At 43.1% G+C, this 258,467-nt stretch overlaps 4 protein-coding genes and 1 non-coding gene across 13 annotated transcripts; 2 read left to right on the plus strand and 3 right to left on the minus strand.

Moving 5' to 3' along the window:
* Positions 1-908: 908 nt before the first annotated feature.
* Positions 909-173,155, plus strand: STIM1 (stromal interaction molecule 1). Of its 8 annotated transcripts, none has more exons than XM_070490810.1 (14): positions 920-1,703; positions 90,784-90,914; positions 114,600-114,714; positions 135,534-135,645; positions 138,956-139,071; positions 150,307-150,484; positions 154,855-155,032; positions 161,962-162,129; positions 162,653-162,753; positions 163,036-163,271; positions 164,492-164,584; positions 166,800-166,866; positions 168,907-168,943; positions 171,229-173,155. In XM_070490810.1, exons 1-14 carry the CDS (start codon positions 1,565-1,567, stop codon positions 171,271-171,273), a joined length of 1,716 nt encoding a protein of 571 aa, XP_070346911.1. In that variant the 5' UTR covers positions 920-1,564; the 3' UTR covers positions 171,274-173,155. The 8 variants fall into 8 exon arrangements, with proteins under 8 accessions (XP_014697440.1, XP_070346911.1, XP_014697439.1 ...); XM_070490809.1 differs by lacking the exons at positions 164,492-164,584; positions 168,907-168,943 and adding exons at positions 72,504-72,681; positions 73,678-73,782 and having other exon boundaries at positions 948-1,703; XM_014841953.3 differs by lacking the exon at positions 168,907-168,943.
* On the minus strand, positions 38,459-38,565 carry LOC123279178 (U6 spliceosomal RNA). Its single transcript, XR_006517097.2, has one exon. It is a non-coding gene; the product is annotated as a U6 spliceosomal RNA (small nuclear RNA).
* Positions 173,156-174,222: 1,067 nt separating the features above from the next.
* On the plus strand, positions 174,223-208,954 carry RRM1 (ribonucleotide reductase catalytic subunit M1). 2 transcript variants are annotated; one of them, XM_014841956.3, is made up of 19 exons: positions 174,223-174,566; positions 180,828-180,916; positions 183,141-183,318; positions 184,756-184,856; positions 186,872-186,931; positions 187,772-187,811; positions 188,052-188,214; positions 192,562-192,703; positions 194,098-194,181; positions 195,199-195,360; positions 195,730-195,809; positions 196,750-196,951; positions 199,660-199,809; positions 200,017-200,238; positions 202,061-202,137; positions 204,920-205,055; positions 205,884-205,979; positions 207,107-207,295; positions 208,327-208,954. In XM_014841956.3, the coding sequence occupies exons 1-19, from the start codon at positions 174,548-174,550 to the stop codon at positions 208,513-208,515; spliced, it is 2,379 nt and encodes a 792-aa protein (XP_014697442.1). In that variant the 5' UTR covers positions 174,223-174,547; the 3' UTR covers positions 208,516-208,954. The 2 variants fall into 2 exon arrangements, with proteins under 2 accessions (XP_014697442.1, XP_044609322.1); XM_044753387.2 differs by lacking the exons at positions 180,828-180,916; positions 183,141-183,318 and having other exon boundaries at positions 174,331-174,566.
* A 6,797-nt stretch (positions 208,955-215,751) lies between these two features.
* On the minus strand, positions 215,752-216,771 carry LOC106831622 (olfactory receptor 52E8-like). The gene has a single exon (XM_014841923.2). The coding sequence runs from the start codon at positions 216,769-216,771 to the stop codon at positions 215,752-215,754; it is 1,020 nt and encodes a 339-aa protein (XP_014697409.1).
* Positions 216,772-231,802: 15,031 nt separating this feature from the next.
* On the minus strand, positions 231,803-232,807 carry LOC106831621 (olfactory receptor 52K1-like). Its single transcript, XM_014841922.3, has one exon. The coding sequence runs from the start codon at positions 232,805-232,807 to the stop codon at positions 231,803-231,805; it is 1,005 nt and encodes a 334-aa protein (XP_014697408.2).
* Positions 232,808-258,467: the final 25,660 nt, after the last annotated feature.

Below are 258,467 nucleotides of genomic sequence, written 5' to 3' on the forward strand. Positions count from 1 at the left end.
AAGGGGAGGGGAATTGAGGGGCAGTTAGGAAAACGGGCTGTGACAGTTGAGAGGGCATCCGACTTAGCTTGGACGAGGCCGGGAGGAGGGGTCAGGAAGGCAGATGGTGCCCTTTAGCCGAGACTTAAGGGATATGTAGGGCAATTTTCCCTATAGTAGTTTGGATGTTTCATTTTGCTTTCTGGCATCATTTCCTCTGAAAACACTCGCAGGCCCTATTGGGCCTCCCCCAGGGCGGGTCCTCGCTGCGCTCCCCAACCCTCTGCAAAGGGGCAGGGCCTCCCAGGAGCTTGACTGCAGTACCAAGACTTGGCCGCCAGGGGGCGCTGCACACGGGTGACGAAGCACGCGGGTTCCTAAGATGCAGAGAGGCGGAAGCCGATTGGCTGCGAGACGCGGCGGGAGGGCGGGGCCTGGAAAGCCGGCCCGGAGCTGGGGGCTGGGAGGGCGCCCCCGGCCGAACCGGGCCTGGCAGTTGTCGCCTCAGGCAGCCCGGGGCGGCAGTGGTTGTGCCGGAGGCCTCTGTCCAGCCCAGCTTTAGAGCTGAGGCGAGTGGAGCAGCACCGAAGCCCGGAGAGCCGGGCAGCAGCTCCTGCCGCCGCCGCAGGCCAGGGTTACCTGAACAACTGCGTGTCAGGGGCCCGCCCGCCGGTTCGCGGGCGGTTAGCGCGGGAGAGACTCTCGTGGGGGAAAGGGAGGCCGGAGCCCGACCCTTGGCGCTGGAGGGGTTCCTGGCGGAGCCCAGCGTGGGCCGGGGACAGGGAGAGCCCGCCGGGGGCTGGGGGCGCCGGGCGGCCGCCTCCCACAGGTTATTCCGGGATAAGCCGGGCGCTGGGGCTGGCCCGGCCTTGGCGGGGGGCCGGGCGGCGCGGGGCGGGCCTGCGGGAGAGCACGCCCCCGCCCACCCCGGGCCCGCCCCTCGCCGCCCGCCCGCCAGCCGGGGAGCCGCTGTCCCGGGCCTGGCCCGTGCGCGTCCGCCTGCTGAACCTGGGCACCGCCGGCCGTCTGGGCACGGGACCGGGCGGGGGCGCTGACCTCGGCCTAGGAGGCCTGGGATCCCGGAGCCGCCTGCGCCCGCCGGGGCCTGCGAGTCGCACGCCCTCCCCGAGCCTGTGCTGCTCGCCGCTCCTCGGCGGGGCGAGGCCAGGTGCCCCCCTCTTCCCCTGCCTTCTCTCCCTCCCCCACTCCCGTGCCCGCCGGAGATCCCGGCCGCCCGCCCCCTCCCGCAGGGGTGTAGCCGGCTGCGGAGCTGACAGCCGCCCCGCAGCCGCCCTGTCCAAACTCCCCGGAAGCGGCCCGAGCAGACGGGGCGCTCAGGCCGCCAGAGCTCCGGCGGACCCACTGTTGGCCCAGAGGCGACGTCCCTCCTCCCGCGCCCAAACTTGGAGCACTTGACCTTTGGCTGTCGGAGGAGGCAGGCCTGCGGGTGGCTGGACAGCTGCGGCGCCTCGAGGGCATCTTGCCTGCGGTTCCGGGACCGCCGGCTGCGCTCTCGGGCTCCCGACTTTGCCTCTGGGATCCCGAGGTGTCCACATCAGGCGCATGTTGACTGAGACCTGGAGTCATGGATGTGTGCGCCCGTCTTGCCCTGTGGCTCCTCTGGGGGCTCCTCCTGCATCACGGCCAGAGCCTCAGCCCTAGCCACAACGAGAAGGTGCCAGGAGCCGGCTCGGGGGCCACTTCTGAGGAGTCTACTGCAGCAGGTAAGGCCTTGCCACGGGCTGGACCGGGCTGGGGGCTTTGACTCAGAACTGAAGTGCCCGAGTGGGCAAGTTGAACCCCAGGTTTCTACCTGTGCCATTGATGGAGGACCCACACATGGCCCTGCCTGTTCCCAGTAGTCCAATGAGTTCTTTCTGTTCAGGAGCCGTGGCTAACGTCTCTGTCTCTCCTGAACAACTTTCTTCATGCCTCCTCAGGATATCTTTTGTTGGCAGTGGGAAGAGGTCTGCCTTCAGGGCCCCTTGGCTTTTCAGATCAGCAAGCCAAGACCCCTTCTCAGGACTACTTGTCTGAAAGAATGGCCTGGGCGGGTGATAAGTCTGTTCCTCTTGGCCAGTTGCAGCACTTGGCAGCATAGGGAAGCCTACTTGGGTTGGGCAGGGAAAGGCAGGGCTGGGCCAACTCTGTTGCCCTATGGCTTGGTGTTCAGGTGTGCCTTTGTGTTCCAAAAAGTGTGGGAACCCTAGTGCCTCCCTTCCCTTGGGTAGTCTGGTGTCTTTTAGCTGTGCCCATTTGAAATATCAAGGCAGTTCCTTAGATGGAATCCTATTTACCACTAGGGAGTTAAATGGCCTTTTCTTGACATAGGTTTAATATAATTTTGGGGACTACTTGTTGACTTATTCCGTTTCTTCTGACTGATGAGGGTTGGAATTCTATGATATTTTTGATCTGTCCTGGTTTTTCGTATGCACTTATGGAGACTTGACAGACACCAGGAACCCTGGTATTCTGTTGCAGAAGAAAAGAACACTTCTAAAATTCAGTGGTTTTACACAAGGCTCAGAAGGAATTCAGTTTTCTTTCCCCGTTTCTCTCACCCTGTCTCTATGATCTGCCCAAAGCTATGGGCTGCAGAGTGGGAGAGTTTATAGCTGGGTTCTTTCTGAGGGTAGGCAAGCTCAAGTGAGGGGACTGCTCAGTGGATACCCTTTGATACAAGAAGGAGATGGAAACAGGTCATGGTGGCTGGGAAGTTTCATGGATGGATCCAGAGGCTGGCTTTGGTGGTAGACCCTTTCTTGGGAAACTCCCTTTTAACTTCCTTGACTGGGCTGGGTGTGATTCCAGGTACTCCAAGGGGTGGGTTCCACATGAGGCCAGGGTGGCCCTATGCACAAGCATGGCACCCAGGCTGTTACTTTGAAGATAGTTCCTTCTTGTATATTAGTCGTGTTTCTCCGTTCGGTGTCTCCTAAGCCCCTGAAGCATAGCTCAAAGCTTGGTTCTTATTGGGCTGTGAAGGGAAAGACTAGTACACAGATGTAGGTCAAATGGGGAAGTACGACCTGAGGAGCATCTCTGCTGTCCCAATGGCGTCCCTGTTTGTCACTGAAAATAGTCCTTTTTTTGCACCCTAAAATATGAGCGTCTGACATAAAATGACTATTTTTTGGGAGGAGGAGCTGTTCTATATTTTAGACACAAGCTAAAGGGATGAAGTTTTGAATTTTAGGCATTAGCTAGCTATCAAGAAGATGTGTGTGTGCACGTGTGCCCGCGCCTCAGGTAAGAGGCATTCCAGCATCCCTCAGCACCACCCCATGACGTGATCTTAGGGAGACAGGCCTCCACACGACGTATTTCAGAGGCCTGGCTGTGCTGATTATACCACTTAGGCCTCTCTTTTGGTCTTTGATTCCTCTCATTTCAGAAATTAGTTTCTGGTGTCACAGTAATATTGAATCCCAACGAGGGAAGTCCCAGACAGAGACCCTAGGTACTGGGAATGGCTATGGTTTTTGGGAAACAGGGGGCCCCAGCACTTTTGTTCTGGTAAGTTGTCCCCTTGGGCCTGTCTGGGACTTTGTCTCTGACTAAGACAGGGACTCATTTTTTGCAAAGAGGTGGCTTGTGGACTGGGCTCTGCTAAACGATTTGGGGAGAAGCTTTCTATGCAGCCAGGAACTCCTATCGCCTTTCCAGTCCCTCTGTAGCCTCAGAATACAGGAGTTTTAATTGCCCTTAAAAGTGCCACTTTTCAGGGCTGGCCCAGTGGTGCAGCGGTTAAGTGGGCATGTTTTGTTTCAGTGGCCTGAGGTTTGCTGGTGCAGACATGGCGCTGCTCGGCACGCCGTGCTGTGGTAGGCGTCCCACATATAAAGTAGAGGAAGATGGGCACAATGTTAGCTCAGGGCCAGTCTTCCTCAGCAAAAAGAGGAGGATTGGCAGCAGTTAGCTCAGGGCTAGTCTTCCTCAAAAAAACCCCACAAAAACCTGCCACTTTTCTAAATCAGATTCAACATACCCAGTCAATTTGTATGTTCTCTACAGTTTAAATTTTATAATTACACAGCTTTTTTTTCCTGCAGAAGTCTCACAATAGCCCTATTAGAATGCGGGTCAGGTTGTGTTATCCCCCTTTTTATGGGTGAAGAAACTGGGTCCTGTGCTCAGTCTTACAGGCAGGTCTTCTGATACTTAAGTCAGACTTCCATCTTCTCCGGCTCTGCCCTGGTAAAGGAGCGCTAGGCAGGGCTGAGAGAATGTGACTTTCCTCCTGCTGAGTGAGTTAGGCAGGCCCTGCTGACTCTGTGGCTGACATCCAAGAAAAGGCCTATCTTTTTCTCTTCTGGAGAGTCTTCTGCAGGGGCCAATTGGATTTTTTCTCTTGTTGGATGTATATGCCTATCTTAAAGGGCTGCTTCTGCAGTGAAGGCAGGTGTTCTGCTAGGAGGCCCTCTCGTTGGGCAGTGGAGAGGCTGTTCCTGTCACCTCTGGCTCTTTGAGGCCTGCACACCCATCTGTGCTAGGTCACTTTCCCAGCAGAGGTCTGTACCTGACTCTACTTCTCTGGGGCCTGCATTTCTGAAGCTAGCCTGGAACTGATGCTTGGGACCTCCCATAGACTCTGGGCTCATTGCTTCCAGAAACTCGAAATATTTTCTGCAGAAGGTGTCTAAGGGGTCCCAGGTGAGTCTGGAGTTGTGACTGCTGGTTTTGGAGGTATTGAGGGCCTCTGATCTGGAACTGTAGTTTGACTCAAGATAGCCAGAACAGGGCCGTGGAGGATAGGCATCGAGATTGTTGGTGGGCTGCAGGCTGGCTTCTCAATCAACTCCTGATGGGAGTGGGAGGCCAGAGCCCTGCCTGCCTACCCAGCTAGTTGCTGCTGCCTCCAAGGCTATAAATGGCCTGGCCATCTTGGTGGCTATGCTAATTTTAGCTGAGGGTGGCTCCCGGAACCAGCCTGGGGTTAAGGGCAGGTGGGTGGGGCTTGGCTGAGGCTGATTTTGAGGACTGAGGAGAGGGTCACACTAATCCTGGGGCAGCTAAAGACATCATCTGCGTCTGCACCTCAGCTTTGATGATGACCCTTAACTAGGTTAATTTATTCAGCAAACATCAAACAGTGCCAGTTCATGTGCTATTTATTCAACAAATATTTGAGTGTCTGCTCTGGGCCAGGCACCATGTTTGGTGTTGAGAATTTAAGGATGAACAAAACAGACATGTTCTCTGCCCTCATGGAGTTTACAGTCTAGTGGGGAGATAGGAAATAAATGCATAAATAAATACAGTATCTTGTGGTAAGTGCCATGGAAGAAAACAAAACAGTGTTGTGATGGAGAATGGGAGGAGGACAGAAATCCGGCTAAAATAGGAACCCACTGCCTAGTAAGACATTAACAACATCAGTAACATCAACAATAATAGCAACTGACATTTTTTAGTACTTGCTCTGTGACAGGCACTATTCCAAACATTTTCTTCCATTTAATTCTTACATCCTACGTGCTAGGTATTAGCCCCATTTTATAGGTGAGGAAATGGAATCATAGACAGGTTAAGTAACTTGCCAAAGTTTATACAGATAGTAGGGAGCAGAGCCAGAATTTGAACCCACACGGTCTGACTCTTCTCCCTACCTCCACCTCAGCTACTAGGTTATACACTCTTTCAAAACTCTGTGATAAACGCCGTAGTAGATGTATTGTACATACAAACAAAAGGCTGTGGGAAGCCCAGAGGAGCAAGTGACTAACCCTGCCTGGGAGAGCTGGGGGAGGCTTTTCAGTTTCCCCCATAATTTTTCTCAGATCTTAGGGAGATAAAAAGTGGTTGCCTAATTCAAAAGTTAGGAGGTGGAAACATCAGTTAGTTCAACCCATTTATTTTTACATATGAGGAAACGTGTCCAGAGAGGCATCGAATAGAAGTTCCACAGTGGGTTATTGGTAGAACTAGACTGAGACATTTGAGTCAGGGACCCTGACTTAATTGGTTATTCAATCCACAAGTCCATAATGAGTGCTTACTGCTTGCTTTGCGCTATGGAAGGAACACAGGGCTACCAAAGAAGTCTAAGTCTGAGAGTGGGGTGGGGATATATATTTAGAGAATGTTAAGTACAGTATACACAGGCTTAATGAAGCACAAAACCAGGCAGTGTCGACAGTATAGGCTAAGGATTAAGAGGGCTCTGTGTGGATTAGGCTAGGCTGAAGTGGCTGGGGAGGGCTTCCTGGAAGGAGGGGTTGGGTGGAGGCAGAAGAGAACTAGAGAGTGGTCTGACTTGGGAAAGGATGGAGTAAAGGGGGTGTTATGGATGTCTGGGTCACCAGTGTGAGCATATGGGGTCTCACTGTTTGGCATGAACAATAACTGGCAGAGTTGCTTCATAGTTGGCCAGCTGCCTCGCATGAGGGCCCACAGATAGGAAGATTGTAGTCACATGTGATCTAGCAGCAGGTCTAATAACCCCTATAATTTCGAAGTGATGTTGAATGTAAATAATATTTTGAGATATCTGCAACAATGTAATGTGACATGAAAATGTCTGTAATTTCTATTGGTGGCAAAATCATAGGTACTGATAATAATATTGTGGTTGGTTGCCTACGGTATATAATTGAAGGAAATGCTAAATTTCAGTAAGAGAATGTTGAAAATAAAGATGTAATTTCTTTGCCATCTAAATTCACGGCCCCTTCTCTCTCCCCTCTGATTTCTACCCCTGGGCCCCTTAGGAATGTGGGGTCTTCATGTTAAGAATTCCTGTTCTCTGGCAAGGAAGGGATGGGGTCTTGTTGTGGGGAGTGGTTTCCTAGGTCTCCACAGGACTTGGGTTTGAACCCCAAGGGGCCCCTCGTTTCCTACTGGGTAGCTTTGAGATACATTGCTGAGTGACTTCACGGGTGTGCTGTGGTACGTTTCCCTTTGTGGGAAACGATTCTCCAGGAAACCCAGCAGCTCTGGCTGTCAGAGTTTTAGGGAGAGAGAAAGATACCAAACTGAGCGTCCAAAAGAGCTTTTTTTTTGTTTGTTACTGCTGATAAAGAAATATGAAATATTTCAGATATACAACAAAGTATAAAAATAATACACAGAATACCCATGTACCCACAGTACAGTTTAAGAAATAAAATAATAACAATACAGAGCTTTCTTTATTACCCCCAGGACACTTTGTATAAATTTGTAATGTAACACGTAGCACATTGTATATATGTTTGCTAAGCTCTTTGTGGAAGAAAGGAGGAGGAATTGTACTTTATTTATCTCTGTTTTTATTGTGCCCAGCCTAAAACCTCTGTTAAAGTTTGTTGGAAAAGCTGGAATCAGATTCTGTTTGAATGGATTGTGTTTTCTTTCTTCCTTTCAAACCATCTCATATGTCTTGGTACATATTCTGGACTTTTCCTCAATGCTTGGAAATGTTGCTCACCCAGGGTACTTTGTATTTTCATCCAAGCTCAGATCCATTTATCCCCTTTCAATCTATTGTTTTATTTTATCCTCAACTTTGAAAGTAGATAGGGCTGTTTTTATTATTATGACCATTTTAAAGATGAAGAATTTGTACCTGAGAAATTTGTGGGTTTGGTCACATAGCTAAAAAGTGGCAGAATCAGAACTATACTTCTTGGGATCTGTGTACCAAGCCCTTGCTGTTTTTATCAAACATGTTACCTATTGGCGTGTCCTCTCTGCTCCTGCACTCAGAGCCTCAGTGGTGTGGCGATAGCTGTGTTAACAAAGGTTGAATAGTCTGGTCACTCATCACAAAGTGCTGCTCTGGAGGATGGTGGAGTCTATAATCTTACCAACCATGCTCTGCTCTGGGAGTTATCTGTGTATGTGCCTGCCGTCCTTGATATCCCACACGCTCCTCAAGGGTTAGGATAGCAAGCTCCTAGCTCAAGGCTGGGCAAGGAGGATGCTTTATATACTCTCAAGTTTGTAGAACTGAACTGAAGGAGATTTATTGTCTGGTTCTGATTCTATTGTAGTTTACTAGGCACTTGGTTAGAAGTTGACAAATTTTCCTTGGAAAGGGTTAAGTTGAAGAAATAAGCTTTACTTACTTAGAAAGTTCACTGTTGTAGAATTTTTCATTCTTTGTCTTTATTAAACAAAACATCATCCAGATCAGTTTGGGTCCTGCAGTCTCTCTACATTTGGAAGAAGTTTGTCTTAAGATTTTTTTTTTTGAGGAAGATTAGCCCTGAGCTAACTACTGCCAATCCTCCTCTTTTTGCTGAGGAAGACTGGCCCTGAGCTAACATCGTGCCCATCTTCCTCTACTTTATATGTGGGACACCTACCACAGCATGGCTTGCCAAGCGGTGCCATGTCTGCACCCAGGATCCGAACTGGCCAAACCCCAGCCGCCGAAGCGGAACGTGCGCACTTAACCGCTGTGCTACGGGGCCGGCCCCTAAACTAGCTTTTTATCCTAGGTTCTAGTCCTGGCTCCCAACTCCTTCTTTGGTACCTTTAGGTTCTGGAGCCCATTGTGCATCCACTGACCTTGGAGCCTTTACTGTCCCAGCTTGGCTTCTGAGAGTTAGACTTATAGGTGGCATTGAATTGGGACTTACACATTGACAAATGAAAGACTTGCTCTGACCTTTGAGGCCATTGGTGTTAGGTGCCAGGACTTAACGTCCTAGTATGTCAGAGCTGGAAGGGCTTTTAAGGACCATCTCTCCCAAACTCCTCATTTTACATATGAGAGGAACAAACTTGCCCAAGGTCTTAGCCAGGGCTGGAATTTAATTTTGTCTGATTCTCATTCATATGCTGTTCCCATTCTGTTGTGGAGCCTTTCTACTCTAATGCAGCCAGTTTGGGTTGTTAGTGGGTCTGAGACCTAGACAGAGGAGAACGAGAAAGCAGTTCATAGTATTGTATTGTGTTCACAGAAATTGGGCTGGGCAGAATTGGAGGTATACAAAGTCAGTGTCAAATGCTGCTTCTGAGGAGTTTCCCGCCTAGCTAGAGAGCTTTTATATAAGACACAGAAAAAGAAGCCCCGTAATATCTGTGGCATATGGTGACTAATATCTGCGTTTGGAACCACTCCCTTGGCAACCTCAGTTCAGAGCAAGGAGAAATCTCTGTTCGTTAGGATGTACATAGTAGGTTTCCTAAAGGAAGTGGGTCAGAGCCTTGTACTGCATGTCTTATCATAGTTTGACTCAGCTGATTGCATTACATATGGATTTGGGGCCTCCACAGGCCGGGTAAGTGTATCTAAAGCCTTGTGGGGTTACTTGTGGCCACCTGGAAAGTGCCAAGGGGACGCTTTCTGGGCACTGAGAATTTGACAGAGCCTTGCCTGTGTTGGCACAACTTGCTAGGGCAGGCAAGACTTCAGTAGGGATGGCTATGGCCCTGTCATGTTTATCAGAGTGGAGCAGATTTATTTCATGTGAGAGACTGTGCAAAGAAAAACCTGAAGTGAGCCAACAGCACTGTACTTTTGTTTTCTGCTGAGGAGTTTGGACTGGAGATGGTGCGGGCTCTAAAATCCCTCTATGGGTGATAGTTTCCTTCCTGACCCTAGGGTTCTGGCCCCAGACTACTTTTCCTGCTTCATCTTACCCTGTTCCGCTCTCCACATGTTGGCCCAGCCAGGCTTTGTCCTAATCTGTAAAACACACCTTATACTGCTTCTCTTTTGCCTTTACTCATGTCAGTTTACTCTCCTCCCAGAATGTCCTCCCCTTGCCTCCTTTTTTCCTTCCTAACTTCTCAGTCCTCTGTGAAATGTTCCCTGACATTAATGCTGGCCGTGAGTTCCCTCTCATCTCTGGTCAAACTCTGGTAGCACTTGCTATCTGCAAAACTCTCTGTGCACTTCACACCCTGCTTATGCCTCTTAAAGCAAGAGACAGCCTGATATGCAAGAGCACTGGGCACTGGCTTGGGTCCTTACTGACAGTGTGACCCAAACTACAGTTCCCTCACTTCAAAAATATGGTTAAAAGAGAGTTAATTTATGGGGCTGGCCCCGTGGCCGAGTGGTTAAGTTCGCGCACTCCGCAGCAGGTGGCCCAGTGTTTCGTTAGTTAGAATCCTGGGCGCGGACATGGCACTGCTCATCAGACCACGCTGAGGCAGCGTCCCACATGCCACAACTAGAAGAACCCACAATGAAGAATACACAACTATGTACCGGGGGGCTTTGGGGAGAAAAAGGAAAAAATAAAATCTTTAAAAAAAAAAAAAAAGAGAGTTAATTTATATAGAAGGGTTGCGTAGATTTTAAAGCCTTTTTTTTGTTTTAGTTTTGTTTTGCATATTTTTCTCTCTCTTGAGGGCAAGAGCCATGTCTGTTTTCTTGACCATAGGACCTATCCTTAGTATCGATCACAGTACTGGTCAGAGAGGAGGTGCCCAGTAGATACTTGTTGAATAAACGAATGAATAACAGTGAGTTGATCCTTGCATTGAGTAGGCTTGGAGAGAGAGTACCAAGTAAATTGACATCAGTTCCTATGAAAAGTTTAGACGAGAGTGCTCTGAGATGAGGGGAAGAATTCACATGGTGGGTTTCTGAGGACTTCTGTGGGCACTGTGACTAGTACTTCATCCCTATTTATTGAGCACCTGCTGAACCTGTGCGGGGTGACAGTTATCAGTCACACTGGAGGGTCGTTTGGCCCTTGACCCTGGCTGGTAGTTTTTGTTTGCCACAGCAGTGGCTATGCTGAGCAGGTGGCTGCTGTAGGAGTGGAGCAAGGCTGTGCTCACGAAGGGCCAACAGGAGACCTGTGGGCAAGGCTTCCTCAGGTCCTTCCTGCTGCTCCCTGTCTTTGGTTCCAAGGCCCACATGGGTTTACCTCAGGTCAAACTTGAGGGAGCCAAGTGGACAGAATGAACTTTAACTGCTTTTCTTAGCCTGGCTTCTGGGATGGAGGAAGGAGCCTTCTTTCATGCTGGGCTTGTTGTGCAGGAGGGAGGTAGGATAGTTCAGAGAAGATCACTGGCTTTGTAAGTGTTATCTCTGATGCTGAGAACTCCCTGGGCCTCAGAGAAATCCAGCCTGAGCAGATATCAGACCAGCCTTCCTTCAAGGCATTGGGGAGGGCCTGGAGGGAGACTTAGCAGAGGCGGGGCAGGTGTGAGAGAGTCAGCTGTGCTGTCAGCATGGCTCAGCTAGGACACACCTGTCCCCTTCCTCTGTTAGCCACATTTACAGAGCTCCCGGCTGCCTTGTGTTGCGTTCTAACCTGGGAAATGACCAGAAATCTCACTGGCAGGCAGGCAGGCAGCCTTCCGAATCTCATATACCCCTAATTTTCTCCAGTGTGGTTCAGCAGCTCTGCTCCTGTTTGGCCTCTCTGTGTTATCTCAGGCCTCTCAGGAAGCTCTTAGAACTCTCATCACTACAGTGTATGTTAAAACAAATGTGTCCATGTTTGCCAAGTTCCCAGAGCCAGCATCTGAAATGTAGTGGTGGGGTGGCGGGGAGGGGGGAGATGGGTGCCCTTCAGGTATAGCACATACACAGGTTAGAAAGCAGTTTGTGTCTGTGTGTTTGTGCGTGTGTTGCTGGGTAGTCAAATTTGTGGAGGTTTTGAACTTTTGCCGACAAGAGCAAAGGTCACTGGAACTCACACTTCGTATCTCTGAAAAGGTAAGTATGTAATTAAGACAACTCAAATAACTTCAACGATAAGAATGATGATGGTAGCTACTACTTATTGAGCTCCTGTTATGTTCTAGGCACTGGGCTAGTGCTTTATATCTGTGTAACAGCCCTTAAAGATGGAGATTTTTCTCGTTTTTTAGATGGGGAAACTGTAACTGTCAGAATTTAAGTAATTTTTCCAAGGTGACTAAGCCAGGATTTGAATTTAGGTTTATGTAACACAAAGGCCAATGCTGTTTCTATTTTTGTTTAATAACTTGTAGGGAGGGAAAGAAACAGCTATATGAATTTAGGTAGAGATGTGCGTTTGGATTAAAAAGTGTACAGTTTATCAGATTGTTAGTGGCATTTGTTTGTTCTATCATTTTAAGTGGCCTGGAATTAGGGATTAGGATTTTGGGGAATTGGGGCGGGGATGAGAGGGTGTGTTCACTTATAAATTATGAATAGGAATATCACATTGATGAAGTGTATAGCTACAGAGTGGTGTGTATTCAGTTTGTATCTTCCAAAAATAGCATTATGGTTGAGTTCTTCTGGATATAAGCTTTGGTATAGGGTCTATATCTATGTAGTGTTCTTTGCCTCTTCAGTTAACATTTAACATGTATATTGTGTGTTGTATGACAGTCCCTGCCCAGTAGAAGGACTGAGTATAATAGACATATGCACCTATATTTTTCTTTCTCATAATAAGGGCTCCTGTTTATTGAGCATCTACTCTATACCAGGACTGGGTAGATACTTTCCCATATATGATCTTGTTTAATCCTCATAACAGATCTCCCATTTTAAGGCTTATTGTGCAAGTTAATCTAGATTCAGTGCCCTATGAATGATATCGGTGGTCCTATTGAAAAATGGGATCACCTTTGCCTGGAGAGATCAAGGAAGCTTTGTGGAGGAGGTAGCAGCTTAGTGGGTCTTCAGGTGCTTTAGGCAGAAATATAAAGTAGGTTGAGGGAAGCATTGCAGTCAGGAAATGTCATAAGTAGTGGCATGGAGTGGGAAAAAGTGGAGAGTCTTTAGGGGACGTTAGTTAGTCCAGGTGGCTGGGGAGTGGCATCTATGAAGGAGAGGACTATAAAATAAGGCAAAAAAGATTAATTGAGGAAAGATCATGGAGGGCCTCAAAGTCAGGCTAAAGAGTTTAGACTGTACTTTGTAGGCAATAAGTGGTCCTTACAGGTTTTGAGCAGGGAAGAGACATGACCTGAGGTTTACTTTAGGAAGATTAATCTCACAGCAGGCACAGTGCCTCGGCAGAGGTGAAGTTGGAGGCAGGGAGCCTAGATTGGAGACTACAATTGTTCATGAGCAGAGATCAGGGTCTACATTGTGGAGGCAGAATCAATAGGACTTAGAGTTTAAGTGTAGGGAGAGAAGGAAAGAGAAGAGTCAAAGGTACACCTATGTTTTGAGTGTGAGTAATGATGAACCTGGTGGTGCCATTAACAGAAAATATATGGCAGTCAGAAGGAGGGTCAGTGTTAGGGGGTGATGAGTGGAGGGGTAGTTGACTTTATCTGAAGTGCTGGGCAGGGGGCTACACTTCACAGTACTCCAGGAACCGAGGAATTCTCTTCTCTCTACACTTGTTTCACATCACTTCATTTTACAGATGAGTTTTCTGGTGCCCAAAGAAGTGAAACTATTCGCCCAAGGTCATACAGTAACTCCCAGGTGGAGTTCACGTCTGAGAATCCAAGTCTCTTGTTTGTTAGCTTTTAAGCTTCCTAACAAAGCTGGACCTTCATTGTACGAAAATCAGTCTTGCAGATAGAAAAACCTGGACTCAGCTCTAGGTTTTGCCATTTTCTATTTGTGAGGTCTTGAACAGGTTGCTTTTTCTGAGACTTAGTTTTCAAATTTGCAAAAACGGGAACATTAATCTCTCCCTTATGGAGGCAATGGAAGATAAGGGACTTTGTAAAACTCCTCAGTGCCATGTGAGGGTATTAGTCCAGGATCATGGCTGGATTGGAGCCAATATGTATAGTGAGTATTTTGGCCAAATAAGAGCAGACTTAAAACTCACAGTTTTTCGTGGAAGGTCTTCTTTCACTTTAGGCTGTCCTAGGCTACTCACGCACCTGCAGTTGGGCATTTGTGGTCTGGGAACATGCCAAGTTGTCCATAGTCACACATCTCCGAGTTTCTAGTGGAAAATGGAGTTGCTGAAGGAACACCAAGTGATCATACCCTATGAGCTGTTCTTGGCCTGAGAGAAGACGATTACTATCCCTTTCCCTCAAGGTCTTCTGCCAACTTTCAGCTGGCTCAAAGTCTGGGGGCAGAGTGATAGCTGAATTTAGGTATGCTTTGGAGGGAACCTCCTGCTAGACTAGGGTAAGCCCTGGCTTGGGACAGAGGTACTAGGGTGCAACTGCTGGCCAAAGCTAGTGCATGGAGGCCTCTTGTGGTCATCTCTTTGGTTTAGTACACATGTTCCTGAGTCCTTTTGAGAGGAGAAGTAGGCTGCTTGTATATTGTCAGGCTGCAGGTCTGTGGTTGTGTCAGCTTTCTGTCTTGGGAGTAGGCTTGAAACTGGCCATCTTGTCTGGTGTTTTGTCATACACCTTCTGAGATTGTGGAAGGGCATTGCAAGAATATTTTCTGATTAATAAAATAGCTAGTTACTGTTTTGTAGCTTCTGTCTGAAAACATTTTCTTTCCACTATTTCCCTTGAACCTTTTTTTCTTTTTCTTCCCTCTTCCGAGCTTGGCTGTCTTGAGTCTTCACAGTTTTCTTTCTTAAATATCTAGTTTATTAGTAAAGAACATGAGATTAGGAATTAGCTTGGGTTGTGATACCTCTTGACCTTTCTGGGCCTCACTTTCCCCATGCCACGTATTTTGGAAATAGCAGAACCTATCTCACAAGGTCGATGCCTGTAGATCTTATGAGAGAATATGACAAGTGTTTAATCTTATACAAATGTGAGTAGTTTATTATTATTAGTTTTCCTCCTCTGAATTTTCTGATCATCTATGCAGTTCCCTGGTTCATCCCCTCTCTTTACTACCCTGTGTCTCCTAGGTTCTCATTTTTCCTTATAACCTTGCTTTTTAACTCTTACTGACAACAGGAAAAGTGTGGTTACGCCTGGTACAGTTCCAAGGGAGAGGGACTGAGCTTTTGGGAAATGTAAACTTCGTTGGCTTTTGAGTGTCATATCTTGTCATTACCCCCTTGTGCTTCAATTTTCACATTTGCCTCCTGGTTTACCATGTAGCTCTATTCTTTTGAGTCTTGAGGTTATTTCTACTTTGGAGAATCCTCCTTTAAAGTACAGGCATTACTGGGTTGAGGTTACCCCTGAAGTGAGAATCAAAACTAGCCTTTGCTAGCTTTTCAGTGTGGATAAGGTTAGGGTACAGCCACTGGATATAGCCATTCAGGCCACAGTAGGATACTGGGGTGGGGGATGGAGCCTGGCAAGAGGGCGATTCTTAGTTTACTGATGCAGGAAGGGTATCTGGGCCTCAGGGCGTACTTGATGCTGCCTCTCTGTAGCCCACACCCAGCTGCTCTTCCTGACCTGAGTGTGTGCCTCTGCTCTCAGCCAGAAGTTAGAGCTTGGTGAGGCCTGATTCCCCTAAGAATTCCGTGATGAAAATTAGGGCACTTGAGCAGATCTAATTGGCTGAATTGTGTGAAGGGCAGAGGCTTTCCCTGGGGGCTCCTTTTAGTCTCCTGTGGTTATAGACTTTTAAGGTTGGACTAATTAAAATGTCGGTAGCTGGACTCAGTACTTTCCCTGCATTGGGTCCTGTTCTGGCCTCCCAGAGTACCAGAAGTTGGCACAGGGCTATCTTTCCTGAGGAGCTGAGCAGTGGGTTTCCACTTCCTCATCTAAGTAGATGCACGATGATGTGATATTTCTCCAGAATGGGCTGCTGCACATCTCATGATGGAGAGAGATGTAGGCTGAGACCTGGATCCTGATATGCCTAGATTTGCTACTCTTCAGGCTTCTGAGGTTCCCTTTCAGGTCGATTCTCTGTTCTATTAGCCGCCAAAAGGCTTTGCTCTGTTAGCTGGCAAGTAATTTCCATTGCCCCAAGATATCTTCCCTCATGTGTATTCCTGTTCTAACCAGAAAAAGGAGAAGGAAAAGATATTTATTAAGTCCCACCATGTGCCAGATCGGGGCTAGTGTTTTACTAAGCTGTCTTTTGAGGTATGCCCATATCTTTTCATGGGTGCCCATTTTACAGATGAGGAAATACTCATAGAAGGAAAATAATTTGCCTGATTGTCAATACAGCCTGTAAGCAACTGAGCCAGAATTCAAATCCAGGTCTCTCCCAAAGGCTCTGGTTACCTTCCTAAGGTAGCACAAATGATTTCATAGCCTTCCATTATTCTAAGCTGAGCTAATTTCCTATCTCCAGAAAGTCTTCTCCAAGTCCTACAGCCAGAATTATTTTTTGACCTGCCTTTCCAGAGCGCTGTGCCCCTCTCTCTAATCTGGCTGGTATTCGGTGAGGCATGGATCTGCCTCCCTCATTTGGCTACTCCCACTTGAGAGTGTGGTACTCAGGATGTGTTTGAATGAAGTTGTAGTGTTGGAATTTCAGGTGTCATGACAGACCGGTAAAGGGGAGGGTTTGGGACAGAATCTTGGCTAGCTTGGGTAGCCAGGCCCGGGTCTTCTTGATTTGCCCAGAGTGTGCTGTGTTATACTGGAGGCAGTAGGGCCTTCTAGGCAAGATGCTCTTTGGGTTCCCGACGAGCAGACATCTCTTCTTTTGGGTCATTTTCCTTGGCCTCTGGCTTTAGAGTTTGTTTCTGTCTTGTAGTCTCTTTGTGATTGATAGAGTTAGATGAATGCCACCTGGAGTAGAGCGGTGTGACAAAGCCCTCAGCCTGGCCTTGGTTGCTGGAATATACCTGTTGACTGCAGCTGCTTGGGTTATTTTTGCAAAGAGCATACTGAGTTATTAACGCTGCACTTGGGGCTTAAACTTTCTGCAACCTCTGCCTACTTGTGTGTGTCTCTTCACAGGATAAAGGCTTTCCTGAAGAAGGCAAGCATGTAAAAGCATTTTTATAAGTTATTTTTCTCACTGACTTGAGAAAAATTATAAAAATGTTTTCAGGGCCTGGCCCCATGGCTGAGTGGTTAAGTTTGCACGCTCTGCTTTGGCGGCCCAGGGTTTTGCTGGTTCAGACCCTGGGCGCCGACATGGCACCGCTCATCAAGCCATGCTGAGGTGGCATCCCACATGCCACAACTAGAAGGACTCACAACTAAAAATATACATCTGTGTCCTGGGGGGCTTTGAGGAGAAAAAGAAAAAAAAAACATAAAAAAAAAAAATTCAGGCCTTTTTCTATGCGTATACTGTGTATGTTTAGTGTTGAACATCAAAAGTTTGTTCCTTTGGGAATAAATCACGGTCCCAAATTAGAACATAGCAGTACAGTTAAAACATATTTAATAGGACAAGTAAAAAAATATTAATAATAATCAAAATAAATTCCACAATAGGATGAAACACAATGGTTTTTGTTTATTCCTTTTTTTTTTAAAGGTTGGCACCTGAGCTAACATCTGTCGCCAATCTTCTTTTTTTTTTTTACCCTTCTTCTTCTCCCCAAAGCCCCCCAGTATATGATTGTATATTCTAGTTGCAGGTCTTTCTGGTTGTGCTATGTGGGATGCCACCTCAGCATGGCCTGATGAGCAGTGCCATGTCCGCACCCAGGATCCGAACCGGCGAAACCCTGGGCCGCCGAAGCGGTGTGCGTGAACTTAACCACTCGGCCACAGGCTGGCCCCTGTTTATTCTGTTTTGAAACAATGGGAAATCTGAAATAGCTTAATGGGACAAAATGAACTAGATAGTGACACAATACCCTTTTGTTTTCTCTAGTATCGAGAATGGGTTATGAGATCTTAGGAGAAGGGGAGAAGAATGTGTCCTGGGACTAGGGAGAAGTGTGCTTTAGCTTGCTTTCACCACTCAATTGTGTCTAAGGATACAAGTAACTAGTAACTAAGGTTTCTGGGTGTCTGTTTCCCTGTTAGATGGGAATAATACCTACCTGGTTTAATTTTATGAGGATTAAATAGGATAATATATGTAAAGTGTTTTTTAAGCTCTGAAGTACTGTCATTGTCACACTCATTGGGTGACTGGAGCTAATTTGCTAGCACTGTAAGGAAGCTTTTGGTTTAAGATATAGCTTGACCTAGGTGGAAAGAAGGATGCAGAAGGATGAATTCACAGTAGAATGCTGTTTCGGCAGCACTGAGAGGAATTCCTCCGAGGTGAGAGAAAGGACCACATTCATTCCTTCAGTACGTGTTTGTTGAGTTCTATGTGGTGGAGGAGAAAGAGATACAGATATCTCCCTATTAAATGTGTGGTGTGTAAGTATGGAGGTGGCTTTGTTTAGGAACGAAGACTCCGTAAAGACGGGGGGTTTTGTCTGTCTTATATACTGCTGTATGTGTACCCAAGAGTAGTGCCTGGCACATAGTAGGCTCTTAAGAAATATTTGTTGAAAGCGAGGTTAAGTTTTGGAATCAGACAGACTAGGTTCCTATTTGGGCTCTGCCCTGTGGCCAGCCCCTTTCTTGAGCAAGTTCTTAATCTTTCTGATGCTCAGTTTCTTCGTTTATGAAATGAGACTAGGAGTAGCTATCATACAGGATTATTGGGAGGATTAAAAAAAATTAAAAGTTTGAAAACCTTTGTACAAGTCCTCAGAAGTGCTCAGTGAAAGATAGTTCCTTTTGTTTTCTCTTTCTGATCTGCTTTGGGGAGCCTAGCCACTGGCTTCACAGGTTTGATCTGACGATGTCTTCCTAATGTGTAAGATTAGAATTATTGGCATTATTTCCTCACAAAACGAACGCCGTGGGATTAAGCCAGGCTGTTGGAATGAATATGCTTTGCTTCTCTGCATTTCCATGGTCTTGGTGGGAACCTGGCTTTTGTCTTTCCAGGCAAGGTAATGTTTGCGCTGCAGGTTTGTCAGAGCTTGTCCCCAGAAAAAGCAGCTTCCACTGGCGAGTCTGGGCTCACCTGATTTGGATTAGGCTTTTATAGCCAGCCATCACCCTCCCCCCACCTCAATAATTGTTAATTATAGCTTTGAAAACGTGTACTCAGCTTGACTTCTGTTCCGGATCAGTTGTAAATTCCCACAGGACATGGAGCCGAGTGTGTTCGCTTGGGTTAATCAGGTATTTATGAGTTGACCTTTGCTAGTGAAAACCTAATTTTTCCCTCATGCCTGAGTGACTCTGGCAGGCTGAGGGCCTTGCTCTGGGAAATTCCCAGAACTGTTGGAAGTCGTGGCAGGTTTGCCTGCCCTTGTCCTGTGTGCAGAATGCCAGTGGGATCTATCTGCCCCTCAGCAAGGGTGCTCAGTGCCTCTCCCTGTTATCCTACAGTTGTAAGACACTGGAAATACCATTCTGCTTTCTTTTTAAAAAAATTTTTTTGGAGAAAGATTAGCCCTGAGCTAACATCTGCTGCCCATCCTCTTTTTGCTGAGAAAGACTGGCCCTGAGCTAACATCGGTGCCCATCTTCCTCTACTTTTTATATGTGGGACGCCTACCACAGCATGGCTTGCCAAGTGATGCCATGTCCTCATCCAGGATCCGAACCGGCGAACGCTGGGCTGCGGAAGCGGAACGTGTGCACTTAACCATTGCGCCACTGGGCTGGTCCTGTTCTCTTTCTTTTGTCAACATTTTAGACTTTGAAGCTTTCTCTTTTGGTTTAGTTTCTTGGGAGGATGAGTAAGCAGGGAGGAATTGTCTGGCTAACAGGTAGAAAGGCCTTCTTGCTTGCAAATTGAAGCTGTTTGGCAAGAAGTGGGTAAAGAACATGTTCCTGGATGGGGGTGGTCAGTCATTGGGTAAGTTCGAGGTAGTTTAGGGGTTAAATGAACCTGGTGCCTTCTGGAAGTAGAGTCAGTAAGTGTCCTGGCGATGTCCTCAGTGGCCTGCTTTGGGAGCTGAGCATTGCCACAAGGGAGATCTCAGAGATGGGCCCAGGAGACAGGAAAGGCAGGAGGGTTAAGGAAAGGAGACAGAGGGAAGAAAAGGGAACTTTGCTGAGCTGTAGCTTTATGTGAGGTGCTTTAGACCAATTATTTCTTTGAAGTTTATAGATGGTGAAGGTGAAGACCAGACAAGTTAAGTGACTTTCCCTAAGTCACAAAGCTAGTGAATGATAATGATAATAGTTATCATTTATTTATTGTATGTCGAGAAGGCACATACCAAGTTTTTTTTTAATGTGCTTAATCTAATTTAGTAATCACCACTATCCTATGAAAGATTATTTCTTCTGCATTGTAAATGAGGAAACTGGGAATTAGAGAGCTTTGGTTACTTGATGAAGGTCACTCATCTAGCAATGGCAGCACAGGGATTTGCATCCAGAATCCTGTGATTATAAAGCTTGTTCCTTGATGTCCATGTCAATGAAGATAGAAGAGCCAGGATTCAAACACAGATTGATGAGAGCAAGGTTCATGTCTTTATCCATCTCTCTACGCCTGCAACCTACGATAGTGCCTTCCACATTATTACTACTTAATAAATGTTTCCTGTGAAAGCCAACTCTGTGCTCCCCCATGGCTCCCTGTTGCCACCTGCATCCTCCCCAGCTCCTTGGTCTGACTGTCTTCTCTTCACACACTGGGCATACCCTACCTCCCCATTGTGGCCTCCCTGACTTCCCGACACCCAGCATCTGATCCAGCACTGTTACTCCCCTGCTTTTTTACCCCTCTTTTCCTGGCTGCATGCTTTTTGCTGCTGCTGTTGCTCTCCATCACCCTTCAATCCTGTCCGTTGTTTTCTGTGCAGTTTCTCTGACTAATTCCAGAGATTTCCCCTTTCCAGACTATAATCTTCTTAGTCTGTACCATATAATTTGGCACCTAATTATCTACTGTTTCACTTTCTAATTGTTTCGCGGACATTAATCTTTTCTCCAGCCAGCTGGTGGTAGTCATATCAAAATGACCCTCAGAGTAGTTTGTGCTTCCCGCTTTACAAGCACTCTCCTATTCAAGACCTATCTTTTTGCTCATCATACCCATAGCAAACCTGTGAGATCTGATGCGAGGGGATTGTTATTTCCATATTATAGCAGAGAAAACAAAGGCAAAGAATGCAGGCGACTTCCCAGGGTCGTATAACTAATTAGGGGTAGAACCGAGACTAGGTCTCAGGTCTGCTGATTTCTGGCTTAGTGTTTTGTCCGCCTTGCCTTCCACATTTGTGTTTCTCCCTGGCATTTCCCTTCCTGCCTTCAAGGGCCATCCAAGGCAGAACATCTACATTTGGGTTTTCAGGAGACTTTGGTGGTGACCCAGGGAATGGTGGAGTGGCCCAGATAGTGATCTCAGGTACTTCTCAGTGGTGTCAAGTGCTCTGGGTTGCTACTGTCTGAGAGAGATTCTGTCCCTGTGGTTACTAGGATTAATGTTAAACTGAGAAGCATTGGTTTATTTTAAGTGGCCAGAGTGTTCTCTCATGGATGTCCAGGAAATAGGGCAGAATGTGTGGCGCGGGACAGTTTTGTGTTGTGGCAATGGCATGAACTTTGGAAGCTGGCAGACCAGAGTTTAAAATCTAGCTTTGCCATTGTTTATTAGCTTTATGACCTTGGGTAAATCATTAATCTATAATGAGTCTTAGGGCTATTGTGAATATGTATTTAAGAGCTACATAATTGCCCTTAAAAAAAGGAGTAGTTTTTATTGTCAGTATTACTATAAGGCATGAGGAGCCTGAGGAGGGATGTGCCTTTGATCCTGCAGGTTACTCCTTGTGGCTTGAGTTCCAGGCATCAGTGATGATATGCTATATTGGAGCCTTTTGGCTGATACGGGCTGAGTTTGGATGCTGTGCCCAGTGTCTCTAGTCTCCAGGTCTCCAGTGCCTCCTGAAGGCAAGGAAAAGAGCTTGTAGATAGCTGGGGAATGGCTTCAGTGTCAAACTTTGGGGGTCAAATCCTTGCTTTTCTGAAAGACTTTGGCATTAGTATTTTTCCTTCTGAAAAGTCAAGAACCCAGTTGCTGAGAGATTTCAGTTATTTCTGAAACCAGATATTGCTCCAAAGCTGTTGTTAAATACTTCTCTATTCTTCTTGAACCCCTGCCCTTCCCCAAAAGAATATAGGCGAGATCAGACCATTGCGTGATGACTGTGTCTTTGGTTTCCTTGGTCACCCAGCCTCCAGCTCCCTTCTCAGAGATAGCACCATTGCAAACTGCTGCTTCAAGAGAGGTCATTCAGCTCTCTTCCCCCTATTCTGCATTCATGACCTGGTCTGTGCTGTAGAGGAAACAGAACAAATACACATGGACCCTATTCAAAAGGGAGCTTGCTTTCTCATTTGGGACCTTAGACTGCCTGACACAGGAAATGACTAAAGAATGAGAGCAAGGGAACATAACTCATTGCTAAAATGGCAGGTTTGGATGGCTGTGGGATGGGAGGGCAGGCTTCCTGGAAGGGCAAGAAGGAGCAGTTGTATGGGGAAACATTAGTGGCTTTTGAATTTTTCCTTCTAGAATATGGTGCCATGGGCCATTCATCTTTTTTTTTAATTGAGGTAAAATTCACATAACATAAAATTAACTGTTCACATGAAGAATTGAGTGGCACTTAGTACATTCATAGTGTTGTACAACCACTATCTCTGTCTAGTTCCAAACCATTTTTATTACCTCAAAGGAAATCCATTCCTGTTAAGCAATTGCTGCCATTTCCCCCTCTCCCTTTCCCCTTGCAGCCACCAATGTGCATTTTGTCTGTGTGGATTTACCTATTCTGGATATTTCATATGAACGGAATAAAAAAAATGTGACCTTTTGTGTCTGACTTCTTTCACTTAGTGTAATATTTTGGAGGTTTGTCCATGTTGTAGCATGTAGCACGTAGAATGAAGCAGTATTTGATTCCTTTTTATGGGTAGCTAATATCCCATTGTATGTATATACCACAGTGTGTTTATCTACTCCTCCGTTGATGGACATTTGGACTATTTTCATCTTTTGGCTATTGTCAGTTGTGCTGCTGTGAACATGTCTGTATATGTACTTGTTTGAGTACCTGTTTTCAATTCTTTTGGGTATATACTAGGAGTAGAATTGCTGGGTCATATGGTAATTCTATGTTTAAGTTTCTGAGGAACTGCAAAACTGTTTTCCATTGTGGCTGAACCATTTTATACTCCCATCAGCAGTGTACAAGGGGTCCAATTTCTCCACATTTTCACCAACATTTGTTATTTTCTGGTTTTTTGATTATAGCCATCCTAGTGGGTATCAAGTAGTATCTCATTATGGTTTTGATTTGCATTTCCCTGATGACTAATGATGTTGAGGATCTTTTCCTGTGCTTGTTGGCCATTTGTATATCATCTGTGGAGAAATGTCTATATAAGTCCTTTGTCCATTTTTAAATTGGGTTTTGTCCTTTTGTTGTTGAATTGTGTGATGGTTAATTTTATGTGTCAACTTGACTAGGCTAAGGGATGCCTAGATAGCTCCTAAAACATTATTTCTAGGTGTGTCTGTGAGGGTGTCTTTGGAAGAGATGAGCATTTGAATCAGTAGACTGAGTAGAGAAGACTGCCCTCGCCCATGCTGGCGGGCATCATCCAATCGTCTGAGGGCCTCAAAAGAACAAAAAGGGGAGGAAGGGCAAATCGTTCTTACTACTTGAGCTGAGACATCCATCTTCTCCTGCTCTCTTACTTTGGAGCTCCTGGTTCTTGGGCATTTGGACTCAAACTGGGACTTAACACCATCGCAGCCCCCGCATGCTCAGGCCTTTGGACTTGGTCTGAATTAGACCACCAGCTTTCCTGGTTCTTGAGCTCGCAGATGGCAGATCATGGGACTTTTTTGCCTCTGTAACTACATTAGCCAATTCCTATAATAAATCTCCTCTTGTATATTTACATCTACATTTATATATATATCCTATTGGTTCTGTTTCTCTGGAGAACCCTGACTAATACAAATTGTAAGAGTTCTTTATATGCTGCATTCTGGATACTAGACATTCATCTTTTTTAAAAACATAATTTTGAGACACACTTGCCTTGACTTAAAAATCACTCACTAGTCTTTAAATACACCTACATCTTTCATGTCTTTCAGCCTATCCTCATGTTTTTTCTTTGTCTAGAATATCCTTCTCTTCCTCTCTTATGGCTGAAATTATAATTGTTCTCCTATGTTCAGGTCAAATGTCATTTCCTCTGCGAAGCTCTCTTAATCTCTTTTTCCTCCTTTTTCCACTACTTAAGTGCTCCTTTCTATGAACATCTATAATGGTACACTTTTTTACTGTTTGCCTCAAAACACTAGTTTGTATTTCTAGAGTCAGGGATTATATTTTGATTCATTTCTGTCCTCATCATCTAGCATATTGCCTGGCATATAGTGGATGTTAATAAATGCTGAATGAAATGAACATAGACTGGAATTTTGAACGTAGACTGGAGGCTTACTTGGCAGAAGTGGTGTAGAGGGGATCAGTTGGGAGCTGCATTAGATTTATTTATTCATATAATAAACATTAAGGCCATACTGTGTGCCAGGAACTCTTCCAGGCCCTTGATGTGCAATAAACAGTAAGAATAATAGTCCCTATTGTCTTATATTCAAGTAGCAAGATAGGCAATAAACAAGTAGACGTAATATAATTTCAGGTAATAATAAATTCTAGAAAACAAAATAAAGCAAGACAAAGCCTTAAAGAGTGATGGGAGTATTGTTTTAGGCAGAGTGGTCAGGGAAAGCCTCTCATTGGATGGCTCTTTAAGTCAACTCACAAGGGTCTGGACCAAGAATCAGAAGACATGGGTTCTTGTTCTGTCTCTGTACCTTTGTGACTTAGCAAAATTTCTTAAATTTCAAGGTTAGAGTTTCTTTGTGTATAAAATGTGGGCAGGGATTCCTGCCCTGGGATTATGGGGAGTGTGGTAAAGATTCAGTGAGTTAACAGACATTGAAAGTGATTTGCTTTTTTTTTTTTTGGTGAGGAAGATTGGCCCTGAGCGAACATGCTTGCCAGTCTTCCTCTATTTTGCATGTGGGACACCACCACAGCATGGCATGATGAGTGGTGTGTAGGTCCACGCCTGGGATCTGAACCCACAAACTCCAGGCCACTGAAGTGGAGCCTGTGAACCCAACCACTATGCCCCTGGGCCTGCCCCTGAAAGTGCTTTCTTAAATGATGAGCAGCATGATGCTTGACTCTCTCTTTCCTACGTCAAGAGGATGAGTGAGCAGTGTGGGAGCCAGCCAGATGTTTTCACCACCTTGAAGGCCAAAGGAACTGGCTTATACGTACTGGAAACTGTCATGCCACCTTGCCTGGAGCAATGATTGATGCAGCCTGATTCAGGGGTTCAGAGTGAAACCCATGCTCCAAGTGGGCTGCATGTAAACTGGCAAAAGAGAATAGCCTAGGGAACTTGGAGTGTGTTTTGCTCAGCCCTCAGGAGGAAGAATGTGGAGATCATTCTCCTGCACTCTCTCTCACAGTTTGACCTTATTTCTTGCTATATCTGAATCTAACATAAGGGAATAAGAATAATCAGCAGTCCTCTGGAGACATTTAGATTGAACCAGCTTGCTTTGAGTTCTGCTTTTTGCTGCACTGTGGGCCATAGAAAAGACTAAAGCATGGTCTCTGTTCTTGTCTTTTGGGAACTTACAAATCAAATAATTCCTTAACTAGTTAGAGAGCAGCTAAATATAAAATATAAAAGGAGAGAATAGTATGGACTGGAGTAATCCAAGAAGACTTTCTGAAGGAGATGGTGCATAAGTCCGCCCTGAGTACAGAATGAATGGATTTAGATTAGTGGTTCTTTTTCATACTTCCTTTACGAAGTCTTTTCTCTTTTGCAGCATCCTATTGTGACTTCTACTCTTTTGAAATCCCTTAGCTCTTTATCTTGACCTCATTTGTGGCCATTAGCACATTTTGCTTTTGTTACAATCATTTGTGTGTAGGTTAGTGGTTAAGAAGACAAATTTTGGAGTCAGACTTTGTGGGTTTAAATCATCGTTCTATTTTCTAGCTGTGTGACCTTAGGCAAGTTATTTGACTCCTAAAAGCCTTGATTTTCCCATCCATAAAATGAGAATGGTACTTACATAGAATTGTTATGATAATTAAAAGAGATAATCCCTATAAAGGTCTTGGTGCAGTGTCTGGCCCCTTGTAAAGACCCATTAATGTTAGCTATAATTGTTCTAATCATCTTATCCTTTTACACCAGCACTGCCCTGTAGAACTTTGGGATGATGGGAATTTTCTATCTGTGCTGTCCAATATAGTAGCCACTAGCTAAGATGGTAGCCACTGGGCTTCTGCAGCTGTGTTGGACACTGGGGCTGATCATGGAAGGTCTTGACAGTAAGGAAGGCAGAGGAGTGAGTTAAAGTGTTTTAAAAGGTAATTTGGCCTCAAAAGTTAAATATGGTGTTGCCATATGACCCATCAATTCCACTTATAGGTATACTATAGGCTCATGAGAATTGAAAACATGTTCGCACAAAAACTGGTACACGAAAAATTGTCCATCAACTGATGAATAAATAAACAAAATGTCATATAATCACATAATGGAATATTATTCAGCCATAAAATGGAATGAAGTACTGATACATGCTATAACATGGTACCTTGAGAGCATTATGCTAAGTGAAAAGGCCACATATTATATGATTCCATTTATATGAAATGTCCATGATAGGCAAATCTGTAGAAACAGAAAGTAGATTGGTGGTTGCCAGGGGCTAGAGGGTGGGTCTAATGGGGGGTGACTGCTATGGATATGGAGTTTCTTTTTTGGGGTGATAAAAATGTTCTGAAATTAGAATGTGGTAATAGTTGTACAACTTTGTGAGTGCACTGAAAACCACTGAATTGTGCACTTTAAAATGGTGAAGTGTATGGTATGTGAATTATATCTGAATAAAAACAAAGAGAGTTTGGGTTTGCTGAAAACTATTGATTTTAACACAGTTATAGAAAGTTATAATTTATTTTCTTTTCTGATTGGAAGTCTTCCCCTAGGACTTCAGCTCACAAAGGTGAGGACTTATGGGTCCATTCCCAGTTTTAGATGTGAACCTGAACATGATCTTAGGCGTGGGCCCACCAGTGGGTAGGTGGACGGTGCAGTATTGTCCTGCTTTGGTTCAAGGGGACTTTTCTTCCTTTTGGCTGGGATTAGCATGGATGAGTCACTCTCTGTAGTCTGAAGGATGTGGGATGTGAAGAATGAGCTGTTTTCTCTATTCTGATGACATCTTGAGTATCACACAGTTGTAGGCCAAATATAGGTGCTGAACCATTTGGCCTGAATCCTTTATGGAGAATTACCTGGGAACCAGCTGAGGATGTGGAGAAGGAGAGAATCTAAGCCTGTGGGAACAACCAGGTGAAACTAGGTGAGAGATGCCAATGACAGATATTCTTTTTACCTTTTCACAGATAAGCAATTGAAAGCTCAAGGGGAGTTGATTTTTTTTTCACTCTGTAAACAGTAATTGGTGGACTACCTTGTGGCTGCACCATGGGCCATGTCCTCACGGAGTTCCCAAACACACCCGGACAGACATGTAGAATGCCAAGGGTCCACGGATTGGTTCAGATAGGATTGTGCACAGTCAGGGGAGGAAGAGATGACTGTGAGCTTGGTGATAAGAGAGGAAGCCTAGGAAACTCAGGCTGAGCCCAGGGCCAGAGGGCAGCATGCGCTGGGTGGAGGACTCCAGGGAGAGTAAGGCAGGATACATTCTTGTCCTTACACTTCCTGCCCTCTTTCTGTACCTGCTCACTTCTACTCTATAACAACAGGCCTTTGAGTACCTGCTCGTAGCCTGCTTCTGCACTGAGCAAAACTGGAGACACAGGCATTCTGAGGCCTGGCCCCTGTCCCTAGAAGTGCTTAATGTGTTTGGAGAGATGGACCTGGAATTGATTCTCATGGCATGGATCAGGGTGTGTAATAGACAGGGATGGACTTGGTGTGTAAGACTGCAGACTGACTGACTCTGACTTGGGATTAGGTAAGGCTACCCTTAAATAGGCATTGAGACAGGGCCTCAATAGAGGAACTTCTTAAGGTCATTGCTAGAAGATGAAGCAGTGGTAGAGAATGCTGCTTTTTTGGGTGTGGGCTGCTTTGGGGCCTTTCATTTTGCCCTCACATTTGATGAGGTAATAGAGGGTCTGTGTCCAGGAATAGCTCTCTTCCTGCCACCCCTTCGAGCAGTGCTGGGCTGACTGCTGAAGGCTCTTCCCTATTCTACACTTGTTCCATTGCTGTTTTGGAAAGATGAAGCCTGAGAGGTGCCAGAGCTATGCCAGTTGCTATGGGACCGGAAACAGGTGAGGCTTCTAGCTCTGCTTGATTTAGGGAGTAAGAGGTTTGTCCTCTTCAGGCAGCTTAAGGCCTGCCTTTGCTGTGAAACTGGATAAGTAGTCCACGCAGCTTGTTTTTCATTTGGGGCTATTTTCAGCCTTGGAGCCCAGCAAGGTGGAATGATTGAGATGCTTTTGTGGGGTTCAGGCTTTTGCCAGATCCTTTTTGCCAGGATATGGGCCCAGCCATTTCCCAGGAGATCAGCTTTTCCAAACAAGCCGTGCTAAAAGGAAGGAGCACTTTTCTTCCCTCTCAATGGGGAGTGTAGGAAATGTGAGGATGGGTGTTCGGTTTAATATTACAACCCAGGTCCTAAGTGGAGATGTGGTTTAGTTTCGAACATTGCCATATGGTCTCTAAAGCAGTTTTGAGGAACTCATCTGGATCCTTCTTGTATTTTTCTGCTCATCTCATTGGCCAGGCTCTACTATTTATGGAGCGTAAATGTGTAGACCTGCTGCTGGCCAGGGACTTGATCTCTTCTGTGCCTGCATGTCTCTAGGGCTACCAGAGCAGATGGCTTGGCCTTGCTGTACTGGCAACTGACCCACCAGTGGTCTGTGTCCAGTAGTCTTCTTGGGAGTTCCTATTTAGTGAGTGCTACTGTGTGCCAGGCAGCTATGGTGGGCACCGTACTGGATGCTGAGGTTCTATCGGAAACCTCGATCATCATCTAGGGCTTAACACAGTGCCCAAAAGATAAATAAATACTTGTGGTTTAATAAAGTGTTGATCCAAGGAATAAAATTTTTCTTTTACAAGAACTCAGACAGAGAGGGTGTCACTGAGTGCCTACTATGTTCCAGGTCCTGTGTGAAGTGCTTTCACAGACATTTAATTTTTAATACAGCCTTCTAAGGTGATTATTGCTATCAACATCTTACAGATGAACAAATAAGAGGTTACATGACTTGGCCAAAGCCACTTTCTAATAGCCTTATCTAGACTCTTTCTTGAGTTTCTGGCCTCTTGGCCTGGCAGATGCCTAATAGGGTATATGTGCCGTGTTTTTAGTATTGTGGGAGTGAGTGGAGCTAGTCTGAGTCCTTTCAAAGTCAGCAGGAGATTCAGCTATGCCTAGGCTGGGTGTTGATAACATAGACAAGGATAATAAAATGTGTACAACCTTGAGGAACTACCATCTAATGGGGGAGGTAGGTAAACAGATATTACTGTAGGAATTAAAGGAGCCATAAAAGCAAGGAGGGGCCCTTTGATTTTGTGAGGGGTACGGTGGGCAGCGACTTTTACTCTGAGGCCTTCTGTATCCCAGCTCTTGTTCTTCCTTTCCATACCTGCAGCTCCTCATAGGATTCTCCCTTACCACCTGACTGTATGTTTTGACAGGTTTGTCATCAAGATTGTTACTCCTTGAGACTAGATGCTTTTTTGTTCTTACTGCCTCTTAGATACCTGACCTGGACCATGTCACTTACCCTCTCTGGACCTCAGTTGCATTATCTGTATAATGAGACTAATAGTAGATAGGTATATTACAATCTGAAAACAGGGGCCAGTCCAGGTGGTGATCTCTGGAGATCCACCTAATTCTCCCACTTCTATGATTTCTGTGATCATATCCTTCTGGTCCTAAAATAGGACTGGGCATCCAGGAAGCTTTGAATTAAGTTTGTCCCAGAGACTGCTGAGGGTATTTTATGGCACTGCAAAAGTCTGAAACTTTTCTCCATCACCCTTGTTAGACCTAGCAGCACTGACGGATACTCTTAGCTTCTCTTGGCCAATCTCTTGGACTGAATCAGCTTTTCTAGTCTGGCAGTAAGGATTTGACTGAGGTTTTAAGCTCAAGAGGATATTGATTTAAATGTGTTTTCTAGTGTGGTTTCCTTCATTATCAACTAGGTCAATTGGAGGTAGTTGTTTCTTGATTTTGCTTCTGGAAGGTATAGTTTAAGCCATGGGATTGGGACTCCCCCCCCCTCGCCCTTAGGACTTTTACCTCTCTAGACATTGGGCTAGAAGTCTAAAGCTCCGGGAAACACTCTATTTATGTACAATACTCACTTAAGCTCTAAACTTGTAAAATAGTCAACTTTGGTAGGACTTGGGGTATCCCAAGGGACCTAGTAGGAAGTCATAGGAACTCTGAGCTACAGCTAAAGCTACCACTAATCAGACAGTTAACAATAATAAAAATAACAGTTAGTTGTTATGATAAAAAACAAATGTATATTAATTATGTGTTAGGTACAATTATGTATTTACCTATTTAATCCTCACAACAGCCAATGAGATAGATATTGTTATTCTCATTTTTTAAATGGGGAATCTAAGGTCACATATCTAGTAACTGGTGTAAGTGGGACTCAACCTAATTGAGAAATTTCATGTTCTAATTCCAAAGCCTATGCTTTTAACCATTGCACTATGCTGCCTGCCCAGTGATATGGATATATGCTTATATTTCTATGGACCAGGCTACCTCTTTGGGAGGAAGGAGATGTGGTTACAGGCTGTCTCTTCCTTAGCACCTGAGTCATTTATTTTTGGAATGCCTTGTCAGGCACTGTTTTATTTATTCAATAAAAAATGGTAGTATAGCATAAAGTTAAGACCATTGAGCTAGATCCAGGATTCTGGCTCCACTTCCTACTAGCTTTGTGACCTTGAACAAGTTATTCAACTTCTTTTAAATCAATTAACATGTTCAAAGCTCTTAGGACAGTGTCTGGCACAGAGTAAGTGCTCAGTAAATGTTGGCTATTATTAATATTAATTCTAAATTGAGGGCTAATAAATGTATCAGGCTGTGGGAATACAGAGGTAAACAAGATAATTTCAACCCTGTCCTTGCAGAATTTATAATCTAGTGAAGAATATAGCCGTTTAAACAAATGATTAGAAATATGATGAGAGCTATGAAGAAGTGCAGAATGCTGTGGGTACCTGCACAGAGGGACCTAACACTGCCTGAGGGCTCAGGATTCTCTGTGTAACTGTCAAAAGTGGGTCCCACGGTGGAATAGGAACAGCACAAACTCTAGGGCTTGACTGCCTGTGTTCAAATGTCGGCTCTGCCATTTATTAGCTGTGCCACTTTGGGCAAGTTACTTAATTGGCCTGTGCCTTTTATCTGAATAATGAGGATATTAATAGTATCTATCTCACAGAGTAGTTATGAGGATTAATAAGTAATATGTGTAAAGTCCTTTGAGCAATGCCTGGCATATAATAAAGATCCTGTGTATATGTTAAATAAAATAATTAGATGAAGTATACTCTTTTTAAGCATAAATCTTGGTATTCCTCATTTTAAAACCTTTTATTAACTTGGCCTATCTTGTAGGTTAAAGTCCAGTTTCTTTAATATGGCAAATAATAGGATGATCTTATTTTCCTGGGATAGTCCTTATTTACAGCTATTCTTCTGGGTGTATTTTACCATCAGAAGTGATCCTGTTCAGACCATAAATTACATGATCACTCTTGTATGGTGACCTTCCATATGAGGCCTTCCGTGGTTTGACCCCTTCCTATTTCTCCAGTCTCATCTTTTGACATTGCTCCACTAGCACGTTACCTAAGTGTTTCTGTGAACTACTTGTCATTTCCCAAAGCCGTGTCATGTTTTTTTTTTTTTTTGCATTTCTGAGCCTTTGCATATGCTATTCCCTCTGCCTGGAATGACCTCTCTCTTTCACCTCCATCTTTCTTGCCTACCATTGCCCTCCTGGCATATATCTACTCATTTTTCAAGATATACCTCAAGTATCTTCTCTATGAAGACTTGTCCTTGTATGCCTAGCCAGGTTGTTCATTTTCTCTTTTGTCCCCTTACTGTAATTAGTATTGCTTTTTGTTGTGATTCTTATCACCATTGTACTACAATTGTTTATTTTTATGTTCCCCTGCAGGATTTTGAGTTGTTAGAGGGCAAGGACTGAGTACTCTTTATTTCGTTAAAAAAAAGGGTGTTGAGTTATGGCATAAATATAATAAAATGAATGAAATACTTGATGAGTTTTTACATGTGTATATACTCATGTAACCACCACCCAGATCAAGATGCAAATAACATTTCTGCATCTTCAGAGTCTAGCGTAGAGCCTGGCAAACATTTTCTGTAAAGGACCAGATAGTAAATATTTTAGGCGTGATGGGCCATTCAGTTTTTGTTGAAGCGGCAAGTTTTTACAGGAAAGCAGCCATAGACAGTATGTAAATGAACATGCATGGCTGTGTTGCAGTAAAACTTTATTTGTGAAAACAGGTGTTAGGCTGGATTTGGCCTAACACCCTTCTCTAGGAGAGTGCCCAAGGACAAAAGAGAAATTCGGTAAATGTCTGTTGAATTGTAGATAAAGACCTTGATCTCAGAAACCTTTTTCTTGGTTTTCTAGTAGAAGAGCGGCTTCTATCTCCTGAGTAGGGCTGTGCTTTTGAAAGGTACTTCTTGAAGCAGGTTGCCTTTCGCAAGTTGTTTGTGTTCATAAAGGAATAAAAATGTCATCCCTTCCAGCACAATTTTGGTGGCCTGTGGTCTCTGAAAACTTAGGGATACCTGAAAGCAGTAAAGGGGTGTATTTGTGTGAATCCTTTGAGACCACGGACTATGTCATTCATTGTGTCCTTAGTGCCTACCTAGCATAGGGTGTTGGACAGGGGTGCTTAGTAAATGTTTGTTTTTGAAAGAATAAGTGAATTTAATTTGCTTTCAGTATTTCAACAAGCCTAATGGAAATTGTACATTTACCTACACTAAAAGTGTCTTTGCTTTTGATTTCAGATATGCCAGAGCTGTGTGGTAACACTAGTTTGCTCTTGCTTTAACTGGCAGTTGATGGCATCGTAGGACATAAACTTGTCCAGTGAGTGAATGACCTTGGACACCAGAGTAGAGCCAAAGTAAGCAACTGGTAGCAGGGCCCCGTGCTTGAATGTCTACGTGTTTACTTTCACTTTCTTGCTCATTAGGATCAAAGCCCCAATGGTGAGGTGTGTGATTTCATCATAGTTTGAAGTTTTGATAATTGTATATGATTGATTAAAATCTGGATCAGCATTTTGAAAAGAAAAAGGAGTGATAATTAACATAGCTGAAACTGTTGAATTATTTCTCAATAAGTGCATTTTGTTTACAGACAAAATTGTTCAAAACTTGAGAGGCTATGAAAGGAAAATAATCTAAGTGTTGATAAAAAAGATAGGTCTCATTATTTCTGAGTCAGGAATAGGCAGTTAAACTCTGTCATTAACACTAAACTTTTTTCCCTTAATGGTTGGCCTTCATCACAAGTGCCTTTTACTTATTTTTTTGTCATTTGGGCCTCCTAGTTTAGAGACCTAGATCCTAGGCTGAGGGAAAATTTTCAGTAATCTCTAGGGCACCTTCCCATTATCTACCCACCTTTGCCCCCCACCCCACTGTAGCCGGCCAGGTACACATGGGTTGCCCATTGAGTTCAATCTTAATTCCTGCTACCTCTCGTGTCTTCATAGAATTTATGTGTGTTTCCTGAAGGTTGGAAGGGGTTGGCATGGGGGTCGCGGGGGCGGTGTTGAGTGACTTAACTATCAGGAATAAAAGGCAAATTGTCTCCTGAGTGGTCCTAATAATTATCATACATACTTTAGAATATAAAGGATTTCAATCCTTTATTTAATTCTCATTGCTATCCTGAGAGGTAGCCCTATTTGCAAAAGAGTAACATGCAGCTCAGAGGGTAACTTCTTTAAGGTGTCATACTGCTATTAAGGCAGCAGAGCCAGGATTTGAGTCCAAGTTCTCTTACTCAGGTATCTGTGTTCCTTATAATGTAGCGGTGGTTTTCCAACTGTTTCTAGGTGTCCTAGGGCTTGCCAGAGGTGCCTCAAGAATCCCTGTGGGAGAGGTGAGTTATTGGGAAGAGCTCTAAGCTTTTCTTATGTGTCTCAGCTGCAGCCCCTCCACACTCAGCTTTTTTTTTTTAACTTAAAAAAAAACCCTTTTTTATTTTGGAATACTTTACACATATTTAAAACTAGAGAGGGCAGTATAATGAACCACCATATGCTCATTACTCCTCATCTACAATTATTTACTCATGGCCAATCTTATTAATCTTGTTTCATCTTTACCTTCCCACCCCCTTGGATTATTTTGAAGCAAATTCTAGATAAATTGTTTCATTCACAAACATTTTAGTATATATTTCTAAAAGAACTATATATGAAAACATAACCAAAATGTCATTATCACACCTAAAAACATAGCAGTAATCTCTTAATATCATCAACTAGTCAGCATTTAAATTTCCCATAATGACTCAGAAAGTTTCTTTAAGTTGATTTGTTCATATCAAAGAAGGTGTGCACAATGGTTGATCTAAATCTTGAGTCTCTTCTAATCCATAGCTTCCCTCCTCCTTTTTTCTTTTCCTTGCAATTTTATATTGAAGAAACTGGGTTGTCTGTCCTGAAGAGTTTCCCAATTTCTGGATTTTGCTGATTATCTCTTTATGGTGGCATTTAACATGTTCCTACGTCCTCTGTATTTTCTATAAATTATAATTGGATCTTGAGGCTTTATGAAATTCAGGTTCATTTATTTTTTCTTTTTCTTTTTTTTTGGAAAGGATGTCCAATCGTATCTGATTTTCTCTCTTTTTGTAATGTTAAGATTGATGAGCAGGTTCAGATGTCATCTTGATCTGTTAAAATATTTCCCATTAGCTTTTTGTCTAATGATTTTAGGAGCCATTGATGTTTGCTACCTAGATCGATTATTTCATTAGAGACCTAATTAGATATTGAGACTCCTAATTAGATTTAATTTGAACTGCATTTGAAAAAGAAGGTTACATTGTTTAAAAATAAAGTTTGAAAACTGGTGGATTGTAGCTGTTCTCTAAGAGCACCGATTACGACAGGAACCAGGAACTGTGAAGTGGGGACAGTAACTGTAACTAACTTGTGAGACTTTGTAAACCTTCTTTACTTCCTCATATGTGTTGTTTTTGGCCTACTTTTTTCCCCAGCCCCCAACATTTAAATCCTTACAACAAAAAGGGCCCACGTGTTTTGACTTTCGAAGGTGAGATGGATGGACTACCATGGAGCCAGGCTTTGGGGAGGGAGCCCTCGGGGGAGGACTGAGAGTTCTACTTTAATGAGCAAAGGAAGTGGTTAAGTCCCTGGGGCATATGCAGTCTGAAGAAGAGTCTAAAAATTGGCCTTGGGAGCGTCCAAGATTAGGCGCTCCCAGCTGAGAATGGAAGGACCAGTCCCTTATGCTTACCCCTTACTCCACAGCATAAGAGGACTCCCTAGTCTGTTTAAAGGGCCTGACTGGTCGGGCTTCAGTTGTGTCACATCTGATGTGTTCCAGGCCCAGAGTCCTGGTAGCTGTGTTTAGGAATTAGGAATTCTAGACTGATAACCTCAGGACAGCCTGAGGGCTCCTTGTTTTTGGCCCTGTTCTAAGGAAGGCCAAGGGCAGGAACCTCTTAGCAATACTTTGGGTGATCCTTGGCCGGCAATACCTTGTTACTCTGGCCAAGAAAAGAGCTGGTGTGGAGCACTTGGTGTTCTCTAGCCTTTGCAGAGGTCACAGGCAGATAGGGCAGGGGAGCAGGGCCTTAATTAGCTAGGGACTGCTGGAGCAAAGCCACTTGGCAGTGTCTTTACCTCAGCTCCTCAGTAGGACTGGCTCCTTCTCCTAGTGACAGTGCAAATACTCCCTCCTTTTATGGCTTCTAGGTCTCTGAGAGATCACTCTTCTGTGAGGTCAAGACACTTCTATGCAGTGTAGTTCAAGGCTGATTTTAAAAGCCAGTTAGGTGGAATGACCAAAATCCTTCTTTCTGTGTAGTACTTTTTAACTACTGAAGCACGTTTTATTTCATTTGTTCTGAACCAACAGTTCTGTGAGTTGTAGATGAAGAAATTAAAGTCCATAAAGGAGAAGTACTTAACTAAGATTATAGCCAATTAGGCTCTGCATTCTCAGACTAGTGCTCTTTCTACCAATATATGTATGGCAAGGGGGAAGGGGAAGGATGGTGAATAAAATTGAGTAACTTTTATGTGCCAGGTGCCATATAGGTGCTTAGCTTAGTTTCCTCATAATGTTACATATAAAATTTTTATCACTCTGCCCCAGAGTGGTTAAGTGACTTAACCAAGATTATATAGCTAAGAAGTGGCTGTGCCTGGATTCAGATCTAAGTCTGTTTGACTTTAAAGGCTGTGTCTTTCTATTATATACGTTCTTTGATAGTTGTTTATTCTAAAAAATCTTTATTGAGCTGCAGATGAAATGCGAGGCATAAGAGATGCAAGGAAGTGTAAGATTTAGTAATCTCTGCCTTCATGGAACCCATTATTTGGTGATGCTCATTGCTATGATAGAAGGAATGGGGACAAAAGGATGGAGAGAGGGATAGGGGGCAAAGGGAGCTCAGGGGGCTCCCTAATCTTTGATGATAGGAGGAGTTGTCAGGGGCTGCTTCCTAGAGAAGTTGGTACCTCAGCTAGTCTAGCGATGAAGAATACAGGCCCTGGGGTCAGTCTGCCTGGGTCCCATCACTTGCTAGTAATTCGTTGGGCAAATTAGTTAACCTCTCAGCGCCTGCTTCCTTATCTGTAACGTGGAGATAATCATATCTATCTTATAGGGCTGTTGTGAAGATCAAGATGAGATAATCCATGTTTAACATTTAGCAGATTGCCTGACATATAATAAACTCTCATTAATTGTTAACCATTATAATTATCATTGTCTAACTGTGTTTCTCTCATATACAGCTCAAGTGGGGACAAAGGAAGCCAGGCTGTCTTAGGACCTCTTATCATCAATAAAGTGGGGGTTTATTTAAGTGGTTTCAAAATATTCCTTCCGGCCTAAGATTCTGTCAGAGTAAAAACTGCCAAGTTACTTTTTTTCAGGAGGGCAGCTGTCAAGTAATTTTGTATCTAGTGGCAGCCCACCCTGGCTTATGTTCCCTAAAGCTATCTCTTGTCACCCCTTGGAAATGCTGTTTCTGAGAAAGACTTCTCTTTCTTCTGCTATCTCTTCATTGGATAGGCTGGAAGATGACCTCCTGTAGAAACTGGTCTGTTCTCCCAGGGCCCATATTCTTCATCACTAGTCTAGCTGAGGTACCAACTTCTCTGGGAAGCCTCCCTACAACTTCTCCTACCCCCAAGGATAAGGGAGCCCCCTGAGCTCCCTTTGCCCCCATCCCCCTCTCCATCCTTTTGTCCCCATTCCCTCTATTATAACAGTGAACATCACCAAATTATGAATTCCATGGAATTCATAGGAATTCATTCATTCAAGGAATGTAATGTAATGATAGAAAGACACAGGCTTTAAAGGCAACAGACTTAAATCTTAATCCAGGCTAACCTTCACCAAGCTTATTGTGATGGGGAAAGTAATGTAATTTTAGTGGTCCAAGTAGTCCAGGCAGTCTTTCCTACTTTAGAGTCCTGTCCATTTTTTTTTTTTGAGGAAGATTAGCCCTGAGCTAACTACTGCCAATCCTCCTCTTTTTTTTTTTTTTTATTAATGTTATGATAGATTACAACCTTGTGAGATTTCAGTTGTACATTTTTGTTAGTCATGTTGTGGGTACACCACTTCCCCCTTTATGCCCTCCCCCCACCCCCCCTTTTCCCTGGTAACCACCGATCAGATCTGCTTATCAATATACTAACTTCCACCTATGAGTGGAGTCATATAGAGTTCGCCTTTCTCTGACTGGCTTATTTCGCTTAACATAATACCCTCGAGGTCCATCCACGTTGCTGTGAATGGGCCAATTTTGTCTTTTTTTATGGCTGAGTAGTATTCCATTGTGTTTATATACCACATCTTCTTTATCCAATCATCAGTTTCTGGGCATGTAGGTTGGTTCCACATCTTGGCTATTGTAAATAATGCTGCGATGAACATAGGGGTGCAAGGGACTCTTGAGATTTCTGATTTCAGGTTCTTAGGATAGATACCCAGTAATGGGATGGCTGGGTCATAGGGTATTTCTATTTTTAACTTTTTGAGAAATCTCCACACTGTTTTCCATAGTGGCTGTACCAGTTTGCATTCCCACCAACAGTGTATGAGGGTTCCTTTTTCTCCACAACCTCTCCAACATTTGTTGCTCTTGGTTTTGGATGTTTTTGCCAATCTAACGGGTGTAAGGTGATATCTTAGTGTAGTTTTGATTTGCATTTCCCTGATGATTAGCGATGATGAACATCTTTTCATGTGTCTATTGGCCATATTTATGTCTTCTTTTGAGAAATGTCTGTTCATGTCCTCTGCCCATTTTTTGATCGGGTTGTTTGTTTTTTTGTTGTTAAGCAGTGTGAGTTCTTTGTATATTATGGAGATTAACCCTTTGTCAGATAAGTGGCTTGTAAATATTTTTTCCCAATTAGTGAGCTGTTTTTTTGTTTCAATCCTAAAAATATGGAACGCTTCACGAATTTGCGTGTCATCCTTGCGCAGGGGCCATGCTAATCTTCTCTGTATCGTTCCAATTTTAGTATATGTGCTGCCGAAGCGAGCACCAATCCTCCTCTTTTTGCTGAGGAAGACTGGCCCTGAGCTAATATCCGTGCCCATCTTCCTCTACTCTGTATATGTGGGATGCCTGCCACAGCATGGCTTGCCAAGTGGTGCCGTGTCTGCACCTGGGATCCGAACTGGCCAACCCCCGGCCACCAAAGCAGAACGTGTGCACTTAACCACTGTGCCACCGGGCCAGCCCCGAGTCCTGTCCATTTTGAGTAACTGTGGAATAACAGTACCTTTATACATTTGTACAGTGCATTCTTTTAAAATGTGTTCTTCAGAACATCACTATCATATGAAAAGACAATAAATATTACTTTTTAAAGGACTTTTCAGGGACTGGCCCAGTGGTGTAGTGGTTAAGTTTGGTATGCTCTGCTTTGGCGGCCCGGGGTTTGCAGGTTTGTATCCAAGGCGCGGACCTACACACCGCTCATCAAGCCATGGTGTGGTGGCATCCCACATACAAAATGGAGGAAGAGGGGCACAGATAGTAGCTCAGGACAATCTTTCTCACACATACAAAACAAGACCTTTGAGATCAAGTTTGGAAAACCTGGGGGGCCTTTAATATGATAAGGAAAGGTGTTCAAGGTTTCCTACATATTTTTGATCATGGAATCTGCACCCCCCCCCACCCAAACCCCCACCTATTGACATTTCATAAGACTCCAGTGTTCCCTGGAACACAGTTAGGTAAATGAGCATAATGTGGCTCCCTGCTTTTCTATTAGTAGGGCTTGGAGAAGTAGAATGGCCAACTGTCCTTTGGCTGGCAGGGTACCTCCAGGGCTCCCCTTCTTTTCACAGACTGGGATGCTCTTGCAGAAGTCTCTAGATCTTGGTTAATCCACCAGTTCCTGGTTGTGTCTCAGACTCGATGGTGGGAGATATAACTAATTCAGCCTTTATATTTGGCCTGGTCTTCTGCTTCTGGAGGGAGAGGGAAATGCCCTGCTTTGAGGGAACAACACTGGGGTCAATGAGTGAACTATCTGTCTGCTCTCTTGTTAACTGCAGCTGGCCCAGAAAAGGGATGGGGAATGGGTTGCATTCAATATTTCAGTCTTAAGGAGTTCTGGGTTTCACTCCTCACTCTGCTTTGAGTGAGATACTTCTATTTTATCAACGTTTGTTTTCCCATTTAAAAATGAAGTAGTTGGGTTAGATTGCATTCCATAAATATGTATTAAACATTTACTATGATGCAGTCACTGTTCTAGGGTAATGGTGATGTAGTGATGGAAAACCAGACACTGCCTCATGGAACTTAATCTAGTAGAGATGATTAGATGATATGAGTATGGAAGTGTATGTTACAGATTAAGACTTTCGTAGTTGAGAGAAGGCAGACATTTGTGTGAGTCACTGTAGTCTAGCAGGCTTCCTGGAGATGATGTGACTTAATTAGTCTCTAAAAGTCTGTTTAAGGTTTATATCCTGCAGAAGCTCAGGGAGGCATTTGGATTGTGAAAATGACCTGAGTGCAGGTAGGAGTGAATATAGAGAATAGAATGCTCAGGAGAAGGTGAGTATCTTGTACTGCATGCTCTTAGGCATGGTACCGCCAATGGACACTCTGCTAAGGGGGCTATTTCTGGGGCAGCTGAAGGTAGCACTGCCAGAGAGAATTTGCAGCCAATGACAGTGGGAGGGGTTAGGCAGATGGGGATTGGTACTGTGGGTAGAGGCAAAGAATCATAAGTGATGAAGTCAGAAGTTAAAAGGATTGGGAACTGGTGAGTTGTAGAATGTGAAATGGGTCAGGGCAACAGTTGATGTTTCAGGCTATAAATGACAGAGGTACTTTAAACCTGAATATGTTTATATATCATTTACTAAGTTCTTACCATATGCCAGGCACTGTTGTTGGCATTTTTAATGCTAAGCTTATTTAATTTTTAAAAATTATTTAATTCTTAGTATTAGTGTATTTAATCTTTAATAACCCTAAGAGGATAGGTGCTATTATTTTCCTATTTTACAGGTGAGAAAATTGAGGCCCAGAGCTTAAATAACTTGTTCAAATTCACATGGTTAATAATTGGCGAAGTTAGGATTCAGGCCTGGGTGATATGTTTCCAGTGTCCTTGCTGTTAATCACCATGTTATACATTTTTAGGCAGTGAGAAGCCATCATGGATTTCTGGCTAGTGAAGCAACTTGTTGCAAGTGGTGTGGTCCAGGGCAGTTTCCCGGGAGGAGGAACTGAAGGCAGGAAGATTAGCCACAGGTTGTAGTAATCATCCCAGTTACTTTTTTTTTTTTTAAGATTTTATTTTTCCTTTTTCTCCCCAAAGCCCCCTGCTACATAGTTGTGTATTTTTAGTTGTGGGTCCTTCTAGTTGAGGGACACCACCTCAGCATGGCTTGATGAGCAGTGTCATGTGCTCACCTAGGATTCGAACTGGTGAAACCCTGGGCTGCCCAAGCAGAGCACGTGAACTTAACCACTCGGCCACGGGGCCGGCCCCCATCCCAGTTACTTTTGAAGGTGTATAAAGGTCTTGAAATTATTTTGCAAATTACTTCCTGAGATGGACCTGGCAACTGCCAGTCCTACCTGTAATCTCAGCTCATTTTAGAAATCATTTTGCAAAGGAGTTTAATCTACAGGAAGCTCTTCTTTCTCTGTTGAACAGGCTATGCCAGGCAGAGGGGCCCCAGTAATCAGGTCAGGAAAACCTCCTCTGGGGTCAGAGTCCAAGCAGCATCTGGAGGCATTTGCAAGAGGGGAAGTTGAACCTATTAAGATTTCCTGTAGCCGTTAGAGTTTGCTCTCCTGATATGGGGGGAGTATCCTCTATGACCATTGATACTCATAGTCCACAGATTACTGAGTAGTCCACAGATTACTGAGAAGATAAGCACACAAGCAGGTACACTCAGTGTAGTATCACAGGTGCTACATTAGAAGAACAGAGAAAATGTACAAGGAGAGAAAGGAAGGAGAGTCAAAATGCTTAGCAAGAGAGAGTCGGAGAAGGCTTCAGAGATGTTTAAGCTGGATTTTTAAGGATGACCAGAGTGTGCTAGGCCGGGAAGGTCCTGGAATGCATTCTAGGCAGGGTGAGTGTGAAAGTGCATGGCATCTTCAGGGAGTGGTGAATTCTTCCTGTGCTGGACTGTTGGACTGCTTGGGAGGGATTCTGAATGGTAAAGAGCTTAAATCCTGTTGGAGTTGAGCTTCACTGTAGATATTTAAGATGGAGAGTGGCACGGTCAGAGTGGTGTTTTAGAAAGGTCTCTTTGATGCCTGTGCTTAGGAGGCTTAGAATGGGTAGATTAAACTAGAGGCAGAGAACCCAGCCTGAAGACTGTAGCAGTAGCAAATGTTGGGGCTGGAACAAGGGCTGTGGTCATGGGGGTTGATTTAAATTGTGTGACTGAGGGTGAGGGAGGAAGTGTTAGGTGACTGGGTATTGCTGTGATGCTGTTAATACATGGAATACAGTCTGGAGAGCTGGTTTGGGGAAGTTATTGTTGGTTTTGAGATGCCTGTGGTGACATCCAGGAGAAGCTGTCCGGTACTTGGGGAAGAAGTTTTGGAGCTCCTGAGAGAGGTAGGCACGTAGATATGAGAATGATGAGTTTTAAGTGAGAGTGGAAACATAAAAGTAGATGAAATCACCTGAGTGAAATCCATCAAATGAAGAAAGGAAGGAGGTTGAGGACAGAGCCCAGAGGAACTCTCATGTCTATAGACAGAAAAGTTAGGGAAGGAATCTGTGCAGGAGCAATCAGAGAGGTAGGAGAAAGTACTGTCTGGGAAGCCAGGAATGAGAAAAGTTTCTAAAAGAAGGTAGATGTTTGTTGCAGCAGAGAACAGGTGGGATGAGCCCTGAAGTGAGGCTACTGAGTCATTGGTGACCTGGTGATGACAGTTTCAGTGGAGGGTGGGGTCGGAAGCTAGACCGCTGTGGCTTAGGGAGTGAGCATGAGGTGAAGACATAGAGGCAATAAGTATAGACTTCTCTTTTGAGAAATATAGTGGTAAGGGAAGGAAGGAAAGAGGGTGATATTTTGAAGAGGAACCAGGGGAGGCAGGTTCAAAGATTTTGTTTTTTCAAAGTTGGGGGAGTAGAGACCTGAGCTGGTATAGATTGAGAGGGGAGGGTTAGAGAAATGTAACCAGTGAAGGTACCATGCCTCTCTGTGTACTCCGTGTTATTGTGGGAGCCCTAAACTGTGGTGCTGTGCTGAAGCTTGTAATCACCAGAGAAAGTGTGGGGCAGACAAGAGAGACCTTGACATTAATAATAAATTAATGATAGCACCGTATATTCATTAACCTCTGCATGCCAGGCATTTATCTAGATACATCTAAACACATTAGACACAATTCTAATACTCACCACAACTCCCGGAAGAAGGTACAGTGACCATTTTCCAGATGCAGAAATAGACAACTTAAGAAGCATACAGCTAGTTAGTGGTGGAGCCAAAGTTTCAGCCGAGGTCTGCGAAACTACAAGGTGTGCTCTTTCTACTCCACAGTGCTGTCTTTTCCATTAGGAACTCAAGGTTGAGACTCGAAGGAGGGAAGAGGTAGGGATAGATGACCCCAGAGGGACAAAGGTACATTTCTGGAACTGGTCCTAGCCTGGAGGGAGCATGACTTAATCTCTGGGATAAAGGAGAAAGGTCTTGGTCTGTCTTTGCTCTGCCTTCTCTCTGCTTAGCCAGTGACTTTGCTGACTGCAGTCTTTTACTTTATTTTTCAACATCTTCCTGTAACTTCCTACCAGGGCCTCTGAGGTCCCAGCTGCTGCCTGTTATTGACTGTTTACAGAGAAAAAAGAATCAACCTCTAAGCCCGAAGAGGCGTATACTTTCTGACAAGTTACCTATGAGGAATGCTGAGCTGTAAGATGGCACTCTCTTTGGCATAGGGCACATGGTAGGCTTCTTCCTGATAAGTACTTTTATTTGTATTGAATAATTTTAGATCAGTGGAAAGAACAAAACACTGAAAATTAGAAGAGATTTCCAGTCTTAGTGATCAACTAGGTTACTCCAACAAGTCACCTCCCCTTTTCGTATTTACCTAACATAAGGTAGGGACTGTGTTTTACTCATCTCTGTATCCCATGTACCTGGCACACAGCCTGGCTGAATAGGTGTCCTGAATAAATTTATTATGGAGTAAGTTAATCTGCTCCTCTGTTAAATGAGGGAATTGGACGTTTTGATTTCCAAAAGCCACTTCAATTCTGAAAGTGTATTGTTCTGTGAGGATTTATATGCTTTAATTATAAAATAAGTACTGTCATTTATTTAGCACCTACTATTTGCCAGGAACTGTGTGAGGGTCTTTACATATTTATTTTATTTAGATGATTTTTAAAATTTTTAAAGGTTGTGTGGGTCCTTTAGAAATATTATGGTGCCTTGGGCTATAATAATGCCCACAGGGTAGTACCTGTGCCTACCATCTTAACTATTTTTAAATCTAAAGTTTAGTGGTCTTAAATACATTCATAATGTGAAACCATCACCGCCCTCTATCTCCATAACTGATTTCATCTTGTAAAACTGAAACTGTATACCTATTTAAATAATAACCCCCTATTTCGCCTCCCCCCAGGCCCTAGCAATCACCATTCTACCTTCTGTTTCCATGATTTTGACTACTCTAAAACCCAGATACCACCAACTTTGGCGTGAGAGATCTGGTGAAGCCCTGGGCTTATAAGAGACCCAAACAAAGAGTGGAAGCAGATGTATTCAGGGTAAAGCTGTTCTGAGTAACATGACAGAAGTAGAGGAGGAGGTGGAAAAAGTCATCCTGTGGTATATGATGTGGTCAATGACGTATCTAGAGATTAGCGAATAGTGAAGTGTGGATCAAAGTGGTGCCCAGGGTGAAATGAGACTGGGATCAGAGCTGTTCCCAGGAAATAATGAAAATAGGATGAGAACTTTCCCCAGGGTAATGTAAGTCTGGGGGAAAGTGTATGGAGGCAACAACACCATTCCCAGACTGACGGCAAGAAAATAGCATGTTTGAGTAGCCACAAGTAGCAAGGGAAACATAATGAGAGGAAAGACTTTTAGGGCAACGTGTTCAGGAGATGAGGGACTCTGGGCAGATGTTTGCTCAAAGCACAGGGATCTGGCATATCAGTCGGAGCACAGAGGCCTGAGGAGCGGGTGGAGCCTGACCTCACTGAAATCACAGAGGCTTTCCAGACCTTGTCAAAAACTAAGACCATTGTGGTTGCATAGCATTGTGAATGTACTAAATGTCACTGAATTATTCACTTTGAAATGGTTAATTTTATGTTATGTGAATTTTACCTCAATAAAACAAGCTTAAAAACAAAACTGAACAAAACTGAGAACTGTGTCCTGCCTCAGTCTTTGTAGGACTTGGCTTGGGGTTCTGTTACTGCCTTTCTTCTGCAAGAGCTTGGCTTATCAGTGGTGGCACTGGGGAGTCAAGGATGAGACTAGGCATAGCAGCAGAGATGTGAGCCAAAAGCATCTCCTTTTTTTTTTTTTAAGATTTTATTTTTCCTTTTTCTCCCAAAGCCCCCCAGTACATAGCTGTGTATCTTTAGTTGTGAGTCCTTCCAGTTGTGGCATGTGGGATGCCGCCTCAGCATGGCCTGACAAGCGGTGCCATGCGCACCCCCAGGATTCCAATTGGCAAAACCCTGGGCAACCAAAGTGGAGCACGCGAACTTAACCAATTGGCCACGGGGCCGGCCCCTTCCTGCATTTTCTATCTGGTAAACTCCTCATCTTTCAATACTCAACTCAAGTGTCATCACTTTTTTGAAGCCTCTCCAGTCTCCCTGCCCATAGGCAAGCAGCCCATTCCATTATTATTCTTCTATTATACTTTGTATGTCTCTCTCTTAATTATCTCACGGTATTGTAATTGCTTTGTGTGATTGGGAGTTTTTTAAAGACAGGGGCCTGGGCCCCACTTTGTTTTTTTTTCACCCCTGGCCCAATATTGACAGAGACAACTCTCACTGTTTTTTTTTTTGAGAAACTTTCATTTCTACACCATGGATACCCAATCATAAACGGCAAATAAGAGGCTATGTTTGTATTAGTCAGTGTAGTGACGCTAACTCAAGAACACTTGAGTTTTAGCAGGGCACATACTGCCCAGCCTTCTTTGCAACTAAGTGTGGCCACATGTCTAAGACCAAACCAGTGGGATCTAAGTGGAAGTGGTGCGTCTACCACTTCTGGCTCATGAGCTTAAGCAGAATGGAAGAGTGCTTCTTTTGCCCTTTTCTCCTTCCTGCTAGCTGGGAGATGGTGAGAGCTACAGCACTCTTTTTGGTCCCAGAGGTGGAAGCATCACGTTGAATGAGGATGACAGAGTGCCACTCTTGGCCCCAGACTGCTCACTGCTCAACTATTATATGAGAGAAAAACTACTTCTCTTTGGTTTAATCTACTCTGAATGAGGGTCTCTTTGTTACAGCCGCTTGACCTGTACTCTCACCAATGCAGGGAGGCATCCGGTTGCTGCAGCATCAAGTTGTTTCTTCCTGCTGTTCCTGGATGTCTCTTAGTCAGACTATTCACTGGGTTCCTGACTATTTCTTGCCTTGCCTTGCCTCATAGCCCTAATTGCTGCTGCCCAGATGATTCCCTGAATTCTCTCATATACTTTAAAAAAATTCATTGAGGTGAAAGTCACATAACATAAAATTAACCACTTTAAATGGAAGAATTCAGTGGCATTAGTACATTCGCAATGCTGTCCAACAGCCAGTTCTGTCTAGTTCCAAAACATTTCCATCACTCCAAAGCAAAGTACTTTATCTGTTAAGCAGATTCTCCCCCTTTCCCCCTCCTTCTGGCAGCCATCAATCTCTATGGATTTACCTATTCTGGATATTTTATATAAATGGAACCATACAATATGTGACCTTTGGTATCTGGCTTCTTTAATTTAGCATAATATTTTAGATGTTAATCCACATTGTAGTATGTGTCAGTACATCATTCTTTAAAAAAATTTTTTTTATTGTGGTAAAACATTTAACATAAAATTTGCCACTTTAACCATTTTAAGTGTGCAATTCAGTGGCAATAATTACATTCACAGTGTTGTGCAAACTCACCACTGTCTATTTCCAAAACTTTTTCAACACCCCAAACAGAAACTCTGTACCCATTAAGCAATAACTCCCTATTCTCCTCTGCCGCTAGCTCCTGTTAAACTCTAATCTACTTTCTGTCATCATGAATTTGCCTATTCTAGATATTTCATATAAGTGCAATCACATAATATTTGTCCTTTTCTGTCTGGCTTATTTCACTAAGCATAATATTCATAAAGTTTATACATGTTGTAGTATGTTTCATGCTATATATATATATATCATACTGTGTATGTATAGTGTATATATATATATATATATATGAATATGTACATATCACAATTTGTCTGTGCATCTGGTGATGGACACTTGGGCTGTTTCTACCTTTTGACTATTGTGAATAGTGCTACTATGGACAGGCGTATACATGTGGCCAGTTGTCAGTTCCTTTGGCTGTATCCCTAGGAGTGGAATTGTGGGGTTATATGGTAATTCTATGTTTAACTTTTTGAGGAACCTCCAACTGTTTTCCACAGCAGCTGCACTATTTTACATTCCCGCCAGCAATGTATAAGCATTCCGTTTCTCCACATCTTTCCTAAAACTTGTTATTTTTCAGTTTGTTTGTTTGTATTATTTACAGCCATCCTAGTGGGTGTGAAGTGGTATCTTGTCGTGGTTTTGATTTGCATTTCCCTAATGACTAATGATGTTGAACATCTTTTCATGTACTTTTTGGCCATTTGTATATCTTCTTTGGAGAAATGTCTCTTCAGTCCTTAGTCTATTTAAAATTAGATTGTTTGTCTTTTTGTTGTTGAGTTGGTAGAATTCTTATGTATTCTGGATACTAGACCCTTATCAGATATATGATTTGCAAATATTCTCTCCCATTCTGTAGATTGACTTTTCACTTTTTTGATAATGTCTTTTGATGCACGGTAGTTTTTTTTTAATAGAGTCCCATTTATCCATTTTTTTCTTTTGTTGCTCATGCTTTTCACGTCATATCTAAGAATCCATTGCCAAATCCAAGGTAATGATTACCCATATGTTTTCTTCTAGTAGTTTTATAATTTTAGCTCTTGTATTTAGGTCATTGATCCATTTTGAGTTAATTTTTGTATATGATGTGAGTCTAATATACTTTTAAATCCTTGATTGCATGCTTTTGGTGTTTTTCCAGTCAGTGATGATTTTTACATCTTCAGATCCCAGTAGGTAGAGAAGTTGTGTTAGCTGCTGTTGGCTGAAGTGCAGCTTCTCCCCATAAGTACATCTTAGGATACGTTTCTTCATTCTCAGAACCTATCCACTGATGTGCATTTCAGAGGTCTAGGACTACTTTGAAAGTAAGGCCACTGACTTTCAGGGCTGCTGGTCAGTTGAGTGACACACTTTTACGTGTGTGCAGTGAGCTGTTGTGCCATGGGCTTGTCTGTATCTCAATCTGTGAGGAAAAGGAGCAGGGAGAGGGCTGATTGAAACAAGACAAAGCTGCCTGGGGTCAAGTAGCAATGCTGTCAGGTAGCAAGTCCATACTGAGCCCAGTCAGGTTCCCAACCCTGTGTATGGCTTGCTGAGAACTGTATGAAGCAGTAATGAGTAGTGAAAAGATATAATTTAGAGACAGAAGCCTTGATTTCAAATTGGATGACTTCAGGTTAGTCACTTCTCTCTGAGCCTCAATGTCTTCAAATATACAATGTGAACGGTGACTTCAGAGTTGTTTTGTTTTTGAAGATCAGGTGAGATTATCAATGATAAGGTGATCTGGAAACTGTAAAATGCTGTGCACATTTAGGAATAAAATAGGGAGTCAAGGAGAAGACAAAGTCTCCCGGGAGTTTTTTTTTTAGGATGCCCCCCTAACTGTGATTTGTAGTAAAGGTCTGAGGTTTATTGACCAGTTGGGTGTTTTTCAGTTTATTTTTTCAAATAATTTTACGTTTGGGGCTGGCACAGTGGCGCAGCGTTTAAGTTCGCATGTTCCACTTCTTGGCGGCCCGGGGTTCGCCGGTTCGGATCCTGGGTGCAGACATGGCACTGCTTGGCAGGCCATGCTATGGTAGGCATCCCACATATAAAGTAGAGGAAGATGGGTACGGATGTTAGCTCAGGGCCAGTCTTCCTCAGCAAAAAGAGGAGGACTGGCAGTAGTTACCTCAGGGCTAATCTTCCTCAAGAAAAAAAAAAGTTTTACATTTGTTGTGACTCTTTTGCAAGTGAAAGAAATACACCTCAGCCTGACTTAAGCAAGAGAGCGACTTATTGACTGAAGTAACAAAAAAGCCTAGAAGTAGATCTACCTTTAGACACAGCAAGATCTGGGGACTTGAATGATGGATGTTATTTGGACCTAATCTCTCTCCTCTTGGCTCTGCTTTTCTTTGTTTTGGTGTGTTCTTAGGTAGGCTCAACCCATGCAGTGGCAAAGATAGATATCAGCTTTGGGTGTGCATTCTATCAGCTAAGCAACCACTATTGAAAGATAATACCTCTTTCCTGATGGTCCTGGCAGTCCTGGGTATGATTTTGGCTTGGCTCATGTACCCAACTTAAAGTAATCTCTGTGGCCAGAATAATGCTGGACTTTGATTGGCCAACAGAGTTACATTCTGCTTTGGAGTCAGAGTCAACTGCCCTGGTACCATGTGGACTGAAACCAGGGAAGAAGATCAGGGTGCATTACTCAGAGAAGGGTTTGGGAGGTGGGGAGATAATTTAGGTCAGCAAAATTCATAGATATCTGCTACATAATTGAGCCATATTAATTTTTTTTTTAAAAAAGGAAGATCCCGGTGCCGGCCCCTGGCCAAGTGGTTAAGTTTGCGCGCTCCGCTTCGATGGCCCAGGGTTTCACTGGTTTGGATCCTGGGCGCAGACATGACACCGCTCATCAGGCCATGTTGAGGTGGTGTCCCACATGCCACAGCCAGAAGGACCCACAACTAAAATATGCAACTATGTACTGGGGGGATTTGGGGAGAAAAAGCAGAAAAAAAAAGATTGGCAACAGTTGTTAGCTCAGGTGCCAGTCTTAAGGGGGGAAAAAAAAGGAAGATTCGTTATTTCTAATATTTAAAACTCAACAAAAGTAGAACTGCTCTGCTTGAAGAAGTAGATCTTGCCAAAGAAACTGGGTGGGAAGTTGGGGCGAGAAGAGGGGTCTGCAGAGCATAATTTGAAAACTGCTTGACAGTTTACCCAATAGATATTTGTTTGAGGTGTGATAGTCCCTGAATCCTTTCTGCCTATCTTTCTGGCTTTTTGTAGAAGAGATTGTATTTTTCTTCCAATCAGGGAGAGTGAAGTAAGTAGCAGAGCCAGTTATTGCCTGGGGTAGACGATGCCAAGGACCTTGCTTCCTGGACACCGAACTGTGCTGCTGCTTCTTTTTTTTCTTTTTTTAGAAACCATGAGCCTTTCAAATTTAAATAGGGACTCATAGAGAACGGGAAGAAGTCACTTTACAGTGCAATGGTTAATGTGAGTGATGAAATATATTTGTATCCTACGCATTTTGCAAGGGCTCAATATGCTGGAGTGTAGAGAGCCGTGTTCTAGATTCTGTAGTGTAGACTGGGTGTGAGTGAAAGCTGCCCTCACACAGCAGCCAGTTTATCAGGCAGCCAACAGCCATTGTTTTTTGAGATAAAATTCACATAACATAAAATTTGCCATTTTAAAGTGTACAGTTGGGCGTCTTTTTAAAAACAAGTTCGTGCAACCATCCCCACTATCTAATTCCAGAACATTTTCATCATCCCACAAAGAAACCCCATTACCCATTAAGCAGTCAGTCACTCCCCATTCTCTACCTCCTGGCAACCACTAATCTACTTTCTGTCTCTGTGGATTTGCCTGTTCTGAACATTTCGTATAAGTGGAATCATGTCTGGCTTCTTTCACTTAGTGTAATGTTAATATATATTTATCTTATTACTTTCTTAGGATACTTTATAGAAGTAGAATTGTCCCACAGACCTAGCAAGTGGTTATTTCTCCTATCCTCATAGGTATAATTGAGATGGATGTAGTCAACTGTTGGCGTAGCACCCACATCACATAAGAGCTATCATTTGGGGAAGGCCAAGTGGAAGCCTTTGAAACTGCTCTCTGCTCCCCTGGCCAAGATAGTGAATCAAAACCAATATCACATTCTGTGAGGGATGGTGGAGATTAGTGTTGCCCTTAAGTATCTTAAGAATGCAGGGATGGTGGTCCCTATCACTTCTACATTTAATTCATTAGTCTACCCACTGCCCCCTACAAAACTGGATGAATTCTGGAGTATGTGGAATTCAGAAGGTTTACCTTACTAGCCCCAAGTGCGGCTGCTGTGATGGATATGGTGTCTTTGCTAGAGCAGGTTAATATGGTATGTGGCCATTGATTTGGTAAATGCATTCTTTTCTATCTCAATCAGAAAAAAGGAGCAAAAACAGTTTGCATTCTTATGGAACAGGTATAAATATACCTTTATAGTTTTGCCCAGGGCTGTGTAAACAATTCCATTCTTTTACTCTTTGTCATAATATAGTCAGAAGAGTCCTGGACCATCTGGCTGTCTCATAGAACATCACTTTGATCTATTATCTTGATAACATCATGCTAATCAGACAGCATGAGCAAGAGGAGGTTAGCACACGGAGGCCTTGGTAAGATACCTGTGCTCTGCAGTGGGTAGTGCCACATTCTTTGCCAAAGTGAATGTGTTTGGTTTTAAAATATGTTCTCAAATTGTTTATATGCCTCCCATCAAGAGGTGGAGCCTAATTCCTCACCCTTTGACTACACTGCACCCTAGTAGTTCGATTCTAACAAATAGAATAAAGTGAAAGCGATGATGTATGACTTCAGAGGCTAGGTCGTAAAAGGTACTACAGTTTCTCTGTCTCTCTGATCACTTACGCTGGGGGAAGCCCACCAATACAGTCGTGTGTCACTAAACGACGGGATACCTTCTGAGAAATGCATCGTTAGGTGATTTTTGTCATTATGTGAATATCACAGAGTGTACTTAGAGAAATCTAGATGGCATAGCCTACTATGTACACAGGCTGTATGGTACTAATCTTATGGGACCACCACCATAGATGTGGTCAGTCATTGACCAAACTGTCCTTATGTGACTCATGATTGTATATTTTGAGGTCACTCTAGCAGCCTATGGCAAAGCCCACGTGGAGAAGAGCTGAGGCTTCTTGACAACACCCCACAGTGACTTGCCAGGAGTGTGAGTGAGCCACTTTGGAAGCATATCCTCCAGCCCCCGTCAAGTCTTCAGTGCCTATAGCCTTTTACAAACCCTTATGAGAGACCTGAGCCAGAGCACACAGTTAAGCCACTCTGATCCCTGACCCTCGGACACTGTGTGAGATAATGAATATTTATTGTTTCAAGCAACTTAGTTTTGGGGTAATTTGTTATGCAACAGTAGATACTAATACACAGTCCCACAGCTGTGTATGAGAATTCCAGTTGTTTGACATCCTCTTCAACACCTAGTATCTCCCTGTTTTTTTCATTTTAGCCACTCTGGTGAGTGTATAGTGTTATCGCATTGTGGTTTTAATTTGTGTTTCCTGGGTGAGTAATGAATCAGAGCATCTTTTCATATATATATATATATAGACACATATACACACACACACATATATACACACATATACATCTTTCAAATATGTATATATAATGCTGTCTGGGTTTATTATTTTGTGAAGTGTTCAAGGTTTTTGCCTATTTTTCTACTGGTTACTTGTCATTTTCTTATTGGTTTGTGGAGTTCTTTATGTATTCTGGATACAAGTCTTTTGTCTTATATATGTATTGTGAATATCTTTTCCCAGTTTATTAACTTTTTCCTTCATGTTTAGTCCTTTTTGTGTCCTGTTCAAGAAAGCTTTGGCTACTCCAAAATCATGAAGGTGTTCTCCTAATTTCTCGTTTAAAAACTTTATTGTTTCACCTTTCACGTTAGATTTGCATTCCCCCCGAAACTGAGTTTTTTGTGTATGGTGTGTGGTAGTGAGTTAAGGTACATTTCCTCCCTGTATGGATATCCAGTTGATCTAACACTGTTTATTGAAAAGATCATTCTTTCTCCTCTGTACTTTAGTGTTGCTTTTGTTATAAGTCAGGTACTGTTACATGTGGGTCTGTTTCTGGACTCTATCCCATTCCACTTATCATTTTTATATCCTTGCACCAATATCACACTATCTTAATTATTATTATAATAGGTCTTGATATTTGGTAGTGTAAGTCTATCAGCTTGTTCTTCAGGACTGCCTTGGCTGTTCTTGGTCCTTTGTATTGCTAATGAATTTTAGAATCAGTTTGTCAATTTCTGCAAAGGAAAAAATCTTTTTGGGATTTTGATTGGGTTTGCATTGAAGCTATAGATTAATTTAGGAGAACTGACATATTAACTATATGTAACTTCCAGTTCATGAGCATGGTATGTCTTTCCATTTATTTAGCTCTTTAAAATTATTTTTTCTATAATAATTTGTAGGTTGCCTTGTAGTGGTCTCATATATTTTCCATTAGTTTTTTACCCCCTAGATATTTGATGTGTGTTTGATGTTATAGTAAATGGTACTACTATATTTTAAAGGTTTTATTTTTAGAAAACCATTTCAATGAAATTTTTCAGCACTCCACACTTCCATCTTCAATTTCTTTGCTATAATAGCTTGCTTATGAATGATTCAGAAAAGAATGTCATGTGTACTGCTGTTTCTTTTTTTTTTGAGGAAGATTAGCCCTGAGCTAACATCTGCTGCCAATCCTCCTCTTTTTGCTGAGGAAGCCTGGCCCTGAGCTAACATCCGTGCCCATCTTCCTCTACTTTATACATGGAACGCCTACCACAGCATGGCTTGCCAAGTGGTGCCATGTCTGCACCTGGGATCCAAACCCGTGAACCCCTGGCCGCTGAAGTGGAACATGTGCACTTAACCACTGTGCCACTGGGCCGACCCTTGTAGTGCTGTTTCTTTAATCTTACCCAGAGTCCTTTTAAAATTCCAGTTAAAGCAGCTGCTTTATCAGTGATTATACTTGAGTAGTTTTCCAAAAAACTTTGTTTTTTATTTATTATTTTTAAAATAAAGCTTTATTTTAATAAAGAAGTCTTACACTGTAGAGGATATTTCTTCTCTTGTACGTTTTTCCTTTAGTAACTCTTAAAAGGCAATTCCTTTTGTAGTTCAATATTTAACAGAATGTAACAAATACCTTTAACTGGCACATGAAAGAAAACATATATTCTACTGTATAGCAAATCTCCCATGCTCCATAATTTGTAATATTCGTTTTTTTAAATCTTAAGAAATATTTTGTGTATATTATTCAAACAGTGTTTTCTGAGAAATGAATGCAGTTTAAAAAACATTGCTTTTCATGTACTATTTAATCCCATTTTTTAATTGCAGCAAGAAGGAAATAGTGTTTCATCAATGACGTGTGCCTTTTGTTTCTCACTATTAAGCAGGAAACTTATAAAGAGACTTCTTAACTGGATTGAGTATTTCCAGACTTTAAATATCACAGATAATTTATAGAGGTTTACCTTTAGGTTGAATTTTTAGATTTTTAAAAATCTTGATGGCTTTATTTCATCATTATTTAATACAAGGATCAGCAAACTACTGCTTCTATAAATAAGTTTTGTTGGAACACAGCCACATTCATCTGCATATTATCTATGGCTACTTTTACACTATAATGGCAGATATTTTGTTGTAATAGAGAATGAATGGTCTGTGAGCCTAAAATATTTATTATTTGGCTCTTTACAGAAAATGTTTGCTGACCCCTGATTTAATATATCAAGGCACAGTATACACTAAGGATGCGATTCATTGTTAGTAATAAATGTAAATCCATATTTTAAATAGTCTTTTGATAATTTTTAATTTTTTTGGCCAACTCATTGTTTGGACTAATTAGATTCTTTTTACCCTGTTATGTAGCTGATAGAGAGCCCATACTACGAATAGAAGCATCAGCTCTGTCACTTTCTTATTTATTTTTGTTAGTAATTTTTTTGTGTTTGTGTGAGGAAGATTGGTCCTGAGCTAATATCTTTTGCCAATCTTCCTCTTTTTGCTTGAGGAAGATGGTCCCTGAGCTAACATCTGTACCAATCTTCCTCTACTTTGTATATGAGACACTGCCACAGCATGGCTTGATGAGTGGCGTGTAGGTCTGTGTCCAGGATCTGAACCTGTGAACCCCAGGCTGTTGAAGCAGACTGTGTGAACTTAACCACTATGCCACCCGGCTGGCCCTGTAATTTTAATGTTATCTTCAGTCCATGGAGGTTGTTTTTTATTTTTGTTTACTTATTTGCAAGAATCCTTTAAAGTTGTTTATGTATGTGGTGAGGGTTGGTGTAGCTGGGAAAAAAATAGAAAGCATAATTCATAAGTTTTAATCAGACATGTATTAACTTCAGTACGTCATAGTATTCAGAAAGCAAATGAGTGACTGCAGGCACCCATGTTCTCCCTCCAACCCTGTGGAGCTCCCTGTCCTGTTCTCAGGGTACCTCGAATATGGTAAATAACATGGAAACGTCTGACATATGGACTCAGAGAGGGCATCATTGTTAGTCTGTGCAGTTAACCTTGGTAAAGCATAATTCCTATATTTTAAGATTAAAAACAAGTATAAAATAAGAGTTTTAATTTTTTTAATGTACTTTCATTGGAAAGTCTTTGGAGATGACTATCGTAATATATATTGTTTGTGTAAATTCTTTCTGAGTCTAGGCATAATTCCTGAATATAAATAAAAGTTTGTAGCATAATAAGAGTTGAGCTCTAAGTCCAGCAAAGACAACCTTGTGTGGATAGAACTTTCAGCTGCTGCAGTTAGAGAATCTGGAAGCCAAGCAAAGCCTCACTTAGATGCTTCATCTGTTCTTGTCCTGTGTGGACAGCCGTCTCTCTTCCAACAAGATTTTGTATCTGCAGCTAATTAGATCAAGAATTTAACCTTAGAATGGAGGATATAGGCCTGTGTCTTCCTGCCAGTCCCTACGCCACCAGAGACACTGCAGTGAGCAAGACTACCACCTAACAGGCCTCATTACATGCAGATTTACTTTGGGGAGTTGACAGAAGTTTAAGTATGGAGTCACACTACCTGGGTTCAAACTCTGGGCTACTCGTTTTATTAGCTGTGTATTCTTAGGCAAGTTTACCTTAACCTCTCTGTGTCTCACTTTCCTCTTATGTTAAATGGGGAGAATGGTACCCAATTTATAAGGTTGTTATGAAAAGTTAGCTAATCCGTGTAAAGTGCTTAGAATAGTATCTGGCACATATGAAGTGCTCAGTGAATGAGAGTATTTCAGTTTTTGACGGTTCAGATTTTATCAGTACACTGAGAATATTTATCTCTTCAAGCAGACTCTCTTAACCAGGTTCACAAGGCTGATGTATAAAACTAGAATGCCAATTTTTAAGTTTACCTCAAGAAATAGAACTGTCACATATACTAGAATGCCTGTGTTGGTATGACCAGTGCATTTTCTACCTTTGGGGTGACACCATAGAACACCAAGTCCTAATCATAAAGATTATGGTGAACATAGAATATGAATTAGGAGCATTACTTAGATGAATCCAGTGTTTTGAGTATAATGCCAAAGTGGCTAAAATGAATATTTATTACTCTTTCCTGTGTTTAAGAATTTCTTCCCTTAAAATGCGAGACATTCACTTTCACCCTCTTTTGCAGCTTGCTGTGGGTTCTTTTGGTCTGGTCCACTTACCATGGACTTTGACTCTGAAGAGCTGCTGATGTAGAGCAGCAGACTGCAGTGGTGGTGGTGTATGTAGCAAGATGGAGTTGGTGGGGCAGCAGTGGTAGTGGTATTATTGGTAGTGGCTAGGGATAGTGGAGCTTGGCAGTGGAAGCAGAGGTGTCCTGACCAGACTAGTTCTGCTGCCTGATTTTAGGCGTTGTTCTTGGCATCCATCCTTGGTTTTCCACTTCTCCAGGTGAGTCTGAGCTTCTCTTTTAATAAGTTCTTTTTTTGCTTAGACTAGCCAGAATCAGTTTCGTTTGTTGAACTTGCAAACTACGTTGTCTTGCAACTAAGAATGTTGGCTGTCACAGCAGCTCCAATGCCTGATGCATTCATTTCCAGTAGAGATAGAAAGGTCATGGGAAAACAACTGGGATGTTTGAACTTCGTTGGCTGCCTCTGTCTTTCAGGGTGTTAGGATCACTGTATTCCCAGGGCCTAGAATTGTGCTTGGCATATATCAGGTGCTCAGTAAACCCTTGTGGAATGAATGAATGATGGATTTGTTCTGCCAATGAACCCAATTGTGTGTCTGCCAGTATGTGTGTCTGTGACTCTGCTTTTTCTCAGCTTCTGTGGCTGACCAACCTCCCTGATGAGGGACACGTTTTATTTTTTAGATATGTTAATACAGATGTAATCCTGTAAACAGTTCAATTTTACAGGCTTGGGAACTATTCTGTCTTTTAAACTCATTTGGCTTATCTGTGCTCTGTGGATTTTTTAGTTTAGCCCTGGTGTGTGTGATTGTATGTGACTGTGTGTGTGTGTGTGTGTGTGTGTGTGTGTGTAGAGGGGCACCACACTTAGCCCCAAAGTGCTGACAAGAACTTGAATCCCTTCCTGGTATCACAGGTTTCCTGGCATTCTGGAAGCCATCACATCTTGAGTCTTCCTCATGAGGCTTGTTGGTGAAATAAAGAAAAGAACATATACCCACAGCCAGGTCCATACACACACAACACACACACACACACATACACACTCACACACACACAAAGAACTGCATTTAAATCTCAGATTGGCCACCTAATAACTTTATGACTCTTCGTGAGTTTCCTGCACATGTCCTGCTTTGCTTTTTCTCTGATGGGGGCACTGAGACTGGGAAAGACTGGAAATAGAGGCCTTTTATTTCCTCTTTTCCTTTCTTTTTTATTTTAAAGCAGTCAGATCTCTGCTCCAGGTCTGCCCTTTAAGGAACTCTATGGGAACTGACAGCACCCACATTCTGATCCTCTGAGGTCATTTGCTTATCTTTACTGAACCCCTTCCTGGGTGCTGTAAGATGATGGCCCTCTGAGGCTGGGATTTTGAGAGATTATGATGGTTTGTTCCCAGTTCATTATGTTTCTTGCCTTTCTTCCCGGTAGAGTGGTTGAGGCTGGTGACAGAGGGTAGTATACCTGAGGTCCCCCTCAATCTCTAGAACATAGTGTTTTAGACTTTGGGTTCTTATAAGTCAGGGCTGGGCTTTTGGATGAAGATCTGTGGGCAAGCTCATCAAGACTTAGGGATCATCTGACCTACCCTTCTTGAGTATCAGATGTAGAAACAAGTCTAGAGAGCAGTGTTTTGTCCAAGGTGACACTGTCAGTCAGGGGTAGAGTGAGTATCTGAAGATATTTCCAAGGGCAAACTGAAATCCCTACAAAGGCTAAGCCCCATCTGAGGCCTACTGTAATATAAAGCTAGCAGGGTTGGGGAGGCTGAGGGGTTTATTCTGCAGTTTCCTTCCCTGAGTCTTGTGAAGAGCCACTATCATTATTTAGAGTGGACCCCAGTCTGCAATCTGTGGTCTGAAACACACCCCAGTCCTAAATTGTCTGTCTTGGGCCATAGGTTACCAAGTTTACAGACAACAATCCTGTGTTTCTATAGACACGTGATCAGGCTATTAATAGAGCTGAAGTTCTGGGAGAGCCTCAGCTCTTGCCCCACCTCCCCACTCCCTGCAGCCTGCCTACTGGTAATTTCCTCAGTCCTCAGACAGATAGACAGAGAATGGAAACAGGGCAATCTGCCCATTCCCTTTTAGAAGGCAATGCAGGCCCAAGTCTATATGAGTAGTCTGTAGCCTCATGGGTCTCTGTGCTGAATCAGGTCAGGCGAAAGTGCTTAGCATTTAGGAGGAAATAATACCCCTGTGCCCTGGGTGTGATTTTCTTTTTTAAATAAAGCTGTGTTGGACCCTCACTATATGAAAGGCACTGTCTGAGGCCCTTTGCATGTGTTATCTCAGTCTTTCCTACAACATTGTGAGATAAGTAGTCTTTTTACTTCACGGAGGAGATGACTAAAACTCAGAAAGATTGACTAAGTAACCTACCATCACACAGTTAACAAGACTTGAATCCAGGCCTTCTGATCTTGTTATTCTCAAATGACAGGTTTCGTGTTTGCAATGTCCTTTCATAAAATTGGGCTAGGATAATTTGGACAGACTGTCCTTGGGGGCACATGCGTTATTAAGTGATCCCATGTAGCTCAGAGAAATGGGGGTGAACCTGAAGGGAGAGGAGGAAGGCCTGTCAGTCTGTGGGCAAAAAGAGAACTCAGTGGATGGCTATAGCAGGATGGTACCTACCATAGGCTCATGTGACCTTAGTGACCCCAGGTCAGACACTGGCTGCTCTGTAGGCTGATAAACCATATTCCTTAGCATGGCATTCAAGGCACTCAGAGGTGGGGTAGAGGCTTCACAATCCCTACTTTATGTCTCCTTACTTCCTATCATACAAACTGTTCTTTTTTTTTTTTTTTTTTTTTTAGGAAGATTAGCCCTGAGGTAACTACTGCCAGTCCTCCTCTTTTTTTGCTGAGGAAGCCTGGCCCTGAGCTAACATCTGTGCCCATCTTCCTCTACTTTCTATGTGGGATGCCTACCACAGCATGGCTTGCCAAGCGGTACCATGTCCGCACCCGGGATTCGAACTGGCGAACCCCGGGCTGCTGAGAAGGGGAACGTGCGAACTTAACCGCTGCGCCACCAGGCCAGCCCCTGTTCTTTGTTCTATTGCTCATCAAATCTGCTGTCATCTTCCATGCATGGGCATTTGTAGGCTCTATTATGATTTTAGTCAAAAAGTAACTATTGACAGCTTAAAGCTGAGCAGACAGTTTTGAATTCCCAGTTACCCCAGAGTCTTTTTGGACTGGAGCTGCCTCATTCATTCATTTCTTCATTCCTGTATTCAATTATTCTAACATATTGGGCATTCTCTCTGTTCCAAGTACTGTACTAAGCCCCAGGAATTAGTATAATAAACAAGATAGCTTGGTTCCTGCTCTCCTGGAGCTCACATTGTAGCAGGGAAGGCAAAAATGAAACAGATAATCACAATGATGTCTGATAAATGTCATGAAGTGGAAATAAGGGGTGTGACCAGAGGGTACATGTTGCAGGGGAGCCTAATATTGTTTAGGGTGTCAGGGAAGATACATTACCTGAGGAGATGACATTTAAGTTGAGACCTGAGAAAAATTAGCTAAGTAAATGGGCTTAAGAAAGGTAATTTTAGAGGGCTGGCCTGGTGGCGTAGTGGTTAAGTTCATGTGCTCTGCTTCCGTGGCCTGGGATTCACAGGTTTGGATCCTGGGTGCGGGCCTAGACATCGCTCATTAAGCCATGCTGTGGCAGCATCCCACATACAAATAGAGGAAGATTGGCACAGATGTTAGCTCAGGGACAATCTTCCTCCGCCCCCCCCCCAAAAAAAAACCGAGAGAGAGAGGTAATTTTAGGTAGCAGGGAGATTATATTGAAAGACCTAGAGGCCAGGTAATAGGGATAAAGCCATGTCCATGTTGGCTCATTTATTAAACAACTATTTCAGCTGATAGATTATATTATGCACTGTGCTAGGGTCTGGGGACATAAAAAACAATCAGACATGGTCCCTACCTGTCCCAGAGAAACTCAGTCAGGTTACCCTTGGTAACCAGGGTGCTAAGGTCACCCTAGATCTTGGACTCAGTCTCCTGGGTCCCATGTGACAGTACTTAACACGTTTAGAGAAACTGCCTGCCCTTGAGTGTTTGGCCCACCTGTCAAGCGGAGAGGACATGGACATCAGCTGGAAACCTGCAGCGTTTACTCTCATCCCTGGTTTCACACTCTCCAGATCCTTGGTTAATGGGGCTCATTTACAGACTTGAGGTTGATGGAGGTCCAGAAATTGGCTTTTACCCTAGTGGGAACATAGAACAGACTTTCTGGCTGGGATGAAGTTGCCTTGGTTTTCAGAGCTCTGTGTCCCTGGTGTCTTGTATTTGTTATTGGATTGGTTGCGTGGTCTCAGACTCATGCATGGTCTTGAATACACCTACATTGATATTTTAGCTCTGTTTTGCTGAGTTCTGGCACTGCTTATAGACAGAAGTCTTAGTGGCTGACTGGCCTGGACTGTGTACTGCATAACTCCAGAGTGCTTTGTTTACATAGACTGTGTTGTGAATGGGGCCATCCCTCCCTAATTGTGCAACAGTACATCATTGTGGCTCTGGTTAAAGGGAAGGGAAGTTATTTAAACACTGACTGTGTGCCTCAGGCTAGGTGGTTTATATTCTTTACTTCATTTCATAATCCCAATAATGCTCTGAGGTAAATACTATTATTGTTCTCATTCGCAGATGAGAAGACTGGAAGGTTCAGTGAAGCTAGTAAGTGAGGTCTTGGAGTTAGAGCTCAGGTCTAACTGCAGTCCATGCTTCTCTTCCACCCCATGTGTGTCATCTTGTTTCCTTGGCTTCCTTGGCCTTGTCTACCTTGATTTATCTGCCTGGCCTCCCTGTGTCGGTAACCTAAGGATTCTCAGCATGGCTGTCTCAGGAATGTCTCCTGCTTAGGAGATACTCTAGAGTCATTTTTTTTTTCTATCTAAAATTTATTTTTGTCTTTAGCATGAGGCAGCAATATAACTGTAGCTAAAGTAATTTTTAAAGGGTAAGTCAGCTCTGAATTTGTTGGACTGCCTTTCTTCAGCTCCTACAGCATTCTCAGTAGGATAGAAGCTGGGGATGGCTCACTAGAAATGAGTTTCAGTTAAAAAGGCATTGGATCTGGGCTTGGGCGATGGGATGAGATTCCTTCAGCTTTTCTAAGTTGCATGGCTGCCAGGGTTGGTTGGATCTTTATAAATTAGTACTTAATGTCCCTTTTCCAGGGACCTGTGATTCTCATTTCTCTCTTTTAGTAGAGGACCTGCCTCTGGGATTCTGGAGCTACTTGCTTTAGAGTGGGGAGAGGTTTTTCTTCCCAGAGTTTCCAGGAGTGTTTGTGGTGTGGCAGAGGGATGTGTGTAAGGTAGAGTCTGGGGAAAGGTGAGAGGAAGTGGGATGTATACTGGCTGCCTCACTTGCTTTTCAGCACTCTCTTCTCTTGGAGGCTTTGCAGTCCCATTTGAGAAGTAGGGTCCAAAACAACACAAGGCTGCCGTACTCACCTATCTTGTGTTCCAGCTCCACCAGACTACTTGTAGTTCCTGAAGCATGACAGGCTCTTTCATGTCGCCAGTCTTTGTACCTTCTGTTCCCTCTGTCAGGAATGCCCTTCCCATCTTCTCTACCCGATGTGTACCTGCTCATCCTTCAAGACCTGGTTTAGATGTCACCTGGTCAGCCACACTGCCTTTGGTCTCTTCTCTCGTGGACGCAGGCACACCCACTTTTGTTCCTTCACAGCACTTTGTACAGGGGTCTGTTGTACCATGATTATTCACTTAACTGTCTGCCTTCTTCTCCACATCTTGAGCCTCTTAAGAGCAAGACACTGAGTCAGTTTCATCTCTCTTTTTAGGCACAGGGTCTGAGGGACACTAGAGCATCAATAATTGTTGAATTGAACTACACTAATGTGTGAACTAGAAGTAGATAGTTGTGTACAACTATCTTGTGTACCTCTATAAACTAAAACAGGATTTTAACTCCATAAGTCACTGTGTCTGTGTCTTCTAGGCCCCATAGCCCTTCAACCATGCACTGCAGTAGCTGACTTCCGGAGAGAACAGTGTCGTACTCCACAGATGTTATCTTTGCCTGCCTTACCTTACCTTGCCCTTCACCTCACAGTGCTCTTGTCAGTCCCGTAGCCTGACCCAGGAAGGAAATGCCAGAACCATTCTTGGCATCCTGAATCCTTGATTTGCTGGTTTGACCCTGTGGGGCTGTGCAAGGTGAGAAAATGGAAATGAACCGGTTCCCTGTAATAGCAGCTGAATGGGATCTCCTCCAGATTATGACTGCTAGCACTGTTGCTGCAGCAGTGTAGCAATGAGGCACTTCCCTTATTGTATTTGTATCTAAGATAATCAATTCTTCTTTTAAATTAGCTCCCGTAGCTCACCCTGAGGTTTCTCACAGCACTGAGAGCCTGAAAAAAGTCCTGTTACACCTGTTTTTCTACCATTGTCAGGCTACAGACTATGAGATTGTTTATTCTTATCCTTTCATTTTATAGAGGAGGAAACTGAGGTCCATAGTGGGCATGGGACTAGCTCAAGGTCATGTGACTAGTGTCAGCTGAGGCTAGACACTGATCTTCCAACTCCCTGCAGAGTGCTCTCTTCACTATATCTTGCTGCCTCTGATATCAGTTTCTTCTTTCTATTTGTAATTCCTGTAGATTGTGAACTTGGTGAGGGTGGGGCAGCCAGGAAACTTGATATCTTTTCCGTTGTTACTGCCTAGCTCCTGCACAGGCTGGGCACAGGAGACATTCAGGGAAGACTTGGTGAAGGACTGAATAGAAACCTAAGAGGGCCCAGGAGGACCTCATGGTCTAAGCCAGAAGATGACTAAAGCAAGCAGATCCCTCCCAGTTTCACTGGAATATCTTTGGTTTTGATGATGAGTCCTGTGGTTTGGCTTTCCCAGTGTTAAACACAACTGTGGCTGGAGCATGGAAGAGATGTGGTTTGTAACAGTGGTCTTTTCTCTGGTGAAAGCCAGGACCCTACTGAAGCTTCTGGGCTAGCTGAGGACCCCTTTGGATCTTCAGACTCTTCCCCTGCTACCCAGCAGCAATCACAGGACACAGAGATTGCATGTAGCATTGCAAACTCCAGTATAGACAGATAACATACAGATAGATAACATTTGTTGAGTGCTTATTATGATTTCTCGAACTATTTTAGGTATCTTATAACTCTTTTAATCCTCACAATCCTCCATGAGTGGTTATAATAATTTTTTTTTTTTTACTTTTTAAATTGACTTTGTTGAAATATAATTTACGTATAGTAGAATGCACTCATTTTAAGTTTTCAGTTTCAGGTTTGACAAATATATGCACCTGTGTATCCTCTCCCCTGCAGTCAAGGTATAGAACATTTCTATCAATAGGTACTGTTATTATCCTCATTCTACAGAGGGGAAAACTGAGGTACAGAGGAGTTAAGTGATTTGTCCAAGGTCTCATGGCTAGTAAGTGATAGAACCAGGATTTGAACTCAGGCTATCTGACTCCAGAGCCCATATTCTTAACTACTGTGCTATGTTGCCTTCCATCTCTTCATTTGTGGTCCAACCATTGCCCCTTTTGCCCTAGTGGACAAGTGCATTAAGGAGTAGGATGACATAGACTTAAAGTCTAAGCACTAAAGGCATCTTGGAGAGCAAGAGACCCAGAAGCAGGCAGTGGGGAGGGATGAAACAGGCATCTCAGTACCCATAGAATCCCAGGATCAAAGCAGGCAGAGTTACTTGCTTTTTGCCCAGCCTTTGCCTCTCCAGGCCTGCGAAGAATAGAGTGGATAGGGAGCCTCCTAAGAAGGTATAATTTAGTGTCTGAAAAAGAGACTGGCTTCTAGGCTCACATAACTGAGGTATAGAAATATAGAAGATGAGAAGACACAATAGTCTCGTATTCTCAGAGACTATCTGTGGTAGGCTGCAGCTGGTCTGGGCTAGGCACTATAAGGGCAGCAGGGACAGGCCAGAGCACACGTAAAGGAGGCAAGATGGAGAGGGGTCTTGAGATCTAGACATTGGAGAGGGACCTTGAGATCTAGTCATTGAAGAGGGGTTGAGGAGCCAGGTTTGGAAGCCCTGAAGAGAAAATGTAATCATTGTCTTCATATCTTTGAAAGGCTGTTCTTTAGAAGAGAAAATCAACTTGTTTTTCTGTGTGGCTTCAGAAGGTGTAATTAGAGCTCTAAGGGTGGGACAGTGCAGCGTATTTTGAAAAAATTAAAGTATAATGGTTATGACATACTCCATCAGTTTTTCATCAGTTTGGAGTACAAATAAGGTCAGATCTCTTTTCAATATTAAAATTAATTTCATTGAATAAGTACGAAATTATCTGAAAATTTAGTATGTCTCTCTTGGTGCCTTTCCTCTTCCCTCTTTCTCTTTCTGAAGTATTCAAGAACTCTAAGGGCTTATTTAGTCCAAAGGGGTCAGGCTTAGTGCCAAATAGAGAACTAGAAAATCTTATTGGTCTGTTAGTGGGCCCCATTTTTTAGCTTCTGTTAATGATACACAGTGAGGCTTTTAAAAATGTGTCCCTCACGTTATGCTGTTTCCTTATTTATTGCAGCCATGAGGCCATGGTTTTGCGTAAGTTACAGAGGTTCTTTGAGGGAGGATGATAGCGCTGCTTCCGTGTCACACTTGGCCTAGGCTCCACTATGCTTGAGCTCTCAAAGTGAATGCTCTTAAGCTCATATATATATAAGCTCATCCATTGGAAATGGAAACCCCTACAATCTCCAATTGGCTGGGTCTAGAAGTGTTTCTAGATTTAGCCACCTTCTAGTTCCAGAACCATCCTTCTTCCATGATCATTTTGATTTTAGTATTGAGCTTGGAATATCCATTTAGACTTTCTCTTTCCTCAGTGTGAGCGTTTGCTGTAGGCTCTTAGTGTCCCTTCCTACCTTTAACTTGACTTAGGATCTCAGTCTATCAGATAAATTCTTTTTTTTTTTTCTGTTTTTTCTCCCCAAATCCCTCCAGTACCTAGTTGTATATTTTTTTCAGTTGTGGGTCCTTCTAGTTGTGGCATGTGGGATGTCGCCTCAGCATGGCTTGACAAGTGGTGCCATGCCTGCGCCTAGGATCCGGACCGGTGAAACCCTGGGCTGCCGCAGTGGAGTGTGTGAACTTAACCACTCGGCCACTGGCTGGCCCCATATCAGATAAATTCTAATAGCAGTGAACCTCAAGAGAAAGGGGGTCAAAGTTTCAGTCTCTGATCCTGGAAGGGCTTTGGACCCTGTGCACTTTGTATTCCTTTTCCCCGGCTTTGCATACCAAGGGACATTGGGAACAGTCTCTGCCAACTCATAAAAGATCAAGTTGTATCCTCTTCCTCAAGGGTAATGTGTGCCTGCTTTATATTTATATTGTTAAAAGGGAGCCCCTCAAAAACAAGGGTCTTTCCCAAGATTACTTGATGTTTCTAAGACAGAGAGGGACTGACAACTTTAAAATTGCAGTTTCTCTAACTAAAGTAGCTTGAATTGTTGTTTAATCTGGTCCCCTGATAAACAAGGAAGATTTTTCGAACTACTAGAACTCCCTGTCATTGCAGTGGGCCACCCAGAGATATGAGTGCTTTGACATTACAACTGTTAAACAGAGATTAGCTGCTTGGGCCACTGTGAGGAAATGCTGAATTTCTTAATCAGACCACCATCTAGCATGAGTAAGGTTACCATTAGAAGATGTGAGAAGGGACAACTGGACTATGTAGTCTGTACCTAGATCTTGAAACTCTTTCCTCCATGGAGGGACTCTTACTGAATATCTGCACTACCACCATACTAGCTTCAGCAGGATTCTGCTCTCCTTTTATATTTGGGTCCAAGTTGGGCACAGGAACTTTTCTGTATGGCCGTATAACTGAGCCCTACATAGAATGTATAGATGAGAATTTTCTAAAGACTAAGGGAAAACAAAAGGAAAATAAAGTTATTGAAAGTAGATAATCTGGCTTATAAAATATTGCTTGATCTCTGGAGCTCTCAGAGGATATACACATAGGCAGTGCCATCATGATTATCTGGTGGTGGACTGGAAGAAGGATGAGAGATGGGTGCAGGTGAAGATTAGTTGGCCCCTTAAAGCCCCTCCAACTCTCAGAATTTATGAATCTTCTAGGCCTTTCCAATCTGAAAATTCTAGAACTGGCTTTGTGTTGTGATTCCTAGAAATCTTACAGGCCCAACACAGAGTCAGGAAAACAGGTGCCTATGACTCAGTTGAGCTTACCAGTGATCTCATTTCCACATTTCTCCCAACCACTGCTCTCCCCTTAGGCCAGAGAAATACAGGTATAAGATACAGCCTCTTATATTATATATGCTTTACCACAATTTAAAAAATACAGCCTTATACTTTGCCCATGATGCTGATCTGTCTTTTTCTCATTTACCCTCTCAACACCTTGTGATATGGACAAGAAATTGCTTATTAAGCTCTTTTTAGAGGTGAAGAAATTGAGGTCCAGAGAAGTTAAGTAATTTACCTGTCTGGATTACGCACTAGATTGACTGGTATCCTTAGTACTCTCAATAAATATTTGTTGAATAAATCAATGAGCCAGAACTGGAGCCCAGATTCTCTGTTTCCTTGGCCAGTGTTTTGCTACCATATTCTTCTGAGCCCTCTGGGGGCTTTCTGTGAGCAACTTTAGGATTGGCTGGTTTTTGCTGACCTTCCCTTTGGGATTCCCTCATTCTTCAGCTAAAGCTGTGTGCACTTTTTGGAGGGCATCGTCCCAATTGTGTTCCCTACAGAATGGGAAGGAAAAAAACACTCCACCCACTGTAATTCTTTTTTGGTTACTTGTTTTCTGGGATTTTCATATCATTGCTGACAAGAGTGACTCATAGACTTCACTATGTGATTTTCTTTGTTAAGAGAACTTTTTTCTTTAGCTCTAGAAGAAATTAATTAATAGTTATGTATGGTTAGGGCACAGGTGTTTAGCAGCTTTACCCATAACACAACAGTTGTCTCTTGTAGCTGAGCCAGACCTATTACTTTGGTTTGGTAAAACTCTGCAGCCACTGTGTGCCTAACTATGTGTTAGGTGCTGTAGGGGTAGCCCTTAGGGTAAGAGGCTCCAAGTCCAGTTGGAGAGATAAGGCACATACATAAACAGGAAAATAGTTTGAGACAGTTTTTAATAAAATGCAAAATCAAATAGTATACATGTAGGTATTTAAATGTGGAGAATAGGTCATAAGGAGCTTAGAAGGTTGTAGTGGAAAGAGTGTGTGCTTTGGGCAATGTCTGTGGGCTGCTGGCAAGTTAACTCTCTAAACTACTTTTTCCTTACCTGTAAAATGGGCATAGTAATAGCAGCTTCACACGGTTGTGAGGATTAAATGAGGTAACATGTCTACCGCACCAGCATAGTGACTAATGCATGGTAGGCATTAAACCAGTGGTAATTCCCTCCCTCTCCTTTTCCAGGAGCCTTCCTGGAGGAGCTAAGCCTGAAAGGTTGACTAGGATTTGGGAGAGGGTAAGCAGGGAAGGAGGTTGATGGGAAGAGGGGGGATGGGAAGGGGCAGGTTGCATGACTTTGTCAGTCTCATGGGATTGGAGGGTACATGGAAGAAGCAGTGAGAAGTAAAGCTAAAGAGACAGAAGTTTGGAGTTTATTTTGAAAAGATGTTATTATGGGAAGCATTTTTAAGCCCTGTATATAGGTGTGCATGTATGTATATAAAAGCCCTTCTTGTACTCTGCAGTGTAGTGCAGTGCTAAGGGCTTGGACTCTAGAGCCAGACTGCCTGTCTCTAAATGCCATCACTTAGTTTACTTATCTGTGCCCTAGTTTCTTGATATGAAAAATGGAAATGATAATAATGATACCTTGTAGGGTTGTCGTGATGATGAATAGGATAACAAGTAGAAAGTGCTTAGTGCTGGATACATAGTGCTACATAAATGTTAGCTGCTATTATTATTATTATTATTTTAATGAAACAAAACTTTTATAAAACAGTGTATGCCCTTACTGAACTCTGACAATTAAAAAAAAAAGTTGATCTATTAACTGAGGGATTGACATCTGCACTTTGAAGACCTTTGCTATAGGTAATGAAGAGTCATGAAGGTGATGAGCAAGATGAGGCCTGCATAGAGTAGTGGTAAACATGATCTGGTCAAGAGGTCAGAATGAATTAGAGTGGAGAAATGGCAGTGGGCTCTTGAGATAGGTGTGTCCATGTTAAATCATCTAGTATAATACATTTGTTGCATTTAGAGGTAATTCCTGGTAGGCTTAGGCAGTAAAAGTGTAGGTCTTGGGCAGGCTTATCAAAGAACTTGAGTTCCAGTTAGGGAAATTCAGCAATACCACAGCAAACAGCGCTGCCACAGAAAAAGCATTGCTATATATTTTTTGAATGGATAAATGTTGTTCATATAAAATAGGGTTGTCACTGAGGACTGTAGGAGGTTGGAAGCTCCCCTCAAAGGAGGCAATATGTGGATTGGGCTTGATGGTAGGATAGGATGTGATCACTGAGGGGACTGTGTGGAGGCAAGAACGGGTATATTGTATGATCAAGTTAGTAGCCAAGCTTCAACCCAGTCTCTCTATTCTAGTGAGTTCTGCAGAGTAACGCTCCTTTAAATGGCCGTATAATATCTAGACTACATAAGTAGTCCCCATTTCCTGGGAAGAGTGATCTGTGGTGCTCGGGTGGCACATTGCTGGCTTCTTGGCAGATTTCCAAGTATCACAAGGACCAGGGTGAGCTGGCATTTTGTGGGGTTGGGGTGGGGAATGGGAAGGGTGCCATAGGCAGCTTCTCTCTTCCATTTGGGTAGTGCTCCAGGGAAGGGCCCAAGGACCTGCTTCCCTACCCTTCTTTCTGGTTGCTGCTGTGCTGTGTGCCTAGGCTGGGCCTAGCTGGAACTGGGTTTGGTGATGGGTGAGTAGGGTGGCAGGGACTACTGGATTTTGGGCTTCCACTGACTGGACTGTAGTTTGTTTTGAGCTGTTTGCTTTGCTCTGTTTGTGCAGCCTTGAAGTACTTTTGTCTTCATCTTTGGCCAGCTCCAGGTTAAACCACTAAAGGCTGCGTTTGAACTGGACCATTTCTCATTTTGGTTGGCTTTAAGTTTTAAGTCATAAGACTGTTAATGGTGGTATCCACTAGCAGGCTCTTTGTGAGATAAGGTGGCTCTTGCTGCTGTGGGAGCCAGTTTGCAAGGCAGGAAGCAGAAGTGTGTGAGAGGAAGATAGAGAAGTCTCTTGTAGAGTCTCCAGCTTATGCTCAGAGCTTTGAGTGCAGGGTAGAGCTGGGTTCATTGCAGAGTATGATGGACTTTACCTGGTGCAGACACCCCAGAGGAATAATATCATTTTTGAAGCAACCAGGGCTGTAGCGTGTTTCTTTTATCTCAAGGCAACTCTTCTGCTAGGAACCCAGGACTCTTTAGTCTGCCCTTAGGGACCTCTCCAGCGCTGTCTATGCAGGCTTAGCATTCTAGCATCCAGATGTTCCATATTCCCTCAGGCCAAGCCAATGGCATCTTCTCTGGGAAGCTTTTTCCTGACCCTTAAGGGGCAATTAGTCATTTTGCTTCCACAGAACTTGGTATATCCCTTGATTGTATCTCTTTCCTTGTATCCTGATCACCTGTTTTCTCCAGTAGACAGTAAGGGTTTTTTCCCCCTGGTAAAACTCTTGTGCTTTGATAAAAAAGAGATTGTTTACTGCTAAACATAACTTTTTCCAAAAGAGCCACAGGCCAATTCAGGATTCTAAAAAAAAAAAGAGAAAATCTTCTGGAATAGATGGAAAAATATACCAAAGAACATATACACCTTTCCTTTCATTCCTCCTTTCCATGTATCTCCCACAGTCATGTTACTAAGACTTGAAGAAAACAAATTATCGCTTATATATATAAGGTTCACATAAGTGATAGAAGCAAATAGATTATCAAAAAATAGCTTCACCTATAACAATGAAGTGCAAGCTAAAAGGTAAGCTTTTTGGAAGCAGAGGTGTTTTTTTTTCAAATTGTGTGGCAATAGCACCTAACGTAAGTTGTGTACAGAATAAACATCAGTAATGAAGAATGAGTGAACAAATGAATAAATGAATGAGTTAATGGTGGATCTTCAGTACTTTTCCTTCTTATTAGGACCTCAAGGCCCCCAGCTGAGTTGATTTGGTGGGTGGATCTTAGGCTGGGGCCAAATTCCATGTCTTCCGTGCAGACTTAAGAGCATATGAGATGTTTTCCCCTCCTAGGGTTCCCCCGCCCCCTGCCTTTCCATTTTAAGCATTCCTCCCTATTCTTTAATTGCCATTTGAAGATCTGTGTGTGGAGGATGAGCTGGTAGAGGGGAATGTTTCCCTGAGGACATGATGTCTAATGGCAGCCAAGGCTTTGTGATTGATTGAATCACTGACTTTGAGGCACCAATGGACGGAGCATGGGTATATGTCAGCAGAGTTTGAGAACTCTGTGTGTGTAGGGTGATGGAATAGAGGGGGGAGTGGGGATGGGAGTGGTTGTAAGATGAAAAAAGAATAGTTAGAGAAATCTAGAGTTTTTAACTCTTCCTTAATACTACATTTTGGATTTTCCTTTTTGTGATCTAGAGTTAGAGTGGTCTAGTAGAAAGAGCAGAAGTCAAGAGACTTGACTTTCTTCTGCTATCGACTCACTGGGCCACCTCGGACAAACCTTTGCTGCTCTATTGGTCTTGTTTTCCTCACTTGTCAAGTGGGATCACAAATTTCTACCTTGCCTGACTGCCTTGACGGTAGTAAGGGTTGGTGAGATGTCAGATGAGAAAGCTATGCAAAACAGAGGTGATGATGCCTTGATCAGAGCAGGAGAAGAGTGTAGTGACTCTGGTCACCATCCCATCTTTTCTCACCAGGGTCTTCCTGTCTCTGGAGGAATCAACTATTGTAGCCCAGTTCTTGATACTCAGGTTCCTCTGACCTTTCTGTTCTTTCCAGCCTCTAGATAGTCATTCTTGATTATATAATGTAGGTGACCCTGTAAGGCCAGCAAGGCCCTCCATTGCCTCTGACTTTCCTCCATCAGAACACTCACCAGGCTGTCTTGCCATTGTCTGTTTGGAGGTTGCCAATAAGAGACTAGACTCCAGAGTCAAACTGTCTGGGTTTGAATCCTTACTTTTACAACTTACTGACTGTGTGCTCTTGAAGAAGTTACTTAATCTCTCTGTGCCTAGTTTCCTATCCGTAAAATGAGGAGAATAATAGTAAGTGCCTCACTGAGTTACTGTGAGAATTAAATGAGGCAGTATATGTGCAGAGTTTAGAACAGTGCCTGGCATATAGTAAGCATTCAATGTTATGTATTATTATAATATTATTATTACTTCACTCTCTCTTCCCTGATTGGAACTCCTCTAGGCCAGGGACCATGTCTGTTTCCTCATTGTATCCCTAGCCCGTAGCACAGGGTTTGAACAGCAGGCATTTGCTAGGAATTTCTTGAATGAGACTTTAAGTTTGAATACTGGATCTGCCATATACAGTACTAATTTTGTGACTGTGACCAAGAGACTTGTCTTCTCTAAGCCCTAGTTTCCATATCTGCTAATTGGGAATCATAATCCTTGTCTTGAAGGGCTGATGTGAGAATTGAATATATGTGAAATGCCAGGCATTGTGTAAATGTAGTTCTGTTCCATACTGGGCAGCTGTGTAGCAGGTGGGGCCCAGTAATCTGCTAATCACTGTAGTACCCCCATAGTGGCCTGCTGAGCCCAGAGTTGCTTCTGACGTGATGCTGTCTGGATATTTGGGCCTAGAACAGAAGAAGCTGTACCTTGGGATGTCCCTTAGCATTTCTGACCTTTTCTAGCTGTCTTTCCTGCTTGTTCTTCCTTGGATTATAAGTTCCTAGAATAGACAGAATATTTTTGTGCCTCTTAGTTTTCCAAAGTGTCTTAAGCAGCCAGGGCACTTTGGTTTTGGCTCCTTAAGCTTGCTCTGTTTGGTCCTTGTCATTCTTTGTTAACTCTTAGTATATCCTGCTTATTTTTGGTTTCCTAACCTGTTGTACTTTTTCCAAGGCCAAAACAGCACCCACATCATCTGAGGTAAATCACTTTGTCTGGTTCAGTCTAACCAGTGGCCTGTGAGGTAGAAGACCTGAGTTCCAGTGCTGCCTCTGCTGTGTGACCTTGGGCAAGGCTCTTTCCCTCTCTAGGTCTCAGTCTTCTCATCATTAAAATGAAGGATTTGGAACAAGTAAGTGGTTTCTAAGGGTCCTTAAATTCTTAGCATGAGTTTGGACAAGTCATTTTTCTTTTTTGGGGGGAGGGGTCTTAGCTTCCTCATTTGTAAAGCTAGGTAGATTGGCCTGAATGATTTATAAAGTCATTTCTAGGCCTGAATATTTTCTTCTTTTTTTTTTTTTTCTGCCTCGTATTGCTGTCTGGAGCAATGCGGTGACAGTTAACAGCTGTGGACAGGAAACCCTTGAACACTTCTAACTTGGCAAAGGTTGCTGCTCCCTCTGAGCCTCATCCCAGCCCATTTCCTGTGTTTACAGCGTTTGGGTTTTTCACTTAGTGACAGGCCTGACAGGTTGTACTTCAGTTTTCTCTCCATGGCCTGGTGCAGGGTAGACCAAAAATTTGGGAGTTGGGAGACAGAGTTTCAGTCTCGATGCAGTTATATGATGTAGGCAAGTGACCTCCTCTCTCAGGGGTCAATGTCCTCATCTGTAAAACCAGAGAGTTTAACTAGTGAGTCTTTCTGGCTCTGATATTATGAGATATGAATATTTGCCTCCTTTTATTCTCCCTGAAGGGACCTCGGTTTAGCGTATTTCTTCCACATACTCCACCCTGGAAGGGACCAGGGGAGCTCCCTTTGCATTTCCTATATGGGACAAAATAAAAGGAAGAGAAACAGCTATCTCAGGCCCAGATTGGCAGCAGAGAGGAGTTGAGGTGGGGAGCTGGGGTGACCAAATTGCCCAACAGATCAGCTGTATAGTTGGTTAACCAGGCGGACACCAGTGTGCATTTGTTCTTATCAAGACTCTGGAGACAAACGGCATTCCAGTTCCAGCCCTGCTTTCACAGTTTGTGTGACTTGAACAAGTCATTTAGTGATTCAGTTTCCTCATCTTATATTGGGGGTAATAAAAGTACCAACTTCATGAAGCTGTAAAAGAGAGGACATATGTAGAAGTGCTAACATAGTTGTTGACATGTTCCTTCTCCCTTTCTCCTTTAGACAGTTACAGCGTTCTTAATTCCGTTCTCGTGGGGATAGCAGGAGCATGCACGAGTCCCACTGCAGAGGAGCAAACAGGCCCCCTGGGGATGAAATTAAATTATGGTGAGAAGAAACCTTATGAGGTAGTGCCTGGACCAGACTGGGCTCAGTGCTCTGACCTCAGAGGGGAGACTCATACGGCCTGGAGTCTTAAAGAAGCTTTCCTGGTGGAATTAGGGCTCTCCCTGGGCCTTGAAGGGCCAGCAAGTCTTAAATATGAGGAGCTGGAGGGAGAGTAATTCTAGGTGCCCGTCTACCCTTTGTCAAGCTTTGGTGCTTTGTATAGGTCAGTTTCACATACATCTCCTTCCTGTCTCTTCATCTAGGCAGTTATTGCAAGGGATTCATCCTTTTTCTTTTTAAATTTTTAAGAGAAAAAAAATTTTGAGGCAAGAGGGAAATATAACATTTATTCACAACAAACTAGTTTTACTTCAATCACTGGGCTAGGTAGTTTGCTTGCGTAATCTTTAATACTTAGAAAATTTACTATCATTCTGCATTTTACAGATGAAGGAACAGTGCCTCCAAATGGTTAAGCAACTTTTTCAGCTCAATATTAACAAGTTATAATGACAAACCAAAGGAGGCCCACATAGTAATTGAGTATGGCCTAAGTCAGTTTAGAAGATAGGTCTAATTTAGCAGTTCCCAGTTGTGTTTATTCACCCAAATTCTCAGTAATCTGTAATAGAATCTTTTTGTGCTTATCTCCCAGAGATGGCTTATTCCTGGCTTTTACCTGTACTTACCTCTTGCTTTTAGCAGTAATACTCAATTCTCTAGATCCCCAGTTCAGCCTTTGATTTAGATTCTGCCTGCCTACCACAACCTTAGATTCCTTAACTTTTCCCAAATATTTACCAAGTGCCTACAATATGCCAGACCAGGGATGGATGCAAATAGCAATTCCTGCTTGGACCTTTCAGTGCAGTGGTTAGACAATTACAACAAAAACAACTTGGTAGTAACTGAACACTTACTATGTGCCTTGCTCTATTTGAAGTACTTTATGTGTACTAACTCATTTCATTCTCACAACTTGATGAGGTAGGTACTGTTTTCTCCTTATTTTATGGATAAACAGAGCCGAAGAGAGTTTAAGTAATTGCTCTGAGTTGTGATAGAGAGAAGCACAGGCACTGTGAGAGCACAGAAGAGGGCCTCCTAAGACTTTCTAGAGGAATTAGAAAAAGCCTGAGTAGAATCTTGAAACTTGAGAGGAATTAGTCAGGTGTAGAATGGGGAAAGGATGTTGCAGGCAGAGGGAACATGGTGTACAAAGCCACAAAGTGAGTCTTGCATATTTATGAAACTGAAAGTAGTTTAGTGTGGTGGCAGTGTCAGGTGTATGTGGGGGAGTGGTGTGAGATAAGGCTAGAGAACTTGGTAGGGGCCACCTCTTGAAAAGCCTTGTATGCTTTGCTACCTTGTATTCATTATACAAACCAATGGTTCCCAATCTTTTGAGGATTTGAAGCTCTGAAAGGGATCCTTGAGGGGTATCTCATGAATCCATATTATTTCCTCAATCATTTTTCAATTGGTGAATACTAAAAGTACAACTATTATCATGTGGAGCTTTTTTGAATTCCTCATTGAAAAAAGTTAGGAATTACTGTTGTAGGAGTTTGGGAGCCCTGCAAAGAATTTTTTTCAAATTAAAATTTTTATTGAGATAATTGTAGTTTTTTTTTTTTTTTTTGAGGAAGATGAGCCCTGAGCTAATGTCTGCTGCCAATCCTCCTCTTTTTGCTGAGGAAGACTGGCCCTGAGCTAACATCTGTGCCCATCTTCCTCTACTTTATATGTGGGACGCCTGCCACAGCATGGCTTGCCAAGCAGTGCGTAGATCCGCACCCGGGATCCAAACCGGCGAACCCCAGGCTGCTGAAGTGGAATATGTGAACTTAACCACTGTGCTACCGGGTCAGGCCCGAGATAATTGTAGTTTTACATGCAGTTTTAAGAACTAATATAGAGAGATCACTAGGAAACTTTGCAGTTTCCCCCACAGTAACATTTTGAAAAGCTGTAGTATAATATTAAAACCAGGGTATTGACATTGACACAATCTGCCTGTCTTGTTCAGATTTCTCTACTTTTACTTGTACTCGTGTGCATGTGTGTGCAAGTTCTGTTCCAGCACCATAAGTATCCTTCATGTTGTCCTTTTATAACCACACCCTTCCTTCCTGCCCCCTTCCCTGTTCCTAATCCCTCTGTCTTCCATTTCTAAAATGTTTTCCTTTCAAAAATGTTATACAAATGGAGTCATAGAGTTTGTAACTTTTTGGAAGTGGCTTTTTTTGCTCAGCATAATTCCCTGGAAATTCATCCAAGTAGTTGTAAGTATAATTACTTCGTTACTTTTTATTGCTGAGTAGTATTCCATTGTATGTAAGTACCAGAGTTTAACCATTCACCTGTTGAAGGACACAGATGTCCTTCAACATGGCCTGATTCCATGTTTTTGGTTATTATGCATAAAGCTTCTATGAACCTTTGTGTACAGGTTTTTTTGTGAATCTGTGAAGGATTTTATTCAGGAGAGTGGTCTAGTCAGATGTGAATTTCAGGAAAATTATACTGACTGTTTTGTTAGAGGATAAGTTTGAGAGAAACTAGAGCAAAGACTGGGAGATCAGTGAGGAAACTGTTGTAGTAACCCAGGCGAGATATATTGAGACCTGAACTAAGTTCTGTGTGAACTGGAATATGCTTTGCCATAGAGTGTTCCTCAGAAAACACATCAGGCTTGTGTGGATGAGGGAGCAGGGTTGGGGAACATGGGCAGTTAGGAGGCTCAGGCACACTTCCTTCTGAATAGTCAGTCCCCATTCAAGGGAGATGCTCTGCTACCATAGCTGAGAACTACATTGAGTGAGGAAGGGCTGCTAACCTACGTCCTAGAATGATCATCCTGACTACAAGGTTTTTCAGTGGATGTTCTTGGTTATCTTCCCTCCAGAAAAGAGGAGGGACCAGTTGTCTTCCTTGTATTGTTTGAGTGGAGGCTTACGTGGGGCAGAAAGATGGTGAGAAGCTCTCTCCTAGTTCGGATCTCTTTTGGAGCCCAGGAATTTATTCTCTGGTAAACCAGCCAACAATGGGCCTGGGAGGCTTGAGGATGACCTCTTGTTGCTATGGAAGCTGGAATCCACATTGTTTTTACCCCATGCAGTGGTGTGCCTGGCTCCTCAGTGTTTATGTGTTCAAGGCATTTATCACTGTGCTCTTGGGGCTGTTGTGATCAGGACTAATTGTTGGGGGCCAGCCCTACTTCTGAACCCGTAATCCTAGAGGGTCCACTAGTGGGTTGGACACCTCCTCTGGGCACTGTGCAAAGTTCCTATCTGGGCAAGTCCTTGGGTGCTCACCCCAACACTTGTAGAAAACTTTTCCTGCAGAAAGCTGTTCTGAGTTGTTTGTCATTATTTTTTTGGCCATCTTAGACCCTGACAAGTGCTGGCCAGGACACAGGAATGTTTGGGTCAGGCACCAGGTCAGAGAATTTGGGGTAGCTTTTGAACAAGTATGTGTTGATTTAATTTCCCTAGGGCTGTCGCACTTTTTGGCACAGACGCCTTTAAAATGTAAAGAACTGTGGTGTGTGGGACTCCAAAGCTGAGAAAGCAAATCTTTAAAATCTATTAGCAGCTTTCACTTGTCCTTAGAGCAGATATTGTGTTGCCCAGCACTGGGCCAGACACAGGGAACCGGAAAAATCAGACTCTTCTGCTGTCGTTGGGAAGATGAGACTCACAGGTAAAGCGAAGAATAGAGAATTGATGAGTGACTACCATTTTTAATAAGGCTTTACTGTTTTCAAAGGACTTTACTGAGTTTTCAGATAAGAAAATTAATCCTTGGGAGCAGTCAGGGTTTGGGAAAGTTGGAATTTAAAGACCCACATCTACCACTTCTCCAATTCAGTATATGTTTTAATAATTGGAGGGTAGAGGTGGAGGAGACACTGGAGGCCAGAGAAGTGTGTCTTACTTCTCTGCATTCTCAGTGACTTTGGCTATTTCAACTAGTTGGTTCAGTGTTTAGCAAATAGCTGTTTGAAAGTCATAAATGAGTGTTGAAATGACAGCATGTGAACACTAAACTAGGGGTCACACACTTTTAATTCAGTCAGAAAGGTTATAGAAATAAAAGGGCAGGCAAAGAGGCTGTTAAGCACATAGACAAGAGTCCAAAGCCCTGCAGGAGACCCCGGAGCGGGCCCAGGGAGTCAGAACAGCTAGAAGTTCCCTGCACCAGAAGACTGAGTCACTGAGGTCATGGCCCGCTGGGTGGGGACTAACTTTAGGGATTAGCCGTCTTCTGGAAGGAGGCTCCTTGTGAGATCAAAGTTTGAAGAAAAGAATACTGAGAGGAGGAAGAAGTAGAAATGGGACATAAGAGGGGTGGCTGAGTGCCCCTCTGAGGAGAGAGGGCTGAAGATTTCTTCAGTTCTTCTAGCAGATGTTTAGGTTTCATATGCTTAACAGAAGCATATTCCTTTGCTCTTTTCTCTCCTCCCATGGGAGACTCAGTATTTCTTCTCTACTATCTTTTTAACTTTGTTTCTAAGTCCTAATGAGGAAGGGGACTTTGGCTAGTGCTGGACACTGAAGAAGACAAAACCAGGAAGTTCTGTTTTACCCTGTTCGGAGAATAGCATAAGCTTAGTTAGGACTTCTGTGTTTGCCCTTAATAACAGAAAGAACTTGAAGGAAACTGCCCCCCACCACCGCCATCTGTTGGTCTTGGAGAGTAAGAGTTAGTAGTTCTAGGGAGCCACTCTTGGACAGGATCATCTGGATCTCCCAGCCATAGCCTTGCCACAGGACATGGCATAGGAAGTTAGCGAGGCTTTTATTCTGGTTCTGCCACCACTTTGCCCGCCGACATGGGGCAAAACAACCCCATTTTATGGCCTCAGTTTCCTTTTCCACATGTAAAGTGAGCAATGACCCTTGATGTTCTCCAAATCCCCTCCAACTATGCCATTTAGAGTCTGAGTGCAGTGAGGGATCCCAACATTCAGTACCCCCATTCTATGCCAGGAGCTTTTGCAAGATTCGTAAAAAGAACCCTTTGACTTAGGGTCCTTCAATAAATCAAATTGTGTGAGATGCTGTGCTCCTTGCTCTTGGGCTTGCTTTTCTTGGGTTGCCTTTCCTTCTGCCCCCACTGTCTTCTACCTGTTGTTCAGACTGTGGTATCTCCTACAGCTCTGTTCTCTTGCCCCTGACCATATTTTACTTTGTGTCTTTGTAATTCATGTATTCTGCTCATTCTAGTACTTTTTGTGGGCGAGGACTGTATTGTTCATCTCTGTTTGAATTTGGGTCTTCATGAAACAAGTTCTTCTGGGCATTCCTTTGTTCATTCAGCAAATGTTTATTGAAGCCCAACATTGTGCCTAGGGACTTTGCTAGGTGCTAAGTGTTGGCTAGAAGCCAAGATTCAGCCAGAAAGAAGACACACGTGGTTCCTGCCACTATGGAGCTTACAGTTTAGTGGAGAAGACAGACATTAAACAAATGATCACACAAATAATTACAGTTGTGAAAAGTATTATAAATGAAAAATATAGGGTGCTTTGGAAAGTGTATAATGCAGGCCTAAACCAGTTTGGGAGGGAAGATGAGTCGAGGGACATTCTTTGAAGAAGTATTTAAGCTGAGAGCAGTAGCGTGAGTCAGAGTTTGCAGGTCAAGAAAGAATGAAGAGCCTTTCATATAAAAGGAATTCTAGGTGGTTCTCAACCCAGGCTGCACATTAACATCACCAAGTATAGGAGAGTATATGAGGCAATTGGACTGGTGCTTCATACTGGTACTTACTGGTGGGAGTATAAAGTGATACAACTACTTTGGAAAACAGTTTCGCAGTTTTCCTGTTGTATAACTGAGCAGTTCTACTCCTAGTGGAACTCAAGGATAAAACACTCACTCAAGAAAAATGAAAACATATGTCCATGCAGAGACTTGTACACAAATGTTTGTAGCACTTTATTTGTAATAACTAAAAACTGGTGAATGGATAAACAAATTGTGGTATATCCATTCAATAGAATAGTATTCAGTGATAAAATGGAGTAAACTACTGACTCATGTGACAATATGGTTGAATCTCAAATCATGCTGACCGAGAGAAGCCAGACACAAAAGAGTACTGATGATTACTTTTATTTGAAGTTCTAGAACAGGAAAAACTAATTTTTAATGATAGAAATCAGATCAGTGGTTGTGTGGGGAGGGTGATGAGGGTTGGCGGTGAAGGGCCAAATGGGAACATTTTGGAGTGATGGAAATGTTCCATATCTTGATTGGGGTGGTAGTTATATAAGTGCATATGTTTGTCAAAAACGTTGAACTGTACACTTAAAATGGGGGTATTTTATTGTGTGCAACTGTACCTTAAATATCCATGCTCCATTTTTTTCTTTTAAAGATTTTATTTTTTTCTTTTTCTCCCCAAAGCCCCCCGGTACATAGTTGTATATTCTTCGTTGTGGGTTCTTCTAGTTGTGGCAGTGGGACGCTGCCTCAGCGTGATTTGATGAGCAGTGTCATGTCCGCGCCCAGGATTCGAACCAATGAAACACTGGGCCACCTGCAGCGGAGCGGGCGAATTTAACCACTCGGCCACGGGGCCAGCCCCCATGCTCCATTTTTATAAATGTCAACAAAAGGCAAAACTTACCTCTGGTGATAAAAATCCGAGTAGTGGTTACCACTACGGGAGAGTGGGGACTGGTCACAGGAGTATTGATTGGAAAGGGGCAGGAGGGAGGGAGCCTTCCTGGAGTGTTGGGAATGTTCTCTATCTTGATTTTGGTAGTAGTTACATGGATATATACATATGTAAAAGTTAATTGATCCATATGTTTACTTATGCATTTGTGTATGTTATATCTCAATTAAAGAAAAAAACAAAAAAACAAAACCCCCAAATACCAAACCCATATCTAGGTCTCACCTATAGAGATATGATTTAACTGGTCTCGGATGGGACCTGGGCTTCAGCAATTTAAGACCTCCCTAGGTGATTCCACTATGCAACCAGATCTGAGAACCACTGTGCTGTGTGGAAAGGAGAGAAGAAAGTTGGCACATCAAAAAAGGATCACATGAAGCAGAAGGAGTTGCTGGACATGAGATCAGAAACATGGCAGATGGCAGATCATTCTGGACCTTGCAGGACACATTAAGAAATTTGAACTTTATCCTAAGACTAATGAGAAGCTTTTGAAGGGTTTTAAGGAGGGAGATGCCTTGGACAGATATTCAGCTGGTAGGTGCTGGCACTGCCCTTAGCTAGCATTCTTGCTGACTGGTCAGTAATATTTGGAATATCTCCCCTTAGAGTGACATACCGTGTGGAAAAGAAGATTTGGAATAGTTGAGGAGTCTTGAACTAGGGTTGGTAATTGATTAGATGTGAAGAGTGAGGGAGAGTGAAATGTCAAGGTTTCTGACATGAGCAACTGGAGAAGTAGGAGCAACTGGGGGAAAGATGATGAGTTTAGATTTAGACGTTATGAGTTGAGGTGCCTGTCAAACATCCATGTGGAGATGTTTAGTAGGTAGTTGGCTTCTGTGGGGTTTTGTAGGTCAGAAGTGAAACTTGAACCAGAAACATTATTTTGTTTTTTGGGATTTGGTAATAGCTAGTAATTTCTTTAAATGGTAATTGAAGCTATGAGAAGATGTAAAATCACCTTAGGAGAGAGTGTAGTATGAGAACAGAAAGAACCTAGGACTGAAATTCTTTAAAACCCGAAGTTTAAAAGTCAGGTCGAGAGGAGAAATCTGCTTTGCACATTAGGGAAGACAAAGATTTATTCATTCATTCAGCAAGTCTATATTGAATACCTACTATGTGCTAGGCACTGCATGAGTCCTGGGGGATACTGCAGTGAACAAAATGGTCCCTGCTTTTGTGAACCTTACTTGTTTTAGAGGGAAACAGACAATAAACACATCAATGAATAAATATATCATGTACGAGGTGGTAGTAAGTGCTATGAAAAAAGCAAAAAGACATGAGCTCTGCCCTCAGATATCCTTGAATAACCACAGTTGTGGGCTGACTGAGGGCGGGCCATAGAGGTACGAAGTCAGAAATGCTGTGGAACTCAGAGGTGTATCTCATTATGTTGATACTGGGGCTTTATATGTAGTTGATGCTTGGATTATTTTTTCTTTTTCATTGAGAACTTTCTTTAATTGTATGTCATATAAATTAGAAAAATTGTTACTGGAGTATTCAGATCACAAGTTAGAGTGAGAATATAATTATCTCACATTATAATCAACATAAATAGTACTTTTAAAAGCATGCTTATAAGAATTGAAAAAACCTCTAGTGACCATACACATATTATAGGCTATGATTTTTTTAAAGACTTTATTTAATTAATTTATTTATTTTGAGGAAGATTAGCGCTGAGCTAACATCTGCCACCAATCCTCCTCTTTTTGCTGAGGAAGGCTGGGCCTGAGCTAACATCCATGTCCATCTTCCTCTACTTTATATGTGGGATGCCTGCCACAGCATGGCTGGACAAGAGGTGCATAGGTCTGCACCCTCAATCTGAACCGGTGAACCTCGGGCTGCCGAAGTGGAACGTGTAAACTTAACCGCTGCACCACTGGGCCGGCCCCAAGACTTTATTTTTTTTACAGCAGTTTTAGGTTTACAACAAAACTGAGAGGGAGGTACAGAGATTCCCATACATCCTCTGCCTCCACTTGTACATAGCCAACCTCGTTATCAACATTACTCACCAGAATGACACTTTTTTTTTTTTTTTTTTTTTTTACCAAGGATGAACCTACACTGACACATCATAATGACCCAAAGTCCATAGTTTAACTTACGGTTCACTCTTGATGTTGTATGGGTTATTTTTTGAGGTCTTCTCCCTGGGGGAGAAGTGAGCATGGTCAGAAGTCTTTTGTGTCAGTGCTGCTTGGGTAGCTGAAACCAGTGCCAGCTTTGTCTAGAAGGAAAGCTCTTCTGAATTCCTGTCCCCTGGTGAGAAGAGCTGGGCCTCTTCTTGCATGTGAGGACATGATGTTTTACCAGGGCCAGGAACATCCGTCAGGTAGGCTGGGTTTTGCTCAGCCCAGAGATCTGACTCCTCTTTACTCTGTGGCTAGGCCTGCTATATGCTGTATTCCAGGGGGGACCTTTCTTGCTGGTTCCAGGTCCTAAACCAGTTCCCCTTCTCAGCCTTTACATTTTTGTCTAGAGGATCCCTTGCCTACTTCAGCCCCATCCTCATTCTAGGTTCCATGCCACTTTATCTCTGGAACCTCATGGTCCTTAGTTGAATCTGAAAGTCTTCCCAGGGCTAGTGCTCTCAGTCTTACAGTCTTTTGAGCCCTTATCTAAGGGTAAGGATGGATTCTGATCCCATCTAGAGTCACTACAGAGTTTGCTAATGTTACCCTGGGGGTGAGAGGTGAAGCAGGAGAAATTATTCTCATTGATGGGGACCCTGCTGGTAAAATTTAGCAATTTCCAGATTCCCCTCAGGTTCCAGCCAAGCGCTGAGGAGCAGTCTTATCAGTGCCCTCTCTACTCCTTATCTTTACCTTCTTCCTTGATTGCTGTTTCTCTCATTTCTTTCCCTGTGGGCTTGTGTCTCACATCAGACAATCCATTTTCAGGCTCAATTGTGGTGGCTCTGCTTTGCATGCTTACAGATATGTGTTCTCTGAGGGATGAATTACTGTTCAGTGATAAGAAATGAAAGTGGCTGGGAGAGAAGTGGCATTAGGTAGATGGTGGATATTGGTGGTGGGTTTGGGGTTGTACTCAAGAATTCTCTTGCCTTGTGGGGAGATATGGTTTGTTATGAATCCCTTCATGTATGCATTCGTTCCTTCAGCCAGCGTATACTGATTTCATACTTCAGGGTACATGTTAGTTGTGGTATCATGTTGGGCCCTAGGGGATAGAGTGAGTCAAGCTTAGTCCTTTCCCTTTTCTGGATGTGGCATGTGAACAACTCAGAGCATGAGAATTAATGCAACAGAATTGTGTACAGAGTGCTTTGGAGCGGAGAATAGTAAATGATTAGTTCTTCCTGGAGACGGGAGAGGAGATCTGAACGTGAGGGAAAGGACTTTGTGGTTTTTTCTGCCAGTGGTTGACAAAGCGTGGTCTGTAGACCATTGAGGATCACCAGGATCTTTTCAGAGGTCAAGAAGCTCAAAGCCATTTTAATAATAATGCTGAGATGTTATTTGTTTTTTTCATTGTGTGTACGTTTGCACTGGTGGTGCAAAAGTGAGTAAAACTCCTGGTACCTTAACAAGAATCAAAGCAGTGGCACAAAGCTGTGCTAGTCATCATTGTATTCATCACTTCCACACATTCTCAGTTTTTTGAAGAAAGCTTTTAATAAAGAAGTTAAAATTTATTAATTTTATTAAATTGTAACCCATGAATGAATATATATCTCTTTAGTATTCTGTGTGATGAAACAGGAAGTACGCATAAAGCACTCCTGCTGCATGTAGAAGTTTGATGTTTATCTCAAGGAAGAGCATTCGTGCGATTGAGTTGCAAGCTGAACTACCTTCTTTTTTCAGGGAACATTATTTTTACTTGAAAAAATAACTAACAGACAAACTGCAGTTACTCAGACTTATGTATTTGGCAGATTTTCTTGAAAATGAATGATGTGAGTCTGCTGCTTTGAGGAAAACAACTGGTAGTATTTGTTGCTAATGATAAAATTCCAGCTTTTAACTGAAAATTAGAATTTTGGAAAACTTATGTGTGCTGCTGTGAGCTTGACAGCTTCCCCAGATTTAAAACTTTTCTGATGAAATTGATGCGGGGTTGGTGAGCCGAGGAGTCGAAAGAAAGATTTCTTAGACTCTTAAGATCTGGCAGTAATTCTTTTATTTAGAGAATAGAATAGCATGGGGACAGGACCCACGGGCAGTCAGAGATGCTGCTGGCATGGGGAGCTGCTGCTGCCACCGCTGGCATGGGGACAGGACCCATGGGCAGGCAGAGCTGCTGCCGGCATGTTGCTGCTGCTGCTTCTGCTGCCTCTGCTGCTGCTGCCCCCGCTGGCATGGGGACAGGACCCACGGGCAGTCAGAGCTCCTGCTGCTGCCCCGAGTTGAGGGTTAGGGCTAAATTTAAGGCATAGGTATGTGAGTCATCTCTTTACGAAGACAAAGGAAAGAACATGAAAAAAAGTTAAAATGGTATCAGTGCAGGTGGGGTCTGGTCGTTGGGTGATCCCATGACTTTTAGACAAGAATCAAATCGGATTAAGTAAAGGTCAGAAGCCACCACGCTAAATCAGTTACATGAGATTGCCAGACAGCAACCAACTTAAGTTCTTGCCTTCCCCATTAAGAGTTTCTAGGGATAAGGTCACCTCTCTTCTTCTTCCTGGTACAGAGAGGGAGGCATCTTTACAGATAGAGGTTTCCCTTAGAAATGTAAATCTTTCCCAACAAAGGGACAAGCAAGCAAATTCCACTCCTTGGAGCCTGCTTCTCATCTGTAGTTTTAAAAGTAACCAGCCTAAAGTCCTCATCATAAACCGTTTTAAAATTAAGCAACCTAAAAATCCTCATCAAAATCAGTGGTGATATTAATAATTGTGATTATTTTAATATCGATAAATGAAATATGGTAAATTTGGAAGCTCTGCCTAGCTCATGGAATCTGTAGTTTCTAAATGACCAGTGCATTATGTTACAAAATCACACGTGGATAAAAGATCCATTCAAAGTGAAAGATAGACCAATGGATTTTAATGTAATAGAGCACAAAAAGTTCATCCATGTAGTTTCAGATTTCACGTTGCAACTAACCTTTAATAAACCTACTAGTTGAGTTTTGGTGTAGTATCAGAGAGGAATGTCCACAGTTATCTGAAAGGCCATTAACATACTCTTGCCTTTTCCATCTGCATATCTATGTTTTGATCTTCAATCAAAATAACACGTTGAATGCAGAAACAGTTATAAGACCACAGCTGTCTTCTGTTAAGCCAGACATTAAAGAGATTTCAAAAATGTAGAACAATCCCACCCTTCTCATGAATTTTTTTTTCAGAAAACAATTATTTTTCATAAAACATGTTATTTATATTAACACAGGAGATTTGTTTTAAAATGAATTAATTGCTAAATATTAGGATTTGTCTTTTAATTTCTAATGTGTAACTATCAGTTTTGAGCTTTTCAATTTTTAAGTGTGTAAAGGGGTCCTGAGACAAAAACATTTAAAAACCTGGTCCTGTGCTACTCTCTCTACCTAGAATTCTTCTCTTTTCTGCCTAGAGAAATCCTACATGTAATTGTGGAGTTGGTATTTTGTTATTCATTCAGAAAACATTACTGAGCATCCACCAAGAATCTGGCTTTTGCTTGCTACTGGGGGCATGGTCCCAAGGCCTTATGGAAGTTGTAGTCTGATGGGGAAGACAAATTAAACAACTGCCGCATGGGGTCCTGAGTGTTACTGGTGATGGACACATACATGTGGGAGTCCAGGCTATTGTCACAGTCACCTGCCAGCTCACCTAGAACATATGACTAATCAATTTGATTGGACCATACCTCTTGTATTTTATTCTTCATAATCTGAAAGGGAAAATGGCTGAAGTAGAAGATGGGAACTGTTCACTTGCTGCTCTGACAGGAAAGAAGGAAACTACAAATGTATTGAATGTCAGCTTTATGCAGGCACTGTGCAAGGTATTTTAACAAATGCAGTCTTATTTAATTCTCACTAAAGCCCTATGCGCCAGAGACAGTTGTCTTCATTATGCAGGTGAGATACTGGAGGCTCAGAGAGGTTAAACAACTTGTCCAATATCATATGGTTGCAACTGATGAAGCTGGAATTTTGACATATGGGTTCTGACTCAAAGTCCAGGGCTCTCTCATTGCAGTAATAATGTATTGCTAAATGGGTGGATCTTCTAAGGTATTCCAAGATGGTTCTGGGAAACCTTGCCAGATTGGACTCTATAAGAGAAAGTAGAAAAGGTCTCAGGAAGGAGAGAGAGACAACGTAAGAAATGGTTGGTTGAAGGAGTTATTTGTGAATTTTGGCTGATATGGTTTTTCTGGACAGGATTCTATGGCCATATGGAACATTAAGATTTTGTACTCCTTTATCCTCATCCCTTTAATCCTTTTCCATGCCTGATGATGCCAGAAGCAAAGGCCACCTGTCTGATCAGCTTACAAACCAGAGCCTGGTGTTTAAACCCCAAACTTCTTGGATCTGCTTGTAGGCCTTTGGGAAAGGGGCTGGCTGACCTCGGGCCAGTGGTGCCCAGCCTGGAGGCTACCAGTCCCTAGAGCTTGGTAAACTATTTCCATTATTTTTAAAAGCCCATTAGAAGTTGTACTTCAGTTAGGATCAACTGTGTGTGGATACGGGCTTATGAAAAGATTGAATTCTTTGCTTTGGGTCAGAAATCTGTCAGTCCAATGTGGTTCATGTGTGCTACCTGTGGTCTTCTATAACAGGAGTCAGCAAACTACGCCCCAGGGGCCAAATCCAACCCATTGCCTATTTTTGTAAATAAAGGTTTTTTTCTTTCTTTCTTTTTTTTTTTGCTGAGGAAGATTAGCCCTGAGCTAACATCTGTGCCAATCTTCTTCCATTTTATATGTGGGTCGCCACCAGAGCATGGCTGATGAGTGGTGTAGGTCTGTGTCCAGGATCTGAACCTGCAAACCTGGGCCACTAAAGTGTGCTGAACTCAACTACCAGGCCACAGGGCCTGCCCCCTGTAAATAAAGTTTTGTTGGAACACAGCTAAGCTCATTCACTTACGTTTTGTCTATGGCTGCTTTTATACTCAATGACAGAGTTAAGTAGTTGCGACAGAGATTATATGGCCCATAAATCCTAAATTGTTTACTATCTGACCTTTTATGGAAAGTTTGCTGACCTGTAGAGTAATTTTGATTCTTTCTATCATGGCAGTTAGCACATAGTGTTTTAATTGCCTATCTCCCCCACTTTCGTAATTGAATTCCTTGAGAGAAAAGAAGATATGATTCATCTTTTTATGCCCTGTGCTGAATACAATGCCAGACATATGAAGGGAAGGAAAGCCTTATGTTGGTTGTGTTGCAGTGCTGTGTGCTTTTTCTATGAACTAGTCATTACTTACTGTGATTTTATTTTGATAGGTAGTTCATGGATGGGAGTCCATGAATGAAACAATGGTGCCAAGAGCTCTTGTTGTTCAGGAGTTTGAGAAACAATGCCTTAATCTTTGGCTACATTCGACTCTTTCCCTCAGTACCCACCACCCCTCCACCCCACCCTCCACTCCCTAGTCCAACTTGGTAGGACAAATATAGAGGAACATAAGGTTACATGGAGTTATGTCTTTTGTATGTGTACTATTCGTCTTACTTTTTTTCTTTTATAAAGCCACTTCTTCAGTGTGCTTCTTACCAGTATTACCATCTGTGGCTTCCAGAAGATGAAGCCAACCTAAAGCTATCTGATCACCTTGGCATAAGGACAATCAGGTGAAGTGCGGGCTTGGGAATCAGCAGACCTGGACTCTTGCTGTGGCTTTTCAGCTGCTTTTGACTGTTAACATCAAAGTTAACATCTGTGAACTTCAATATTGAACATATTTTTATTGAGACACATCTGAGACACTTAAAAAGTTTAATATATTTATAGCCTTCCCTCATTTTGTAAAGGATTTGAGCAATTAGAAAGTGATAGAGAGGTAACCTGTCTTGTCTTATCACTGTCTGAGTAGCAGACAAGTAAATGATTAAATGGATTAGAGTGTTTCGGGTCTTTGATCAATGCTTTCTAGAAGCCTTCATGACCACAGTCTCTTTACCCTGTCTTTGCTTTCTTTCCTGTGACAGTTTCTTCTGTTATCTGGGAAATAGGGTCTTTCTTGTATCTTCTTTGGGGGTGATCTGAAGAGTATTTTTTTTTTTTTAATTAATGTTATGATAGATTACAACCTTGTGAGATTTCAGTTGTACATTATTGTTAGTCATGTTGTGGGTACACCACTTCCCCCTTTGTGCCCTCTCCCCACCCCTACTTTTCCCAGGTAACCACCGATCAGATCTCCTTGTCAATATGTTAACTTCCACCTATGAGTGGAGTCATATAGAATTCGTCTTTCTCTGACTGGCTTATTTCGCTTAACATAATACCCTCGAGGTCCATCCACGTTGCTGAATGGGCCAATTTTGTCTTTTTTTATGGCTGAGTAGTATTCCATTGTGTATATATACCATATCTTCTTTATCCAATCATCAGTTTCTGGGCATGTAGGTTGGTTCCACGTCTTGGCTATTGTAAATAATGCTGCGATGAACATAGGGGTGCAAGGGACTCTTGAGATTTCTGATTTCAGGTTCTTAGGATAGATACCCAGTAATGGGATGGCTGGGTCATAGGGTATTTCTACTTTTAACTTTTTGAGAAATCTCCACACTGTTTTCCATAGTGGCTGTACCAGTTTGCATTCCCACCAACAGTGTATGAGGGTTCCTTTTCTCCACAACCTCTCCAACATTTGTTGCTCTTGGTTTTGGATGTTTTTGCCAATCTAACGGGTGTAAGGTGATATCTTAGTGTAGTTTTGATTTGCATTTCCCTGATGATTTGCGATGATGAACATCTTTTCATGTGTCTATTGGCCATATTTATATCTTCTTTTGAGAAATGTCTGTTCATGTCCTCTGCCCATTTTTTGATCGGGTTGTTTGTTTTTTTGTTGTTAAGCCGTGTGAGTTCTTTGTATATTATGGAGATTAACCCTTTGTCGGATAAATGGCTTGTAAATATTTTTTCCCAATTAGTGAGCTGTTTTTTTGTTTCAATCCTGTTTTCCCTTGCCTTGAAGAAGCTCTTTAGTCTGATTTGTTTATTCTTTCTATTGTTTCCCTCAACTGAGGAGTTATAGTGTCCGAAAAGATTCTTTTGAAACTGATGTCAAAGAGTGTACTGCCTATATTCTCTTCTAGAAGACTTATTGTTTCAGGCCTAATCTTTAGGTCTATCCAAAGAGTATTTTACCTAGAAAGTAGTTATCAAGATCTGGGTCAAAAGGAAAGAGGAATTTTAGAATCTAGGAATTGGAAGAAATACTAGAAACTTTAGTTAAAATGCCTTTTTCAAAATACTAGTGAACTTGAGGCCTGGAGAAGGGAAGTGACCTCCCTAGAGTCACATGGTAGAGATAAGACTAGACTCCAGACTCTTTCTGCTGTGCGCATCAATGGAGCTAGGTGCTTTCCAGGTTTGTAAGAGAGGATTAAGTATCATGAAAGAGCTCGGGTGTGGCCTAGGATCCTGTGCTGGTCTTACTTCCGCATGAGTGACTGTGTGATGGTAGACAGAGGAAGCTGCACGCCAGACCTCCTAAGCTGTTGTATCAGATGAGCTCAGGACCATAGACCTCTAGTAGATATTTGCTGAATGTAACTGTCTTTGGGAGGGCATCAGATGTGAAGAGTTTCCCCAGTTAGCTTGTGGCTGGCATTATTTGTACCAACAGTGACAAAGTGAACAGAAAAGGAAAACTACATATTATTCTGGCATTGGAATGAATGGACTATTTTTCTGTTTCTAGAAAAGATTGTATTAATTTAGATTTGTTTATTGACTGATTAAAAGTTATATTTCATTTGAATATGTATTTCTATGATTACTAGTAAGGCTAAACTTTCTTGTTCACTGGTTATTTGTATTTTCTCTCTTTTGTATTTTTTTCCTTTGAGTTACCAATTCGTGTTCTTTGTCTAGATCTCAGCGTATTCCCAGTCCTATGCTTGACTTCTCCACCAGGGAACTATATTAGGATGATAAAGCATTGTCCCTAAATGAGGGATCTCAGCACATTGTTGGGGAGACAGTTAAAGACTAGATGAAACACTTTTCTCACTGTACAAATATCCGGTTAAGTGGCTACATGAGGAGTCAGGTGCTAGAAACTAAGGATGCTGAGACAGGTGGGTAATAGAGGCTGGGTGGCAGCTCCTAGTAATATTGTCTCTTGCTTTTCCTGTACAGAGTTTTGCCGGATTGACAAGCCCCTGTGCCACAGTGAGGATGAGAAGCTCAGCTTTGATGCAGTCCGCAGCATCCACAAGCTGATGGATGATGATGCCAATGGTGATGTGGATGTGGAAGAAAGTGATGAGGTGAGCTCTCTCACCTTGCCATGGCTCTCTGCTCTTCCTGTGTGAACCGTTCCTGAAAGCTGTCTAGACAGACTGTTGCCCGTGCAGCGACGTTCTTGATGTTGGCTTGTTCTCTAGGAACTCGTCTCTATCAGGAGAGGTGATTCTCAACAGAACAGCCCTCCAGGAGCCAGCCTGTCAGAGTGCAGGCCTTATGTCTATGTCAGTGCCTGGGCTGGCTCCTGTCTGTTTACCAGCTAGAAGCACACCACTGAGAGAGCTGTGTTGTTTGAGAGGGAGAGGGAGCCCTGAGGTTGGTCTCTACAGTTTCCCTGAATCCTCATTGTAATCTTGCAGTAGATGGAGGGCATCAGTCTATGCTTACTCTGTGTTCAGCCCTGTGTCACATGTGGGAGAGAAGGTAAGACAGTCAGATCTTGCCCTCTGGGAGCTTATACTCCATTTGGGAGGAAGAAACAAATGTTCCTAGAAAGATCATTCTGAATTCCTGGCTGCAGTTGCTGGGAGCCAATTGAGTGGTCCAGATAGTAAGAGTGAGAGGAATCTCTAGATGGAAAAAACTCTGTTATTGTTTCACCTTTTGGCATTACTACAGCTCCAGTTCCACAGAGTCCAGCGTACAGAGTCATCCAGTGTGACAAAATTTAAAGGTTTCAGTTGATTTCAAGCTCAACATGAGCCAACAGTTTGGTGAAGCTACCAAGTTATGCCAAATGTATAATAATGATTTAGTGTATATTATGAGGGAGGAGGTAATCCTAATCTCTCCTCCCTGCAGCTTAGCCCACCTTTAAGTTTTGAGTTCAGTTTTGGATCTCACGTTGTCAGAAGCATTTGGAACAGGGAGAGCCTATACAGAGAGGAGTGATGTGAATGATGAAGAGTATGGAAACTATGAAACGGGGAACATTCAATGCAGTTCAATATTTATAAGTGTCTATTATGTATGTGCCAGACACTATTCTAGACATGGGGATGTGGCAGTAAATAGGACAGATAATTTACAGTTGAGTGAAGAAAGTTTCACCTGGAAAAGAAAAGACTCAGTTAATGTAATTTCTACCTTCGAATACATTAGAAGTGAAGAAATCAGACACATAATGATAATGATAACAAAAACCGCAGCACTAACTATCATTTATTGAATTCTTACCCTATGCCAGGCATAGTGTTAAGCCCTTTCATAGTTACTCTTTTAACTTTCTTAACAGCTTATGAAGTTGGTATTATTACCAAGGACTAGAGCCTTGGAAAGGTTAAGCATTTTGTTCAAGAGCACACTGGATATGAACACAGATCTGATTGCAAAGCCCATGCTGTTAAGTATAGCTACATTGTTTCTCTTATTCTGAGGGCAGAACCAGGACCAGTATGGGGAGAGTAAAATATAGGCATATTTTTCTAGAATAAAGAATTGCCTAACACGCTATCTCGTCATAGAAGAGGCTTCTTTGGTAGGTGAGTAGTGAACTCCCTGTCACTGAAGATAGGCAGGTAGAATACAGCACTCCACCAGTCGGTCAGCGGAGGGGATCCTTGTAGTAGATTGAACTAGATAATGCCTAAGGAATTTATAAGAGGAGAAAAATAGACTTTCTGGAGGAAAAGTAGAATTTGGATAGAGCAGAGGGGGTGAGGGAGCCTGAATAACAGGGAACCAGTGTGAGCAAAGACGTGGAAGTAGAAAGAAGCATGGTGGGTAGGTTTGCTTAGACAGAGTGACTGTGGTAGAAAACTGCAGGACAAAAACCTGCAAAGGAAAGTGGGTCCCAGCCAGTCAGGCTGAGATGTGTATACTTGTTGAACCTGGCAATTTTAGGTTCTTTTGCAAGAACAACAAACATGATGAAAGTGTCTGAACTTTTGGTCACATCTAGAAGTGTCACTGACCCTCAAAGGACCAAGTTTTATTTGTCTATGCTGAGAATAGAGCCATGTTCCTAGTGGTGAATGAGGCCTAGGGGTGTCCTGATCTCTCTCCGAGGGCCTGGCCACAGGACTGGGAGACTGACAGCACAACAGTCTAGAAGGTGATATCATCCAAGATCCACAAATTCCTCGATATCTTTGTCATCCGCCCCTCCTCCTTTTTGACTTTCTGCTGAATTGCTTTGTCAATGAGGGGAGGAAGAAAATGTTCTTTTCAGAGGAATGTTACCACAACAAAAAGCTCATCAGCACAAACTGTTCTAAAATAACACAAAAGCTGTCACCCTGCTCTTCTGTGTGCCAGTGGTGAGCTGTTCTTTTTCAGGATAGCTTCTGCCTTGCCTTGGCTTCCGCTGCTCTCTCTGCCATCTCAGGCCTCTGGTGGTTAGAGGGACCTGCTAGTCTGAGTTTTCATGATCAGTCACAAGTTACTGTCCTTGAAAGAGAAAGTAATGGTAGCAAAGTGTGTATGCTTAGATCAGTCTAGACATATCCTAGACAACTTTGGAGTTCGGGGTCTAACTAGAAAGTTGGATGGATAGCTCAGAGCTTAGGATATTGGATAATGGACGCTGAGGCAGAGAGATGAAACCTGGTTGTGCTGGCCATCAAGGACTGAGATTTTTATGACCCATTTAAAAGCATTGCTAATTACCCAAGGATCTTAGTAGAAGTTTGAAAGGATGCTCTGTGAAGGCCTCATTTATTCAGCCTCAGATCAGTAAGATTTTCAGATAACTGAGTTAATAACCTCAGTTCTAGATCTTTTAAAATTTTAGCCGTTTTTGAAGTAAGTCTTTCTTCTTACAGATTATTGTGAGCCAAGTGTAAACTTTCTTTGGATAATTCAAAACATGTCTTCAGGGCCTCTTGCACTATTACCCCAGTGCCTAGATTCCTATATGCATTATTGTGTTTTCTTCTTATAGTTTTCCCATCTCTTCTTTGATTCATTCTCATTTCTAATTTCTGTATCTACTCTGCTATGAGCTATGAAATTAGACTTATGGTAAATAGACTCGGTAGTCATCTTACAGAAAATATAATATTATTTGTGTGTGGGGCAGCTACTTTGGCTGCTCAAGTGCCATCTCTGCTTGCTTCTGTCCTAGATAGCAGAGGCTATGGATTGTGGGCCCTTCAGATGAGCAAGATGACACTGTTGGTGATGGTGCTCTTGCAAAGTTGGCAGAGAGTTCTATGAGCCTGGCAGTGTGGGAATTCATGACCTGTGTTCTATTCAGACTCTGATGGGGACACTGCCCATGGACAAAGGATTTGCTGCAGTGGGATGGTGCCATCAGGTTGTCCTGACGGTCTGAGGTAGGCTTCTCTGGAGCCTAGGTGGAAAATTAGGGCATTTATTCAGCCATTAAACAAATTCTTATTGAATACTTAGGATATACCAGGCACTGTTGTAGGGCTTTAGATTCCATCATTAAAAAAACAGATAAGATCTCTGCTTTTATAGAGCTTGTGTTCTAGTGGTCTGTGTCATAGATGACTAAGTGATAAGTAAACTTTGAAATTAGGCATAAATGTGATCAGATTTTTGTAGGTTAGTGACTTCCCCTTTGGTTTTCTCAGGGTAAAATGTTGGTTAATGATTCCTACCCTTGCAGGGTTGTTGTCAAGAGTGAGAAAAGTGCTGTTAAAAGTTCCCAGCACAAATAAAGAACTCTCAAAACTCGACAGTAGAAAACAAGCAACTGAATAAAAAATGGGAAAAGATTTGAACAGACACTTTATCAAAGAAGATATATGAATGGAAAATTAAACAGATGAAACTATGCTCAGTGCCATTAGCCATTAGGGAAGTGCAAATTAAAACCACAATGAGATACCACTACACACCGATTAGAATGGCTAAAATTAAAAAATGGTCAATACCAAGTACCAGACGAGAAAGAAGAGCCACTAGAACTCTTGCTTCTTATAAAGTTTCTTATAAAGTTAAATATAACTTAGTTCATTTCCCAGAAGTTCTGCTTCCAGATGTTTACTGCTATAGATAAATGACAGTTTAGGGGCTGGCCCTGTGGCCAAATGGTTAAGGTTGTGCACTCTGCTTTGGCAGCCCAGGGTTTTGCCGGTTTGGATCCGGGGACCAGGTGCGGACCTAGCACCACTTGTCAAGCCATGCTGAGGTGGCATCCCACGTAGCAGAAGTAGAAGGACCTACAACTAGAATATACAACTGTGTACTGGGGGGCTTTGGAGAGAAGAAGAAGAAAAGAAAAGATTGGCAACAGATGTTAGCTCAGGGCCAGTCTTAAAAAAAAAAAGAAAATTTATATTCATGCTGAAACCTGTACACAGATATTTATAGCAGCTTTATTCATAATCGTCAAAAACTGGACAGAAATCACTTGTCCTTCATTGTGTGAATGGATGAAAAACTATGGAAAACTACTCAGCAATAAAAAGGAATAAACTATTGAGGCACACAACACAGATGAATCTCAAAGGCATTATGCTGAGTGAAAGAAACCAGTCTCCAAAAGTTACATACTGTATGATTCCATTTCTGTGACATTCTGAGAAAGGAGTGTGGGGAGGGTTTGACTACAAAGGGGCAGCATGAGGAAATTTTGGGGAGTAATAGAACTCTCCCATGTCTGGATGGTGGGGGCAGTTATAAGAATCTAAATATATATGAAAACTCATAGAACTATATACCCTCCCCCCAAAAAGTTAATTTCATCATATGTTATTTAAAAAAACAAAATTCCCAACATAGTACCTGACACACAGTTCAAGCTCAGTGAGTACTAGTTATTTTCCCCTTTCTCTTTCTTCTGTATTTCTAGGAAGGCTACCTGTATCTGACAGTTGTATTTTAATGTTTGTTCGGCTGATGTGTTTCTCTCACCAAATTGTGAGCCTCTTCAGGGCAGGGACTGACCTTGTCTGGTTTGTTTTTTGTTTCCCCAATGCTCAGCAGGACCGGGTACAGAATATATACTTAATCACTGTGTGAAATGACTGACCGATATCACTGTAGCAGCATGGTGTCAGGCTGAGATGGAAGTCTTGAGCAAGGGTGTGATCACACATTTCGGGGGGTAGGGATGGGTAGGGAGCACTGTGAGTCTAGGGAGCTGCAAAATCTACTCATGCTTCTGTTGGTGTCTGTGGTGTCTGGTGGAGAAGTATGGCACAGGGTTAAGAGTGTGTGCTCTGGAGTCTCACAGACCTGGGTTTCAATCTGGCTCTGCCTTTACCAGCTGTGGAAACTTGGAGATGTTAATTAATCTCTTTCAGCCTCAATCTCTTTGTTAGAAGTGGAGTAATAATAGTAGGCACCTCATGAAATTGTTGTGAAGATTAAATGAAATAATGCGTGTAAAGCGCTCAGTACAATGCCTGGTATATAGAAGAGCCTCAATTTTTTGGGTTATTGCAGCTCAGATCTGCATCAGGCTGATGAAAATGTTCTAAACTTGTGGTGGTTGCACACCTGTGAATATGCTAAAAACCCTTGAGTTGTACACTAAATTGGTACGTGGATTATATATCAATAAAGATGTTAAGAATATTAAAGTGTCACTACATTGGTTGGAGTAGTGGTCACCTCCTACTTGCCTTTCTGTAGCCTAGCCCATAAGAATCCCTAGGGCTGTGTGGAAAACACTTTGAAAACCATGTTGATTTCTCTCTCCATTTCCCCCACTCCTAACTTGGATAGATATGTAGAGGTGCTTCTAAGTCTCAAGGTTTCTGGAGACAGAAGTCCCTGGTTAGCTAACTAAAAGCTTGGTTGCCTCTGTTTCTGGGCAGGTATAGATGGCTTTTGAGGACACCAGACTGAAAAGCCCTGGGGCATTCTCTTTGGGAGAATTCCTTCTTTCCTTCCTCCCTCCCTTCCTTCCTTCCTTGCTTCCTTTTTCTTTTTTGTAGCTGTCACTTCTGGGGAAGCTAAGATGGCAAGAAAGTAATTCCCTTTCACCCACATACCTGGGACCTGAATCAAGTTCTTGGCACTTACCATATGGAGCTCCATGAGGGGAGATGGCAAAGGCACCTGGCTAAGTAGCCCTGGTTTTGTTTTTCCTGGATTCACCTTGTCTCAGGGCCTCCCTCTGATTACCACAGCTGTTACCATGCTGGCCTCTGGGAAGCAAAGCTCTCCCTTTAGTCCCTGGACCCAATCCTAAACATGGATTTTCCTTGCCTTCTCTTTGCACAGCTTTGAGGACCTGAAGCTTTTGATTTTTTTTTTAAGTTTACTATATGCAATGTAGGGCAGAAAAGAAATAATTGCAAACAATTCTTCAAATAACCTCAGTATAATTTTCTGATGCATGCATTTCTATTGCTGCAGTAATCCTTCTTTGACTTAAAGGACTGTTACAGTTTGGAGGCACATCTCTGGTTTTTTGCCTTCCAGCTCCTTGCCTGTCTCCTGGTGCAATTTACCATCTTCTCTCTTGCCTTGTGGAACATTCTGACCCCCTGCCCTTCATCCAGGCAAAGCACGGATTGAAGTCTACTCAGGCCCTTTGGACAGAACGGAGATAACTGATAGCATGAATGACATTATTCTTTAGGTGAAACCTGCTCCTTAGGCTAAGGAAATGACCTGCTCCCATTTTTTTCTTGTAAATACTTGATCATAGGGTGGCTGTAGCATTCACATACCATCAGTGACTCGTGGACAGTTTACAGGCTGCATTCCCACTGAGTCCAAGTTCTGTGACCTTGCTTATGCATTCGGCCCTAATATTTGTGAATTTCTTAGAATTAAGTGTTTAGACATTGACTTTTTAAATGTCTAGGCATAAGCTTTGGTGTCTGACCTGAGTTCAAATCCAAGCCTTGCAATGTACTAGCTGTAAGGCCAAGTAATTTGGAGCCCCACTTTCCTCATCGGTAAAGTAGGGATGAAAATAAAATACTGTTTGCCACTGACAAGCCCTCAGCCTAGTGAGAGAGGCAGATGTGTAAACAGGCAATGACAGTAGCACATTTTAAGGGCTCTAATGGTGGTGTGCACAGGAGACTGTGGGAGTTTCAACAGGAATAAGGGTGAGGTAATCTAACATGTGCTGGTGTGGCAGAAGACACGTTGTCAGCCAGCACTCAGGGAAGCTAGACAAGCTGAGCTACACATCAGAGGCATAGTTTGCAATCTGTCCCAGGGCCTTAGCCAGATACAGGATGAAGCAGCAGCTCCCCCAGATGGTACCTCTCAGGTTTCCAGGAAAACCCAGATGGTGGTTTGCTTTGACAGAGAGGGAAATTCTTTCTCACTAAGCAGACTGTTGTTTTCCTTCCTCCCCATTTGTTGGTGAGTCTGCTTTGTTTATTCTGGATGGCAATCCTATTGATGACAGGCATTAGTTGTACTTGTAAGGCTTCTGTATGTATATATGTCTGCAAGTGCCTTTGTGTTTGTTTCCTTGTATGTGCATATACATCATTTTGTGCCTTTCTGTATTCGTATGTGTCTTTCTGTATTTAGACGTGTCTGTGTATATGAGAAGAAGTGGAGGGAGGAGAGGAACACTGCACTAGGGAAGTAGGAGCTGAGAGAAAGCCCATAAGCCAGATTGAGGATCACGGAGAAGGTTAGGAGCAAAAGGTTAAGCTACAGTATAGTTTGCAGGACCTGGAGGTAAGGGTGGAGCTAGAAGTGTAATTAGGAATCCGAAGATGCTGTTAGTCTAGGCAGGATCTAGGCCTTACAAAGTGGTATGCAGAATGCAAGGGTCATCTTGCAGCCAGAAATGGTCAAGCCAGCAGAGAAAAACCCTGCATCAGGTATCAAGCTTCTGACTCTTCCTAAGGAGGAACCGACGGCTGGCTCCTGAGACTCTGCTTTCCTTCAGATCTAACTGGTGTTAGTGTTTGGTTGTCTGTATGTGTAGTTACACAAGTCTGTTTGTGCACGTCTGTATCTGCAGGTGCACCACATTTAGTGTACTTCGTGGCATAAGAAACAACTGGTTTCCAATGCAATGCCTGATTCACTTGAGGATCAGTGACCCTCCCATTGTGTTCTCCTCCACTTCTTTCTCTCTCTCTTCCTTCTCCAAACATAGTGTCTGTTCTGTGCTGGATGCTGGATATGCAAACACTATTAAGGAAGACAAATTTTCTGCCTACAAAGAATTCACATATTGGTGAGGCAGAAAGACATACATATTCAATCCCAATGAGTATTGTGACGAGAGATGAGCACTACATGCTCTGGAAGTGCAGAAGAGGGAATTTAACCTAGGACATCAGGAAAGACTGCCTAGGTGAGGTGATGCCTGAGATGAATCTTGGGAGATGAATAAGAGGGGGACCAGATGAGAAGAGTATACTGAGTAGAGGAATGAGAGTGATGTCCTTAGAGATCTGTGAGTCAGTGGTTCCTGTAACTTGAGCATAGAATGTAATAGTGGGACAGGGAGGGAGATGTTGGAGCTGAGGTTGCAAAGGCAGGCATTAGCCAGATTCTTGCCATACTGAGGAACTTGGATTTTATCCCAAAGATATGAGCTAGAAGGATTGTAAACAGAGATGGCTCTAATTCTGATTGAAGGTATGTCAGGGGCAGGCTTTGCAGAGCAGGTGAAACTGGAACTTGGTTTTTAAAGATGAGCAGGATTTACCAAGGAAGAAAGAAGCAGGAGCATTCCAGGAAAGAGGAACTTTATGAGTAAAGGCAGGAGGCAAAAAATGTGGCAAGTTTGGGAGACATCAAGATGTCTAAAGAACAGTGTCTTCATCTATAAGATAGGGACACTGGTAATATATACCTTCAATGACTGGTGTGAGGCTCAAATAAAATAATGGGTGTGAAGAAGCCTTTGACAACCATAATGCTGTGTCACATTTCAACAGCAGTTGTTGTTATCCAGCTTCTTCTCTTTCCTGTCAGTGCCCAGCAGCATCAGGCCCCCCAAGTGTAGGTCAGGTAGGCGTGCACCTCAGCAGTGTGGCACTGACTGGGTGAGAACCATGCCTCTTTTATCTAGCCACCTGGCATCTTGAGGAGGAGGAGCTAAGATTAGAAGTTGCTGGGCGGTGGCCGGCCTGGTGGTGTAGCGGTTAAGTTTGTGCGCTTGGCTTCAGTGGTCCAGGGTTCCCGGGTTTGGATCCTAGGTGCGGACCTAGCACTGCTTGTCAAGCCATGCTGTGGTGGCATCCCACATAAAATAGAGGAAGACTGGCACAGATGTTAGCTCAGCGGCAATCTTCCTCAAGCAAGAAGAGGAAGATTGGCAACAGATGTTAGCTCAGGGCCAATCTTCCTCACAAAAAACAAAGTTGTTGCTGGGACTCAGAGGCTGAGTGCTGGTTCATTCAGGATACACCATTCTCCACAATGTGAGCCCTCTTGCAAAGGGACCGAGGTTCAGAATAGTCAAACATTTATGAAGCACCTTCTACATATGGGCACTGTGAGGGACTGTGCCTTAAATGATCTCAGTTTCTTCGTGTTGTAACTGAGGTAGTCTGCATTTTACAGGCTCAAGGTGACATAGTGAGTAAGTGGCAGAGATGGGATTCGAGTCCATATCTATGAGATTCTTTTTCTTATATGTCACTTCACAAGCTTTCTATTATCTCTAGTTGATGAGCAACTCCCTGACTAGTTGAGAGTGGGAAACTCTGTGAGGTCTCAGGCAGTGTGGGGTTGGGAGAAGAGAGAGTATCTGGGCTTTCTTTGGGAGTGAGCCACAGCACTTCCTCCACATTGACCTGTGGTTCTTGCTTTCAAAGACTGGCCCTCCTCTATATATCTGTCTCACCTAGATGCTTTTAGTATATCTGGTCGATCTCTGTGTCCCTGGATCCCAGCACAGGACATGTCACATACTAACTGCTCAGTAAATGCTGGTTGGGCAAATGAATGAATAAATACTTCTTAATAAAGAACCCCTAATATCTTCACTACTTCCTTCTGCCTTGTCTTGTGGTACTATCATACTCTGATAGGAGATTTTGTTCTTAAGGACATTTTTTTTGATGTTGCTCATTGACACATAAGCCTAATTCTCCCTCTTAGAGTTGGTTAGAAGCCAGAAGGTTCTTAAAGAGGGGCATGAGTTTGTCTTACTGTCTTACATTCTCTCTTCCCAAGCTTTTTCCCTTTCCTCCTCACTGCCCAAAGGTGAGTGGCATTCATAAGGAACAAATGGTGAGCCCTCAACTCTTTTACCAAGTTGATTGAAGTTAGTATTCTCTTTTGAAAATGGAGTCCAGATGGTTTTCCTACTGTTGAGTGCTTGGTTGGTTTGTGTTTCCCAGGGTCTTGGAAAGCCATCATAGGGATGGTAGTGTAGGGGAACAACTGGGAGGAAATCAAAGTTGACTCTTATTCGTGGGAATTGTAAGAGAGAGAGATTTCCTAAGTACTTGAAGCCATAATGGAGAGAGGATTAGGTGCATTTAGTCCAGGGGTCAGCAAACTGTGACCCCATTCCTGTTTTTTGAACAGTCTGTAAACTAAGAATGGCTTTTACATTTTTAAATAGTTGGGGAAAAAATCCAAAGAAGAATTTTGTGACATGTGAAATTTATATGAAATTCAAATTTCAGTGTCCATAAATAAAGTTTTATTGGCACAGAGCCACTCTTACTCATTTACATATTGTCTATAGCTGCTTCCACACAAAAACAGCAGAGTTGAGTAGTTGTAACAGGGACGATATGGCCCACCAAGCCTAGAACATTTACTGTCTGGCCCTTTACAGAAAAAATTTGGCTGGTCCCTGGTCTAACCCATCAATTTTTTTTAAACAACTTTTTTGAGATATAATTCATGTATCATACAGTTTGCCCATTTAAAGTGTACAATTCAGTGGTCATTAGTATATTCACAGATATGTGTAACCATTACCACAGTCAATTTTAGAATATTTTTGTCATCTCAAAGAGAAACCCCATACACATTAGCTATTGTCTCCCTCTCCTATTCCCTTCAGCCCTAAGCAACTACTAATCTACTTTCTGTCTCTATAGATTTGCCTATTCTGGACATTTCACATAAATGGGATCATATGATATGTGGTCCTTTGTGACTGGCTTATTTCACTTAGCGTGTTTTCAAGGTTCATCCATGTTGTAGCATGTATCAGAACTTTGCTGCTTCTTATGGCTGAGTAATATTCTCTTGTATGGATGCACTACATTTTATTTATTCTCTCATCAGCTGATGGACTTTTGGTTGTTTCTCTTCTTTTTGGTGAGGAACATTGGCCCCGAGCTGACATCTGTTGCCGGTCTCGCTTGAGGAAGATTGTCCCTGAGCTACCATCTGTGCCAGTCTTCCTCTATTTTATTTGTCGGATGTCACCACAGCATGGCCTGATGAGCGGCGTGTAAGTCCGCACCTGGGATCCTAACCTGCAAACCCCAGGCCGCCAAAGCGGAGTGTGTGAACCTATCCACTATGCCACTGGGCCAGCCCTGGATTGTTTCTGTTTTCACCTTTGGGGTGTTATGAATAACGCTGCTATAGACATGTGCAAGTTTTCGTGTGGGCATATGTTTTTATTTCTCTTGGGTATATATACCTGGGAGTGGAATTGTTGAGTCATATGGTAAGTATGTGTTTACCTGTTTGAGGTGCTGCCAGACTGTTTCCAAAGTGGCTGAACCATTTTATATTCATACCAACAGTCTATGAGGGTTTTGATTTCTTCACATCCTCAACTCTTGTTTTTATCTGGTTTTTTGATTACAGCCATCCTTGTGGGTGAGAAGTAATATCTCGTTATGGTTTTGATTTGTATTTCCCTGATGACTGATGATGTCAAACATATTTTCATGTGCTTATTGACCATTTGTATATCTCCTTTGGAGATATGTTTTATTCATATCCTTTGCCCAATTTTTAATTGGGCTGTTTGTCTTTTTACTTGTTAAAGTTGTTAAAGTTCTTTATATATTCTAGATATAAGTTCCTTATCAGATATATCATTTGAAAATATTTTCTCTCATTCTGTAGGTTGGCTTTTCACTTTCTTATAGTGTCCTTTGAAGCACAAAAGTTTTCAGTTTTGACGAAGTCCAGTTTATTTTTTCTTAGTATGCAGTTTAATGTCATATCTAAGAATCCATTGCCAAACCCAAGATCATGACAGTTTACCCTTGTGTTTTTTCCTAAGAATGTTCAAGGCATCTGAAGCTTAACATGCCCCAAACTGGATTCTAAATGTCACCTCATCCAAAACCTGCTCTACCCATGGTGTCCCTCATCTCAGCTGAAGGCAACTTCATTGTTTTAGTTGCCTGGGCCAAAAAATACTCTGAATCATCCATAATTCCTCTCACATTCCACATCTATTGGTAAATCTGGTGGGTTCTACCTTCAAAATATGTCCACAGTTTAATCATTTCTCACCACTACTCCACTGCAGGCACTGAGGTTCAGTAGCCTCCTAACAAATCACCATGTCTGCAGTCTGTTCTCAGCGTAGCAGCCAGAAGCTTTAAAAAGAAAAAAATAGGATCATTTCACTCGTGTGCTCTAAACCCTGTGATAGCTCCATTTTTCACTTAGGGTGAAAGCCAAAGTCAACACAAGAGTCATCAAGGCCCTATGTAGTCTGGCCCCGCTGATCATTATGATCTCCTCTCCTTCATTGTCTCCCTTGGTCACTCACCTCAACTACCCTCCTTGCTGTTCCTCAAACAGTCCTTGTTGTTTCCATCTTAGGGCCTTGTTCTAGCTCTTACCTCTGCCTGGAATATTCTCCCAGATACTCACTTTGATAACTCCCTGATATTCCCAAATACTTTGTCTTTTCTCATACCTTTACCTTATCAGTGAGACTATTCCCAGATTACCTTATTTAATAATGAAATCTGCAACTCTCCTCTACTCCTGGCATCCATAACCTCTTTACACATTACTTCTTTTTATTTGTTTGTTTATTTTTAAGGACTTATCACCTTCTGGATTCTATCATTTGATCATTTATTATTTTCTTGTTTATTGTCTAGAATATAAGGTCCATAAAGGCAAGGGATCTGTTTTGTTCACTGCTAAATCCCTGGCACCTAGAAAAGTGCCTGGCTGAGTATTCAATAAAAACAATATTCAATAAATATTGTTGAGTGAATGAATGAATCTATTTAATAAAAGAACAGATTTAGTTTTTCATGTGACTTCAAATTACTTTCTGGGGTCACAATAGCCTTAAGAACTTCCTTTGGTATTTTTGTTAAGTTGTGTTGGCTGTCAAAGAGTTTTCTTGACGTTTTTTGTTTGGAAATGTCTTTATTTTGCCTTTGCTTTAAAAAGATAGTTTTGCTGGATATAAGATTCTTAGTTGACAATTTTTTCTCTCAACACTTTGAACATGTCATCTCACTGCCTTCTCTTTTGATGAGAAGTTAGCTGTGAATTTTATTGGGCTTCCCTTGTATGTGATGAATCATTTTCATCTTGCTGCTTTCAAGATTTTCTCTTTGCCTTTGGCTTTCAGCATTTTACTATGGTGTGTCTATCTGTGGTTCTCTTTGCATTTTTCCTTCTTGCAGTTTGTTGAGCTTTCTGGATGGGTAGTTTAATGTTTTTCTGTAAAGTTGGGAATTTTCCAGTCATTATTTCTTTGAATATTTTTCTCTTTTCTTTATCTTTATCCTCTCCTTGTGATACTCCCATTATGCATATATAGTTGAGCTTAATGGTGTTCCACATTTCTCTGAGACTGTTCTCTTTTTTTTCTTCTGCTTTTTGGATTGTGTAATCTTTATTGATCTCTCTTCAAATTTGCTAATTCTTTCTTTTGCTGGTTCACATCTACTGTTGAGCTCCTCTCCTGAAATTTGCACAACATCCATTTGGTTCTTTTTTTTTATAATTTCTATCTATTGATATTCTTTATTTGATGTGATATTATCATCACATATTCCTTTACTTCTTTAATCATGGTTTCTTTTAGTCTTTTTTTTTTAGATTATTTTATTTTATTTTTATTTTATTTTTTGAGGAAGATTTGCCCTGAGCTAACATCTGCGGTCAATCCTCTTTTTTGTTGAGGAAGATGGCTCTGAGCTAACATCTGTGCCCGTCTTCCTCTACTTTATATGTGGGACACCTACCACAGCGTGGCTTGACAAGCCTTGTGTAGGTCTGCACCTGGGATCTGAACAAGCAAACCTTGGGCCGCTGAAGCAGGACGTGTGAACTTAACAGCTGCACCACCGGGCTGGCCCCCTTTAGTTGTTGAACATATTTAAAATGGCTACTTTGAAGTCTTTTTCTGTTAAATCTGAAATTTGGTTGCTCTCATAGATGGTTTCTATTGCCTGCCTTTTTTCTGGCATATGGGCCTTGTTTTTCTGTTAATTTGCGTGTCTCATTTTTTTGTTGGAAACTGGACTTTTTGATAATATATTGTAGCAACTCTGGCTACTGGTCCACTCCCTCTAGGGCTTGTTATGATTTACTTGTTTATTTGGTGACTGGCTAGGTTATTTTAGTGGTCTTTTTCTACCATGTCTACATAGTGTGAAGCCTCTCATATTGCTTCTCAGAGGTGCAGCCTTGGATACGGCCACAGTCACCTTTGGATGACAGTGATTTTGGCAGGGCTCTCTTTGATTGACTCTCTCTTTCCCTGACTACACCCAGCTTTTAAGCTCCATTAGTTGTCATCTGATTATTCTCTGTTTTCAGCAATGCCCTGGGGCATAAATTTGCTCTACAGACCTATCCAATCACATTAGGATTCCTTTGAAAGGATGGTTCCTGGGATCGGTAGTTGAGATTTGTTATTACCCCAGGAGGGCTCCTCCCAGCTATCTCTTTCCCCAGTTCTCACAGCAAATTCTCCAGCCTACAGTTTAGCCTGTATCTCCAATGAATCTACCAATCTTCTCCAAAATCCCTTTTATCACACCTTCCACTGTTTTTGGGAGCACCCTTAATCTTGAACTTCTTCACACTCTATTACAAATAAAATCATTTCCTTTGGGAAGAGATTCAAAGCTCTCTGTTTTACAGCCTGCTTCTCTTCCCAGGCAAAATCCCTGAGCCATAATTCTGGAGCTAGAAGTGGGAACAGTGATGTGGGAGTGACAGTTTAGGAGCTGAGCACTTGGTGGAGAGGTGGCAGTAGCCTCAGGTCTTCTTAGCCTGCTTTTCCCAGAGTATAATCACTGTTTTACTAGCCAAGGCACTGGCAATCAAGGCCCCAGCATCCTCTGTGGTGCTGAGTCCAAGGTGAAGCCCCTGTCCCATGAGTAGGGGCTGGGTGGAAGAAGGGAGGCCCACTTCTTGGCTGGACTCACCCAGAGCTTAGCCTTAGCAACTGGTAACTGGAGGCAGGATGAGAATGCTGATGTCCTTCCCCTTTCAGGCAGATAGCCCTCCAGCTGGGAGCTTGGGGGAGAAGGAGCCTTGTGTTCTGGAGTTTCTGTCTTACACATTTGGAAGAGGGGAGGGAGAGAGGGAGCAGGTGTTAGTTCAAATACTACAGACTCCCACTGTTCTTACTGAGTTTTAGCAGATGTTTCTTCGTTTGCTGTATGCTCTTAGGACTATTTCCAGGGACTTTAATTGTTGCTTTTAAAAAATAATTTAAATTAAAAAAATTTCACCAAACAGTAGGTCCATGGAGCTTCTCATACTGTCTAGCCAGAAGTCCCCCTCTAATTCTTCAATTTTTAAATGTTCTTACCCATAATGCATTCTGTCTATAGTGCTGTGTATTCATCCCATGTAAATGTGGCAATATTGACCCCAATTAAGAAGGTAATCCCTTTTCTCTCTGAAAATATTTTTAAATTAGTGATCTATTTCTATCCTCCTTTCGTAAGACAAAGACTCCCCAGCCAGTAGTCCTTGGCTAGCTTGGATACTTTGGTCCTGACAGTTTGCAAGCCTGGAGATTTCAGAGTTTCCCAGTCTTTGCCGTACTGGCCAAGTACCTAGTAAGGCTACAACTTTAGATGCTGTCTCTAGGATTTGACCTGTGTCATGTGTTCAGTGTCATAGTCTGAGGACAGTAAGGATGAATCCATGGCAAGGACTGAGCTTTGTCACTGACCTCAGGGTTTCTCTGTACCTGCATATGTGCTGGATGCTTGGATATATAGGAGTAAAAGGAAAGATGAAGTTGCTGCCCTGGAAGAAGTTCTTCTAGTGGTGGAAATAGCCAGGTAAATGGATGAAGATAGTAGAGTAGGATAAGTGAATACTGTGATGGAGTCACAGAAGAGGAAGATATAAGTTAGTTTTACACATATGCAGAGCTGCTGACATGTAATCTGGGTCTGAAGAAATGACTAGGAGTGATCAGAAGGAGGAGAGTGTTTTAGGTGAGGGGATAGCATGTGCAAAGACATTGGACTGGTGAAGAGCCTGGTACTTTCAGGGGATTTCAAGTAATTCATCATCATTGCAGATGAGAGGAAGTGGCAGTTGATATGGCAAAGAAGGCAGGTAGGGGCCAGCCCATAGAGGGTCTTGCATAAGGTTGTAAAATTTCAACTTTAAACGGAGTTAAAGCTTTCAAAGTAAGAATCAGAGAGTAGAAAAGAAACACCTTAAAGGTCTGTAGATTACAGTGCCTTATCTTAGTTATCTCTAATGCTGATCTTGTCACATGGCCTTTATATAGCAAGGAAATATCTACCTTCTATCTCCTCTATAGATCTCCTTTACATATGAGAGATCAGTATCACTGTAATAGTGGGCTCCAGGACTGCACATTCTTAGTATCTTTATATTACAATATACTAATATTTAGGAGAGCTTAATTCACACATAGGGGAGCTTATTTTGTGCCAGGCACTATTCTAAGTTCTTTATATGAATTAACTCATTTATAATACTCTCAACATGGAGGGTATTCTGAAGTTTTATGCTACTCTTATCTCCATTTTACAAATGATGTGCATGATACACTGAAAGCAAGTGGTAGAACCAGGATTCAAACCTAGGCAGGCTGGCTCTAGAATTAGCTCTAAATCATCATGCTACACTGAATCCAAGCCAGTGTAACCCTGTGGCCCCTAGGTGAATATCTTTATTTTAGATTGGCTGACAATTTGGGGACTTTTTCTTTCTTCTGTATAGTAGACATAATATGTATTGACTAGCTGTTGTAAAATAACCACTCTGCTGGGTGTTGTAGGGCAAACTCAAGCGAGAGACACTCATTCAGTTATTTAATAACCACATACCCTGCTTTGTGCCAGGCCCTATGGTTGGGGGTGGGCTTAGGGAGCTAAATTAATTATTCATTTAGGTGTTCCAGAGAATTCGCAAGATGTTGGGGAAAGAGATAAATGACAAATAAAATACAGTTTCTATATTTGAGTTGCTTAGGGAGAGAAAGAGAGGGGTAATTAAATAGTAATTATGGTATAATGGGCTAAGTTCTGTCATAGATGAATACCCTGAGAACTGAGAGAACAAATAGGATAGGGCAATTAACTTGCCTGAGAGAAGTCTGGAAAACTTCAGAAAGGCAGTGACTTTTTCTTTAGCAGATAAAGAGTGGGAGAAAACATTTTATTTATTTATTTAGTTTATTTTATTTTTAAAGATTGGCACCTGAGCTAACAACTGTTGCCAATCATTTTTTTTTTTCTGCTTTTCTCCCCAAATCCCCCCAGTACATAGTTGTATATTTTAGTTGTGGATCCTTCTAGTTGTGGCATGTGGGATGCTGCCTCAGCGTGGCCTGATGAGCCATGCCATGTCTGCGCCCAGGATCTGAACCAGTGAAACCCCGGGCCGCTGAAGCAGAGCGTGCAAACGTAACCACTCGGCCACAGGGCCAGCCCCTGGAGAAAACGTTTTAAATGGAGCATCTTGTGTAAAGGCTTAGAGGTATAAAAGAGCATGGTTTGTTCAAGGAGCCTGAAGGAGCTAGAGCAAACATTGGCAAACTTTTTCTATAAAGGGCCAGAGAGTTGATACTTTAGGCTTTACTGGCCATACAGTCTCTGTCACAACAACTCAGCTCTGCTTTTGTAGCATGAAAGCGTCTATAGAGAGTACATAAATGAGTGAGTCTGGCTATGTTCCAATAAAACTTTATTTACAAAAAGAAACAGCAAGCTGGATGTGGCCCATGGCCATTATTTCCTGACTCCTGGTCTGGAGTCTAGGTGCCTAGTAGGGAGGGAGAGTGGCCAGGAAGCTGATTGGGAAGTTAGTCTATGGGCCAGATTGTAAAAGGCCTTGAATGTAAGACCAAGAAGCTAAGGCTTTATCCTGTAGGTAGCGGGGAGCCATGAGAATTTAAGTAGGAGTGTTGGTATAGTTAGGCTTGTACTTTACCAAGGTCATTCTGGTGACTAGTATGGACTGGCAGGAGTGAGACTAGATGTACAAAGGTGAGTGAGAAATGACTGTTCTCTCCCTGCCCTTGAGAAACAGCTTCTGATCTCAATGGGGACAGATACTTCACCACTGAGACATCCGTGTCCTAGCTCTCTGTATAAATGGCATTCAGAGCTGTTGTAGCTAAAATGCGGGTCCTTGCTAGATGTTCAAGAAGTGAACAAGACTTGGGAAGCTGCTCAGATCTGGGCATGAGTCTTATGGGTTCTAAATATTATGTGTCGGAGGAAGTAGTAGTGGAGGTGGTGTGGTTTGGTTTGGGAGACATGGAAGATGGGCTTATTTTCTTGGGAATTCTAGAGAGATGTCTCTCCTCCTGTCTGCTTTCACCCACATCCCTTCTCTACAGCTTCACTTGGGATGGATTGCATGCTTTGTTCCAATGCCAGGGAGATCACTTTTCTGAGCTCATAGAGCTAAATATACCTAGTGACAGCTGGTCCCTTGGCTCTTCAGAGAGCTGTTGAGCTGCAACTCTAGCTAGTGTTGTATTCTCTGTCATAAGGCAAGACTTTTAGGGAGCCCCCTTAGACCTTCCTAAGAGAAGAGCTGCTTGTTTGGAGTCTGAAATAGTAAATCTTTGTTGTGAGAGCCAACAGTCGCCTCTTTGGTTTTGTTTTGTTTTTGCTTTTTGTTCCTTTTAAACTTTGCCTTAAATCAGATTTTAGCTATTAGCCAGATGTGGGACAGTGTTTAGAGTAATATGGGGTGATGCCTACCTCAAGTATATTGGACATGAGGATTCTCGTTCAGTACAACATTCTTGTATGCTGTGTTTATAGCTGGGTAACTGGGACCTTCCATCAGAGGGTATATGGTTTGGTAGGGAGATAGGCAGATAACAAGACTGATAAAGGTTACACAGGGGCTGTGGGAGCACAGAAGAGTCTCCTTTGATCAAGTAGCTTTTTCTCTCATTTTCATATCCTTACCTCACGCTCATTCTAGTTACAATCTCAGCTAACATTCGATTTGTGCTTTAAAACTTAGAGTGCTTTTGTGTACCTCAAGAATCACAAGCTCTGTGCCTCTGAGGGGCTGGGGGCATCATAACTGAGAAATGTGGGCTGTAGAAATGCATATGTGTAAATTTGTGAGTGGTGGGAGCTGTGGCAATCTAGAGAGCACATGCCTCTTCAGAAGGAGGCAGCTGCTGCTCAGCTCTGGAAGATTGTTGCCAGGTAGACATGAACCCAGGAGTGGTGCCAGGAGGTGGGGGCTTCAGGCCCTCGTTATCTCCCCTAGCACCAGCTCCCCTACCTCCAAACTGCCCCAAATATATACACATAGATATATATTTATTATATATATAATATTCTTTGATGTGGACAATTTTTTTCTTAATTTTAAGTAAAATGTGAATAAACACATCTTTGTGAGTGTTGCATTTTAAAATTAATTTGTAATGTACAATCTACATAAAAATAATGTGCTTGCTATGCAAACACAACCTCGTGACAAGTCCCTTAGCCATCACCCTCGCTTCCAATGAAATTGCAACCCGTAAGCCTCTCCTAAATGGAATTCTAAAGTTGTCACTGGGGTTCAGTGTCCTAGATCTTTAGTTTTTTTTTTTTTTTAAGGTAGCCTGAAAAGCTGGGGTTTTTTTGAGATTTGATTTTTAATTATAGGTTCAGTTTATAAAATGCTCTGAGGACTGTTAAAAGACAGGGAAAGGCAGTTTATGACTTCTGCAAACATGTCTCTTTAAATCTTTATCACACTCAAATGGGAGGGATAATTAACCCTCATTTTGAGAGGAAAACAGGCTCAGAGAGGCTAAGTAGCTTGCCCAAAGGTCACACAGGAAGTAAGGGTCTGTTTCTGTGGGTTCTGAACTCTTTGTAGTACACCGCCTCTCCTACTCATAAGGCCTGATTGTTGCAGTCCCACTGCTTTGTTCTCTAGAGAGGTTCCGCTCAGCATCAGGCCCTTCCTTCAGGTAGAGCTTCTGTCAGGCCACGTTCTTCAGTTGGCACCATCTTCTTGCGGGCCTTGCTTTCTGACCCCACTCCTTCTTTGCATGCTTTGTGGCACCAGCAGTGCCTGTATGCAAGCCCCTGTGCAGAGCCTCCTTGCACTTTCTTCCCATGAGCTTCTCTGCTCTCCATATACCTCAGTGATCAGATTTGGCTGTAAAAAGCAGTCTGTGTCTGTTGGTTCCCTATAAGCAGCTGGTATGTCTCATCAGATGGTTTCCTGGAGCTAGCTGGTAATGGCAGAAAATCACCTTCCTTGGAGATTTTGGCGTTTCTGCTCCTAAGGCTTGTGTATGATAACGTGTTTCTCTAGTCGTAGATTAAGAGGGCCTGGATTTTAGCCTAGGAAAGCCAAAGTAGGGTATACCTTAAAGGACCTGATGAATCAAAACTAAAAAATTATGAGAGTTACTGATTTGATGTCTTTAAAGTGTAGCCAAAACCTGACAACTTCTCGTTACCCCCATACTCCTAGCTTGTTTCAAGCCACTGTTAGCTCATGCGTAGATTATTGCTATGGCCACCTGACTGGGTTCGCTGCATCTGCCCGTGCCCTCCTGTAGTCTGCTTCTCAACACAGCATGCAGAGAAATCCTTTAAAAGAGGTCAATGTGAGTGTGTCACATCTGTGTTCAAATTCCTCCAGTAGCTTCCATCTCAGAGTAAAAGTCAAAGTCCATATATGGCTTACCAGGGCCCTTATGATCTGAACCCCTGCTGCTTCCCTGAGTTTATCTCCTGCTAGTCACCACCTCACTCATTTCTCTTCAGCCACACTGTCCTCCTTGCTATTCCTTGAACATACCGAGTATGTTCTTGCCTCAGGTCCTTTGCATTTGCTATTCCCTATTCTTAGGATACTCTTCTTTCAGTTATTCTGCTTGCCTTTCTCCAGCATCTCCTTCAGACATTTGTTTAAAAGTCACCTTCTTAATGAGACCTCCCTTGACTCCTGTAATTAAACTGACAAACCACTGATACCACTACCCTTGGCATTCCCTATTCCTCTTCCCTGCTTTAAAGAAATTATTGTCTCTCTCACCCAAATAAGGTGTTAGCTCAATGAGGACAAAGATTAGTATCTGTTTTGTTTACTATTTACTGCATTTCTAATGCCTGGAACTATACCTGGTACATGGAAATCTTATATTTGTTGAATAAATGAAATGAATGAATTTCTGCCCCCAGAAGTTGTGGCCAGAGGGCACAAAGAACTGTTAAACCTATGCCCTTGGGCACTGCTCTCCACTCCTCATCTCGCCTGAGGTCTTCCATATACCATTCTAGCCTCCGTGGAAGTGTGGCAGGGCCATACCTATACTCCACGTAGTAGAATTATTAGAGCTGCACTCCAAATATGTTGCCATTAGCCACATGTGGCCATTTAAATGTAAATGTAAATTAATTTAAAAAGAGTTTTAGTCATACTAGTCACATTATGAGTGCTCAATAGCCACATGTGCCTAGTGGTGACTGCTTGGACCAGACAGATACTGAACATTTCCACCATTGCAGAAAGTTGTATCGGACAGCACTGTGTTATATTTGTGGACATTGTCAAGTTCCTTGTGCTCGGCAGCCTATACTCTCTCTAGGGTGAGAGTCCTCCAGTGTGGACTCTCTTCAGACTTCTCTCCTGAGTCATCCAGCCCAGTGTCTTAATGTCTGCAAAACCCTGGGGAAGAAATCACCCCTTGATAATGGGTGTAGGGAATTTGGGACCATTCTGTCAACTATCTGTTCATTTAGTCACAACATTTACCGACATTACTCTGGGTCAGACCCTTTCCTGGACCCTGGGGATAATGAAAGATGGATAAAAAGTATTTCCTGAAAATCCTACTAAAATGTGTTCTTGTGAGAGTAGTGATCAGAATTCCATACTACTTTGATGTTTAATCTGTGGAAACCAGTGATCAGTGTTCAGTCTTGTACATACTAATGAGGTTAAGGATCAGACTGAATGGGAGTATCTGTGAAGTTAGTCACCAGTTAAATTTCTAAAAGCTTTGATATCTTTTGTTTTTCTTTTTTGTTGTTGTTTTTGGTTTTTTTTGAGGAAGACTGGCCCTGAGCTAACATCTGCCAATCCTCCTCTTTTTGCTGAGGAAGACTGGCCCTGAGCTAACATCCGTGCCCATCTTCCTCTACTTTCTATGTGGGACGCCTACCACAGCATGGCGTGCCAAGCGGTGCCTTGTCTGCACCCGGGATTCAAACTGGTAAACCCTGGGCTGCTGAAGCGGAACGTGCGCACTTAACTTCTGCGCCACCAGGCTGGCCCCATGTTTTTGTTTTTTCTTATAAAATTATAGTATGAAAAAAATCCATATAACTAAAGGACAGCATATGCAGAGCAGGGGGAAACTTTGGACTATAAAGTCAGATATCTTGGGTTAGAATGCTAACTCCATCACTTATTAGCTGTACATTGAGCAGATGTTTTACCTATCTAATGCTGCATAACCAACTTCCCCAAAACTTGGTGGCTTAAAACAGCAACATTTATTTTGACATGTATCTACAATCTGGGCATGGCTCAGCAGGGACAGCTCATCTGTGTCCACTTGGCATCACATGAAGAACCAAAAGCTGGGGGCTGGAATCACCTGAAGTCTCAGTCACTCACATGTCTGACTTCCGGGCCGGAAGACTTAAACAGCTGGGGCTGCTCAGTCATCTCTCTCGGTCTCCAGATAATCTTTCCATGTGATCTCTCTCGCATGGTAGCTTCAAGGTGGCCAGGCTTCTTGCGTGTTGGCTCAGGGCTCCCAAGGCATGTGTCCCAAAAGGGAGAGAGCCAGGTGGAATCTGTATCGCTTTTTCTAATCTAGCCTTGGAAGTCCTTTGACATCACTGCTGCCACATTGTTTGTTAGAAGATGAGTCACTAATGTCAGTCTATATTCAAAGGGAGGAGAATTCACCTTTTGTGGGAGGATTGTCAAAGAATTGTGGACATATTTTAAAATTATCACAGCAAGTAATTTAACTTCTCTAAACTTAATGTGATTTCGGGGAAATTGTATAATCTTTGTGAGTGTTACTGTTCTCATTTGTAAAATGGGTGTGATAATTCATTGGATTAGATGGGAAAATATTGTGGAAGTTCTTGGAATGTTGCTTACTGTATAGATAAGTGCTCAAAAGTTGTTAGCTCTTCCTCCCTTTCCTTCTTCCCTCTTCCAGCTTACTGAATTCCAGTTAACTGTCATATATTATCTTCCCATAATTAAAAAAAATATGAGGAAGGACTTTCTTATTCATGTTTATATTTTCAAGTGAAACATATAACAAGAAAAAGCAGTCTGCTTGGCAACTAGGATATATGCACATGGAAGGATACGTGAATGATGTGGTATACTCGTGCACTGGGTAGATAGGAAGTGCTGTGGATAGCTACACGATCTGCGTGGAGATCTTGGTGGACTGGCTCCCAGGTATTTCTTGTGACTTGTGTACTTTTCCCTTGCAGTTCCTGAGGGAAGACCTCAATTACCATGACCCAACGGTGAAACACAGCACCTTCCATGGTGAGGATAAACTCATCAGCGTGGAGGACCTGTGGAAGGCATGGAAGTCTTCAGAAGGTAATAGGCAGCCTGGTTGTCAATCCTAGTTGCTGGAAGGTTTAGAGAAGAGAGAAGGGCCGGCCTGGGGGTGCAATGGTTAAGTTTGCACATTCCACTTTGGCAGCCCGGGGTTTGTTGGTTTGCATCTGGGGTGTGGACATGGCACTGCTTGGCAAGCCATGCTGTGGCAGGCATCCCATCCCGTGTATAAAGTGGAGGAAGATGGGCATGGATGTTAGCTCAGGGCCAGTCTTCCTCAACAAAAAAAAAAAAAGGAGAGGGGGAAGAATTGGCAGCAGATGTTAGCTCAGGGTTAATCTTCCTCAAAAAAAAAAAAAAAAGAAGAGAGAAGATGGGTGGCAACTTGGCCTTAAAAGGACATGAGTATAATAAAATGCTTAATGAAGAGCAAATTATTGAAATGGTTCTACATACAGTCACTGAATAAGACTGATAAAGTCACTGTGCTGGGGATGGGGGGAAGATGCTCTAGACAGAGTTGGAGTTGTTCTTCATTGGAAGTCTTATTGAATTCCATCCTATCCCTACCCCTCTCTTCACCAGCTCTCCCCACCTCCATCCCCATAGGAATCTCCCAGCTTTGGCTGCTTCATCTCCAGAGATAGGGAGCTTGGTGGCCTTTTAAGGCAGCCCCTTTCTTCTGTGGCTCCCCATTTGGTCCTCACTCCTCTGAGTCCTAGATGATTCAAAGATTAGGTAGAAGTACAGATGGACTCTCTTCTGAGTCTTCTCTTTTCCAGGTTCAATAGTGCTAGTTCTTTGAAGAAAACATTCTTTTTCAGCCTCCATCTCATCTTGGTTTCCTACCTGTGGACTCTTTTGTTAACGTCTTTCTTAGATCATGGCTCCTAGAGTTGGATGCAGACCCCTGGGGTGTGGTTTGATCAGCACAGAATTTAGCAGGACCATCAGCTTCTCAGTTCGGGACCTGTGCATCTTTTAATGCAACCTGATTAGATACTGGTGCCTCCAGCAGGCACATAACTCTGCTGACTCATGTTGAACTTATTAAATTAAAACTTTAGATCTTTTTCACTTGTAAAACTGCTAAACCATGACTACCGCTTTTTTCTGGAGCTTTCGCTTCAGAGTTCTGAGTGAAAGAGCATGTCTAATTGTGTGAGACTTGACAGAGAAGGGAAAAACAGTGCTTTAGTCCCCTCTCCTTTTGAATCTGTGGCTAAAACTTCCTTTGATACTAACATGATTGGAAGCAGTCTCTTCCCAGGATCTCTTAGGGTAGGTCTTGATGCTAAGAAGGGTTAAACATAGGTGACCGTCAGGGTCCCTGGTTTTGCAGATGAGGAATCTTAGGCCTAGATTTATAAAGATATTTGTTCATTGTCATGCTTTTAGGAAATAGCAGAGCCAGGACTTAGACCTGGGCCTTCTTCTTTCTTCTTTCTGCTTTTCTGTAACATCTTGGTTGAAAGCACTGGTCTGGTGATAGAGAAGACCAGTTTTTGTAGGAATGAGGCATTTTCTATTTTTGTTTAAATTACTACCTAGGATTATAGAATTTTAGATCTGGAAGGGATCACCTATAATGTAGATGGAGAACATTAGATTTGAAACAGAAAGACCTGGATTCTAATCCTGGTTCTAGGATGGACAGGCTGCTACTTCTTGTTAACTCTTATGTTTTATCAATTTAGAGGAAGCATAGGTTAGCTATATGATCAGCTTTCTGGAAATCTTTAGAAGCTGAGTTCCTTGTGGGTGCTTTTGTTTAGCAGCTCCTGAGCAACTCAGGCTGTCTACTAATGAGAGATGAAGCACTGAAACGATCTTTGGAATTATACCAACACTGCCAGGAAAATTTTTTATCTGTACTGTTTAATTTTAGTTTTCTTCTTTTTGTGTAATAACATGAGGACATGGTGCCAGGGTTTTAAGAGTGTGTTTCATAAGTAGGAACTTAGAATGAAAGATGGCAGGGAGAGCATTCCTAGCCTTCTCTGAAAGCTCACATAGAAGTAGCTGGGAAGGGAAAGTGACCATGAGAGGGCAGAACAGAGGGTCTGAATCATAATACTAGAAAACAGCCCAAGACAATTTTCTGGTAAGAACTTTATTTCTGTACTCAGCAGCTATTTGGAACACTTCCAAGTGTGTTCTAAATGACAGGAAGATGGAAGACAAAGGAGTGAGTTTTGAGGAGTTGGTAGCCATTACTGATGAGCAGAGAAAAACATTTCAGTGCCCAGTGATGTATCTTATAGCTAAGCTGAGAAGTGATAAAATGTACCATGTTAGGATTTGTTCATCGTGTGCCAGGCCTGGTGGTTTGACAAACTGAAAGTAAGAATCATCTTATACTATTTCTCCCAACCATTTGCTTCATTATTCAGAACAAGGACCCTAATCTCCCTGGAGTGATGATTTCCAGAGTTACAAAAAGCATGTAATATTCTGGCACTTGCTTAAACTGGCTGGTCTGAGTTTTGCTAGATGATGTAGATATCGGCAGTAGTCATTTGTGTTCAGAACATTAGCTGGCTAACGTCAGTACCATCTATGCGATTAATGTTGTTAACATTTTCTGACTAATGTTGGGAGCCAGTCTTTTCTCTGTGTTTTTTAGATTTTAGTAGAAAAGCCTGATAATTTATACATTAGCCAGCTCTGGACTTTAATAATAGAAACAACAACAACAACTGAGAAACTATTCTAATATTTATATAATGCTTAATATGGTCTAGGCACTGTTTTGAGTGCTTTACATATATCAACTCCTTTATTCTCATAAAACCTTATGAAGTATAAATACTATGAGTGTCTGCATTTACAGATGAGGAAAATGAAGCATAGGGAGTGATTAAGTGAAATAATGCAATACAATTCTGTCACTAACTACCTAGAGTTAGTGCAGACTTTATAAGTTAAGGGCACAGTCCCCAACAAGACTACCTTCACTTTAGACACCAAACTAGCCATAAGCTCTGGATGTTCCCAGAACACTTGTGGTCTGACCAACTGAGCACAAAATCAGAGGCTCCCACTATCTGCTCAGGTTTGGTAATCTGCTAAATGACTCATAGAACTCAGGAAAGTGCTGTAATTATGATTACAATTTTATTTTAAAGGATAAAAATTAGGACCAGCCTAAAGAAAAGACCCATAGGGTGAGCTCTGGTAGGGTCCTGAATGTGGAGCTCCTGTGACCTGTCCCCATGAATCAGGACATAGCACCCTCCCAGCACATCAGTCATCAGTGTGTTTGCCAACCAGAAAGCTCAACATAGCTTTAGTGTCCAGAGTTTTTACTGGGGTCCAACTACACAGGCATGATTGATTGAATCATTGGGCACATGGTTGAACTTAATCACGAGTCCTCTTTTCCTCCGCAAAGGTTGGGCTGATATCACTTGGCTCAAAGCCCCAATCCTCTTGTCACATGGTTGGTTTTTCTGGTGAGCAGCCCCCATCCAGAGTCATCTCATTAGCATGAACTCAAGTGTAATCCAAGGAGCCCACCATGAATAACAAAGATACTTCTATTAACAGGGAAATTGACCTGAAGGCAAAGACCAGCCACTTTTTTTTGTGTGTGTGTGAGGAAGATCAGCCCTGAGCTAACATCTGTGTCCATCTTCCTCTATTTTATGTACGATGCCGCCACAGGCTTGACTAGCAGTGCTAGGTCTGTGCCCGAGAGCTGAACCTGTGAACCCTGGGCTACCAAAGAGGAGCATGCAAACTTAACCACTACACCACCAGGCCAGCCCGCCTGAGCCAAATTCTTTATTACAGTAATTCCCCCTTATCCGCAAGAGATATGTTCCAAGACCCCCAGTGGATGCCTGAAATTGTAGATAGTAATGAACCCCATATATACTATGTTTTTTCCTATACATACATTCCTATGATAAAGTTTAATTTGTAAATTAGGCACTGGGGCTGGCCCCGTGGCCGAGTGGTTAAGTTTGCTTGCTCCACTTGTGCAGCCCAGGGTCTCGCCGGTTCGGATCCTGGGCGCAGACATGGCACCTCTCCTGAAGCCATGCTGAGACGGCATGCCACAACTGGAAGGACCCACAACTAAAAAAATATACAGCTATGTACTGGGGGGCTTTGGGGAGAAAAAGGAAAAAAAAATCTTTTTAAATTAGGCGCAGTAACAGATTAACAGCAGTAACTAATAATAAAATGGAAAATGATAACAATATACTATCATCATAGTGATGTGAATGTGGTCTCTCTGTTTCTCAGAATATCTTATTGTACTATACTTACCCTTCTTCTTGTGATAATGTGCGATGATAGAATGCTTACATGGTGAGATGAAGTGAGGTGAATGACTACTAATGGTAGTGTTTGGCTTCTATTGACCTTCGGACAGTATGTCAGAGGGAGGATCATCGAGCCATTATGTTGTTGATGGTTGGTTGTTAGGGGCAGATGATGTCTGCAATTGACCATGGGTAACTGAGACCACAGATAAGGGGGGGCTACTGTATGCAGAATTAAATAAGTAAGGTAGAGCTGAACAAGTAGGGAGAGGAAGAATCAAGATCAAGGGCAACTCCAGAGATCCCAGTGGCAAGGACTAGGGGATTGGTCTTTTCTAATTGGCTAGTCTCAGATGTCTCAGCTTCATTCATTTTTCATCCCTAGGTGTCTTTGCTCAAGAATCAGAAACCGTGGAGGGAGAATTAGATTGGTATAGTTTGGATCACAGACTGCTGTAGGGTAGTGATAGTCAGAGGGTATGTGTGGGGGTTAGGGGTGCTGCAATTTCCCATCCCCCTAAGACCCTGTGAGGTAGAGGAGTGGCAGTTATTTAAAGGAAGAGATGCCAGGTGAACTTTGTAGAATTTTTGAGAAATAGAATTGTTGTTTGTGTATTTGACCCAGCAGTAACAGTAACAGTGCCCTTTGTAGTGAGGGGTGGTGGGAGGCACTGACCCAAGGGGATTCTCTTAAAGAGCACGGCTTCCATTCTTCTAAACAAAGTGCATCATTACTGTTTCCTCTCCCTTTTCCTGGACACAAGATTTTAAAAGATGCTCTTTGCCAAACAAAGCATATTTCTTAAGTAATAGTTTCTTTCCCCATTTTTATGGATCAAAGAGATTCCAGCTAAAAGCAAAAGAACCTGGTATTCTAGTGTCACTCTGAACTTTGTCTTGGGAAAATGTTTATTTTATACTGCGCTTTTGGAAATAATGAAGTAAGCTCACACATCTCCAATTCTGTCTCTATTCTTCGTACGACAGGATTTTTCATAGGAGCAGTGGAGCAGTAACTGGAGAACCAGGAGGCTTTTAGAGAGAGAACCAGTGGGAACTGGCCTCTCTCTGTTGACATAACACTGGGTTGCATTGGACTTCTGTCTAAACCATTTCAAAAGTCAGATCAATATAAAGGAGTTGGCATTCCCTTTTTGCTTTTATATAAACCCAATGAGAGAAATGTTTATTCTGTTCTTTTAACTATTTACTTTGCCAAGTGAATCTTCAAGTCATTTAGTTAAATACCTCAGCCATTAGTTGTTGCTACGTTTTCTGGGAGAGAGATACAATTGGCTTTTTCTTTCTCTTACATTCTTTCATATATAAATACAGAATGACTGTGCTAAGTGTTAAATCACTGCATCCATGTTAGTTTTTTATCGGAAGAAAATTAATGCTTATCACAGTCATTTTCTATTTGTATTAAATAGCTACTTGAGGGTAAAATGTCTTACTTATATCCCCATTTAATAAAGGAAATTGAGCATCTCTCACCTATATCTGTTACCAAGTCCTGAGAATTCTGCCTCTTAAATAGATTTTATGTGCATCTCCTATGATAACTGCCTTAGCTTAACTTCCTCCTTTGAAGGAAATTTATTGAATTGTAGTTGACAATACAGTAAGGTGTAAATATTTAAAGTGTACAAGTGTTGAAGTTTTTTTTTTTTAAAGATTGGCACCTGGGCTAACAACTGTTGCCAATCTTTTTTTTTTTCCTGCTTTATCTCCCCAAACCCCCCCTGTACATAGTTGTATATCTTAGTTGCAGGTCCTTCTAGTTGTGGGATGTGGGATGCCACCTCAACGTGGCCTGACGAGCGGTGCCATGTCCGTGCCCAGGATCTGAACCCTGGGCCGCCGCAGCGGAGCGCGCGAACTTAACCACTCGGCCACAGAGCCGGCCCCAAGTTTTGAAGTTTTGACACATGTGTACAACTGTGAAACTGTCACTGCAATCAAGATAGTGAATATATTCATCACCCCTAAAAGTTTTGTCACAGCCCTTTGTGATTTCTTCCCCTCTCCCTCCAGACAACTTCTGATCTGCTTTTAGCCACTATAAGTTAGCTTGTATTTTATAGAGTTTTATATAAATAGAATCATATAATATGTACTTAAAAGAAGCTGGCTTTGGGGCCCGTGCGGTGGCGTAGTGGTTAAGTTTGCATGCTTCACTTTGGTGGCCCTGGGTTTGTGGGTTCAGATACTGGGCACAGACCTATGCAGTGCTCATCAAGCCATGCTGTGGTGGTGCACCACATACAAAGTAGAGGAAGATTGACACAGATGTTAGCTCAGGGGCAATGTTCCTCAGACACGCACACAAAATATCTGGCTTCTTTCACTCAGCATAATTATTTTGAGATTCATTCATGTTGTTGCATATATACAAATAGTTCATTTATTTTTATTGCTGAGTAATATTCCATTGTATAGATATACCACAATTTATTTATCCATTCATCTGCTTATAGATATTTGAGTTTCCAGGTTTTGGCTATTACAAATAAAGCTTCTATAAACATTCATGTACAAGTCTTTGTATGGGCATATGTTTTTTTTCTCTTAGGTAAATGCCTAGGAGTGGAAGGTCTAGATTGTATGGTAGGTGTATATTTTTAAGAAACTGTCAAACTGTTTTGCCAAGTAGTTGTATCATTTTACATTCCCACCAACAGTGTATGAGACTTTCAGTTGCTCCACATCCTCGTCAGCACTTGGTGTGCTCAGTCTTTTTAATTTTAGCCATTCTAATAGTGTAGTGGTATCTCATAGTGGTTTTATTTTGCATTTACGTGATGACTAATGATGTTGGGCATTTTTTTATGTGTTTATGTTGCCATTCATATATCTGCTCTGGTAGATTATCTGTCCAAATCTTTTTAATTGGGTTTGTTTTCTTATTATTGAGTTTTGGGAATTCTTTATATATTCTGGATATAAATCCTTTATGAGAGATGTGCTTTGCAAAGATTTTCTCCCAGTCTGTGGCTTGTCTTATTCTCTTAGCAGTGTCTTTTGTAGAACAGAAAGTTTTAAATTTTTCTGAAGTCTTTTATCAATTTGTTCTCTTACGGATCATGTTTTTGGTGTCATATGTAAGAAATCTTTGCCTGACCAAGGCTTACACAAACATTTTCTCCTATGTTTCCCTTTAGAAGTTTTACATTTTATACTTTTAGATTTTACATTTAGGCCTATGATCTGTTTTATATTAATTTTTGTATATGGTGTTAAGTATGGATCCCCATTTTTTTGTGTGCTTACAGATATCCCAATTGTTCTAGAATGATTTGTTGAAAGTTTTGTTCTTTCTCCACTGTGTTGCCTTGGACCTTTTCTCAGAAATCAATTGTCTGTATAAATATGCATTTATTTCTGGACATTCTATTCTAATCCACTGATCTGTTTGTCTGCCTTTATGCCAATACCATGCTATTTTGATTACAATAGTCATATACAGTTCTTTCAGTTGGGTAGTGTTAGCCCTCCAACTTTATGGTTTTTTTTCAAAGTTGTTTTGGCTGTCTGTCCTTGAATTAGCTCTTGTGGAAGTCCTTAATTTCTACAAGACAGCCTGCTGGGATTTGATTTGGATTGCATTAAATCTGTATATTAGTTTGAGAGAACTGACATGTTAACAACATCGAGTTTCTGACCCATGAATAAGGTACATCTCTCCATTTGTTTGGGAGATAGGCTTTCTTTCAGTAATATTTTGTAGTTTTTGTGTAGAGGTCTTTCATATCTTTTGTCAGATTTATCTCTAAGTATTTCATAGGTTTTGATTTACTATTAACTATTTACTATGGTAAATAGTACTTTTTAAAATGGTGGTGAAATATGCATAGCATAAAATTTACCATGTAAATGGTATTTAAAAAATGTAATTCCTGATTTTTGCGATATATAGAAATATAATTGATTTTTATATATTGATCTTGTACTCTGCAACCTTGCTAAACTTACTTATTAGTAGGATGCCATCAGATTTTCAACTTAGACAGTCATGTCTACTAGTAAATAAAGTTTAACTTTTTTCTTCTCCAATTTGAATGCCCTTTAAAAATCTTTTTCTTGTCAGATTGCCCTGGTTAGTTTCTCCAGGACAGTGTTGAAGGGAACTGGAAGAACAGACATCTTTGTCTTATTTCTGATCTTAGAGGGAAAGTGTTCAGTCTTTCACCATTAAATATAACATTAACTGTGGGTTTTTTGTAAAAGCCGTTTATCAGATCGAGGAAACTTCTTTATTTTCCTAGTTTGCGAGAGCTTTGATGAGGAATGGATGTTGGGTTTTATCAAATGAGTTTTCTGTGTATATTGAGATGATTGCCTGTTTTTCTAGTTTTGTTTGCTAATACAGTGAATTATATTGACTGATTTTTGAATGTTAAACCAACCCTTCATTCTTGGGGTAAACTTTACTTGGTCATGATGGATTCTCCTTTTATTATGTGGTTGAATTCTATTTGAAATTTGGTTTCAATTTTTGAATCTTTGTTAATGAGGGATATTGGTTTGTAGTTTTCTTGTCTTGTAGTATTTTTGTTTTTGTTATCAGGATAATGCTGGCCTCATTGAATGATTGGGAAGTATTCTTTAATTTTTCAGAAGAGTTTATGTAGAATTTTTATTATTTTTTCTTACATATTTGGTAGAATTTGCCAGTAGAGCCATTTGAGCCTGAAGTTTTCTTTGTGGTAAGGTTTTAAACTAAAGTGTCAATTTCTTTAATTGGTATTGCACTATTTATGTTATTTACTTCTTCTTGAGTGAATTTTGTGGTTTGTTTCTTCAAGGAATTCGTTCATTTAATTAAGTTGTCAAATTTACTTGCATACATTTGTTCATAACCTTCCCTTATTATTCTTTTAATATATCTTAAATCCGTAATGATGTTTCATTCCTGGTATTGGTAATTTGTGTCTTCTCTTTCTTTTAACTGATCAGTCTTGTTAGATGTTTATTAATTTTATTGATCTTCTCAAAGAACCAGTGTTTGCTTTCAAGAATTTTCTTTATTTTTGTCTATTTCATTGACTCTTACTTTGGTATTTATTTTTTTTCTTCTGCTTACTTTGAGTTTAATTTCCTCTTCCTTTCTAGTCTGTTAAAGTGGAAGCTAAGGATATTGATTTGAGACCTTTCTTTTTCTTCTAATATAGGCATTTAGTGCTATAAATTTACACTAAAGTACTGCTTTAGCAGGATTTCAGAAATTCTGGTATGCTGTGGTTTTTTGCTTTTTTCCATCTGACTTATTGGTGGCATAGACAGAGTAAAAATACCTAATATGAAAACACAACTGATGGTAAATGCTTATTCTCACTTTTTTTGTCTCCTATAGTCTTCACTAACTTAGTATCCTTTAATAATGTGTTCCAGTTTAAGGGGTTATTCTTGCACTGGAAATGCATACCTCTGAAATCTGTCATATATTACATTCATCTAGTATTGGTTATTCACTATGACGTGTTTTGTTTTTACATTCATTCACCTCAGAATGCTTTCTTATTCTTTTCTGATATCTTCTTTGATTCATGAGCTATTGAGAAGCATATTATTTAGTTTCCAGATATTGGGGGATTTTCCAGAAATTTTTGTGTTACTGATTTCCAGTTTAATTCCGTGTGGTCTGAGAACATTCTTTGTATGGCTTGAATCCTTTAAAATATTTTAAGATTTTTTTTTATCCTCAAACATGTTCTATCTTGGTAAATGTTCCATGTACACTTGGCTGTTGTTGGGTGGAATGTTATATAAAATGTCAGTCAGGCCATGGCAGTTGATGCTGTTGTTCAAGTCTACTATATCTTTGCTGATTTTCTGCCTACTTGTTCTATCAATTATTGAGAGAGGAGTATTTAAATTTCCAACTATAATTGTGGATTTGCCTATTTCTCCTTGCAATTAATTCTGTGAGTTTTTGCTTTGTGTATTTTAAAGGTTTGCTACTAGGTGCATATAGATTTAAGATTGTTATGTTTTCTTAACTGACGTCTTTATTATTATGAAATGACCTTCTTTATCCCTGTTAATATTCTTTGCTCTAAAATCTACTCTGATGTTAATATAGCTTTCTTTTGAGTATTGTTCATTTCTTTTTCCATTGATTTATTTTTAAACTATTTGTGTTATATTTAAAATGCATTTTTCCCCTGCTTTTTCTCCCCAAATCCCCCCAGTACATAGTTGTTTATTTTAGTTGTGGGTCCTTCCAGTTGTGGCATGTGGTACGCTGCCTCAACGTGGCCCAACAAGTGGTGCCATGTCTGCACCCAGGATCCAAACCGGTGAAACCCTGAGCTGCCAAAGTGGAGTGTGGGAACTTAACCACTTGGCCACAGGGCCGGCCCCTAAAATGCGTTTGTTATAGACAGCATATGGTTGAGTCTTATTTATTTACTTTTTTGCAATCTGACAGTCTCTGTCTTTTAATTGGGGGTGTTAAGACCATTTACATGTAATGTGTTTATTAATATGGTTAGATTTGACTCCATTATCTTACTGTTTCTGTTTTTCCCATCTGTTTTTTGTTCCCTTATCCTCTTTTTCTGCCTTCTTTTGGATTAAGAGTATTTTTTATGATTCCATTTTATCTTCTTTATTGGCTTAACTCTTTGTTTTGTTATTTTGGTAGTAGCTTTAGGAGATAAAATATGCATCTTTAACTTATCACAGTCTACTTTCAAGAGATTTTATTATACCTTGTCATATATGGTATAAGAACCTTATAATAGTGTATTTCCGTTTCTGCCATTTCAACCTTAATTCTACTCTCTGCACTGTGGCCTGGAAATTCTCTCAAGCCATAAGCTGGGATGGTTGTATGACTTGCCTCATTTGTTTACCATCTCTCAAAGATCACTGTCCGTTGTAGGGTGATGTACAGTATCTTGAAAACCATTGTTTCATATACTTCGTCTTTTTTTTTTCTGTTGTTTCAGGAGGCAGGGTAAATTCTATCCCTGTACCTTCATCTTGGCCTGAAGTAGAAGTCTCAGCTTAATCATCTTTTGCTTGGACGCTTTCATACTGTTCTTCTTGGCCCAGTCTAGCTCTACTGCAGTCTGTCCTTCATTTGGTTCCAGGTAGATCTTTCTAAAATAAATCTCTGACCAGGTCTCTGCTTACATTTTTCAGTGTCTTCCCCACGTTAAAAAAAAAAAAAAAATGAATCAGACATGCTAGGACATCAAATTTCTGGATGGAAGAAATATTCTTAAATGGAACCTGGACAAATAAAGATATTGCTAAAAATGTTACAAATAAGTTCCTGTGTAATCATATTTAGTAATCATGTGTTATTTTGAGAAGATAAATATTGGCTTTTCTATTGGTCAGGTAACACTTGAGTTTGTGTAGAACTAGTAGTAAGCTTAAATCACAACTGCTATCTTATTTGGGACTCAACAAAATAAGGTACTGAGGGCTCAGTAGTTGCTGACGAAAGAAATTATTATAGAAAATGGCACTGATTCTTTTTATCTTTATCTGTGAGGTGTTAGTCAGATGGATCAAAATTAAATGTCCATTTGTAATCTCAAATGAGTTACGTCAGTTAAGAAGGAAAGATCAATATGTACATGTAAATAAAAATCTGGTTATTTTCTTTTACATCCTGAGTTTCTTTATATTTTAATGCTGTGCTTCTCTGTCATTCCTTATTTACCTCTGTGGTATTGGCCCGAAAAGGTACTTTTTCTCTTCTACAATCTGTGCAAACATGGCTGCATTAAAAAAATAAATTAACTGAGTACCTTTTCTGTACCACCAGACATTGTGCTTGATTAGTTTAGTATACCAGGCACATGCTTATTTCTGGGATCCACCTATTTTTAAATTTTCTACTGCTCTTCATCACATCTCCTTGTCTGTAGCTCTACTGATTTACCTGAAGTTACTAGAATATGTCACTCTGTTTTATCGATGCTTTCATATATGCTGTTCTGTCTTTCCTTTTTCTTGATCTGGTTAAATCCTACTTGACAATCAAGACTCAACTTAACTATCCTCTGTTTTAGGAAATCTTCCCTGGAAACCACAGGCTAGGTTGGGTGCCTTCTGCTGAGTTCCCACAGCCTCTTAGGCTTATCTCATCACAGCACTTAGCACACTAATTGCAATGATCTGTTCCCCATCTGTTTTCCCACCAGACTGCTTGAGGGCATTATCTTATATGATTCTATATCTTAGCACTTAACACAGGACTTGGCCCAGAGAAGGCATGAGGAAGACAAAAGTGTGCCCTTGGATCTGCCAGTGTATGATCTTATGCAAGTTGTTTGGCTCATTCAACATTCCAATCTAGGTTCTCTTACTACTTTGCAGCCATGTTGCTGGTCTTTCTCTACCTGGCTCTCTGCTAGCCATGTAGTTGCTCTAGAGGTGATCTTCAATAGTAGGTCCTGTTGGGCCCTGGGACACCTGGCTTTTGCCAGGTAGCCTAGTGGGTTTGTCACATGAGGCCTAAGCAAATGGGTCAGATTCTTTTTGCAATGATGGTTTAGGGCTTGATATTAACATCATATTAGAAAACTAAGACCTCTGCCTGGCTCTAGGTGCAGATGAAAAACTGCTAGTGAGAGCAGAAGGAAACCACTCAGAGAGAGGCTACAGGTCTAGGCTACAGATTATCCTTAGAGAAGGCCTCTTTGGTAAGATTCTGTAGCTATATTGGAGTGCTCTCTATCCTGAGTAACTGGATAAGAGGCTAGGCTTTGTGATGCCTTTTCTGACTCACTGGCAATGAGTCACTCCTTTCTCTGTGTCCCCACATCACCCCAAATATTCCTCTGACCTAGCACTGTCACACTATATTTTACTCATTTATTTTCTTGTATGTCTCCCTCTCTACAAGAGAGCCTTTATGATGAATATCATGCAGATTGATCTCTGTATTTAGTACCTCACCCAGGACCTACTAGAGTGGAAGCCAATGAAGGCTTGGCAAATGAATGAATAAATGAATGGTGATAATAATAATAGCTAATATTTGTTTAGCACTTACTGTATACTAGGGGCTTCCCATATCTTCACTACACACTTATGATGTGAGAACTCTGATTCTCACCATTTTACAGGTGAGAAAATGAGGCACAGAAAGGTTAAGTAATTTGCCCATGGTTTTATATCTAGTAAGAGGCACATCCTGGATTAAAACCAAGGCACTTGGTTCCAAAACCTAGATTCCTACCCACTGTGCTACATGTGACTGGCTGACCAAAAGGCTGACTGAAGGCTGACCGAGTGACCAACGAACTGACTAATAGCTGTGTAAAGGAGAGGCAAAGAAGGTACTGGCAACCTTCCTGCCAGACATTATTCTTTTGGGATGTGGGTGGGAAACCACAGAAGTAAGTGAGGGCTTCATCTGGAGGCACCACGGCTCCATTAGAAGAAAGAGATAACTGACTCAAAAGCTCATTTCTTACTATTTATTCTTTGTCTGGCAAGAGAAAAGATTGGCCAAGGCCAAGCATCTGTCTGGGTATATCCCTGGAGGTATTGCTATAGCTCAAGTGCTGGGGAATAATCCTTACTGTTCCATCTGCCTGGAATGACTTTCACCCAAATATTCACTTGGCTCACACCTTCATTTCATTTTCTGCTCAGATGTCACCTCATCACAGAAGCCTTCCCTGCTCTGATCTAACACTACTCTTTATCCTCTTACCCTGCTTTATTTTTCTTCATTGTAGTTATCAGTACCCAACATATCATTATGTGTTTGTAGTCTTTTTCTTTGTCTCTCTCCAGGAGAATGTAAGCATCAGGGATCTGTGACTCTATTTTGTGTACTCTTGTGTCCCTAGCTCCTAGAGCAGTGCCTGGCAAGTAGTAGGTGCTCAATAAATGTTTTTTTCCCCTCTAGTGAATAAATGATTTTGGAGTTTGAGACCACCTTTCAAGGACTTTCAAAAGTCCTTTCAAGGACTTTTATCACTTGGCCTCAGCAATGCCTCACTCTCCTTGTCCCTGTATGTAACCCTTGGACTCCAGACAAACTGGAGTCAGTGTTCTCTGAACAGGCCCCACACTTTCTAGTTCTGTGTCTTTGCTCATATTTCTTTCCTCTGGTGGGCCTGCATCTCTGTCCACCCAGATTCTGGCCAGTCCCCAACACTATTCATTTTTAAATGAATATACATATATATATGAAGAAACAATTACTATTGTGTTTGTATTAAATCCTAGGCATTTTCAAACATGAACTCATTCAATTCAGCAAGTCTGGGAGACAGGGATCACTAGACTGTGGGCTACATGGGTGTAGGGATCTCTGTCTCAGTCACTGCTTTGTTCCCAGTGTCTGGCACAAAGTCGTACAAAATAAATGTTTTGAATGACTGAGTGAATATTTTATAGAAGGGAAAATGAAGTTCAGAATGGTTAAGTGATTTCCCCAAGTTGGTCCATGGCAGATAGGATAGAAATCAAGGTCTTGCAGCTTCAAATCTAGTGCTTTTTCTAATATATTCTACAGTAAAAATCCAGTGTTCTAAAATGCCCAGGGCAATCCTGAGTAACTTAGTTTTTTATGGTTATCTCAGAATAAAACAGGAAGTTTTATTCATTTTAAATAAAAATCTTTCTCAAATGGGAAAGTCCCCTTCTTATCTATGAAACATAGTATGGAGGCCAGGATGTATCTTTACTATCTGAGAAGCTAAATAAACATCAATTTCTGGGATTCTCTGCTGATATGCATAAGATAAGTGCTTTTTTTAAAAAAAAAAATTCCCCCCTTTCTCTAAGAAATTGGTGGAGGAGGGGCCGGCTCAGTGGCGCAGTGGTTAAGTGCACATGTTCTGCTTTGGCGGCCCAGGGTTCACCAGTTGGGATCCCAGGTGAGGACATGGCACCGCTTGGCAAGCCATGCTGTGGTAGGTGTCCCACATATAAAAAGTAGAGGAAGATGGGCATGCATGTTAGCTCAGGGCCAGTCTTCCTCAATAAAAAGAGGAGGATTGGCAGCAGTTAGCTCAGGGCTAATCTTCCTCAAAAAAAAAAAAAAGAAATTGGTGGAGGAGAGTGATGCTGTTAGTGAGAAAGCATAATGTAAATACTGATGGGATGTACAAGTGATCCAGGAGCTACAGATTGCTATCATTTATTCATTCATTCATTTATATTGATTCTTTTGTGCATTCCAGTAAATTTTATAGAAGACTTAGAATGATCCAGCCCTGTGTTAGACACTGGGCAATAAATAAATGTTCCCCAACACCAAATTGCTTCTAGTATGATGGAGAAGAGAGATATGTGACTAAATAATAACAATATAACATACATGTTAAACAAGAAGTCTGTATAAGGTGCTGAGTAAGCAGAGAAAGGAGAGCTAGTACTTATTTTGAAGGTTTTAGAAGAGGGGATTTTGAAGTGGGCTCCAAAGAGTGTTAGTAAGCAATGAGGTAGAGCTGGGTTTTAAGGATTAGTTGGTGTTTAGCAGGCCAAGAAGAGGGAAAAGAGCTTTTCTGGAAATATCAAATACCTGGAAATCTGATAGCAGTGTTCAAGGATGAATAAATATAGTGTGCGAGATACTGATTCTAAATGAAGACGGCGAAGTTAAGGGCTACAGCAGAGGCAGCCTCCAGGGCAAAGCTGTGAAACTTAGGTCATCTGTGTTGGGATGTTAGCCTCTTAGTCCAGTGATTTCCAACTGCACAAGACAATCAACTGGATGCCACAAGAAAATGCTAGAGCTTGTATTTATATTGCATTTATTTTTGTCTCATTAATTTTTATGTATGTTTTACAATATATTTGATGCCAGTACATGAATCTAACTTATAAATGGATATTCATGTATTGGCAATACGTGCTTAAAATTTTTTTACAGGTAGGTTATGTCATTAAAAAGGTTGGAGACTACAAAGTTAGTCACCTTGTTCATTTCTTTTATGAAGGACTACTTGTTGAGGAAAACTCCGGGGGTTGGTCTTCTCTGATTCTGTGTAGTATTGTCTGTCATTTTGCCCAGAGATGTCGTCTTTGATTTCTCTAGGGGCTGCAGGGACAGGCTCGGGGGATGAGGCACTCATAAATTTAGAGGACTGTCTCTTGCTTGTATGTCCTCCTGGGATTTGGCCACCTGAGTCATTTGGAGCCTGTGTCTATGCTAAGCTCTCCTTGCCACATTTTGTAGCCTTTCACTGACAGCCACAGCCCTCTATACTTGCTGTTACTTTCTTCCTCTCTTTGGCCCAGGGAGTCTTCCCATTTTCTCTTTTGGAATGAGAAAGCAGAACAAAACATTTAACTTTTAGGTACTTGAACCTTAGAGACGAGATGCCCTGATATCTCACCATGGTTGTTGAGTGAGATATTCACCCTGGGACACAGAATTGCTGTCTGACAAGGATGCAGCTCATTCTGGCTTATTCTATTCAGACTGCAGTTCCACTGGGTGGGCAACACAATGCTGCCAAGCCCTACCTATGTAGGGCATCCGTCTAGGTAACAGAATGATATGTAGAGCACAAAAAACAAAAAAAAACAGCCTTGAGGTTTGTCCTGACATGCTGAAGCCATTACCCTTTTTCCCACAGCTTAGCTATGTAGGGAGGGACTGAATGTGTTCAGAGTCCATCCTTACTGGGATGCAGTGGCCCCCTTATAGACCCTCTGCCTCACTTAATGTAGTGTTTAGAGCAGTGGTTCTCAGCCAGGGGCAGTTTTATCCCCAGGGGACACTTGACAGTATCTGGAGACATTTTTGATTGTCAAGACTGGCAGCATGCTACTGGCATCCAGTGAGTAGATGCCAGGGATATTGTTAAACATTCTACAATGCACAAGACAGCCCCCGACAACAAAAAAATTATCCTGTCCAAAATGTCAATGGTGCAGAAACTGAGAAAGCCTAGTCTAGAGTGACTCCTGCCTGCCTCCACTGCAGTGTAGGGTGCAGATAGAGAAGTTCCTATGTGCCAAGGGTCTATGCTCAGGCTTGTATCAAGGTATCCTCCCAGCAGACAAAAGGCCCTTGTAGCACCACTAGCCTCAGGCCTTTCCAGGATCAAAAAAGTAACCTTCTTTCCACTCCACAGGCGAAACAGAAAGGCCCCTTTGTGCTGGATGAGGCAGAGCTCCCTTGGCAGCAGGGGCAGGAGTGCATTGTTCTCCACTTTACGGGTTAGAACTTGTCTGTCTGCCTCATATCTGTGTGTCACTCTAGAACACCTTCATTACCTGACACTCCAGACCACGGTAAATGATCACATTTGTAATGTATGTGATTATATATTCATTTTCAGGATAAAAGGCCAATGCATTCTACTTTCCTCGACGCTTCTTTAACCCCAGCTCTGTCATCCCCCCTTTCCCAAATCCTAGGATTTGATTATATCTCTTAGAAATTAATTTCTCTCTTCCCTCCAATGTATTCTAGTCTGGGAATTAGAAATTTAGCTAAGCAGGACTAAGCGCCCTTCACCCAAGCCGCCAGGATCTCGTCTTCTAGGATAAAGTCTGAGTGCACTAGACCGTTCCCCTCTCACCTGCTGGCGTCTGCAAGTAGTTTAATCTACCTCCAGAGTCTCTTAGCTTCAGAACTTTCCTCCATAGCTTCTTGAGGACAACAAGAGATTGGAGCATTTTTGCCTTCAACTTTGTTTCATTCAGGATGTCTTTCTGAGAGTCTGCTTTGCACCGTGTGCTGGGCTCCACTGTGTGGGCAGTAGGAGAATGAAGGGACAAGGCCCAGCCTTCCAACTTCTCTAGCTTATGTGAGAGTGACAGAAGCAACCTAAGATCTGAGGTGTGCCTACCAGAGGCATGCCTGTTTTTTGAGAAGCATTTCAAAAGTTAACCGTCTGCATAAGTTGTATGTTTGTCTAAGGAGATTGTTGTTGTTTGGAGGACCACAATCAGAACATTTCTGAACTCCTCATTTAGGGTAGTTACTCTTTGAGTAAATTCTTATTGATGCCACTGTATATGAGGCTCTATTCTAGAGACACTGGAGCAAGCAAAAATGAATAGGCCATCGTCCATACCTTCAATGTTTCCTGACTATTAAAGGAAAATTATACAGTATTCTGATGAAAGACAGCTTTTGGGAAGGATATAGATCTTAAAAGATGAGGGTGATAAATCTTACCATTTCATTCTGCTTCAGAACTTTTTTGGCTTCTTGCTGTTTGCAGCAGTAGTTTTCAAACTTGAGGAATGTACAATTTCCTTTTAAGGGAAATAATTTATCTTGGACGTGCAATGCTAACAAATTATTTTTATTATAATGTTATTTAAATGTGTACAAACATAAAATGAGCTTTAAGTTACTGTATAAAATTTGTATACAAATATAAATAAAAGCAGATTTATACATTAAATAAAAGCAATCTTTAGATCCAATTAAATGATACAGCAGTCCCTCCTTATCTGCAGTTTCACTTTCCACAGTTTCAGTTACCCGCAGTCAACCACAATCTGAAAATATTAAATGGAAAATTCCAGGAATAAACAATTTATAAGTTTTAAATTGCACTTCTGATGAAATCTTGTGCCTTCTCGCTTAGTCCCACCCAGGACATGAATCATCCCTTTGTCTGGCGTATCCACTCTGTATAAACTACCTGCCTGTTAGTCACTTAGTAGGTATCTTGGTCATCAGATCTTAGTGCTTGTGTTCAAGTAACCCTTATTTTACTTAAAAATGACTCTGAAGCACAGGAATAGTGATGCTGGCAATTTGGATATGCCAAAGAGAAGCTGTAAAGTGCTTCCTTTAAGTGAAAAGGTAAAAGTTCTCATATAAAGTGGAGGAAGATGGGCACGGATGTTAGCTCAGGGCCAATCTTCCTCAGCAAAAAGAGGAGGATTGGCAGCGGATGTTAGCTTAGGGCTAATCTTCCTCAAAAAAAAAACCAGTTTTCAACTTAATAATGAAAGAAAAAAAACATATGCTGATGTTGCTAAGATCTATGGTAACTTTTATTACAACATATTGTTATAATTGTTCTATTTTATTATTATTTTTATTATTTTTTTTTTGAGAAAGATTAGCCCTGAGCTAACTGCTGCCAATCCTCCTCTTTTTGCTGAGGAAGACTGGCCCTGAGCTAACATCGTGCCCATCTTCCTCTACTTTATATGTGGACACCTACCACAGCATGGCTTGCCAAGTGGTGCCATGTCTGCACTGGGATCCGAACCGGCGATCCCTGGGCTGCCGAAGCGGAATGTGCATGCTTAACTACTGCGCCACCGGGCTGGCGCTGTTCTATTTTATTATTAATCATTCTTGTTAATCTCTTACTGTGCCTAATTTATGAATTAAACTTTATCATAGGTATGTATGTATAGAAAAAACATAGTATATATAGGGTTTGGTGCTAACTGTGGTTTCAGGAATCCACTGAGGGTCTTGGAACGTATCCTCTGCAGATGAAGGGGGACTATTGTACCTTTTTGCTGAAAGTCAATTTCTCTCAAGCTCTTTAAGTTCAGCATGCCTGTATTACTGGGTGCCATTTGATGACTCAGTCCTCCTAACATTTTTTCTCTATTCAAGATACTATGAAACTTTGGTTTATATAATACATCAAGATGTCATTTGACCTTCACTTGGCTCAAACATATTCCTTGTGTATTAAGTCCACTCCTATTCCTTTATTGTTGACTCTTGACAAAGTATGGAGATAAATTTATCAAACACCACACAAATATTAAAATTGTTTTAAAAGAATTATTTTTATGATTATTTATTTCAAGAAAAATCACACCACTGTAATATTGAGGAACACATAGCTACACTGGTCCACATATGGTGATGATGTGATTTGCTTTGTTGTGAATGATCACTCAGTAGTCGTTTCCATTAGAATTGGCTCTTGTGACAGAAAACCTTTTCAATCTGATATAAGCAGAAAGGGAAATCTACTTGTTGCACAAAACTGTAAAATCTATGAACAGAGCTGTCTACAGGTGTGATTTGACTCAGGGCTTAATTGGTGTCAGCTGGATCCATCTCTTGGCTCAAATTTGCCTCTGTATGAAAGCTTCTAGCAACTTCAGGTAGCAAATTTAGATCTGTCTCTGTATCTAAAACATAATGGCTTAGAGCAAGGGTTGTGGAGCCAGACTGCTTGAGTCCAAATGTTGGCTTTACCAGTGCCTAGCTGGGTAACTTTGGAAAGTTATATAACCTTGCTGTGCCTCAGTTTCTTCATCTGTAAAATAGGGATAAAATAAGATATATCCTTCACATAGTAGTTGTGAAGATTAGTGATTTAATATATGTCAGGTACTTAAAATTAAAACAATGCCTCTCATATAGTAAGTGCTATGTAAATGATGACTTCTGTTAGTAGTAGTAATGTTATTATTAATGTTATAATTCAGGATTATTTCATTCTGGAATCCAGCATAGTAGAAGAGCAAGTCCATTCCCTATAGGTCAAACAAAAAGTACAATATACACTCCATTCGTACTTAGGATTTTATTGGAGAGAGAGATGCTAAACATACAGACGTGATAAATATTAAGGTCAGTGTGACTGTGACAGTAAGTGCAAGCAGTGCTTGGCATTCTGGAGTCATGGTTTTGCTTGTCTCTTCCCACAGTATACAACTGGACCGTGGATGAGGTGGTGCAGTGGCTGATCACATATGTGGAGCTGCCTCAATATGAGGAGACCTTCCGGAAACTGCAGCTCAGTGGCCATGCTATGCCAAGGTCAGGAGAAGACTGGGTTCTCTCATGTGGAGGTGCAGGGAATAGGCTGGGGTCGGCCTGCCTTCAGGTTGCTCTGGCCAGTTAGGTGAGATTCCACTCTGTCCTGGGCAGAGTCCATAGACCTCTCCTCTTCTTACATCTGTTGTGCACTTGCTATGAAGTATGATGGGCACTTCACATCCATTCTCTTATTTAATAATTCTATCAATCCTGGTAATGGTACAAATAGCTGCCATTTATCGAGTGCTTACTACATGCCAGGCACTCTACTCAACGCTTTATATGCAGTATCTCATTAATTCTTACATCAATCCTGTAAGGTAGGTATTATTGTATATAGATGATGAAACTGGCTAAGTAACTTATCCAAGGTCACATGGTTAGTTAGAGACAAAACTATAATTTGAACCTAGATCTGGGTAGACTTCAAAGCTTGTGGTGTTTCTCTTTTCTTTTGCTGTCCCCTCAGCAGCTGCCTCTTTTATTGCCCAGGAGCCTCAGGGCTCTTTTAGTCTCCCCTGAATTATCCATATACAGTTTATCTACTTTAAAGAAATGGTGCAGAGGTAGGGGCTGACTGCAGTGGGCCCCAACCTTCTCCCTGGAATGACTCTTCCCAATGCTGTTGTATCCTAACTCTGCCTTCTTTACAGGCACAATATACTAGGGCTTGGGGTGGAAGTGGGGAGGGGATGGAGTAGGCTTGGACTTCTTGTTATGTCAAACTAGTGCCGTATGTCATTCAGTCATTAATCCATTTACTTATTCATTTAACAAATATTTACTGGGTACTCACTCTGTGCCAAGCACTTGTGCTGGGTGCTGAGGATAAAGATGACAACAACCCGCCCTTGCCTTCAAAGGGCTTACTCTCTGGTAAGTGCTGATTATGTATAATCTGTCATCTTATTATGTAGGTGCATCTGGTTATGAGCTTCAGCAAAGGGGAAAGGGGAAGGTGAAGCTGTTGGAATGCTCACACATTGCAGTCTCCAGCCACAAAGCTACCAGGCACTGCTGTCCAGGCCTAGCTGAGCTGGCTGTTCCCTCCTCTGCTGCCTGCAGCCTCCTCTTCACAGCTTCTCCCTACTCTGGAAAGAGTAATAATCTTAATGTTGGTACATCCCTTTGTAGAGTGCTTTCCTATTATTTCAGTTGATTCTCACATTTCTGGGAGGAAGAAATTACCATCCCAACTTTTGAGTGTGCAAACTCAATTTCAAATATTTTATGATTTATCCAAGCTGGGAAGTGGCAGAGCTTGGATTTGAACCCAGGTCTGCCTGGTTCTAAGTGCCCTGCTTTTTTCACTGCCCCTTCCTCTTACCCTACGTAGTTAAAGATAGGGTTCCTGGAAATACTCAGTTTAGTTCTATTTAACAAAACTTTACCAAGCACCTACCATGTGCTATGCTCTGTCCTGGGCCCTGAGAACAAAGAGATGCATTAGACCTCACATCTGTTTTGAGGAACTCCATGTTTAATGGAAGAGACAGGCAATTGAAAAGATGGTTGATCATGAAGCTCAAGGATTTAGGTTTCTTTCTCATTACCCATAGAAATAGCAGTATTGCCTTGTGGATCCCTGGACCATTCCATCTTGAGGATGGCCATGGCTTGGATTAAAACTGTAAAGTGATGAATATGAAGTCAGTTCTCAGGTCATGGGCTCACTTAGCCCTCGTGTGGCTAGGATTAGATCCAAGACCAGACCCAGCCAAGCTGGGTTCAGGAATAGAGGAAGCCAACCTGTGGCAGCTTAGTGACAGCAGGAAGCATGAGCCTTCAGTGCATGGGTGTAGGATGGAGTGAAGATGGTTCTAGGCCATCACTAAGCAGCATGGTATAACGAGGAGAATCTAGCAGATTTGGGTTCATTTCCTGGCTTTGCCACTCACTTGCTATGTGACTTTGGGCAAGTTACTCTTAACTATTAGTCTCAGTTTTCTTATCTGTAAAGTGGAGCTAATAACAGAATTGGGTTTGTAAAGTGGTGAGGACTAAATGAGGTATTGTATGTAAAGTGTCAGAACAGTACGAGATCCACAGTAGTTGCTTAGTCAATGTTAGCTCCTCTCTCATTTCTCTCATTGCTTAGAAGTACATAACATTCCAGTTCATAGGTTTCTTTGACAAATAGGCTATAGAAAAGATAACACTTATTTTGATCAATTAGATGAAGGCTAGTACACCTGGAAGAAGTGTTCTAAAGAGGAACCCTAAGAACTCCCAGGCTTGTAGGGAGCATTTGGTCATACATAAGTTTATACAGAAGGAAACTGAGGCCCCAGGGGAGGGACCAAGCAACTTATGATGGAACAAGTGAGTCACTGATAGAGCTGGGATCAGAAACTAGATCTCGTGACCCCCCCAACCCCAACACAGTGTCTCACTGCCTCTCTTGTAGGTGGTCTGGATTGCTTTCCAGGGCTAGAGAAGGAAGTACCTGCTCCTGCATGCCCAGGCAGAATATAAATTACACACTGTGATGTCAGACGCTTCTTTTCTACCTAGGGAAACAAAGCTACACATCAGAAAAGAGCACTAACCTTACAGAGTAGTATAGTAGTAAATACTCGCTTGTGGGACCCAGAACGGTGGTTTTTCAACCTTTCATATCTTATACCCCTCTTCTCTTATATCCACTGTGTTCCAGCAGGAGAAACAAAGTCCAATTTTTCCTAGGTCATTTTCTTGTTTACAGGTCCTCTCTTATTAGAGTTATCATTAACAGTATAGTTGAAGGTCATAAAAAATTACAGTAATTTGATCGAGAGTAAACTACAGTGACTCAATACAAGCTAACAAGACTAATGCAATGTTTGTCATCAGCAGGTTTATATTTAATGGATATTAAATTTGTTTATTTGGGATAGGATTAAGAAAATTCAGAGGTTCCCAGTATCGCTGGGTCCTGTGGTGGGACATTTTGACCTGGGCTGGACAGGAGAATGCATTTACAAATAGTGGGACTGTAGGTACAGATGTATAGTGGATAATCCCTTGAAAGAGAAGCACAATAGAAAATTGGGTTGAGTGTGAGAATGGTCACAGATGGATAATCCTTAGAGAGTAGGATGCTCAGGAGATGGTGGACATGGGGAGAAGGGTGAACAAATTCTTGGTAAATACTATGTGTCCCTGTATACTTTGAGATCCACTGGCATAGACTGTGTTCTAGAGTGCAGAGGGGAGCAATCACCAAGAGCTAGAAGTCATGGACGTGTTCCTGGAGGAGGTGGGTAATCCTACCAGGATCCTTCCTGGCTTTGTTGGCAGGGAACTGACCCCTTCTTCTTTGCCTCAACAGGCTTGCAGTAACCAACACCACCATGACAGGGACTGTGTTGAAGATGACAGACCGGAGCCATCGGCAGAAGCTTCAGTTGAAGGCCCTGGACACAGTACTCTTCGGGCCTCCTCTCTGTGAGTCCTGTGGAGAGAAGAGCTGCTGTTGTACCATGGAAGCCAAGGCTGTTGGAGTGGCTAGACTGAGGTCCTAGGTCTTCTAGGCACACCTGCAAGGCAGTGCCTCTAATTTTTCCACTGGTGTTGAGATATGAAATGGTCTTGCATTTTAGTCCCGCTAGATATCAGCATCTTTTTATTAAACACATTAAGGAAATATCTGCTTTGTGCAAGTTGCTATGCTAGATGCTTTAGGAAGACCTGGGTGAATCATATTCTGCCCTAAAGGGATAAAATGAACGTTCTAGAGAGGTACACAGTGCTTGTAAGATCCAGAGGAGAGATAGGAAAGGCAACCGATAGATGAGGTGGCATGTGACCTCTGCCTTTGAGTGTGAGTAGAGCTTTAGTCCATGGAGGTGGCAGGAGAGGGCATTCTAGGTGGAGGAAACAACCTGAGCAGGAATACAAAAGCTAAAATGTAAAAGGTGTGCTCAGGGATAACAGGTAACCCATAAGGGGCTGAAAGCTATTTAGCTGTTCCCTGCTGAAGCTGTGGATATGCAGAGCATATGAACTGATTGCTGAACATCTTGTGTCCTTGGACAACTAAAAAGGACTAAGTGGGCTTTCACTGAAGGCATAGAAAGACACTCAGGCCTGAGGACGGGTGATCTCTCAGCCAGGGGTTAGTTAAGAGAACTAGGTGCTTCAGTTCCTGAAGATGTGCAAGGTGGAGACAGCCAACCCTGGCATCCTTTTTCTTATCCTAAGTGAATTTACAAAAGTAGTAAGATTTCTGGGGCTGGCCTGGTGGTATAGTGGTTAAATTCGCACATTCCACTTTGGCGGCCCAAAGTTTGTGGGTTCGGATCCCAGGCTCAGACCTACACCCTGGTCATCAAGGCATGTTGTGGTGGTGTCCCACATACACAAGAGAGGAAGATTGGCAGAGATGTTAGCTCAGGGACAATGTTCCTCAAGCAAAAAGAGGAAGATTGGCAACACATGTTGGCTCTGTGCCAATGTTCCTTACTGTCCTCCCCACCCCCCAATGTAGTAAAATTTCTTGGAAAATTAGCCTTAACCAAATAGCTCTTAGCATCCACTCCTGGCCCTTTGGGAGCTATTGGCATCAGTTGAGGATGCCAGCAGCAGAATGCTATAGAGCCAAGAACCAGTCCAGAGAAGCAGCTGGCAGGCAGGGTCAGAGGTAGTATAACATTTCCCCATCTGTGCATTTGGCTTGACAAGTGCCCAAGCCGATGTCTCAATACAAGTGTGTCTATGACTTTTTAGTTTTTAAAATTTTTAATAGACTTTATATTTTAGAGTAGTTTTAGGTTCACATCAAAATTGAGTGGAAGGTGCAGAGATTTCCCATATACTTCCTGCCCACATACATCCATAGCCTCCCCCATTATTAACATCCCCAACCAGGGTGTCACATTTGTTACAATTGATGAACCTACGTTGGCACATCATCATCACCCAGGGTCCATAGTTTATTAGGGTTTACTTTGGTGTTGTGTAGTGTATGGGTTTGGACAAATGTGCAATGAGATGTATACACCACCATTATAGCACATTATTCATACAGAATAAATAGTTCACTGCCCTAGAGATCTTCTGTGCTCCACCTATTTATCCCTCCCTCTCCCCCAGTCCCTGGCAATCACTGATATTTTTTACTGTCTCTATAGTTTTGCCTTTTCCAGAAGGTCTATGCCTTTTGAAAGTGTAAAACAGAACAACATGGGAGAAGACTGTTCCCACCTCCTTTGCTGCCTTTTTTTTTTTTAGTGCTAGGACACACTTTTCTTAGCATTCATTTGTAAGTTTTAAATAAAGGACACAATGAATGCCTTACTCTTTGTGTGAGGCCCACTCTCTGTACTAAACAATGGCCTTTTATTCATTCATTAACATTTATTGAGCATCTACTGTGTACCAGTATAAATGACAGGGTCCCTGCTCTCAAGAAGTTCCATCTAAATGGAGATGGGCATGTCAACAAATAGAGTAAATGGCCAACAGTATTATAGCTATCATGCAAGTCTTCCCAGAGTTTAGTTGGGAGCACAGAGAAGGGAGGAGTTTTCATTTGGAGTTCAAGAAGCTGTATGGAGAAGATAATTCTTGAGATAAGTCTTGAAAGATGGAAAGTGGCCTTATTAAATTCTCCTCATTAGCAACTTACATCCCTTTCTTTGTATACACCAGCAAGAACGTTTATACCAGAAGAATAAAACCCAGCAGTAAAAGCTAGGCTACTTTTGTAAAGGCTGTCCTCTGTCATCCCTCCAGGAAGGTGAGGCCTTCAGCAGCCTGAAAGTCTTCCTTAGTCTTCTGAGATGTCTTACCAGACTGTTATGTGTTCTGTATCAAAATAGGACTTATACACATATCTGAAAGGCCACATGAGAAACTGCCAGTTAAAATAGACAAGGATTCTATCTGGAAAAATCAACTAGGACTGGAGAGCCTGTGAACCATAATCCGGGGTATATGATACTGGGTCCAGGAGGTCAGAGCCAGCAGGGGCGTGAAGCAGGTTTTAGTGATACCAGGACATGGGTATTTTCTCCTAGACTCATTTCATATAGCTTATAGGATGCATGTGACCTAACTTGAGGGAGATCAGAGGTCAGCAGAAAACTCTGTTTCTGAGATGGGCAGAACAGAGGTACTAGAGCTAAGAAGACACTTCATACCCACTAGGATAGCTACAATAAAAACAAACAAAAAAAGGAAAATAACAAGTGTTGGCGAGAGTGTAGAGAAATTAGAACCCTTGTACATTTCTAGTGATAATGTAAAACAGTTCAGCTACTGCGGAAGACAGTCTGGTCATTCCTCAAAAAATTATACGTAGAATTACCCTATGACCCAGCAATTCCATGCCTAGGAATGTACCCAAAGAATTGAAAACCAGGTACTCAAACAAGTACATGTACACGTGTTCTTTGCAGTGTTATTCACAGTAGCCAAAAGGTGGAAACAACCCAAATGTCCATCAATGTGTGACTGGATAAATAAGTTGTGGTATATAAATATAATGGGATATTATTCAGCCATAAAAAAGAGTGAAGTTCTGATATATGCTGCAACATGGATAAACCTTGAAGATATTATGCTAAGTAGAAAGAAGCCAGACATAAATGGTCACATACTGTATGATCTCATTTATATGAAATATCTAGAATAGATAATCCATAGAGACAGAATGCAGATGCACAGTTGGCAGGGGCTGGAGGGAGTGGGAACTGGGAAGTGATTGCTAATGGATATGGGATTTCTTTTTGGGGTAATGTTCTAAAATTAATTGTGCTAATAGTTGTACAACCTTGTATATGCTAAAACCACTTAACTGTACCTTTAAAAGAGAGAATTTTAGGATATGTGAATTATATCTCAATCATCATCATCATCATCTACAGCTTGATTTTTTGTATCCCTGGATTTCCATTTAGACTGCTTCTTATAAAGTTTAGGAAATCACACCTCAGTCTCTTCTCACAGTGGCCACTCGCCATGTGACTTTGTGTAGGTTACTTTCTCAGGGTGTGTTTTCTGGTTTGTATCATGAAACAGTTGAGCTGAAGGATTCTTATGATTCCTTTCAGCCACAACATTCCATGATTTTTTGGGGAACGTCTCCGGTTGATAAGGGTCCTGTGTTAAAGACAGGAGGTCTGTTCCTTCCTACTACTGTCTGTATCCTGTACTTTTAGGAAAGTAAACTCAGAAGTTTGGCCTTTGCCTTCTCACGTGACCTTTGGCAATTCAATTCTCCTGCCTAGGTTTAGGTTTTCTCATCTGTAAAATGGGCTTTGGTTATTAAGGCTCCTGCTGGCTTTCTCATTCAAAGACTCAGATGGAGCTGGGTGTACTCCTGGGAGCTAAGATTTTGGAATCCAACAGCTGTCCTGATGGTAAATATTGTTTTTATACTTTCCTACTGATGCTTGTTAAAGAAAAATTTTGAAAATTGCCAGCTGGAATCTGAGGAAAATACTAGGAAGCTCTTTGCCAGGAGACTTTTGCAAGAGTGGGGCTGTGCCTGGTGGGTGCCTGCAAGGAATCCCTTAATCTGTGTCCCTCTAGGCTCTATTTCCCCATCTGAGCATGGACTAGTATCTCTAGCTCAGTGCTGTTCCCTGCCCAACATCCAATCAGGACTTAGAGTGATGGCCTGTGCTGGTTCTGACCCGTGTTCTGCACCCAGAATGAGTTCTTAAGGCTGTCGTTCTCAGGCCTTATAAGCCATGTAGCAGATAAACACCCCAGAGAAGCTGGGCTAGTTACAGCTGCCAGCTGTGGCTACCTTGCCCAGCCTTAATGAAAATCCTGCCATTGGTCTGATGCTTGAGAAACCTCAAATCAAAGGTTTGTTTGCAGTAGCCAGGAGTGTCTGCTGAGTGAGCTGGATCCATCTGCCCACAGCAGCCTCAGAGCTTGGGAAGAGGGAAGAGGGATCAGACTGGCTCAGCGCAGGGCCACCTCAGGGTCCATTTTCTGACAGTAGAAGACTTCTCAGCCCTCCCCATGTGGCCACAGAGTAGCACATGGCCCTTTACAGTCCTTTCCACCTGTAGAGTTGCCTCTAGCCTTGCAGGCCCATCTGGGGCTCTCCTAACAGTGCCAGTAGTCAGGTGTTGGGTATGCTCTGAGAGACGAAGGCCCAAAGGCAGAGTTTAGCTTGAGGCCTAAGCTGATGTCTCACTACAGCAGCAGATCATTCATTGAGGGAGATTTTTCTCCTCTGCACATAATTTCTCAAAGAAATTGAGGCTCCGAGAGATGAGGTGAGTTTTTAGAGGTCATTCAGCTTTTAAGTGGCTGAGCCATGACTCAAACCTGGGTCTGTAACTTCTATTTCAGTGCTCTTTTCTACTATATTATCCCACCCTCTACTTCTGTTAGAGGAAACAAGATTAAAGAGTTCCAGCGTTGAAATCAAGCAAACAGGTTCTGTCCCTCAGTAGCTTTGTGACCTTGGGCACACTCCTAAGGTTCTCTCTGCCCCAATTTCCCCTAAATAAAAGTGGCTTCTATTCGAGTGTATGCCTGCCGTGGTTAGTCCTGGGCTAGGGCTGGGGTGCCCTTTGTGCTTTCAGCAGAAGTACTGAGAAGGGTGCAGAGAGAGGCCTGCAGAGTAATTGCTGGGGTTGGGGGGAGTTGTGGAGAGGAAAAGACAAGACTACTCCTGTCTTCCTTCTTCAGTGGCTCGGATAATGGAGAAAAATCCCTGGGAAGCAGGAGTGGCTGCCTGTCTGGCAAAGCTTGCTGTGATCTCTGTCAGCTCTATCCTTACCCTCTTTCTCCTTTCTTTTATGTTCCACCTCTCCCCTCACACCTTCTCCAGAATGCCTGTCTAGCCTCTTCCCAGGCATGCTGAACCCTTTCCTCTTACTCTCCTCTGGGAATACACAGCCCTTTGTACCTGCTTTCTTTATAACAGTCTGTTTCCCTGTCTGTTACCCTTTAAACTGGGAACTCTTTAGGGTAGAAACAGCTTTGTTTATCTGTCATCAGCAGTTAGCATAAGGCCCAGTGAGGAGTAGGTGCCAGGAAATGTATGCTAGAAGTTATACAGAAGGAGGGTTGGCTTCTCCAGAGCTACAGGACTGGACTGCGGGGAGATGGGAGAAGAATCTGGCCCAGCTTGGTTGTGGGGAGAACTGCTCCCTGTGGAGTGTCTGTGGAAAGCTGAGGCAGCTAAAGCACTTTCTGGGCTATAACCAGAAGGGAGGAGGGCCCAGGAATGGCTCTTACAGGTTAAACAGACACCTCAGCACAGAAGGCTATGTAAATAACAAAAGAAATTCCTAGCACATATTTTGGCAGTAACGGTTGAATATCTGTATCTGCCAGGGGGAGGGTATTGTGGGCATTAAAGAGGCTGGAGAGAATAGCCTGGGAGAGGGGATTCCAGAAAGTGATAATGATTAGAGGCTCACTTTCTCAGTGCTAACTGGTACCGTGAATTCTCTCCATTATCCCTGACTCTGTTAACATGTCAGCATCTCTTTTGTTTATACCCTCCTCCCTTGCCTCAGGCCTGATTGCATTGACCTCGTTTTGCTAAAATCTGTGTGCAATACTCAGGCTGGGAATTCTGCCACCCTCTGGCTCCCCAGGTCCTAGCCAGCTTCTCTGGGTTATCTCTGTTCACCTAGCCAGCCACATCTGCTCTCATGAAACCTCCATGGTCTCTCTGCCCTAGCTGTGTTCACTGAGTGCAAGGTGGATTCTGAGAGCTGAGCTTGTGCAGGCGCTGTGCAAGATAGCTGGCTGTACTCTTCTTGTCCCCAGAAGCTGGTGTTTGCCTTCCACATGCTCTTTATATCCTTTCTGGCTAAAATCTCCCTTCGTTCTTCCTTTTTTCTCTCCTTTCCACCTTTGCTGAGTACCTGCTCTGGTCAGGCCGTATACTAAGTTTGGGGTTACAGATATAAATCAGTCTTATGCCCTGGCCCTGAGGAACTCACAGACTACCAGAAAGTGACTGGCATGAAAGCCGAAAAACACACAAGGCAGTCCCTGAGATATAGCAACAGATAACCCATGTTTACCTGTCCAAAGAGTGGATTGACCAGGGAATCCTAGATCAGGGGAGGAGGAATGGAAGGATCTCTATGGACTGTAATGAGCCTGGAAGATGCTAGGAATTGAAGAATGGGAATAGAGAGCACCCCTGACCAGACGCGACTCTGCAACCCCTGGAGCTGGCATGTCTGATCACCCCTGAAGAGTGGTGCCCGCCTTGCTGGGGAGGCAGTGCTGTGTGTCCCTGGGCGCATGTGAGCAGGGGCCATAGGAAGGGCAGCGTGCTCCCCAATGTGGGCACAGCTTCTGTTAGAAACTAGGCACCTTTCTTTTACCAACTTCCCTTCCTTCTCTTCCTCCCCTATCCAGGTATAAAGGTAGATAGGAAAAACCAAAACCAAAACCAAATACAGAGTTCTCCAGCCCCCTCCCCAGTAGGGGCAGTAAGGGGATATGGCCCAGCTTTTCTTTACTGGCTTCCTGGAAAAGTATTTCCCAGTCTCAGAATTTGGGGAGCAGGCAGTTAGGGCAGGCAATAATGGGAGTGGGCAAGGATAAGAAATTTGTTTCGAAGCTGAGTTTACATAACATGACTTGGTTTTTGTTTTCATTGTGTGTTTATTTCGGGTGGGGATGCTCTTGGAGTGCAAGGTCTTGGGTGGTACTGCTTTGGTGGAGCAAACTGACTTGTTTTTCTTAGATTGTATGGCACAAATCAGTAAAATAACGACATGTTCTAAGAAAAAAAAGAGTGGGAATGGGCTTATGATGGGAAGAAATACATCATTAGTAAGGCATAGAGTAAACTTTTAATTTTTTTTGTGAGAAAGATTGGCCCTGGGCTAACATCTGTTGCCAATCCTCCTCTTTTTTTGCTTGAGGAAGATTGGTGCTGAGCTAACATCTGTGCCAATCTTGCTCTATTTTTTGTATATAGTTCGCCACCATAGCATGGCTTGATGACTAGTGTATGTCTGCACCCAGGACCTGAACCCATGAACCCTGGGCCGCTGAAGCGGAGTGTGCTAACTTAACCACTGTACCACCGGGCCAGCCCCTAGAGTAGACTCTTGGTTTCCCTGTTTTCCTCTCTTTTTCTGATACAGTGGTTTACAGATTCTGTATTATTCAGGGTTCTCCAGAGAAACAGAACCAAAAGGAGATGTGTGTGTGTGTGTGTGTGTGTGTGTGTGTGTATGAGGAGATTTATTATAGGAATTGACTCACATGATGAGGGAGGCCAAGAAGTCCCATGATATGTCATCTGCAAGCCAGAGAACCAGGAAAGCTGGTGGTGTAGTTCATTCTGAGTCCAAAGGCCAGAGAATCAGAGGGTCAATGGTGTAAGTCCCTGTCTGAGTTTGAAGACCCAAGAACAAGGAGCACTGATGTGAGAGAGCAGGAGAAGATGGGTGCCTCAACTTAAGCTTAGAGAGCAAATCCGCCCTTCCTCTGCCTTTTGGTTCTGTTCTGGCCCTCAGTGGCCTGAGGATGTTTGGGTGATGCCCACTCACATTAATGAAGATGATCTTCTTTACTCAGTCTACTGGTTCAAATACCAATCTCTTATGAAGACAACCTCACAGACATACCCAGAAATAATGTTTTACCAACTGTTTGAGCATCCCTTTGCCCAGTCAAGTTAACACATAAAATTAACCATCACGGATTCCCTTAGGACTGTGGGGTTCAGCCAGAGCTCCACTGAAGGGACGTGACAATTCTCACCTCTACTTCTCCAGCTTCTGCCTCTTCCTCCAACTCTACATCTACATGCTTCATTACCTACTGGATATGTCCGTCTGAATATTTCCAAAACACTTCAAAGCACTTTCATCTACAACTACACATTTGATCTCTTTAGTAATTCTGTGATAACGCATTCTACAGCTGAGGATGCTGAGATCCAGATGGGGGAAGACAATTTCTTAACAAACTGGGGCATAGAATCCAAACTTCCTGATACTCAGTGCAGGATACTTCCTTTGATGGAACAAGAATTTCTTTATATGAGGCCTTATGTTTAACCTTAAAGGCCTGGCCTTTTGACCTTTGGGTCTTCACTGTCCTGATGGCAGTGCCACAGTCAGCTCCCAGGATGTTGCCTGGGAGGAAAACTTAGGCCGCTGAATTCTTAGAGTCGCATTCAGGCTAGATCAGGAGACATAGGCATCTCCATGGTGAGAGAAGTTTGCAACAAAGCAGAAACAATGCCTGCTGCATGAATGTGAAAGCTGTAGTAAGAAGGTGGGCTGTAGCAGAAAGACCATGCAGTCAGGCACATCTGGATTTGAATCCCAGCTCTGTCACTTTTTATGAACTCTGGCAAGTCAGTGTCGCTAGGAAGCCTCGGTTTTCTGGTCTATAGAATGGGAATACTAATACCTACCTTATAGAGTAGTTGTGAGAATTAGAGATAATGAATATAAATGCCTGATATATAGTATATTTTCTCTATTTCCCTTCCTTTCTTATGTGGATTAAGGAGAGGGACATATCTTACTTGAGGTTTACCAGTAAAGATTCAACCTCACAAATATTTATTGAGTGCCTCCTGTGTGCTGGTCTGTGCTGTGCTGAGAACTAGCATATAGACAATGATAATCACTAGGGGCCACAGAGTAAATCATCCAGATTAGACTCACTTTCTCCCCACCAAGCTTGGTAGCTCATGGGATGTGGTAGGCAATATATCTGAACTTCAGCTATGCATTTGACAAGGCAGAGGGATGTATGAGGGGATGCTTATATATTTAAGTGGAATCAAAACTGGTTGAAGAGATCCAGAGGGTACTGATAGGTAGGACAGTATTACCTTAGAGGAAGGGGTGACTATTAGATCCTATCCTTGGCCCTGGTCACTCAGTATTTTTATTCATGACTTGGATGAGAATATGAAGTTAGAAAAAAAGTAGAGTCTTGTTACAAATCCATCTGGACAAGGTAGAATAAGGGACTGAATAGAACAGATAGATGCTCTATCTGCATGCCCACCTTAAGAACTTTGAAGTGTTGGAGATAAGGGGGAGAGTGCTGGTTGCATGGAGTCTTGTTTGAACTAGAGTCTTGTTTGACTTTTGGTAGGAATATAAAGGGGATGTTGGAATTGAGAAACCCTGGGAAGCCAAGATTAAAAGTCCTTAACAAACAGGAGAGAGAAAGAGTACCCCAGCCTCTGGTAGAGGCTGTGTTAGAGGCAGGTGTATTCCAGAAAGAAAGGCAGCTCCCTATGCTACAGAGATCTCTCTTCTTGGCACCTGAAGGATAGGAGAGTGAGGACTTGAAGGCGGCTGGAAGTGTAGGCCTACCTGGATGCTGGAGGATGGCCGCTAAAGGACCCTCAGTTTTCTCTATGAGAGTCTGGCATAAATGTGTAAAGGACGTGGCTACCATCCCAGACCTAGTAACTCCTCTCCCTTAGATGGAAAGAGAACTTGCTAATCTGTCTTTGATCCCACACCCATCCCCATGTCCTGCTGCTCAGCCTTTCGATAAGAAGCTATGCATATAACCCTTCTTGTCAAACTGGGCCTCAGCTTCTTGTGTCTTTTCCTGCTGTCTAGACTCTGCCTCAACTTGGTGGCTCCACCTGGGTCCTTTTGGATTTCCATCAGCCCCCTGTCCTTATTAGGCACTGGAATCCTATCAGTCTTGCCTCCTGCTCCCCAAGCTGAGGGTAACCTTCTGAGCACAGGCGGTCATTCGCTCTTTTCTTCCTTCCCTGACTCCCACATCTGGGGCTCCTCTGAGAGCCCAAGTTTAATAAAGCCAGGCAGAGGCTACAGTGGCAGCCCTCTTCTCCTCGCTCAGGTCTCCTGTGCTGTGGCTCAGCACCCAGATCTGGTATACTAGGAATAATGTCAGGCTCCAGGAGTGGCCCTCTTCTGGTTGACTCAGTTCTTAGGACATGGCTTTTGCTCATATCTTGTGGTGGTGTTCCTTGTTTAGCTTTTCAGTTTTGCTCTGGAGACTGAGCATTGCTTTGAACCCCAGCTGGCAACTGGGGCACTTCACCAAATTGCTACCAGGCATTCTCTGGAGGTGGATCTGCCCCTCTATTCCTGCATGTGTAATGTCTCATATATACCAATCTCTTGATGCTACTCCTGTTCTACCTGGTCTCTGGATTGAGCCACAGCCTAGAAATGCCCTCCATACATGAGACTTGCAGACCTTTACCTGATCTGGGCTTTGTACCTTGAACCTAGCATAGCCTACCAGTCCAGGAGACCCAGCTCCTGCAGTAACCTCAGTCCCACTGCCAGACCTGAAGCTCTAGTGACACTGCTTTATCCCATTTACAGCCATCCCCTACTACCTACTCTAGCTCCCTAGCTTGGCTTACCCTGGAGGACGGAAGCCACTGCATCTGGGCCCATGGGCTTCTCGCAGTCCAGAGATGGCTGGGATCTCTTGAGAAGGTCCTGGTTCTCCCCACTGCACATTAGGGAAGCATGATTTAATAAGCTCCCTGTATGCTCTAAGGCCTCTCATCTTTTCCAAACTAGGCCTTGACTTAGCAGAGAAATACGCACAGAACTTACTATAAGTAACACTATAAGTATGTGGCAAGTGTGTGTCTAAGAAGAGAAACTTATTCCTCTGAGTGGGAAGGCTTCATGGTGGAGGGGATGCAGTGGAGTCTGCAAGGCTAAGTGTGCAGTGGGCAACCTGAGTCACCATGCCCTTCCTCTCTGGCAGTGACCCGCCATAATCACCTCAAGGACTTCATGCTGGTGGTGTCTATCGTTATTGGTGTGGGCGGCTGCTGGTTTGCCTATATCCAGAACCGTTACTCCAAGGAGCACATGAAGAAGATGATGAAGGATTTGGAGGGGTTACACCGAGCTGAGCAGAGTCTGCATGACCTTCAGGAAAGGTAAGGCCCTGCCCCTTCCCCACAGCCCTGGTGCAGCCAGCTCTTGGGACCCTCTTGTTTCCACCTGGGATGTGGGCCATTTAGTTTCAGAGACCATGCTGACGTGGCTGACCAGCACGGTCATCCTTCCAAAACTGCATTGGGAACCTAGGTTCCTGCCATTCCAGTTGCATGGGCAAGTATTCCTCCCCAGGACAGAAGCTTATTTCTATCTTTTCTCCCTCTGAGCTTCAAAGGGAGACAAGTGTAGCTTATCTTTTTTTAAAATTTTTAAACTTTTTTAAATTTAAATTTTAATTAATTAATTAATTTATTTAGAAGAAGATTAGCCCTGAGCTAACATCTGCTGCCAATCCTCCTCCTTTTGCTGAGGAAGACTGGCCCTGAGCTAACATCCGTGCCCATCTTCCTCTACTTTATATGTGGGACACCTACCACAGCATGGCTTGACAAGTGGTACCACGTCCGCACCCGGGATCCGAACTGGCGAACCCAGGGCCACCAAAGCGGAATGTGTGCACTTAACTGCTGCACCACTGGGCTGGCCCCCAAGTGTAGCTTATCTTGAGCTTTCCCAGTTGGATGGCTCATTAGCGGTCATCCTACATCCTACATTCTGTCCTTCCTCCTACCTCTGGATAGCTTCCCTTCCTTTAGAAACAGACATAATTAGCTGTTCTTCACTGTTTAAAAGAAAACTCACAAATCTGTCTTCTTAATTCCGTTAGTTCTTTCTTGTATGGAATCTAAATCTCATAAGTACTTACTTGTTATATGACTTTGGGTAAATCCCTTTCCCTTCTAGGACTTATTTCCTCATCAGCAAAATGAAGGGGATGAGCTAAAGGCCTTCCAGCTCTGATAGTCTGGGATTCTGTTTAGATAAAGCATGGCTTAAAAATTATTGTAGAAAATCTAGCAGTGAAAAGAAGGTGCCAGGCAGTCAATCAGTCAGTTGATCTAAGTACTTCCTGACATCTAGGAACCAGGTCTGTGCTGGGAACTGTAAGGGATTCACCGCTCCTGGGGCTGCACAGCTCACACATTAGAAGGAGCAGTGAGCACACACTCAGTTCAGTGCCGCGGTGCCAGCTGATGGGATGAGAACTCTGAGGACTAGAGGGTCACAGAAGCAGGAGATGAGTGGATGTGGACTCTGAGGAGGTGGCCTTGAAAGATGAGTAGCGAGGTCCTGGTAGTTAAGTTTGAATGTATAGAGTGGGGCCAGATTCCTAGTTCCTTAAGACTCACATGGAGAAGTCTAGTAACATGCAGAAGGCCGTAGAGTCAGTACAGGTATTTGGTTTTTTCTTTGTTTCGTTTTTGAGAAGAGGAGAGGCCTACTTCAGGACTGTCTTTTAGAAAATTATTCTGACAGCCCAGGGACTCCAGTTGGGAAGTCTTTTCAGGAATCTATTTAAAAGGAAATGAAGTCTGGCTCTTTTCTGTTATTTTTTAATGATAGATACTACTTTGTTTGGAGGGATGGGGAAAACATTTCTTATGAGCTAGATATTGTTCAGTACTTAAATGCAGTGTTGTTTTTAATCACCACAACCCTATTAGGTAGGTACTATTCTCCCTATGTTAGAGTTGAAGAAATGAAGGCTCAGAGAGAGTGAGTGCTTTGGTTGGGGTCACACATCAGTAAGTGGCGAGCTAGGAATTTTTAAAACCGACAGGGTGCTGCCTCAGGAAAGGCAGCTTTATAAGATTCGTTTCCATGGGCTGGGCTTCTAGTGGGCAAGAGAAGTTTCATCTCTGAGCCGATAGCTGGCTACTTTGCTGGGCCCCTTGTTCCTGGGCCCTTTGCCAACTGGGGGCTAGATGCTGCTGTCTGAGCAGTGCTCATGCTTCATTTGTTTGAAAAACATGTACTGTTTTCGTTCCAAAGGCAAAGAATCTGGGCAGGAGACATTCCAAGTTTGGGGATAAAACTAAGCTCCCAGCTATCCCTGCTTCCCAAGGCGTGCAGAGCTAAATGACCACTGTGGCACTTAGAGAAACAAATGCACGCACATACCCAGAGACAGGCTTACGCAAGTGCACACACACGTATCCTCCTCTGACAGTGTTCAGAGCCTGCGTGCCCCCTTGTCCCTCCTTACTTTAACAGGCCTCACTGCCAGCCACCATAGAGCTTTTTTATAGTTCCTAATGTTTTGGGTGAATAAATGTAATGCTTACATGCACATTCCAGTCAGGATTTCTTTGGGTTTCAAGGTAATTCTTTGAGGCAGGCAGGAATTTTGATTCACATTTAAAAATGAATAGGCCTCGTACAGGGAACAGACTTGTCCATAGTCACACAGGACTTAGAGCCAGGGCTTGCAGTCAGGCTGACTAATTTTCTTACTTGTGAGACTAATTGATTGCTGTCTTCAAGATGCTCAGTCTTCTGTAGAGGAGATGGAGTGGGGCCAGGCTTCATTGTACATATATTTGCTCATTTCTGCACCGAACAGTAGTTATTGATCTTCATCTCTACTAGATCCTGTTAGGACTATAAAAGTGGGTGAGTTTTGATTCTACTTTAAAGGAGCTCCCTATATACCGTAGGCTTTTCTAAAGAGGCTGTTTTCAGAGAGGATAATATTTCATTGAAGAATTGAATCCCTAATGGTGTGATTTCATGCTGTTGGGTCATGGAAGAATACTAGAAAGGAGGGTAATCAGCAAGGGACGGAGATGGGGGCAGGAAATGGCGCCTCTGATTTGTTTTTAGCTATGCATGTGGCGCCACCTGGTGTGTACCTTAAGGAGGTTCAACTCCCTTTCCAGGGACAAAGTGGGCAGAAGACTATGATTTGTCAGCAGGGAGCTTACAGCCTAGACATTTTTCCCTCTTCACTCCTTGCTCATCCTGCCACATCTTCTGAGGCTGCAGCCAAGGACAGATCTGGACTTGGGACTTTTCAGAGGTTGCATCCTGTTTCTGCCTCTTCTATTTCAGCTACTTAATTAACTCAGTTGTCAGTGCTTTTCTCTGTGGGCGCTTCTTTTCTGTAGCCTACCCTTTCTCTTCTGTATCTCAAATCTAAGCCATATATTGCTTGTCTTCTTCATCTTCCTTTTCCCTTCCTGGTCCCCTGGTAACTTGGGGGTCCTACTAAGGTAGGAAGACCTGACAGTGGCTAAGTCCTTTCCCTCTTCCAGAGGGATTAGCACACTCTTACTGTTTCTTCTGGATCTAGCCCAGGCCTCACCTTCCCTGACTCCTTTCAGGCAGAGCTGATCACTCCATCCTTAGGTCTCATCCAACACCTTGTATATCTCTCTGTTATGGAACTTATCACACTGTGTGCAGTTATCTGTTTACTTGTCTATGTCAGACTAGACCACGAGCTCCTCAGTGGCAGGGACAGTTTTCTCATTCATCTCCATACATCTAGGACTTAGCACAGGCCTTTGCATTTAGTAGACACCTGAAAGTACCTGGTGAATAAATGGATGAATGAATGAATGAATGGATTAACATAGATATGTGGAGGAAAGAAGGAAGGAAGGAAGGAAGGAGGCTTGCTTGGCTAGATGGAAGCTTTTGTCAGTGAGCAGAAGGAATGTTTGGGTAGGTACAGGGTATATTTTCATTATAACTGAAGCCCTTGAGATCTTACCTACCATGGAAGATACTTAGGAAAGGGACTCAGGCCCGGGGGCAGCAAGGGACTCTCCCAAGTCTTGCTCAACCCTTTTGGCATGAATTTCATTTTTCTGTGCTTCTGGGAGCAGGTACTCAGGAATCCAAGAAGTACAGCTCAATAGTTCCTTTCTCATCTTCCTTAAATCTCACCCCCACCCATACCCCCTGGCACCCCAGTCATATCTCAGCCATCAGCCTTTCTCTGGATCTTTGGTCTAGCTTGCAGGGTAGTCTACATTTATCAAACCTTCCAGATACCCTGGTATCAGGGAAATAACTATGGCATTTGAAGTCATACAGATTGGAATTCTAGTCTTAGGTGTACCTACTGTTACTTCCCCTCTCTAAACTTTCATATACACACCTGTCCTATGCTGATATTGATGCAATGTATCATTATCTGCAGAGAGGACAAATGTGACATACCTTGTAAACTAGCAGTTGTGATTTTAGTATGTGAGACACCTTAGAGGAAGGATTCAGATACACAGAAACCTAGCTTCACATCCCTGATTACTGGTAGCAAAATGATGGCCAAAGTAAGAATTATGGTAACAGCTATGGTTTCTGTTGACCCTGAACTAACTCAGAACCACATAGTCAGCAGAGTAGAGAGAATATGTGCTGAGTGCTGGAGCCTTCATTTTCCTCTTTGATGCCATGACTCATGGTGTCTTGGCTGGCCCCCATTGCCTGGCCTCCTCCAGCTCCCTGCATTGCCCCGCAGGTTGCACAAGGCCCAGGAGGAGCACCGCACAGTGGAAGTGGAGAAGGTACATCTGGAGAAGAAGCTGCGTGATGAGATCAACCTTGCCAAGCAGGAAGCCCAGCGGCTGAAGGAGCTGCGGGAGGGTACCGAGAATGAGCGGAGCCGCCAAAAATACGCTGAGGAGGAGTTGGAGCAGGTAGGAGAGTCTGCAAATTCCTTGACACCCTGAAGCAGGAGTGGGTTAAAGGGCAGGGGCCAAAGGTCTGTCTGGAAAGTTTCATGTGTGAGGACTTTGAAATATGGCTCAAAAAATATCTCCAAGAGTCACTTGACTCTTACCAATAAGAGTAGTGGAAAAATTGCAAAAAATGGTCACTGTGATTTTCAAAGAAGAGCAAATAACAGATGATAATAGTTCTTCCTTTTTTACTGAGGTATTTACATAGAGTAAAGTGTGCAAATCATAAGTATACAGCTGGCAAGCTTTTACACATGCAAGTACTGGGTAACCACCATCCAGATCAAGTAATAGAACCTTTTAAGCACCCAGAAGGCTCATTTTTGCCTCCCCCGCCCCTGTCAATTTTCCATCCAAAAGGTAACTGTAATCATAATCTCTAAACCAGATTAGTTTCACCTGATTTTAACTTTCTGTAAATGGTCTTATACAGTACGTGTTCTTTTTTATTTTGTTTCTTTCACTCAACATTATGTCTGTGAGAGTCATCCATGTTATTGCATGTAGTGAGAGTTGGTTTATCTCCATTGCTGAGTAGTAACCCATTGTATACTATAAATTATTTATCCATTCTCCTGTTGATAGATGTTTGGGTTTGTTTGCAGTTTTTTTTGCCTTTTAGGAATAACACCTGTGAACCTTCTTGCACGTGTCTCTTGATGGGCATAAGCACTTATTTCTGTGGGATAGATAATAAGGCATTTGTATATTTAGCTTTCTTACAAACTTCCAAACAGTTTTCCAAAATGGTTATACCAATCTGTACTACCATCTGCAATGTGTGAGAGTTCTAGTTGAGCTACAACCTTGGTATTTGTAGGCGTTTTAATTTTACACATTCTGGTAGGGATGTAGTTGTATCTCATTCTGATTTTAATTTTCATTTTCCTAATGACTAATAATATTGTACATCTTTTCATAAATTTATTGACCTTTTCATTTGGGAATCTCTTCTCATTTTTAAAATTGGGGTGTCTGTCTTTTTCTTAATTGATTTGTAAGGGTTATTTATATATTCTGGAAGTAAGTCTTTTTCTCAATATATGTGCATACATATTGCAAATATTTTCTCCCAGCCTGTGGCTTGCTTTTTTACTGTCTTAATGTTGTCTTTTAATGAACAGAGTTCTTGATTTTAATCAAGTCCAATTTAATCAATTTTTTATTTTTTTAAAAAAATGGTATTTTTTGTGTCCAGTTTAAGACATCTTATCCTACCCCCAAGATATTTTCCTAAATTTTCTTCTAGGAGCTTTATTGTTTTACTTTCCACATTTAGGGATATGGTTTATTTCAAGTTAATCTTTGCGTATGATATGAAGTAGAAGGTCAGGGTTCTTTTTTCCCCAGGTAGATACTCTGTTCTGTTCTGTAGTCTGTTGTCTATCCTTACAGCACATTGTCTTATAATTAGTCTTGATATCTGGTAGTGTTAAGTTCTCCAGCTTTATTCTTCTTCAAGATGGCCTTGCCTGTTCTGGGTTCTTTGCCTTTCCATTAGCTTGTCATTCTGCTGCCCCCTCCCTGCAAAAAAGCCTTGCTAGGATTTTTATTGTTTTTCAGTGAATCTATAGATTAATGTGGAGAAAAATTGACATTTTAACCAAATTATTCTTCCAATCCATGAGCATTGTTTATCCTGTCACCTATTTGGGTCTTTTAAATTTCTCTCAGCGATGTTTTGTAGTTTTCAGTGTAGAAGTCCTGCACTTTTTAAAAAAAATTTTAACTTGTACTTATTTTTCTATCTCCTTGAGGTGGAAGATTAAGTTATTGATTTTAAACCTTTAATCCTTTCTAATATATGCCTTTAGAGCTATAAATTTCCATCTTTGTACTGCCTTAGCTATATTTATTAAGTTTTGATATTTCATATTTTCATTATCATTTAGTTCAAAAGATTTTCTAATTCTATTACTGTTTCTTTTTTGGCCCGTGGTTATTTAGAAGTGTTTTGCTTGATTTTCAAACACTTGGGGACTTTTCCAGTTATTTTTCTCATTGATTTCTTCTTCTTCTGTTTTTTTTTTTTTTTTTGAGGAAGATTAGCCCTGAGCTAACATCTGCCGCCAATCCTCCTCTTTTTGCTGAGGAAGACTGGCCCTGAGCTAACATCCGTGCCCATCTTCCTCTACTTTCTATGTGGGATGCCTACCACAGCATGGCTTGCCAAGCAGTGCCATGCCCGCACCCGGGATCCGAACTGGCGAACCCCGGGCTACCAAAGTGGAACGTGCGAACTTAACTGCTGCGCCACAGGGCCGGCATCCCTCTCATTGATTTCTAGTTTAATTTTACTGTGGTCAGAGAACATATACTGTATGGTTTCATTCCTTTCAAATGTGTTGAGACTTGGTTTATGTAGACAGACTAAACAATACAATTGAAAGGCAAAGAGTGTTGGACTGGATAGAAAAACAAAACCCAACTATATGTTGTTTACAAGAAACACACTTTAAATATAAGGATACAAAAAGGTTAAAAGTAAAAGGATGAGAGAAGATGTATGACACAAACCCTAAGCAAAATAAAGCAGGGGTAGCTATATTAATATCAAAGTAGACTTAGAGCAAGTAGAATTATTAGAGACAAAAATGGACATTTCATAATGATAAATGTGTGAATTCAACAGTAATATATAACAACTCTTAATTTTGATATACCTAATGATATAGGTTAAAAATGTATAAAGCATGGGGCTGGCATGGTGGCTAATCTTCCTCAAAAAAAAAAAAAAAAGGATAAAGCAAAAGTTGAAAAGGCTAAATGGATACTAGATAAATTTATAATGAAAGTTAGAAATTTTAACACAGCTCTCTCAATAATAAGCAGCCAAAAACATCAGTAAGGATATAAAAAATTTAAAAATAATTAATCAATTTGACCTCATTTACACATATAGAGCATTTTGTCTAACGACTGCAGAAGATTCATTCTCTTTAGTGTCACATATTGCTTCTGCTCTATTCTCCCCTCTCTTTCTGGCTATCCAATATTTATGTTAGACCTTTTAACTGTATCCCATGCATCTCTTACGCTTTATTCTGTCCTTTTTTTCTCTCTGTGCTTTGGTTTGGTTATTTTCTATTGATCTGTCTTTGAGTTCCCCAATCCTATATTCTGCTGTGATTGTTGCGCTGTTTAACTTGTTCAGTGGAATCCTACTCTCAGATAATGTGTTTTTTCAGTTCTGGAATGCCCGTTTTACTCTTTCATAGGTTCTAATTTTCTGTCTAAAACTTCCATGTTTTCATCTATTGTGTCCATCTTTTCCTGTATTTTCCTTAACATTTCAATCAGAGTTATTTTAAAGTCCTTGTCTAGTAACTCTAACATCTGGATCATTGATGGGACTGCTTATTTTTCCTCTTGATTATCGGTTATATTTTCATGTCTCTTCTCATGTCTAGTAATTTATTTTTGTTTAATGCTAGACAGTGTGTATAAAAAATAATAGAGGCTCCAGATGATTTTATCTTCCATCAGATATAGGGTTCCCCCTTTCTTCTGTTAGGTATGTAAGGCGAGGAGCTGGTCACCTCAAGCCGAACAGAGACTGAGCTATGTTGGAACTGGGTTGTAGTTTTACAACTACAGAGGTCCCCTTCTTCTTTCAATATCTTATCTCCTAAGCATTATGAAATTATGGGAGATTTTATTCCACTCTTTGGCCTAGCTACCTATTTTCCTGCACAGCCCCAGGGCTCAGTAAATGCCCAAAAAAGAAAACTGGATGTGGGGCTGACCCGGTGGTGCAGCGGTTAAGTGCACACGTTTTGCTTCGGCGGCCTGGGGTTCGCCGGTTTGGATCCCAGGTGTGGACATGGCACTACTTGGCATGCCATGCTGTGGTAGGCATCCCACATATAGAGTAGAGGAAGATGGGCACAGATGTTAGCTCAGGGCTGATCTTCCTCAGAAACAAAAACAAAAACAAAAACAAAAACTGGATGTATGTTGGGGACCCCTCAATTTCCAGTCTGTTATACCAACGAAAGCTAGATTGGTTTCTCTGTGCCCCAGTGGAGTCCTCCTGCCTGGGCCAGGCCCAATTCTCAGCCCTCATCTAGAGTCATCAAATGCCTCCAGGGAAGAAAATGGATGACAATTATCAGCTCACCTTAGAAAAGCTTTTCCCTCTCTGGGTTTTTCATTCATCTAGTCCAGTGGTTCTCAAACTTTTTGGTCTCAAGACCCTTTTACTATTAAAAATTTTTAGGACCTCAAAGAACATTTTTATGGGGGCAATATGTTGCTATTTACCCTATTAGAAATTAAAACTGAGAAAAATTTAGAAATATTTATTAATTTATTTAAAATAAGTATATTAGGGGCCGGCCCCATGGCCGAGTGGTTAAGTTCGCGTGCTCCGCTTCAGTGGCCCAGGGTTTTGCCAGTTCGAATCCTGGACATGGACATGGCCCCGCTCATCAGGCCATGCTGAGGCGGCGTCCCACATGCCACAACTAGAAGGACCCACAACTAAAAATACACAACTCTGTACCAGGGGACTTTGTGAGAAAAAGGAAAAATAAAATCTTAAATAAATAAATAAATAAATAAATAAAATAAGTATATTAAATTCCTTACATGTTAACCCCAAAAATGTGTTTTTATGAAAAATGACTACATTTTCCAAAATAAAAATAATTTAATGAGAAGAGTGGTTTTTTTTTTTAATAATTTTGCACATATTTTTAATGTCCGGCTTAGTACACTGCGAGATTCTTATGTTAGTGACTGTACTCAGTCTGTTGTGATATCACTCATCATGTCACCTCTGGAGAACTCCACAGTTCAGTTGTCAGAGAAAGGGAGTTAAAAAGATAAATAATGTCTTAGTATTATAGTGGAAATAGTTTGACCTCATAGATGCTCTCAAAGGGTTTTGGGGTTGTTGGAGGATCCCCGGATCACATTTTGAGAACTGCAGACCTAGTCTTTATTGTTTCTACAACTCTCTGATGTTTTTGAAAATTTTCACAATTTTTATAACTTATACAGCTTTTTCTAGATGTTGTGTTGGATCAGAATAGTTCTTCTGCCATGACCTACTGTATCTTATGGGGAAGTGGAAGTCAGGCGATAACACTTTCAAGCACACAGATCAGTGGTTATTAACTTTGCTACATATTAGAATCACTTGGAGAGCCTTAAAAACTTTTTGATGCTTTGATGCTTTTTGACCCCAGATCAGTGAAATCAGAATCTCTGGGTGAGGGCCTCGATATTAGTATTTTGGAAGTTTCCAGATGATTCTAGTGTCTGACAAGGTTGAGAACCACACCATAGAATAAAAGAATAGGATCAGTGAACTTTGACTTGTCCCAGCTTCTAGCTATTGTCTTCTTCTCCTTCAGGCATTTATTATTTGTGTGTGACAAGATGTGCCTGTCTCTGTCTTTTTGCGTCCCATCTACCCCGTTCCCTATTTTGTCCTTGTTTCTCTCATTAAACAACCAGTTTTCGAGCCTGTTAGGCCAGCCTCTTCCCACCTCCCCGACTATCACACTTCCCTCTATGTGCTCTTTTTTTTCTTTTCTCTCTCCATTCTCCCCTTCTCAGCTTATCCCATTCCCTTACCTGCTTTTAATATAGCACTTGATCATACATTTTCAGACTTAGTGTATTAGATTCTAAAGTATCTGTTCTTCACTGTAAATCTACAAAACCAGGAGTGGGCCAGTTTATAGTTTCCTTTTTAAGGAACAAAAACCAAATGAAGATGGGTCTTCTCGTTAGCTTTCAAAGGAATAAAGGTGTTCTGTCCTTAGATAAGGCCCTCCCGGTCCACTGTAGGCTGTGGAGAGGACCTCAGGCCTGCTATGAGATGCTTGCCTCACTAGATGAAGTTGGGCATAATGAGACCGCTCTGGGATTCTGACCAGCCAAAGGTCAGATGGGGAAGTTAGGGCATCACTTCTACTGGTAGCCTGGGTGAGATGTACTGGGTCTGATGTACTTTTAGACCTTTCACACTTGAGTGCTTTGTGACTGTCTGCTTCACTGTATGCTCCTTGCTGAGAAGTCAGTGAGGACTTTTCTGCTTACACGTTGGTCCTTTCATGTCTTGATCTCTGTTGGCAGTGCCTGCGTTAGTGTTGGCATGCTTGTTGTCTTCTCACTTTGTAAGGAGTGCCCTTCAAAGCCTCCCTGCCCTGCTCAACAGGAGATAGTGGACCAAGCCTCTGGGCTAGAGGAGACTTCAGAGAGCATTCAGGCCAATCGCCTTCTGGAATAGTAATCATTTTTAAGGTCTCTCTGACATGAGCTCTTCACATACCTCCCTGATGGAGAGCTCACTCTCTCCTGAGATCACCCCTTCACTTATGGTTTGGGTTTGCATGGGGAAAGTCCTTCCTCACACTGATTTGAGATCTGCTATAGGAAGCACAGGGTCACACAGCCAGTTGAGTGACAGACTAGGAACCAGAACCAGATTTTAGATTCCCCAGTCAAGTGCTTTTTCTGCCACATTTTGATGTCTTGAGTTTCAAGCATGGACCCCAACTCTAAGAAAGATGTTTCACTGAGCTTACCTATGCCTTAAGAGAGCAGGGAAGACTGTTGACATTGGCTGCATGACCAGGAGAGGCATCTTGTGTGGATGTGTGGGGAAAGAGTGCTCTAGCCTGGCAACAAAAAAGTCTCAATATGAGTTCTGGTTGATGCTACTGATTATGTGACCTTGAGTAGGTTATTTTCCTTCTCTGAGCTTGCTTCCTACTATATAAAAGAGAATAATCCTTGCCCTTTCTCCCTCTTGGGAGAGTTGTAAAGCTCACATGAGATAGCAGACAAGAACTCTGAATTCTGAAGTATCATACACAGGCATTGGAGAGCCTTATGGTTGTAGTAAATGAACTTATATCCTCTTGGTTGCACAGGTTCGGGAGGCCTTGAGGAAGGCAGAGAAGGAGCTGGAATCACACAGCTCATGGTATGCTCCAGAGGCCCTTCAGAAGTGGCTGCAGCTGACACATGAGGTGGAGGTGCAATACTACAACATCAAGAAGCAAAATGCCGAGAAGCAGCTGCTGGTGGCCAAGGAGGGGGTGAGACCTCCCCTCCTGCTGCAGTCTTCTCTCCTCCTCACCTCCTTCCCTTTCACCTACTCCTCTTCCTCTTTTCTGCCCCACCCTCTCCCTCCTGGTGGACTAAGAGATGTCCTGGTGCTGGGTTCTGTTTCTTTTCCTAGTATACAGCTCCTGATAATGCCCTCAAGCTTCTAGAGGAGGGAATGAGGTATGGGGGTGCTCCCACCTGCCCTCCTGGCAAGATGTAGCAAGTGGAGGCAGGTAGAGGGAAGGCTCTGCCAGCCCCAGGCTGCCATGGGGACAGAATCCTCCCAGGGCTAGGGTACTGCCATGGGATCCCTTTGCTTCTCTTGATGCCTCTATTTTTTTTCCTCTACTCTTTTCTTTCCTTTTGCCTTCCTTTTCTCTTTCCCTTCTCTTCCTTTTTCTTGTGCAGCCAAAGCTGTGCTAGGAGGAGGGGGACCTAGCCACAGAAAGGCATTTCTCATTTTTCCAACCTCTACTCCCTGCTGTTTTTAAGCTGAGGGCCTCATCTTTGCAGGCTGAGAAGATAAAAAAGAAGAGAAACACACTCTTTGGCACCTTCCACGTGGCCCACAGCTCTTCCCTGGATGATGTGGATCACAAAATCCTAACAGCTAAGTAAGTAGCACCTGTTGCCTACGTCTGGCAATGTCCATCCCATCCTCAGGATTTGAGGGTGTACAGGGCCTCCAACCCCAGTTCTACTTCTTCACTGGTAGAGGGACAGTCTGGTCTCCTGACCCAGCCTTTATTGAGCTCCCACCTTGCTCTTAACTTTATGATTAAATTGTGTTTGTTATTTACACATATCCCCCCAACTTGTTCCTCTGAGAAGAGGTCTTATTCCTATTCAGGCTCACATCCAGCCCATGCCTGCAATTTTCTTTCCTCTGTCTTCAGGCAAGCTCTGAGTGAGGTGACAGCAGCACTGCGGGAGCGCCTGCACCGCTGGCAACAGATTGAGATCCTCTGTGGCTTCCAGATTGTCAATAACCCTGGCATTCACTCACTGGTGGCTGCCCTCAACATAGACCCCAGCTGGATGGGCAGTACGCGCCCCAACCCTGCCCACTTCATCATGACTGACGACGTGGATGACATGGATGAGGAGATTGTGTCACCCTTGTCCATGCAGTGTAGGTGACCTCCTGGGTGAGGATGAAGGAAGGAGCCTTTGATGCACAGGTTAAGAAATCGTCGGCCTCAGCTGTACTTGAACAGCATGTGGGGCAGATACCAAGGAAGATAGTTCAACTCATGACCTTGGTTAATAAAGCGCATTTTGCGTCAGGCTCTTCCTTTCTAGTTGTCCTTTCAGTGGTTTTTCCTTGCTGTTTGCTCTGTCTGCCCCTCTGGGTCTATTGTGTCAAGTGTGTCTCCTTTACTCTTGGTGTTCTTTTAATCCCTTTATTCTTCTTTTTTCCCCCCTTCATCTACCTTTATAAAAATAATCTCTTTGAGTGGTTCGTTATAGAAAAATGGCATTCATTTTGACTATTGCTTTTATTTGTTTTCATTTTTATTCTTTATTCCTGATTGTTAAAGTAGATGAATGGAATGATGTCCCTTTCTGCCTTTTTGTGTGAGGCCCCAGGAAGCAATAGTCCCTTACAATGTTATAGCCCTAAATCCTCCAAGCCAGAAAGACATTCTTGTGCAGGAGGAATCTCCTGCGCGAGGAATTTCCTCCACAAACATGTCTGGCTTTCCACCTGAACTCTTGGACCTCCCTACTTTCTGTCTTGGGTCTTCGTGCACGCACTCCCCCCCTCCCCCACCCCAAGTGATGAGAGCTGAGTAGAGCAAAGTCAAAAGAGACAGCACTCTTTGGGAAGTCTTCAGTGAATGAAGGCACTTATCCCTTATTGGCCCAGTTGAATTTTTCTTTGGATCAGAGACTCTTTTAGATAAATAGAACAGACCTTTATGGAAAAGCTGTTGTCCTGGGCCCATATCCCACGAGTGCAGAAGGGATGGCAGAAAGCTGGGGCTGGGTTAGGGCTCACTTTCAGAAAGCCAGATTCTTTAATCAAGCTGGATTTTAGCTCCAGACAGTATTTATTTGTAAATTTCCTCAATGATATTTTATCTCTGGCCTAGCTGTTTGTCTCCCTGGTCTGATATCTTGTCAGGGCTTTAGTCAAAGGCCCAACAAGGTTAGGATCACTAGCAGGCAGAGCTTGATCCTGACGAATCATCTAAAGGCTCCTATGTTCTCTGGCTTGGGAGGGACCTTCATTAGCTTTGACCCACCCACCTCTTGCCCCTGGCCCTTCCCTTATCCCATCGATGTGCAGGCTGAAGCCCCCTGTAAATCAGATTCTCTTCTCATTTTGGCCTGGCCGTTGGACCCTAGATGCTGCCTGGTTGATGGGGCGTAGGTTCAGTGACCGCTCTCTCTGCTCAACATCCGCCGGCTCGGATGATCAGTCCCTCTGGAAATACCCGGGTTTGAGGAGCCCCTTTGGGGCTTTTATTTTTCCAACTTTGGGGACTAAACCAACACTCCTGCCCCACCCCACGGGCCCCTTATCCTGCCTGCCTCACTCCCCTGCCTGCTCCCTCTGTTCCCTCAGCACTGTCCCTACTAATTGCAGGGAGGGGTTCGGGGGTGAGAAGGATCAGCCTGCTCAGCTGAGACCTGGAGAGAGAACACCCATGGTGATGGAAGGCTTACGCTTCTCCTTTCAGCCCGGCTAGATAGATGTCCTGGTGGCCCTTCTTTCCAGCTGGGCTGGGATGGAAAGAGGGAAGGAAAGATCCTCCCCCTCTTTTCTCTTTTTCGTGTCTCTCCCTTTTCCTCTCTGTTTTCCCTTTCTTTCTCCCTTTCCCCCGCTCTATTCCATACTTCCTCTTCCGCCTCCCTCTCATGCCTTGCAAGCCACCAGCCATAGAGGCCCTGCCTCCCCAGCTCTCCATCACCGTGGAACTGTGCTCTCTCCCTGGTGGCTCATCCAAGGCTTCTGCCCTGCTTGTAACCTGGCCCTTTCTCCCATCTTTAGGGAGAAGGCAAGGAGGCCCATCTGCCAGGGTAGAAAAGAAAAAACAAAGGTGTAAATTCTGTGTTCAGCTGGAGCTGGGATTGAGCCCAAGGGGGATGCTCTAGCACATTCCTAAATTACTAGGTGCCCCCATAGCCCTGCACTGGGCATGGTGGCCATCGTCTTCGAAGAGCCTGATTTGCAACATTGATCCAAGAGCTGGTTCTTTGTTGTTTACATGCTCATCAGAGGGAATTTGGAAAGTAAGAGAGTAAATATGAACATAATATTTGAGCACATTTTCTTTCAGTCTTTTATCTGTGAAATTTTAAATAATTTTTTATGTCATCAGGGTAACGATAACCACTACCATTTATTGAGTGCCACGAACTGTGTCAGGTACTTTAAATACATTATCTTGAAGCCTCACAACAACTCTGCAGAATTTTATAAATTAGGAATTAAAATAGGGAAGTAAGTTGCTCAAAGTCACAGCTAGAAGTGGAAAGGCCTAGTTTCTGTTTTTTTTTTTTATTTTTATTATTTTTTTTTAAAGATTTTTTTTTTTCCTTTTTCTCCCCAAAGCCCCCCAGTACATAGTTGTATATTCTTTGTTGTGGGTCCTTCTAGTTGTGGCATGTGGGACGCTGCCTCAGCGTGGTTTGATGAGCAGTGCCATGTCCGCACCCAGGATTCGAACCAACGAAACAGTGGGCTGCCTGCAGCAGAGCGCGCGAACTTAACCACTCGGCCACGGGGCCAGCCCCTTAAATTTTTTTTTAATTTTTTTACTTTTGAGGAAGATTAGTCCTGAGCTAACATCTGCTGCCAATCCTCCTTGTGTTTGCTGAGGAAGACCGGCCCTGAGCTAACATCCACGCCCATCTTCCTCTACTTTATATGTGGGATGCCTACCACAGCATGGCTTGCCAAGCAGTGCATAGGTCCACATCTGGGATCCGAACTGGTGAACCCTGGGCCACCAAAGCGGGATGTGCAAACTTAACTGCTGCTCCACTGGGCCGGCCAAGGTCTAGTTTCAAACTCTAGTCTTTTGTGTTCCATAGCTCAAGGTATTTCTTTTATATATAATTTTATATCCTTTTGTTTTCCCTGAGCATTTTAATAGACATTTTTCTACGTTTTTAAAATCTTTTCATACGCAGAATTTTTAATAGCTGTATAGTCTTCCAGCAATTAGATGTATTATCATTTTCCCATTGTTCCACCTTTATGTTTACTTTCATACAATTATTAATAGTGATGTGATGAACATGTTTGTGTAAAAATCTTTGTCTAAATTGTGACTTATTTCCTGAGGTTTACTTTCTAAAAAGGCTGGTTCTTAGTGCTCTCCCGGACCTTGCCTCCAACTCCTATCCTCCCCTGTCCTGCTTGTGGTCTCCCATTAACGCCTTGCCATCTCCCTTTATAGTAATGTTGGCCCTAGGTCTCCTTCTATTGGAATTGCCACTAAAACTGACCTGGCCACCTTATCTTCCATTTCCGCTTGCTTTTAGGACCCTTGGTGGGAGGTTCTTGGGAGGAGGTGCCCCATTTTCCAGATTGGGCACCAAAGGCCCAGAGTGGTCTCCAGCAAGCATTTATCCATGGGCAAACCTGCTTGCCTGCCAGCCCCAAATAGGCTACCCCTCCCTCACACTTTCTTCACTCTCCTTGCAGCCCCCAGCCTGCAGAGCAGTGTCCGGCAGCGCCTGACGGAGACACAACTTGGCCTAGGATCTCAGAGGTTGGTAGAGGGCGAGGCTGGCCACTTCTTGACAAGCCGGGTATCTCTGCGGCGAATGCGCAGCCTTTCATCTGGACAGTCTTTCAGTTCTGAAGGCCACGAGATCAGCTCTCCATCTGCCTCTGCTGCTTCTTCCTGCTCCTCTACCACCACCACCACCACCACCACCACCTCCACTACCTCCATCACCACCGTTCATGTCCACCCTGTTTATTACCACCACAGCACTTCCTATTTCCTCCAGATGGAGCCCTACCCTGACCCACCCCCTTCTGACAGCACCGCTGTGATGCCAGGGCATTCAGAGAGCTTGGGGTATCAGCTGTATCTCTTCTCTTTCTTTCTTCCCTTCCTTCCCTTTCTGCCACCTTTCCTTGGCCTCTGCCTGCTGGCTGCTATGTGGGCATCTGTCGGGGCGGGGGGTGTGCAATGGGGCCTCTTCTCCTTGTCCTGCCCTTTCCCAGCCCTGAGACTCCTTCTTTAGGTCAGCCTAACTCCCCAGACCTTTCTTCCCTTCTCTGTTTGGGGTATGCTGACTCTAAAAATGAGTAACAACCCCCCTCCCTCACAGTCCTATAGCACTTTTGCCTAAACTGTGCACTTTCACATCCATTATCTCAGTGGAGTCCTCACTTCCTTTACTCCTTCAAAAACATTTATTGATATCTACTCTGTGCCAGGCTCTGCTGGGCATGGGGATTCATAGATGATAAGATACAATCCCGGCCATCAAGAATTACAGTCTGGTCTGGGAGAGGTACATAATAATTGTGGGACAATTTGATAAGTGCTATGGGTGTTGAGGAGGGAGTGACTAACAGTGTGTACCTGGGTGGAATGCTTCACAAAAGAGATGACATTTGTGCTAAAACTCTGTGTGCAGAAAAAAGGAGAGTGTATTCTAGGTAGAGGAAACATCATGTGCGGAGGCATGGAGGTTCAAGAGAATATGATATGTTTGTGGTTAGAACATTGGATATGTGTTGCTGGGAAGGGGTAGCAGATGAGGCTAAAATGATAAAGGGCTCTCAAAGGCTAGGGGCTTTGGCCATTACCCTTTAGGAGATGGACAACTGCAAGAGTTTCTAAAAGAAAGTGAATTGGTCAGATCTGCATTTTAGAAATAACATTTTAGTTGCCTGTATGAAGGAAAGAAGGGAGAGACTACAGGAATTTGGAAGTCATTGCAGTAGACCACTAGGGGAGGTAACGAGGTCTTGGGATGGAAAGGAGAGGATGAATTTGGTACCTGGCTATGAGGAGTGAAGGAGAGGGAAGAGTCTAGGATGACACCCAGGTTTCTAGCTTGAGTGACTGAATAGGTGTAGTACCCTTCATGGAATTAGGGAATAGAAGGGAAACAGGTTTAGCGGTCTTGGACAAGAAAAGTTTATAGGTGGGGCAGGCATTAAAGTACTCTCTGAGTAGGAAGTTAAGGGTAATAATAGTATAAGAATTGGGGAAAGGCTTTCTCCCAGGCCTGGTCTGGCAGCTGCAGGGACTTTCCCTGCTAATACCTCAGGATGGTAGGCTAGGGTCAGAGATAGTAGCCTTGATCTTACCTGGAACAAGCTTAGACCCTCAGAAAGTCCCCCCTCCTCTGGAAGGAACTCTCATCTCTGAAGTTGTGACCATGGCCCAGTCCTGGCCTCTGGGCTGCAGCCTGCTTACCCTGTTGCTTTCTTTTGGTCCTGCCTCTCTCTGGATACCAGTCTCTCTAGCTCTGCCCCTTGAACGTCTGGATAGTTATTCTTGAGGGCTGTTCCTTTTTCTCTCACAAAGGGACTGCCTTTACTAGCATTATCACTCAGCAGAGCTGCTCATCTTCATTCTCATCCTCATTTTCATCCAAAAGCCTAGGCAGGGAGACTGCCCCTCTGAATACAGATGGAGAGGACTGAATTGGGCTGGGGGCACAAGGGGATGCTGTGAATCTCATGCTCCAAGGCCCAAGTGAGGGCAGTGGGGAGGGAGGGTCGGGAGGTACCTGCATCCACCTGGCCTGTTCACTACTTAATTTTCTTTTACACCATGCACCAGAGGATCATCTCTAAAGGCAAACAGGCTCTCTAGTAAGGTTAGTAGCTTGGAATGGGAGCCCAAGGCAGCCCAGCCTTTGGGGAGGGACACCCCTGGCCTGAATTGTCTCAGAGATTCAGGGAGGGGAGGTGAGCTCGCCTCAGTGGGCCTTTTCCCTCCTACATCTACTCAGGCTTCCTCCCAGTTTGTTTTCTTGCTTTGGAAGTCTCAGCTTTTAGTTGATAGAGGCATAGAGGGATGGGAATCATGACCAGATGGGACTGTGGGCCAGGAGGAGTGAGCAGCCTCTTGACCTCTCTTCCTTGGTGTTAGAAAGGTCCTAGGAGCCTCACCTCCTCAGCCTAAAGGGCCCCTCTTCCCAGTGTGGTTGCTTCCCAGAACTTCCTTCCACTGAGCACCTTCCTCTGTGATTCATAAATGTGTAGAAAAGGCAGTATATGGAGAGCATCATATTGGAGCTTAGAGAAACAAGGGCACATTTAAATAGAAGCAAGGACAGTGTCAGATATGTTAAACCAAGTATGAGACTGAATAATGGTAAACGCTAGAGTATGTGGCTGAAATAGTATTTTTAGAACGGGAGTTGGAGCTGGAATTGTTCTCTGCTATCGCCTTTCTCCAAGAAGGTATTGGCCCATGAGGTGGCTGCTTAATTAATTATTTCCTACTGAGAATTAAACTTAGAATAGCTATGAGCCAACCTCCTGCTTTTGCCTGTTTCAGGGGCCTGGTGCCCTCCCTAATTTCTGACCCATAGCCTCCTTCCTTCCAGATCCTGTGGTGCTCTCCTTTCCCACTCATGACTCCTTCCCTTTGGCTTCCTGACTTGGATGTTTAAGCATTTCCCTTAGCCCTCTCTTCTGCCTCTGCCATGGGTTCTCTGGCCTCTGGGAAAGCAGAAGGAGGGTTAAAGGATTGGCAGGGAATCCCCATATCTACCCTCTTGTCTGTAGAGGCAGGAGGGGTGGCATCGGGAATTGGTTCATGGCCTTCTTAGGGATAGCCAGCCCCCTAAAGGGTCTTGACTTCCTGGACTAGCCTCTGTGTGTGCATGTCCAGTGTGCAGTGCCACATCCCCATAACTCAGCCTTGCAAAGAAGCCTTTTGTGACTGGCCCACATATGGGTTGTCCAGCTTGACTGGCCTCATCATCTTCATTCCCACAGTACTTTCTCCATTTCTAAGTGCTTTGCCAACATATTTGATCCTCCGAACAGTCTTGCAAGATAATTGAATTGGTATTGTCTTCATTTGGCCAAAATTGAGGACCAGCAAGTTTAGATGACTTGTCCAAGGTCACACAGCAAGCCTCAGGCAGAGATGGAAATTGAGTCAGACTTTATGATTTATAGCGAGTGCACAGCTCTTTTGAACCACTGCTCCTTAAAGGGCAACACCCTGTGTTTCTACACCTCCCTACATTCTCCCTGTCAGCAGAGCTCTATAAGAGAACCCACCCTTCCTGCTGCCAGCTGACTTTGAACTCTGAAACACTTCTCTGTGACCACCTTTGAATTCTGTGAGGGGGTTGGAAGAGGCAGCATCCTGGCCTTTTGGGTTGGGTGAGGGATTGTTTGCAAGGCTGTTCTAACCTTCTCCTCCCCAGCCTGGGTCAGGCCCACTTACTGCATGTACCCTGTTCCTTGGGGCCTGGCCCAGACTGGATGTGTCCCAGGATGTGACAGGAGTAAGTGGGGAGGGAGACATGGAAAATGGTGACTCAGAGAAATATGTGGGTTCTGTGTTAGCTTAGGGCTGAGTCCTAAGAAATCTAGCCAGTATGGGAAGGCAGAGATTTTATTGAGGGGGATGCCTCTGCAATTGAAGCCTATGGTTGCACCAGTTTAGGGCCTGGGCATTCAGTAGGGGTGGGGCCCAGGCATTAGAAAGCACTTTGCCAGACAGATGATGGTATAATGACATTTGTTTTTGCTTCTTGTTGTTTGTCTCTTCTCTTGCCATCACTTTTCCTTTTCTTCCTTTTTTATCTCCTTGGTCTTTCTTATTTCTACCTGCTTCTCCTTTTGCTTTTCTTCCTCCCCAATTTTATTCTGTTCTCCCTGTCTCTTCTCTGATCTATCCCCATTCCTATTCCTCCCTGCTCTCTCATCCTTTACTTATGACATATCAACTTACTTCTGTTTCTCATTCTTCTCTTTCTCACCTGCCTGTTTATTCTGTTTTATCTCTCCTGCCCCTCTTTCCATCTCCACTTTCCTGCCCTGTCCTTGTCTTCTCATGTTGTCCCTTTCTCCTCTTCAACTTCCCCCTGTCCCCCTATCCTGTTTGTGTCCCTTTCTTCTTCTTTGCCCTGTCTTGCAGGGATTTGACCCATTCCGATTCGGAGTCCTCCCTCCACATGAGTGACCGCCAGCGTATGGTCCCCAAGCCTCCTCAGATGGTCCGGGCTGCAGATGAAGCTCTCAATGCCATGACTTCCAACGGCAGCCACCGGCTGATTGAGGGGGTCCACCCAGGGTCTCTGGTGGAGAAACTGCCTGACAGCCCTGCCCTGGCCAAGAAGGCACTACTGGCGCTGAACCACGGGCTGGAGAAGGCCCACAGCCTGATGGAGCTGAGCCCCTCAGCCCCACCTGGTGGTTCTCCACTTTTGGATTCTTCCCGTTCTCACAGCTCCAGTTCCCCAGACCCAGACACACCATCTCCAGCTGGGGACAGCCGAGCCCTGCAGGCCAGCCGAAATACACGCATTCCCCACCTGGCTGGCAAGAAGGCTGTGGCTGAGGAGGATAATGGCTCCATTGGCGAGGAGACAGACTCCAGCCCAGGCCGGAAGAAGTTTCCCCTCAAAATCTTTAAGAAGCCTCTTAAGAAATAGGCAGGATGAGGGTGGCAGTGGCAGGACAGCTTGTCCTTCCCTGGTCTTCTGCCTCCCTTTCTCTCCCTTCCAAGATATCTGGCCCCAAGAGTGGGGCATGGGAAGGGCTGGCCCAGGGGCCTGGGCACTGTACATACCTGCCCCCCTCATCCTTGGGTCCTTCAACATTATTTATTAACTGACCACCATGGCCTGCCTGCCCTGCCTCCCTCCCAACCATGGGCTGCTGCTGTCACTCCCTCTCCACTTCAGTGCATGTCTTAGTTGCTGTCCCCTCAGCTCCCAGCTTCACGTTGGGGTCCAGCTTCCGTCTCTGCTGTCCCAGTTTTGAGGTTTGGTTTCTTGTTTCTGTCTGTCTCCTGCTTTCAGGCTCCTCTCTCCCACCACTCTCCAACTTCCCCTAGTAGCTAGGGCAGATGTTAAGAATAACTTCTGACTCCTGTGCCTCAGATCTGTTCCACCCCACCTCCAATGGTTTTGTTTGCCCCAGACTGGGGCCTAGGGCATAATATTTGAGGTTTATTCTTTGAGAGTGTGGTGGGCCAGAGGGAACCTCAGCCTGGAGCTCACTCAGGCCTCCAGGGGTCCGTGGGGGAATGAAACCAATTCCCAGAGAACAAGCTATTAGAGAGTTTTAAAGAGAGGCCAGGCTGGGGGATAGATTGGAAGAGACTTCTCTCTTAGTTGGAGGATGAGTAGATGCTAGAGTTGTGGGCTACAAGGCAGTCACCTTTTCTCTCTTCTCTCACCCACACCTGCATCTCTTTTATCCCTGCTCCCCCACACTGCAGGAGGGTTTTTGTCTGTAAGAGGTGCTGCCCAAATGCTCCCAAGCATCAGTACTCCTGGGGCTCAGGACAATCAGCTCCCCTGGCCATGGGAACCTCAGCCACCATGCAGGGCTCTAATGGGGCCCTGAAGCTATTGGGCAGGATGTTGTCACATTTGAACCAAAAGACAGTTTAAAATTGAAAAAAGAAATCTCCTGAATTCCCAAGTGCCTGCACCACATACTTCCCTGACCTTGTCAGACCCCATTTTCATGTTACTGCATAGCCTGGGCCAGAGGCTCAAAGGCCACAGCCAGTTTAGGGAAGAGGGTGGCTAAGGAAGATAGTGTAGGTGAAGGTGGCTGTGTGACCACTTCCCCCCACCCTTCCCACCCTCTAGACAACTCTCTCCCTTACCTGTTTTTGCTATGGCTGTCAAGGTATTTTCCCTCTGCCCCACTCCCTGCCATGACTTTACTCTGGGATCCTTTTTGGGCCTGGGGTGGGGACACCTGGGGCTGGTCTTAGGAGGGTGCTAGGCTACAGACTGCCTTGTACCCCCTGGACACCCTCACATGGGTTTTTCTGTGTTATTTCATAAGACTCTTTGAAGTCCAATAAAGCATGTAGGAGATTTTAACCTCTGCTGGCTTTGACTCTCATTGTGTTCCCTGTGCTCTCTTTAGCATAGCAGACAGGGTGAAGAAGAGACTATTTCTCCTCTGACAAGGGAAAATGAAGTTCTAATACACACATCCAAAAGCTCTCTGGGTAGGGTTACAAGATGAAATGCAGGATGCCTGGTTAAATTTAATTTCAGATAAACAATAACTTTTAGTATAATTATGTCCCATGCAATATTTGGGACACGTTATTTTTACTTGCTAAATTTGGCAGCCCTATCTCTAGGCCATCCTGACCCTATCTATCCTATAGCTTCACCTATCACCTATGACTTTTAGAATTACCTCACAGGAAGCGTGGGATGCATCTGGAGGTCAGTGAGGAACCAATGAAAGGTTTTAGGAGGAGATGCAACATGAGATTTCATAAAAATCAGTTTCTGTAGCCCAAATCAGAAGCTTCTACATCGGCCTTGTATCTTATGTCTCTCATCTGTTCTTAACTCCCTACATTCAGTCACCAAACCTAAACTCATTCTATCGCCAGTCTTATTGCTAACCTTGTCTCTATCACCATCCACTGGATAATTCTAAAAGCTTGGGTCATGGTCCTTCCCTGCTCAAAACTCTCCTAGGGCTCCCATTTCTCTCAGGATAAAATCCAAAGCCAGTGCCTTATTAGCAAGGCTCTCTTCCAAGCCGACTGAGTGCCTGACTTGTGGCTGACCTAAGAGCCCTGGGCTCCTGGCTGCCTCTGGCTGTAGATCCGAGGCCACAGCCCACATGGGACGGCAGTCTTGGGTTATCGTAATGCAACAGTCGTCAAGACAAGAAAAAGTATCTTCAATGGTCGGGTTTTTGTTGTTAGTATTTCAAAAATACTTGAACTGTATTGACCTCGGCGGCGGCGCGGGGACGAGAGGGGCGGGGCCAGGCATGGCGGGCTCTGCTCGCTCCATCCGGCCCCGGGGCCTCAGCTTCGGCCTTGCCCATATCCAACATGGCGGCTGGAGAGCGCGTTCCCGCCGGGCGTGCCCACATGTAGCGTGGCCGCAGGAGAGGCGCAGGCTCGGGGGCCCTGCCCATACTCAACATGGCGGCCACTGGGCGAGGCCGACTTTCTGCTACGATAGTTCCGCCCGCCGGCGGGGGCGCTGGCAGCGTCGAGTAACGTCATTCGAACTCCGTCGCGCCGCTTTTGCGTCGCGGGTGGCGGGAGCGGGAAGGGGATTCAGATTGTCGCGCCTCGGCTCTGTGGAGGGAAGTGCTCTCTGGCCTCCACTCCGGTCCCTGCTTCTGAGCATCGTCTGGAGCCCGACCCTTCGCACTCGGCCACCTTCTCGATCCCGCCAGCGCCTCCGAGCTGCAGCCCCGTCTTGGGTCCCTCAGCGCCTCAGCCACTAGCTGCGATGCATGTGATCAAACGAGGTGAGAGGCCGGGGAGGGGGCGGCGGGGTCCTCGGACCGGGGAAAGGGGACGGGGCTGCCGCCGCCGGAGCGCCTGGCCGCGCCCGCCCGCCGCCGCTTCCCGCCCTGCTCGCCGCCGCTTCCCGCCCTGTCAGCCGGCTCGGCCTGCGGCTTCCGTCCGTCGGCCCCCGTGCCCTCTCGGGCCCTCAGTCGGTGCCCTCCCAGCGTTGTGGTCCCGCCGCATTTCAAAAGGATGACACCTCCCTTTCTGAAGGAGTTAGTGTGCGCGCCTCCCCGCGAGTCCCCGAGCCAGGGATCGTTAGCTCCTCTTCACAGATGCAGCAGCAGAAGCGCAGAGAGCGCTTCGGGGACCGACGCAGAGTCACCTGCCGTGAATAGATGCTCTAAGAATGAATGAGAGTAATTATTTAAAAATATATGCCGAGTGCCGTGCGTATGTGTCCAAGTGATTTAACTACAGCTAAGAGATGGAGAGGCGGACAGTGGTGGCCCTTCTTCCTGTTTTAGTTGATGGGGAGGCCAGGGTTCGAACTCATAGCTCACACCGGAGCTTTATTTGAAACGTTTGTTTGAAAACCGTGGGGTTGATGACCTTTCATAGGCACTGGGGAGAACTAGGAAAGAAGGGACTCCGTACCCCACACCGGCACCTATCGGCTTCCTGATCTCTTTCGTGGAGTGAGAGTAGGAATGTGGGGTGACAAACGCCAGATCTCAGCCTCAGACATCTCGCTGGAGTTTGCCCTTTGGAGGAGATATGTTGCCACTTGCCCCAGGGCTAGTCCCAGAGGAGTTTGGAACAGAGACTGAGTCAGTTTGGGAGAGAGTCCTTCCCCGCGGTGGGAAGAGATACTGGATCAGGGTAGGGTGGCCAAGGCATCTGACAGGATGGGAACCAGGAAGACCAAGGGACTTGTGTTCTTCCTCAGCGGTTATTCCCCATTAGAGTTGCTCAGTGCCTCCTTTGTGCCAGCCCTTGGCTTGGCTCTGTGAAATTATCAGAGGAGACAGTCCCCGCCTTGGGAAGAGGTTTAATCAGATTGGAAAATCAAGAGCAAAACATACTTTGAACAGAGAACCATGTGAGACAGGTACGAACAAGTTCTGAGTCGAATCTACTTGCCTCTGTTAAAGCAATAAAGTTATTTCAGATTCTAGGCACTGAGTAAATACTGGTTGACTGACTGGATGTTTGTTTTGTCCACTAGGCTGTGAGTGTTTCAAAGATGGGGACTTTATGGCCACACTTGGCATAGGACCTGCCATGAGTAGATGCTCAAAGAGTGAATGAGAGTAATTATTTTAAAATATATGCTAAGTGCTGTGGGTATGTGTCCAAGTGATTTAACTACAGCTAAGAGATGGAGAGGTGGACGGTGGTGGCCCTTCTTTCTGTTTTTAGTGTCTTGAGAACATCATTCTCTGAATTTCCCTAGTCCCTCATTTTAGCTGATGAGACCAAAGACCAAAATACATAGTGCACTTTTATTGGTCCATTCCTGTGAGAGAGAGATGAGCATCCAGGTTTTTAGACCTTTAGAAAAAGTTATGGAAGAATGCGGATCCTCTTATGATAAATCTGTAACAGAGATGAATTGAAAACTTGTGGATGTAGATTACTGGAGTGGGTGACACCTCTGCGTTGAATTTTTAACCTTTTGGGTCCACTTCCAAATACTGTAGTTTAAAAAGTACCACCTACAACAGGCGGCAAAAGGCAGGGCTTACTTTGTTTCTCGTTCCTTCGGAGAACATAATTTCATCCAGATGGTTCACTGCTAGAGTCTGCCAGTGCAGCATTCAGCAAGGTGTGTTAATGTACAAAATTGTACTTAGATTTGTTTATTTTATTTTACTTTTGATTTTTAATGTGCTTAGGATTTTTCCCCCATTCTCTTATTTATTTATTTTTTTTTTAAAGATTTTATTTTTTCATTTTTCTCCCCAAAGCCCCCCGGTACATAGTTGTGTATTCTTCGTTGTGGGTTCTTCTAGTTGTGGCATGTGGGACGCTGCCTCAGCGTGGTCTGATGAACAGTGCCATGTCCGCGCCCAGGATTCGAACTAACGAAACACTGGGCCGCCTGCAGCGGAGCACGCGAACTTAACCACTCGGCCACGGGGCCAGCCCCCCATTCTCTTATTTTTGTTGTGCCAGTGTAGTAGCAGACTAACTCCCATAGTTTTTGTTAATTTTAATGTAATTGTTTAGGAGGGCAACTGGCAGTCAGCCTTCAAGTACTTCTGAATGTGCTAATATCTTGCTAAGCACCATGAGGGAAATAATGGAGAACGCAGCTCCATCTTCAAAGACCTTAGGATTGTTAGGGATGTAGGAATAATCCATACGAAAATTGTTAGAAAACAGAAGGGAATGTGAATGAGTTTTTCTCATCTGCTATCTTGAGCTATTTTTCTTCATGGGAGAGAATCATATTGCTCAAGGAGATTAAGATTAAAAAAATAAAAGTTCTGGGGCCAGCCCGTTAGCGCAGCGGTTAGGTGCCCGCGTTCCGCTTCGGCAGCTCAGGGTTTGCTGGCCTGGATCCCGGGTGAGGACATGGCACCACTTGGCAAGTCATGCTGTGGTAGGTGTCCCCACATATAAGGTAGAGGAAGATGGGTATGAATGTTAGCTCAGGGCCAGTCTTCCTCAGCAAAAAGAGGAGGATTGGCAACAGTTAGCTCAGGGCTAATCTTCCTCAAAAATAAAAAAATAAAAGTTGACAACCATTGGAATAAGTGCAGTGTAGCTGACTGAGTTGTAAAGTGTGCTTTGGAATTTACTATAGTGTTTCCAAAATTTTGGATTGTAACCCACAGTAAAAATTACATTTTACATCATGACTGAGTGCACACACTTATATGTATGTATATACATAAAACTGAAACAAAACTTTTCAAAATAATACCTTCCAAAGCATCCATTTGCACTCTGATAATCTCTTATATTTCACATTCTTTCTCTATACTCTCCCTCCTTTCCTCCTTCCCTTCCTCCCTTCCTTTCTAATTCCCTTTACAGCCCATTGTATTATTTTACAAATCTCTGTGGATACTGTGCTGGGCACTGAGTAGGCAGACATGGTTCCTGCTTTCAAAGATCTTACAATCAATTTAGGAAGACAGACAAAACTGTTGATGTGATAAAATATGATAAATACTGTGTTAGGTAAAGTACAGGCTATAGGAGCCCATTCATTCAATTATTCGGAAAGTATTTATTCAGCACCTCTTTGTGCCAGGACCTGTTTTAAGTGCTGGGGATTCAGCAGCGAACAAAGCAAGCTAAATCTGTGTTCACATGCAATTTACATTCTGGTGTGGGTGAGAGTGGTAAATGTATGCAGGAAGCAAGTAAATCTATAAAAATCAGTTAATTTTAGATAGTGATTAGTGAGATGGTGATAGTAAAACAGGGTAATGTGATAAAAGATGAATGAGAATATAATCTCGGATTGGGGATTCAGCTCAGGGGGAGCTGACATTTGAGTTGAGCCCTGAGTAATACTAAGAACCAACTGTGTGAAGATCTGTGGGCTGAACATTCCAGGTAGAAGGACTAGAAAGTTCGTGCCTTGTAGACGAGGCACATCCTTAGTCTTACAGTATTAGCAAAGTCTTCCTGAAGTGAGAAGAATTAAAGAAAGCTTGTAACCAAGAGGAAATCAGACAATTAGTGTTCTAGAGGATTTCAGAGGAGGAAGAGGTCAGTGTGAGTTACAGTGGTTGGGGCACGTTTCATGGATGTGAGAATTGGAGAGTGAGTAGGAGTTAGATGTTTGGAAAGGTGGAAGAGGGACTGTTAGTCAGAGTAAGGTATAACCAAGGATGTGGATGTGGGACTGAGAGGCCCTATTGGGACTTACAGTATTTCATAGGGAATAGTAGAAGAGGTGATGTTGGGCTAAATTAAGGAAGGCCTTGCTTGAGAGAAGAGGATAATAATGCAGGCATGAGAAGCATGGATTAGTGATGTGATAAAATCAGCATCTGGGTTGAAAAAATCGACCAAGTGGAATGATAGGCTAGAGAACCGTGTATCGCTGGCCCTTTAGATCTTTAGTGTGCCTCCCCTTTCCAGTGTGAGTTAAGACAATTGCTATTGTAGTTTTGTCAGTTTCCTGATTAATTTGGCAGCTGCAGAATGCTCAGTTGCTTTGTGGTTACCTGTCTGCCTAGTTAGCCAGTTGGTAGAGTGTTGAGGGCTCAGTCCTAGTGTGGGCCAGTTAATTTACTCTATTCCAGGGTTAAACACTGCATATATGAATCTGGTTAGAAAAGGAGATCACGACAGTGATCAAAAAGAGGACTATCTTAGTGCTAAAGTATCAATGTAGAAGAAAAATGAACTTCTTCTATTGATGATGGGTTAGTAGTGGTGTCTTATTGTTCATCAAACATTTGAGAACTTACCTTGGGCCAGCCACTGAGCTAAGTTTGAGAATACACATGTGAATGAGAAGGCCAAATGTAAAAACATATTTAACATGTTGCCTTTTAGTTACAAGGGACTGAGGAGACAAACTAAATGAGTCAGTATGGGATACTAACATTTATTGAATGACTGTTGTGTATCAGATACTGTGATCAATGTTTTCCCAATAAGAGCAGCTTTATTTTTAATGAGCTATAATAGTTGTAACTATACCAAAGTTCCTATACCAAGAGCACTTTTTACCTTGTCTCATTTTATTGTCACAATAAACTGATGAGGTAAGTGGAAGACATACAATAATTTTTCCTGTTCTACAAATGAAAACCTGTGATGATTAATTATGTTATGTAGCTTACCTAAGGTTAAAACTGTTTAGTGGTTGGATATGTCTACTATTCCTGGTAAGAGTAAATAAATAAAGGTTCAGTGAGCTACTATTTGAAGTTAAACTAAGAACAGTAGGACTTTTTCTTAGGAAGGACAAAGAGGAATATGAACTAAGTGCAAAATCATAAAAGGACTAACTAGAAAAGGTCTACATGTATTTGCTTTCATATCCCCGAAATATTTAAAACTAAGAGATTGCCTGTGGAAGATTGTGTTAAATTACAAATAGAAGTACTTTTTTACATGATGTGAAGTAAATTCAAAATCATTAATTACCCTGGGAGAAGTTTATAAGCCAAATTTATCATGAAGAATTAGAATAAAGACTGGTTTCTAAATCATTTAGCATTCAATAAATATTTGAGTACCTGCTATGTGCCAGACCTTGGTCCTTGGTCTGGACACTGGGAATACATTGGTAAATAAAACATACAAAAATCTTTTTCTTTTTGGAAGTTATATTCTAGTGAATGAGTGGGGAGAGTAACACAATAAACAAATACATAAATAAAATATGTGGTATGTCAGATGATGATAAGTGCTATGGAGAAAAATAAAGGATAGGAGGAGGAGGGAGATGAGAAGAACAAGGCTGTCTTTGGGGCATTGCAATTTAAAATAGGGCGATGGGGGAAAGCCTCATTGAGAAGATAACATTGAGCAAAGACAGAAAGAGGTGAAGATAGCAAGGATGCCAGGGTAGAGTAAGTGAGGAATTGGGGAGACTAGGAGTTAAAGTTGGGAGGGAAGGAGGCACACAAGTCACGTTGTGTAAGATTCTACGGACTATTGTAATGATTTTGACTTTGATTCTGAAGGAGATGATAAACCACTATTGGAAGTTTTCAGGTGAGTAATGACATGATTTTGACTTAAGTTTTAAAGAAGAATTCTGGGGCCCGCCTGGTGGCGCAGTGGTTAAGTTCACACATTCCGCTTCAGCGGCCTGGGGTTTGCCGGTTCAGATCCTGGGTTTGGACATGGCACCGCTTGTCAAGCCATGAGGTGATAGGCATTCCATATATAAAGTAGAGGAAGATGGGCACGGATGTTAACTCAGGGCCAGTCTTTCTCAGCAAAAAGAGGAGGATTGGTAGCAGATGTTAGCTCAGGGCTAATCTTCCTCAAAAAAAAAAAAAAAGAATAATTCTGGCTGCCATGTGGGACAAGGTAGGGAACAGATCATTTGGGAAGTTATTGCAAGAGTCCATCTGATTTACAATGTAAGGAAAGGGAAAACTTTCAGTATAGAATCCCTGCTTTTTGAAGATACAAAAATAATCTCTTGATGAATGTATTGGGAGTCTGAATCTTTTATCTGTCAAATAGCATTTCACGTTGGTCAATTTAAAAAGTTCACATGTCAATTACATTTGATTCTTTGACGTTGCTGTCTTAGTAAATGCTCGCATGAATTGTATGGTTTGATGTTTCAGATGGCCGCCAAGAGCGGGTTATGTTTGACAAAATTACGTCTCGAATCCAGAAGCTTTGTTATGGACTCAATATGGACTTTGTTGATCCTGTAAGTAAATATGGTTTGTGTCTTGGGTTCCTTGCTTCATGTGATTCTTTTTACTTGTGTTTTATCTCTGTCCCTTCACTCACTTGATATAAATTTTGGTTTGGTATTCTGCTTATGGCTTTGGATATAAAATGTGAATTCATTGCTTCAAACTTTTTTTCTAAATTTTGGTTCTGTGCTGTGACTTCTGACTTTTCAGAGAACTATAAAAGTGAGCAAAGAGGAAAACTTGATATTAACATTTCTTATTAGAGTCTTCCTTGAGTAAGTTGTTTTATTCATAAGTGGAAAAGCCTATAGTAAATTTGGAATTGTTGTCATTTGGGTAGAAACTGGTTTGAAATTTGCTTTCTTGTTGTCTATGTAGAAAGAATTCCTATAAGTAATATAAAATAGATTTCATGAACAGCATTTACACTAAGGAGAACAAACTATTCATACACAAGTTGCTCTGCTTTTCTCCTCTTCTGTAACTCCTCTGCTCTAGACCCGCACCGTCCCTTATGTAGACTGCTGTCTCTAGTGGTCTCTAAAGCCTCCTTCCTGGTCTTCCTCTAATCTTGCCCTCTTCAAATGCGTCTTCCACATGGCTTCCAAAATGATCTTCCTAAAATGGAGTTTCTAAGAATCTTTGTTTCCAAACCCACCCATGTTGCCCTGGCCTCTTTTGGGTATTTTATCTGTACTGCTGTAGCACTTATGCTAGCCTCATAGCATTAACCACATAATATAGAAATTAATTATATGTCTCTATCCTTCCCTAGAATTGAGGGTGGGCTGTATCTTCTCCTCGTGATATCCACAATGCTTGGCATTTATGTAATTAGACGCTTGAGAAATATTGAATTGACCAAAATGGTCAAAAGAAAATAATTTTATACAACGTTAAAATATGCTTATTATAAATTCTTTTACCTTTAGGAATTCTAGACAATATTAGAACCGTAGAATGTTAGAGTTGGAACAAACCCGAGAGATCATCCTATTTCATCTTCTTGTTTTATAGATAAGAAAGATCCAAAGGGAGAAGGGGAGTGACTTGTACAAGTTAGAAGGAGTGTAGGAGGAAGAACCTAGGTCTCTCGACTCCTAGCTGTTCTATTGCCTCATGCATTACTACATTTCAAGTGCGAGGGTGCTGTAGCACTCAAGCTTTCTAGGCTAGATTCAGTTGGAAAAGTCTGTATGCTGTTAGATCTGGCACAGTTAGCGCACAGATGTTATTTTATCCCACGTTCTGATTACTTGCCATGTAGCTCCAGAAACTATTTAGAAGACTTCTCTACTCTTTTACTGAACATAACTTATCTGCTGGATCTGAGAAGAAAGTGATCAGGAGCAACTTGGGCTTAGGTATAAAGTAATTGGAATAGATTATAAACTAGTAATTACACACATGCATATATATACAACTTAGAATTTGTTCTTCTTAAAAATGTATGATGATAACCTGTACATTGTGTGTTTTAAAAAGGGGAACCTCTTAGAATATGGTCTTGAGAACAGTGAAATGCAGTGAAGTTGAATGGGATGTGGAGCCAGAAGACTTAGACAGTAACCTTGGGCAAGTCCCAGTAACCTGAGCCTCCAGTTCCTCATGTAAAGCGGTGATAGTAATAATACCCATCTCACAAGGTGATTGTGAAATATCAGAAAAGATTATGAAAGTTGAGACAATTTAATTGGTGAAGTGCCAAAGAAAGAGCAGTCATTAAATTATTTGATGACTCAGCTCCAACCCTAATTTATGGCTTTATCTCCTTTAATTGGAGTGATTAAAGTTTGATTCATTTGTTTTCCTGTACTTGTTCTTAGGTGGAATTGGGGAAAAATGAGTAAGTATGTAGCTCAAACCCTGACCACATACGGAGAATTTGAAGGAAGGGTGGGGAAATACTTATATAATCATTGGTCTGTTTTTAGCTGTTTCCCTGTGAGACTGCTAATCTTTGTAAAAGCTATACTTAGGTATTAAAATTTATTGATTTATTTATTTCGTGACACCCTTTATTGTAAATATTGTATGCATTTTCTGGCAGCTCAGTTGGTTTATGAGTTCTTGTTACTAAGTTTTCCACAGCCCTCCATTCTGAAAGATAATTTTTCTGGAAAGGAAGTTGTCTGTTTTATTTTGATATAAATTTGATTGTTTTCTTCATTGCTCTCTTAAGGAACCTGTTGGTTCTTGGGAAAGCTCAAGTAATTCTTGGTTTGGTTTTTATAGGCTCAGATCACCATGAAAGTAATCCAAGGCTTATACAGTGGGGTCACTACCGTGGAACTAGATACTTTGGCTGCTGAAACAGCTGCGACCTTGACTACTAAGCACCCTGACTATGCTATCCTGGCAGCAAGGATTGCTGTCTCTAATTTGCACAAAGAAACAAAGAAAGTGTTCAGTGGTGAGTCTAGAGGAAGAAGTTAGAAAGAATTTAGTATTCTCAGAAAATTTATAAGGTACTAGAATGAAACCTTGGATGTCAAAAGAAAAGTTACATCTTGTTTAAAAAAAGCAAAATGTGCAAGTTAATGGCAGAGGGGGGACTAGAACTTCCTATTTCTCCTGGCTGCTGACCTGCTGTATGGAAGGGTCAGTGGATCCTTTTTTTCACCTTTTTGTTCTCTTTTTCTTTTCTTTTCTTTTTTCCTGAGGAAGATTAGCTCTGAGCTAACATCTGTTGCCAACCTTCCTCTCTTTTTTTGCTTGAGGAAGGTTAGGCCTGTGCTAACATCTGTTGCTAATCTTCCTCTTTTTTTTTTTCCCCCTTGAGGAAGACTGGCCCTGAGCTAACATCTGTGCCAATCTTCCTCTACTTTATATGTGGGTTGCTGCCACAGCATGGCTGATGAGTGGTGTAGGTCCATGCCTGGAATCCAAACCTGTGAACCCAGGCTGCTGAAGCGGAGTGTGAACTTAACTAATAGGCCACAAGGCCAGCCTCTCTCTTTTTTTTGAAGCCTATCTTTAGGCAGTTGGTGGTGGTGGTGCAGTTGGAAAAATGAGTAATATTTATTGACAAGTTCTGGCTTAAACAAAGTGTAACAGTTAATCTTTTGTTGCCATTAGCAAACATTTCATTTCATCACTGCCGTTATACAGCTCAGAGAATCTTGGCGGAGGAAGGTTAAATAATTTGTTTGTTATATAAAATGTGGTATATAAGAAGTCAGCTGGTAGCCTGAGATTAGAAATCCTTTGGCTCTCAATTCCAGATCTATTATGTTGGGCCTCAAATATTGCATTGCCTTCTTCAGTAGATTTATTGTAAAGATCTCGGTTCTCCCAAAATTGATCTATAGATTCAAGTCAATTCCAATCAAAATGCCAGCATTTTGTGTGTGCGTGTGTATGTTATGTGTGTAAGTATTATCTGTAAATGTAGAGGGCCAAATACTGCTGTGACGTCTTGAAGAAGAGCACAGTGAGAGGGCTTACTAAATGTGCATTTATAGAAGTGAAATGTTTGGGATGATAGATTCTGAGCTTTAAGTTGAGTTTCCGTATTCTGTTAGGATAGAAGAAAATTGAGATTGTAATTTCGACTTTACTTTCAGGCCATAATTTTCTGTGGGTTTGGGTATCAGAATCACGTAGGAATCTTTTTCAAACTACAAGAGCCTACACTAACTCTAATTCTGGAAGATTGTTTCCTTAAGTGAGGCATTATTATGTATTTCTTCAACATGTATATGCTTATCGAGCACCTTCTGCGCTCGCCACTTGAGGTGGGTTGGGATGAAAAAAAGGGTTGAGAACCACTGTTTTAAACTATTACCTGAAGACTGAATTAGCTGTTAAGTGATTTTGACATTTTTATTTTCTGTTGTATTTTTTTTAGATGTGATGGAAGATCTCTACAACTACGTAAATCCACATAATGGCAAGCACTCTCCCATGGTGGCCAAGCCAACACTAGATATTGTTTTGGCCAACAAAGATGTATGTATAATGCTTTTCTGGTGAAATTTTTTGGTAGATCTTTTTTTAAAAGCAGCAGACACATTTAAAAAAACTTAAACAGTACCAAGATATAGGTAAAAAGCAATTCTTTCTCCTTCTCTGAATCTTAGTTTTCTTCTAGAAACAACGTTTTATCATTTTAAAATGTATTTTTCCAGAGCTAGTCTATAGTACGTGTGTGTGTGTGTGTACTTTTCCTTAGAGTGGTAGCATGTTATGCATTATATTGTCACTGATACTATTTCCACTTACAAGTATATCTTAGAGATGGTTCTGTACATGCATTTATGAATTTGCCCTATTCTAACAGCTGTATAGCATCCCGTTTTATAGCTATATTGTCATTGTACATATATGTAAGAATTGCTCCAGTGATTTTTTTTTTTTTTTTTTTTTTGAGGAATATTAGTCCTGAGCTAACGTCTGCTGCCAATCCTCCTCTTTTTGCTGAGGAAGACCGGTCCTGAGCTAACATCCGGGCCCATCTTCCTCCACTTTTTTTTCATATATGGGACACCTACCACAGTATAGCTTGCCAAGTAGCGCCGTGTCTGCACCTGGGATCCAAACCAGGAAACCCCGGGCCACTGAAGCGGAACGTGCGAATTTAACTGCTGTGCCACCAGGCCGGCCCCTAGTGCTGAATATTTGATTTCCATTTTTCAATGTAGTCAGTATCCTTGTATAGTAGATGATTTGGTCATAAATAAGTATATCGGTAAGATAAATCCCTTAAGTGGAATTGCTGAGCCAGAGTATATGCCTTCAAAATTTTGCGAAACTGACTCCCAAAAAGGTTGCTCAGGTAAAATTTTGAAAGATCTTGCTCAGCAGCTTAAAAATTATCTACCTATGTTCCAATCCCTTTCTTAACTAGATGCCAGAAGACAGAAGGGAAAAGATGTGTAGGTCTAGCTAGGCCTGTTGCACACAGGATTTATTTACTATGATATCTAGACAGATTAGAAACCAGTTTTCACTTTAGGTAATAGAAGGATTAGTTGACCACCTCTCTAAATATATATCTGATGTTCGAGAGACTAAGAAAACCAAGTTTGTGTGTTGTTCATATGTATAATCTTGAAGACAGGTTAAAAACAAAAATAAAGCAATAGTAGCAAAAACCTGTATCTAAAAAACAAATATTGATAATCAGGAACTTCAGTTCTTTATTTTTCATACTAGGCCCCTACTTGCCTTTGGCAACAAAGATGCCCTTAAAAATTTAAGACAAAGGGAAGAGTTTCATATAGATTTTTCTAGTCCTTGGATGTGGATCATTATGCAGAAACACTTAGTATTTTGAAAAACTGGCTCCATTTTTCTCTATCCGAAATGATTATTCGTACCTAATTGCTTTTGTCTTCCTCTGAATGGCTTTATAGCCTACAAAAACTGTATAACAACGGCCAGTTCTGCTATAAAATCTTACTGTCAACAACAGCAGTTTGTTTAAAACCTCTTAAAGGACCATGGGTTTTGAAGAGGCTAAGAATTAATGTAATCCTACCTTCTGTCGTTGTTTATCATTATATTGTTATGTGCAGTTTAAAATCGGCTAATATTTAAAATAAAAATATCTATTAGTAAATATGTGGTACCAATACTTTTGGATTAACAAGTAGTCTAAAAACATGTTTAAGGATGATAATATAGTCCGTTTTATGCTCATGTTCTTTCTCTCTTTAATTGGAGATGTACTATAAACATAATAGGGAAATTTATAGTTTACTTATGTGTAACTTATATTTACATATTCTTTTCTAGTCTTTTAATATACATGTTTTTAAACCTAATTAGGATAGTCAATTTATATATATATATATTTTTTCTTAACGTTAGATATGGATTTCTATTCTACAATAATAATACTTAGTGTTATCTCTTTTATATCCTATATCAATTTTAGTTCTGGAGTCAGGGCTGAAAGATGCCAGATTTTGTAAAAATAAGTCTAATTATCTTAATTATGGGTTCTTTCTCACCTCCATCAGCGCCTGAATTCTGCCATTATCTATGACCGAGATTTCTCTTACAATTACTTTGGCTTTAAGGTAAATAATAAGATTTCAAATAAGTGGGAATTCCTCCTTAAATTAGGAAATACAGATTTTTGTTATGTTTTAGTGATACAATTATAAAAACAATAAATTGTTGGGAGTTGGGATAGACTTGGGGATTAGTGGGGTTAGGGTGGTAGTGGCTGTTTGAATTAAACAAAGATAGCTTTCCCATTTGCAATTTTTGAATTTTCCAAATATTACTTCTGGATTACCTGAGGAGTTATGCAGATAATTTGCCAGAATTATTCCATATTATTGTACTGTTTATGCAACAACTATTTATTGAATCCCTACCATGTGCCAAATGCTTTTCTAGGTCCTTTTGTACTGATAACCTATATTATGTAGAGATTGGGAACATGAATGTTGGGTTCAAATCTTCGCTCTGTTTCTTATTAGTAAGTTATTTAATCTCTCTGTGCTTCAGTTTTCTCATTTTTCAAAATAATGATAAAATTTCAACAACAGATTCTGTTGAGGATTAAATGAGTGTGTGTGCTGCCTAGATCAGTGCTTAGCATGTTCTCAGCACTGTGTAAATGTTAACCATTATGACGATGGTGGTGAATACCACAACTTCTGCTATTACTGTTACGCACGTTAATAGAGAGCTGGCTTTTTCCAGAAATTTTGATGTATTCTTTTCCAAAACAAACAGCCAATTGATAATGTTCCAAACTGAAGCTAGTAAAATAAACGTGCTATTCTCTTCATTTAAAATCATATAAAAACTGAGGAGATTTAAATAGATTACTTTGTTGTGAATTATATAGCCACTGTGTCTTTAAAAACTGTGCGTTGAAAGTTTTTTGGTTGCTTTGCTTTTTCTAGACGCTGGAGCGGTCCTATTTGTTGAAGATCAATGGAAAAGGTGAGAAATGAACATGTTTGTGTGTTATATTTTCTATTCATTCTATTGAATATAGAGCTTTGAGCTATTAGCCTTGACATTTCTATTTCAACTCTAATCTTTTTAACTTTTGTTTAATGAATAATTGTCCTGCTTATTGATATCAAGTTTTTTATTGTTCCTTTTTTTGATTCAAGTATTTGTCTCAACCTCCTTTTTCTGACATGTCTCATCATGTGCAGAGTTCTCTTTTGTTTTTAGTGGCTGAAAGACCACAACATATGTTGATGAGGGTATCTGTGGGGATTCACAGTGAAGATATTGATGCTGCTATTGAAACATACAACCTTCTTTCTGAGAAGTGGTTTACCCATGCCTCTCCCACTCTCTTCAATGCTGGTACCAACCGCCCACAACTTTCTAGGTATGTGTCATCTATAGTTGCTCTTAATGTTCTGTAAGCATTCTGACTAGGGAAATAAACCTTGACCTGAAGAAACTAGGCAGTTCATCACATAAAAACTAATTTAGCAAACATTTAATCACTCCTGCTCTGATTAAATGAAATTTGCATTCTGGAAAGATCTCTTACTGCAGTGTAGTAAATGAAGTGGAGAGAGACAAATGCTGATAATGAAATTTTCTAAAACATTGTCGTTGCACAACTCTGTGAATATACTAAAAGCTATTAATTATACACGTTAAATGGGGAATTGTATGGTATGTGAATTATATCTCAATAAAGTGGTTTAAAAAAATTATATACTGACAACTAATTAAGAGACTCTTACAGTAGTCTGTAGAAGAGATTATATGGTAGTTTGGGTCAGGGAGGTGAAAGTAGAGATTGAGAAAAGTAGGCAGATTCAAGAGCTGCTTAGGAGGTAAAATGAACAGAATTTGGTGATCTTTTGGAGATGGGTCAAGGATGGTTCCTGAGTTTATGGGTAGAGTATTAGGATTAATGGCGATGCTGTTTTCTGAAAAAGGCAGCAGCGGAACAGAGGCTGGTAATATATATATAAAAAAATAATAATACACCCTTAGCAAGTTGGTTTATCCCAGGAATTCAGGGATATGTTAACATCAAAAAGTATATTAATGTAATCCATTGCACTAATGTTTTATAACATTTAATACTCTTTTATAATTAAAAAACCCTAGCAGAATAGAGATAGAAAGTAACTTCCTTAGTTCGGTAAAAGATATCCACTAAAAACTTAGCTCCATCACTTCTGTTGTCAGTACTGTAGTGGAGGCCTGAGCCAGCATTGTAAGATAAGAACACAAAAGATTGGAAGTGAGGGAACAAAACTATAATGATTCATAGATAAGATTTTTATATAGGAAACTCAAGAGCGTCTACAGACAAATTATTAGAATTAGAAAGAGATTTCAGCAAAATATCGGGATATAGGTTTAATATAAATTGATAAATTGAGTTTCTGTACTTAGCTGTTATAAAATTAAGTTTTAAAATATATCATTTATAATACTGGAAGGTACCCAGGAAAAAATCTAATAAAAGTTGTGTAAGGCTTTTAAGGAGAAAATTCTAAAACATAATTGAAGGACTTTAAAAAATAAATGGAGACTGATTTTTATATTCATAAATGGATTTAATATTGTAAAGATGTCAGTTTTTCCCAAGTTAATCTGTAGATTTAGTCACAATTTCAACATGCTGATTCTAGAATTTATATGGAGGAGCAAAAGACCAGGAATAAAGTAGTAGGCTGCTGAAAGATATCAGGTCTGAACCCTTAGAACCTGTAAATGTTTCCTTATAAGGAAAAATGGTCTTAGGGGCTGGCCCAGTGGCACAGAGGTTATAAGTGTGCACATTCCCCTTTGGCGGCCCGGGGTTCGCCGGTTCAGATCTCAGGTGCGGACATGGCACCACTTGGCAAGCCATGCTGTGGTAGGTGTCCTACGTATAAAGTAGGAGAAGATGGGCACAGATGTTAGGACAGGGCCAGTTTTTCTCAGCAAAAAGAGGAGGATTGGCAGCAGATGTTAGCTCAGGGCTGATCTTCCTAAAAAAAAAAAAAAGAAAAATGGTCTTTCCAAGTGTGATCAAGAAGAATCTTGACATAGGGAGATTATCCTGAATTATCCAGATGGGTCCTATGTCCAATCAAAAATATAAGAGAGAGGCTGAGGGAGATAGGCTACATGAGAAAGAGAAGAAGGCAGTGTGAAGATAGAGGCAGAAATTGGAGTGATGTGGCTACAAGCGAAGGAGCTACCAGAAGCTGGAAGAAGCAAGGAATATGGTCTCCCCTAGAGCCTCTGGAGGGAGCATTCTTGCTTTTGGCTCAGTGAAACTAATGTGAACTTCTGGCCTCCAGAACTGTGAGAGAATAAATTTCTGTTTTAAGTCATCAAGTTAGTGGTAGTTTGTTAGGGCAGTCACAGGAAACTAATATAAATAGCAAGACAGTTTTGAAGAAAAAGGCCTATCAGATTTCAAGACTACTATAAAACTATGGTAATCAAGACAATGTGATATAGACAAATAAGCCACTGGAGTATAAAGAAAGCCCAGAGGGGCTGGACTGGTGGTGCAGCGGTTAAGTTTGTACGTTCCGCGTCAGTGGCCTGAGGTTTGCCGATTCGGATCCCGGGTGCGGACATGGCACTGCTTGGCAAGCCATGCTGTGGCAGGTGTCCCACATACAAAGTAGAGGAAGATGGGCACGGATGTTAGCTCAGGGCCAGTCTTCCTCAGCAAAAAGAGGAGGATTGGCAGCAGATGTTAGCTCAAGGCTAATCTTCCTCAAAAAAAAAAAAAAGCCCAGAAACAGATTCAGGCTTATATGGGAACTAGATGAAAAACTGAAGTGTCGTTGCATTTCACTGGGGAAAAGGTCCTAGGGAAATTGGTTATCCTACGGGGAAAATATAATTGAATTTCCTTTCATGCCATAATACAGAAATAAATTCAAGGAAAAAAAAATCTAAATGCGAAAGTAAAACTTTTTAGAAGCGTGTATAGAGAAAATAGCTAAATATCTATTTTCCTCCTCAACTTTTTACTTTTTAAAGAAAAGGACAGTGAACACCCATACACCCACCTCTGCCTAGATCACAAAATTACTAACATTTTGCCATATATATGTTTTTAAATTTTTATCTTTAAAATTAAAAAAAAAATTTTCTTAGCTGAGTCATTTGAAAGTGAGTTGTAGACATTCATGACTGTTAATACCTCAACCTACATCTTGGTAGGGGAATATGTATGACTGCACAGTGGTGAAGGATTTCTTAAAATAGATAAAACAACATTAAGGAAAAATGAGGAAAATTGACTACATGAAAACTAAAATCTTCTATGAACCAAAAAGGAGTGAAAAAACAAGTTTTAGACTTGGAGAAGGTGTTTGCAATGTATGTTAACTATTGAGGGATTATGAAAAAATGACATAAAACCAAATAGAAATATGGGCAAAGGATATAAACAAATAATTCATAGAAGAGGAAACCTGATTGGCCAATAAACATGTGAGATGATGATGAACTTTGCTAGAAGTTAGGAAAATGTAAGTTTACATCATAATGAGATATTTAATACCCATCAGATTGATAAAAATTAAAAGACTGATAATACCAAGTATTGGTAAGAGGTGGAATATGGGGAACTCTCATACCTTGCTAGGTGGAATATACTTATCCATCCATTTTGGAGGATCTTTAGTAAAGTAGAACATATGCATATCTTTTGACCCAGCAGTTTCCCTCCTAAGTTTACACCCTACAGAAATCCTTAGACATAAACACAAAGATATGTTCAAGAATTTCCACAGCAGCATTGTTAGCAAACAAATGGAAATAATCCAAATGTCCGTTGACAGGCAAATGGACAAATATGTTGGTATATTCATACAGTGGAACACCCTATAGCAGTGAAAGTAAACAAACCAGAGCTACATGTATCATTAGGAATGAGTCTCTAATACAATATTGAGGTAAAAGCAAGTTGCAGAAGTATAAATAAATATGCAACCAGAAATTTTAAAAATGTAGAACATATATAAATGCTAAAATAAAGTAGAAATGCATGGAAATGACATGAGATTGTAATTAGGCGCTAATTTATAGTGTCTAATTTCTTGAGGTCAGCGGTAAGAACAAAGTATATGTTATATTATTGTGTATATCTTTATGAATGTCTGAATATTTAATAGACAAGGTCAACAGATAGAATCCACTTGAGTGATTGAATATTCAAGATAGTGAAGGGGTCATTGGTAGGGTAAGGTTCCTGAGGTAGGGGAGCAGGATGAGATCCTAAGCACAATTAGAGGGGGTTACAAATAACTGTAAGGGAGCTAAATTTTGGTGGACGTATCAAAGAACTGGTTGGCCATTGGATAGATATCTCTTTTTTCATAAATGTTTAATTTTTCTTGGCTTACTAGTAAGTTGAAATAACTGTTATGTATTTGTAGGAATTTGCGCGATAAAATGTGATAATTGCCCATTTGTAGTCTGGTGAACTAGTAAGCTAATATTTTGGACTTATCTCTAAGACTTTCTTCTAGGCTTAATATCTAGGGTAGGCAGCAAGATGGTTTTAAAACTGTGATATGTTGATATGTCTTATTGTGTCATATCTAGTAAATTTTTTTTTCTTTCTAAAAACAACTAGGAATTTTGTAAACTTCAAATCTTTTATTTGCCTAACTTACTGTCTTTGGATTGTATAGTCATTTTTGTGACTTTGCTTTGCCTTATTTCCTTGCTGAGTTTTCACTTTTTTACCCCATAGCTGTTTCCTTCTGAGTATGAAAGATGATAGTATTGAAGGCATTTATGACACTCTAAAGCAGTGTGCATTGATTTCCAAGTCTGCTGGAGGAATTGGTGTTGCTGTGAGTTGTATTCGAGCTACTGGCAGCTACATTGCTGGGGTAAGCTTCTGTTATATGACTAAAAATGTGTAGGTGAGAAGAATTCAAGTCCATATGCAACCGGGCTTATTGTTGAGAGGGTGTATCCTGGGGATGGGAGACCTGGGTCTTTTAATATCTAGCTGGCTGTGTGACTTGGAGTGAGTCATTTCACTACGGACTTCATTTTCATCTGTCGTCCTAGATGTTGATTAGATGATCTTTAGGATCCTTTTTAGCTCAGATTTTGGAACTCTGATTTAGCAATAATAATAGCAGCTGTCATTTATTAATTGCTTACTGTGTGCTAAATCTGTTATAAAAGTTTTACATGGAATTACTTGTTTAATCCTTACTACAACCTTATGAGATAGATGTAATTACAGACACATGGTAGGAACTTTACTCTTTACAGTGACTTTGTGAGTATAGGCACTGTTGTCTTCATTTTGCAAGTGAGGAAACTGAGGCTTAGGAAGTTAAATTACTTCCAGAGATCAGTCACTTAATATGTGCTAGAGCCAGGATTCAAGCTTTAAACATTGGTACTTTATGATGTAAATTCCAGCCCTGCTAGTTCAGTATTCATTGGGAGTCCAGATAATGATTTTGGGTAAGAGCTGGATTTAAGTCGTACCTCCACTATTTGCTGGTAGTGTGGCCTAGTGCAAATTATTTTACATCTCTGAGTTTGTTTCCTCATCTATGATGTAAAGAAAATATCTAGCCCTATAGAATAAAGGTAGAGAGTCCAGAAGGAAACTATATGATTATATGATGTTTTGGAGGTGCTGTGATATATACAGCCCTTTCACACAATAGTAGGGTGAGCCATTACTCACTTATCTTTATAGACTGTTCAAAGGCTTGTCTTGACATTAGAAGGAGTATTTTTAAAATTTGATAAGGTATCTTTAGTCTTAGGAGTCTGTGTTTTCTTATCTTCATTCTAGAATCCATTTATTGCTGAGAATCTCCATTTACTTTATTTATCATCTTGATCTATCCATTGCATATAATTCTTATTGGAAGTTGCCTTGAATTCTTTTAGGAAAAAGACATTGTAGTAGTGTTTTTACTCTACCCAAAGTACATCTTTATATAATGACTTTTAGAGGGTGTGGAGTTTAAATTTAGCTATCCTGATTTTGGATTCTTTTGACTTGTAATTGTTATATCTCATTGTAAATTAGAGATTCCATGAAATAACTTTGTACATAATTTGTAATTTACTCAAGAACATTTTGTTTGTTTTATGTTGAGTATTATGTTTTCAAAGCAGAGGTAGAGATGGAGAGCAGATGAAACTTCTATACACTGGGAGAGAGTAATTTGTTCACTGTTGAGCCATTTTTTTTTCTTGCTAAGCTCACTCTTTCTCCTCCAGATGCCTTTACTCTCAGTCTCTCTTACAGACTAATGGCAATTCCAATGGCCTTGTACCGATGCTGAGAGTATATAACAACACAGCTCGATATGTGGATCAAGGTGGAAACAAGGTATGCTCTGTTACTTGAAAGCACTGGAAATCAGAACTAAAAATCTTTTAGCCATGTGTGCTTATAATTAGATGGTTCATTGGGTATGTTTCTAACAATGTTGCTTTTTTTCACTTTTAAAATCAATTTAATGAGTGCAATTTACTTAAAGTGCACACACTTGAAGTCTATAGTTTGATGGGTTTTGCCAGGTGTATACACTTATGTAATCACCACACCAGTCCAGACAGAACATTTCCATTACCCCAAAGTGTTTCCTCATGCACCTTTGTATTAATCACTCCCACCCATACATACTTTGCCCCTGGCTCCAGGCAGACAATGATCTAGTCAACTTTTTTACATGACAGTTTATTTGCAAAGAATTTCTAAACTTGTGACTCATATTAATACCTAACCTTGAAAAGGGGTTGTAATATGTCTTCTAGGCTTTTCTTTAAAAAAATAGGACTCTGCCCATTTTATAGAGGGAAAAGTAAAGTTGGGAGGATTGGGTCATTTATCCAGTGTTATCAGCAGGATAGTTTGCAACTTGGGCCTGTCTCTTATGGATATGTAGGCACACTAATCAGCTCTTAGTTTATGGATTTCTCTCTGATATACTTTAAAAAAAAACCAAGGTCACTTGATAAGACATATCACCTTTCTGACCTTTAATAAGAGCACAACTTATTATTATCAAAATGATTTTCTTTGGGCTTTACATACATGTCATGCAGGTGAGCTGGGTGACAGCTGAAGAGGAAGCTCCATTTCTAGTTCACTGTGTCACTTTGGACAAGTTATTTAACCTTTCTTGTTCCACATTTTCTTTATGTCAAATGCTCTTTTTTGCTCTTAGAATTGTAAGTAAAATATTACTACTTTATATTTTTATAGCACTTTCGTTTGTATTATCTCATTTAATCCATCAATTGTAGTAAAATTCAAGGAGCTATTATGAAAGTGCTTTGGAAAATATGAAGTTTCTTTCTTTCATTCCGATTCTGAAAAGAATGATGATTTATTTACTGTTAGCGACCTGGGGCATTTGCTATTTACCTGGAGCCTTGGCATTTAGACATCTTTGAGTTCCTCGATTTAAAGAAGAACACAGGAAAGGAAGAGCAGCGTGCCAGGGACCTTTTCTTTGCCCTTTGGATTCCGGATCTCTTCATGAAACGAGTGGAGTCTAATCAGGTGAGAGAGGTACCTGTTAGTAATAATGACTCGATTCGTGTAAACTTTATCATCAGTCATCTTAAATCATGCTTAGGAAGAGTTCACCTATATGTTATGCTATGGAAGACATTCCGAGCAAGTTAAGAGATGCCATGCTGCCTTTTTGGATATTTATTCTCTAAGGTAGATGCTATCTGACGTAAATGCTTAAAAGGTTATGCACAAACAAATAGAACTAGATGTTTGTGCCTGAGCCTAAAATGGTTATTTCTACAGCAAATTTCTGAGACAGTCTGGAATCCACCCTATCCCTTGCAGTGTTCCTAATGGACTGTGTGGTTGGTTATTTGAAGTTTCTTAGGGTTTGTACCGTTCTTCCCTTTGTAGGACTGGTCTTTGATGTGTCCAAATGAGTGTCCTGGTCTGGATGAGGTTTGGGGAGAGGAGTTTGAGAAGCTATATGAAAGGTATGGGAAAAATATGGAAGTAATAATGTTTTAACCATGTGTTTCTCTTATTTGGGTAAATCCAAATTTTATAACTATTTCAGTCATTAGCTAGTTTCTAGGAATCTTCAGAAGCATCTAGAAGAGAATATGATTAATAATTTTATTTTGGTCAGGTTTTCTTCCTTAATCTTCACCAAAATTTTGGTTTTAATTTTTTTCTTTCTTAAAACTTTGGGACATGTAAATAGGTGCTTGGGTTTTTTAACTGATCCTTTTAAAAATTAAGGCAAAGAGTTAGCAGGGTTATTTTTTTGCTTTGTCACATAATCGTTTGATAAAATAAGTTATGCTTTATATTGCATGCAGGAATCGAGCAATTGGGACACACATGTTAATAGTTCATTAAATAATAGCACAGTGGTGGCCCGGTGGCATAGTGGTTAGGTTCGTGCACTCCACTTCGGTAGCCTGGGGTTTGCAGGTTTGGATCCCACATGTGGACCTACACACTGCTTATCAAGCCATGCTGTGGCAGGCATCCCACATGCAAAAAAGAGGAAGATTGGCACAGATGTTAGCTCAGTGACAATCTTCCTTCAGCAAAAAGAGGAGGATTGGCAACAGATGTTAGCTCAGGGCCAAGCTTCCTCACCAAAAAAAAAAATAATAATAATAGCACAATAGCACAATTTGACTACTTTAAGTTTTGTTCCTTTTTACTATGGAAGGTGTTGTTGATTTAGTGGGATTGGGGTATGTTTGGAGGGGTCTAAAACTGCCTGATTTTTGTCTGTGGCTTTGGCTAGAGTAAAATAAATATCATATTCCTTATTTTTTTCTCTTACCAAAACTAAAAAAATTTAAGAGTTTTTATAATTTTACATTTTAGTGTCTTATAGTTGTCTGCAATAAAGATTTTCTTAGGGAATATTGAAATAATATTAGCTTTGCCTTTCAGTTATGAGAAACAGGGTCGTGTCCGCAAAGTTGTAAAGGCTCAGCAGCTGTGGTATGCCATCATTGAGTCTCAGACAGAGACAGGTACCCCGTACATGCTCTACAAAGATTCCTGTAATCGGAAGAGTAACCAGCAGAACCTGGGAACGATCAAATGCAGCAATCTATGCACAGAAATAGTAGAATATACCAGCAAAGATGAGGTAAGTAGAAAAACTTCTGCCTAGAGTACTGAGAGAAGAATCTTAAGAAGTTATTGTTTGTGAATCCCTCACTTGATTTCACTTGAGGTGGGTGAAGGGAGTTTTCATAGCTGCTTGTAAGCAGAAGGGCACTAAAATAGAGATTACAAAGGAAGGAAGAGATGTGATCTATGCCTTTAAATATCTTTTAGTCTAAACCATTTAGAAAAAGACTGTCAACTTTTTCTTACACACACATTGTTGTAATAATCTTTACTTGAGAAAAATAGCAATATGCAGTTATGGTGGTTTAGGACAAACATTAAAATGAGTTAGGATGCTGATTCAGTTTAAAGTATGTAAGCACATAGGGGGTCCTTTCAGTGAATAGTGAGGCAAAATTCTAATGTCAGATCTTTAAAGCAGTTTACAGAAGAGGCAAGGCTAGAAATGGGACATAGATTTGTTTTTTAAAAAAAAAAGTTTATCAAAAAGCTTTCCATTTGGGAAGAACAGCCAGTATGACAGATCAGAGATAGGGGATAGGTTTTGTGCAATGAATGTCAGGTAAGTTTGTTTTGATGGAGCCAGTACATTAAAGTTTTATATGTGGAGAGATGGCTATGGCTGGGGGAAGGGAGATAGTAGGTGAAAGTTGTCATGTCACAGAGGTAGGAAGCCTTTGTAGGTTTCTGAAAGGAAAATAGCATCAAAATGCTAGGATGAGAAGGATAGTTCTTGCTTCTGGTTATAAAATGGCTTGGTATGAGAAGAAGTTGAAGATTAGCTTAAGGAGATTGTTGCAGTAGATGGATGACAGGCTGCTTAGATACTGGATGTAAACTATGAACATGAAGAGGAAGGAACAGATCCCAAATTCTAGGACCTAAAAAAACGTGACAAATGAAAAGTCTGGAAGAAAATGGTACGTGAGTTAAATGTACTGCTCAGGTTGCAGTTTAATTCAGCAAAATTGTATTGAGCTCCAGCTATGAATAAGACACCGTACTAAGTGCTCTGGGGATATAAATGAATATGGCTCAGCCCCTGCCCTCTGGAAGCTTATTATTTAGTTGGAGGAAATTGACATATACTCAAGTAAGTATTTATAGATTATATTATACAGTCTAGAGTGACCCTTTTCAAAACAAAAATCAGATCATATCATTCCTCTGCACAACACTCCTCTTTGCTTTTCCAACCCAGAGTTTGTTCTTTCCTTTTTTTAATTGAAATATAATTCACATACCATAAAATTCACCCTTCTAAAATGTACAGTTCAATGTTTTTTAGTATATCCACAGTATACTATAACAATCACCAGTATCTAAATCTAGAACATTATCACCCCGGAAGGAAACTTTGTACCTGTTGGCAGCTACTCCCTGTTCCTCTCTTCACCTAGTCCCTGGCAACCACTAATTTATTTTCTGTCTCTGGATTTACCTTTGTGGGCATTCCATAAAAATGGAATCATATAATATTTGGCCTTTTGTGTCAGGCTTCTTCCACTTAGCATGTTTTCAAGGCTTACCCATGTTGTAGCATGTGTCAATACTTCATTTCCACCCAAAATTCTTACAATGCCCAGGTCCTACACACCTGGATATCCCCACCTCATCTGCTGTTACTTTCCCCCTTGCTCACCGTACTCCAGCCCTACTAATTTCTTTGCTGTTCCTCAAACATATCAGGCATGCTCTCGCCTCAGAATTTTTACTGTTTACTTTGAATGTTAAAATGCTCTTCCTCCCAGATAGCCACCTCGCTGGCTTTCTAACCTCTTTACTTCTTTGTTCATATGTCACGTTCTGAGTGAAGTCTTCCTTGACAACTGTTTAAAAATGGCACTCCTTCCATCCTTATACCCAGGACTCTCTATTTCTTTTCCTGCCTTGTTTTACTCCCTAGGATCTATCAGACTTATGTGATCTGAGCCATGTTTTAAAAATGGGTACTTTGGCAACGTGTAGAATTGAGTAGGTATGAAGGGCACGAGGGAGTCTAGGTGAAAAGAGTTGAGAGTTTGGATTGGGATGGTCATAATCAAAATGGAAAAGAAGGTGATTCATTCAACAGTAAGCATTTACTATATGCCAGATGTGGGGCTAGTACTAAAAACATAAGAATAAATAAAAGATGATCCCTACCTGAAAAAGCTCACCAACTAGTGTGGTATATATAGTGAGAGAATCACCTGAAGAACTTTTTCAAAATTCATACATGTGGATCCTCTGATAAGGGCTTGTCAGAATCTCAGTGAGGGTGAGGTAGTCTTGTGTAATTTGGAAGAGCTTTCTGCAGTGATGGAAATGTTCTCTGTCTGGTGGCTGTTGAGTACTAGTGCAACTGAGAAACTGAATTTTAAATTTTATTTGATTTTAATTAAATAGGTACGTGTGGCTAGTGGCTACTATATTGGACAGTGCACATTTACTGACTGATACAGATATATATAAAAAATTATAGCACAATGTGATATGTCTGCTGATAGAGCCATATGCTGTGGAACACAGGGTTCTCTCCATCTTACCTGTTTCACTGGTGCATGTTACAATTCACATATGTGAATAGATACTGGGATTTGGAAGTGAACTGGTGAGTGATGAAGAGGGAAAAGCCAAAGATAAAATTTAAAATTTTGATGTCAGAGAGTATTGGAGGCTTACATGGTGGTATGGGGGAAGAAATAAGAATTGTGATTCTTGACCTTTTTCTTTGCATTCCAGGTTGCAGTTTGTAACTTGGCTTCCCTGGCCTTGAATATGTTTGTCACATCAGAACACACATATGACTTTCAGAAGTTGGCTGAAGTCACCAAAGTCATTGTCCGAAACTTGAATAAAATTATTGATATTAACTACTACCCTATCCCAGAGGTATGAATAGATTTCTCTGCTTATTGGTAATTTATTGAAATCTAAGGTGGAGGGAGTTTATCATGATCTGCCAGTCATTATTTAAATGGTTATCATTGGAATGGTGTGAGAAAACTGAGATAGAGAGTGTGTGTCATTTGGCAAAGAATGTTGCTTTTTCTATTCAGTGATGTTGTCTCTTTCTTCTGTAAATCTGTTGGCACAAAGGCATGCTTATCAAATAAACGCCATCGCCCCATTGGGATTGGGGTACAAGGTCTGGCAGATGCTTTTATTCTGATGAGGTATCCTTTTGAGAGTCCAGAGGCCCAGTTACTGAATAAGCAAATCTTTGAAACCATTTATTATGGAGCCTTGGAAGCCAGCTGTGACCTGTCCAAGGAGGATGGCCCATATGAAACCTATGAGGGCTCTCCAGTCAGCAAAGGAGTAAGTATATACGTGAAATTTCTTTTTGCCTGTGAGTTCCTATAGCAGGCTAAATGGTAACCCTCAAAATGTATATTCACATTCTAGTCCCTGGAACCTGTGATTGTTACCGTATTTGATTTAAAAAGGGCCTATGCAGATATAATTAAAGATTTTGAGATGAGGAGATTATCCTGGATTATCCAGGTTAGCCCTAAATCTGATGACAGTTCTCCTTACAAGAGGTATAGGCAAGAAGAGGAGGCAACATGAGCATGGAGGCGGAGGTTAGTAATGCAGCCACAACCTGGGAATGCTGGTAGCCACTAGAAGCTTGAAGAGGCAGAGAACACAGTCTCCTCTAGAGCTTCTGGAGGGAGCATGCCCTTCTGAACATGTTGGGCTTCTAGCCGCTAGAATAAATTTTTTGAGAGAGTGAATTTTTGTTATTTTAAGCCACCAAGTTTGTGGTAATTTGGTACACCAGCCATAGGAAACTAATACGGTACTTTTGTCCCCTAGAAAAAAGGATGCCCTATTTTAATCTCTTATTTAGAACTAGTAATTGCTAAAATGAGTTAAGAAAATGCTAACTGTATTAGTTTTCTGTTGCTAAATTTAGTGGATTAAAACAGTATGCATTTGTTTCTCCGTTTCCATGGGTCAGGAGTCCAGGCTCAGCTTAGCTGGGTCATCTTCTCAGGGTCTCACAAGGCTGTAGTCAAGGTGTTGGTAGAGGCTGTGGTCTCATCTGAGGTTCAGGATCCTCCAAGCTCACCTGGTTGTTGGCAGAATTCATTTCCTTGCAGCTCTAGAACTCATGGCATCTTCTTCAAAGCCAGTAAAAGGGAGAGTTCCTCATTTCAAGAAGAGCCCAGTCCAGTCACTTGACGATTTTCATTTAATAAGTCATGCCCCACCCAGGATAATCTCCCTTTTGTTTAACTCAAAATTGATTTGCAACCTTAATTACATCTGCAGAAACTCTTCACCTTTGACATAATTATGTGAATGGCATCCATCATATTTCCAGATTCTTTACACACTCAAGAGGAGAAGGTTATACGTGGCCTATGCACCAGGGGGTGAGAATCTGGGAGCTGTCTCAGAATTCTGCCTTCTACACTGCCTTTACTATCAGTAGTATGATTCTCTTCAGTGTAAAATAAGATGTTATTTTTAGTTCCGACATTCCTTCTGATATTTAGGAAATCTAACTTGCGATTGTTTGAAAATAGGTGTTTAGGGGCTAGCCTGGTGGCACAGTGGTTAAGTTCGCACGTTCCGCTTTGGCGCCCTGGGGTTCGCTGGTTTGGGTCCTGGGTGTGGACCTACGCACTGCTTGTCAAGCCATGCTGTGGCAGGCGTCCCACATATAAAGTAGAGGAAGATGGGCACAGATGTTAGCTCAGGACCAATCTTCCTCAAAAAAAGAAATTAGGTGTTTATTAGTTAAGTACATAGATCAAGGGGCAAATCAAGGCAATCAAGAAAGGTGAGGGTAGAGTAATGCTTTTACTGTACAAAAAGAGAATGCATCTCAGCAACGCACTTCATAAATCTTAGGATTTCCTGGTTTGTAGATTTGATGAGTCCACTGAGAGGGCTCAGCAGGGACATGGGGACATAAGCCTTAACCAGTTTTCTTAGCCTGCTTCTAATCAATGTAACTACATGGAAATTTATCCAGGAGAATCTCTGGACCTTGTATTCCTTACACAGCTCTACTAGAAAACAGCATTTGTTGGGATGTGGGGGCCATGGCAGTTAGTCATTTGTTTGGTTTTTGGCAGTTTTAGATTGTCATAAAGTGATTTATAAATTTGGGTTGTTTATTCCTTAGATCCTTCAGTATGATATGTGGAATGTTACTCCCACAGACTTATGGGACTGGAAACTTCTAAAGGAGAAGATTGCAAAGTAAGTAAAGATATAAAGTAGCTTTGAAGTGAGGAGGGTTCAGGTTTTTATTCTGGCTCTTCAGAAGTTACATGTTGTTTTAACTTCTGAAACTCATTTTTCTCTTTTAAATGCGGCTAAAATGACCTATCTGCAGAACTATTTTTGTAGAGCTACTTCCTAAAATAATATCTGTATAGTAACCTGCAAATTGCTTGGCACAGTGAAAACATATTAATACGTAGGTGTTATTATTACTGGTTGATCTTGTTTTGGGGGCTTAACTGCCTAGATTAGGTAGTGCTTTTTCTCATTAAACCTTCATATTTCCAAGTGTGCGTGCTTTTTTTTTTAGTGAGGAACATTGGCCCTGAGCTAACATCTGTTGCTAGTCTTCCTCTTTTTGCTTGAGGAAGATTGTTGCTGAGTTAGCATCTGTGCCGATCTTCCTCCATTTTATATGTGGGACGCCACCACAGTGTGGCTTGATGAGCGGTATCCAAACCCATGAACCCTGGGCCACTGAAGTGGAGCATGCGAACTTAACCATATAACACTGGGTCGGCCCCGTGTGCATGCTTTTTAAATGTTTTTCACTTTTATTTGTTGCTTAACCACATTGGACACATAAATGGCTTTCATTGAATTGATTGTCATAGGAATAAGTTAGAGATTTTGCAAGAGTTTTTTGGAGGGTAATGTGTTAAACTGTGTCAAAGAAAAAATGTAAAACTTGAGTCTTTCCTTGCCTTTCAAATTAATGAATATAAGAGATTTGAGGGCAGGCAGAATGTTTTCCTGAGTGAATAATGAAACAAGTTGTTTTCGATTTCTATCAGGATGAGTCTGTTATCTCTGGGTTAATGCATATGCAAAGTGTTAAATGTTTGCAGAAGGAAGCAATAGCTTTAAACTGTTCTTTAAAAAATATGTATTTGCCTGAAAATTGTTTTATTACTCAAATAATACATGTTAGAAAATTTAGAAACATACATGTGGGAAGGGAGTAAAATGAATATTATCCCACTACCACTTCCCCCAAGAAACCTATTTGCATCTTTTTGTCTGTCATCCTTCAGACTTTCTTCTGAGTGTGTGTGCGTGTGCGTATTTACATGCAAATTAAACTTTTCCAAAAATAGACCTGTACTCTATTTTATTTTTTATTTTGCTTTTTCTCAAAATACTGTAGTTTCAATATTTTTATATACAACTTTTAAAAAATTCAAAATTAATACATAAATATATATTCATTGTTCATAAAGTTCAAATAGAGAAATAAAATAGAAAGTAAAAGCCCTTCTTCATACCTTTTTTGCCAACCACTTGTCCCACAAAACAAATGAGAAACCAACTTACTCATTTTCTAAGAGATAATCATTGTTAATGGTTCATATTTTTCTAGACCTTTTTCAGTACATTTGTAAATATACACATAGGGTTTTGTTATATAAATGTGATCAAACTTGACATATTGTGGGACTTTACTTAGTGATATATTTTGGAAATCTTGGTGATATATTTTGGAAATCTTTTTCTTTCAGTATTTACCTAATGTTTTTAATGATTACAGATAATTCCAGTTTGGATATATCATATATGTATGATGTTTCAAAACATTTCCCTGTCTGTGGACAGGAAAGCACTGTCCACTTTACTGAGGAAGTAAAGACATGGAGATAGTTGGTGGTTTTCTTGATGCTTCACAATTAGAAAGTGACAGAGTCAGATTAGAATCCAGTTTGGAGGCCGGCCCTGTGCCTGAGTGGTTAAGTTTGCATGCTCCACTTCGGCAGCCTGAGGTTCGCCAGTTTGGATCCTGGATGCGGCCCTATGGACTGGTCATCAAGCCATGCCGTGGTGGCATCCCACATAGAAGAACTAAAATTACCTACAACTAGGATATACAGCTATGTACTGGGGCTTTGGGGAGAAAAGAAAAAGAACCCAGTTGTACAGACTCCATTAGGATATGAGGCTCTATACTAAGCACTGTATGAATCCAGAGGTCTGGAATGTAGGAAGGACAAGCTGTTTATGTTGGAGAAACTTAAGACTAAGGTAAGACATGTAACACAAAAAGTATACATAATGGTACGGGTCATATAAAATGTTTGCAGAGCTGAGATTTGAAGGACGAGCTTAAGACAGTTTGAAGATTTCTCCATGTTCGGATAGTATATTCTTGCTTAAGCACTGAATAGAGTCAAAAGATGTTAACATTCTTCTAGGAACTTATAATTGAAGAGGTAATAGAGAAAGTCGTGAATATACTTTGAGCATAATTTTGCCTGTTCATTATCCTATATAGGATAATGGAGAATTGTGGTGATAGGTGTCTGATTCTGACCACTTTCACATCATTATGATTTTTGAAAGGCTCTAGCACAGTGGTCACATAGGCCCTTAGGAAAAAGTGAGGATTGAACGAGTGTACCCTGGTACAGGTGAGGACTCTGCAACAGCCATTTGAGCGTTTCCTTGGGCAAGACAGTGTATCAAGTGCACTGATTCCTGAGTGCCACTGGGCAAGTGGCATAAATCGTGGCATGGTAAGGATTGTCAGCAGTAAAAACTGTGCTAATCCTGTTTAGGAGTCAGGCACTTAGGAGAGGGGCGAGCTATACCACTCGTACTGTGGCCTTACATCCCTGTAGGAGTTAAATTCAAAAGTCATCACTTGAATCTAATGCATGTATGATGTTACTCACAGAAGCTGCATTTACTACAGTGACTTAAATTAGTTGCCTTCTTGGCAGATTGTAGCCTTAGGAGCAGCACCTAATAATCTCCTTTTCTTTAGGTATGGTGTAAGAAACAGTTTACTTATTGCCCCGATGCCTACTGCTTCAACTGCTCAGATTCTGGGAAATAATGAGTCCATTGAACCTTATACCAGCAACATCTACACTCGCAGAGTCTTGTCAGGAGAATTTCAGGTGAGAAGATCACAACTAGACCTACAGGGAAATCTTTCAAAAGTCTGATATTACGAGTAATGCTTACGCATATTTAGTATGCCCCTTTATCTTAGTATGGGGGCAAAGCTTTGATAAAGTGAATCATCTTCATCGCTAATATTGTTCTATGTTATTTCAGCTTATAATAGACGTTTAATAAATATATGCTGAAAAATTGAAGGATTGAGGGTTAAGTATGAAAGTAACTTGTTGGTATTCGAGTTTACGTGATGTTTAACTATTCTGTAATCATGATGGTGTATGCTATAACCTCAGATGCTTAAGTTGGTGATACTCAAGATGCATACAGAAGTATCATTTTAGAAAGTGATTATAAATTAGAATTTCTGGTGGGTGGGACCACTGTTTTTTTAAGGTTCCCAGGTAGTTCTAATGCACAGCTGGGGTTGAGAGCCACTAATTTAAAATATTTTATTTGTGAATTTGCAGATATCCTGAAATAAATTTCTGTAAGGTTTGGGTGGGTACATTTCTGATTTTTCTTCTTAAGTATTTATTGTATCCTTACTTAGAAAAAAAAAGAACCAATCCATGGATTTACCCAGCTTAGGCAATGTTCATTCTTTTCACTTTTGCAAATACCATATATTCTGTTTCTTGAATAACAAATATCAAGATTTTAAAGGAATATAGCTTTTCTGTTTTATAAAAAATAGAATTTACCAGCAATCTAATGTTAAATAATTCTTCAATCATGTAGTTTACTTTAAGCTCCAGTCCTGTGATCCTGTTGAGACTTTGTTATTGTTATTTATTCCTTTACATCTTTTTTGCTTTTCCATTCAGATTGTAAATCCTCACTTACTGAAAGATCTTACTGAGCGGGGCTTGTGGAATGAAGAGATGAAAAATCAGATTATTGCATGCAATGGCTCTATCCAGGTACAGTGTGAAAAAAAAAAGTGTGCTCTTTAGGAGCTAAGTTGAACACTGGTGGCTTCTCACTTATCCCAGGCAATGGAGAGAAAGAATGGCTATTCACTGTGATCATATAGGCTTATGTAGCTCTGTTCACCTCTGCATTGTTGTGCTAGGATTATATACATCTTTACATAGCTACATAGCTATATACCCTCTTGTTTGTGCAATAATATAAAGCAGTGGTTTCCAACTTCTCTGCACATTAGAATCAAGTGGGGAATTTTTAAAATCCTGAAGCTTAGGTCGCACTCCATACCAATTAAATAAGAATGTCTAGGAATGGGAGCCGGGCATCGGTATTTTTTAAAGACTCCCTAGGTAATTCCAAAGTGCATTAAAGTTTGGGGACCTCTGATATAAGGTCTGAATTAGAGATTCAAACTTAATTAAAAAGTGTGATGGAGATTGAGGACTGATAGTCCAAAAGACAGAGCCACAAATAGTGTTTAACAGTAAAATATTTGCAACTGAGAATCAAGAAGCATTTAATTGTAGATAGAAGCCTCTGGCTAAACATTGGTTTGCTTCGCAACACAGATAAAGATTCCTAACATTTCTATATTTGCTGATAGAAACTATAGCGTTAGCCAGCCTAGGTGATGCAGGTTAAACCTGGACCTAAGAAAACCTTATTTCTGTTAAGTCCAAATGTAGTTTTCAGAGTCTTAGCTTATTTAAAAAGTTTTGTCTCATTGATTCCTTGCATCATAGCCCTGTGAGTTATGGCCTTGATTATTTGTGTTTTCTGCAAAACACAAGGGTCATTTATTGTTTAGCTCTGAGCTTTCCTTCCTTTATTAAGTGCCTCTAGAAGAATGAATGTTTTGGCCATGCCCTAGTTAAAGATGGGTCTTCAATCACTACCACCAGGCTGATATTTTGTTTGTTAGATGTGGTTTTGTTGGGCTTTCTAAGCAAGAGGTGAGCAGTCTTGGGAAACTTGATAAGGATCATATTGTATTGTACTGAATGATAGGGCCAGACCTGGCGGGAAGTAGAACCAGGGCCAGACCCTTGAGTCATTAGTCTGTTAGTCATACTGCTTTCTTCAACCAGAGTACAATAAACATTTGGCTTCCCTTTTTCAGAGCATACAAGAAATTCCTGATGACCTGAAGCAACTTTATAAGACTGTGTGGGAAATTTCTCAGAAAACCATTCTCAAGATGGCAGCCGAGAGAGGCGCTTTTATTGATCAAAGCCAGTCTTTGAACATCCACATTGCTGAGCCTAACTATGGCAAACTCACTAGCATGCACTTCTACGGCTGGAAGCAGGTTGGTGGAGGAAGTCGAGAAGGACTTATTGCCAACTTGGGGTATTTGGGAATTGGAACAGAGTTATATCTACTAGCTACCTATTAAATATTGCCACCCGGAAGTTCCTCTTTCACTTCAAATCTAATATGTTAAGACCAGCCCATGGTTTATATACCAGATCAAGCTCTCACTTCAGATTTTCTTGCTTCTTTTAGGATTATTTCATTCCTAGGTTTGAAACCTTGGAGTTACCTGTGATCCTCCCTTTACTCTCCGTGCGGTTATTCGCCAAGTTGTGTTGGTTGTTCCTTTGTATTATGTCTTAACTGTCTTCCTTCCTATTTCACCGCCATCATTCTTAACTTCTTAACTGATCTCTTCTTCTGATATCTCTGGGCTCCAGGACATCTTGTGCACTGCTACCATTCCTAAAATAAAACTTTACATATGTGAACCCACTATTCAAAAACACCCATTGTTTCCCCACTTTATCTATCTAAAGTATAAGAGCCAATTACTTAGGTAGTCACTGCCAACTGTAAAGTCCATTTCTTCTGGATTGTCTTCATATTCCCTGGCAATATGCTGGGTGTTTATATAAAATTAAAAATTAATTTTTTTTAATCTAACAAACATTTATTGAACATATACTGTGTGCCAGGACTAGGGATACTGAATAGAAGATGATGATCCTTATCCTTGAAGTAGTCATGATCTATTCTTATACAGAGATATATTCTAGCCCTTAATCTAAGGCAGACATGTTGTCTTAGGCAAACTTGGAAGTCATACACATAAAAACAAGAAAAAGACTAAAGAACAAAAATATTTGACATTTCCAAAGAGAGAAGCTTGTTTTAGGGGTGCAAAGAACAGAGTATACTATCTGACTCTTTTTCTCTCTTTAAGCATTTTTGAGAGGGCTTCCTCAAAGAAATAGAATTCCAAGTTTAGAAAACAATTTGCATTTATGTAAATGTATTTTAAACATTGGTCTTGAATGTCTAGTGTTCTCACAGTTTCTCCTAATGTGTTTGTTTTCCTCGTAGGGTTTGAAGACTGGGATGTATTATTTAAGGACAAGACCAGCCGCTAATCCGATTCAGTTCACTCTAAATAAAGAGAAGCTGAAAGATAAGGAAAAGGCATCAAAAGAGGAAGAAGAGAAGGAGAGGAACACAGCAGCCATGGTGTGCTCTTTGGAGAATAGAGATGAGTGTCTGATGTGTGGATCCTGAGGAAAGCCTTAGAGAGACCAGCACTTCTTCAATAGCCAAACTACTTCTTGAGCATAGATAGGCATAATAGGATTGCTTAAAGTGGTAAGGCTTTGCTGGACCTTATTGCAGCAGAAGGATCAATCGACTTAAAGTACTGTTTCTATATAGTGTGAAAGTAATGATTTTAAAAACTTGATATATTGGGAATCAAAGTAGAAGTTTTAGGAAAGCAAAAGAAGTCATCTTGCAAATAGGCAGTGATTAAATAAGGTTTCCTTGCCCACCTGGTACCCCTTTTCTGGTGAGCTCAGTTTTGGTGAGGAGACTTAGTTTTGCTACCTGTCTGGTGGATCCGTTAGAAGCAAAACTGAGTCATAACCCGTGAGAAGTGCTGACAGGACGTTTATCTGGATAAGGTCCTACGGGTCATTCTGAAATAAAGATAAATATTTCTAAGTGATTGTGTGAGACTAATTTTGTCATTTATTTTCATACAAAGGTCAAATTTGAAAAAACGTTTCCTGTTCTTTGAGAATTCAGGGAGGAAATTTTAAGATAGTATATACACTTAGACGCTATATAGAATTCTGATTTTAATATATGCTTTTTTCCTCTTTTTTTTTATTGTGATAGAATATATATCACATAAGTGTTACCATTTTACCCATTTTAAAGCATACAGTTTGTGGCATTAAGTACATATACAGTGTACAACCATTACTACTATCTACAGGCGTACCTCGGAGATGCTGCAGGTTTGCTTCCAGACCACTGCAATAAAGCGAGTCACACAAATTTTTTGGCTTCCCAGAGCATATAAAAGTTATGCTTACACTATACTATAGTCTCTTAAGTGTATAATAGCATTATGTCTAAAAATACAATGTACAAAGTTTAACTGAAAAATACTTTCTTGCTAAAAAATGCTAACCATCATCTGGGCCTTTAGTGAGTCATAATATTTTTGCTGCTGGAGAGTCTTGCCTTGATGTTGATGGCTGCTGACCGATCAGGGTGGTGGTTGCTGAAGGTTGGGGCGGCTGTGGCAATTTCTTAAGGCAACAGTGAAATTTGCTGCATCAATTGCATCTTCCTTTCACAGATGATTTCTCTGTAGCATGGGATGCTGTATGATAGCGTTTTTCCCACAGTAGAACTTTTTTTTTTTAAAGATTTTATTTTTTTTCCTTTTTCTCCCCAAAGCCCCCCAGTACATAGTTGTATATTCTTCATTGTGGGTCCTTCTAGTTGTGGCATGTGGGACGCTGCCTCAGTGTGGTTTGATGAGCAGTGCCATGTCCGCACCCAGGATTCAAACCAACTGGGCACCTGCAGTGGAGTGTGCAAACTTAACCACTCGGCCACGGGGCCAGCCCCGCAGTAGAACTTTCAAAATTGGAGTCAATCCTCAAACCCTGCTGCTACTTTATCAACTAGGTTTATGTAATATTCAAACCTTTGTTGTCATTTCAACAGTCTTCACAGTATCTTCAACAGGAAAAAGATTCCATCTCAAGAAACCACTTCTTTGCTCATCCACGAGAAACAACTCCTCATCTGTTAAAGTTTTATCATGAGCTTGGAGCAATTCAGTCACATCTGCAGGTTCTACTTCTAATTTTAGCTCTCTTGCTATTTCTACCACATCTGCAGTTAATTTCTCCATTGAAGTCTTGAATCCTTCAGAGTCATCCAGCAGGGTTGGAATCAACTTCTTCCAAACTCCTGTTAATGTTGATATTTTTACTTCTTCCTATAAATAATGAAAGTTCTTAATGGTATCTAGAGTGGTGAATCCTTTCTAGAAGGTTTTCCACTTACTCTGCCCTTATCCATCAGAGGAATCACTGTCTGTGGCAGCTGTAGCCTTATGAAATGTATTTCTAAAATAATAAGACTTGAAGCTTGAAATTACTTCTTGATCCACGGGCTGCAGAATGGATAGTGTGTTAGCAGGCATGAAAACAACATTAATCTTGTACATCTCCATCAGAACTCCTGGGTGACAGGGTGCATTGTCAAATAGCAGTTATATTTTGAAAGGAATCTTTTTCTCTGAGCAGTAAGTCTCGATAGTGGGCTTAAAATATTCAGTGAACCATGTTGTAAACAGATGTGCTGGCATCCAGGCTTTGTTGTTCCATTTGTAGAAGACAGGCAGAGTAAATTTAGCATAATTCTTAAGGGCCCTAGGATTTTCAGGATGGTAAATGAACATGGGCTTCAACTTAAAGTCATTGGCTGTATTAGCCCCTAACGAGAAAGGCAGCAGCCTCTCTAATGAGGCAGCCCCAACAAGCTGCCTGTCCTTTGCAGCTTTGACAGCAGGTATTGACTTCTGCTCTCTAGCTGTGAAAGTCCTAGATGGCGTCTTCCGATAGAAGGCGGTTTTGCCTACATTGAAAATCTGTTGTTTAGTGTAGCCGCCTTCATTAATTGTCTTAGCTTGATCTGGATAACGTGGTGCAGCTTCTACATGAGCATTCACTGCTTCACTTGTACTTTTGTGAAATGGAGATGGCATCTTTCTTAAATCTGATGAACCAACCTCTCTTAGCTTCAGACTTTTCTTCGGCAGCTTCCTCACCTCTCTCACTCAGGCTTCATAGGATTGACGAGAGTTAGGGCCTTGCTCCAAAATAATCTTTGGCTTAAGGGAATGTTGTGGGTGGTTTGATCTTCTATCCAGACCACTAAAACTCTCCTATCAGCGATAAGGCCATTTTACTTTATTAATCATTTGTATGTTGACTGGAGTGGCACTTTTAATTTCCTTCAAGAACTTTTCTTTTGCATTCACTGCTTGGCTAATTGGCTGAAGAGGCCTAGCTTTCAGCCCATCTTGGCTTTCAACATGCCTTCCTCACTAAGCTTAATAATTTCTAGCTTTTGATTTAAAGTGAGAAACATGCAGCTCTTCCTTTCACTTGAACACTTAAGAGGCCATTATAGGGTGTTTAATTGGCCTAATTTCAATATTAGTGTGTCAGGGAATAGGGAGGGCTGAAGAGAGGGAAAGAAATGGGGGAAGGGCCAGTTGATGGAGCAGCTAGAACACACACAACATTTATTGGGTTCACTGTCCCATACGGGCACAGTTCGTGACACTCCAATTACAGTAGTAACATCAAAGATCACTGATCACAGATCATACAAATATAATGATAATAAAAAATTTCAAATATTGCAAACAGTACCATAATGTGACACACAGACACAAAGCAAGCAAATGCTGTTGGAAAAATGGAGCTGATAGACTTGCTAGACGCAGGGTTGCCACAAACCTTCAATTTGTAAGAAACACTATCTGTGACATGCAATAAAATGAGGTATGCCAGTATTTCCAGAACTTTTTCATTATCCCAAACAGAAACTCTGTATATAAAACAGGAACTCCACATTCTCTTCTCTCCTCAGTCCCTGGTAACCTCCATTCTACTTTCTGTCTCTGAATTTGCCTATTATAGCTACCTCATTTAAATGGAATCATACAATATGTATAATTTTCTGTCTGGCTTACTTCACTTAGTATAATGTTTTCAGATTCATCCATTTAGCATTTATCAGAATTTTATTTCTTTTTAAGGCTGAATAATATTCCATTGCATGTATATATCTCATTTTATTTATCCATTCATCTGTTAATAGCCATTTGAGTTATTTCCACCTTTTGGCTGTTGTGAATAATGCTGCTATGAACAGTGATGCACAAGTATCTGTTTGGATTCCTACTTTCAATTCTTTTGGGTATATACCTGGAATATATACTGCTAGAAAATATAGTAATCTGTGTTCAACCGTTTGAGAAGCTCCCAAACTTTTATATAGCAGCTGCGCCATTTTACATTTCCACCAGCAGTGCATGACAGTTCCAATTATTCTACATCCTTGCCCGCACTTATTAATTTTTTGTATTTTTGATGGTAACCATCCTAATGGTTATGTGTCTTGGTATGGGTCTCTGAATTTATCCTGCTTAGGGTTTGTTGAGCTGCTTGGATTGGTAGGTTCGCATGTTTCATTAAGTTTGGCAAGTTTTCAACCATTATTTCTTCAGATAATCTTTTTGCCCCTTTCTTTTCTTCCTGGGGCTCCTATAATAAATCTATTGGTCAATTTATTAGTGTCCCACAAGTCCCTTACGCTCTGTTCACTCTTCATTCCTTTTCTGCTTCTTAGACTCGATAATTTCAATTGTCCTATCTTCAAGTTCACTGATTCTTTCTTCTTCCTGCTCATATCTGATGTTGAACAGCTCCTTTAGTGAAAGTTTCATTTCAGTTATTCTTTTCAGCTCTAGAATTTCCATTTGTTTCCTTTTAATAATTTCTCTTTGTTGATATTCTGATTTTGTTACTACATCATTTTCCTGATTTCCTTTACTTGTTTGTCCACGTTTTCCTTTAGGTCTTCAAGCATACTTAAGACAGTTGTTTCAATGTATTTGTCTAGTAAATCTGATGGCTGGGCTTCCTTTGGGATGGTTTCTGTCATTTCATCTTGTTCTTTTGAATGAGCTGTATTTTCCTGGTTCTTTGTATGCCTGTGGTTTTTTTGTTGAAATATTTTGTTTGAGACTTTCTATTTTTGCAGTGAAGTCTCTTCCTTTGGTGTATGTTCAGTTAACGTTTTGACAGGTTTCCTAGAGTTTCAGTTCTCTCAGTCTTTGCAGATTGGCCCTGTGCTAGGGCACTCCTTCAACACTTGGCTAGGCTTGCTCTGAGCCTAGGAATCTGTGATGGTTAGTTTTATGTGTCAACTGGGTAGGTCATGGTACCCAGATATTTGGTCAAATGCTAGTCTAGATAGCACTGTGCAGGTATTTTATTAGGTGAAATTAACATTTAAATCAGACTTTGAGCAAATCAGATTACTTTCCATAATGTGGAAGCCTCATCCAATCAACTGAAGTCCTTAAGAGAAAAAAGACTGAGGACCCCTGAGAAAGAAAGACTTCTGCCTCCAGACTGCCTTTGGACTTGAGCTGTTTTCTGAGTCTTCAGTCTGTAGGCCAACTCTGCCAATTTTCGATTTACTAGTTCCACAATTGTGTGAGCCAATTACTTAAAATTTCTCTCTCTCGATATAGATATAAATAGGGAGAGTCTCTCTCTATATATGAGTCTATATGTATGTATATATGTGTGTACACACACACACACACCTTATTGGTTCTGTTTCTCTGGAGAATGAGAACCTTGACTAACAGATTTTGGTACCAAAAGTGGTTCTAGAGGAATGGAAGCTGAATTGGTTCTGGAGTTTCTGAAATTGGTTCTCTAATCTGATTAGATTTAAAGGCACTAATGACTATTTCCAGTAGTAAACAGAGCACTGGTAGTCCACGGTATAATGTGGCAATAGAAATATGGAAAATACCCTCATTGGATACACCTAATCAAATACTTAAAGACACAAGCTTCTGGGTGACCATGTATATGTTCTGCCTCAGGGCTCTATCAACTCTCCAGCCCCTATGTCATAACTTAGTTAATCTTGATGACTTTTCCCTCTGGCAATACGTCACACTGCTCCATTATGTTGATGACATGCTGATTGGATCTAGTGAGCAGGAAGTAGCAACTACTCTAGACTAAGGGTAAGACATTTGTGTGTCAGAGAGTGGGAAATAAATCTGACAAAAATTCAGGGGCCTTCTGCCTCAGTGAATTTTCTAGGGGTCCAGTGGTATGAGGGATGTTGAGATATTCCTTCTATGCTGAAGGATAAATTGTTGCGTCTGGCTCCTCCTACAAGCAAAAGAGAGGCACAGTGCCTAGTGGACCACTTTGGATTTTGGGGGCAACATGGCAACAATATTCCTCATTTGGGTATGCTACTCTGGCCTATTTACCGTGTGACCTGAAAAGCTGCTAGTTTTGAGTGGGGCCCAGAACAAGAGAAGGCTCTGCAACAGGTCCAGGCTGCCCTGCAAGCTGCCACTTGGGCTGTATGATCCAGCAGATCCCCGGTGGTGAAGTGTCAGTGGTAGATATGGATGCTGTTTGGAGACTTTGGTAGGCCCTTAGAATTTTGGAGCAAAGCCCTGCCATCCTCTGCTGATAACTACTCACCTTTTGAGAAACAGCTTTTGGCCTGCTAGTGGGCCTTAGTAGATACTGAATGCTTAACCATGGGCCACCAAGTTACCATGCAACCTGAGCTGCCCATCATTAACTGGATGGTGTCTAACCCACCAAAGCATAAAATTGGGTATGCACAGTAACATTCCATCATCAAGTGGAAGTGGTATATACAAGATTGAGCTTAAGCAGTCCTTGAAAGCACAATAAGTTACTAAAGTGGCCCAAATGCCCACAGTTCTCACTCCTACTACACCTTCTCTCTCCCAGCCTGCACCTATGGCCTCATGGAGAATTCCCTAAGATCAGTTGATAGAAGAAGAGAAAACTTGGGTGGTTTACAGATGGCTCTGTGCTGTATGCAGACACCACAGCTCCTTTCTGGGACATCCCTGAAGGACACTTGTTCTATAGATGACAGAGAACTGTGGAAGTGTATTAAACAGGGGGCAACTTTTAAATAAATCACACTGGCTATCATGGGAAGAGTGGCCTGACCTATGGCTTTGGGTCAGGCTCAAGTAGCAGATCAGGACCTAGTATAGTCTTTGGATCAGACTTGGGTCTGATCCTGGTGGGCAGGACCTGACCTGTTTGGGTTAGACTGGACACCTGGGGTAGGCCTAACCTGTGTGCCTGTGTCAGATTCGGGGTATCAGCCAGGGCCTCATCTGTTTTTGCGACTACTCAGACTCTAGAACCCAACCTGTGTGTTTGGATTAGACTGGAGGCATCAAGGCTGAGCTGTATTTGGTCAGACTGGGCTTCGTGTCAAGTCTTAGGCTATATTTGGGAGAGACTGGGCCCCAGGGAAGGGCCTGACTGGCTTATTTGTTTCAGACTGTTTGTTAGGGCAGGTCATCTTCTGTATGACTTGATCTATACAACTTCTAGTGGAGCTCCATACATCCAGATAATTGGGGGCTTTCTCAGGAGTCAGGGAAGATGCCAGAGAAACTAAACTAACAAGGATAAATAGGGAAAAGCAATTTTATTATTGGAGTGAAAAAAAGAGCATACTAAGTATTCAAAAAGCAATAGTTGACTAACATTGGACCTTCTGTTAAACCCATAATTCCCTCTGGGAATTTCAGCCCGTCCCTCAGTACTGCCTGCTTGTCTCTTGTTCCCTAAGGTCACAGCCCCAACTTCCTGAGCTGATGTAGTCCTCTCACCCTGGCAGTTTCCCGTCCACTCTCCTATTCTGCAGCCTCTTTGGCTTCTCCCTAACCTCCTGGGCTGATTCCTTTCCACAGAGCATCTTTTCTACATGTTCCTGGATCTCCCTGGTCCTCACCCCGTAAATGACAGGATTCAAGGCTCCTGGGAGCAGCAGATAGATGGCACTGAGCAGGTTCTGGACATCCTGAGACACAGTTTTGGTCACTCGGAAAACAATGGAAGTGGAGAGGCCAGAGAGGTAGATGGTGAGGATGACCAGAAAGTGGGAGCCACACGTGTGCAAGGCCTTGGCTCGGGCTTTCCCAGAAGAGATCCGGAAAGCAACATAGATGATGCGGGTATAGGAGGTCCCCAGCAGGGCTAAATCAAAGGTCACAGTGACCAGCCGCATGGCCAGCCCCAACCGATTATTGAAGGTCAAGTCTCCACAAGCTATGCTCAGCAGTGCAATGTACTCACAGGTGAAGTGTCGAATCACTGCTGTCCGGCAGAACTGAGCTCGTGAGGTTAGCACCACCAAGGGCACTGCCACTCCAAGGCTCCGTGTCAGGGCAAGAATGGCCAGCATGCCCAGCAGGCGGGAGGTCATCAGGTCAGTGTAGCGGAGTGGGTGGCAGATGGCCATGTAGCGGTCTAGGGCCATGGCAAGCAGGAGGTTGTAGTCCAGAAGGAGGGTGAAGTAAATAAAGAACATCTGGGCCAGGCAGCCATGCAGTGATATGGGGTTAGCATAATGCACAAAGCCCTCCAGCATTTTGGGCATCACGGCTGTGGCAGCACAAATGTTGACAGCTAGGAGCAGGGCAATGAGCATGTACATGGGCTGATGCAGGTTCCGCTGACCCACCACCGTGTGGATGACCAGACCATTGGCTGAGATGATGGTCACATAAAGGAAGGTAAGAGGCAGGACCAGGAGGGGCCGCCGCTCATGCAATCCAGGGAAGCCCACCAGGAAGAAATTGGTATAGGAGATGTTGAAGGTGCTGGTATTTCCATCCTCACCCATTAGCTTTGGCCCTGGGCTGGCCCCAGGAGTGGAGATCAGAGGCTGTTAGAACAAAATAGTCAGTGGGAGAAAGCCTATTTCTATTTTAGGGCCCGAGGATTTTGGGATGAAGATTGACCACTTCCCATGTGTATGTCTACTCCTTTGGGGCACAAATAGGTATTATGCCTGGTGTTATGGGAGCTGCTAGATGAACAAGACATTCCTTGTCCTCAGAGAGCTCTTGGCCTATGTGTGTGAAATGTAAACTTATAAGATACTTGTTTATCTGTGATGTTGCAGCTATTTGATTGCTGAGCAAAAGATTAGGGGGGAAGTAAGTGTGGTATATGAGGGGAAAAAAGAGCGACGGGACAGAAGTGATCGAATGGATGAAGACCTTCGATTAGGGGGACAAGAAAGTGTACGAGGAATCTTTGGTTCAAGCAGCCTGGGAAGGACTAGGTGAGGATTATCGGGGAGAGAGGAACCAGCCAGGAATGATGGACTCACTTTTGTGCCTAGGGCACACGGTGGCAAGGACAGAGGAAAGCTGCTGGGGAGACCTCTGGTCTTCCTGGACCACAAACAACAGGCGGCAGAGACTTTTCCCTTCCTAAGCCACTGTAGACAGGCTTGGGGCCTCCTGCCTGGCCTTGTCCTCAGTGTCATGGATGATGACCCTGCTTTCCTTTCAGAATGTGAGTTCCAGGAGAGCAGGGGTAAGAGCACACTTCTGGTATGTTCCTGGAGCTCCAAGCGCAGAGCCACTATAGGCACACAGGAGGTACTCTAACACTGCCTGCTGAGTAGGCAAATGAGGAATAGGAAGAAGATGGAGGAATCTAAACATTTAGTTGAGCTCTGAGAGCAGTGATTTCAAAGCTTTGGCCAGGTTTTTGTATCATTAATAATCAGTAATGGGCCCACATCTTATCCAGATTCTTAGGGAGCACAATTCGTTGGTGGTGGGTGTGATGATGAGAGGAACTAACACTGATATACATAAAAACAACTAACACCTAGTGGACATTTACTGTATGTCAGGCAGTGTTCTAAATACTTTCATGTATTAACTTTTAAAAATCTTCTTCATCAGTAAATGATGAAGAAAGTGAGGCGCAGAGAGGCTAAGTCTAGTTCAAGGTCACACAGCTAGTAAATAGCAGAGCTCAATTGAACCCAGGCAGTCAGACTCCAGAGTGCATTCTCTTAACAACTTCAGGATGACCAACATGTCCCGGTTTGCCCAAGACTTTCCTGGTGTTAGCACTGAACGTCAGGGGTCCTAGGAAACCTTTCAGGCAAACCAGGCAGATGATCACATTACTGTTACTACCAGCTACAGTGAAGATTAGAGAAGTCTTATAGATTGTGGAGCAGCTAGGAAATGTTCTTCCTTCTTATAGATTTAGATGTATTGTCTCTAAAAATCAAGGTTTATGTGGATGTTACTGTAGCCCCCCTCTGAATACTTAGAAGAATAAAAAAAGAAGTCTGTAAATTCACAGGGAGACCTCAAAAGAAAGTGGATTTGGAATTCCAAAGCCCACCCTGGAATGTGTTTCTGGAAATCTTATAGCATTATTTTAGACAGAATAACACAGACTTTAGGAAAGGTACTGTTATTGTGCTTGGGCGAGGGCCAGACAACCCTTGTGGAGAGGTGGTAAAAATCGAGGCCTGTTGAAGACTTTCATGGAGGAGAGTGGAATTGAGAAGCTGAGGGTGAGTGAGGTGAGAGGTGGTCCATGATAGAATAACAGGGCAAGGAGGAAAATGCAACCTGGAGGAGCAGTGGCCAAGAAGATGTTTAGGGATCTTCATTCCTCCTTCCCAAATGCCAGAGGGTGGCCATCTTTAAGACAGAGAAAAAGCTGTCATGGGCTGCCCATGAACCTCTTAACTTGGACAAACTTGGTCTGTCTCTGCCACGTGAACTGTAATTTGCTCTTCTGTTTTGTATTTTAGGATTATTCAGATAAATTCCTTAAGGAGCTTCTTTGACACTGGGACCCAAAGCAGTAAATAAAGGAAATGTAAATAACAATTCTCTCAAGGAAGGGCAGAAGGGATGAAAAAGACTGTGAGAGATGAGAAGATCAGTTAACTGGCTAGCGAAGGTCTTGAGAGAGATGGAGAAACGTTTCTAGAGTCAAGTCAATCAGATTTAAGAGCCAGTTAGAAGTGGAGAGAGACAGAGAAATCAGCAATAATGTTCCAAGGGTTTTTCGGTTTGTTTTTTTAACTATGATGACTGCATGGGAGCTACTAAAGCCTGAGAAAGGAGGAACAGGGTTGGGGGGCTAGGAGGTATAGTTAATGAATTGCATTTGGATGTTGTAAGGACTCACAAATGAAGAGACTTCCAGTCAGCAACTAGAAATAAGGGCGGAGAGCTCAGAGGAAGGATTAAGGCTGGAGATGAAAATGTGGGGATTATAATGTCGTAGAGGGCGTGAGATAGATAGAATGCTAAGGGGCAGACAGAATAACAGGCGTCAGTGAAGGAGACTCAGAAAAAGAGGGAAGAGAGAGTGGGAACAGGAGCAAGCGGAGTTGTGGAGACCAGAGGAGAGGTTTGGTTGCTCTGGAGGCTTCACAGTAAAGGAATTTACAGACCTAGGAGAGGCAAAAGACCAACGCAGTTAAATCACCTATAAGGCTTAATGTTCTAGTAGCAGAGGAGTGGGACAGTTAGGAGAGCCAAGATGAAGATGCCAGACATCCTGTGCTCTCTGCAGAAAGAGGCACCCCTCCTCTGCTGTCACAGTCGGAACCACGGACAAGAGCTCCTTTGCTTTCCGCCTGTCCCCACAAACTGGCTACTGCGCTCATCTTTCTTTCTTCCTTCAGTTCCCAGTGGAAGAGATGTCTCTTCTCTCTTCTGCCCTCAGGATATCTTCTGCTTCTCCACCCTTTCCTCTCAGCATATGAAAAAGTTCAAGTCTCTGTCATTAGAGAAAATAAACTCTTCCTTAACTTCATATAGCCCTCTAGCTTCCAATCTTTCTCCTCACCTTTAAAATCAAGTCCCTGGGAGCCGGCCCAGTGGCGCAGTGGTTAAGTGCACACGTTCTGCTTCAGCGGCCCGGGCTTCACCGGTTCGGATCCCAGGTGCAGACATGGCACTGCTTGGCAAGCCATGCTGTGGCAGGTGTCCCACATATAAAGTAGAGGAAGATGGGCATAGGTGTTAGCTCAGGGCCAGTTTTCCTCAGCAAAAAGAGGAGGATTGGCAGCAGATGTTAGCTCAGGGCTAATCTTCCTCAAAAAAAAAAAAAAAGTGAACGTATTTCATAAAAAAAAAAAGGGGCTGGCCCCGTGGCCCAGTGGTTAAGTTCTCGCGCTCCGCTGCAGGTGACCCAGTGTTTCCTTGGTTTGAAGCCTGGGCGCAGACATGGCACTGCTCATCAAACCACGCTGAGGCAGCATCCCACATGGCACAACTAGAAGGACCCACAATGAAGAAGATACAACTATGTACCGGGGGGCTTTGGGGAGAAAAAGGAAAAAAATAAGATCTTTAAAAAAACAAAAAAAACCAAAACCAAGTCCCCGGGCATCTCTTTACAGTGGAATAATCACTGTCTTGCTGATCTATCTTCCTGCTGGATAGAAAGCATTGCTAGTGGGGGACCGTGTCTTATTCATCTCTGTCCCAGAAAACGGCACAGAGCCCACTGCAGAATATGTGCTCAGTTAAGTGTTGTGTTGAAGGAATAAATGAATGCACAGAGGGATTTTAACAAACATTCTCATTTGCAACTTAGAGCACCCTTTGAGGTTGAATGAATGAATGAAAAACTAAACCCATCAAGGCCCAGAGATTCCAAGTAATTTACTTAGTTTGACCTTGCAAGAAGAGCCAGGCCTCAAATTTAGGTCTTCTAGGACTCTTGCATCGACACCACAGCTTTCCCCCGCCCACCGGACATGAGAGGCAGCATTGGACAGACCCCAAGCATTCTTATCTCAGCAACAGTATGAAGAGTTTAGCATTCATTGAGTACTTAATACATGCCAGGCATGATTCCAAGGGGCTTTCCCATAGAGCATCTCTTTAATACTCACAGCAACCCTAAGAGGAACTCTGTTACTAGCCCAGTTTATAGATGAGGACGCTGAGGTTTAGGAATTTAACTAATTTTCTTAAACTATCCTGAGTATTAAATGATAGAGCTGGGATATGAACTTACGTTCGTCAATGGTAAAAGGTAGAGTTCAGTTCCAATCTCAGGTTTACCTGCCTCCAAATCCCCTATAAATCTTTTTTCTTCTTGCCCCCAACCTCACCGTGGCAGCCTGTAGTGGTCTCTTGTCAGGGCGCAGCCTGCTGTGGCTTTGGTTTTACCTCTGAAAAGTTAAGGCCTGAGGTCAGTGCCCAGCTCCAAGGCACCGATCTATGAGACCGAGGGAGGGGATGGATAAGTAGACCTGTGGCTCCCGGGAGGAGCCTTAGGAGATTCCCAGCGGGTAGTCACTCCCATGGACTCAAAGGAGGAAACAATGAGAAACCCAGAAGAACTTCGGGAGGACCCCAAGGAGAGAGGCTGTGTGGTGGTGGCAGTGTAGTAATGTTTTCACTTCTATGGCTCTTGGTATCTCTCATAGAGCAGTTACATCTGCTGAGGGATTCCCTCATTTTACAGGTGAGCCATTAGAGGCTCAGAGAGAGCAAGTCAGGGTTCAGGTCAGGCTCCATCCTAGAGGCACTAACAGGCAGAAGCTGGTATTACTGACTGGGAAGACCTGGGTCTCAGCTAAGGGGAAAGGGCTCCTGAAATTTGGGGGTTACACGGGCACTCAGGAGTCACCCAAAGGCAGAAAAGGGTGACAATCGGAAAGCCCAGTTGTCCAGACAGGGGCATGTGTGAGTGTGTGCGCGTGCACACATGTGCATGAATCCCTATGCACGTATGTACACACTGAGATTGGTGAGGTATTTACTTCCCCAGTCTGGGTGGCTCAGAATCTTGGGCAGGAGGTGACTTCAGTGTGGACTCTGTGTGAAGAGCTGAGACCCACAGAGGCAGAGGCTGGCTCCCCTAGGGAGGCGTGGCCAGTTTGTCCTCTGGAATTTGCAAACGGCGGGGCTGAGAAAGCTCCTTTCCTGTCTTTCTGCCTTCTTTGGATTGAATATTTTTTATGATTCCATTTTCTCTTCTTTGTTGGCTTATTAGCTGTGCCTCCCAGTTGTGTCATTTTAGTGGTTGCTTTAGGATTTATAGTGCACATCTTTAACTTACCACAGTCTGCTTTTAAGTGATATTATGCCACTTCAGAGCGTAGTATGAGATCCTCACAACAGGATTCTTCCGTTTCCCCTCTCCCAGCGTTTGTGTGATTGTTCTCCTGTGTTTTATTTCCACATAAATTATAAACCCCACAACACATTGTATATATTTTTGGCTTTATACAGTCCATTATATCCTAAAGAGATTTAGAAAAATAAGAAAAAACTCAAGATTATGTTTGTAAAATTCATTCATATTATGTGTGACTGCAGTTTATTTTATCATTGGTAGCATTCCAATGTGTGAACGTACCATAATCTATTTACACATTTTATCGCTAAGGGACATTTATCCTGTTTCTGGTTTTCCACAATTAGAAACAATGCAACTGTGAATATTCTTGTATACCTATTTTTTTTTTTTTTTGAGGAAGATTAGCCCTAAGCTAACATCTGCTGCCAATCCTCCTCTTTTTGCTGAGGAAGACTTGCCCTCAGCTAACATCCGTGCCCATCTTCCTCTACTTTATATGTGGGACGCCTACCACAGCATGGTGTGCCAAGCGGTGCCATGTCTGCACCCAGGATCCGAACCGGCGAACCCCGGGCCGCTGAGAAGTGGAATGTGTGCACTTAACTGCTGCGCCACTGGGCCAACCCCCTTGTACATGTATTTTGATGCCCATGTGCCTGGGGAGATTTGTGGGGTCTAGAGTATGCATATCTTGAATTTTTCTAGATAATGGCAAATTGTCTTCCAAAGTGGTTGCACCAATCTACAACTTCACTAGAAGTTTACGAGAGTTTTCATTGTCATCTGCTGGGAAATTGTTGTAATACGTATACAAATCTATATACATATACAAATCTATATAGACATATATCTATGTCTATAAGATAGATGTGAAGTTGTACAGTGCACAACCTGATCATCTGTATGTGAGAGGCTGGAGGTTGAACCTTTGCATTTGCTTATTTTTTGAAGTGACAGCTCAAGTCTTTTGTCTATTTCACTATTGAGTTGTCTTTTTTCTTATTGATTTGTAGTTGTTCTTTATATATTCTGGATACTAGTTCTTTGTTGGTTAAATTTATTGCAAATATCTTTCTCAAATCTGTGGCTTGCCTTTTCACTCTGTTTTGGTGTCTTTTGATTGAAACTGTGTCTAGCCTATAGGGTACCTTTGTATAAATTATAAAAAGGCTCCCTCTCTGATGCCTTTGCAAGTGTAGTCTGGGATGAATTTTATCTTCAGCTTGCTTTTGTCAGATGCCTTTGTACAGGTTACTACATCATCCTCTACATAAAAGTAGCAGCTGTGCTTTTGATTGCCAGGTGTTCTGAATTTTAATATAGTCCAATTTATCACTGTTTTTCCTTCATGTAGTCAAATATATATCATTTTTTCTTTCCTTTATAAAAACGTTAGTACTTTTTGTGTCCTATTTAAAAAGACTCTCATTACCCCAATGTCATGATGAAATATTCCTTTGGGGTCCGGTCCTGTGGCGTAGTGGTTAAGTTCACGCGCTCTGTTTTGGCGACCTGGGGTTCACACGTTCAGATCCTTGGCGTGGACCTAGCACTGCTTGTCAAGCCACGCTGTGGCAGTATCCCACATAAAATGTGGAAAGATGGACACAGGTGTTAGCTCAAGGCCAGTCTTCCTCACACACACACACACACAAAAGGAGATATATTCCTTTGTTATTTTGTAAAAATTTTATGGTTTGGACTTAAACATTTAGATGTACCTTTTTTTAATATTTCCGACAAATAGTTACCACATGTACTGCATACCATGTGTTACATCCTGCGCACGGCCTCTTCTGAGGTGTGACGACACAGAGCCCCACCAGGTTCAGCAAGGCCCTCCGGGTCAGTGCAGCACAGTCGCCGTGTCTTGGCTCTGATGTTCGCTGCTCAGGTTTCTCCGTGACTTTGTGATTTTTCACTGAGGATACTGGGGGGAAGGTGGGGTCACACTAGACAGTACGCACACTTTCTCCATGTCCTGGGTTATCCTCCCCTGTTTCTCATCCTCCTTCTCTCTAGGAACTGAACATTTCCCCCATTTTCCACAGAGAACAGTTCCACCATTCTTAAAATTCTTTTTGACTTTTAATTTTGAAATAATTTCAGAGAAAAAATGTTGCCACAACAGTACAAAAAATTCCTGTATACCCTTCACCCAGTCACCAGTGTTAGCATCTTACAATCATCAGAACCAGGAAATTAATATTGACACAATATTATCTAATTTACAGACGACATCTAAATTCTGACAGATGTCTCACTAATGTCCCTTTTCTCACCCAGGATCCAACTCAGTGTTACACCTTTGCCTCTGGTTCTCACGTCTCATAGTCTCCTTTAATCTGGGACAGTTCTTCAGTTTTCCTTGTCTTTCACGATCTTAAACACTCTTGAAGAGCACCGGCCAGCTGTTTTGTAGAGCCCCCTCATTTTGAGTCTCTTGGGTATTTCCTCTTGACTCAAGCCAGGTTATGCATTTTTTTTGCAAGAATACCACAGAAGTGAGATTGTGCGTCATTTCAGAAGACACGTGATACCACTTTGTGCCATTGCTGGTGATGTCAACATCAATCGCTTGCTTAAGACGCTGCCAGGTTTCTCCAGTGTAAAGTTATTATGTTTCCCTTGGTGATTAATAAGTACCTTGCTAGGGAATACTTTGAGATTATATATATATGTCGTATATCTATATATCTATATCTTTTTTCTCATCATACATTTCCACACTAAATTTAGCATACATTAAGCATTCTTGGTTGGAACATTTATCACCGTGATGTTTGCCATCAGGTGATTTTCTGTTTCTGTTATTACTTCTGCATTTATTAATTGGAACTATACTGTAAGGAAGAGTTTTCCCTTCTCTCCCATTTGTTTTTTTGTTTCTTTCTTTCTTTAAGTCAGTACAGACTTATGGATTCATATTCTAAAGGCTATCATCCATTACTATCATCACTTATTTTCTTGCTCAAATTGTCCCTGATTGGGCTATTAGAACCCCCTTCAAATTGGTCCCTCTATCCTTTAGACAGGTCCTCATCATTTTTTGAGCACTTCCATACTTTCTGACTCCATAAGATAATCTGGAATCATCTCGTATTTTCCATACCAAGCTCTGAAATCAGCCATTTCTCCAAGCATCCCTGACTCCTTTTATTGGAGAGTGGTATTTATTGGAATGGGTACTAACCCCTTGCTGTTAACACTTTCTATCTTCAAGTACTTGTCAATGTATTTTCTCTAACAAACAATGACTTTCCTATTAAAAGAATAATGTTTTCTCACTACCTTACTCTCACATCTTTAAAATACAATTTCTACTCTTATAGAACTCATCATGAAGCAGTCAAAAAGATCTTTATTGAAATATGGATCAAAGGTACAAACTTACAGTTATAAACTAAATAAGCCTTGGAGATGTCATGTATAGCATGGTGACTGTAGGTAATAATACTGTATCGGATATTTGAAAGTCGCTGAGAGAGCAGATCTTAAAAGTTCTCATCACAAGAAAAAAATTTGTGACTATATGTGGTGACGGACGTTAACTAGACTTATTGTGGTGATCATTTCACAGTATACACATATACTAAATCGTGTTGTACACCTGAAACTAATATAATGTTGTATGTCAATTATATCTCAATTTAAAAAAAAGACATTTGTTTAATATATATTAACACAATGTGATAAAGGAAGAAGGGTAGCACTTATTGTAGACATACTGTGTATAGAACATTGTTTAGTCATTTTGTTATTTATCTCTTGTCACAGAATTGCTGCGTAATCAACAGCCACAGAAACTCAATGACATACGTTTATTGTATGCATTTATTGTTCACACATTTGGGGTGTCCAGCTAGGTGGCTCTGCTGACTTTGGCTGGGCTTGCTCACATGTCTAGGGCTTGGCTGCTATCAGCTTATCGAGGTTAGGCTGGGCAACTCAGCTCTGCAGAATGTGTCTGTGTTCCTCCATCAGGCTAGCCCAAGCATGTTCTCATAGTTATAGCAGAGATGCAAGAGGACAGGTGGAAATTCTATCAAAGAAAAACCAGAGCTGGACAGTAGTTAAAGTGGTAAAAACAGATTTTATTCAAGACTATTGCAATAGTGGAAAAGAGACCTCAGTGTAGAACCAAGCTCAATTCCAAATACAAGATTGGGAAAAAAAAAAAAAGATGGGCAAGTGGGAATTTATAGCCAAGGAGCAGGATGGGGGTCAGTGGATGGAAGATTACTAAGAGGAAGCGTCAGGGGTAAGGAGATTCTGGCTAAACTGACCTAACAGGATTCTTTGCTGAAGAAAGGCCAGAGTAATCAGACATTACCTGGAGGATGGCGGAGGATGAGGAACCCAATAACAGTGATCAGACATTGAGGGTGAGGGCTTCTGGTTAAACTGACTTAGCAGGGTTCTTGCTGAAACTGGATTTAACAAGGAAGTGCACAGATAGGCCTAGGAGAAGATTCGGGAGCCTGACTAGAGTTTGGTCAAGCAAAGAATCTTTGTCAATACCCAGGCACTTTTTTGAGTCTTCACTTGTATGGGCTCTGCTAACATCCCCTTGGGGCAAAGAAAATCCCATGGCTTAGCTCAGAATCAGAGTTTCTTCTCTACTCTTCCTGCCTCAGCCCACTGATGAGTTTCAAAGCCGATGCCATATATTTTAGATTTTTGTTATACAGCACCCCACTCCTGGTACCAATTTATGTATTACTTATCTATTGCCATAAATTTGCTGTGTAACACGCGACTGCAAACTCTCAGTGGCATACATGCAACAAGAAGCACTTATTGCTCACACAGCTTGTTGGTTGACTAGGCAGCTCTGTTGATTTTGACTTGGCTATTGGCTGGCTGTTGACTCATCTATGCTGTCTGTGGCGGGGATAACTGGGTGACTGAGCTCTGCCTCAAGTATTTTTCAACCTTTTGCAAGTTAACCTGAGAATGTTCTCGTGGTGACGACAGAGGTGCAAGATGGCAAGAAGAAACACTCATATACTTTGTCCAGATCTGCTAATTCACCAAAGCAAGTCATTTGGTTGAGACCAGAATTCGAGTAGAAGGTGACCACAGGGTTACATGGCAAAATGTGTAGATACAGAAAGAGGATAAGTTCTGGGGCCATCATTGCAGTATCTGTTACAGGGGCTATTGTGGGAATATCCTAGACGGAATGCCTATTTTCCTAACAGAACACAGTATAATGCCTTTTATGACCCCCTCTCAATGTGTGTAAAATATATAAGAAATAGACCAAAGTCTTCCGCTGCTCACTTGCAAAATGGTCAAGCCAGCCATGTGCATTATTTTCATTTTTTCTGAAAGAATTTTGCAACAGTTTTGGGCTGATTATTAAGCTATTGTGTCTCAGCTCCAAATCCAGTCTTCTTGGATTTGTGGTGCTGGGGTTAGGACTCTGCAAACCACATCTATCCTTTATCAGGCAGGTGGTCTGTTGTAGTCTTCCAATAACGGACACTAGAGGGTTATTGGAAAGCAAGAGGAAGGCAGAAGGGACCAGCTCCTTCCTGTTTGTTTATTGTTCCTGTCAGCATAACCCCCAAAACAGATCTTCACTGTGCTAACTGCAATTGGTTCCAGTTCATGATTTCTCTGGGCTTTCCCAGAACCAGCCTTATTGTCCCTCTTGGAGGTACCAGCACCTTCTGGGCAGTCTTGCCTCACCATCCCCCCTGCCCTCTCACTGCAATGAGAGGTCTGAATCCTAGCCTAGTGGCATCTTTGCTCTGAGCTCTTAAGATTCAACACTAGCCAAATAGTATCCTTTTCTCATAGATCTGCGTCCCAGCTCTACACAGCCACTCCTATGAGTTCCTGAGGTACCAGCTGCATCCTGGTGACACTTACTGCTCAGAGGTCTGAATTTCAGCTCTGCAGGGCTTCTCCAAGCTTCTAGGCTCTGATCATCTCAACCTCTTCCCTTCTTTCCCTGAGCCATAGGGGTGGTAGCTGCTTCCTGCTACCTACGTGTTACCTCAAGATCTTTTGCCTTTTCAAGTCTCTACTTCCTGTATAACCAACTCCCTACATTAAATTCTCTGGTGAAATATCTAGTGTGGTTTCTATTTTCCTTACCAGACTTTGAGTGGTAAAAAGTTAGGGGACTATTCACTCCTCAGATTGGTTTTCTCTTTAAGAAGATGTTAGCGCAATTTAACTGATAATGCGAGGGTGGGACTGGGAGAGAGTGAGAGAAAATCCCAGGTGATCTTTTTGGTTTGATGCTTCTAGTTCTGTGAAACCTTCCCCTTGTCTTTAGAGCCATGAAGCAGCAAGCAGGCCTCAGAGAGGGTTTGCTGTGCCAAGAATTTTCTTCTGTACGTCTGTTTTTGTTTTCAGTTCATCATGCCCACCGAACAGCTCAACCTTCAGGCATAGCTGGGTACTAAACCCAGCTCTAATGGACTCTAACATTCATGCTTTTTCTTCCATATTGAGCAGTCTCTTTCAGTGCTAGTGGTGAAGGTGAAGGCCAGGTCTTGAGGACTAGGCAGAGAGCATTAGGACAGAGATATTTTGCTGTATTTTGAAATCATATCTGATGCTTTGGACAATCAGGGAAGAGAGCAGTGTCTGACCCAGAAAGGAGTAGCCTCCTTAGAATGGAGGGTACTGTGACCCTCCATCTCCCTAATATTTTCCCTATGGTTATGGTATTTCACCGAATTTAATCTAGAAACATTTATTGGATTTCTTTGGAAGCTTGACTCTTTCTGTCTGGTAGAGAAGGAGAGTGGTGGAGCAGTAGGATGCTGGTAGGGAGTATATACTTAGACCGAGTGGACCTTGAAGATGATGGCTATTTCCTCCCCAAGAGAGAGAACGTGCTTCCTCCATCATTCTAGTGGTTCTTGAAAGATAAGGACCATAAGTCCTCCATCAGCCTGGGTGCTCCAGAGGCAGAAGCACTGCCCTCTTTGTGCTTCTCTCCTTGCACACTCAAGTCTGGGAAGGATGACTTCTACAGTGTTGCTCTCTCCTATTCCCAGGGACATTGTAAGCATGCTTGCTTATTCTTCTCATGTGTTCCACACCCCATGTTCTTCCTAAGAAAAATCAGACATGCCCTCCTTCCCCCCATGCATAATACATGCTAAACTCATTACATGTTGTTTCCTTGAAACAGAACTGATGGAAAACTTATGATATAAGTTGGCCTGGAGAAGAGGAGAGCAGGTTAGCTCTTGTTCCACTCTTGTTTCGAAGGGGCTTTCATTGTCTTCCCATCCTGTCTGTCTGTCTGTCTTTCACTGGCCTTTTCTGGACAGTGTCAGACTACACCAGCTACTTCCTGCTGTGTTCTATGAAACAACCGTCCTCTGTACTGAAGTGCTCAGGTTGCAAGCCTGAAACTCAAAAGGAAAGGAAACCCTCAATTTGATTACGGGTTTTAAGAAATAACCATTTGCAAGTAATTTCCCTTCTTGAATTTTCTCTCGGAAACCTGGGTAGCCATATCTTGACATTTTGGTAATTTTTTTTAAAGTAGCTCCCTAATGTTGCTTAAAACGATTTTTTCCCCCGACTTTGTGTCCCTTTCCTTCCTCATCATTGCTATCAAACAGCTTCAAGTTCCTTCTCCCATTTTCATAGAGGACACTGGCTTAGTCTGCCTTTCTTCCCCAACTCCTGCCATTCTCTTGGACCACAGTAGAGTTCATTCATCTCGATGATCTACCCAAAATCTTTGTTTATTGCTTATTTGCGTCTTCAACACTAGTGACAAATTCTCCATCCAGTCTAAGCCACAAATACGTGATCATACCCTAGATCATGAGCCATAAAGACACTATCTCTAAAGTCTTATATTTTAGTATCCTTCTTTCAAGCCATCTTGTTCCTTCCCCCTACACTCTCTACTTTTATATCTCACGATGACCCCTAGGCCTTTCATCTGTCTTCAGTTATTCGGAACCCTCCTGTCTTCCCTGCCCTTCACATGCCCTTGGATGTCAGGCAGCTCAATGACTCTCTCTCCAGTACTCCTGTTCTTTGGCTGTATCCTTCTGACAATTGGATGAAAGCTGTACCTGGACTGCTAAGTGTCTCTGGAGAAACAGCACAACCGTACAATTCCACACCTTCTTCACTCCTTCTTTCTGTATCAGAAGAAGAGGCCCCTGCTCTCAAGGCTCAGATTTCCTCCTTTGCTCTTGTTCGAATACGGCACCTCCTTTAATGGATCATTCTTTGGCTTTCCTCCCAAATGGTCCTCCTCTCCTTAACATTATTTACCTCCCTTTTGCAGATGAGGAAACTGAGGTTCAGAGACAGTTCCAAAATTGCCCCATGGTCCTTACAACCTGTAAGTGGCTGAGCCAAGAATCAAACTGAGGTCTCTCTCTCTCCAAGCCTCATATTCTTTCTATTCTGTAAAGTTTACCTGCATCCTCTTCTCTACCTTCCCTTCCACTATTGCTCTCTATCCTCCTCACCTCCCCCAAATAAACTTCTCTATTCCAATCCACTCAGAATCACAGTAGTTCTATTTTAGTTCCCAAGATTGCACTGCATTGAAATCAGTTGACTAACGCCTGTGTCTCCCCTGAACTATAAAGTCCATGAGGGTAAGGACCATATTGGGCTCATCATTGTATCCCCAGGGCCTGAAGAGGGAACTGCCTTTGCTAAAGCACTCATCAACTACCTGTGTGCTACTAAGTCTAAGCACCCTTCAGTCTTCATTCTGCTTGACCCATCAGAGGAGTTAGCATTGCTGATCACTCCACACTTCTTAGAACGGTCTCCTCCCTTAGCTTTCGTGAGGCTACTCTCTCCTTGTTTTCCTCCTGCCTCTCTGTCTCCTACATACAAATTCAACCTTCTGAAATCTCTTGCATCCTTCTACCTCTCCACCCCTGCTGTCGCTAATCAGGTCCAGGCCACCAGCATCTCTAGTGTAACAGCCTCCAGGCTTGTCTCTCTCTAATCCACACTCTACTATGATGGCAGAGTGATCATTCTGAAACACAAATGTGATCTTGCCACCTGCCTGCTTTGGACTCTTAGATGGGTACACACTGCCTGGAGTAAAGAACTCAAACCCTTAGCTTGACAGATAAGGCCTTTCATCGTCTGACTTCTGCCTACCCATCCAGCCCATTTCCCACCAGGTCCCCATATTCCATCAGTGCTACGGAAACGTGGAACTGCCAAGGAGTTCTACCATGTTTATCTACAGCCCTGTGCCTTTGCACATGCTGTTCTTTTGGCCTAGAACGCCTTTTCTTCTCTATCTCCTTCCTTTCCAGTAAACATCTTATCTAATCCTTCCAACACAACTCAAATTCACCTTCTCTGTGAAATGTTCTATGGTAGTGCTTGTCTCTCCTCTAGGTTCCCACAGCATTTTGTATGTAAAGCTATTGTTGAACACTACGTGTCTTTACAGCTTGCTAGATTGGAACCTCCTTCAGGGAAGAGACCAATTTTTTTTCTTTCTTTGCAATCAGGGGGTTAGCCTGATGTATTTATAATAAATGTTTGAAGATCAAATCTGAGAGTGAATGAAGGAATGGATGAAAATCACATGCAGAAGAAAGGGGAGAAAATTGAGAAGGCAAAGATAGAGCTTACTTTGCAGTGGTTACTCTGTAATTCCAGATAAGTAGCTATTTTTCAGGAAAGGGATAAAAGACTCTCAAAGACGAATGCAGACAGCCAAAGCCAAAATAGAGCAGGGATGACTCACTTGCACATTTACCCACTTGACAGTGAGAGTGATTGTAGGATCCACAAGTCCCAGGGAGTCAGGCAGGAAGCTCTCTATGTGAGGGCAGGGACTGGGGCTTCTCAGTGGGGACCTGCAGCTGTGCCCTTTGAAACAGAGATGCCAGGTGCTGCCTGATTTCCTTGGTCCTGGCCCCATAGATGACAGGGTTGACCAGACATGGGAGCAGCAGGTAGAAGGCACTGAGAAGGTTGTGCACGTCCTGGGAGGCTTTGTGGGCCACGCGGTAGACGATGGATGAGGACATGGTGGAGGAGTAGACGGTGAAGATGACCAGCAGGTGGGAGCCACAGGTGTTCAGGGCCTTGGAACGTGCTGCACCTGATGAAATTCGAAATGCAGCACGGATGATGCGGGAGTAGGAGGCTCCGAGCAGCAGCATGTCCAGGACTCTGTTGAAGATGCGGACACTGAGACCCACAGTCTTGTTCAGGGAGATGTCCCCACAGGAGAGCTTCATCAGGGCCATGTGCTCACAGGCAAAGTGGTGGATCACGTCTGAGCGGCAGAAGCGAACCCGGGAGGCCAGCCCCACCACTGGAGCAACAATGCAAGTGCTCCTGGCAGCTGCCACCCCCACCAGGCCAGCCAGCAACTGGGCTGTCACTATCTTGGGGTAGCGAAGAGGGTAGCAGATGGCAACATAGCGGTCTAGGGCCATGACCAGGAGGATGTTACAGTCAAAGACAATGAGGAAGTAGATGCAGAACATCTGGAGCAGACAGCGAGGCAGGGAAATGCGACTGAAGTGGGTGGAGAAGCTGAACAGCATGGCGGGCACCACGGTGGTGGCGGCACAGACATTGATGGCCAGGAGCAGGGCAATGAGCAGGTACATGGGCTGGTGCAGGCTCCGCTGGGCCACCACCGTGTGAATGACCAGGGCATTGGCGGAGAGGATCACCAGGTAGAGGCTGAGGAAGGGCAGCACCAAGAGGGTGCGGGATTCCTGCAGCCCCGGGAAGCCCACCAGGAGGAAGCTGGTGTAGGACACGTTGGAGCTGCCGTTGCTCCACGCTGACATCTTCGCTGGGGAGCACGATAGCTCTGGGGAGATAAGAGGAGCGGGAGGCCTGGGTTCTGTACCTGGGCCCTACCAGGGCCTGACCCAGCTTCACCAGGCTTTGCTCTTCATGAGTCTCCAATATTCCTAGAAAAAAAATGAGAAGTTAGGGGTCATCATTTAATCAGATATGCATCCTTCAATAAATCCTTGCATTTCAAATAAATTCCTCAGGGTAGATCTTGGATGTAGAATTATTGGGTCAACGACATGAACGTTTTGAGGGAGCCAAGCAGACTTCCAAGAAAGTTCTATCAATATTGGCACTGAATTCTCTGGTGCTAATACTAAATTGCCATGATTAAAAAAAAACTATTTTGGTAATTTGATGGTTGAAAAGACTATCTTAATTTGCACTTTCTCGTTTGTGAATTTTCTATTCACGTACTTTGCCCATGCACTATTACAGACTGTTTCTCTTAGCAACTTAAATATTAAAATAATGATCTTTTGTATCCATTGAAACATTTTCCAAATCTTGTTAATATTTTTATTTTGTTTATGATGTTATTAAGACTAAGAGTTTTAAATAGTTTTAAATGCCAGTAGGTTGATATTTCTCTTTGTGAGTTATTTTCTTGGTCTTCAGCTTAGCAAGTCCTTCCTCATTCAAAGATCAAAAACATAGTTTACTATATTTTGTTCTTCTTTAAAATATGGTCTACATTTTTATATTAAGTTTTCATCTACATGAAATTTAATTTGATATGGGACATGAGGTGATAATATAACTTGATTTTCTTTCCCCAAGTAGCTAAACAATTGTTCTTGGGGGCTGGCCCGGTGGTGTAGTGGTTAAGTTTGCACACTCTGCTTCGGTGGCCTGGGGTTCACTGGTTCGGATCCTGGGCGCAGACCTACACACCACTCATCAAGCGTGCTGTGGCGGCATCCCACAAAAAGAACCAGAAGGACTTATGACTAGGATATACAACTATGTACTGAGGCTTTGGGGAGAAAAAGAGAGGAAGACTGGCAACAGATGTTAGCTCAGGGCTAATCTTCCTCACCAAACAAAACAAAAAGAAGCAAAACCCTTAAAAAAGTTGTTCTTGTTCCATTTTCTCCAATGCTTTGTGTTACTATCTTTATCCTACATTAAGTTCTTATATGCGATGGGGTCATTTTATAGGTAGTGGTGTTCCGTGTTCTTATGCTAACACCATACTATGTTTTTAAAAAAGCTCTATTTGAGATATAATTCTCACACCATACAGTTTACCCATTTAAATTGTACAATTCAATGGTTTTCAGTAAATTCACAGAGTTGTGCAAACATCACCACAGTCAACATTGTCATCACTCCAGATAGAAACCCCATACCCATTCATAGTCACTCCCCATTTTCCTCAGTCTCTTTAGCGCTTAGACAGCCAACCACTAATCTATTTTTTGTCTCTGTGGAGTTGCCTACTTTGGACACCTCATATAAATGGAATTGTACAATATGTGGTCTTTTATGGCTGGCTTCTTTTACTTAGCATAATGTTTTTAAGGTTCAGCCATGTGGTAGCATGTCTCAGTACTTCATTCCTTTTTAATGGATGAATAATATTCCACTGTATGAATATGCCACAATTTATTGATCCACTTAGTTGATGGACATTTGGGTTGTTTTCACTTTTTGGCTATTATGAATAATGCTGCTCTGAACACTCATGTACAAGTTTTTATGTGAACATGTGTTTTCATTTCTCTTGGGTATATACCTAGGAATAGAATTGCTGGGTATCTAGGAACTCTATGTTTAAACTTTTGAAGAACAACCAGATTGTTTTCCAAAGCAGCTGCACCATTTTATATTCTTACCAGCAACGTATGAGGATTCCAGTTTCTCCACATCCTTGTCAATACTTATCACTATCTGTCTTTTTTATTCTAGCCATCTTAGTGGTTTGATTTATGTTTTTCTGAGGGCTAATGATGTTGAGCATCTTTTCATGTGCATATTGGCCATCTGTATATATTTTTTGAGAAATGTCTATTCAAATCCTTTGTCGCTTTTAATTGAGTTATCTTTTGTTATTAAGTTGTAAGAGAGTACTGTATTATTTTAATCACTATAACTTCATCATTTATTTTGATTTCTAATGAAACCTCTCTACAAGTACTTTTGTTTAAAATTTTTTTCCTGTTCTCAAGTTTTATCCTTCCAACTGTTAGAATCATTTTGCCAAGGTTCAAAAATAATTTCATTGTGATTTTTAAAAATTGGGATTTCATTAAACCTATGAATTAATCTGTGGAGGACTGACATCCTCATTCAGTTTTTCCATCCAGTATCGAAGTATGGCGTTTTAAGTTTTCAAGTCTTGATTTCTCTCTCTCAGTAGTTTCTTAGTTTGATTTGTACAGGTCTGTGACAGCAGGCACTCTGTCCACTGTGCTCACATTTATATTCCAGGAACCAAATAGAGAAGCCGATGCCCAGGAGACACTCAGTGAGTGAGCGCTGAATGATGAGTAGGTCTCCCACACTTCTTCAGTTTATGCCTAGGTATTTCGCTATTTGTTACCATTGAGAATACAATAATTTTCTATCATATTTTTGAACTAGCAACAATCTTATATAGGAAAGTTACTGATTTTGTACATTTATCTTACATACCACTACTTTTAAAATTCACTTATTAATTGAAAACATTTTCAGTTGATTTTATTGCATGTCCAAGGGAGAATTATCCTCTTTCTTCTTTTAAAAAATAATAACTGGACTTTTATCTCTGTTTTATGTCTTAGCTCACAAATCAGAACTTCCAGAATAATGATAAGTAATGATAAGAAAAGGTATATTTATTCTTTCCTCAGTTTTATTAGAACTCCTGTTTCTCTGCTAAGTATGATGTTGCTTGTTGGTTTGAGATAGATATTCTTTTTCATGTTAATGAAGTATCCTCCTGCTTCTAGTTTTTAATAATGAAAAAAATCAGGAATTTGTGTTTAATGTTTTCAAATGCTTTTTCGGCATCAACTATAATGAGCCAGCGCTTTTAAAATTTGACCTGTTGACAAGTAGATATATTATAGAGTGGTCATACTTTTAAATTCTGCTGAAATTGGTTTGTTAGTATTTTATTTAGAATAGATGTATAGGTTTCTCTTTTGGAATTATCTTAATGAGGTTTTGGTACCACAGCTGTGCCAGCTTCATAATGAATCAACTCAACTTCCTTTTTAAATTCCATTTTCTAGAATAGATTTTATAGCACAGGAATTAGTCGTCCCTTGAACGTTTGGGAAAAACCTCACCAATAAAAAAATCTGGGTGCAGACCTTTTGTGGGTGATAATTATTTGGTAACGCTTTCTGATGTCTTTCATAGCAATTAATCTATGCAGGTTTTTAATCTCTTCTTAAGTAAACTTGGAAAACTACATCCTTCTGGTAATTTGCCCACTTCGTAAAAAATTTTAAGTTTATTAGCACAGGCTCCTAAAGGGCGATTTGCGTTTCAATAATGCAATTAAATGAGTTAGCCCGGAGAATGAATCTGTAAGCTGGTGATATTTTGAGTGAGGCTCCCTCCGGCTCAAGTCGCCCTATGGAGTAAGCACTGTAGTACTTTAGGGCGTGTGTGAAAACATAAACACACTCTCTGAAATACGCCGTGTCACATACTGGGCTCCATAAACACACCGTCTTCTGAACAGCGGTTCTACCACAGACTGAATCCCATAACAAAGATATGGCTCCTCTCCTTACTACTCAGACCCCACTCACTGCTTGGCAATTGCCCCACTGACATCCAAAACTCAGAACATGGAGGATCAGGACCTCGGAAACACCGGCCATCAGAGAAGGAAGATGTTCTGCTTGCATCCAAGGGGCTTAAAAGGAAGATGGGGACCGCCAGCCTCCCATGACCTGGGTGGTGAGCAGTGACCCCTGAACATACAGCTGCAGGACACCTGGGCACCTCCTCCCATGCCTTTCTGGGCCTCTGTGACCCTGCAAAACATTGAGAATCACGAATTCACAGCCATAGACAGCAGAGGACCATGGAGGCCATCTTGTTTGGCTCCTTCCCTGATAGGAACGCCCTCAGCCTGCACAGCTCTACAACACGTTGCTTGCTACGCCATCTCAGGTCATCAATTCCATGAGTGGGTGGCTTTACCTAAATATCTCTCCTCACCCAGGCCTGAAATCTCTCTTCATGTGGTGTCATCCCCTTGGTCCCAGCTCCGTCCTCTGTTAACTCTGAGAAATAGTTGTCTTCTTGGGGTTGTTTTGATAGGAAGGAGGAGCATCTTTTGAGGCCCTGCCATGGTTTGGGCTCTGTTAATATTTTCACACGTAGCTCCCCCTCATTTGTCAGCCACAGCATCTCCGTCAGGCAGGTATTTTAACTCAGAGTCAGACATGTGAAGTCACCCTCTGTTCATTCATTGATTTGCTCATTCAACATAATTTTTGACATTTATCACATACCAGGCACTCTGCTAGGCACTGGGGCTTCCTGGGTGCATTAGATGTGGTTTCTGCGCCCGAGAAGCATAGAGCCCAATGAGGAAGAACCAGAGAGCCATGGGGCCCAGGGGAGAAGTCTAACTTAGCTTCAGGGGGCAGGGGAGGCTCCTCAGAGGAGAGCATGTCTGACCTAAGAGTCGAAGTTTGAGTCAGCCAGATGAAGGGAAGGTGGGGAGCAAATAGCCCTCATGACATAAACCCGAGAGTTGGTAGGGTGGGATCAGAACTCCAAAGCCAAGGTCCCTCTCACTGTCACCATGCCTCAGGGTAGACACCTGGGCTTGGAGAAAGTCCCATGGAAGAAAACTACAGGGAAAAACAAGGTGGGAGAGTAGAAGCGAGAGGATGCACTAAACTCCTGCCAATTTTCCACTACTGATGAGACTCGGCTTCAAAAAGGAGGAATACAGGTTAGGCTTAGAATAGGATTGCCTTCTGAGAAGACTGGGAGCTGGCGAGGAGGGGACATTGGTGAGGACTGAGGGTGGTGGTGTGATGTCCAGAGGGAGGGATGACAGCCAGGGGTGTGAGTTCAAGTAGCCGTCCTTCCTTGTGCCTGCCCTGCTTACTCTGACTCCCGCATAGCCTCCCAGGCAAGAGCCTCTGCCGCAGCCCCCACCGCCCTCCTGGGCTGCCCCCAAGAACTGGTACTCACAGTCAGCCAGTGGCAGAGAGGAGCAGTGGGGCTCCCTAAGTGCAGTTAAATGCCCCTCTACTCCTCCCCTAGGGAGCCCAGGCTCCAGCTCGGCCAATGGGCGGTGCCCTGAGATGACTCCTCCGTCTCCTAGGACCTCCACCCAACCGGCCTGGAGCTGGTCTCTTGACGTCCAGGCCAGACCCTTCCTACTGGTCTGGGCTGCCCAAAGTCCCTGCTCTGGAGCTAAAGGGGAATAACTCAACACAAACGGGAAATTTGGACCTTGCACCCCGACTCGGGATGCAGCCCTCCCCAGGGGTGGCTTTGCCCAAGCAAGGTCAGGGAGGGGAGAGCAGGATGCTGGTCAGCCCATCAACGTCAGTTAAGAGGAGTGAAAAGTTCCAAGGAAGGGCTGCTTTTACTGAACACCTGCTATGGGGGGATTTTTGAAGGATCAGTGGTACTTACATGACGTTTATGGAAACAGGGGAGGAACCGGAAGAGGGGAATGAGGTTCTGGGAAGGTCCCGTTGAAGTGAGGGTATTCTCACCCCATTTTAGAGGTGGGGCATCTAGGGTCAGAAACCTTAGGTGAGTTGTCTAAGGTCACTCAGCAGATCTGTGGCAATGCTGGGATGGGTCATCAGACTCAAATCTGGCTCTCTCCACTTCATCCCTCTCTCTCATCACTGCTCTGGGCCCAGTGGAGCAGATGGTGGTCAAGGAAGGCTTCATGGAGAAGGGGACATTGGAGCTAGGCCTGGAAGGTCCAGAAGCAGCCACAGAGGCAGAGAAGAGGAGGGCCTGGGATGGCTGAGGCTGAGGCTTGACATGAGGTGCAAGAACGGCGATGACGGTGGGCGTGGGGCTGCATGTTTGGTCCCAAAGCCTCAGATGTAGGGGTGAAGGCAGGAAGCCATCAAGACTGTATGGTTTGGAGCCCAGGAGCCCCTCCCAAGGGCATCTGGCCTGGGCTTGCTTCAGCCTTGCAGGGTGGCCGGGTCGGCATCTCAGAGGCATCGGGAGCCCCCCACACCCCGCTCCCTCCAGGCCCAGGTGTGAGGTGCGCCTTCCTCCCACCAGGCTGAGTACCCCGCTCATCCCCCTCACCTTGGGCTCTCCTAACCTCTACTCCCTGGGCCCCGGCAGCCCTGGCGACAGGGCCTCCAGCTGGTGCCCTGCTCACAGGCCCTCGGACCCCACCTGTTTGTCCATGACCCTCCTGTGGGTGGAGTCTGGGCCTGGAGGCAGAAGCCCAGGTGAAGGTGGGCTCCCCAGGACCATGTGGCCATTGCTGGGCACAGCGACCGGTCAGCTCCCACAGTGGCCGACTCAGACCTCTGAGACCTCTTTGCTCGCTGTTCTGAAGCCTCTGCGTTCGTTTCCTAGGGCTGCCGCACAAAGCACCACATACTGGTGCCTTAAAGCAGCAGAAGTGCATCCTCCCACAGTTCTGGAGGCCAGAAGTCTGAGATCCAGGTGTCGGGGGGCCGTGCTCCCTCCGAAGGCTTTGCGGGAGAATCAGCTCCTCGCTTCTTCCAGTTTTGGGGCTCTAGGCTTATGCTGTGTAACTCTGATCTATGCCTCTGTCTTCACATGGCCCTCGCCTCTGTCTCTTATAAGGATATTTGTCATTGGATTTAGGGCCCACCTGGGTAATCCAGGATGCTCTCATCTGAAGATCCTTAATTTAATTATACCTGCAAAGACCCTTTTTCCAAATAAGGTCACATTCACAGGTTCCAGGCGTTAGAGCCAAGACATAGCTTATTGGGGCCCACCATTCAACCCACTATGGCCTCTATATGTGGAGTTCAAAAGAATGAGAGGGACAGTGAGGGTGGCCTTGGCCTAGGCAGGCCCTGGGTGTACAGGAGAGCGGTAGGGGAGGGTATGTGTGTGACAACATGACGAGGGAGGCAAGGGGCCGCTCTCAGGAAGCCCGTGTGATCTGGGGCATACAGTCTTTGATTCCCGGGTTCATCTCAGAAAGGTGGGAACTCAGCCTTGTGTGTGCGGCAGGGCTAAGCCAGAAGGGCTTCCTGGGGGAGGTGAGCTTCCAGCCTTGCCTCAGAAAAGAGAGACCAGCCAAAGGGAGTGGAGTGAGCAGTATAGGCTGAGGAGCTACCACTTAAGGGTCGTTTTCACCCCAGAGCCCCCAGCTGTGCCTCCCCTCAGGTTCAGGGATTTCTAGGGCAGGGATGGGCCTCCCCCCTCAGACCGGGACACCTTCTTGCAGGGGCATCATTCAGTGACAGGGTGAGACATTGTGGCCGCAAAGCATAGAGGGGAGGGAGGTCCTGAGTGCCTTGGGGACACCTTTGAGGCCCTGTAGACTGTCACCAGGACTCCACGCGAGGGGCGACTGAAGAGGTGAAACATGAGGTGGTCACATGAATCTCAAGTGCGAGATGGCTGCCACTGACTGCACGGCCTCTCCCCTCCCACGCCCTGTCGGTTCCTCCTCTCACCTGCCTTTCTCAGGGGGTCCAGCCCATCACCTGAGCCAGGTCTGGGACATCATCCTGCTCATCCTTCTCCCTCACACCCTTCACCTGGCCTGGCACCACGTCCTGCCAATCCCCCCTCCAGTCTCCTCTTGGGTCAGGCTCCTGAAGCCTTAGTCTCGGGTCACCTCTAGGCCTCATGCTGGGCCTACCCCCCTTTCACTCTCTCTAGTCCCTTTCTACCTCTGCTGAAGAAGGATCCTTTGAAGAAGACCCGGCCTTGTCACCCCTAGTAAAACCCTGCAGAAGCTCCCCACCACCCACCAGGTAAAGGCTAGGCTCCCTTGCTGGCATTCAGAGCTCTGATCCCTCATCCCTCCATGGGGGGCCGCTGACCTCCAGCAAGGCCAAACTGCTTGCACTTTGCCACCCACCTGCTGCCCAGCCTGTCCTTCCTTCCCTCAGCGTCACCTGGCTGCTGCTTGTGCCTGTGCTAGGACCTCAGGTGCCACCTGCTGCAGGAAGCCCTCCCTGACTGCTCTTGCCCCAGCTGCTCTGAGTTGCTGCAGTGGGAGGAGCCTCTGAGTCTGGGACTCACATTGTGTCCCACTGTGGAGGGCGCTCTGGGCAGCCCAACTGGCCTGGGACCCCCTGGGTAGCTTCCCACCCCCGACCCCAGGGCAGCCCCTTGTCCGCTGTCTCTCCTCCATTCTCCCCTTCCTGGCCCACATGGGACTCCTGCCCTAAACTCTCCTCTCCAGGTTTCTCTCCAGTCAAGGTGGTCAGGACTCCCTACACCAAAACCTGCTCTCCCATGCAATCCAGAGCTCCCGCCACCACTCCCCCGGATGCGGGAAAGCCTGATGATGGCTCCTTCCAGTTGGCTCCCTGAGAAACGATGGTGGGAATCCTGCACGTGGAGCAGACGGGAGGCTTCGGGGCACAGGGGTCTCTTCGGGGCACACGGAAGCCCCTGCAATCTGTCTCAGGCGTGGCATCCACTTTGGGCAGGGCCCTCAGTAACCGGTCTCTCCTCCTCCCCTACCCAGCCTCCGGCAGCAGGACCTGAGTGCACAGGGTCTCAGCGAGCACGGTTGGGAGGGAGGCAGTGTGGAGAAGCGAGTCCAGACACGTGAGATCTGACACAGGTCAGGGCCGGTCTCTGGGCCTCTGTTTCTTTCCTCTTCCACAGAAGGAGGACGCTGGACTGGGTGACCTCTCATGACCTTTCCCTTCCTAGATCAAAATTCTGATGTTTCTAACAAACTTCGTATGATTATAGTTTAGAAAGTGCTCTCTTTTTTAAAAATCACTTTATTAAGTATGATTGACATACAAAAAGTTGAACATATTGAATGTGTACAACTTGGTGAAATTGAAGGTGAGCATATACCTGTGAAACCATCACCACCTATGCTATAAACATGTCATCACCTCCAAAAGTTTCCTCCAGCCTCTTTATTTATTATTATTATTATTTTTGTGATAAGAACACCTAACACAAGAGCTAGTCTCTTTCGTGTTCCTCAGCGGATCTGATTTCCCCATCACACCTGGGAACGGGGAGGCATCACCCAACTTTACAGCAGAGGGGACTGAGGCTTGGAGCCATCAGTCTCTAGCCACCTGGTCACAGAACTGGGCCTGAAGCTGGTCCCCTGGCTCCTCACGGCTCCTGAGCCCTCTCTGGTTGCTGGAGAGCTGGAGGGCCCCTCAGGACCAGGAATGTTGGGCAGCTTCTTCTCTCCGTGTGAGGCGGGCATGCGTCCAGGACTAGCCGGGTCCCCCGTCTCTTGCCCACCCTGCTCCCTCAGCTTGATGTCCCCCCAATCTTGCTGTGCCCAGTCTTGAAAATGGGTCTCTGCGCCCTCAGGCAGACCCCCAGCCTCTCTACCCATAGCTCCTCCTCTGGGGAAGGGGCTGGGGAAACCTTCCACGGGCAGCAGGCCCTTTGGCCCAGGCCCAGGAGAGGGGCTTCCTTTCCCTGTGGGGCAGCTCTCAAATGTTCTCCCATGCAGGGAGGGGGCAGGTCCCTCCAGACAGGCTGCAGGGGCCCACCCTGCCTTGCCTAGAGGGAGCGGCCTGACTAGCTGTCTTTCAGCAGGGATGGTGGGCAGAGCTGGGCAGGCCCCTGGCCTCCTGCCTCCAGCCAGGTGCACAGGTATTCCCCCCTCCTTAGCAGACTCACCTGTGGGTCTATCTTTGAGCCCAAAGGAAGAAACAGCAGGGTCTGAGGAGGACGAGGCACAAACTGCCTGATTCCAAAGGGTCTGCGCTGATTTGCCTGAGCCTGGGCTCTGACTTTGAAAAGCTCTGGGCCCAGCCCCTGTTACCAGTTGCGGCTGGAGGGCTTCAGCTCCCTCTAAACCCCCTCAGTTGGCCCCCCCCCCCCACCCCCCGGCTGGCCAGAGGCTAGAGGGAAGGAGTAGCTCATTTAACCAGCTCCTGCCCTGGCCAGGTCCCTCACGTGGGGGGGTTACATGTCCTATCTCATTTACAACTCATAGCTCCTTGCAAGGTAGTGATCATTAAACCCATTTTACAGATGCAGAACCTGAGGCTCAGAGAGGTCGCACAAGGCCAAGGCTCAGCATTAGTAAGCAGCAGACTTGGGACTTGAAGTCAAGTCTGCTTCTGATCCCCAGGCCCATAAGATGCTTGGCCTGGGCCCAGGCTGGTGGTAGCCCCTAGCCTCCTGCAGGAATGGGAGACGGGAAGGGGGTGCTCTACAGGCAGTCAGTCCATGACGGCGGGTCACAGGTTGAATGAATGCAGGCTCAATCCCAGTCCTTGCTCTGCTGTTTCATTTGTAAGAGAAGGGTGCCACTGGCCTGACAGTCTGGAGGCCCGGGCTTGTGCCCACTCCACAGGGCCTTCCTGTGTGATCCTGGGCAGGGACCCCCCCCCCCCCCGCCCCCTGGGTATCATGTACATAAGGAAGGAGTGGGAACTCTCCACTCTGAGGCTCCTTTGTGCTGAACACCCCAGTCCTAAGGAACCAGGTTGCAGACCCAGAGACCTCAGGCTGTGGACAGCAGGAAATCTGGCACATGGTACCATATGGCTCCCGTGTGTGTTGTGCAAGAGGGGCAGATGAGGAGCCATCCGGAGTTGGCACTCCAAAAAGCCAGGAGGCTGCAGGCCCCTGTTGGACACAGGAGCGTGTCCTGCCCTGCCCATAAACAAGTTATTTGGCTCTGGGGGCCCTTGGTCTCTGAGCGAGGCTTTTGGAGCAGTCTGTCCTTCCCTATCCATGTCTGGGCTGGGGCCTTGCCCAGCATCTGTAGACTGGTGGCTCTCTGGCTGCAGGGCTGACCTTCCTCTGCACCCTGAGGCCTCCCGGCCAGGCCAGGTGCAGCCTGCACTGCCCAGAGCAGCCACAAGGTGGCACCCAAGCACCACTTCAGGCTGAGGCTGCCTGGTCTCCTGCCTGTGCTGGAAGGACTGTGCTGGGGGGAACGGTGCAGGCTGTGCCTGGCGGGGCTAGTTAGTCTGAGACACCTCATCCTTGGACATTCCTGGTGTGACCCCACCACCCAGACTGTGAGCCTGTTCAGCTGAAACATGCTGGTGTCAGGGCCGGGGCAGGAGACCTGGGCTCTGCGTGGGTCCTGGCAAGTTGCTTCCTCCCTGAGTCTCAGCGTGCTCTTCTGAAAAATGGGCATAATAATAATACCAACCCCATCTTCATTCACTCATTCATTCAACATATATTTATTGAGAACCCAGCGGGCCAGAACTAGTATATAGTATATAGCTGTGAACAAGCAAAGCCTCACAGGGATGGTCTGAGGATTGGACGAGGTAACGCCTGCAACTTATATAGCACGATTACTAACGTACATCTGGACTCTGTAAATATTAGCTAAGACTTTCGCTCTAATCCTCAGGACAACCTATGTGGCTGGCCCTAATACTATCCTCATTTTATGGAGGAAACAGGTAAAGGCCACACACTGTCTAAGGCCACACAGCCAGTAAGTGCCAGGGCTGGGACTTAAAACTTGGGCTGTCTGTTGTAAACCCCACTGCTGCTGTTTCCCACATTTAACGGGTGTGTGTGTGTGTGTGTGTGTGTGTGTGTGTGTGTGTGTGTGTCTCCTCTGAGCTCCCTCCAAGTCTTTCCCAGGGCACCTGGGAGAAACCTGGGTCACTTCCCAGAACTTCTCCATCCAGATCCTTAGCCTCCTCCCTTCCTGATAGTCCCGGTTCCTCCTTCAGGTTTGGTCCTTCCTGGCAGGGGAAGTTGGTGGCCACCAATGGTTCAGGGGCCCTAAGAAGGTGCCAGGCCCAGCTCCTTTCTGCTGCTGCCTGGGGCCTGCTGGGCAACGGAGGTCAGAGCTATCCAGCCCTGGTGCGGCCCCATCGTGATTGCCCATCGCAGTGAGCTGGGACTACTGAGCTCAGACCTTTCCTAAGGGGCAGAGAGTGCAGAGCACCTGAGAATTTCTTTCTCAGAGAGATTGTGGGGCCCCCATCTGATTGGAAGGGGCTGCAGGACATGTCTTGAAGTTGTGTTCCTGTTCTGCAGGTATTTTGAGTATCTCCTGGTGTCCTACTGACCCGTGGTTGTGAGTTCCCCGGGAAGAGTCAAGGTTGGGCCCCACACACCTAGCCCACTGGCCAGGTGTCCAGCCCAGAGTGTGTCAGCGACCGTGCGGTGTGACTGGAGGTGGAAGCCTGAGGAAGGCTGCTGTTCCTGCCAGGTGTTGAGCATTCTCTCGGCAGAAAAGCCCTGGGATTCATTCTGGGCTTGGCCACCACCAGCTGGGTGATCTTGGGCAATGACTCGAGGTCCCAAACCTCAGCTTTCCCATCTGTGAAACAGCAGGGACATTTCCATACCGCTCTAGAATGTGCAGACCATGCTTACCTACACTATGGCGCTCGGTCCTCACAATAACCCTGTGGGGCAGGTGCTGCTCCACCATTTAGCAAATATAAAGCTGGGCTTGGAGCTGCAAAGAGACATCTCAGACTGACCCCTGACCTGTGCGACCCCCTGCACTTTCTTCCCAGTCTCATCCTGCGGGGGAAGGGCAGGAAGAGCGTCTAACTGACACTGGAAAGTCGGGGGCCTGGTACAGAGCCTGGAACGGATTAAGGAAGCAAACATATTTTTTGAATTGCTGGCTCCAAATCCTGTGCTTTTTTCATTCCACCCAGCTACAAAATAGCATTAACCACAGTCATTTAATGAACATTGACTCTGCGCCAGGACTACCATGGGCATTCTATATACACTGTCTTCAACCTCACAATCTCAGAAACAGGCATGATGACAGCCCCAACTTACAGATGAAGAAACAGAGAAGTTCAATAATTTGTCTAAGTTTACACAGCTAGTAAAGTGGCAGGGATCTGAGCTCAAAGTAGTCTCACTTCAAAGCTAGTATTCTCGACAAGGAAAAGGTTGCATGAGGTGGGTGAGCTTAAATCCCTGAGCCTCAGTTTACTTATCTATGAAATAGGAATAATAATTCCCACCTCCTGGGGCTTCTCTGAAGAGTAAATGGGCTGATACATAGAAGATGTTTAGCTCAGAAATAGTAACCTTTTGTTTATGGCACCATCATCTTTACGTCACCCTCCCTCCCTCCTGTGGCTGGTGTGAGGCGGGGAGCAGCTTCTGTGAACTGCCCTGGGGATGGGGGGGCCCATGGTCGTGGTGACAACCTTCAGGGATGTCGTGCTTGGCCTGGGAGTACCCAGGCCCCCTTCCCCGGCTGTGGAGGGGGCTGCGTGCCCCACCAAGTGTCCCGGGGTGGGGTGGGGGAGTGGAGGCCAGAGCTAGGGCACTCCTCACCAGGTTGAGGCACCTGAGAGGCTCTGGGGACCCCGGAGGCGACCGTCAGGCTACAGCTGAGGGTTGCGCCAGCCCCAGCGGTGACAGCAGCATAACAACGGTGCACCTGGGCCTGGGCCAGCCACCTGGAGAAACCTGGGCACCAGCAGGGACCTTGGCACTCCCAGGGCTGGAAAGTTTGGGCTCCTATGGAGAAAGTTGTGGCCGCATGGGAGAAAGTTTTGGCTGCTCCAACTCTTCTCACTCTGAATTCATCACTTTCCCTCCCCGAGGCTGGCTGGGTGATTTGCTGCCAATTAGGCCATAATGAGCCGGACCTCGGTGGCCCATGATGCTCCTGGGGAACGCCAGCTCAGCAAGACACCTGGGGCCCAATTACAGTCGCCTGCGCCTGACGCTGGGTCCAGCTGCGGCCTGAGCCCCAATGGCCCCCAGGGGCCCACTTCGTTCGCTTGGCTAAACTTTTAATGAGTGGAAATGGCTACTTCTCTCACTGACTGTGGCCCAGGCATGCCAGCTGGGTCCCGCTCACTCCCTCCTTAAAGAGCCAGAGCAAGTTTTAGAGTATGACTTCTTGTAGTTTAAACTGCTCAGTCAAGTCAACAGATGGGTCAGGTGGGGTCTAGATGCTGACCCCTTGTGTGACCCTGGGCAAGCCCCAGCTCTCTCTAGGCCTTAGTTCTCAGGGGTAACAATCACAGCATTGGCCAGAGGCCCAGCTGAGATTATGCAAACTGGGAAGTGCCGGCTACTTGTGAAGGGTCATTATTGCCCTTAATTATTGTATCACATTATGCTGGCTGGGACTGTGACCCTGACCCCGACTCCTGGCTGAATTAAGCCAACTCGACCTGCGTGCTCAAAGAGGCAGCAGTGGGGCCCCTCCCTGCTCTGCCGGGCCCTGGCCTGCCGTCTGCTCCAGGCTGGGCCCACCTAGCTGCCAGGCGTTTCTGGGTTTCTGTTGGCTCAGCCTCCCTCTCCCTCTCTTCTCCCCGTCTCCCAGGCCTGCAGACAGGCCCCAGCACAAGTGTTAAGAGCCCTGATATTATCAAGTCCAACTTTTACTTCACAGGTGGGGAAACCGAGGCCTGGGAGGAGCAGCCCTGGTCTCGGATTCCTTTCTTTTCTGGGGCGGAGTAACAAGAAACCTTTGTGCATATGCAGAGCTTTTAGTATCTTTTGGCTTTCTCAGCAGCCCTTGAGGGAGGGTGGCATCCGTGTGTTCACCTCACTTACTGAGGCTAAGCTTGCAGGCTCCACAGCTAGACTGACTGGGTTCAAATCCTGTCTCCACCATTTACCAGGCACATCTCTGTGCCTCAGTTTCCTCAAATGGGAAAACAATAGTACTGACCTCATATGGTTGCTGTATTAAATGAATTAGAATCCATGTAAAATATGTGGAACTGGGCCTAGGGCACAGTGGGTTCTTGGCAATGATATTAGCTATGTTCCTTGTTATCATAATTCAATCATTCGGTCAGCAGACATTACTTGGGCTCCTACCATGTGCTGAGTGTGGTACAATAGGCCCTGGGGATACGGCAGTGAACACGACCGACCCTAGGAGCTCAGTTTTGTTGGGGAGGGGGGCACGGACACATAGAGCCATAATTTCAAGACCGGGGGGTCTGGCAGGCTGAGGTGGGATAAGCCAGGGACACAGCAGAGGGGCGCTGACCCTCCCTGGGGGTGGAGGGAGGCACAGTCAGGGAAGGCTTCCCAGAGGAGGTGGGCTGGGGTAGGTATTGGGCCATCATCATTGAGTCCTAAGATGGGTTGGGCCCTGTGCTAAGGGCTTTATATCCATTATCTCACTTCATCCTCACACAAACCTGTGAGAGAGATGATGCCCTTTTTTTTTTTTTTTTTTTGAGGAAGATTAGCCCTGAGCTAACATCCGTGCCCATCTTCCTCTACTTTTTATATGTGGGACGCCTGCCAAAGCATGGCTTGACAAGTGGCATGTAAGTCCACACCCGGGATCCGAACTGGCAAACCCCGGGCTGCTGAAGCCAACGTGGGAACTTAACCGCTGTGCCACTGGGCCGGCCCCATGATGCTCTCTTTTTACTGAAGAGGAAACTGATGGTTGTTACTTGTCTAAGATCATCCAGCCAGTAGATGGTGGGGCTGGGGTCTAATTCTAACCCCAAATCTTGTCCCCTTCTTCTCCCACGAGGGTGCTTGTGGTGGTAGTTACGGGGGCAGATGGGATGGGCAGGATAGGGGGAGGTGGCCCTAGGTAGAGAAGAGATGCTGTCACCGGGAATTCTGGCTTTGCTGCTGAGGGCCCAGATCTGGGCTTTCCCCTTGGCCTCTGGTGGAGGCAGAATGCACAGTGGGCACCAGGACAGGCCCCGCCACCAGGCTGCCTGGGTGCCCATCCACTCACCATCAGTGACCAAGAGCAAGTTACTTAATCGTTCCATGCCTCAGTTTCCTCCTCTGTAAAATGGGGTAATGATAATAGCAAATGCTTGTGGTATGTCTAAGTGCTTTCGTCTAAGAATTTTACGTTGATTACTCTTGTAATCATCATGATCTTACGTCTTTTTTTCAGGGGGGATAACACCCGGGAGGCTGTAAGGTATAAATTAGGTAATATACACAAAGCACGTAGAACAGTGCTTGGCATGTGGGAAGTGCTCAGTAAATTGTTATTATTCAGCACTGCAGAGCGGCCAGAAGGCCATGGACAGGATCCTAAAAAACAGTGAAGAGCATGTGATGATAACAATAGCAATAATAATACCAATAAAATGCCCTCATAGCTCTGTAGCACTTTTTTGTTTACAGGGACGCACATTTACCTGTTCTTTCATTCAAGACCAAGGAGGCAAGTGTGTCCCTAAGTGTACTGCATGGCACACAGTTCCACAGGATGCTAATTAGAGTGTCTTTAAAAAGAGGTTTCCTGTTCAAATAAGTTTGGAAAACACTGAATTAAACCAAGCTAAGCAGTTTTCTTCTCTGAGAGCCTCCAACTCACTAAAATGCATCGTCAGCCTCTACAAAAGCACAGCGAGATACAATACCCGGTGTTTCCCCAAATCACTGGGCCACGGGATGCCTTGTTCTGAGGAGCATCTGTGCCGGTCACGATGCCGGGAAGACATGAAAACACTGGAACAAAGAGCTTTGGCTTTGAGCCGCTCACTGGCGGTGTGCCTTCGGGTCAAGTCACGTGACCCGAGGCCTCAGTTTTCCTGTCTGTGAAGGGGGAACACATGACAGGTCCCATCAGTGTTGTTGTGACGACTACATTAGGTACCTGGTGTAATAATGCACGTTGCATAATTCCTGGCCGATGGTAAATGGGCAGTAAACGTTACGTTATTATCCACACAACAACGCTATTATTATCCCCACCCACATAAGCGGGGCTCAGAGAGGTTGGTAGGTGGCTCCCAGGCTGCTTCGGTTTTATGAGTGTGGGCAGGGCGCGCCCAGAGCCCGGGCTGAGACGGAGCCAGCGGCCTGCCCTCGCAGGTGGACCACAGCTGGTGGGCCGGGTGGGGGACGACGGCGCGTCCCACAATGCACCGGGGGTGGGCTGCCGCGGAGGCGCTCTGTCCGCAGCCGGGTCCTTGCTGGCCGCTGCGCGCGGGGCAGTGTGGGAGGGCTCCCTGCGTTAAGCGCGTGCGTCTGCCGCTGGCGTGCGTAGCGGGGAAAGGGCGGCTGCCGGCCTGGGCAGCGCCGAGGGTAGGCCGCGGGGCCTGGCTGCACGGCCAAGCCAGCGCGGCGGCGGCGGCGCCGGCAGCGGATCTCCACGTTGCCAGGGCCGGGCCTCCCCGCCGTCGCCCTCCCGCGGGGCTCGTTAGCTCTGCCCGGCCGGCTGCCGCCGCCGCGGCCCCGGGGAGCCCGGCGACCTCGCACAGAGCGGCCCCGCCGCGCGCTGACGAGGCCGCGGGGAGGCTGGCGGCCTCGTGAGCCCCGGACGGCAGCGCGCTCGCCAGGGCCGGGCCTCGGGGATCCGCCACCCCCACCGAGGGCTCCCGAGGCAGGTGCGCTGCCGGCCCGCGGCCGCGTGGGGGCGCCCGAGTCCACGGAATGAGCCGCGCGGGGCGGCCGACCGGCAGGAGCGCAGCGCCGCCGCCCTGACGTGCTGGGCCCTGAGAGGAAGGCGCATGCTGCCCTGCCAGTTCGGGGCGGGGAGCCACTATGGTGGGACCTCGGGGCATTGGTCCCTGCGAGGTGAAGCACCGATTCTGATTCTTGCTCACTCAGCTACTTTAAGAGCAACGCTGAACGCTTGAAGCCATGGTCCCAGGCTGGTAGAGCTGTGGGAGGTCTTGGCTTTAAGATTTTCGGATGCCTCCTTGTAACTTTTCCATTTTATTACCTGGCAACAGTCTGTTTTTTCTCAATGACTATTTTCTGTCTAGCCTGAAACCCAGTTAATCTTTCTCCTCCCCCTACCCAAGCAAAAACAAATCAACCCGGGATATCAGCCCGTTCTTAAAGAATGTACTTTGTCTTGTTAGCCGTATCAGTGAAAGTAGCTTGGGGTCTCGGACGTGCATCAATTCTCCAAGTAGCCTGACTTTCTGAGAAACGGAGCCTCTCGCCTCGGGGCCAGCCCGGCCTCGCAGGAGCGTGCGCTTATGGCTCAGTGGACCAGGGCTGTGCCTGGGATGCTCTGTGTGGCCTCAGGTGTCCAGGGTGTGGGCCTCGTGCTGCCTGCCTTCCCTTTTTGTGGTGTCGTTCTCCCCGTGGTCCAGAAAGCTGGAATGCTACCCTCTGCGAGTAGCTAATGCACCCTTAACCTAAGTCCTCACCTCCGTGTCCTGTGCTGCCTCTGGGCGGTGATGCCTGCGGCCTGCACTGTTAGATTGTGTTGGCGAGTGACGATGGCTACTTGAGGATGGCTTCCTAACAGTAGTAACGTGTACAGTACGTGCTACTCCGTGTGTCTGTCCCCGCCGCCCAGAGCTCTTGGTCAGGGTCATGTTTGCCTGGAGTGGGACAGGGAAGATTTGGCTGCTGTGTAGAAAAGGTCAAGAAGTCAAGTCTTGGCTGAAAATGAAATTTGGCCGAGAAGTTACCTCTTCTGGCTCTTCAAAATCCTATGTTATGTTATTTTCTGTTTCTCTTTCAAATGTGCAGGGCAACCTTGAGTTGTGGGTTACTTGGATTACAAAGGAGCTTTAATTCCTTTTTTAATACTCACATCATCATCTAAAATCCAGGTTGGCTGCTTGAGGACCTCTTCTGAGGGTGTGTCTAGAGGGATAACTCTGAAAGGGGGTGTTCTGAGGGAAGGCCTGGCATTGGGGCCAGACTAGCCATTTTGGAATTCGGGAATGAAGGCAGTGTGTTAGAGTGGATAAAATCCCAGGCAGAGATGGGCGCAGAGGGAGGGGGAGGCAGTTCCTCATGTCTTCTGTTCCCCCCCTGCACCTGGCTGACACTCTAAGGTTACAATCATCTTTGTAATTTTTGACTCAATTGCAATGAAATTAACTTGGGCATATTGGGTGGCAATCATGGCTCTTCTGTTCCTGAAGGTACACAGGTGGCACTGGAGCCGGGTTGCTGTCTGGAGGCTGGGGGAGACCCGCCTTTCTGGTACTGTCCTGACAACTTCGCATCTCCATTCCCACAAACAAAATAAAACAAGCAAACGAGAACCCTCCAGGTAGCCTGCTGTGCCCTCAGGTCTGCCCAGGCTCACCCTCTCTTTAGCCTGTGCTGTTGCCCAAGGGCTTAAGCTGCCCTCATGCTTGGTCAGGACCCACCCCTTGGCAGGAGCTGAGGAGAGAGGCTTCCTTCCTGCTCAGAGGGAGGAGGGTCCCTCCTGGGTCTGCAGGGCTAGGCTCCCACCTGTGCGACGGGAAAACACACCAGACAGGAGTCAGATATGGGCTCTCCCTCTCTGCTCAGTCTCTAACCTGTCAGGGCCTTGGACAAGTCAGTTCTTCGTCCTTAACAGTATCTTGGGCAGAATAATCCTTAAAGGATCTTTCAGTTCTTGAGTCTCCTCCTTCCGCATCCAGGCCTGAGTGAGGCAGGAGGGAAAGGGAAGAAGTCGTGGTGCAGATTGTGGAGTATACTTCACAGCAGGGCCTGCAGGAGGGAGGCCTTGCATAAGAAAGGCTGAGTAAGACCTGGGGGGGACAGAACAGATAATGATTTTTGGGCAGGAAGATAACTTTCAGGTTCTCTTAAGGCCTCACAGAGGTGAGGGCTGGGCCCTGGGTGGGGGCTGCAGCACCCTGTCCTGTGAAGGGGTTAGTTTTCCCATCTCCCAGTCCTTGTCTGGCACCAAACTTGGCTCTTGTTGCTAGGCTCCTGTGGAACTGGCCACGAAAGTGTAAAGGGACAGAAGGAGGAAGGCCACTTTGTCATGGGCAAGGCTGGAGTGTTGTTAACGTGTGGGGCTGAGGAAGTGGGTCGCAGGGCACTGGATGGTTCATGCTATAGTCCTCTGCCTGGAGCTCCCCGTGTGGGGGATGGGTAGTGGGGTGTCAGGAAGAGCTCCAGACGGGGAAGGTCAGGCTTGATACTCAGCCTGTGCACCACGTACTGCAGTACCAGCTACTAAGATACTGAAACACTAGGTACCATTTGGAAATGGCTGGGGCCCCCAAGCACCCTTGGCCCCCAGAAACCCTAGTGAGCATCATCAGGGGCCGGAGACCTGGTGCTCATTGGCCCATACACCATTAGCCTGCCGTAGTCCCTGGGCTGACCCCTTTCTCTGTGTCCACTTGACCAGGGTACACCCCCGGACCCCGTGGGAAAGACAGCTTCCCTGGAGACAGTGCTGGAGTTCCCAGGTGCACTCGTGGGCCCCTGAGGCTGTGGCTGCCAGATGGTGCCAGAGTCATTTTCACGTGGCAGCTGTGGGAACGCCTGCTTCCCCTGTGACTGTATCAGTTAAGTATTTTGACAGTCAATCCTGGAATGGGGAGGGACAGTTGGGTGAGGAATACTTGTCTGGGCATCAGGCCTCTCCACTGTCGGGACGGAGTGGCAAGACCTGGCAGGCTTGTGGTCTTCCTCAGCTCTGGTGAAGAGGGTTGTGGGTACCAAGTCCAGTCCACTGGGGTCCTCGGGGACCCTGGCTTCTCCACAGCCAGGATCATCAGTTTGGCTGAGCAGACCACCAGTCCCTCCTAGCCACACCTGGCACGAGCCCCCTGCTGCTCTCCTGGGGGCTGAGTCCTTCTGGGAGCCAGTGCCTGCCAGTGCAATTTCTGCCCCTACCCTCTGCAGGCAGTAGGTAGGCAGAGTCCCTGCTTCCCTTGGCCAGTTCCTGCCACAGCTAGTTTCCTCCCTGTGGCCTGTTCCTGGCAGTAAGCCCTCCCTGGCAGAGCAGGCTGCATGTGGGGTGTCTTTGCCAGGTAAGCCTGCTCCCATCGCTGGCACTGGCCCCATTTCCCTGGAATCCTTCCTGGGTGGCACCATCCCTTGCAGAATTCTCCCGGGAGCCTCTCCTGCTGGTCTAGCACCCGGTCACTTCCCTGGATTTTTTCCCTTAATCTCTTCTGGTGTTTGCATCATGTGTTACCATTCACAAAGCACTTTCATATTTTATCTCATCAGATGCTCAGAAGCCCCTCAAAGGGCAAGTGGCACCCCTGAGACTGAGGGCCCAGGAGAGGGCAGACTCCTGATTGATTTGCTCCGACTCTGCCTTTGGCCCTGGGACAGGGTTTCGTGGGAGAATGTGTCCTCAGGGCCTAGGTGGGGCAGCTGTGCAGCAATCCAGCAGGGGGCGGCCGAGAGCCCTCTTCCAGGAAGGGCGTCAGAGGGGTCAGGAGAATCTGGAGCCTGCTGTGGCTCCCTGCCTGCTGGATCTGAAACCAACAGGGAAATTCTCTTAGAGGAGCATCAGGTTTGGAGTTGATGTGGAGGGGCAGTGAGAAAGGGTTGGTAGGCTGTGTCTCCTGCGTCATCAGGCCACAAAGAGACATTTTCAGCTTGGAGTAAACACAGGAAGCTACTTGATGGGGGGGCTTACCACAGAGAGATGTGGGTATGGGGGTGCAGCTGGGATCAGCTAGCTGATCCATACATTAGGTCTGCATGATCCCTTGAGTGTCAAAATTTGGAGAAATGCTGTTTTCCAAAAATGGAGGCAAATTGAAGTTTGCAAGAGCTGGTGAACTAGCCATTTCTTCTTGGTGATTTACAGCAGTCTGGCACCTAGGCCATTTCAACCAGACTCAGTGACAACCCGGGGATTGCCTTGGCTCCCTCGCCTTGGCCTGCCTGTTCCTTCAGTGGGTCTGCCTGGCCTCAGGGCTGAGGAGGGCTTTGCACCGTGGGAGCCCCTTGCCTGTAGCCTGCTGTGCCCTTGTGGCTTTTGGCCCTCCTCATCCACTGGGCCTCCCACAGTGGCACTGGGTTCCACTGGGGCGATTTGTGGACTCTAGGGTGTACTTCTGGGGGGTGGCCTGCCTTCCTCCAGTTACCCCTATTCCTACCGCAGGGCCTGGGAAGAATTTCTCCTAGACTACCTGGTGTTCCTCTCCACCCAGGAGAGGAGAACAGTGTCCTTGTGGCCTGAGTTTAGTCTCCAAGAGGCCGAGCACTGTGGCCCCGGCTGGTGCTGGTGTCCAGGCTGAGAGGAAGCCCCCGAAGTCCAGAGGACTCTTATGAAGGTGACTGGGAGCAGTGTGGTGAGGTGACAGCTCAGGCAGGAAGTTGGGATTATCAGGATGCAGTTCTTTGCTGGAATAGACCTCCTTTCCATGGGGTGGTGGGCCCAAGCAAGACCGTTGGTGCTCCCCTTGGACAGAATCCAGCCTCTCTTCCTGAAGGAGGTCACCCTGGACACTATCCTGATTCCTAGTGGCCTCTTTCTTCCTGGAGAGGAAACCCGAGTCTGCCTTTGCCCGGCCCAGGGAGTCGCTTCTGCTGGTGTTGTCCTCATGCTGCGGTCACTGCAGTCCCACCGCCACTGTGGCCTGTCCTCCAGCCCCAGCTCTTCCTGTTCCTCACCTCCTGCTCTGTGTGTGTGTGTGTGTGTGTGTGTCTGTGTGTGCACACGCTCCTGTGGGTGCAGGTTTGGGGTGGGCCTGCACCCCATGGCTGTGGGAGCCATGAGGCAGTTGGGTTTACTCTGGTCACACCAGAGTATTTCTGTTTATACTGAAAGCCTAAAACCCTCCGGCAAAAGGTTAGATCTTAAGTGAGACTTGTCTGGCAGGTCAATGAGATGGCAAGGAGGCTTGGAACCTGAATTGGGGGATGGGGCACATGCTGTGGTCTTGGCACAATGGAGTCTTAGCTGTTTCTGGATCTAAGGCCTCACCAGGAAGTTGAGATCTAGGCCTGGTGGAGGCTGGTAATTTCTCTGATACCAACCATGGGCCCTCTTGTCGCTGCAAAGACGAGAGTAATTAAACTGCCTTTCCAGCACCTGACGTCTGTGCACCCTCCTCACTGCTGCCCCCAGGCAGAGGACGGAAAATCCTTGTCCCAGGGCCAAGACTCAGAGGGCCCTGAGGGGGGCGTGTGTTTGTGGGGGAAGGAGAGTCACTGCTCATGCAGACATTTGGATGGTTGGTCCCATCTCGTCACCCCTACACATCCAGAAAGACACGGGCAGACGGGTAGTGGTTGGCGTGCAGGGCAGCTTCTCTGCACTGAGCTTATGGCAGGCGATCCAAAGGGAAAAATAATGTCTCAGCATTATTTTAATTTGCATTTATCTTATTATGAGTGAGGTTGAATCTTTTTTCATATGTTTAAGGGACTTTTAAAATTCTCTTTTGGTGAATTGTCTGTTCATGTCTTTGACCATTTGTCTTTCAGGTTTTTGAAATATTTTCTCCTCAATTTTTAAAAGTTCTTTGTATATTAAAGATGTACATGTTGTAAATATTTTCTCCCAGTTTGTCATTTATTTTTTAACTTTGTTTTTTTTGTAATAAAATAATTTTATTTTCATATAAAGAAATTTTAATCTTTTATTGCTTTTGGATGAGTTTGCTTTCATTAAACTTAGGAAAGTTAAATTATAATAAACTCTTTTTGGTATAAATAAGTATTTGAACTTAATATAAGTTTTAATAACTTACTTCTCAATTTTTCAATATTTTTTCACTATTTTTAATGTGTGGAAAAAATTAACCATTTAACAAATACATAAAAACATGTACCTGGGGCACAGACTCCAATAAGGCTCAGCGTGGCCCTGATCAGGGGCCTGTTACTTACCTTAGTCTTCCATTGGGTCCGGCAGCAAGGCATATCCACCCGTTAAGAGCCAGGGCGGCAAAGCTTGTAGAGGCCTCAACTCTAGAAGCCTCTGAAGTCTCCACTAACCCTCATGGTTCCCCATGCTGGACAGACTTCTAGTGACAGGAAATCCTCACCTAATGAAACACAGGTTCGTGTGTCACCTCCTGTGACATATTGCTGCCTTCCCCTCACAAATTACTGTCCACCGTGCAATGCTCCAATCCCTGCCACCCCCCTTCCTTTATGCATGATTGCTTTACCTCTGCTAAGGATCTGCCCATGCTCCTTGCAGATCTTTTAGACACTCCTTTGGATACCCCTTGTCCAACTGTCTGTAGCTGGTTCATGCCTGAAAAGAAATAGTGAAAGCTGCCAAGCAGGTTTTGCTACCACAGACATGAATCTACCTTTGAGCTTCTCACAGAAGCCAAACCAGTTCAGGTGGCTACATTAACTGCCTCTGCCCAGACCTGCCCACCAGCGAAAGAGAGAAGAGCAAATACTTGTACTGACAGTAGGTATGATTTGGGGTTAGTCCATGATTTGAAATGCTTTAAAAACAAAGAGATTTCCTGACTGTTACAGGAACCCCTATGAAATGGATAGCAAGTAAAAGAGTCTTGAGAGGCTTTTCCATTAACCTAAAAGTGGAAATGAGCAAAAGCGTTTCATGATATTACCCACAACAGAAGAGAGAAATTGGCCATGGTAGTGAACCAACATTAGTGGGGTAATTTTACGAGCTATTGCCAAGATGTTTCCAACACAGGTCTTACCTGCCAATGGTACAATCCTGGCATGACTGTAGGTAGGACATGGACAGAAACCAAAGTCTCAGGATCCCTTCAAACACCTGCCAGTGGGCTCTGAGTACTTCTGGTTATTGCTGTGTGTTCTTAGGGTGGGATGAGGTTTTACCTTACTGGAGAGCTGTGGCTGTAATGGTGGAAACAAATGTGCTTGATTGTGTTGTATTCTTGACTTGTGGAATCCCAACTTATCTCTGCAGGAAGAGGGACACACATTTCACTGGTCTTCTCAGTACAGAACTCCGCAACGTTTTGTCTTTTACTCAGAATATCCACTGCCCTTTATCATCTACAAACTTCAGGGAACTGAGAGAACGATCAAATTCTAAAAGTCTAATTGTCAGAGCTCTCAGAACTCTCAAACTTCCAGTGCTGGGGTAGTGCCATTGGTGCTGATGGCACTAAGACCAATCTCTCCAGGCCCCACAAGTGCCACCTCTGGAGTTCCTATCAGGCTGCCTCACTCTTTGCAATCCTGGATTCTGCACTACTGGTACAAGCTGATATGACTAATTACCTAAGGGGACTCATACGGTACCTCCAGCTTTATCACCAACAGGTACAAGCTGCATTTCCAAAACACCCACCTACTCAGCCTCTGCACACTCTGAAACCTGGAGATTTGGCCTTCTGAAAATGGCGCCAGAGAAACATTGCTCTTGAGGCTCAATGGAAAGGACCATCAGGTAGTAACTGACACGGCAGTAAAACTCCAAGGTGCTGATCCTTGTTTCTCAACTTCAAAGACACAGCACTTCTTCGTGACTACTGGGCACCTATCCCAAGAAGAGCCCCTAAACTCAGACCTATTAGGAATCCTCTAGAAGCTGCTGACTGCAGAGGTGGGCAGCTTCCACCCAAGATGACAGAATGAGATCAATTTTCAGATTCTTCAGCACCTTTTCTTTTCCTTAAGGCTGCTGTTAATCTTGCCTTTTATTACACTTTGACACCCTCTCAAACACTAACATGATCCCTTTTATCTTCGTCCTATCAATTTTGACCTCTATGGTCTTCTGACATTTAAGAAAAAACAAAACTCTCTAGTGTGTCTTCCTTGTACCATACCTACTGCTTTGAATTTGAACTCATTACTGACAACATGTAATAATGGTTCCTTTAGACACTTCAGATGGAAGATTCCCCTGCATGGGCCTCTCCTGATACTTAACTTTCCTTTACATCATGAGTTGCAACCTTCAGTCTTGTAAGACCTGGAGCTCGAGCTCACATCAACAAAACACTCTGCCAAGGC

The sequence above is a fragment of the Equus asinus genome, chromosome 20 (assembly GCF_041296235.1).
Source record: "Equus asinus isolate D_3611 breed Donkey chromosome 20, EquAss-T2T_v2, whole genome shotgun sequence".
NCBI classification, from domain to species: Eukaryota; Metazoa; Chordata; class Mammalia; order Perissodactyla; family Equidae; genus Equus; species Equus asinus.

Excerpts from the sequence above, each read along its gene's own strand:
- LOC106831622 (XM_014841923.2), bottom strand. The coding sequence starts at position 216,771 with ATGGGTGAGGATGGAAATACCAGCACCTTCAACATCTCCTATACCAAT.
- STIM1 (XM_014841951.3), top strand. The coding sequence starts at position 1,565 with ATGGATGTGTGCGCCCGTCTTGCCCTGTGGCTCCTCTGGGGGCTCCTC. Across the intron at positions 1,704-90,783 it reads TGAGGAGTCTACTGCAGCAG|AGTTTTGCCGGATTGACAAG; the intron begins GTAAGGCCTTGC and ends TTTCCTGTACAG. Across the intron at positions 162,130-162,652 it reads TGCTGGTGGCCAAGGAGGGG|GCTGAGAAGATAAAAAAGAA; the intron begins GTGAGACCTCCC and ends TCATCTTTGCAG.
- LOC106831621 (XM_014841922.3), bottom strand. The coding sequence starts at position 232,807 with ATGTCAGCGTGGAGCAACGGCAGCTCCAACGTGTCCTACACCAGCTTC.
- RRM1 (XM_014841956.3), top strand. Across the intron at positions 186,932-187,771 it reads ACAATTACTTTGGCTTTAAG|ACGCTGGAGCGGTCCTATTT; the intron begins GTAAATAATAAG and ends TGCTTTTTCTAG. Across the intron at positions 195,810-196,749 it reads TTTGAGAAGCTATATGAAAG|TTATGAGAAACAGGGTCGTG; the intron begins GTATGGGAAAAA and ends TTTGCCTTTCAG.